We start from the raw sequence: 202,500 nt of genomic DNA, 5'->3' as shown, positions 1-202,500 counted from the left end.
GAGTTTGTGCCATTCACATAGATATCCGGGTGTTTTCCTCATCAGATTTTTTCTTAACGACGCACGGCACGCCACCCAGAAAAGAGCTCACCGGAAGTGCAGCTTAATATTGAATGCTGAAATTGAATTGAAGTCGAGTTTGTTGAGGAAAGATGCGTTAATGCTTAATGACAGCATCTTGCTATTTTGGGGATGTCTTGAAAGTAGAACAATTAAGCCTCATCACGATGACTAGTATGGACCTGTTTAATTCCTTTGTACTTCTTTCGACAACAGCTAATTAACATCGTAACTTATACTGGATACAAAAACTAAAGTTCTGTCACAGAAACCTGATTACTTTGGGGCTTTTTTGAAAAACAGTGTTGCGTGAATGGTATGTTTTGCTCTTACAGTGTGGTGTACCGAGTTTGCCTCGAAAATGTTATATAATCTTTTGGTGACCAGAGAGAGAGAGAGAGAGAGAGAGAGAGAGAGAGAGAGAGAGAGAGAGAGAGTGTGTGTGTGTTAACATCTAACCTATATACAAATAAAGTAACGTCAAATCATATTTATATTGACATGTAATTAGATAGTGGCACCCTTAACTACTAGAATCAGGTACAAAGTGTCATTCCACCTATATACCATATTGTGACATTGGCACACTTGGATAATGTCCATCGTTTTGCGGTGACCTATTCGTTTCTATTGTGGAAATGACAAAGTGAGTTATAGAATGGCGTGAGTTACTTAGCACTCCGATGGTTCGGCGTCCGATACACACCATAGACACGTGGACGGGTACTCACTTTATATGATTAAGTGGGATAGGTCAGGCAAGGCTGCGCATGTCTCTTCTGTTGAATTCTGGGATCGCGTGACAAGGTCATGTGCGTGCACCTTCTTATCTTAAGTGTAAAACTGATTCACTCTCCTTTCTTTTATCATTTAGTTCTCTGGGTGATGTTTACATAAATATTAAAACTTTTACGCTCACCTAATATATGATTTGTAAGAAAATGTAGTCAAATAAATCATTAGATTCAATTCAGTAATAGTTATTTCAGTAAACAATATGGGTGATATCTCTTTTTTCATTTTGCATAGAATTTATTTTATATTTGATTTTAAGAATTTCACTTCGCTATTCCCAGTTAAAATGCTAAACTAATGATATTTGTTTCTGTGATTTGTAATTTCTAAATTCTCTAAAAAAAAACCCTACTATTTTTTAATTCAAAACTCATTTAAGTATTAAAGCGTATAAGAAATAATTTCCTTTATAGTAAATAAAATTTTAGCTTGAAAAAAAAATTCAACAGAAAAGCTCTTTCAATGCATGTAACAAAATTAATCTATCGCTTTCATTTTTTTTCTCGGTTTACTAAAGAAAACTTCAAATAAAAATGCCCGCGTTTATACGTCCCTGATATTAATTCTTCTTTCAGCACATGCTAAATAACAAAGAAATTTTAAAAACATGGAGAGAAGTGATATTCTAACGATCCACCTTAGTTTTACACAATAATTATTTGATGAATACATTGATTGCAAACAGAGGCGGGCTATCAATCCTTATTCGACTACAGAACCCGACAGTTCTCGTCATAGATCACACTCCCCATTCTTGGGACACAGGTAGCCCTCCTTTCCCATTATTTGCACGGTATCTAGATCTGCGATAGAAGAGTTTGCTTTGATGTTCACCTGACATTTCTCAACAATCGCGACATCCATTGGCACGTGCCAAATCGCGCCTGCGTTGCGCAGTCGCGTGCGCAAGCCATTTATCCTGTTGGGATAGGTTTCTCGCGCGACTGGCCGTTAATGAGTATTCATGAGGTGCATTCATCCGTGTTAGGCAGTATGCGTCATTGGCGTTTGATTACACACAATTTTGTTATTTGTCCATTATCTCGTTTTTGGCATTTTCACCGCTGCAGGGGGATTGACGGGGATGCTCGAAAAGTAAATTGTTTTCTAGGTACACTGGTCGCGCACATCGAAATTGAAATTGATTTTATATGGCACTACCTGATCGCTTAACAATCAATCCAACTTTTCCTTTCTTTCAGATCGCTAGTGAAGGATGGAATAAAAAATATTGTACATGTGCCTTATTAAATTTGTGGTATTGTTCACACGTTAGGAAAATTACCAATATCAAACGGTACGTTTGCAAGTCTCATACGGATAGTTTGCAAGATTTCATAAGGAGTTCTAGCCAATTTCGAGCACTCCATTTGAATATGAAATGCTTTATCATTAATTTAATGTTGAACCAAAAATTCTTTTATTTCAAACTTGAAAATAAAACAAGTCTCAAAAACGTGATACATGTAATTGAAATTCACAGAAAATTTGCTCGCAGAGGCAAATTGGCTGCGGTTGTAAAGATCGAGACAGAACTGCAAGGGACAGGCTGGTATCCACTGGCAACCGATGACGTCATCACGGAGTGACTTGTGGACAGTCCGTCTTCAGCAAAGCACGAGTTGCATGTTGGGTCGGGGTTCATGTGACAGAACCTGCAATGTCACGGACAAGAAACTTTTACTTTAAATATTGAACAGTAAAAGGAATGAACTTTTTTAAAAGTTTTAAATGAACTTCAAAATATCTCCGATAGGTATTTCTGTAAAATGCGGGACCCAATGAAATGATGCTGTATTATTGGTTCATTCTTTATTCAAAGAATGTATTTTTCATATTAAATCACCGGACACTGTTATAGTATACTGTGATTAAGTAAAAATCACGGTATTTCTATGGAAACCTTTTCAAATTCAGAACTCTCGTCAGATTGGGCTTTAAAAACGCTGATAAAATATCGGAATTAATTTTCTTCCATTAATGGCCTGTTTTTCTCGGGTTTTTTGTTTTGTTTTTGTCTTTGTTTCTAATAGTTATCATTCTACCATTTTTATAAAGAAAAGTATTCTATATAAATACTTTAAAAGTATAATGACAGAGTAAACAGTTTGATTTTTTGCCTTAAACTGTCCGAGTTTACAACCGCAAACAAACAAAAAATCGTATACAGTAAATTTATGTCTGTGATACTACACATGCGCAGATCTAGAAGGGCGTTGGGTTAAAATCCCCACTCCGTTCCCTAAAAAGTTGAAAAAAATTTAAATTCACTTTGTATTGTAAAGTAACCGAAAAAGGCCAATAATTTATCTCGGACCCCCTGCCCCCCATGAAAATTTTCCGGTTCCGCGCATGCCAGCGATTATACAAGAGGGGAGACTGTTTTCCATCACAAACAACTTTGTTTGATTACCTACCACATAGACTGATACAGAGGAAGATTGTCATCATCAATACACGGCACATATCTCCACCTGTAGCAAAGCTTGCACTGAAACCAGGCGAACGAGTTATAAGTGCTGAAGGCGGCCATTTTTCCTCGCTTCCTTCGGGAACCACGTGGTTGTCGTTTTTCCGAGATGGTCGGTCCATACTTAATGATCGTTGGCAAGAACTGTTGTAAAGGAAATCATATCATAGAAATAATTATTATAAAGTCCTCATCATTTACTTAGAATAGTTTATAGAATATGTATTATTAATAATCAATTTAAATTTGTTTCCCCCAATTCCTTCAATATGAAATAAACAAAATGGTATATCTAAATGCTTTCATCTCTAAGAATGATAGAGTACTGAGTTAGCCATAAAGAGACTGAGATATTATAAAATGGGTGCTACAGCATTCAGGGGAGTCAGATACAATTTGAGATCATTTGAAAATCATACCGGTATTTCTTTTATTACATTACGTTTAACATAGTTTACTTGTGCAATTCGAATTTTTTACCAAAATTTTAATGTTAGAAGTCAAGTTATAACATAAATACAGAGGTAAGAAATCATTGTTATGTAAACAAAGCTCGAGTCTTACATTTGTTTACAAATAATTTTAAGTAAGAATTTGCCATTTCTTTGACAAAATGATTCGTGGAAGACAGAATTAACTGAATGTGTTGATAAATAATACTATCAACAGAAAAAGTATGAAACTTATAAAACACATGTGTAAACAAAAACAAGACTCGAGCTTTGTTTACAAAACAAAGTATTTCAAACTCTGTATCTAGCATATAACTCAGATTTTCAACTTTTGACGAGGCATTAAAAATACCAGTATCAACATAGAAAAACGGAAAATAAGATTCGAAATTTTGAGCTGAAATCGTGCCAAAGTCCCTTTAAGAGCAATAGGAGAAATGCTAAAGCATTAAGAGAAATGACAATTAAGCTACATGTATATGCAATTAGAGAAATGACATATCGTTAAGATAAACAACATTGAATTAAGAAAAACGACATTGCATTAACAGAAACGCCATTAATGTAGCATAAAGAGAAATGGGCATAACGTAAAGAGAAATAACAGCTCTACCTTCTTTTTGAGTTTGTCGCGGGGTCTCAGGCGACTTGGCATCGGTTCTATGTGCTCCGTTTCCATTTGCTTCAAGGGAGCATACCGCCATTCGGGGTGTTTTGTTCTGAGTTCGGAGATATCTTTACGAAATTCCATCCTAAGATAATACATGTACATATCAAGATTTAACTTTGTGTTACATACGATAAAATACCAGGGTGCCAAAATAATGTTGTGTCGATTCTATCAAATTTTCATCAAATGAAGGCAAATATAAATTGAGATGGTCGTTTACCTAAACGACACTTGCATTTCAACACTAGAAACTGAAGAAGAATCTGTAAAAAATAATGTTTTAAGACTAAGACCTAACCATGACGACTTACTCATAGGGAATTTTTTCCTCGTGGCTCATCCGTCGCCACTTGGCGCCCAGCATCTTGGACACCTCTCGATTGTCCAGCTTAGGGTGCTGTTGGGCCAAACGTTTTCGATATTCCACAGAAAATCGTATAAAACCGTTCTTGGGCCTTCTCAAACCTGAGAAACCAATATGATATATGAGTATTACGTTCACCTATTAACGTTTCCTTCCATATTAAAACCGTTTAAAAGATATTTATTTTAGTATAGAGCAACATGTACAATAAAATTATTCATTTATATAAAAAAGTTCTGTGATAAAGTGATCACCATAAAGATGATAGCTATTAATGATGTGTGTGTTTCCATGGTGTATAGAATTTTAGAATTATAGATAAAAATGTGTTAAAACGCTATTTCCAGTTCATCTCTGATTAAAATATACATATCTCTAAACTAAAGTCAACCAAGCTTAAATATCACACCTTGTAACCACTTACCATGACACGAAACTATACACAATACAACGAACTGGAATAGATTTTTGTAAATTTTGTTCGAGCTACAGCATAAATGAAACAAATGCCGAAATGTGATAAGTGTGTATAGTATACAGGAACATTTTTACTTCTCTTATTTTCACCCAATTACGGTTGTAAAAAACTGTGTTTAACAGTTTTCAATTAGCCCGTCTGAAACTCGCAAGCTATCGACGAGGGCGAATACACCATTTCCCTGTATGTGTTCACCATCTGCAAAATCTGCATAAACTTTACCTAACCTTATTCGCTATTTTCAAGAGATTTAAGGCCGAGGATTGAGGTAAATGAGCACGGCATACACTAGCGTTGTTTGTCGATTTTTGCGATCTCAGCAACATACCTTTAGTCTGGCCTTTTTCTGTGTATTTTTTACCAGTAGTGTTGTATCTTTTTTCAGTAGTGGGTTCGGACTCGGTCTGGTTAGGGGATACAAACACATCATCGTCGTCATCTCTCATTGAAAAATCCCACTCTTCAAAATGTTTCATTGAGGAGACGAAAGCTTGACCATGAGTCCACGGCAGTGCACTCTTTCTAATGGCATCGTCTAAAATAAAAAGTTGAGTTCAAGCTGTTCAAATGTTCTCCAAATATTTATTTTTTCAGTGATTGCACATTGTAAACAAAAAAAAAAAAAAAACAAATTCATAAAAGTAAACCTGCTTCATCATCCAGAAGGGAGGAGAGGACTGGGTATTTTTCAAGAGAGTTTAATTCATAGATGTTGCAGATTTCTGCAGGCAGGCAATCTCTAAGACCAGGGTCAATGATTCTGGTAAACTGGTCATTCTGACCTCGGTGACAGTAATCTACCCAGGGAAATCTGTCTCGGCCCATGGACGTTGTATTTGCTACGCATTCGTTGTTTTCAGAGCAGGGGACTATATCTGAAAAGGTATGGTCGTTTAAAACTCTGTAAGAGTTCCTTCTAGGTTTCTGAGAAGTGTTCGAAAAGGTATCTCTATTGTCTGGCGTCGCAGGATTCTTTTGGAAAAACAGTTCTGGTTGGGTTAGCTGCTGGTGGTTTGGAGCTTTGTTTTGCCATACAGAGTTTGCATAGACACACGAGGCTTGTGAAATTGTAGCGGATCGGTGGTCCTCAAAGACCGAGGTTGACATTGATGGTACAAGAGGACATCGGTGGTCCTCAAAAATCGAACTCGACACTGGCGGCACCTGAGGACAACCGCTCTCTACGCTCGACTGGTTGCTCCATTCATCGCACTGACTGAGAATGTTAATGGTGCTGTTGGTTTGAACATGACGCAGGTGCTCCGAGCAGGATTTTGGGACGAACACTCCCGTCTGTGTTTTTGTAGTTTCACTTTCTTGTCCATTGTCATTTGCCAGTATTTGTCTTAGATGATTTATATATTTTGAGGCGCCTTTAACGATTACGTACTGCAATATAAACAGAAAACATAGACATGAAAATGTCTATTGAAAAGAAACAGTACTTTAGAAAATTGTGTTAAGTATAATTATAATTTTGTCTGGGCAATCTGCTACATAGAAATAAAAAGACCTGCTTAAGGTACCTAAACACATTCAGACTTTTACTTTTTAAGACACTACATCACAAGATGATGATTAAATTGTTTTGTTAAATTGTTCGTATCAATCTATTTGGTTACATATCGTCATAGCTCAGTGGTTAAAGAATCAGGTTTGTGAAGCGCAGATCAAGATCGAGTTCAAATCCTCTTTCTAGAGGAACTTTGCAAAGGATCTTATCGTAGAAAAAACCCATCGCATTTTAGTTTTTAATCCACTCATTTATCGAGACTTCATCCTCTAAAGAGCCTGGGGGTAGCCTGGTTTTACATGTATACTCGTAGAGAAGAAGAATGTCTTTCAAAGCATGTCTTTCAAAAAGACTTCAGTACCTCGTCAACGGGGATGCCCAAAAATCTGTGGGGAACCATACAGGACAGTTGTTGTAAGAGGCTGTGGTATTCGCCTTCATAGCTGCACTACAAAATAGGAGATAAAACCAAATTATCATAACGCAAAAAGACATTGGAGGAGAACTGGTATGTTGACAATCCCTTAAAATGCTGCACTTCTAACGTGTTAATTAATGTATTTATCGTTTTCTGTCGTGAACTCAAAAATATATCACGTATTTCAAGGAATTTTAAATAGTTTGAGAAAATATGACATTATATTAATGTATTTTTTGTTCATTGTTTAAATGAAAACTTAAAAAGGAGTTTGATTGTTTTATGGTAAGCAAATAAAACTGACCGTTGACAGGGTAGAGTTGCAGGAAATTGACTCGTTGAGGAAGCTGTCAGTACTCAGACACGCCCACTCTCCAGTCATGTGGGAGAGGATATCTTCAGATTTACAACTGTCGCTCCCATAGCTCTCAAAAGCAGTGCCATGACCTAAATAAACATCATGTCTAAACCTAATTTATGCTGTTTGGAAGTGTAGGTGTAAATGAACAAAATATACATGTGTTTTTGATTGTTCACAGTTTAGATTTATGATAGAACCAATTTAACAAGTCTTGTTGATTTCAAAGAGCAATGGCTGAGTGGGCTACAATGAAATAGACAGGCCTACATCGCATTGCTGTTTGACACAACTATCCAAAGTCCAAGCTCTTGTTAAAATGGTTCTAAATAGCAGGAAACAAAAATGGTAAAAACAAGGTATACTACATGTAACAGTACATCAATTTTTTTAAAAAAAATGAGTAGAAATAACTATAAGTATATATTTTTTAAAGCACTTGATCAGTCTTTTAGTATGTCTATTTACTGTCTGTCCAACACCTAATTACTGCCCAGGTAGATTCTGTTTGTATGATACATGTACATGTAGTTTATTGTACAATTATACTCCAAGGTATTAGTAATGTCAAGTCAACGAGTCATTCTCAGCAAACTTTGAAAATGTTTGTAAACATTGTGTACAGTGTATGTCCCAAGTCCCATTCCCAGTCACTTTATACGTATAGACTTTAATACATATAGATCAGTGAAGAACTGTTACAGTTGAAATCGATGCCCCGATAAAAGAAAAGATTTCCTGTTCGATATGTTTGCTTTTTATACTCGTAAAAATTGACAAAGTCAAAGTAAAAAGAAAGATCTTATGAGAATTTATGATGAAAAAATCTGACAAATTTCTCGAATAATTTAGCACATTTTTTTAACGTTAGCATCTAGGTACTTTCATGTTGTTTGCAATGCATTAATCCCCGTGGGCTTTTTTTTGTTCAACCAGAAACAACAGAGGAACAGCTCAAACAAAGTTGGTTCGCTGAGTTTTTTCATTAGACTAAATGCATGTAGTATAGACACAAAAGTATTTTGTTTATTTTTAAAATCAAAACTTTAAAGTGGGGGAAATGGAGAAATTTGTACAGACTAAAACAGGTATTTAGAAGACATTGAGCCTCTCCATTCCCTAAAAACATCTCTGAATAAAAAACAATAAATAAAAATTAATTGTAGAAAAAATTTTCATTACCCGCGTTAGCGGGTTAACTTATGCTATTTTTTTTCGCAAAGCCGTCACCTCCATATCCCGCATGGATCACCAAAGAAAAAATTTAAATGTTTTTATTGAAAATAACAACAACGTCAAACTAAATGTTTTAAGACTTGAAAATCAAAAAAGAGTTGTTAACATAAACTTTTCTTAGAATAAAAGTATACTATACCAGAATTGGAATCTATGCACTATAGATATAATAATGAACATGAAACATGATTAAGGGTTAAAATAAATAATGTTGTTTGTAATGATTTAAAAAGATCATTTTATAAAATGCGAATTTAAAGAAAACATACCAGGTCTTGAATGCTGCAAGATCTGTCCGTAAAGCTCATGGCAAAAAATATGTTTTGACCTTCAGTGGCATGGATGCATTCAGACTTCAGTCCAAAAAAACTAATATTAAATGCAAATAATGATATATATTAACTAATTGTATGTAAAGATGCTTATTTCAGACATATGCAGGCACAGTTATTTTTCCAATCTGTTTGTAGGAGGTTATATTAATATTGAGGCAGGGAGCTTCTTGTGTTTTTGACCTCCGCAAATTCGACTTTGTGTAAAAAAAAAAAAAAAGGTGTGGTTAAGGCATATAAACAGAGATACAGAAAATGCAACTTACCTCTTAAATTCCTAGATAAGAACTGATGACAATCGGTACTTTCTAATTTTCCCACGTAAAAACTTAGATATGCATGCCACACGTGTATGTTGCCCTTGTTGACATCGTGGGAAATTGACACATGCGCTGTACCTCAACAAAATAGAAGGGGAACTAATGAAGTAGGCTACATGTAAATTATGCAAATCGATTCACTCCCCTTAATTCATATACTGGTATTTAAGGCACATTGTAATGGGGGAGGGGGGTTCCGCCCGATCCGACCACCAATAGCAATATACATGTATCTATTTCTCATGTTTTTTAATAGAAAAATTAAGTCAATTGTCTTTTTCTTTATGAATTTCATGCAAAAAAGAAAAGAACATGAGTAAATGAGTAAAAAAAATTTAACCTTAACCTAATATCCCCTTCGAGAAGAAATTCAAGGTTTTCCACAGTTAGTGTTTCCTTTTCCCCGGGTTCGTTTTTTTGTTTTTGTTTGTTTGTTTGTTTGTTTGTTTGTTTTTTTTGGGGGGGGGGGGGTGTTTTGTGCTTTTTAAAAAATATACTATTTGGGTGTGTATTCCTCCTACCATTATTGATTTGCTGCTTTAAAGAGTATGTGTACAGTAAGTGCTATACTCTGTACTCTGTCCCAAGTTTCTGCTTCCACCACTTTTTGCTTAATATTTCGATAATCATAAATACAGTCATGTACCTTTGTGCCAAAACTATGTACATCCACTACAATAGAAAAGGACAGATTTTTTGTTTTAAAATGCCCCCTTTACCGCTTTAGGTTTTGATACACAACCAAAATTAGAAAGTCTACGGGGATTTTGCATTGCAAACGACATGAAAAGTACCCGGATTACAAGGTTGAAAATTTGCGCAAGGTGCCCCGAGTATATCGGAATGGAGAAAAGATATAAACATTTCCCGTTACACATCTCCGTAAGAAAGATTTTGCTCATGTTAATTTCTCCGGGTAAAAATGAATCAAGAGTCAATAAAGAAATATTCGATTTCCCTCTCGTTTCAATTTCAATTTGTACTTCTTTGCAAAGTATGTGTACTGTGTATTCTCGTTAAAATTCGGCACCAATTAATGGAAACGGTAACCTATTAGAGGTCATAGTCGATGTTTAGTGAAAAGCAAGCAATGTATTTTGAATATGTTTTAATCTGACATTCCCTTCGTAAGGCATCGAGTTCTCACCCTTACAAAAAGTAAATCCCGTTTTTTAATTTTTGCGACCCCCGCGCAGCTAAAGTTACAAAAAAACCCCAAAACTTTACGAAAATACGCTTTTTCCAAATGCGAGTTAATAATTTTTTTATATTATGGGTGGGGAAGGGGGGGGGTGGTATTTTGATAATATTTCAACAACTGTAAAACGAGAAAATGTGGGCCACTTCAAATTTAAGCTCATGTGGCCCAACTGCCTCTGAGCACTAAAATTTGTAGTGCACCAACGATATTCCATATGCATACATTTCAACACAATCACCTCAGTCCCGGTGGCCGCAACGATTTTAAATCATTGTTAGGTTTTGGGCTCGTTGATTCTACAGAATTTTACTGTGGAATGTAACTCAAGCATCAATCAATAAAGTCTCTGAAAAATACGTCTAATGATGATAATAAATTGTCTTTTTAGAATATAATTTAATAATAATATAATCAACTGAAAATGAAGAAAGGATGAACATTTCAACATGTTCAAAAGTACGCATATATGTTTGTACCTCGAACAAACTCAATGGTTTCTGAACCGCGCCTCTCGGAAACAAAATGATGTCAGAATTCATTGACTTTCGGGATTGCTCTTATTCTAACAAACACGTGTATATGCACTTAACGTGTAGCTTTAAGTCAACTTTTTCAGGCTTTCTGTAACAATACGAACTTTTAAAACCTCTCAAAATTTAACAGAAATAAAATGAATCTTTGAATTCAGTTGGAACTTCCGCCAATAGGAAAAATGGTTAAACAAACCCACGGATAATGCTGATTTTATGGTGGCATAGATCTGCCACCACTTGTCAGATGATTATGTCGACTTGCCAGACATAGAGATGCCTTTTTCTCGTTTTACAACAAGACTGTCTGCATGGTCCTTCATCTTTTTCAAGAATGGTAAAACAGTCGTTTTAAATTGTTTCAATTTTCCTTTCAATTTCTGGTTGATAATGACGTGAACAAGTATCGGATAAAATTGGATAAATATATCAATATCAAGAGCAAGCACTCATTTTGGAAAACAAATCATACTGCAGATTTTCTTTGTCAATGCAAATTTGTTTTTACTTCAAGTAAATGTATTGGTAAAACAAAAGATGGCAAAGATAGTGAACATAATTAAAATATAAAAATGTGATAGCAACATCAGGTTTTTGATTGATCAATGTTTTTTTTTTTTAGAAAATGACCCTTACTCGGGACATCCAAAAACTTACTGAGAAAATGGAAAAGATGACCTGTAGTACTATATAGTCCGTTTTGGGATTTTGTTGGGGGTGGGGTTAGGTGGGGGTTACAATACTATATGACATTTTGCCATTGATTATGAACTATTTTAACCTCTAGTCAAAACAGGCACTTTAAATTTTAAGCAAAGGGATACTTAAAAATTGTTTCTGGCCTAACATTTTTGATACATCTATAGAGAACCCACATTTTTAAAAATACGGGGTGAAAACTAGATATGAATTGTATTAAAGAATCACAATCACTTCAGCATATGAATTTTATTCACAATATATACCAAATGTATGACTTTCCAGTTAAAATTTCAAAAATGATGGCAGGTCACAGCACCTGGCATGAAATGCTTTTATTTTCATAATTCTACATGTATCCAAAAACAACAATTACAACCAATGACAAAAGCATATGGATGGAACTTTAATGTATGTATGAAAATAAAACTGTGCTCAAATCCTGTTGAGCTGTATGTAAAGTAAAAGTCACTGAAAATGGTCCAACTTCTATCTTCTTTTCTAGGTATTCATCATTGTTTGTGATTTTTGATTTTTTTCTATCACTTTTATCACTATACTCGTATGTGTCACCTTTTGCTATTCAATCCAAGTCGTATATTTTTCTCAATTTCAAATTGTCTTTGGTCTGCTCTGCTCAGAAAATTCAACCTCTCAATGTATCTGAAAAATACAACAACATGTGCTGATGTAATTATTATAACAAACTTAATTCAATGAAACTTGGTATGTTAGCTCTTTCAAAACTTAGAATTAAAACTATGGTAATGTGTATAGTCTCAACAATTATTATTTCAATGATTACAAAAAACTAACAAACCAAATTTCTAAACTTATCAAAGCAATCACACACACAAAATTTCATGTCAACTTCTAATGTTGACACACACAAACAGTGTAACACAACTTGGAATCTTAATACATGTAATCTTCATCTAGTATTAAACAAATTCTTAAACTAGCTATTCTCCTACTTTTACAGGCACTCATAGTTTTGCCCACTTTTCCTATGATTTATATACATGTATCAGTATATCAATAAGTTAACCTTTCTTAACCCAATATTGTACACAGAATTAGGTTAATCTTGCCCTTTTCTTACTAATCCTTTATACATAATCATTAATAACAATCTTAGACCTCGCTTCCATTGGCTACTATTTACACAAAATGATGATCTTTCCCTTTATACTGCTTCAGTGTTAAACACGTCTTCATCTTACCTTTTAATTTATATACAGTTGAACTTAGATATCTCGAACACTGATATCTCGAATACAATGGATATGTTGGTGTGAATTGTAAGTCCAAACCACTTATTTTTTTTAAGTATTTTACCCTAGATATCTCGAATACTTGGATTTCTTGAAGTTTTTAACAGTCCCATCTTGTTCCACATAACAAAGTCTGACAGCAGTTTCAAGCATGATGATAATCTTACCCTTTCCATGTCATCTCCAAATTTCCAATGTTAAATACATGATATTCTTACCCTTCCTTTCCTCTGTTGTGGATTTGCAGTTCCTCAGAGATTCCTTTCTCCTGCTTAAATGTCTCCCAGTCTAGTTTGGATTTATCCTAATCAACAAAAAATCACAAGTAGATACATTTACTACCAGTAATTCAAGATATTGAAAACATTAAATATCTTTTTAAAAGTGGCATATGTAAATCATCTGTCTTGTCCAAGACAGAGAGTATTTGGTCAAGATTAATGAGTGAATTGTGTATTTGGTTCTTATATTGATAGTGTTGAACATATTTAAAACTGAAAATAAACCAGCTTAGCAGAGCTTTTTTTTATACAATACAATGTAAAATCACAAAACATACCAGAGTACTGATTTTGTCTTTTTTCCCAATTTTACTCAATATACTTCCAAGTCCTCCCCCTGATTTTCTTCCACTGCAATTAAAATATCACATCCATTAATTTTACATAGTGAAAAAAAACGGGCCACTTCCTGTGCATCTAAAGAAAGACAACTCTTCTTGGCAAGAAAAACTACCATAGATGGTAAATTTGAGGTGTTGTACAATCAGATTTGCTGCCTCAGAGTACCTGATGCAGAAGTATAGCTTTATGGGAAATTGTTAATGTGGCACCAGTTCATATATGCAAAAACTTGAATTTGCAACACACACAACACGATATCTGTGAGCCAACGCTGACTTTTAAAAATAGTGATACCTCTGCCCTGATGTGAATATACCAAATAAGCAAAGTCAACATTTAACAGGAAGTTGAAATCAAATTTGTTAAAAAGTGAACTAAACTATATGGCATGCCTAAACAAAGATCAAACATCTGTGAATAATAGTTGCTGAGAAATCTTTGATGAAAATTTAGGCTAAATGTAAACAAAGTCATCATTTAACAGGAAGTTGACATACGAATGGTACAAAAATGAATTCCAATATATGGCATGCCTTTACAATGAGTGTGTTAAAATTTCAAGCAACTGCAATTAATAGTTACTAGGAAATCTTTGACGATAATTTGTTTGATAATTTTGGCTAAAAATAAACAACTTAATAAACTTGTGCTATGGCAGTAATTGTGTGCTTGGAGTGTGCTTTGATAAACTTTGAAAAAACACTTACAACATTGCTGGACCGGGTGTATCAGGATTTTTTACTGGGTCTTTCTTCTCCTCTGCCAATTTTTTCATTTCTTTTTTCCCTTCTTCTGAGTTCAAATCAACATCTTTTGTAATTCTACAGAAATCAAATACTAGTATTAACACTTAGGACTAAACCAAATACTTTCATGTACCTATCCCTTTATACATCATTTTTTTCCGACTATATCTCTCTATGGTTTAAATACAGGTAACTCATTAGGGCATGAACAAGTTTAAAGGATAAAACTTTTATCTTATACCATATATGGACTATAAAAAGTCTTGATATTCAACAGGAACAGATATTTAACAAAATGTAATTTCTGAGTCTGTATACTGCAAGCAATTACTGCAAGTAATATTTACCGATACCATTTTTATATGCAGATATCTTGTTGAGGGCAATTCTAAAACAATTTGTGTGAGCAAGTAGTCATTTCATCTTTTCTCTTTAAATTAGTACATACAGTTAAAATATATTCCTGCCAAAAAAATCATACAAAATCAGGGGTTGCTTGAAAATCTCAGGAACATTTATTGCATGTATCATGATATTGTTTACACATGTATCAATTGCTGTTGCTTACATAGAAAGATCTCTATGATATTCTAAAACAGATTTTATGCAGTAGATGAAGAGGAATGACCATAACTAGGCTCAAACCCAGATCCCTTCAGTTTAAAAACCAACACTGACCTGACTGTGGCCTAAAAAAAAAAGTTGTGTGTTTAGGGTAACAAGACCTAACCTACAAAAATGCCCGGATCCTACCATTTTTAGGTGTCTGTTTTTATCCAATTGTGAATTTTGTATCAATTCTATTAAAAAACCTGTTTTAAATATGACACAAACAAACATTCTTAGGATTCATGCAGAAAAAAATATGATAAAATAAAAAAAAAATCCCTACCAACATAACCTAATTTTTTCATCAGTGTTACCCTAAACACACAATTTTTTATTATAGGCCTGAGCTAAAGGGTTAAATCACTACCTAGTGCTAGTAGGAGCTTGGCAGTAGTGAGTACTGAGCCTGTGATATACAGTGTAACTAATACACACTATTACACTCTTCCCCCTTTTTTTTTTTAGATTTCTATCCTCATCTCACACAAGATTCTCTTAGCCACTCCATGTGGGTAATTTTGTTGGGCGCCAATACACATGTAACAGAAGAGGAGGAATAACCTCAACTAGACTCAAACCCAGAATCCTTCAGTTCAAATTCTACCAACTGAGCTAAATTAGTAAGTGCTAGTAGGAGCATGGCAGTACTGAGCCTACTACATGTATATATCTAATACACACTGTCACACTTACTTCACTGTCTCTCCTGCAAAGTCAAATTCTTTGGTTATTGTCACTTTTTTGGAAGTGGGCACATCTGGACTTTTTATTGGCTGAAAAACAATATGAAATATATTGTAAACATTATATTAAATGTATTATTAATAAACATCTTATGCCATACTATTTTCTATTTTATGCCATATTACTTACTTAAACAACACATATACTACATGTACATGTATATTCCAGTATGTAACAAAGTAAATGTAACTTCATTATAGATAAAAACAGTCTCATTTAGTCTGTCTGGTTACTTTATCCTTGGTATTGGTAAGCATATGATAAGTTATACTTGTTTACACAAAACTCATGTTGACCATTTTGAATGCTCAGTTTTTCAAGGTCTTATGAGTATTATTAATGCTACTTTCTACCTTTTTTTTTAAAAATAAAACTTTTATTTTTTATCAATATGCCATGTGTTGATATTCTGGCTCATTGTCAGAAACCCACAGCTATTCTTGCTTACTCAGAGAGAGAGAGAGAGAGAGAGAAAGAGAGAGAGATGTATGTGTACCGGTACCTTGGATAAACTGGCAAGAGAACTCCCACTTGGAGTGGTAACAGAACTTCCACTTGGAGTGGCTGGTTTTGATTTGGGTCTGCTTCCTACATCTGACAAAAAACTTGACCATAAGTCATCTGCCTTCTTTTTCTCCTGTACTTCTTTTTTAGCCTCCTGTTCCTGTTTGATTTCTTCAGTCAACACTTTATTGTATTCATCTGCAGATTCTTTTAGGTCTTCAGATTCACCATCAAGCTTAATACCACCTTTTCGCTTTCTATAAACAAATGGTATTTTTATTAGTACATATTATTCTTCTATAATCCGTGAAAACTAGGTACCGGTAATAAAATCTGGCACATATATAGATACTGTATACAGGGAAATATTCGCCCATGTTTTATTTTCGCCCCTTTCCCTCTTGCTGTCAGCGGGCAAATTTAAGACTGGGCGAATTCCAATGTCAAAGTTCTCTCTTTAGTACAGAAGTGTGTCTGAGCAAATTTAAGACGGGGCGAAACTGTTTGCAAGTGTAGAAGGGCAAAAATAACTTGAGGCAAAAATAACCCTGTTTAGAGTAGATAAAAGTTACACTTCTGAAAACATTGTTAAATTATGATTTTAATGTTCAATTCAATGCTAGTAAATCAATTAATGAGCCTTACATCAATGTGGTGCAACAACAAAAGCATACACAAATTTTCTGTTTCCATTTATAGCAATTATGGATTAATTTTTTTTTTAATTTTGACACACATTTGTGAAGCTAAGGAACCATAATTTTGCACAGTTACAGTATATTTGACTGCAAATTCTGACACTTCGGGACAATAATGTTCTTTTGAAGTATAAATGAATGTTGTCTAAAAATTGGAATATGACCCATAAAAACTGTTTATTATTTTTCCAAAAAACCCCCTTACCTTATAGAGCATTTAATACTCTAATTATTAAATGGCTTGGAGTAATAGAGTTTTAAGATAGCTGTACCTTGCAGCAAATTCTTTTTGGGTTTTTCGTTTCCTTTTTCCTGCCTTTGTATTCTCTGTGTCTGCCTCCTTATGAAGTGCATCAAGATCTTCCTCGTCCCCTGAATTTTCCTCCTCACTCACCACTTCTCCCTCTATATAATGTATTATACAGTAAATAGCAAATCAAATTACCCAAAGACCTACACAGATACATTGGTGTCTCTGTAACCACATCCAGTACAATCTCTTGCTATTCAAAATACTGGTAGTTTAATTTAGTTACTTTGTCACTGAATACACTTTTTAAAATGTGTAATTTATTTTAGCATGTACGTGATTATAAAGTCGAAATTAAAGAAGTGATAGTTTTCATCCCTGAACTGTTCTGGAAATAATGTATGTACAGTGAATTAAAGATCACTTATCAAATTTCCTTCAGAGACATTGAAGTTAAAGTTTTAAAGTTTGGGGGGAATTGATTCATTGACCACACATTTACTTCTTGAATGAAATATAAAAAGAGGCAACTCTGGATCATGAGATAATTGATTGGTAACAATCAAGCACAATGTGAAGAAATTATACTTAATATTTATGTCTCAATGTACACAAGGTGGAGTACAGTCACCCAAACAACATGAACAAAGTGTAATGTATACGTAGAGCAGGTGGAATGCCCACAAGTTGGCTTGAACACAATCCCTTCAGTTTAAAAACCAGTTCTACCTACTGATTGCTAGTGCCTGTAGGAGCTTGCCAGTACTGTGCCTTTTAATTTATAAACATTATCACAAATGGAATGTGTTCAAAAGCAGCAATGTTTATATTATGTTTGGTAAACAGTCAATAATGCAAATATCACTTTGTCATGAATCTCAAATTTTTAAAATTCTATATCTAATTCTAAGAAAACATTTTTTTTTAGTTGAAAACTATAATGGCAAACAACCAATTCCCATCAAAAATTTTTTTCTCGTGGACCATTTCTTGTTAGTGCATTGTAACATTATTTTTCGTATATAATTTTATAAGCTACTAAAATGACGTAACACTGTACTGGCGAAAAATGGTCCTTGACGAGAATTGGTTGTATACAAGTAAAGCTCCAGGTCTGAAAAAATTTGGTTGGACGACCTGCAGGTCTGTCGCTCCCAATGTGAAAAAAATTTGGACGGAAACCCTGGGAGCTTGTACATATCACCAGCTTCACCGAGCTATTCTGTCCAATCAAGTGACTGTACTGGACCTGGTGGCTTTATTTGCACCAACACAACATAAGTGTCATACTCTTTCATAAACACACACACACTCACTGCACCACAGGGGCTCGTCACGAAGTTTTTTCAACCTTTTATATATACCACCTCTATACTATAAAATACACAAGATACCTAGAGTGCAGGGTTTAACGTCCGAGAAGAATTAATACGAGGCGACCGAAATCGGGAGGTAGCGATTTTTCCGAGTTTTGATTCCTCCCTTGTGTATTTTATAGTATAGAGGTGGTATATATAAAAGGTTGAAAAAACTTCGTGACGAGCCCCTGTGACTGCACTCTCTCTTTGTTATGCCATGTAAAAATAAAACCAATATAAGATACAAAATGTCATGTAAAATATTTTACACAGAATATGACCATGAAATTTTCACCTGAAGGTACATAATCCTCATCGTCGCTAGAACTGTAATCTTCTTCATCAGACATTGTTTCGATTTTAGGATTAATGAAAATTCACAAGCCACAAACCGGAACTAGCAGTTTTCCACGATTTTGCTAATTGACGCAACACTCATCATTTTAAAAAAAATGTTTTACTAATGATTCTGATCAAACGTACCTTTGTTCTTTCCCTGATAAATGCTAGTTAAAATAATTTTACTATTTTGATAGTCAAGCATTTCATTATATGTTTAACTGATACAGCTAAACATGCAACCATAATGTATGTTCTTATGTAACTTTACTGATTTTAGTGATATCTGCTCGGTCAAACCATTCTTGTCGCTGGTAAGATTTCATTTTTTTTAACATATCATTCACTTTTTTTTAAACTTTGCAGTCTAAATAAGATTAACATGGAAGCTATTCAATAAATAACACTTTATTTTTTATACAAAATATTACGTCGGTGCGAGAAGAGTCGAAAGCCGCCATATTTGGATCATTATTCTATTATTGCTCTACTGTGTGCAAGTAAACAACGCAATTTTTTTAATAGTTAGTCAATGAAATAAATCTGTATTTGTTGTATAATTGAGTAGATGAAACTCTTAAAATATTTCACTGCTATTTTGATTTATTGACAGTCATGGATCACGGGGATAGCCCAGCGTCATCCCTTCAATCAACCGGCGACACAGGCCAGCTCTTGCAGGAATTGTTGAACCTCCAAAAATCAAACGGTACGTTATTAATAAAAAAATAAGAATGCTTATGTTGATCTGTTTTTACACTTTTCTAGCATGTCCCCAGCGTCATGTCTTTTTAATTTAACGTAATCTCATAATTACTTGGGGTAAAATAATCAGATATTCCGAATTTACTCTGTGTAGGGTTTAATCTTAAACTGATCGTTAGATAAATTCACACTATAATGTCAATGTGTTTCATCAGGTTTAATTCTTCAATGTTATTAATATGTTTTTTCTAGAAAGCTGAACTCCTACTTTCATTATTATTAATAATCATAATTATTTAACGTTTATATTGCTAATCACATTGCCACAAAAAAAGTTTGAAAAAAACCTTGTAATTTGGTTTTATTACAGTTCTTTCTACTGGAAGTTTGAATATTCCACAAGGAACTACTTTGCATCACATTACAGAGAGGTAAAATTTTCATTTCATGTTTTTTAATTTATTTAAGTAAACTTCCTGTCTTATTTATAACCTTTCTATTTGGATATAATAACAGTTTTAATGGCATTTTAAAAATAAGTGATGGAATCTAAATAGGACAAGTATAAATGAAGAGATTTTTTCAGCACTGAGGTCCCTGGGTCAGGTGATGGAACAAATCCAACATTGGCAGAACTGATGATGACTATGTATGATAACCCAGTGCCCAGACAGTTGATGTAAGAGTCAAAGCAAGACCAATTAAGTATCAAGCAAAAATAATAATTCAAGAATAGTACAACTTTTCTCATGATTAAAACCAACTCTTTTTAAGTTTTAAAGTACATCTTACTCTGTGAATATAACACACGTTTGTTACAGAAATCATTTGTAGAGAGTTGCATTAATGAACATAATTCATGTTGTTTTTTTTTTCTTTTATGTAGCACCCTCCAGGGAAGTGATACAGCCAACAGTTTTAGTGTTTATGGAAGAGAGGTAGAAATAATCACAAGTAAACCGAATGAAGCAGCAAGTTCTCAAGCCAAAACTGGAAGTAATAAGGTGAAGATCATGCTGAAAGAGGATATGCCTTTAACTATTAAATTTAGAGTATAACTTAGTTATAAATATTTGGGACTTAATCTTAGCATTTTCAATGCATTAATTTACAGGCTAACCCAATTTCAGCATTTAATAGTAATTCAATTTCACAGAATGCTAGATCGAGTAGAATTTTATTATTTTGTGACTTTAATTATCCCATCAAAAGATGCTCAATAGAGTCCATTAAGAAAACTAATTATGTAACAAAACCTGTCTATATATACTTTTAAAGAGGTTTTTTGCTGGAAAAAGCAAGTCATCAGATTATAAAATAATTGGAACACTCCCCAAATTTCAGTTAACAAACTATAGTTCCCAAATATGGAACTTTTATTTATATTTTTAGGTGAAAACTACCCCAGTAGTGAAATTTGAGTGGGAACCAGTGTATTATATTGGAAATTTGGTAACTCTGCACAGACTGAATGTCTATGCTGCATATTCACTGAGAGGTAATCTCCCATTTACCGCATACAAGTCTAATGCTTTCAATTATTGTCAGATAAGGCATGTAATGTTGTCTAAAGTAAAATTTAGAAATCAAAATAAAAGTTGAACAAAATGTTTTTGTATGTAAACTGAAGAATCTGTTAATAGGTAAATCTGGAGGTGTGGTTCGAATCATCAATAGGAAGACAGCGGAGCGGGCGTTATTGAAGGACCTGACGGGGAAAGTGGTAGACATAGCATTCGCTTACACAGATGATGTAATTCTGGCAGCTGTGGATGAAGTAGGAAATCTACTGGTTCACAGTGTCAGAGAGGGAGATGACAAAAAGATCCAGTATCCTTGTATAGAAAATTGTGTACACGTTATCCCACAGTACTCAATATGCTGTGATCTTTCATTGTTGAAAAAAAAGTTCATACTAGCTTGCAACACACTGAATTTCTAATAGAAATTTAACAAATGGGATGGAAAGAGATTTATAAAAACAATTTCTCTAGGTCTTTGAAATTTTGAGGAGCCTATCAGCAATGTAACTTTTTCATTGTACATATACAAGGCTATTCATGCATGTTGTGATTCAAAGTGTCCAAAAGCTTTTATGGTACTTGGAAATCAATAGGTACAATTTATATACATGTATTTCTTAAAAAAAGAAATGGAACTTCATGGTCAATGATTTCACCAGATTTCTGTTATTTGTAGTTACTAATTTTTTATGATACCTGTTCATAAGTTTTCAGGTGCCAAAGAAATAAAAAGGAATACTTAAGACATATCATCGTTTTTTATTTAGATAATAATAGGTTAATAAAAACTATGAGACTTCAAAATTTCTAATTGTCATAAATGTTGAATATGATGTCCTTAAGTAAATTAAGAGTGCAACTGCTCCTGAAGATTACCCGCCCCAGGGGAACCATTCCTACGGAGTACCACCGTGTCATCTGGTGTCCCTTCATCCCAGATGACTGTGATGATAGCTCCGTGACAGAGTCCTCCACACAGGATGCCTCCAGGGTCCTGGTCCTCACTCACGGAGAAAAGGTACTATTTAATATCTATCTGGACATCTTATGTATGAAAAGCAGAAGTCTTGTTTGAACGTGTTGTGAATAAAAAAGGAAGTATTCTATGCTAAACCTTGCACATATTGCACAATAAGATTAACATTTGCATTTTTATTTCATAAATACATGAAGTACTGGTTTTTATTTGTTTTTACATATTATTGTTACCTAATTTTACAGTCATCTGGTTGCCCCTTGAAAGTCCTTAATTGGTCAATAAAAGAAATAGAATCATTAGTATTTTAAGGAAAATATAATGCAACATTTGTTGAAGGGAGGCTTTAGATGTACATTTATATGCTAGTTTATAGACTGTAAAATTTGTGAACTGTTTGTAGTCAGAGATCTGGAATGTGGACATGGTGACGAGGGAGCATGGCAGTGGACCCCTGTCTGTGGATGAAGTGGAGTTTGGGCTGATCAGAATTGACAGCCACACCAAGGCAAGTCTACAACAAATAGCTCATGTAAATCACATATTGATAAAAACACGCACCGACATTCTTTGATGACTTGTTAAGCATTGGTATGATTCATGAGGGTTGACGTAGGCATTATAAGAAAGGGTTTGCTTTGTAGGCTGTGATGGATGCTGCTTTCTCCCCCGATGGCACAGCTTTGGCCACGGCCAGTCTGGACGGAGAAGTCAAGTTCTTCCAGGTCAACATGAGCGAGAGCACCTCCCCAAGGTAGATAAAGCATTGGGCAGCTGAGTACTGGTATTGAACAATGCATATACACATACATAAGCATTGTAAGCATAGAAAAGAAAATTGGTTATTTTGTCTTTTTTGCATAATCAGGGACAGCAGTCGGAGAGACATGTACATGTACAAATACATTTCTTTTTGGTAGTATTAAATTTTTTTAATTAAAGGGAGTTACGAGTATGTGATAGAAATGTTGTATGAGTAAGAACTGTAGAAACTATGTAGACATTCCTTTATGTTTTTCCTCATTAGATGCCTACACCAGTGGAAGCCCCATGATGGGAAACCGTTGTCCTCCTTGTTCTTCCTGGATGATCATAGGAATTCTAGTGCAGAGTAAGTATGGAAGTATCCAACAAAATTTTGCCAATGACAAACTAAACCAGTAAAATTTATGGAAATTAAAAGAATGAAAACTGCATAAAGAACAAAAAAATTCACCAAAATCATGTAACATCAACAATTAACAAAAAAGCACTGCAGACAGAATCACAGTGCTTAATGATGTTTGCAAATGCAGTGAATATCTGCTCTCTACCTGTAGTACTCAGTTCTGGAGGTTTGCTGTGACCGGTGCCTGTAACAATCAGGAAATCAAAATCTGGAGCTGTGAGTCTTGGGTGTGTCTCCAAACTTTAAGGTAGGCTCAGATTGAGAGATGGTTTCATCAAACTGCTCAGATATTGTGGAATTGTGTAAATTCATTGGGTACAATTTTTGAAGATGTTAAAAAAATTGAAGTTCAGTGAAAAGGCATCCAATGTGGGTTTATCTTGAATGATTACTTGCAGGTTCATGTGTCCCCCAGATCTCCCCACAAACTTCAGTGCAGAACCCTGCATGAAAGCTGGACTGGATTTGAGTGCTAAGTACTTAGTGCTTTCTGACATTAAAAGACAGGTAATATTTAAAAGACTTCTATGTAATATAACAGTATTTACTCTAGCCACTCATCAGTTTGATAGTAGCATTTTTGGCACTGTAGTTATATTAAATAAGATCCTTTCTTTAGTTTTGTTCTTCTCGTGTTAACATTTTAAGTGCTTTTTCCTACAGGTGCTGTATGTTTTACAAATTCACCAAGATTCAGCAGCAAACACGGCCCATGTAAGCTCTGTGTCTGAGTTCCTGCTGGCTCAGACTTGCCTGAGCTTTGCCATTCTAGACGCCAGCAAGAAAAAGTTCAAAAAGGTCACGGAAGAGTCTCATTTGGACGATATTACAACTGGTATGACTTATTTACACATTTTATCACGAATTCACATGTACATACAGTGTAGTTCTAATCTATCAATATACAGGTTGTCAAACTTATTTTGTTTTCTTGCATTTCAATTTCATTTCTATCTCTCAGAGGGGTTACTGTAAACCAACTTTTAATTGCAACATTTTTATTTCGCGATTTACTTCCAATAAACTGATTCGTGACAACTAATGTTCATGGCCAAGTCTTATCCAGACTAATGTTGTTATAACAGCCAAAAGACAAGGACTTATTCATGGCAAGAAATGTTCATGATGGTCTCTTGCAAACCTTGTGAAAATTTTTCGCACATGAATGAAAGTTGTACAGTAATGTGTATTTTAATCTATAGGCATGTACTGTGAATTAAAAAATTTTAACTCTTAATGCTTGTTTTTCATTCAACATGCTCAAATTAAAGGACACGTTATTCATTCTGTGCAGTATTTTACTCACTAAGTATTGATTGTTTTGCTATAGGTGAGTTGGACCGGGAGGAAGGAGGAGAGGACTCGGAACACAAACAGGAAGTGCCCACGGCCTCGGGGATACAGATCAAGCTCTACACTGTCCACCCCAAGTACGAAGCTAACTTATTATTACACGTCCATCTTCTTAGCAGGGACCACTCTAAAAAAAAAAGAAGAAACTTATTGCAAAGTTGATGTTTTAATACCTGACAGATAGAATATCTTTTGACAATCATGTTGACTTCTTTATTTCTGAACTACAATTTACAAAATGAATAATTTCATGAAACAACATACATATGTTTAAAAGTAGAGATTTTTGATAGATTTAATGTATACTGATACCTATGTGTATCAAAGTCGAAGGATATATTGGCATGTTTACAAGTACAATGTACCTGTCCCTTTTCTTAGAGCCCTGCAGGAGTTGCTGATACGATTCCGTCCAGAGTCCACTGCTCCCCCCGCGGCCACCCCATCAGTGAGCACCATATCACACGATGACACAGGTAAGACAGGTATTCACGGTCTGACCACTGTCCACTCCATTCAGATGATACAATCCTATTGTCATTTCATTGTCATCTTTGTCCTCATTTTATTCTTGTAAATCTATATGGTTTACTTCATAATGAATAATTTTCATAAAGTTTTTATTTTGTTCATCCTTGTTTTTTGTCTTTATATTAACTTTTCTTTACCTTTGTGAATTTCCAATGTTTTCCAAACCATTCTTGCTTTTCATTTCCTATAAAGGACGAAAGAAGAAGGGTAAAGCGTGCTCTTGTTGATTTATGTTAATGTAGTGCTGCACACGAAATATTATAGCAAAATACATGTATATTTGTTCTAAAAATTATACATCAATACAGATGGCTAAGCTATAAAGAAATTAAGTTTTAATACTTGAAATTTAGTAACTTATTTCATCATGAGATTTGTACCATGTCATGTTTTGTGTGGGTGACAGGGTTTTAGGAAGTCCAAAGATGTGTGATGAATGTTGCCCTTCCACTGTTATTTGTCCCAGTCATTGTGTAGCTCAACACCTGTATCAGCATCTGTGGCATACATGTACACTGTATATATATTTGGTTTCTTCCTTTCACAGTGTCAATTTCCCAAAATAAATGTGGATCTCTGTAATTCTGTTATCCCCCATTGATTTTCCAATCCCTTTGTCATGTACAAAATATGTGCACTGTGGCCAAAACTTTCTCATAAAGTGGGACATATTTACTTACTGGTACATGTATCACCATTTGTTTCAGGGAGACTTTAACTTGATTTTTCTGAATATGTGTATGGTTTGAAAAAGTTTTACTCCAATGCAAAGCGCTAAATGAATTTGATGCATTAATGTAGCATTTAAGAACCTATTTTCTTTATTTGTCCAAATTGATATCTTTTCATATTTATACATTCTTTATTTCTCTTTATCCACTTCAGATTCCCCATAACGTATTGTAATAACTTTTAAAAAGCTTTATGTCAATCATATCCTCCCACCTGATTCAGATCCTGTACAATATAATTCAATAAATCATCATGTTTCTTTAAATGTACTGTACCTGCATGTATCATGTATAACGAAGAGTGAAAGATTTGCTATGTATATAGTGTAAACTCTGTAACTTTGATAGGGTGAAGTGTTTGCTATGTGTTTAGTGTACTTTCCTTTGTATTACTCCACAGGACTCCAGGATGCCTTGTCTGACATGAGCTTTAGTCTGGACAGCAGTCGGATAGACAACAACACGTCTCTACAGCAGGAACAGCCTGTCCTACTCACCCCTGAAGCTTTCTCTACCACCAGTCCAAGGTAGTCTACTTGATTATCCTAATTTGTAAATGATGTGATTTGGTACTGGATTATCGATATATGTTTTGTTTATATTGTATACTTTAGGCTTTAACCATGGTTTCAAACAGTGCTCTCTCTTGGTTATCTTGAAACGGCATTGATTTGTTGAATCATGTTATGTCAACTTTGAAATGAAGTTTACTACAAGTTCTTCAATTATGATGTTTCAAATAGTGCTCTCTTTTGGTATCCAGATGAAGGCTTATATACAGTTCTTAGTAAATTTGATTCTACCTATTGTAATTGCAGTACACAACTTTCTGTATTTTCAGAAAAGATCTGTCCTCCACTGATCCTGTAAGAGCCAGTGGATCAAGCACCAGTAGCCTCACCCAAGTCACAGGACTGAATGAAGAAATGTTCTCCCCCCACAGCTCTGGGGATCAGTCAGTCTTGTCTGAGGGAAGTACGATTACCCAGACCCCAACAGAGAAGGAGGACCCCTTATCTGGAAGATACTCACACGATCTGACTCCAACCAAACTCCCCCCGACTGGAGAAAGTCTGACTAGTATAGCCGAAATCACCACAGAGGATAAGCCCTCTGCTTTACAGAAAGTGTGTGTGGACGATTTGTTTGATAGCACTCGACAGAGCTTGGGACAGACCCTGAACAGTACCGACTCATCAACCAGGCAATCCATAGAAAACACTAGCAGCACCACAGGGTTCGAGGTAGGTCAGTTGGGAGCACAAAAATTGTCCACAATGAAGGAGTCATATGATGAAAATGACGAGGAAGTGGCTGAAGTTTTAGGGGAGTCCTACAAAGAAGAGGTTGAGGAGGAGGAGGAAGTAGAAGAAAGCTTGGAGGTAGGTGGTGTGCAATGCTAGCTAGCCTGTACGTGTGGATGAAAAAACAATTTTTTACATAGAAAGTCGAATGTATTGATGGAATGAAAAGTTGTAGAGTAAACTGAATTAATGGAGAAGTTATGAAGTTTTTTGTTACATTACCAAACAGGATGGCCCACAAAGCACACAGCCCTTTGAGGAACACAGTGGTGACATGGAATCGGATCCGATGCCCACCTCCTGGCCTAAGCCACCTGATGTCAGAACTGAGACTCAGGAGATGGAGGACATACAGAATGAGTAAGATACAGAATATCTAGATACTGTAAAAATGGATATTTATGCCGGTGGTAAATATGTGTTTTCTATGGTCAAACAATACCTGTGGGTATGAAATGCGCCAATATTTACCATACATGCGGGAGTTATTTATGCAGATTTTAGCTTACTGCATACCTAGTGTAAATTTCCCCCACGCGTAAATAACTACTTTTACAGCAACTTGTCAGACCCTTAACATGCTGTATATGTAGACATCAGGTTTTCTGTAAGATTTCCACAAATAAATGGACACAAAAATGAATCAACTTCTGAATGTAGAATTAACATAATTCGTTTTTATGTTTGTGTAGAGAAGTTTACACCGAAGATGACGATGTTCAAGTGGAAGAAGAGGAAGAAGAATCCAAGGCAGAGAACTATGACAAAGATGAAGAGGCAGGCAATGATATGGATAACTTACAGGAAGGAAGTAGTGAAGAGATTGAGGAACAAATAGAGGAAGCAAGTGAAGAATTACAGAGGTAAAGCCTGCACATTATGTAGCTGAATGGTGTATGGTGTTTATGATTGATTGTGATGAGATGTTGTAAATTTGTCTGAAATTTTTTATCTTGTAGTCCCAAAGAAGCACCAGTTGCTATTCCAGTTGCCAAAGCTAGGTACAGCAGTCATGTACATATGTTTTTTAACATCTTTCTTAAGGTTCAACAGATTCATTGATTTCTAGCACTGGGTCACTGTTTCCTCCTTTGATATTGGGCTTAGAAAGAGAAAATTCATAAATTTTAATCTTGTATTGAATGACATGTATTTTGATTTTTATCAAATCAGGGAAATCATCAAAGAGATTCACACCAGAGAAGTTATAAGAGAAAATGTGGACAAAGATGCCATTAATGCTGTAAGTAATGCAAAATGTACTGTATAATCTTTATTTTACTTGAGTACATAATTCCACAATTATGCGGTTTTGCATCAAATTGCGAAAATATAAAATTGCGAACGTTAAATTTTTACCATATTTTATTTTCGTTTACATCAGTCTGTAAAATAATAGGAAGATTTTAAAATCTGCAAGATTTGCTTCACTTTATTGTATCAGATTATTAATTCCTTGCATTTAACGAGGCCGGGTCTAATTTGTTCTGCCCTAGATTTTTGAATGAAATTTTTTACAAGAATTTCTACTGATATAATTATTATTTTAAGATAAAAAAATAAGACATTTACCACACCGTTTGTTTAAGGGGTCATCTCAAAGTTTGTTAATTTTTAACATAGGACCCTATGGGATTTTGCTTGAAATGTACCAAATTTGCACATTTTTTGAACTTCTGCCCTAGGGATTTCTTTTTCTGTTCTACATATTAAAGTTATTGCTAAAAGGCATCAAATTGTCAAATAAAAAAAACCTTTTACCTCCTGGTTTGTTCCAGGGGTCTTATCAAAGTTATTTTTTGTACGCCCAATTTCCCAGTTTGTCAGATAATGGCTATTTTATATTTATAAAGACGGAAATGGTGATCTTTATTGTATTATTAAAACATTAAGACATATTTAAGTAATAAATAAATATATAACATCACATATTAAGGGTAATTAATATAAAATACATGGTTAATGTCTTGAAATAAATGAATTAAGCGATATTTAGGCGGGTTAAGAAAACGTGACAGAGGGTTAGGCTTGCTGAACCCTCTTCACGTTTTCGACCCGAGCCCAAATATAGCTTATACTTCGAGACATTTATGTTTATTCCACAATATAATATCAATTTTACACATCAAACGAGCTATTTTCAACAAATTTCGCTGAATATCTGCAGTTGAAACTATTCCGCCATGGCGTCAACAAAGCAAAAAGATGACGTCACAATACAAATGAAACGCTGCGCGAAAGCGTGCGTACTCGTTCTGTACTCGGCCTCGTTAATTAGGAATCTGTAGTGTCCATCATATTATATTCCAATAATTTGCATCGATTTTATGCATGTATAATTAAACACAGTTACAGAGAACATGCTTATTACGAATAGTCAGTCTCACTTCCCTAATCTTAGAAATGTTTTATGAAATTATTGATTACAAATCAAAATTGCTTGTTCTTGGAACTTAGTAAATCATTTTTACAAAGAATTAAGATCACTTGTTCCCAGTACTAGTGCTTTGCTATAACAGTGTCTAACTTTATGTTGTATAATGCTATCTGATAGAGTATCTTTTGCACATTTCTGTTTGTGTGTTTATCCAGCTGAATGAGAACATCCAGAGTATATTGGCGGTGCTGGAGGCCCAGAACTCTAAGATCGAGTCCCTACAGTACCAGCTAGTCGAGCAACAGGAGTTTCACCGACAGCAGATAGAGAGCGACGTGGTACCTCAACAGCCTCAGAACATAGAGGAACACCTGGGCAAACTGGAGGGCATTGTCACCTCACGGGTCGAGAGAATGTTCACACAGCACACACAGAAAGAGAGTATCCTTGTCATGGATTTATATACCACAGAGTTTACTTAATATTGGGAGTAATGTTTAGCTGAGGCTTGTTCAACATTGTTGGGACTGGTGTTCACAGTTTGTGTGATATAGATAGGGAATTTCGGTTCACTAATGACCCACTCTGCTGAACAAGCCTCTGTACTCAAAGAAAAATAGGAGAGAACTTGGGAGAATCTTTTCATTGTGATATTTTCTTAGTGAGATTTTAGATCAAAGAGTTAGGGAACTAATACAGCAGTCGGAGCAGAGAGATAAACAGAGGCAGGACAGACTGCAGCAGATCTTGATACAGACCATGAACAATGCTGTGGCCAGTAACATGGAGAAACAAGTGCGCCAGGAGATGGCCAATACCATCCTACCTAGTATGTACTGTATAACTGAATGAGCTGCTTATCAACACAAAGTGTTTAGTATGCTCGAGTACACTCACAAGTCTGTATCTACGTTTATTGGCTCTCTTTTGTTCTGGAGTATATGTTCAAAGCTGATATTAGGAACTCCTGGATGTCAAAATAAACCTGTGTGTACGTGGTCTTGATCATATTTCAGGTGTTACAAGGATATTGGAGCCTGTGAAGGAACAGATGCACCAGGAAATCGCCCAGAAATTGACAGCTACTGACTCCATTATCAGGGACAGCATAGGGAAGATGGTCAGGTCCAAGGTAGGGAGCTTATCTATGAAACATCAAATATAAGTCAGAGAAGGAAATGGTCTTCTTCATACTTAAAAAATGTGTTGTAATTGTTGTGAAAAAGTTTTTTTTTAATTTCATAATACGTGTACATCCATCTAAATGTTACTGCATGCATTTTAAGAACAAGCCATTCCAAATATGTTGTATTAAATTTTCAGCAAACAATAGAAGCTCTGGGAGTTGCTGCTGGAAATGTGTTACAGACCCCAATACAGCTGGCCTATCGGGAAGCCTTCCAGAACATTGTTGTGCCCAGTTTTGATAGAGCCATGCAGAACATCTTCCAACAAGTCAATGAGACTTTTGTGAAAGGAACAAAAGAAAGTATGTCCAAATAGTAGACCCATTTTTTCCACTCAGTATTTTTGTTGTTGTATTTTTGTGGAGGTTTTTTTACATTTAGAGTACCACTTCAATTTTATCTGAAAAACATTATGCTTGTACAATAGATTGCATCTAATGTACATAATATATGTTAGATTATTTACTAGATAAAATCAATGGTACATGAACATTTACAATTACATGTAGTGTTGTATGATTATCTTTTCTAAAACAAAAGTTGATGTTTTTGCGAAATGTGTTTCAAATTTTGATAAAATGAATCAAGAGTCATACCTGTGCAGTAATGCTCTGTGTATATTGTAATTGTTTTCTTATAATTTTGATTAATAATAAAGATTCATGTACATGTACAGTATTGTGATTTTTCTGTTTTCTCAGCCACCAGACATCTAGACACTCATTTGAATGAGATCCGTGAGAAGCATGTGGAGGCGCGTGACCCAATCATTGCCCAGCTGCGTAAACTGACGGACAGCTTCCAGTCCTCGGCAGACTCCATACAGCAGCAGGTCCTGTCCACACTACAGAGCAGAATCAACGCAGAAATCCAGTCCGCTCTCTCCAAGTAATTACTTTCAGTTCAGATATTCACAGAATAATGCATTTTTAAAGGTTGAAAAATGATGCATGTATTTGAGTTTCAAAAAGGATAGATACAATTGTTGCTGTAATTGAAGTTGTAAGAACAGGTCTTCTAAGATGGAATGATAATTTGTTTTCAATTACTAGATTGAAAGTCAAGTGTGATTGTTATGTCCTTTGATCTAAAGCTATTTGATACTTTATATTTTTTGATAACTATTTACCGTACATGATCAATAAATCTTTCAGTGAAAGGTTAATTTCACTAACAGTCAGTACATGTAATAGATTTGCACCAGTGGTAAACTCCAGAGTTATAGAGAGTGTGCTTCCATTGTAGTCTTGAGGAGACAATAGTGCGGTATGTCAGACAGGCGGTAAAGGAGGAGGTCAGTATAGCAGTCAGGGAGCAGGGTGCCAGCATCAGTGACAGCGTCCTACTGGCCATGAGATCAGGGGCAGTAACTCCTGTCCAAGTCACCCCTGACCCCCATCAGGTCCAAACTCAAATCCTGAATCTCCTCAGACAGGGCCAGCTTAATACAGCATTCCAGCAGGTATTCAGAGACTTAAACTTGTACTTAATTTTGGGTTTACATTGTATACATGTGCATTGCCATGTTGAAATTGCAAAAAAAGTTTAATATTCTGGGGTTTTTATGTGTAATGTAGATGTTGGTAAATCAGACATTTTTCAATGAATATTTCAGGCACTGTCAGCATCTAATCTGGACTTGGTTGTGTTTGTGTGTGAGACAGTCAATCCTTCCCAGGTGTTCAATCAAAGTCCTTGCCCCCTACAACAGCCAGTTCTTCTGTCTCTCATCCAACAGCTGTCAGCTGACATTGGAAATAACACAGAACTCAAACATAAGTATGTACATGTGTTAAGTACAGTCATTTGTTTCTTATATTATTGGCTTATTATTATAATATTGTTTATAAATTCAATTGGATTTATCCTTCCTGTAGATGGTCGAGGAGATCATGAATTGGTTTATAAGCAATCCATAATATTTTTCATGATCTCAATGTTTCATACCTCATTAAGATTAAAAACATGTACTCATTTAATGAGGAATAAGTATGGTGAATAAATGTTTTGTACATATTCAAGATTAAATTTAAAGAGGATTTTAAGTGCAGATAGAAATAGCATGCTGATGTCAATTTTTTGTGTATACAATTTAGAGCAGATAAATCTGTTTGAATGGACAGTTTGTGTATTTGTGTATCTTTGTTATTTGTTTGTGGCAGGTATTTGGAGGAAGCTGTGATGAATTTGGACACCTCAAACCCTGTAACCCAGGGTCACATGAGGGGAGTTTTAATTGGACTTATCCAGAAACTGAAGACCTACATAACCGCCCACCCCAACGACAAGACAACGCGGTCCTTACGCATGTTACAAATGGCTTCTGAATCATTGCTCAAATGAAAAGGGAGCCGTCATCATTTCTAGTTATTCATAGCATTCATTTTGTTAAAATGTTGTACTTCAAAAAACGAGTGCTCCAGTTCTTATTTGTTCAAGGATATTTCAAATAGAAATTCTGTAGTTTATCTTCTTACAATTCAAACCCCCCCCCCAGTTTTAGAGAAAACATGATTAGACTATTAGTCTAGGGCTTTCAGTTTTTCCTGCTGTCTACAAGAATGCAAAATTAGTATAAATGTAAAACAATTATTAGATTTAAAGTCTTTTAATGAATTTGTAAAGAAGTAGTGTAATTATTTCGTGTAAGAATATAGCTAGTAAATATACAAGTTATTTACTCTAAGTTGATATAGAACAGATATTCTGTATTTTTGTACAACAGAAAAAAATTCCTTTAATTCCATTCTTTTTACATGGTCATCATCTGATGATACAGATTGAATTATTCATGGGGGAAAGAAAAACTTAAGGAACAAAACAAAAGTATTTACGTGTTAAAAAATATTCCTAATGGAGCTTTTTATATAATTAACTTTTCTATGAAAAGCAAATATACCATTTATACCATATCATTTTATGGAATGGGCATGTCCTTTTTAATTCCACCATATGAAGTTTTGCCTCCTACCAAATAGTGTTGTGCTTTTATATCATTATATTTTTTTTGGCAACACTTTATAAGGAAGAACATTTGTGTACAATGTATAAGAATAAGGTGTAATTGAAAATTGAATGTTAGTGTCTGTAGAGAGAAATCATTAGGAAGAGTAGAGTGAATGATTCAAGTTGTTCTGTAAACATCAAATAATGTTTACACGTTTCTGTCTTTAACTGTGATAAATTACAATTAATCTAAAAAAAATTGCCTTTGTGGTTTTTATTTTTAAAATGTTTTTATTATATTATTGATTTTAGTTAATCTGAAAGATATCCTTGGATGAAGAGCTTTCGAGTTTTCAACGAATCTCATTGTTCCTTACCGTTTTATCTTTCAAGACATTTTATCCAAGAGTAGTTGGCAAATTATATAAATATTTGTTTAGCATATACAATATACAAATAACATTTTTAAGTTAAGTTACAACAACAACAACAAAAGGATTTTCAATTTAATTTGCAACATCAACATCTTTACTTAGATCTCTCCGATGATAAAGGAATTTAATAACAGAGAGATACTGCATAGTTAGAATCGCCACAAACACCAGTGTATAAATATCATAACCGTTTTGATCGTCATAATACAAAATTCAATCTGGACACCTTTCAGTTGATCTTCAAAAATCATCATCGCACCATTGCATTGCTAAGTACATAGATTACATGCACCTATGTGTTAATTATACTCATCAAGATATTTTTTAGCATAATCGCACGTTTCACTGTACTTTATCGAAATTGTCCAGCCTTGTATTGAATCGGATCCCCATGCAATTCAAGCAACACTAATTATCCAACCATCAACCGTCTTCTCCCTTACTACTTTAGTTACACCCCATTCAAGCTGATATTATTTCGGTAACTGCTAATTCGATATGTTAATGCTTTTGATGAAGTATTAACACATGCTTATTTTCAGAGCACTGTGATATTTTTGATTAAATACAAGTTTCTAAAAGTATAGGCTTCGTTATATCATTAGAATCCTCATTATCGTCACAAGAATTCTGAATGTCTGCTTTGGTTTCCTCCACAGTATTCACTATAGGAGTCAAATAATTGTCGGATTCCTTACTATTATCACTCTCACTGCTAGTATGCTCTTTTTTGCTGTGGAGGGATACGGAGGGACTACTTTTCCCCTCCTCCGCCTCGTCATAGTGAACGCTGGCATATATCCTGACTGACCTTTCACTGATCGTCAGATAAGAATGCGCGTCGTTGTTTTCTTCATCAGCCTCTTGGACTTCTTCCCTTGGTTTTGTACCTATTATCATTTCAATGAGAAAAGTTAATAAAAAGTGTTCACTAAATGACAGTTTTTTATTTGCGATCTCTTTTTAAAAAAAATATTAATATTTATTATCTAAATACTAAATATTTACCTATTTGATATGTTTTAGCTTTCGAGTTTCGCCTACAAAAAAGCATTTTCTTGGTGAAATAATGTAAAATCGCATTCTGTTGCGTGACATTATAAAACTTAACAACATATGCATAATAGTTTATATGATTTTTGTGTTATGTTTTTGTGCAGATCGAGATACATTGCTTTAAAAAACTTTGGAAAAAAACATTTAAAAAATGATAAACGTATTTCAAAGTAAATTGTAGGTACTGTACTATAAAATACAAGACTGTATTTATGGCAAGATTTTCCAAACCACAGACAAAACGTTGATTTGTAGCAAACAAACTCCAATTACCTCACTAGGAAACAGACACAGGACTTGCATGAGATGACCACGACCACCAGTAACGATACCAGTACAATCACTATGACCTGTAGGGTCATCGACTGGTCCGTATCAGATTTCGGATCGGGTGGAGCCTTATCACTCGTTTTATATTGTGTGCTATCTACGGACAAAATACACAAATGTTATAACATGTGAAAAACAATATGAAATGTTAAGTTTTAGACTAAGAATCCACATTTTACTTCATAAAACTTGAATCTCATTATTCATCATTCATCCTCCATGATTTGATAAATAAAAAAAAACCCCCAAAACATGAATCAATATTTGAGGTTGCTTTCACGCAAGTTATAGCTTTTTTGCCAAATGGTTTTGAGAGGATTTTCGAGATTTTTATTTATTTCTTCCTTCGTAAACATTGGATAAACTATTGAAGAACTGTCACATGCCATTATATATGAATATATATTACATGAATTCATTGAAGTAGAGTTATAAATTCTTGCTGTTGATTGGCTTAGAGTGGTCGGTGATAGGGTTGTTGTAACATTTGTACACCCTACTGCGGGGTCACACACCTCGTCCCCGGTACAGTAACACTGGTGGTAGCAGTTCAGCCCGTAGGTACCCGTGGAGCACACCTGGGAGCAGTTACACCCGTATCTACCCATCTCACACGCTGCAAGAAACAGCTGAATGTACTGCTTGACAATTTCATACTTCCATATATAAAGTAATATTATCGGGTTGCCGTGTTAAATTGCAGGTTATTTGGATTGGAAGTGAAAAGATGTTCCAATTAAAATTTGTTTTTTAATCTTTTAGCAACGAAATCTTATTGATAATAAATGGATGGAAGTACATTATTACAGTATTTGTGTGGAAATTGAGACCACACATAAAAATACGCGATACAAAGTTACTGTAAAGCATAAGATGTGTTTTTTCGGGTTCTATGCATGGATAATATTAACTTATACCAAATTAAAATTTATAATTTATATCTAACATCATCTTTCAGCTGTTTGCTTGTTCCTTTCTTTTGGATTTTGATTACATTTACCGTAAATATATGTAAATCGTGTTACTTCAAAGTATTACGATAGACAACGGAAATGTTGATGAAACTACATGTACTCAAGGTGTTCCTTTACTGGAACATGGTCTTGATTGCAACTCTTTCTTTCTTGAGGTAAATAAAGATAATGATAAAGAATCAAACTTGCTGAAGCGGACTATGGGAAAGTGTACAATCGTTTCTTGGTCTTCATCCAGTAACGGTTGTATTTCAATCAAAGGTAAACACTTACGTTCACATTTTGAAGGCCCAATTTTAAAGTTAGCTTCACACGAATATGGCCTACAATTGAGATTGATTTCTATAAAAATGATATAAAATACCAATGGGTAAGATGATGTCTGTAAAAATGGATAATGTGAAAAAATGTAGTCTCTATATGACAGACTTAAATATGCAAGGTTGCACCTTAATACAGGTCCTAGCAATCACTGTAAATATAGACAAGAAACAAAAGTTTACTCTTACATGTACAAAACTACTTGAATTCAAATGTGAATTATTAATGATGAATACTGTGACTTTCATGGTTTACGACATAGTGCACATTAATGAATCAAAGAAATACAAACATTTTTGACATAGTTTCAATGTGCAAATTCCTAGAGGTGAAAATGATCAAGAATAAACTTGTTTAAGAGCCAGATTTCCGTCCTTGGTAACATTAGCAACAACATGACAATATCATAACGAGAGAGAGAGAGAGAGAGAGAGAGAGAGAGAGAGAGAGAGAGAGAGAGAGAGAGAGAGATGCACAACATAGACGCTATCGTGTCGACATTACAAAATATATTGCTTACATATCAAGTTTCAACTTCTCATATATATTCATAAGACAGATTAAAGTGCTAAATGACAGCTTACCACTGATTGGTGGTGCACTCCCCATCAGCAGACTGGACCATTTTGAAGAGCAGTGCAAATACCACGCAACTCGGCATCCCTATCTTTCACGGCCAAACTATCCTGGTTTGCATTTGAAGACAAGATTCAGTTGAATCGCAAATTTTTATGAATTAGAGTATAAGTTGCAAAATGGTAAGAATCAATTGAAAATGTACTTTGTCCGTCATGTACTTCCTGGAAGTATTTAATTGATGTTTTATTTCAAAATATGTGAAAAGATGTATTTCCTTTGTTCAACCTCTGGATTCGCACGGAAGTACTTCATTACGGGTTATATCTATAATCTGTTTTTATGTTACGCAGTAACAATCTGTTTGTTAAATTGCATCTAGTACTGACAATTATCAGGAATTTACTAGCACGTTCTTGAATACACAAAATCTATCAGAATTAAGCAATCTTTCACAACAGAGGTTTGGTATATTGGAGAAGTGCAGTACAATAGTCTGGCAGCAATAGAAACATTATTTGTATGTTTCAAGACAATTTCTAAACATCATTTTGTAGTAAAATCAAACCCTCTATGGGTTTTAATATAGGCAACTAAAAATATAAGAAATTGAAAAGTGCTTTATAAAATAATTTATGCTTTTACTGGAATTTTTGAAACTCTTTGATACTTTTACTGAAATTTTCGAAAGACTTGGATGCTTTTACTGAAATTTTCGAAAGTCTTTGATGCTTTTACTGAACGTTTCGAAACTCTTTGACGCTTTTACTGAAATTTTAGTAACTATTTGATGGACATATACCTGACATTTACGCTAGATTCGTAGTGGTGTTGGGGCATTTGATAGCGTCGACCGATTTGGACGCGGTCGCCCCGGGTTCGAGTCTGGTATGTCGCTATCGCGGTAACATTGTAACCTTTGGCAAGTTACTTTACTTTATACTAGTGCACTCTCTCCAAAATAGGAACCTGGCACATGAAACAGCTGGTTATGTGAATGTAAAGCATTAGCGACCTAATTTGACAGCTCTGCTCGTATGCTCCCCAGGGGAGTTGAGGATGCTATGGATTGTACAGGAATATGTAGAAGTCGTGCGACGCAATTTTTTATTTATTTTTTTGCGTGCAAGACTATAAACCAATACCTTTACATTTAGATTAACGTAAGTATATTACCGGGTATTATAAAAAAAAATTATCCATACAATATGTCCCAATTGATGATCAATTCATTGAGCTACAAGTACATTTTTATGTGTTGACAATAAATACTCTGGTTCTCATAAAACAAACGACCTTGCTTGCAAAAACCCAACAAAAACAAGAGTTTTCAATCACCACAATATTTCCAGAACCTGCTGAAATAATTTTTTAATTGTACACGAATTAGAATATTAATAAAAATGAAGTTGTTCACTTCCGTTTGAATTTCAGATATCAATTTGATAATGCAAATCTTCCTGTTTTCCCGACAATTTTTTTAACCTAATAAACTTTAAGCCATGTATATGTATTTCATCTTTAATCTGTCAATGTTATATAATATTTTGGCAGAATAAAACCGTCCTATTTCCCCAAAAAACCAATGGACACGTAGATACTAACTAAAGTTTCGTACTATGATACGATCCTTTTTCCCCATCGAGTTTGGATTGCATAATATCCGGATTAGACGAGCGACAAGGTGCCTTATCGCCTTCCTCCTCTTTGAACAGATTCAATAGGCACTCTGGCTCTATATCGAAGTCAAACTCTCTTTTTTCATTTCCACAACCACTGAACTTAGAACGAGGTGGTAGCATGACTGAATTACAGTCCTCGTCATAGTCATTTATTGTCGATGGGAAATTCCTGAGGGAGAGAATATTGTAGCTGACTGTGTTGGACTGGTCCGACTGGTCGTACATGTTGTTATCAAGTATCGGTGGGAGAGTGCTGCTTGGAGCGACAAAGGAGTCAGTGTAATCGTACACAGAGTATATGTTTGAATCCCCAGCTGTAGACTCGTTGGATTGCCAAAGATTTTGAAGTTTTCCTTCAAAATAATAAATATGGATATAACATCTTACTTTATAATATAACAAACAAACAAATAAACGTTATATTTCGATTCTCTTTGCATGCGCCATTTTGTAGCTGTATAACTAGTATTTTGTTACTGTCATCGTCTATATATAAATACTTACGATATTCACGCTTGTAAAACCGTTTGCTGGCGCTAGAATTTAAAAAAAAAACCATATTTAAATTAAACCAATTCAGATATAGGTAACAAAAACAACAAATATATTCTAAAACAATAATAATTCGTTTAGCTATAAGAAACAGCATGAATAACAATGATTGTAACTTTGTAAAAACGCTATATATAGAGTGTACCTGATGAGAATACAGGCACATATCGTGCTGAAGACGATGACGGTCATAATGGACACAATCAGAGACGTGGTGAGGCTCTCTAGGGGAGTAACCCCGGACCCCGTGTGTGTATTTTGTTGGTTGGCAGTATTTGAAGAAGAAGAAAGGGTATTTCCAGACGAATGTGTCGACTCTGTTGCTGAAGAAAAGATGAAGTCATTGTAATCCTATGTAAACTAATACAATAATGATATCAATCGAAAAATTATTAGTACGTTAATCTGTCGAATCTAAAAGCTTCTCTATTTGTTATTTGCTTTTGATAGTTGGAATTTTTCATCTTCGCTTGATTGTAAACGGTTCATTATTTGAATATATTATACACTAGCTGTGTATACTCAAGCCTTTTCTTGATACAACTTACATACATGTAGCATATGGTCATACATGTAGTTATGTTATAGAGAATAGACCATACAAGCAACCTCCAAACGCTTGAAGACAGACTGAATTGATGGTACATTGTATATTATCCACGTAATTATTATAGATTAAATATCTTTATCAATACTTTTAACATTTTCAAACATAAAGATTCATATACCCAGAAACCACTATATATCCTATTAGTTTCAGTCTCACGGACTGACCGCTCTAAAACCTTGCCTTTAAAATTTGTTTTCAATTGTATGCGAATGACACAGCACTATTAACTGAAACCTCAAAAAGAATAGCAAATTTGGATCAATTAAGTCATAGTTTTAACAAAGAATGGTCACGTTCTGCCAATTAAGGTAGAAAAATGTAACATTTAGTTTACAGCCTAGAACAGCTTAGACCAAGAGAAAGTAAACTTTACTTCCTTTTTTTTTTTTGTTATGGTAGTAAACAAAATTAAATTCTGTTCATTAGCAAATCGTTCTCTGAATAATCATCCCGGGAGAAATTAAAAGCAGAATAATTTGAAAACTAACTTAATAAGTTAATTATGTAAAATTTAATTGAATATGATTTTTTAAATTCAAAAAATTTCTTTAGGGGGGATTTTTAGACCATAACCAATGTTTTAGAAACTGTTGACCCATTCGTCACATTAATTATATTTATTAATGATAATGCATACGATCTCAAATAGCTAAATTATGAATTTCTCCAATGACGTTGGTTAAAAAACCTGTTAGAAATCATTTATATTACATGTAACTTCACCTTTAACAAAAGGCTTTTTTTAAATCTGAATTCTAGCAATGGTAGATCTCGAGTGAATGTATCATACTTTGATTGTTTTAAAACTTTTAAAGTGAAAATAAGCCGTTTCAAATTGAAATTTTCATATTTAAGGCGTTAGAGGCATGTTTTAAACTAGAAGTTACAAAATTCAACTCTTTGACAAAGTAAATAAAAAACCAGCTAATTTTTGAACTATAAAAAATTTACACTTGTTCAATTTATGACCTGCATAACTGCAAGTTATATTTTTATGAGTTGTGCACCCCATAAAAAAACAAACAAAATCAAAAACAAATAAAAAAAACCCCACAAAACAAAATAAAAATAAACAAACGAACACTTTTACATAATTATGATTTGAACTGAAATTGCCACGGGGAAAAGCCATTCATATATCACTCAAAAGTACCCTAAGACGTTGATGCTCCCTCTGGTATTCTCAGCATGTTTCACGCGTTTTATTTTATTTTTTTCTTCGACGACGTAATGATTATACTGGTATTTACTATATTTACCTGTTGTTGTATTTATATTCCTACTGTTGTTGGTACAACCTACTACTGGATCACAGAATAGTTCATTAGAACAATCACAAACATGGTAACATCCCTGACCGTATGTACCATAGGGACACGGTTCTGAACAGTTACAGCCGTAACTACCAGACTCACAGGCTGTAATTAACAATACCCAGTTACATGTAAACAACTAAACATTGTGTTGTGTATATTATCAAAGTTCCCAACATATACAGTATTTTTCTCATTATACAATTTATTTAAATCAAAGTTCTATACTGTTTATAAATGGTTAATTGTTATTAATGCTAAATAACGATCTTCATGCTAAGAGTATGCTCACGTTCACATCTTTGAGGTCCTATTCTGAAGTTGGCTTGACATGAGTGCGGCCTAGGCAACAACAATGTAGGAATTAATTATTTAGTTAATGCAAATGCTATCTTTCAGTCTGTTTTAAAGAAACAATGATGAATTAAGTCAGTGTATACATAACATAAATATATATTTATTAGGTATATACCAGATTATTGTACTGATCATGTGTAAATTATTTTGATTAAAATGTTCCTTTGTTGCATAATAATTCATTAACAGTCCATTTAAAATATTGTTTTAGTTGTAAAAACTATTTTTGGGGGGGGGGGGGGCTGGTTAGACTCCAAAATCAAAACCAAGATTTCTGACCAAGGATATATGACTATAAGTATATGACTCCCCACCTAAAAACTTTAAACAAACAACCCCTATAAAAGTTTTATCTTAATATTTTAATTACTTGTGTAAGCGGGCTCAGGAGGGGGTGTTAATATAGTAACCATCATTTGTTTGTATGAAACTTCAAAATGAGTGGGAAGAAGAAATTGATACTTTATTTTAGGTTCATTAGAAATAAACATATAAAGCATGAATTTATAGTAATTATTGATTTCATCGGCACATCGGTGTTTGATGCATTATAACCATATACAATTAGATTTACTTACCAATCGTTTACATGACATCCTCCATTGATATTACTTACATATAGTGAAAGAACAGCTAGTATTCTAAATCGAACAATCATATTCTAGTAACAATAAAAGTTAACCAAGGTGAACTCATATCTTGAGATAAGTATGAAATCTTTTAAGTCCCAATAGTAATATTCACTTCATATCGACTGCTTAATAACAGCTGATCATGATTAAAATTTCTGCGAATTGCCGGTGACCGGCGTAATTTATTCCGGAATTTCCTTCTTCATATGTGACGGTGTTAAAAATAGCATAAAATAAATGCAGTTGATTATAAATCATGCATCTACATACATGTATTGTATTTTTTAGAATCGTAATATAAACGGGACATGGTGCACGTAACAACCATCTATACCATCCATAATCTTTATGCTATTTCATTTGAGACTTGTGTATGAGAGTTGCTAAACTGCAATACAGGACGAGGATAACATTTTAATAATGAAAAATTTAAAAAGAGAGGAAACACACACAGTAATTGGTTTTTAGCAAAATAAAAAAACACCACAAATTGATTGAAGAATGTTTAATTTGCTTTTGTAAGGCATTTTCGTGTTCACTTAGACTGCATTGTTTCCACAGAATTAGATTGTTGAATTATAGTATAGAAAAATATCCATTAAATCTTTACTCTCACATGGATTTATACTAAATGATCTAATGTAATATGTGGTGTTGCATCAAACCATTTGACTGCTAATGTTAGAAATATCAACGCAAAACAGCTTGAGACAATCCATAAACATGACACGGAAATTTTGATAAATTGAAAAAAAAACCATTGAAGTGGCTAACAATGCTCAATAACCAATAGCATTTAATTTTAAAATTAAAATACTAACTTTAGTTAACTTTTCAATTCAGAATATTGTTTTGTGTGTGTGTGTGTGTGTGTGTGTGTGTGTGTGTCTGTGAGAGAGAGAGAGAGAGAGAGAGAGAGAGAGATTGTCGACATTTATTTTATTAATGTATCATAATTATTTTGAAAACATCAAAATCTAAAGTTTTGTTTCACTGATGAACTCAGATTGCACATTATCCAGATTTGATAAGTGACAAGGTGATACATCCTTTTCCTCCTCTTTGAAGAGATTCAAAAGGCACTCTGGCTCTAACTCAAAGTCCACCTCCTTGTTTGCATAGTTAATAGGCGAACATTTATAATCTGGCTTTGAACGCGGTGGTATGATATCAGAATAACAATCTGATTCATAGATATTTACTTTCGATGACTGATTCCTCAGGACGAGAATATCGTAACTCGCTCTGCTGGACTGGTCATAGATGTTAGTTTCAGTATTCAGAGGATCAGCGAATTCGTAGTCAAAATATATGTTCGTGTCTTCAGCTCTAGATGCGCTGGATTGCAACTGATTTAACATTTTACCTAAATGTAAGATAAAAGTACGTTTAAACAAAAGTCAGTAGGAAAAAATAGGTACTAATAAGATATTTTTAAGACAGAATACTTGTAAGTTTGTTAAATCTCTTTTGATAAGTTTGTTAAATTCATTTGATGATGTAAAAATGAATTCTTATGCATGAAACAGCACCGGTTAAAAATAATTACGAAGATTCTACTTACAACTTGCAATTTCACTTCTGTGTGGGTTTTTTACAAGATGTAATAAAATAATTATTACGTTTTACTTACTATATTTACGCTTGTAGTAGCATTTGCTTACTCTGAAACAAACACAAAATCATGATGGATTTGTAGTTAGATTGCATGAAAGATATCTTAGCAAAAGTTGTATTTTCATCTAAAAAAAGGATGAATATTTTGAAGAATAACAACTTGTCATTGTACGAAGAAAAACATTTCAAGATTTGCATTCACAACCTACCTGATTAAAATACAAACAAACATTGTACAAAAGACAATGACAATAACAGATGAAACAACCAGGGACATTGTTAAGTTCTTTAGAGGATTTCCACCCAATATTTGTTGTTGTGAAGTCGCATATACATCTTCCTTATATTGAGAAACAGAAGAAAAATCAACTGAGGGTCTGTCTGTTGAAATAAAGTCATACAACAGTATCTTATTAGCTATTTAATGTTAAAATGTTTAGTCTTTCTTTCTGACTGTTAAATTTAAAGTCTGTTCGTATGTACTAATTTTGATAGCTTAGTATATCTATTGTATATCCAGAATTTGGAAACAATGTTGTTTGACCAATGAAATATGTGAAATTTACTTTATATTTAATGATGAATTATATGATATTATGTAGCGACCGTTATGTATTAAAACAAATAGTAATTAAAATTGAATGAACTGTAGGTGAAAAAAAATAATCGAATCTTTTTGACAATAAAGTTGCAATTTTCTGGAGTGACAATGATGTTTATTTACCTGTAGGCTCTGTTAAAACACTACTCTTCTTTGTACAACCCGTCACGTGATTACAGAATTCGTCATCAGAGCACTTACAAACGTGGTAACACCCCTGTCCATATGTATTATCTGGACAATATTTTGAACAATTACAACCGTAACGACCTGACTCGCATGCTGAAATAAAAATAGATGTTTAGATATCCATGCATAGGTTGTGGAAATCAATTCAAACATTTTTTTAAAAATTATTTATTTGCACGTATGATAATATTTAATAAGGTTTATGTAAGCATTGCTTACGTTCACAGCTCTGAGCCCCTATTATAAAGTCGGGTTGGCACGAATGTGGCCAAAGTAACAATAGAAATGGTACACCAATGTATTATGGATTATTAATATTATTAGTTTACGAAAACGTGAATATAATTTGAAATATTTTCTGTTTTTTCTCTGTGTATCTTTCTTTCTCCCTCTGGGTATGTCTGTATGAGTATATATAGGTATGTAAATGGTTTCATTTTAATTAATTTCTTCCTTACAGTAAGATGAAAGTATTATTCCTGGTAAGCTCTGCTCTTCATTTTAGCAGTTTATTACAAAAAGTACATATTAATTCGTACAAATTGTAAATAAAATGCCTAAAACATACAGCTGAATCCGTTAAATCAAAAATATTTAAAACGTAAGTCAAACCACAGAAATGAATTTTTATTTAAACAGTATATATTAGAATAGGAACAGAAATCTCCAAGATTTATAAGTTAAGTTTTCATGGAAAAGACGTACGTTTTCTATTCCTTTGACATAATTATTGATGGAATGTTAGATGCGAAATAAAACCAAGGAAGATCTTTCATTTCTATTTGATAGATTACCATAAATGATTTATTTTAAGAGAATAGTTTTTAGTAGATCTAACGTTTAATTTATAAAATTGATATAAATAATGACCACCTAGCCTCCTTAACTGTTCCATGCGTTATCATTGTGTATTTATAAGAGTACTGACCAGTCGTTCACATGGCATCCCCCATCATTGCTAAGCACAGGTACTAGAAATACAGTCAAAACACAACCGTAGATCATCATATCTTACAAACAGTAAGATCCTGTGTAACTAATAGGCAATTCTTTGGATTTTTTATGGTCCAATGTTCCTATTAACCTGAAATATTTTTAATTAAATGTAAAAATGTTTAATTGATCGGTGAAACTCGATCCGCGTACAAAATTGACTTCGACCGGAACTTCCCTTTTCCATCATAATTTAAACAAAAGTCAAATGAAAATAGCAATATTTTCAATTAACTACATTATTACTTGTAAAACACTCGGAGATATGATCGATAGTTGGTTCTATTGTTAATTTAACGATAAAAGGGAACAATTAATTCAGACATTCAAAACATATTAAAGTGCTCATCTTAAAAAACTAAGATTATGGCTTATGTACGCAGTTACTCTAATTAGTCCAAGATACATTAAATTAAAAGAATATTGGTTTTTTTTTAAGTAGAATTAGGATTTTTAACCGGTTTTTCCAAAGAAAAATCGAGTCATTGAAGTGCTGAAAATGGAGGGTGGGCGGCTGACAAAAGGGTACCCCTATTGTACGGATTACTCCTACAGTTTTCAAGATGCTTATTACTTTGATTTTGATTTCTGATAATTTAGGAAAAAATACCAGCTGTTGAACGTAGTCATTTTCTCGCAGAATATTGCATACATGGTTCCCCCTATTGTACGGATAACTCCACCTACAGTTTTCAAGATATGAAGTTGTTCTTGATTTCCCATATGATTCGATCAGATAGGCATTTTCTTTTAGCTAAGGTACTTACAAAAAGTATGTACAATTACTTACTTTTTACGGTAAGTTAATTAATTTGTTCAAAGAAAGATGTAAATATAAACAATAAAATGCTTTCTTTGATGATTCATGTGGGTTATAAAGGTAGCGATCAATACAAAAACATTATGTAATCCGCTATATAACGCGGGGTATATATGTTTCTTCTGCAATGTCACCAACTTTATATCCTGCATGAATCACCGAAGAACGCATTTAATTGTTTAAATAATACAATTCCTTGACATTGTTGGCGTTCAAAGTTAGGAAACACCCAACAACTTCAATATATTTTAACAAGTATTTGAAATTTGGATTACCAAGATCATCACAACTCATTTAAGCATTGAATCATCATTTAATCATCATTTATTTTCAAGATATAGACTCATAACATATTGAGTTTAATAAAAATCTTTATTTAAACTTTGAGTGCCCTGTCTGCTTTATGGTGCTTAAATTGAAGTAGCTTCGAATTCCACACACTTTGCATGCAAAAATATTTGGAATGTAATTACATTACATGTGTGTGAAAAACGATATAAGTAGATATTTTAATATTCTCTAGTTAAAAAGTCTGCCATTTTTTCAATCACATAATATTGGTAGTCAAGGCATTGCATCAATGACCAAAACGTTTTGACAAACATAGATTGAGAATACTCATAATTACATTATGACTAGATTACACTGAATTATTAGGCTTAAGAAAAAAATTATAAAGTTTTATGCTAACTCATTAAAATTTTTATTTTTTTGCTTGCCTTATAAATAAAACAAATATATGAACCATTTAAATTTAACCAAAAATGTATGAGTAAGTGTTTAGGTTTTTGTAGGGAAGTTCATTTCCTCATAATCACTGGATGGTTGACAGCCTGATTTCACCTTCTGATCAGTCTTCACACAAGGATTCATATAACCCTCTGACACATTTTTGTCGTCACATTTGTTGGCGTCACATTCGTTGCTAGTTTTCCTTTTATGCTGCACATTGGTGTAGTAGGACTCTTATCCCTCTCTTCCACGTCGTCATAGTTTACATCTGCATAAGATCTTGCAGACCTGTCACTTATTGTTAGATACGAACAAACATCTTTGTTTTCTTCATCAGTCCCAGATGTACGTACATTTTCTTTAGATTTTGCATCTAGAATTTAAAACACATATCACATTTTTAAAAAGGAAAATTTAACACAAAATAAACTTATTAAATTATATGTTTAAACTATTTTATTATATCATTTGATTATTTTGTAGCAATCTAATTAAAAATTTGTTTACCTGTTTTAAGGGAAACTTCGTCTGAGATCCGTCTACAGTTTGTTTAATCATCAGTATTGTATTAGCTGAAGATATCGACGAATACGTACAGTGGTTGTGGTATTACATAAACGTGCATCAGTCTTTCTGTTTATAGTTTTATTTTGTTATAAACATATGCATAAGTTACTCGTGATAATTTAGTTATTACCTATATAAGACACAAAAGCAAAACATGTTGAATATAACACCTTGCACCAGTAGTATGGCTATGGTAATTCCGACAACTTTCAGCAATTGGTATGCATCACCCTTTGCATATGATAAAGTTAAATTATTATTCCTAACGTTCAGCTGGTATTGCGTAGTGTTATGCAACTCTGTAATAAAACAATAAATCATAATGATTTCATCAAGACAACATTTACCATACAAAAATGATTAGTCTTGAGTCTAATTATAAGATGAGAATTAATTAAGATACTGATTATTTTGTAAATGATTGAATTTTTTTTTCTAGAACTGTGTGATGTAAATGATTATAAATGTTATATTTGGAAATACATGTACATAAAAAATGATATATTTATAAAAATATTATTTTTGCTTTACATATTGCGGTTCAAATGTATTTGAGTTTGTATTAAAATCATGATGTAACACTAAACGTAAATTTATATCTTCCTTTTTTGTCGATCCAAAACATATTTTTTAAATAAAATAAAAAGATATCTTCTTTTGGTAATGATATGATATTTTTAGTACAACATACGCATTTGCTTGATTTGTATTTTGAAAAAAAGTCGGCGCTATTATATCAATCCATTGTCATATATAAACATTTTTAAATATAAGCAAATGCAATTAATTATAAGTCTGTGCTTCACTGAAAATCTATTCAACCGAGTTTTAAAATTCATTTGGAAAATATATTTTGTTATCTATAGTTTTGCAGGCATTGACACAGTTTACAAACATTGAAGATCAATTTAAGTCCAACATTTTATATCGGTCGCCTTTAGAAAAAGTTCAGAGGAAGTGAAATCTTTAGAACACATTATTACCTTTTGTTTGCTTTATTGTACTACCATTGAATGTGCAACCTTTTACAGGGTCGCAAAATTTATCTGCAGAACAGTTACACACATGGTAACATGCCTGACCATAGGTATTGCCTAAGCACCGTACAGAACAGTTACAGCCATAACTACCTGTTGCGCAAGCTGAAATGATTTTATATGTATCTAAATAAATGCATCTAAACTGCATTCGATAGTTAAATAATTAAAAAATTAAACCTTACGCCCTGAGATCCTATCATAAAGTTGGCTTGACAGGAATTTGGCCTGTTTGGGATGATGAAGAGTGAAACAGAGTTTTAAGCTTATTATAACTTTAATCTTTCAAACTCATCTTAGATGATTAGAGCAAAATTAAATTTTATACGCAAAGTTAGAATATGAACAGGTGCCTATTCTACGAAAGCGTATCGGGCCCTACACTTGTTATGTTATAACGTATACATTGTCATTCTTTTTATCGTCTTATCAACATCGAAACTATTATGTCGTTTTAATTATGCAAATATTTTGCATTGCATCAAGTTTTAAATCAGTATTTTGTAATTGATCAGCTTTTTGATATCTGCTATATCGATTAAACAAAATACGTAGTTAAAAATAATATTTTAAGGGTGAGTTTTAGTTATATCGAGAAAGAAATGTAGACATAGAACAATGAAATGTATACATTATAGGTATATAGACATACATTTGATTTAATTTCTTGAAAACATATTCCAAAAAATATTGTTATAGAACGAAGAAAAGACAACGCCCATGCTATCAGTTCATGCATAATATTATTTAAAAGCAAATTCAATTATTGTATATCTGTATATTATACATGTTTATTTGACAGTAACTCAAACATCTCCTATCATAAACAACTGCTTAAATATAGATCATACAACATGTTTCTAACTACGATAACAAATACTAATTGCAATTTTTATAAAGTTATTACTGCTCTTTGTTTTTTATTCATGTGCCGTCTACAGCTATATTTAGAATTTAGTCACTTTCAGAACTCCCACGTCCGCGAAGTTCATTACATAAAATTATCGCAATATATTCCCTAAAAAGCATATTGATATCGACATGGATATAAAGCATTTATTTTATTGTTCTTTGTCCCATTTTTTATCTCAATATAATAAGTTCACATTCAAAAATCAACATTTCATGCTTAATATTTTTTAAAATCGAAAACCCAGATAGCAATAAAACTGGTAAAATTCAATATGGTGATTTAAATTATATAGAAATAACAAGATACAATTCAATTAATTTGCATAAATAATAGGTCACAATAATTCATATGTTGACAATACAATAAAAAGAAGGACAATTTATAAGTGTAGGCCCCGATGCGTTTCAGTATTATTCTGGAGGGAAAAAACCCAACGCATATCTGCACTAAACGTCAATTTTCCTCGATAGTTAGTGTTGAAATGAAAAACATCAAAAGATAACTATAATAGTGACGTATTAATTATGAGTTTGTCTTATACACCTAAGTTACGTATCTACATGAAAAAAACCTACCAATCATTTACATGACATCCTTCATGGATACTCTACGTGAATATAACAACACTAACTAATACACTTTTACAGTTAATCATTTCTGTTGTTTGCCCTAAATTTTATATTGACATTTTCTTCAATTCTCACTTTGGGCTTGGTCAGTTCCATCATATCATTCTGAACAGACCATTTATCATATGTCATTTGAAATAAACAGGAATTTCCGCTTTCCAGATTGTTGCATTTAAATTAAACAAAATTACATTTCTCCTGGAGATTTCACATGCTACAGAGTTTTAGAAAAGTGGTGTTAAACAAAGCACCATGGTATATAATATTGCTAAAAATTTAATTGTGGATGATTTGTCCATGTAAGAGCAGTTTTCCATCAAAACCGATTCATTTATATCTTCCATAATTATCTTTTAATTTTTTTTTCGGTATCATATATGTGTAGTGATGAGAGCGGACTACTTTTTCCCTCCTCCGCCTCGTCAATGGACAGCTGTTACAATCTTACCGATCTGTTACTGTTTGTAAAATAGGAATGAACATCGATATTTTTATTTCATTGGTTCCAAGTTCAAGTACTCCTCTTGTTGATTTCGAATTTGGGTTGACTTCAATAGATTAACATGTTAAGTATATACATGAATACGTTGTGATGATTTCATCAAACATAATACTTAAACTATATGTTTGCTGTCATTTATCTTGCTATAATACTTAATAACTTTAATTATCAACAAATATTTTTTTTACATAGTCTATACTTTGGCAAGGAGATATTGATCCTGATCTTCGTCTGCATAAGACTTCATCTTGAAATATACAATCATACACTGGTATTGCAGTCATAAATGATGGTGTTGGAGTGTTTGACAATAAAGATAAGAATTGATGTACTTAATATATTTTGGAACAAGCCAGAAATTGTGATTAACCTGTGCAGATACATCTTTAATTTATAAATATAATTGATAAGTATAAAGTACTGTAAATTTTGTGGTTCTGTGAAAAGTAAAAAATCAATATTTACGTCGGATACAATATTTGTAAAACCACCACTCAATATTTGTATTTTTATTATATCTGTAGTCCTAGTATTGTTGGAACAACCAGAGTTCGTCGCCATAACAATCATACCATGGTAGCACCCCTGACCATATAATACGATGGGGCACAGTTCTGAACAATTATATGATTTTTGTACAATAATCGATTTACAAACTAAATCACGTTCGTATCTGTAGGGACCTAATCTTAAATTGGTTTGACATGAATACGGCCTTTCAGAAGTTTTTGAACATTATGATAAAAAAAGATGATATGTATTATAAATATTTAGTCTCTTCAAAATGAATTGTATCTTGTTCACATGTATTGTTATAATCAAAATTTAAAAAATTCATTCCCCAAACCCGATATGCAAAGATGTGTGTATATATCACTTTAATACTTATAAATGCCCACATTGATCACTCATTTACAATTGCTTAAAGTTGGAGTTAAAACAAACTTTACTGTATGCTTACACAGTTACACATATTTTTGCATGCAGTGGTAGACCCAAGCCGCACTACATACTTTTGCATGCATAAAATATGCTGCGTACACTCACCAGTCATTAACAAGGCACCCTCCATCGTTATGTCGCACAGCTATCACAAGAATGACGATATTATATGACTTCATCATAACGATAGAACAATATAAAACGTAGATATATGTGGATGAAATTGTAATCGAAGAATCCACCCATTTTCAAGAAATCGTCACCACAAAGAATACCCTGTGCAAATGACTAGCTAATTCATTCAAAGGACTGGATTGCATTCTACAGAAACAATTGTTTTCATAAAATCATTTTTGGAAGCATTTGTTTATCGATATGTCACATAAATATAATTATAAGCCAAAGATAAGCATGTTCTTTGATCTATCACTTGGTTTTGTCCATAAGAAAGTTTATAAGTGTCAGCTATTTTAAACTGAGGAAGAGAACGATTCGGGTCAAACAAAATTTAAAGTATGTATTGCTACTTTTTACTAACATGTCCAATAGATTTCTATTAACATTCAGAATAAGATTTTTCAAAATTTAAATCATAAATTGAGATACATTTTGACCTTTCAAACTATGTCCATTCTGTTGATTCAACTTGCTCTGGAAACTAAATTCAGCTGATTTTGATAGTAACTATAGCAGTAGGCGTATAGTATTATTCAAATGGTCGAGCACATTGCGTACAGCAAAAAAATGATCACAGCTCATGATATGTTTGGAATTTTCCAACTTTTATTCACAATAGCATAAACACATAAACATTCATTCATTCATTCTTTATTTCCTCCTTAAGGAGATAATGAAAATACATACAAGTTATAAATTTTCAGAAAACATCAGATAATAAGGAAAAGGGTGAAAAAAAAGATGACTAACATAAACATATATACATAAAATATACATGGTTGTATACTGCACTATTGTTCACAAAAATTTCGTCAGGACTGGAAGTTATGAGCTCACATTGCACTTGAACGGAGGGCTCTGAAGTATCGGGCGGCACATGAACGCACTAAACGAAAATTGGTCAGGTAAAAGGACCCATGGAGTGACTTGTCCAGCGGAGTAGATGCATGGCGACCAATAAAAGTCATATATAGGTCATCTTCAGAGAGACCACTTATTTCTGCAATTAGTGGAATATCAAAAGAATTGATAATTACGCTCCACCACCTATTACGAAGATCGGAAGTAACTGGACACGTACATGAGCAGTGGCAGAAGACATCCCTGAATGCGCGATTGCACAACACACAGATATATAGATTTTCATGATAATTACAATGCATATTTGAACACAATTTGGGAATAAATTTTACACAAGTTGATTTCGTCGGGAGTTGATGGTAATTTCCATATAGATGAAGGTATAAACCTGGAAAAAATTTCTCGGAAGAAGGAAAAGTCTGAATCATAGGACATGCGTCTCTCTCGATCTCTGTTATGAGACGATTTCACAGTTCGTCTGACAATTTTTTTCCAGGAGTCTTTGGTTGGGAAAGTACCATGAAACAGCCAATTTTGTAAGTAGTCTGCAAGGTCATAAAGATGAAGGATTGTTATGATGTCCGGGATAAATTCGACAAACATAGCATAAAGGACATCAACCGAGTGAGAAAGATTTTTTTCGGCAGGGCATCGTAATCCAAGCGGCAGAGTCTTCCGAAGAAAAGCAGTTTTCTTGTGTCAATTTCTGCTGATATAGGTTGAACGTTGAAAAGTGACTCGGATATATCAGATGTAAACCGATTAAAGAACTACACATTAAAAAGGTGAGACACTGTTGCAGGTTTTAAGTACTTGGATCCAATGTCAGATAATGCAAAATAAGATTTTTTGCCCTTTTTACACGCATCAGATATCGCGACCGATAGTTTGGACTTAGAGTTTATGGTAATACCTAAGTGGTTGTACGACTCTTTCTGTGGTACTTCAGTTTGTCCAAGATGCCATAAGAATTCACATTTTCCGATTGTTGCACTTAGCAGAGAATGTTAATACGCAGGATTTTGACGCGTTGAATTTAAAACGCCACTTGCACGAATATGAGTATGCAACATCCAATAATCTCTGAAGCTGCACTGGCGAAGTGGAGATGAACGAAAGGTCATCAGCTAGCGCAGGACAGCTGCTTCTTACTCCAAGAACACCAGAGTTTGGACTGTTGAGTTCCAAGTCATTTATCAGATCATTGATAAATACTAAATACAAAAAAGTAGATAATACACCACCTTGCCGCACGCCTTGGTGTACAGAAAACCATCTCGATCGTGTCTGATTGACAACCACTGAACTGACCGTGTTGGAATGGCAGTTTTGTATCAATGACCAGGTTTTGCCAGTGATTCCAAGATTGAAAAGTTTTAATAGAAGTCCACTTCTCCAGACAGTATCGAAAGCGTTACTTGTATCAAGAAAGCTGACATAGACATTAATATTTTGTTCAAGGTAATGGAAGACTGTTTCCTGTAGATCAAAGGAAGCTGTTAAGCAGCCGAGATTTTTTTGGAAGCCTTGTTGCTGTGGATTTGGGAATTTCGAGTGTTGTAGGATCTGACTATTTATGCGTGATAGAATTATCTTTGACATACATTTGTATATATCTACCTATACAAATCATCGACTAGGGCGTAAAATTTGTAATCAAAAGTAGTGAAACTTTCAATATTATAATGATTTTTAATTTCATATATGCATTACACTCTATTTAAGGCACATAAAATTTAAAATTAAGATTAAAGTTGCCTTTTCTGGTAGAAAAATAAATTAGTTCTAGCTAACGTCTTTAACAAAAAGATCATAACCTAGGTATTCATATGAATAGAGGGAAGAAAAACTTTTATCTTAATGTATTATTTTAGCAATTCCTTTGGCTTATCTTTAATCAAAGTCGAACACTGTCAATTTTGACCAGTGTACCGAATTTGAAACTCAGGCTGGCTGGAGATTCGAAATTTTCTGAACACTTAGTGACTTCTTAAAAATCTTCATAATCACTAGATCGTTGACTATCCAATTTGGTTTCGTCGGCTGTTGTCACAACAGGAGTCAAATACCCCTGTGATAGTTTACTTGTATCACTTTTAATGCTTGCATCCTCTTCTTTCTTGCTGTGAAAGGATAAGGAAGGACTTGTTTTACTTTCGATGCTTAAGTCCTCTTTTTCACTGTGTAGTGATAACAAAGGACTACTTTTTTTGTCCTCTGCCTCGTCGTAATAGACAGCTGCATAAATTCTGACTGATCTATCACTGATAGTGAGATACGAATGAACATCGATGTCCTCTTCATTGGTTCCTAGTTCAAGTACCCCCTCTGTTGATTTTACATCTGTGGTGTCATTCATATATTAACAAATATGTTTTTATATGTATAGTAAAAACATTTTGTTTAATTTGAACTAAACAATTTTTTTTGCATTGTTTTCATATTCATTTATTAATATACTCAATAGAGTTAATTTGTTTTAAAAAAATATTTTAAAATATATACCTTTTTCAAGAGAAAACGAGTCTGATTTTCGTCTGCAGAAACAAAAAAAAAATGGTGAATTTTTCGTTTTGCATAGTCAGCATCGATCAACGTAAAATTATTTTCAGCAGTTATTTTGGCTTTTGAGAACACAACTTTGTTTAATTTTCATAAATAACATTACTTGTACAACGGCTACTCATGTATATTTTGTTTTTAAGTTACCTGCATAAGAAACAGAGGCAAAGTACATTGGAAATAACACCTATTGACAGTAGCGTGCCAGTGGTTATTCCGACAATAGTCAAAATTGTCAGTTGGTCTTTATCACTCTTCAACGAAGGAGTGCTTTTTACATCTCTTGTATTACTTCCAATATATGGCGTAGATTCAACTTTACCTACAGTAGAATACAAGACTGTTTCACAATTAATTGTATTCTATCAAAAGTAACATTCAAATTTACTTTGTAAATTTATCAGAATATTAATATTTTAATTTAACCACATGTATATAGCAAGTGATAAGATACAATTTTAAATTTTCACTACTCTTTCAATTTTAAGCGACATATATTTTTAGTTTTCTGTTTTCAATACAAATTTAGAATATGATCGATTCAAAAAGATTTTTTTTATAAAAACTCTAGGGAACAATAATGTGTTTTGGAGTTTATGGCATAATCTTTTTAGGTTTTTGAAATTTTTACATGTACCTAAACTATAAAGCCATATTAAATGTTAAAACATGAAGATAATGAAGCCATGTACCCCAGACTGGTTGTAATTATAAAAAAAAATTACTTTTACTTTAAAATGGCTTTGATTAAAAACAAACGTAAAACCAGCGTGAACAGATATTTTCATATTTACTCAATATTTTTAATGTTCACAACTAAAATAGTAATTGACAAATTACACTGCCCGCCAAACCAGTAATCATTGCACAAAAAGGAATTGTCCGTACATTATGTGACGCTATAGTTTGGTTTACAAGCTTAGTTATTTCAAGTCTGAATAGAAAACTTCCGTGCAAACTTCAATCCTGTTTCATATCTGGTGCAAAATCATTAAGTGTTCGATTTAAATTTTTGCTTTTAATCTGACTTATACATGGAATCACATTATACTCTTGTCTTTTAAACGAGGTTTAACAATACATGAAATTTAAAATATATTAAAATGTATGTTACATGTTATAGGTTAAATAATTTATTAAAGATATATTTGTTCCTTAATTTTTAATCTGACTTGACTTCGAGGTACACCATACTTCACCCATAAGCAATTTTATTGCACAGTACCTAATATGCTAAATGTTTTATTACCGGTTGTTATATCTGTAGTCCTACTGTTGTTGGTACAACCTACTAAAGGATCACAGAATTGTTCATCAGAACAATCACAAACATGGTAACATCCCTGACTGTATGTACCATAGGGACACGGTTCTGAACAGTGACAGCCGTAACTACCAGACTCACAGGCTGTAATGACACGTAAATATGTACAAAATGATATTGATAGTACGTACATTTGTTGTGGCTTATTTTTAAATAACCAATCTTTTAAAAAAGCATACGTTCACATCTTTGAGGTCCTATTCTAAAGTTGGCTTGACACGAGTGCGGCCTGTTTAGAAAATAATATAAGCTATGATAACATGTCATTGTCGTAGTTAAAACTGTGTCATATTTACATGTTGAATTAAAAACAAGGTTCCCTCTTTTATACAACCTTGTTCATAAAAAATATATCATATCAAATAAAATTTGATAATCATAACAATGATGTGATATAAAATTTATTTTTAAATTTTAACCTAAATAAATTGAGAAGCAACATCGATCTTTTTCGAATATTGAATGTAACATGATAAGATCATATTTAAGATTATTTTAAATTTAATAGAACTTGCATGGCATGAATATGTTTAGTGCGCGTTGATTGTGTATTTTCATGGTTAGGTCAATATAAAAGCTGCTTTCATACACCATGCAAAATACGTTCGAATTCTGGAATAGACATAATACATATAAATACAGATAACTAAAAAGTAAAATACGTCTAAACAAACACCTACCAGTCATTAACATGGCATCCTCCATCACTATAGTGTACAACTACCATAAGAAGTGCAATAACAATACAATATGCCATCGCTGTTGGAATGGTATAATGACTTGTATTCTAACTATCAACAGTCCTTATTTCATATTTGCATCTCATATGTCACTTCCTATTGTTTGGCCAAGCTATATATTTAGGATTTCAACAGGAAAATTATCTCTATAGATACTGCAATTAATTTTTTTAATTCACTGATAAAATATATTTCACGATTTAGAGAATATTCAAGCGGTTATGCATTTAAAAACCATGCATATTTGTAAGGTTGCGCAGTAAGCATACAGTACTGTAGGTTCCAACATATGTATTGTTTGGGTGCTTTAATAAGACATACTTGACACGATATACATGTCTATCAATGCGCTAAGATTGTATGAAAGTTCTCGTAAGTGGGGCAGCGACTCGAACCGATTGCACCAGACCCAAAGCAAACTTTATAAAAAAAAAGTTGATTACTTGAGGTTTTACGTATAACGATATTGTAATATGAATAGTGAACTTAGTTAAGACTTCTTTAATTCAAAATTTGAAATTCAGATATCAATTTGATAATGCAAATCTTCTTGTTTTCCCGACAATTTTTTTTAACCTTATAAACTTTAAGCCATGTACATGTATTTCACTTTTAATCTGTCAATGTTAAATAATATTTCAGCAGAATAAAACCATCAAATTTCCCCCAAGAAACAAAAAAACCAAAGGACACGTACAGACAATAGCCATTATTAACTAAAAACTCGTGCTATGATACGATCATTTTTCCCTATCGAGTTCAGATTGAATAATATCCGGATTAGACGAGGTACAAGGTACCTTATCGCCTTCCTCCTCTTTGAACAGATTCAATAGGCACTCTGGCTCTATATCGAAGTCAAACTCTCTTCTTTCATTTTCACAACCACTGAACTTAGAACGAGGTGGTAGCATGACTGAATTACAGTCTTCGTCATAGTCATTTATTGTCGATGGGAAATTTCTGAGGGAGAGAATATTGTAGCTGACTGTGTTTGACTGGTCCGACTGGTCGTACATGTTGTTATCAAGTATCGGTGGGAGAGTACTGCTCGGAGCGACAAAAGAACCAGTGTAATCGTACACAGAGTATATGTTTGAAACTGCAGCTGTCGACTCGTTGGATTGCCAAAGATTTTGTAGTTTTCCTTCAAAATAATAAATATGGATATAACGCCTTACTTTATAATATAACAGACAAACAACAAGTGTAAATGCACACCAATTAAATTGAATATCAATACAGTATATTAATGACAATAATACAGTAATAACTGCAAACCAACAGTAACTTTCGAGAGAATTGCGGGAGCAACATTAATTGTTGCATATCCAAGCATAATCTTGGTCGCGGAACAAGTCGCACTGAATAGGTAATTAACATTGGTAAAAGGTATAAATAAAGTCATTGCGAATAAAATTTGGTTTACAGCAGTTTTAATTTTTCATATTTTAATTTCTTTTGAAAAGATGTGTGCAGTTTTTAGAAAATTTAATGTCATACTAAATATGTAAAAATTTTACAAAAATTCGTTTCATTGCAGACATTTTTTTAAAGATTATATTTCGATTCTCTTTGCATGCGCCATTTTGTAGCTGTATAACTAGTATTTTGTTACTGTCATCGTCTATATAAATACTTACGATATTCACGCTTGTAAAACCGTTTGCTTTCTCTAGAATTAATAAAAACATATTTAAATTAAACCAATTCAGTTTTAGGTAATAAAAACAACAAATATATTCTAACAATAATAATTCGTTTAGCTCTAAGAAACATTATGAATAACAATAATTGTGACTTTGTAAAAACGCTATAAATACGGTGTACCTAATAAGAATACAGGCACATTTTGTGCTGAAGACGACGACGGTCATTATGGACACAATCAGAGACGTGGTGAGGCTCTGTAGGGGAGTAACTACGGACTCCGTGTGTGTGTTGTGTTGATTGCATGTCAGTATTTGAAGAAGAAGAAGGGGTAACTACAGACAAATGTGTTGCATCTGTTGCTGAAGAAATGATGAAGTCATTGTAAACTTATGTAAACTAATACAATATTGATATCAATCAAAAAGTTATTACGTTAATTAGTCGAATATAAAAGCTTCTCTATTTGGTATTTGCTTTTGATAGTTGGAAATTTTCATCTACGCTTGATTGTTAATGCTCCAATTTTTGAATATTAATATTATACACGAGTTGTATATACTCAAACCTTTACTTAATACAACTCACATATAGCATATGATCATAGTTTTACCATAGAGAATAGACTACACAAATAAGGCCTATAAGAAAATTTGTGTTTAGGGTAACGCTGATGAAAAAATTAGGTTAGGTAGGTAGGTATTTTTTGTTTATTTTATCATATTTTTTTCTGCATGAATCATATGAATGTTTGGTTGTATCATATTTAAAAACGGGTTTTTAATAGAAATAATATAAAAATTACAATCGGATAAAAACAGACATCTAAAACTGATAGGATCGGGGCATTTCTGTAGGTTAGGTCGGGTTACCCTAAACACACAACTTTTTTAGGCCTAACCTCCAAACGCTTGAAAACAGACTGAATTGATGGTGTTATCCGCTTAATTATAGTTTAATTATCTTATCAATACTTTCAACATTTTCAAACGTAACGCTTCATATTCACATAAACCACAATCTTATTAGTGCTAGACTTATGCACAAGCGGTTTACCGCTTTCAAACCTTGCTTATAAAACTTGCTTTCAAATGCCAACCCGAATGATATATCAAGGGGAATACACATGATTAACACTGTTATTGTATGCGAATGATACAGCACTATTAGCTGAAACCTCAAGAAGGATAAAAACATTTGATCAATTAAGTCATAGTTTTACCAAAGAATGGCACCGTTCTGCCTGTTTAGATAGAAAAATGTCATATTTAGCAATGTTTGTAAACTGACACTAAAGAAATCCAATGTAGGCATTCTTATCATTTGTAGGATTGAACTCTGTTCAGTAACCCTTCTTAAGAATTGGTGACAGTTTTGATCAACAAATGCTTAATATTTAAGCATTTTTATTTCTTCTAATAATGTTTCGCATTATGATAACATAAAATAGATAAGTTTATTTACAATACCCGTGTCAGTCAAAACACATTAGTTAAAGAATAAATACTTTAAGAAGACTCATGTTTGATTCAAATTTGGAAAGAGGTAGATATAGGTAGATTTCAAAGCAACAGATAAAGTGCACCTTTTGTGATATGTGGTAGAATCGGATTTTAATTAGAAACTATGAAACTTTGAAAAAAAAAATTACATCAGTCGTTATATCTAGTTAAAAAATCATGCAACTATGCAACCTTGATAAATAAAAAGTGAAAGCAAGAAGATAGAAAGCTTTTTAATGACATGATGCCTTGTCGTCAAATGATGGACAACACAAAAAGGTCGATATGCAAGGCTAACAATTTTGGAACAGAAGAATATATTATTCTTTAATATTTGACATCTAGCAGGCAAACTGAAAAACTTATAGCATGACAGAGTCTACACTTGCCTCGTAAAATTCAACGTGGGTTAAAATCTTTTGTCTGGTAAATTAAATTCACTGCAATCTACTGTATATGAGATTATTTGTCACAATTTATAAACTCTAGCAATCGCTTTAGACCAAGATAAAGTAAATGTTACTTCTATTTTTCTATGTTTTTGTTATGATAGTAAGCAATATTATATTCTGTTCATTAGCTTTTCATTTTCTTTGAATAATCATCCCGGGAGATCGAACTTAATAATTGAATTATGTAAGATTTTATTCAAAATATTTTTTTAACTAAAAAAGAAAAGTTCTTTATGTGGGATTTTTAGCTAAAGATGAAAAATGTTGAGCCATTCGTCACATTACTCTGTGTTATATCCTTAAGGTAAAGCATAAAATCTTAAATAGCTCAATTATGAATTTGATGAACAGTATAAGAATTCATACAAGTGAGTATAAATATGTAGATTAACTTCACATTCAACAAGAAGCATTATTTATCTGAATTGCAGCAATGATAGATCATGAGTGATTTTATTAAACTTGCACATGATAACTTGGTTGTTTGAAAGCTTTTAAAGTTAAAATAAGCGGTTTACGTTCTAATTGAAATTTTCATATTTAACGTTTTATAGGCATGTTAAGAACTGGAAGTTACAATATTCAACTCCTTAACAAAGTCGAAAACAATAACTATTTTTATTTATTTTTTATTGCCTGGATGACGCAATAAATATATTTACCTGTCGTTATATCTGTAGTTGTATTGTTGTTTGTACAACCCACTACAGGATCACAGAATTGTTCATCAGAACAATCACAAACATGGTAACATCCCTGACCGTATGTACCATAGGGACACGGTTCTGAACAGTTAATGGCACCTTAGCACTGGCAAGATTATCCGGCACAGTGTAATTTGTACCGTAATTTTTAAAGCTTAATCTGACTTGACTTCGAGGTACACCATACTTCACCCATAAACAATTTTATTGCACATTACCTAATATGCTAAATGTTTTATTACCTGGTGTTATATCTACAGTCCTACTGTTGTTGGTACAACCTACTACAGGATCACAGAATTGTTCATCAGAACAATCACAGACATGGTAACATCCCTGACCGTATGTACCATAGGGACACGGTTCTGAACAGTTACAGCCATAACTACCAGACTCACACACTGAAATGTCTAATAAATATATATTTATAGATGGATACCTAAATGATTGTATACCAAAAAAAAAAATCGATCTGTAAAGTTAACTATCTTACGTTCACATCTTTGGGGTCCTATCCTAAAGTTGGGTTGACATGAGTGTGGCCTAGCAAACAATAATATAAGATTTAATTAATGCGGATGCTATCTTTCAGTGTGTTTTAAAGAAACAATGATAAATCAATTCAGTCCATATATTTTATGACTTCACATTTACTGAGTGTGTAATAGTTCATTTAATGATATTGTATGAACTATTTTGATTCCAAATATGTTTTCGTTGTTGCATAATAATTTAATAACAGTCCATTTAAACTATAGTTTTACGTTGGGTTAAAACTCCAAAACCACAAACAATATATTTGACAAGGACTTTTAACGTTGAACGAACAATTCCTATAAAAGTTTTATACAATCTTTTAAATTACTTATTTAAGCAGATTAATGGCGTTCACATAGCAAATAAAAATGATTTGTTTCAATAAAACTCCAAAACGAGTAGGAAGTACAAAGCGATAGTTTTAAGATTCATTAGAAATGATAAATGAAGCACGAATTTATATGATGTGTTATAGTATTCATTGCTTTCATCGGCACATCAGTCTAAGATGCAGTAATTACGAGTACAATATGATGTACTTACCAATCGTTTACGTGACATCCTCCATTGATATTACATACATGTAGTGAAAGAACAGCCAGTATGCTAACGCGAACACTCATATTCTAGTCACAATAAAAGTTAATCAAGGTGAACCCATATCTTGAGGTAAACTTGAAATCTTTAAATTCCTAACAGTAATATTCACTTCATATGGACTGATTATTAACAGATGATTTTCCGAATCGCTGGCGTAATTTATTCCGGAATTTCCTTCTTCGTATGTGACATTGTTAAAAATAGCAGACAATAATTGCAATGGATTATAAATCATGCACATACATATTGTATTTTTTAGAATTGCAAAATAAACGGGATATAGCAGAATCCATCTATACCATCCATAATCTTACAGGATTGGTGCTGTTGCTTTTTAAAACGTTTGTATGAGACCTGCTAAACTGTAGTACAGGATGAGTATGAACTTTAAATTATGATAAATTTATAAAGAAAGAAAACACACATGCACCATCTTTGTTTTTATCCCATGAGACAAATTTGACTTTACTAGGAAAACATTTCTTTTCGCTATACAGAATGACAAACGTTCGTAATATGTGATAAATAAAATGTCCTTTAACATGGTAATAGTCTTATTATGTTAAAATGAAAATGTGGTTTCTTCAATTCTTGGTGAACACCGATTTCTGTGGATTTTGATGTCACTGAAGTGCAATGTCCATTAACGTAATGTTTTGCTGTTATTTTCACTAAATCCACCAATATTGATGCCCTCAAATGTAGATAAAACTATCTAATTTGAATAATTTTGTAAATGTTTTTTAGCATCCTGGTCTCCTAGTGAGAATTGGGCCAGTAAATGGTTTTTCGCAAATTGAAAAAAACCTCTACAAATTAAATTGATTCAGGAATGATTGCTTTTTAAACCTTTTTTTAAGTCAATGTAGACTACACTGTTTCCACTGATATAGAGTGTTTATATCATGGGAAAAATATTCATTAGATTTTTACTTCTCACATGGATTCATACTAAAAGATCTTATATTATATTAGCTGTTGCATTCAATCATTTGACTGTTAATGTTTTAAAAAATCAACGCAAAACAGCTTGACACCATCCATAAATATGACACGGATATTCTAATAAATTGTAAAAGCAGTGAAGTGGCTAACACTGCTCAATAACCAATAACATTTACTTTTAAAATTAAATTACAAACTTTATTAACCTTTCAATACAAATTTCATACATAATTTAAATGCAGAGAGAGAGAGAGAGAGAGAGAGAGAGAGAGAGAGAGAGAGAGAGAGAGAGAGAGAGAGAGAGAGAGAGAGAGAGATTGTTGACATTGATTCTAATAATGTATCATATTAAAATGAAAACATCAAAATCTAAAGTTTTGTTTCGCTAATGAACTTAGATTGCACATTATCCAGATTCGATAAGTGACAAGGTGACACGTCCTTCTCTTCCTCTTTGAAGAGATTCAACAGACACTCTGGCTCTAATTCAAAGTCCAAATCCTTTTTTGCATGATTGATATGCAAAGATTCGTAAACTGGCTTTGAACACGGTGGTATAATATCAGAATTGCAACCTGAGTCATAGACATTTACTGTCGATGACTGATTCCTTAGGACGAGAATATCGTAACTCACTCTGTTAGACTGTTCATATATGTTCCTTTCAGTATGGAGAGGATTGTTACTTGAAGTTCCTCTATAATCAGTGTAATCGTAGTCAGAATATATGTTCGTGTCTTCAGCTCTAATTTCGTTGGATTGCAACTGATTTAATAATTTACCTAAAATAAAAGATAAAAGTACGTTAAAACAAATAGCAGTAAGAAAAAATTGATACTAGTAAGATATCTCTAAGACAGAATACTTCTAAGTTTGTTAAATTTCTTTGATAAGTTTGTTAAATTCATTTGATGGTATAAAAATCAAATCTTATCCATGAAACAGCACCGATTGACAATTTTACTTCTATGTTTTTTACTAGATGTAATGAAATTTCGTTTAACTTACTATATTTACGCTTGTAGTAGCACTTGCTTACTCTGAAACAAACACAAAATCATGATGGATGTGTATTTAGATTGCATGAAAGAAATCTAAGCAAAAGTTGTATTATCAGTATCAGCTCATTTCCTAAGTCAAGGATGAATATTTTGAAGAATAAAAACTTTTTATTCTACGAAGAAAGACATATAAATATTTGCATTCACAACCTACCTGATTAAAATACAAACAAACATTGTACAAAAGACAATGACAATAACAGATGAAACAACCAGGGACATTGTTAGGTTCATTAAAAGATTTCCACCTAACAGTTGATTTGATGATGTTTCGTATACACCTTCTTTATATGGAGAAACAGAAGAAGATTCAACTGAGAGTCCATCTGTTAAAATAAAGAAGAAACAGAACAATTCCTTACTTGCTTTTTTATGTAAAAATGTTAGTCCTTCTTTCCGACTATAGTCTGTTCATATGTACTTAATTTTGATAGCTTAGTATATTTATTGCATATCCAGAATTTGGAAGCTACGTTGTTTAACGAATAAGATATGTGAAATTTACTTTATATTTAAGATAGAATTATGTTATATTAATTAGCGGTCTTAATGTATGAAGACGAATAATAATTACAAAGCATAAACTGAATAAATAATCGATTGTTTTTCACAATAAAGTTGCAATTTTCTACAGTAACAATGCTTTTACTTTGTTCATTTACCTGTAGGCTCTGTTGAAACACTACTGTTCCTGTTCTTTGTACAATTTGTCACGTGATCACAGAATTCCTCATCAGAGCAGTTACAACTATAGTAACATCCCTGTCCATATGTATTATCTGGACAAGATTTAGAACAATTACAACCGTAACGACCTGACTCGCATGCTAAAATGAAAATAAATGTTTAGATATAAATGAACAGGTTGTAGAAGTTACTTCAAAAGCTTCAGCGTCAAATATTTATTTACCAATTTTTTTAAAACTATTCATTTGATAGCACGGATAAGATTATGTAAGCATTGCTTACGTTCACATCTCTGAGGTCCTATTATAAAGTTGGCTTGGCACGAATGTGGCCTAAGTAACAATAGAAATGGTACACCAATGTATTATATGGATTATTATTAGCTTGCAAAAACGTGAATAACGCGGGGTATTATGTTTCTTCTGCAATGTCACCACCTTTATATCCTGCATAAATCACCAAAGAACGCATTTTATTGTTTAAATAATACAATCCCACGACATTGTTGGCGTTCAAAGTTAAGAAACACCTAACAACTTCAATATATTTAAACAATTATTTGAAATTTGGATTAACAAGATCATCACAACTCATTTAAGCATTGAATCATCATTTAATCATCATTTATTTTCAAAATATAGACTCATATTTGCAGCGAAGTGTGCAAACATATTGAGTTGAATATTCAACGTTTGTGACCTCATGATAAAAATCGTCATTTTAATCTTTGAGTGCCCTGTCTGCGTTATGGTGCTTAAATTGAAGTAGCTTCGAATTCCTCACACTTTGCATGCAAAAATATTTGGAATGTAATTACCTTACATGTTGAGAAATAACGATATCAATAAATATTTTAATATTCTCTGGTTAAAAAGTCTGCCATGATATTTTTTCAATCACGTAATAATGGTAGTCTATGCATTACATCTATGACCAAAAAGTTTTGACAAACAAAGATTGAGAATATTCACGATTACATTGTGACTAAATTACACTGAATTATTAGGCTTAAGAAAAAAAGTATATAGCTTTATGCTAACTCATTAAAATTTTTTTTTTGCTTGCCTTATAAATAAAACAAATATATGAACCATTTAAATTTAATCAAAATTGTATGATTAAGTGTTTAGATTTTTGTAGGGTTGGTTGACAGCCTGATTTCACCTTCAGATCAGTCTTCACACAAGGATTCAAATCAGCCTCTGACACATTGATGGCGTCACATTCGTTGTTAGTTTTTCCTTTTATGCTGTACATTGGTGTAGTAGGACTCTTATCCCTCTCTTCCACGTCGTCATAGTTTACATCTGCATAAGATCTTGCAGACCTGTCACTTATTGTTAGATACGAACAAACATCTTTGTTTTCTTCATCAGTCCCAGATGCACGTACATTTTCTGTAGATTTTGCATCTAGAATTTAAAACACATATCACATTTAAAAAAAATATATAACACAAAATAAACCTATTAAATTATATGTTTAAAACATTTTATTATTTCATTTGATTATAAGCAAGCTAATTTAAATTCATTTTTTTTTACCTGTTTCAAGGGAAACTTCGTCTGATTTCCGTCTACAGAAAAAATCAGTTTATTTAATCATTATTATTGTACTATGCTGGAGATATCAATGAATACGTGCAGTGGTTGTGATATTACATCTTCGTGCATCAGTCTTTCAGTTTATAGTTTTATTTTGTTGTAAACATATGTATAAGTTACTCGTGATAATTTAGTTATTACCTGTATAAGACACAAAAGCAAAACATGTTGAATATAACACCTAGCACCAGTAGTGTGGCTATGGTAATTCCAACAACTCTCAGCAATTGATATGCATCACCCTTTGCATATGGAATAGTTAAATTATTCCTCCTAACGTTCAGCGGGTATTGCGTAGTGTAAGGCAACTCTGTAATAAAACATTACATCATAATGATTTCATTAAGACAACATCGCCCATACAATAATGATTAGTTTTGAGTCTAATTATAAGATGAGAATTAATTATGATACTGATTATTTTGTAAATGATTGAATTTTTTTCTAGAGCTGTCAGATATAAATGATTATAAATGTAATATTTGGAAATACATGTACATAAAAAATATGATATATTTATAAAAATATTTCTTTGCTTTACATAGTGCGGTTCAAATGTATCTGAGCTTGCATAAAAATCATGATGTAACACTAAACTTACATGTACATCTTCCTGTTTTGTAGATCCAAAACATGTTTTATTTTTAAAATAAAATAAAATGATATCTTCTTTTGGTAATAATATGATATTTTTAATACAACATACGCAATTGCTTGATTTGTATTTTGAAGGAAAAATCGGCTTGTATTATACCAGTCCATTGTCATATATAAACATTTTTAAATACTAGCAAATGCAGTTAATTATATAAGTTTGTGCTTTACTGAAAATCTATTCAACCGAGTTTTAAAATTTATTCGGAAAATATATCTTGCTATCTATAGTTTTGCTGGCATTGATACAGTTTACAAACATTGCAGATCAATTTAAGTCCAACCTTTTATATCAGTCGCCTTTAGAAAAAGTTTAGACAGGGGAAGTGAAATTTTTAGAACACAGTATTACCTTTTGTTTGGTTAATTGTACTACCGTTGATTGTGCAACCTTCTACGGGATCGCAATATTCATCTGCAGAACAGTTACAAACATGGTAACATCCCTGACCATAGGTATTATCTAAGCACCGTACAGAACAGTTAGAGCCATAACTACCAGGTGCGCAAGCTGAAATTATTTTATTGGTATCTAAATAAATGCCTCTGCATTCGATTGGGTTAAATTTTTAAATAGTCAAATAGTTAAATAATTAAAACTTACGTTCGCAGCCCTGAGATCCTATCATAAAGTTGGCTTGACAGGAATTTGGCCTGTTTGAGATCACGAAGAGTGAAACAGAGCAGACATGTATTGCATGTTTGTTTTAAGCTTCCTATAACTTTTAATCTTTCAAACTTATCGTAGATGATTAGAGCAAAATTAATTTTATACGCAATGTTAGAATATGAACAGGTGCCTATTCTGGAGAGAGAAAAAAACCCCTAACGCACGTCATTTTTCCTCGATAGTTTGTGTTTAAATGAAACACATCAAAAGATGATTATAATAGTGACTTATTTATTATGAGTTTGTCTTATACACCTAAGTTACGCATCTACATGAAAAACACCTACCAATCATTTACATGACATCCTTCAAGGATACTCCACGTGCATATAACGATAATCACTAATACACTTTTTCAATTAATCATTTCTGCTGTTTGCTATAAATATTAAATGACTTTTTTACAAGTCTACTTTAGGCCTGTTTAACAATTTCAGTTCCATCAGAGCATTTTGAACAGATCATTTAGCATATGTCATTTGAAATAAACAGGAATTTCCGCTTTCAAGAATGTTACATTTTTTTTCTGGAGATTTCACATGTTACAGAGTTACAAAGTGTTAAACAAAGCACCATGGTATATACATGTAATATTGTTGAAAATTTAATTGTGGATGATTTGTCCGTGTAAGAGCAGTTTTCCATCAAAACCGAATCATTTGTATCTTCCATATTTATCCTATATTTTTTCTCTGTATCATACTCCATTGCATGCACAAATGTATGTTTTGGGTCTTTCTTAACTTTTTTCATAAAAAAGATACCCAACATATCCTTTAAAATCCTTTTAAAATATACAAGTAGGCAGACATCGTTTGTTTAAACAATCTTGTATGTATATTATTGAGCCAAGCCCTTTTGTATACTAAACAACTTAAATCGAATTGACAAACTAACGAAGTCGATACAAATCATCGATACGATTAATTTTGAATAGCCATACTGTTTGATGTATATACATGAACAATTTCTGCTGCTATTTAAACGCAAGTGTTTGTTTTTTTTATTTTCATATTTTTATATATTTATGTTTTAACTTTAAAAAGACCAAAACATTGCAATTCAGACAAGGTCGTCTTGAAGTGGTGACATTTCAATGATTTTACAATGCTTTTTTAATAAGATCGATGTACATTCATAATTAATTCTTTGACATAACATTACAACGCACAAGTACATGTCAAGTAGAATATCATGGATGGTAGCGTTGCCATTTGTCGACGAAAAGTCCAATCAAATTTTCTTTTTCAAAGATGTGCAATTTCACTAAGCTATTTTATATAAACATATAGATTTTTATATAAACGTGATGAAAAAGTTTAATTTTTTCTGCATGTAACATTTCAAAGATTCCATTGGGTAATTTTTTCATAAAAATTGAATCCTTTCAATTATCAAAAGTGTACTGAATTTGAACATAAAACTGGTTATTAAAATTTTTCTGTACACTTTGTGATTACTTGAATTTTTCATCATCACTCCACTGGTGTCACAGCAGGTGACTGACAGCAGTGTGATACCGATATCTTACTGGTATCACTTTCATTACTTCTATTTTCTTCTTTTTTCTGTGGAGGAATAAGGGAGGACTTGTTTTCCTTACGACCTTGTGATCCTCTTCTTATTCATTGTGTAGTGAAACTAGTAAAGAGGGACTACTTTTTTCCTCCTCCGACTCGTCATAATGGACGCTGCATACAATTTAACCGATCTTTCACTGATATTAAGATAGGAATGAACTTCGATGTTTTCGTCATTGGTTCCAAGTTCAAGTACTCTTCCAGTTGATTTCAAATTTGGATTGACTTCAATAGTTTAACATGTTAATCATATAAACATATTCGTTGAGATTATTTTATTGGACATTGAAATAAAACGATATGTTTGCTATTATTTATCTTGTTATAAAACTTACATATGTAATAATTTCACTAATGAACGAAAAAGTTCTACATAGTCTATTGCTTGGCCAAGAGATATTCATCCTGATCTGCGTCTGCATAAAAAGGCGTCTTTAAATACTCAATCATACAATGGTATTGCAGTCATAAATGAATATGCTGGAGTGTTTGACAATCAAGATAAATACTTAAATGTTATGTTGGAAAAAGAAATTGCGATTAAGCTGCTGAAAGTACATCTTTAATTTATAAAGATAATTGGTAAGTATAAAGTACTGTAAATTTTGTTGTTTTGTGAAAAGTAAAAAATCAATATTTACGTTGGATACAATATTTGTACAACCACAACTCATAATATTTTTTTTAATCACTTGTACATGCATTGAAATAGGAAACAAACTACATTGGAAAGAACACCAATTGACAGAAGGCGTGTTTGTCTCATCTATTGTATTTGCTATTGTACTTTTAAAAAATTATACTGATTAATTTTTATAGATGGATAATTTTTTTCTAAAATACTTACCTTTTATTATATCTGTAGTCCTAGTATTGTTGGAACAACCAGAGTTCGTCGCTATAACAATCACAACCATGGTACGTGTGTAGCACCCCTGACTGTATGTACCAATGGGGCACGGTTCTGAACAATTACAGCTGTAACACTCTGACTCACAGGGTCTAATGTGAGATAGATAGATAGATAGATAGATAGATAGATAGATAGATAGATAGATAGATAGATAGATGAGAGAGAGAGATATTTTATTACCTACATGATTTTTATATATTCGATTCACAAACTAACTCACGTTCATATCTGTGGGGACCTATTCTTAAATTGGTTTGACATGAGTGCGGCCTAGAAGAAGTTTTTGAACATTATGATAAAAAAAGTGATCTGTATTATAAATATTTAGTCTCTTCTAAAAAAAATTGTATCTTGTTCGCATGTATTGTTATAATCAAAATTAAAAAATAATTCCTCAACCCCGATATGCAAAGAAGTGCGTATATATTATTTTTAATACTTATAAATGCCCGCATTGATCACTCATTTACAATTGCTTAAAGTTTGAGTTAAAATCAATTTTACTGTATGCTTACACAGTAACCCGTATTTTTGGCATGCAGTGGTAGACCCAAGCCGCACTACATACTTCTGCATGCATTAAATATACTGCGTAAACTTACCAGGCATTAACAAGGCACCCTCCATCGTTATGTTGCAGAGCTATCATAAGAATAAAGATATTATATGACGTCATTATAACGATAGAACGATATAAAATATAGATATATGTGGATGAAATTGTAATCGAAGAATCCACTCATTTTCAAAAAATCGTCACCAAAAAGAATACCCTTTGCAAATAACGAGCTTATTCATTCAAAGAACTGGATTGGATTCTACAGAAACAATTATAATCATAAACTCTTATTTCGAAGATTTTTTTTTCCGACATAAGTCACAAAAATATAATTATAAGCCAAAGATAAGCATGTTCTTTGATCTATCACTGTCCATAAGAAAGTTCATACGTGTCAGCCATTTTAAACTGAGGAAGAGATCGATTCGAGTCAAACAAGATTTAATATATGTATTGCTTAAATGTTACTAAAAAAGTGTTTTACTAAAATGTCCAACAGATTGTCACTAACATTTAGAATAAAAAAAATTTCAATACTTAAATCAAAGTATGGTCATTTTGATGATTCAGCTTGTTCGCTCTGAAAACTTAATTCTGCGGATTTTAATAGTTACTGTAGCAGTAGGCTTATAGTATTATTTAAATGGTCGAGCACATTGCATACAGCAAAAAATGATCAGAGCACATGATATTTTTGTAATTGTCCAACTTTTATTCACAATAGCATAAATACAAACTCAATGTATCATTTTGACATATATATGTATATATCTACCTATACAAATCACCGATTACGGCGGCGTAAAATTTGTATTTTGCACATAATAATCAAAAGGAGTAAAACTTTCAATATAATAATGATTTTTAATTACATATATGCATTACACTCAATTTAAGGCACATAAAATTTAAAATTAAGATTAAAGTTGTCTTTTCTGGTAGAAAAATGAATAGGGATTCTATATAACGTCTTTAACAAAAAGAGCATAACCTAGGTATTCATATGAATAGAGGGAGAAAAACTCTTAATATCTTAATATTCTAATTTAGCGATTCCTTTGGCTTATCCTTTATCAAAGTTGAACACTGTCAATTTTGACCAGTGTACCTAATTTGAAACTCAGGCTGGCTGGATATTCGAAATTTTCTGAACACTTTGTGACTTCTTGAAAATCTTCATAATCACTAGATCGTTGACTATCCGATTTGGTTTCCTCGGCTGTTGTCATAACAGGAGTCAAATATTCCTGTGATATCTTACTGGTATCACTTTTAATGCTTGCATCCTCTTCTTTTTTGCTGTGAAAGGATAAGGAAGGAATTGTTTTACTTTCGATGCTTAAGTCCTCTTTTTCACTGTGTAGTGATAAGGAAGGACTACTTTTTTTGTCCTCTGCCTCGTCGTAATGGACAGCTGCATACATTCTGACTGATCTATCACTGATAGTGAGATACGAATGAACATCGATGTCCTCTTCATTAGTTCCTAGTTCAAGTACCCCATCAGTTGATTTTGCATCTGTGGTGTCATTCATATATTAACAAATTTTTTTTTTATATTTATACTAAAACAAATTGGTTTAATTGCAAAAAAACTGCATCCTTACATGCTTATATGTCATAGCTAGTTAAGAGTGTTTCGGCGGTATTGATAGTACATGTCATTTCAGAATTGTAATAAGGCCCGCCTCGTCAGGAATTCACCTTATGCATAAATCAATTAATCTCTTTGAACTTCAGTTGGTTTTAATTTGGATCGTATGATTAGATCACCAATATTTTTGTGTTTACTGTATGCAACCATAGGAGGTTTTATGAATAATTTTTTGCATTCTTCGTCATGTTTTATGTTATCCCAGTATTTCATAAGTCGTTTCCATAACCCTTTAATACATTGGTTAAATTTGGACACCAAAACGTTTGGTACAGCCTTTTTAGTGTTTTTCTTCTTTTCTTTATTGTGGAGATCCATTCTATTTGCAGAAAGAGTTTCTTGCATAATAAGTTCAATTTCTGATTGTTTGAAACCTCTTTTTTCGCGATGGGTTTAGAAAACTTTGAAAATATTAAGTAATACAGCTTGATCACTAGTATTTCTCATGCTGTACCATGAGCACTTTGTCTGTACAGGTATTGGACGCTGTTAGTAGGTTTAATATATGAGCGAATGTCTAATCGCTGGCTATCTGAGAACCTTGTTCCTTTGTATATGGTCGTGTCTAAGAAATTGACACTGCTGTGAGATAATTCATAAGAAAATCTCAGATGTTATCTATGTCAAAAAATTCTATAATTTCAAGTGGGCTTCCATTAAATAGAATAAAGCCGTCATCTCTATATCTGTTGTGATAATAAGTTTGTCGGCATGTTGAAATTTTAGATATTACATCATTAGTGATGTCTTTCATACGTATATCTGTAATTTCTGGTGACGGGCGTGCCCCCATCGCCGTGCATAAATTTGTTTGTAATGTTTTCCGTTAAACTCGAAAAAATTATTTTCAAGCATGCATCTCAGAAAAAAAGATTAGATCAGAACTGCAAGGTCGAGGTAATTCTAGACTAGAATTGTCTGATAAATATGCTTTCTCGACAGAATGAAGTAATTCATCAAATTCCATGTTGGTGTACATGCTGGTCACGTCATAAGTAACCAAGTTGACATTTTCAGGTACAATCAGAGATACGATTTTTAGTATAAATCAGACGTGTCATTGATGTAAGAATTCTGTTTCTGAACAATGGGCACAAGGAAATGATCACAGTTAGTGACCTAAATTTTCCGTTGGGGTGCCTTATTGAGAGATAATTGGCCGACCAGGTGGAATTTTTCAGAGACTGCATTGGCCTTTTAAAAGTGCAAACGCTTGTTTGTTTATTTTTTGTATTTTAAGGGAGCAAATACAGACTCCAACATTTCAAACATCTTCGCTAGCCAAGGGTTTTCGGTCCACTTTGCTCCCCATAAACCTTGGCGGATTTCATTACGAAAACTCGGTGATGTGGTGGCGCTATCTAGCGAGCAACTTGAGTTGCGCCACCTGCACATTTACATTTTAATCGAATTAAACAACGGATTATACACACACTACGGCATTAATACAACTTAAAAAGATGTTGACTACCGAATGTCGGATAATAAATAACGATGATATTAAATATGAATTAAGTTATAACCTAGGGAAAGCACGGAATGTTTTATTCATAGTGTTTTGTAAAGGACCGGGAGTGAGAAAGTCGCCGATTTATATATGAAAGTTTTCATGCCACAAAACCAGGTATCGCTGTCGTGAATATTGGGGACCAAAGAAATTAAATAAAACAAACCTCATTGAACTTTTAAAAGCAATAACCATAAGCAGGAACGTATATACTAACGGGATAGGCAACTTTGACATCGCCATGTTTACTTCCCATGCTGATCACGCGAGCCTTGACAAGTTTGTAGAACTATGTTCAATCCCAGTAAAATATATAGGTTTTTAAAGCGATCTGGATAGACCATCGTTTGAGAAGCACTGTACACGAGAACTTGTGTCTCAACATATTACAAGCACCGAATGTTTTACCAAAGATCACACATGTGTTTTCTTTAAAATTTTATATTTACAAGCACTGCGATTGGATCAGCTACTCGGAGCTGCAGCCAATCATAAAGCGGAGCTTATCACCGAGTTTTCGTAATGAAATCCGCCAAGGGTTTACGGGGAGCAAAGTGGACCGAAAACCCTTGGCTAGCGAAGATGCATTTCAAATTGACATACATTTTTATTTGTGTTTAAAAACCGATAGGTTTCCTTGTCTAAAGTTTTGTTTTTATACATCTCAAATCTTTAGATTGAATGCTCTGATGTAGAGCTTCTAAATCAGGTTTTTCAATCTGGACATAATAGGCAGAATCAGTTGTCTCATACCTTCTGAGATATATTGATCTCTGTCCATTACAACAATAGTGTTGCTTTTGTCTGCCTTCTTAATTACAATCCCAAGATTATTTGTTAAAGAGATGTTTCCCTCTCATGTTTAGTGAGATTGTCTTCAAAACGTTCGATTGGCATTGATACGTGAAATGAGATGTGCATTCTGAAATGACATGTGCTATTAATACCGCCAAAACACTCTTAACTAGCTATGACATATAAGCAATTGACCAAATGCGTCATTAAGAGTGTCGGGTTCTAATAAGTTTAAGACATGTCTGGATGTTAGGATGCCGTCGTTTTTTTGCAAAAAGAATAAATGCGCACCAATTAAATAACAATAAAATACAATCATAAATATAATACAGTAACCACTATAAACCAACTATTATTTGCTAGCGAGAAACTTTCGCGAGAATTTCGGGAGCCAAAGATTTAACATTGATTGTTTTATATATATATCAGAGCATAGTCTTGGTTGCAAAACGAGGCACCCAGAATAAGTAATTGACACTTTTAAATCGTTAAAATAAAATCGTTCCAAATAAAAGTTGGTTTACAGCAGTTTTACTCTATTTTTTTCTTTTTTAAAAAGATGTACGCAGTTATTAGAGATATAATTTTTAATCTTTATAAAAAAGTGAACAAAAGTATTCAATTTAGTGCAGACATTTTTTGCACATTAAATTTCTACTCTTTGAGAATGCAACATTCTGCAGCTATATTACTGGTGTGGTTTGAATATCATCACTTATACTTACGATATTTACGCTTGTAAACCCGTTTGCTTACTCTAGAATGTTAGGAAAATACACATTTAAATCAATTTAATAAAAAAAAAATTCACATTTGGTTAACAAAAATAACGAATATATTCTAAAACCATGATAAATCGTTTATAAAGAACAGCATGATATTTACAACAGCTGTAACTTTGTACAAACGCTATAATGAATAAAGTTTACCTGATGAGAATACAGGAACATATCGTGCTGAAGACGACGACGGTCATAATGGACACGATAAAAGACGTGGTGAGGCTCTGTAGGGGAGTAACCCCGGACTTCGTGTGTACATTGTGTTGTCTAAAATCTAAAAGCTTCTCTATTTGTTATATTATGCTTGCTTGTTAAACGTTAAATGTTTAAATATTAATATTATACACAAGTTGTCTATACTCAAGCCATTACTAAATACAACTCTCATGTAGCATATCATCATAGTTGTACCATAGAGAATAGACTACACAAATAAGGCCTATAAGAAAATTTGTGTTTAGGGTAACGCTGATGAAAAAATTCGGTTAGGTAGGTTAGGGATTTTTTCGTTTATTTTATCATATTTTTTCTGCATGAATCCTAAGAATGATTGTTTGTATCATATTTAAAAACGATTTTTTTTATATAAATAATATAAAAATTACAAATAATATAAAAATTACAATCGGATAAAAACAGACATCTAAAAATGGTAGGATCGGGGCATTTCTGTAGGTTATGCCGGGTTACCCTAAACACACAACCTTTTTAGGCCTAACCTTCAAACGCTTGAAGACAGACTGAATTGATGGTGTTATCCGCTTAATTATAGATTAATTATCTTATCAATACTTTCAACATTTTTAAACGTAACGCTTCATATTCACATAAACCACAATCTTATTAGTGCTAGACTTATGCACAAGTAGTTTACCGCTTTCAAACCTTGCTTATAAAACTTGCTTTCAAATGACAACCCGAATGATATATCAAGGGGAATACACATGATAAGCATTGTTATTGTATGCGAATGATACTGTACTATTAGCTGAAACCTCAAGAAGGATAACAAATTTGAATCGATTAAGTCATAGTTTTACCAAAGAATGGCACCGTTCTGCCTGTTTAGAAAGAAAAATGTCATATTTAGCAATGTTTGTAAACTGACACTAAAGAAATCCAATGTAAGCATGCTTATCATTTGTAAGATTGAACTATGTTCAGTAACCCTTCTTAAGAACTTGTAACAGTTTTGATCAACAAATGCTTAATATTTAAGCATTTTTATTTCTTTTAATAATGTTTCGCATTATGATAACATAAAATAGATAAGTTTATTTACAATACCCGTGTCAGTCAAAACACGATAATTATAGAATAAATACTCTAAGAAGACTCATGTTTGATTCAAATTTGGAAAGAGGTAGATATAACTAGATTTCAAAGCAACAGATAAAGTGCACCTTTTGTGGTATGTGATAGAATCAGATTTTAATTAAATGCCGAAACTATGAAACTTTGAAAAATAATTACTTCAATATTTATATGAAGTTAAAACATGAAATTATGCAACCTTGGAAAAGATAAAATGTGCAAGCAAAAGATAGAAAGCTTTTTAATGACCCGATGCCTTGTCGTCAAATGATGGACAACACAAAAAGGTGGATATGGAAGGCTAACAATTTTGAAACATAAGAATATATTATTCTTTAATATTTGACATCTAGCAGGCAAACTGAAAAACTTATAGCATGATAGAGTCTACAATTGCCTCGTAAAATTCAACGTGGGTTAAAATCTTTTCTCTGGTAAATTAAATGAACTGCAATCTACTGTATTTGAGATTATTTGTCACAATTGATAAATTTTAGCAATCGCTTTAGACCAAGATGAAGAAAATTTTACTTCTTTTTCTATGTTTTTGTCATGATAATAAGCAATTTTATATTATGTTCATTAGCTTTTCATTTTCTTTGAATAATCATACCGGGAGATCGAACTTAATAAGTGAATTATGTAAGATTTTTTATTCAAAATATTTTTTTGGATTAAAAAAGAAAAGTTCTTTATGTGGGATTTTTAGCTAATGATGAAAAAAAAATGATGACCCATTTGTCACGTTACGCTGTGTTATATCCTTAAGGTAAGGCATAAAATCTCAAATACCTCAATTATGAATTTGATGAACAGTGTAAGAATTCATAAAAGTGAGTATAAATATTTAGATTAACTTCACATTTAACAATAGGCCTTCTTTATCTGAATTGCAGCAATGATAGATCTCGAGTGATTTATTAATACGTGCACATGATAACTTCGTTGTTTTAAAACTTTTAAAATTAAAATAAGCAGTTTACGTTCTAATTGAAATTTTCATATTTAACGCGTTATAGGCATGTTTAGAACTGGAAGTTTATTTGGAACGATATTCAACTACTTAACAAAGTCGAAAAACAACAATTATTTTTATTTATTTTTTATTGCCTGGATTTCGCAATAATTATATTTACTTTATTTACCTGTCATTATATCTGTAGTTGTATTTTTGTTTGTACAACCTACTACTGGATCACAGAATTGTTCATCAGAACAATCACAAACATGGTAACATCCCTGACCGTATCTACCATCGGGACACGGTTCTGAGCAGTTACAGCCGTAACTACCCGACTCACAGGCTGAAATGTCAAATAAATATATATTTATAGATCGATACCTACATGATTGTATACCCAAAAAAATCGATTTGTAAAGTTAACTATCTTACGTTCACATCTTTGGGGTCCTATTCTAAAGTTGGCTTGACATGAGTGTGGCCTAGAGAACAATAATGTAAGATTCAATTAATGCGGATGCTATCTTTCAGTGTGTTTTAAAGAAACAATAATAAATCAATTCAGTCCTTATATTATATGAATTCACATTTACTGGGTTTGTAATAGTTCATTTAATGATATTATATAAACTATTTTGATTCAAAATATGTTTTCCTTGTTGCATACTAATTCAATTACAGTCCATTTAAAATATTGTTTTACGTTGAGTTTAAACTCTAAAACCACAAGCAAGATTTTTGACAAGGACTTTTAACGTTGAACGAACATTCCTATAAAAGTTTTATACAATCTAAAAATGATTTGTTTCAATAAAACTCCAATATGAATAGAAAATACAAAGCGATACTTTTTTGGATTCATTAGAAATTATTATATAAAGCACAAATTTATATGTGTTATAGTATTAATTTTTTTCATCGGCACATGAGTCTTAGATGCAGTAAATACGAGTACAATTAGATATACTTACCAATTGTTTACATGACATCCTCCATTGATATCACATACATGTAGAGAAAGAACAGCCAGTATGCTAACGCGAACACTCATATTCTAGTCACAATAAAAGTTAATCAAGGTGAACTCATATCTTGAGGTAAACTTAAACTCTTTAAATTCCTAACAGTAATATTCACTTCATATCGACTGCTTAATAACAGCTAATCATGATTAAAATTTCTGCGAATTGCCGGCGTCATTTATTCCGGAATTTCCCTCTTCATATTTGACGGTGTTGAAAATAGCAGACAATAATTGCAATGAATAATAAATCATGCACATACATATTGTATTTTTTAGAATTACAAAATAAACGGGACCTAGCAGAATCCATCTATACCCTCCATAATCTTACAGGATTGGTGCTGTTTGATTTGAAAAAGTTTGTATGAGAGCTGTATGAGAGCTGCTTAACTGTAGTACAGGATGAGTATTAACTTTCAATTATGAGAGAAAACACACATGCATCCTCTTTGTTTTTATCCCATGAGACAAATTTGACTTTACTAGAAAAAAAATTCTTTTCGCTATACAGAATGACAAACGTACGTAATATGTATTAAATGAACTGTCCTTTAACACGAGAATGGAATTATACTGTTGAGATAAAAATGTGGTTTCTTCAATTATTGTTGAACACCAATTTTTGTGGATTTATATGTCAGTGCTCATGTTCACTGAAGTGCAATATCCATTTACGTAATGTTTTGCAGTTATTTTCACTAAATCCACCAACACTGATGCCCACAAAGGTAGATAAAACAATCGAATTTGAATAATTTTGTAAATGTTTATTATCATCCTGGTCTCCAGTTAAGTGGGCCAGTAAATGTTTTTTCGCAAAATAAAAAAAAACTCTACCAATTGATTGAGGAATGATTGCTTTTTAAACTATTTTTTTTTTATTAATTTAGACTGCATTGTTCCCACTGATGTAGAGTGATTATATCATGGGGAAAATATTCATTAGATTTTTACTTCTCACATGGATTTATACTAAATGATCTAATATTATATTAGCTGTTGCATTCAACCATTTAACTGTTAATGTTTTAAAAGCTCAATACAAAACAGCTTGACACCATCCATAAATATGACACGGATATTCTAATTAATTGTCAAAGCAGTGAAGTGGCTAACACTGCTCAATAACCAATAAAATTTACTTTTAAAATTAACTTACAAACTTTATTAGCCTTTCAATACAAAATTGATTTCATACATAAGTTAAATGCCTATTGAGAGAGAGAGAGAGAGAGAGAGAGAGAGAGAGAGAGAGAGAGAGAGAGAGAGAGAGAGAGAGAGATTGTTGACATTGATTTTAATAATGTATCATATTAAAATGAAAACATCAAAATCTAAAGTTTTGTTTCACTAATGAACTCAGATTGCACATTATCCAGATTTGATAAGTGACAAGGTGACGCGTCCTTCTCTTCCTCTTTGAAGAGATTCAACAGACACTCTGGCTCTAACTCAAAATCCAAATCCTTTTTTGCTGGATTGATAGGCAAAGATTCGTAAACTGGCTTTGAACACGGTGGTATAATATCAGAATTGCAATCTGTGTCATATATATTTACTATCGATGACTGATTCCTTAGGACGAGAATATCGTAACTCGCTCTGTTAGACTGTTCATATATGTTCCTTTCAGTATGGAGAGGATTGCTACTCGGAGTTCCTCTATAATCAGTGTAATCGTAGTCAGAATATATGTTCGTGTCTTCAGCTCTAATTTCGTTGGATTGCAACTGATTTAATAATTTACCTAAAATAAAAGATAAAAGTACGTTAAAACAAGTAGCAGTAAGAAAAAATTGATACTAGTAAGATATCTCTAAGACAGAATACTTCTAAGTTTGTTAAATTTCTTTGATAAGTTTGTTAAATTCATTTGATGGTATAAAAATCAAATCTTATCCATGAAACAGCACCGATTGACAATTTTACTTCTATGTTTTTTTACTAGATGTAATGAAATTACGTTTAACTTACTATATTTACGCTTGTAGTAGCATTTGCTTACTCTGAAACAAACACAAAATCATGATGGATGTGTATTTAGATTGCATGAAAGAAATCTAAGCAAAAGTTGTATTATCAGTATCAGCTCATTTCCTAAGTCAAGGATGAATATTTTGAAGAATAAAAACTTTTTATTCTACAAAGAAAGACATATAAAGATTTGCATTCACAACCTACCTGATTAAAATACAAACAAACATTGTACAAAAGACAATGACAATAACAGATGAAACAACCAGGGACATTGTTAGGTTCATTAAAAGATTTCCACCTAACAGTTGATTTGATGATGTTTCGTATACACCTTCTTTATATGGAGAAACAGAAGAAGATTCAACTGAGAGTCCATCTGTTAAAATAAAGAAGAAACAGAACAATTCCTTACTTGCTTTTTTATGTATTAATGTTTAGTCCTTCTTTCCGACTATAGTCTGTTCATATGTACTTAATTTTGATAGCTTAGTATATTTATTGCATATCCAGAATTTGGAAGCTACGTTGTTTAACGAATAAGATATGTGAAATTTACTTTATATTTAATATAGAATTATGTTATATTAATTAGCGGTCTTAATGTATGAAGACGAATAATAATTACAAAGCATAAACTGTAGGTGAATAAATAATCGATTGTTTTTCACAATAAAGTTGCAATTTTCTACAGTAACAATGCTTTTACTTTGTTCATTTACCTGTAGGCTCTGTTGAAACATTACTGTTCCTGTTCTTTGTACAACCCGTCACGTGATCACAGAATTCCTCATCAGAGCAGTTACAACTATAGTAATATCCCTTTCCATATGTATTATCTGGACAAGATTTAGAACAATTACAACCGTAACGACCTGACTCGCATGCTAAAATGAAAATAAATGTTTAGATATAAATGAACAGGTTGTAGAAGTTACTTCAAAAGCTTCAGCGTCAAATATTTATTTACCAATTTTTTAAAACTATTCATTTGATAGCACGGAAAAGATTATGTAAACATTGCTTACGTTCACATCTCTGAGGTCCTATTATAAAGTTGGCTTGGCACGAATGTGGCCTAAGTAACAATAGAAATGGTACACCAATGTATTATATGGATTATTATTAGCTTGCAAAAACGTGAATATAATTTGAAATGTTTGTTTTCTCTCTGTGTATCTCTCTTTCTCCCTCTGGGTGTGTCTATGAGTATATAAACGGATGTAAATGGTTTCGTTGTAATCAATTTCTTCCTTAAAGTAAGATGGAAGTGTTTTTCCAGGAAAGCTCTTCATTTCAGCAGTTTATTACAAAAAGAACATATTAATTCGTTCAAATTGTAAATAAAATGCCTAAAACATACAACAGAATGAGTTAAATCCAAAATATTTAAAACGTAAATCAAACCACAGAAATACATTTTTATTTTTAAACAGTATATATTAGAATAGGAACAGAAATCTCCAAGATTCATAAGATTAAGTTTTGATGGAAAAGACGTACGTTTTCTATTCCTTTGACATAATTATTGATGGAATGTTAGAAAAGAAATAAAACCAAGGAAGATCTTTCATTTTTATTTGATAGATTACCATAAATGATTGATTTTAGGACAATGATAGTTATTCAAATAAAATGATATAATAACATATTGAGTTTATTTTGGTGTTTGAATAAGCTTAACACTTCAATTACCCATATGTTTTTGCATGAACTTGAGTAATTGTTTATCTGATACAAATATTGCTTATATGAAATAAAGAGCTCGATCGTCATGATTATTTTACGCTAGAAGACAAACTGTAATTATTGATTTTTTATACTAAATAATAGTTTAAAGCTAATGAAATCACATATTTAAATTTTAAGTATATCTAATGTTTAATTTATAAAATTGATATAAATAATGACCACCCAGCGTCCTTAACTGTTACATGCGTTATCATTGTGTACTTATAAGAGTACTGACCAGTCGTTCACATGGCATCCCCCATCATTGCTAAGCACAGGTACTAGAAATACAGTCAAAACACAACCGTAGATCATCATATCTTACAAACGGTAAGATCCTCTGTAACTTATAGGTAAATCTTGTGATTTTCTAAGGTCCAACGTTCATTCAACATGAGAAAACTTGTTAATAAAAGTTAAATGTTTAATTGATCGGTGAAACTCGATCCGCGAACAAAATTGACTTCGACCGGAACTTCCTTTTTCCATCATGATTTAAAAACAAAAGTCACGTGATAATAACAGTATTTTCAATTTACTACATTTGGTACTTATAAAACACTCAGAGATATGATCGGTGTTTGGTTCTATTCCTAATTTAACAATAAAAAGGAAAAGATTAATTCAGACATTCAAAACATATTAAAGTGCTCATCATAAAAATGTAGGATTAGGGCATATGTAGGCAGTTACTCTAATTAGTCTAAAATGAATTTAATTAAAACAATATTGTTAATTTTGAAGTAAAAGTTAGATTTTTAACCGGGTTTTCCAAAGGAAAATGCAGTCATTGAAGAGCTAAAAATGGTGGACGGGCGGTTGACAAAAGGGTCCCCCTATTATACGGATAACTCCTACAGTTTCAAGATGCATATTACTTGGATTTTGATTTTATGAAAAAATACCAGCTGTTGAACTTTGTCATTTTCTTGCAGAATATTGCATACATGGTTCCTCCTATTGTACGGATACCTCCTCCTACAGTTTTCAAGATATGAATTGTTCTTTTGCAAATCAATTGTACATATATCAGATAGGTGCATATTACTTGGATTTTGATTTTTGGCATTTGATGAAAAAATTATCAGCTAGTGTATATTAATTTAGGGTTGATAAATGATTATAGATACTGTTCACACAAAAGACAACCCGGTTTGCTGACACATTGACAGCTTTTGTCTTGTTTTTAAATAAACAACAGAAATAGCCTTGTTATTCCATTACCTGAACAGGATAAACATAAATGTAAAAACAAACAGGAATATAATTATATACCCTAATAATAATTAAATAATGCGAAAACGATAAACAAGAGAACAAACTGTATTTACATACATTTACATCTATCGATATGATTCCTTCTATTTCTTACGGAAACTTATTGTAATTCATAGCTCTGTAGAAACTGACAGTTCTGAAATCTAAAGGCCCCGTTTATTGATTGGTCGAAACCTACAGCAACTAAAAAAAATCCCGAACTGCACAAAATAATCCTGATAATGTCAGACTCGAGTTCCCATGGGATACGATTAGCTAGGCTTTTTCTTTTAGCTAAGGTAGTTACAAAAAGTATGTACAATTACTTACTTTTTACAATCAGTTTTTTAATTTGTTAAAAGAAAGATGTAAATATAAACAATAAAATGCTTTCTTTGATGATTCATGTGGATTATAAAGGTAGCGATCAATACAAAAACATTATATAATCCGCTATATAACGCGGGGTATTATGTTTCTTCTGCAATGTCACCACCTTTATATCCTGCAGGAATCACCAAAGAACGCATTTTATTGTTTAAATAATACAATCCCATGACATTGTTGGCGTTCAAAGTTAAGAAACACCCAACAACTTCAATATATTTTAACAATTATTTGAAATTTGGATTAACAAGATCATCACAACTCATTTAAGCATTGAATCATCATTTAATCATCATCTATTTTCAAAATATAGACTCATATTTGCAGCGAAGTGTGCAAACATATTGAGTTGAATATTCAACGTTTGTGACCTCATGATAAAAATCGTCATTTTAATCTTTGAGTGCCCTGTCTGCGTTATGGTGCTTAAATTGAAGTAGCTTCGAATTCCTCACACTTTGCATGCAAAAATATTTGGAATGTAATTACCTTACATGTGTGTGAAATAACGATATCAATAGATATTTTAATATTCTCTGGTTAAAAAGTCTGCCATGATATTTTTTCAATCACGTAATAATGGTAGTCTATGCATTACATCTATGACCAAAAAGTTTTGACAAACAAAGATTGAGAATATTCATGATTACATTGTGACTAAATTACACTGAATTATTAGGCTTAAGAAAAAAAGTATATAGCTTTATGCTAACTCATTAAAAATTTTTTTTTGCTTGCCTTATAAATAAAACAAATATATGAACCATTTAAATTTAATCAAAATTGTATGATTAAGTGTTTAGATTTTTGTAGCGTTGGTTGACAGCCTGATTTCACCTTCAGATCAGTCTTCACACAAGGATTCAAATCAGCCTCTGACACATTGATGGCGTCACATTCGTTGTTAGTTTTTCCTTTTATGCTGCACATTGGTGTAGTAGGACTCTCATCCCTCTCTTCGATGTTGTCATAGTTTACGTCTGCATAAGATCTTGCAAACCTGTCACTTATTGTTAGATACGAACAAACATCTTTGTTTTCTTCATCAGTCCCAGATGCACGTACATTTTCTGTAGATTTTGCATCTAGAATTTAAAACACATATCACATTTAAAAAAATATATATAACACAAAATAAACCTATTAAATTATATGTTTAAAACATTTTATTATTTCATTTGATTATTAGCAATCTAATTTAAATTCATTTTTTTTTACCTGTTTCAAGGGAAACTTCGTCTGATTTCCGTCTACAGAAAAAATCAGTTTATTTAATCATTATTATTGTACTATGCTGGAGATATCAATGAAAACGTACAGTGGTTGTGATATTACATCTTCGTGCATCAGTCTTTCTGTTTATAGTTTTATTTTGTTGTAAACATATGTATAAGTTACTCGTGATAATTTAGTTATTACCTGTATTAGACACAAAAGGAAAACATGTTGAATATAACACCTAGCACCAGTAGTGTGGCTATGGTAATTCCAACAACTCTCAGCAATTCATATGCATCACCCTTTGCATATGGAATAGTTAAATTATTCCTCCTAACGTTCAGCGGGTATTGCGTAGTGTAAGGCAACTCTGTAATAAAACATTACATCATAATGATTTCATTAAGACAACATCGCCCATACAATAATGATTAGTTTTGAGTCTAATTATAAGATGACAATTAATTATGATACTAATTATTTTGTAAATGATTGAATTTTTTTCTAGAGCTGTCAGATATAAATGATTATAAATGTAATATTTGGAAATACATGTACATAAAAAATATGATATATTTATAAAAATATTTTTTTGCTTTACATAGTGCGGTTCAAATGTATCTGAGCTTGCATAAAAATCATGATGTAACACTAAACTTACATGTACATCTTCCTGTTTTGTAGATCCAAAACATGTTTTATTTTTAAAATAAAATAAAATGATATCTTCTTTTGGTAATAATATGATATTTTTAATACAACATACGCATTTGCTTGATTTGTATTTGGAAGGAAAAATCGGCTGGTATTATACCAGTCCATTGTCATATATAAACATTTTTAAATACTAGCAAATGCATTTAATTATACAAGTTTGTGCTTTACTGAAAATCTATTCAACCGAGTTTTAAAATTTATTCGGTAAAAATATCTTGTTATCTATAGTTTTGCTGGCATTGATACCGTTTACAAACATTGCAGATCAATTTAAATCCAATATTTTATATCAGTCGCCTTTAGAAAAAGTTTAAACAGAGGAAGTGAAATCTTTAGAACACAGTATTACCTTTTGTTTGGTTAATTGTACTTTTGTTGAATGTGCAACCTTCTACGGGATCGCAATATCCATCTGCAGAACAGTTACAAACATGGTAACATGCCTGACCATAGGTATTATCTAAGCACCGCACAGAACAGTTACAGCCATAACTACCAGTTGTGCATGCTGAAATTATTTTCTTGGTATCTAAATAAATGTCTCTAAACTGCATTCGATTGGGTTAAATTTTTAAATAGTCAAATAATTTAAACTTACGTTCACAGCCCTGAGATCCTATAATAAAGTTAGCTTGACAGGAATTTGGCCTGTTTGAGATCACAACGAGTGAAACAGAGCAGACATATATTGTATATTAGTTTTAAGCTTACTATAACTTTTAATCTTTCAAACTTATCTTAGATGATTAGAGCAAAATTAATTTTATATGCAATGTTAGAATATGAACAGGTGCCTATTCTGGAGAGAAAAAAACATCAACGCAGGTCAATGAAACACATCAAAAGATGATTATAATAGTGACTTATTTATTATGAGTTTGTCTTATACACTAAGTTACGTATCTACATGAAAAACACCTACCAATCATTTACATGACATCCTTCATGGATATTCCACGTGCATATAACAACACTCACTAATACACTTTTACAATTTAACATTTCTGCTGTTTGCTGTAAATTTTAAATTGACCTTTTATATAAGTCTACTTTAGGCTTGTTTAACAATTTCAGTTCCATCAGAATATTCTGAACAGATCATTTAGCATATGTCATTTGAAATAAACAGGAATTTCCGCTTTCAAGAATGTTACATTTAAATTAAACAAAATTATATTTCTCCTGGAGATTTCACATGTTACAGAGTTTTAGAAAAGTGGTGTTAAACAAGGCACCATGGTATATAATATTGTTGAAAATTTAATTGTGGATGATTTGTCGGTGTAAGAGCAGTTTTCCATCAACACCGAATCATGTGTATCTTCTATATTTATCTTCTATATATTTTTTCTCTGTATCATATTTGACTCCATTGCATGCACAAATGTATGTTTTGGGTCTTTCTTAACTTTTTCTTTTCATAAAAAAGATACCCAATATATCCTTTAAAATCCTTTTAAAGTATACAAGTAGGCAGACATCGTTTGTTTAAAAAATCTTACATGTATATTATGGATAATTGAGCCAAGCTCTTAAGTATATTGAACAACTTAAATTGAGTTGACAAACTAACGAAGTCGAGACAAATCATCGATACGATTAATTTTGAATAACCGTACTGTTTGATTTACATACATGAACAATTTCTGCTGCTATTTAAACGCGAGTGTTTGTTGTTTTTATTTTCATATTTTAATTTATTTATGTTTTAACTTTAAAAAGACCAAAACATTGCAACTCAGACAAGGTCGTCTTAAAGTTGTGACATTTCAATGATTTTACAATGGATTATTTTTTAATCAGATCGATGTATATTTATAATTAATTCTTTGACATCACATTACAACGCACAAATACAAGTAAAATAGCATGGACGGTAGCATTGCCATTTGTCGACGAAGAGTCGATTAAATGTTCGTTTTAAAGATTTGCGATTTCACTAAACTATTTTATACAATGTGATTGATTACATCAGTTATGGGAGTTATGGATTATTTAGTTGTAAAATATTATGGCATAAAGAATCAAATATTCATAATTTTATGATTAATTTTATAAACTTATTAATTATTGTTATATAATCATCTATTGTCATTTTCCTGATTATTTCAAACCAAATTTGGTTAAATAATAAAGTCACAAAAGTGGCAGAGTGCAACATACCTATTTGTTATGTGATGTTTTACTGTACAAAGATGAAGGGCTCAGGTGGTTCAATTTCGAGCAGATAGAGGTTAATTATATCATGAATATGCGTGGAATAATGCTATATGCAGTAATGGTCTATTTCGAACATTATCAATTATGAATAATATAGCATTGAATGATTTATTTTTGACGTCGTCGTGTCAATAACTGCCGTCAGGTGAGCTGACAAATTGAATAACGCGCGTTGAATAACGACGAGCATGAAAATATAAGCCTTGAAAAATAACTCTTAAAATTTTGTTTTTAATAAGAATGTCAACCTTTTTGTTGAATAACTGTAAAACATGATGTTTTGACAATATTTATAAAATATATTTTTCCACCGATAACATAGAAATCACTGTTTGAGAACTACTTATGTAAATTACCTGTAAATTCATACGCAGTTAATAGGTGTTGCATTTAAAGGCATTTAAACATCACGGAATTTATGGAAAAACATATTAGAATGTAAATATAGACTTTTATATAAAAATGATGAAAAAGTTTGTTCTGCATGTAACATTTCAAAGATTCCATTGGCTAGTGTTTTCATAAAAATTGAATCCTTTCAATTATCAAAAGTGTACTGAATTTGAACCTAAAACTGGTTATTAAAATTTTTCTGTACACTTTGTGATTACTTGAATATTTCATCATCACTCGACTGGTGTCACAGCAGGTGACTGACAGCAGTGTAATACCGATATCTTACTAGTATGACTTTTAATACTTCTATTTTCTTCTTTTTTCTGTGGAGGAATAAGGAAGGGCTTGTTTTCCTTTCGATCTTGTGGTCCTCTTCTTATTCATTGTGTAGTGATACGGACGGACTACTTTTTCCCTTCTCCGCCTCGTCATAATGGACGCTGCATACAATATGACCGATCTTTCACTAATAGTAAAATAGGCATGAACTTCGATGTTTTTGTCATTGGTTCCATGTTAAAGTACTCTTCCAGTTGATTTCAAATTTGGGTTGACTTAAATGTATACGTTGATATTATTTTATTGAACTTTAAATTAAAACGATTTGTTTGCTATCATTTATCTTGTTATAATACTTACATATGCAATAACTTCACTAATGAACGAAAAAGTTTTACATAGTCTACAGCTTGTCCAAGCGATATTGATGAAGCGATGTTGATCCTGATCTGCGTCTGCATAAAAGAAATCTTTAAATACTCAATCATACAATGGTATTGCAGTCATAAATGAATATGCTGGAGTGTTTGACAATAAAGATAAGAATTTTAATACTTAAATGTTATGTTGGAACAAGAAATTGCGATTAGGCTGCTGAAAGTACATCTTCAATTTATAAAGATAAATGGTAAGTATAAAGTACTGTAAATTTTGTTGTTTTGTGAAAAGTAAAAAATCAATATTTACGTTGGATACAATATTTGTACAACCACAACTCATAATATTTGTTTTAATCACTTCTACATGCATTGAAATAGGAAACAAACTACATTGGAAAGAACACCAATTGACAGAAGGCGTGTTTGTCTCATCTATTGTATTTGCTATTGTACTTTAAAAAAATTTATACTGATTAATTTTTTCAAATGAATAATTTTTTTCTAAAATACTTATTTTTTATTATATATCTGTAGTCCTAGTATTGTTGGAACAACCAGAGTTCGTCGCCATAACAATCACGTACAACCATGGTAGCACCCCTGACCGTATTAACCAATGTGGCACGGTTCTGAACAATTACAGCCGTAACACTCTGACTCACAGTCTCTAATGTGAGATAGATAAATAGATAGATAGATATTATGATAAAAAAAGTGGTCTGTATTATAAATATTAAGTCTCATCAAAATTAATTGTATCTTGTTCGCGTGTATCGTTATCAAAATTAAAAAATCATTCCTCAACCCCAATATGCAAAGATATGCGTATATATCATTTTAATACTTATAAATGCCCGCATTGATCACTCATTTACAATTGCTTAAAGTTGGAGTTAAAATCAACTTTACTGTATGCTTACACAAAAGATTACAATTACAAGCCAAAGAAACTCTTTGATCTATCACTTGGTTTTGTCCATAGCAAAGTTTATACGTGTCAGCTATTTTAAACTGAGGAAGAGAACGATTCGGGTCAAACAAAATTTAATGTATGTATTGCTACTTTTTACTAAAATGTCCAACAGAGTTTTATTAACATTCAGAATAAGATTTTTTTCAATGTTTAAATCAATTGAGATACATTTTATCCTTTTAAACTATGTCAATTCTGTTGACTCAACTTGCTTTGAAAACTAAATTCTGCTGATTTTAATAGTTACTGTAGCAGTAGGCGTATAGTATTATTCAAATGGTCGAGCACATTGCGTACAGCAAAAAATGATCACAGCTCATGATATTTTTGGAATTTTCGAAACTTTTATTCACAATAGCATAAACACAGACTCAATGTATCATTTTGACATATATATGTATATATCTACCTTTACAAATCACCGATTAGGGAATACAATTTGTATTTTGCACATAATAATCAAAAGTAGTGAAACTTTCAATATTCTAACGATTTTTTAATTTCATATATGCATTACACTCTATTTAAAGCACATAAAATTTAAAATTAAGATTAAAGTTGCCTTTTCTGGTAGAAAAATAAATAGGGATTCTAGTTACCGTCTTTAACAAAAGATCATAACCTAGGTATTCATATGAATAGAGGGAGAAAAAGTTTTATCTTAATGTGTTATTTTAGCGATTCCTTTGGCTTATCCGTAATCAAAGTGGAACACTGTCAATTTTGACCAGTGTACCCAATTTGAAACTCAGGCAGGCTGGAGATTTGAAATTTTCTGAACACTTTGTGACTTCTTGAAAATGTTCATAATCACTAGATCGTTGACTATCCGATTTGGTTTCCTCGACTGTTGTCACAACAGGAGTCAAATATCCCTGTGATATCTTACTGGTATCACTTTTAATGCTTGCATCCTCTTCTTTCTTGCTGTGAAAGGATAAGGAAGGACTTGTTTTACTTTCGATGCTTAAGTCCTCTTTTTCACTGTGTAGTGATAACGAAGGACTACTTTTTTTGTCCTCTGCCTCGTCGTAATGGACAGCTGCATACATTCTGACTGATCTATCACTGATAGTGAGATACGAATGAACATCGATGTCCTCTTCATTTGTTCCTAGTTCAAGTACCCCCTCAGTTGATTTTACATCTGTGGTGTCATTCATATATTAACAAATATGTTTTTATATGTATAGTAAAAACATTTTGTTTAATTTGAATTAAACAATTTTTTTGCATTGTTTTCATATTCATTTATTAATATACTCAATAGAGTTAATTTGTTTTTAAAAATATTAAAAATATATACCTTTTTTAACAGAAAACGAGTCTGATTTTCGTCTGCAGAAACAAAAACCAAAATAGTGCATTTTTCGTTTTGTATAGTCAGCATCGATCAACGTAAAATTATTTTCAGCAGTTATTTTGGCTTTTGAGAACACAACTTTGTTTAATTTTCATAAATAACATTACTTGTACAACGGCTACTCATGTATATTTTGTTTTTAAGTTACCTGCATAAGAAACAGAAGCAAAGTACATTGGAAATAACACCTATTGACAGTAGCGTGCCAGTGGTTATTCCGACAATAGTCAAAATTGCCAGTTGGTCTTTATCACTCTTCAACGAAGGAGTGCTTTTCACATCTCTTGTATTACTTCCAATATATGGCGTAGATTCAACTTTACCTACAGTAGAATACAAGACTGTTTCACAATTAATTGTATTCTATCAAAAGTGACATTCAAATTTATTTTGTAAATTTATCAAAATATTAATATTTTCATCGAACCACATGTATGTAGCAAGTGATAAGATACAATTTTAAATTTTCACTACTCTTTCAATTTTAAGCGACATGTATTATTAGTTTTGTGTTTTCAATACAAATTTAGAATATGATCGATTCAAAAAGATTTTTTACAAAAACTCCAGGGACCAATAAAGTGTTTTGGAGTTTATGGCATAATCTTTATAGCTTTTTAAAATTTTTACATGTACCTAAAATATAAAGCCATATTAACTGTTAAAACATGAAAATAATGAAGTCATGTACCCCAGAATGGTTGTAATTATAAAAAAAAAAGTACTTTTACTTTAAAATGGGTTTGATTGAAAACAAACGTAAAAACCAGCGTAAACAGATATTTTCATATTTACTCAATATTTTTAATGTTCACAACTAAAATAGTAATTGACAAATTACACTGCCCGCCAAACCAGTAATCATTGCACAAAAAGGAATTGTCCGTACATCATGTGACGCTATAGTATGGTTTACAAGCTTAGTTATTTCAAGTCTGAATAGAAAATTTCTGTGCAAACTTCAATCCTGTTTCAAATCTGGTGCAAAATCATTAAGTGTTCGATTTAAAGTTTTGCTTTTAATCTGACTTATACATGGAATCACATTATACTCTTGTCTTTTAAACGAGGTTTAACAATACATGAAATTTAAAATATATTAAAATGTAGGTTACATTGTATAGGTTAAATAATTTCTTAAAGATATATTTGTTCCTTAATTTTTAATCTGACTTGATTTCGAGGTACACCATACTTCACCCATGAGCAATTTTATTGCACAGTACCTAATGTGCTAAATGTTTTATTACCGGTTGTTATATCTGTAGTCCTACTGTTGTTGGTACAACCTACTAAAGGATCACAGAATTGTTCATCAGAACAATCACAAACATGGTAACATCCCTGACCCTATGTACCATAGGGACACGGTTCTGAACAGTTACAGCCGTAACTACCAGACTCACATGCTGAAATGACACGTGAATATGTACAGAATGATATTGATAGTAGGTACATTTGTTGTGGCTTATTTTTAAATAACCAATCTTTTAAAAAAGCATACGTTCACATCTTTGAGGTCCTATTCTAAAGTTGGCTTGACACGAGTGCGGCCTGTTAAGAAAATAATATAAGCTATGATAACATGTCATTGTCGTAGTTAAAATTGTGTCATATTTACATGTTGAATTAAAAACAAGGTTCCCTCTTTTATACAACCTTGTTCATAAAAAATATATCATATCAAATAACATTTGATAATCATAACAGTGATGTTATATAAAATTTACTTTTAAATTTTAACCTAAATAAATTGAGAAGCAACATCGATCTTTTTCGAATATTGAATGTAACATGATCAGATCATATCTCAGATTATTTTAAATGTAATAGAACTTGCATGGCATGAATATGTTTAGTGCGCGTTGATTTTCTATTTTCATGGTTAGGTCTATATAAAAGCTGCTTACATACACCATGCAAAATACGTTCGAATTCTGGAATAGACATAATACATATAAATACAGATAACTAAAAAGTAAAATACGTCTAAACAAACACCTACCAGTCATTAACATGGCATCCTCCATCACTATAGTGTACAACTACCATAAGAAGTGCAGTAACAATACAATATGCCATCGCTGTTGGAATGGTATAATGACTTGTATTCGAACTATCAACAGTCCTTATTTCATATTTGCATCTCATATGTCACTTCCTATTGTTTGGCCAAGCTATATTTTTAGGATTTCAACAGGAAAATTATCTCTATAGATATTGCAATTAATATTTTTTAATTCACTGATAAAATATATTTCACGATTTAGAGAATATTCAAGCGGTTATGCATTTAAAAACCATGCATATTTGTAAGGTTGCGCAGTAAGCATACAGTACTGTAGGTTCCAACATGTGTATTGTTTGGGTCATTTAATAAGACATACTTGACACGATATACATATCTATCTAAGTGGGGCAGCGACTCGAACCGATTGCACCAAACCCAAAGCAAACTATATAAAAAAAAGTTGATAACTTTAGGTTTTACGTATAACGATATTGTAATATGAATTGTGAAGTTAGTTTAGACTTCTTTAATTTAAAATTTGAAATTCAGATATCAATTTGATAATGCAAATCTTCCTGTTTTCCCGACAATTTTTTTTAACCTTATAAACTTTAAGCCATGTAGATGTACATGTATTTCACTTTTAATCTGTCAATGTTATATAATATTTCAGCAGAATAAAACCGTCCAATCCCCCCCCCCCCCAAAAAAAAACAAAAAAACAAAGGACACGTACATACAATAACCCTTATTAACTAAAAACTCGTGCTATGATACGATCCTTTTTCCCTATCGAGTTCGGATTGCATAATATCCGGATTAGACGAGCGACAAGGTGCCTTATCGCCTTCCTCCTCTTTGAACAGATTCAATAGGCACTCTGGCTCTATATCGAAGTCAAACTCTCTTCCTTCACTTTCACAACCACTGAACTTAGAACGAGGTGGTAGCTTGACTGAATTACAATCCTCGTCATAGTCATTTATTGTCGACGGGAAATTCCTGAGGGAGAGAATATTGTAGCTGACTGTGTTTGACTGGTCCGACTGGTCGTACATGTTGTTATCAAGTATCGGTGGGACAGTACTGCTCGGAGCGACAACGGATGCAGTGTAATCGTACACAGAGGATATGTTTGAATCCCCAGCTGTCGACTCGTTGGATTGCCAAAGATTTTGTAATTTTCCTTCAAAATGATAAATATGGATGTAACATTTTAGTTTATAAAAACACAAGCATACAAATAGAATAAATGCACACCAATTAAATTGAATTATATAGCAATTAAGTATAATTATATAATGATACAGTAACCACTATAAACCGGGAACCAACGAATTAACATTGTTTTATATCAAAGCACAGTCTTGGTCGCGAAACAAGTCACCACGAATAGGTAATTAGCTCTATTAGATCATAAAAATAAAATTGTTGCGAATAAATATTGGTTTACAGCAGTTTTTTATTCTAAGTGTTACTCTTTTATATAAAGATGTACGCATTTATTAGAAATATAATATATAATCTTTATGAAATAATTAACAAAATCATTTAATTTAGTGCAGACATTTTTTACACACTAAATTTCTACTCTTTGAGAATGCAACCTTCTGCAGCTATATTACTGGTATGGTTTGAATATCATCGCTTATACTTACGATATTCACGCTTGTAAAACTGTTTGCTTACTCTAGAATGTTAGAAAAATACAAATTTCAATTAATTCAATAGAAGAATTCAGATTTGGTTAATAAAAATAACGAATATATTCTAAACCATGATAAATCGTTTATAAAGAACAGCATGATATTTACAACAGCTGTAACTGTATACAAACGCTATATAACTATAACGTATAAAATATACCTGATGAGAATACAGGCACATATCGTGCTGAAGACGATGACGGTCATAATGGACACAATAAGAGACGTGGTGAGGCTCTGTAGGTGAGTAACCCCGGACTCCGTGTGTGGATTGTGTTGTTTGGCAGTATTTGAGGAAGAAGAAAGAGTAACTCTAGACGATTGTGTTAAAACTGTTGCTGAAGAAATGATGAAGTCATTGTAAACGAATGTAAACTAATAGAATATTGATATCAATATCAATCAAAAAGTTATTACGTTAATAAGTCGAATCTAAAAGCTTCTCTATTTGTTATATTACGATTGATTGTAAATGCTCCAATGTTTGAATATTGATATTATACACAAGCTGTGTATACTCAAGCTCTTACTTAAAACAACTTACATGTATCATATAATCATGGTTATGCCATAGAGAATAGACTACAAGCAACCCCGAAATGCTAGAAGACACACCGAATTGATGGTAATATCCGCTTAATTATTGATTAAATATCTAAGTTATCAATACTTTCAGCATTTTCAGACGTTCCGCTTCATATGCACACAAACCACAATCCTATTAGTGCTAAACTAGTGCTATAATCGCTCTTAAACCTTTCCTATAAAACTTGCTTTCAAATGACAACCCGAATTATATATCAAGGGAAATTCACCTGATTAACATTGTTGTTGTATACGAATGATACAGCACTATTAGCTGAAACCTCAAGAAGGATAAAAAAAAATTGATCAATTAAGTCATAGTTTTACCAAAGAATGGCCCCGTTCTGCCTATTTAGATAGAAAAATGTCATATTTAGCAATGTTTGTAAACTGACACTAAAGAAATCCAGTGTAGGCATGCTTATCTTTTGTAGGATTGAACTCTGTTCAGTAACCCTTCTTCAGAACTTGTAACAGTTTTGATCAACAAATGCTTAATATTTAAGCATTTGTATTTCTTCTAATAATGTTTCGCATTATGATAACATAAAAAAGATAAATTTATTTACAATACCCGTGTCAGTCAAAACACGTTAATTATAGAATAAATACTCTAAGAAGACTCATGTTTGATTCAAATTTGGCAAGAGGTAGATATAACTAGATTTCAAAGCAACAGATAAAGTGCACCTTTTGTAGTATGTGGTAGAATCAGATTTTAATTGCCGAAACTATTAGACTTTGAAAAAAAATACTTCAATAGTTATATCTAGTTAAAACATCATGAAATTATGCAACCTTGGAATACATAAAAACTACAAGCAAGAAGATAGAAAGCTTTTTAATGAACTGATGCCTTGTTGTCAAATGATGGACAACACAAAAAAGGTGGATATGCAAGGCTAACAATTCTGGAACATAAAAATATATTATTATTTAATATTTGGCATCTAGCAGGCAAACTTAAAAACTTATAGCATGATAGAGTCTACACTTGCCTCGTAAAATTCAACGTGGGTTAAAATCTTTTGTCTGGTAAATTAAATTCACTGCAATCTACTGTATATGAGATAATTTGTCACAATTGATAAATTCTAGCAATCGCTTTAGACCAAGATAAAGTAAATGTTACTTCTTTTTATGTTTTTAAGATAAAACTTAATAAGTTAATTATGTAAGATTTTATTTAAAATATTTTTTTCATTTAAAAAAGAAAAGTTTTTTGTGTGGGATTTTTAGCTAAAGATGAAAAAAAAATGTTGACCCATTCGTCACCTTACTCTGTGTTATATCCTTAAGGTAAGGCATAAACTCTCAAATAGCTCAGTTATGAATTTGATGAACAGTGTAAGAATTCATACAAGTGAGTAGAAAAATTTAGATAAACTTCACATTTAACAAGAAGCCTTCTTTATCTGAATTGCATCAATGATAGATCTCGAGTGATTTTATTATACTTGAACATGATAACTTGGTTGTTTTAAAACTTTAAAAGTAAGCAGTTTACGTTCTAATAGTAATTTTCATATTTAACGCGTTCTAGGCATGTTTAGAACTGGAAGTTACAATATTCAACTCCTTAACAAAGTCGAAAAACAACAACTATTTTTATTTATTTTTTATTGCCTGGATGACGCAATAATTATGTTTACTTTATTTACCTGTCGTTATATCTGTAGTTGTATTGTTTGTACAACCTACTACAGGATCACAGAATTGTTCATCAGAACAATCACAAACATGGTAACATCCCTGACCGTATGTACCATAGGGACACGGTTCTGAACAGTTACAGCCATAACTACCCGACTCACATGCTGAAATGTCAAATAAATATATATTTATAGATCGATACCTAAATGATTGTATACCAAAAAAATCGATTTGTAAAGTTAACTATCTTACGTTCACATCTTTGGGGTCCTATTCTAAAGTTGGCATGACATGAGTGGGGCCTAGCGAACAATAATGTAAGATTTAATTAATGCGGATGCTATCTTTCAGTGTGTTTTAAAGAAACAATGATAAATCAATTCAGTCCATATATTTTATGACTTCACATTTACTGGGTGTGTAATAGTTCATTTTATGATATTGTATGAACTATTTTGATTCCAAATATGTTTTCGTTGTTGCATACTAAATCAATAACAGTCCATTTAAAATATTGTTTTACGTTGGGGAAAAACTCCAAAACCACAAGCAAGATTTTTGATAAGGACTTTTAACGTTGAACGAACGATTCGTATGAAAGTTTTATACAATCTTTTGAATTACTTATTTAAGCAGATTAAGGGGATTGATATTGCAAATAAAAATGATTTGTTTCAATAAAATTCCAGAACTAGTAGGAAGTACCAAGCGATACTTTTTAGATTCATTAGAAATAATAATATGAAGCACGAATTTATATGATGTGTTATAGTATTCATTGCTTTCATCGGCACATCAGTCTAAGATGCAGTAAATACGAGTACAATATGATGTACTTACCAATCGTTTACGTGACATCCTCCATTGATTTTATATACATATAGTGAAAGAACAGCCAGTATGCTAACGCGAACACTCATATTCTAGTCACAATAAAAGTCAATCAAGGTGAACCCATATCTTGAGGTAAACTTGAAATCTTTAAATTCCTAACAGTAAAATTCACTTCATATCGACTGATTAATAACAGCTGATTTTTGCGAATTGCCGCCGTAATTTATTCCGGAATTTCCTTCTTCATATGTGACAGTGTTAAAAATAGCAGACAATAATTGCAATGGATAATAAATCATGCACATACATATTGTATTTTTTAGAATTGCAAAATAAACGGGACATAGCAGAAACCATCTATACCATCCGTAATCTTACAGGATTGGTGCTGTTGCTTTTAAAAACGTTTGTATGAGAGCTGCTAAACTGTAGTACAGGATGAGTATGAACTTTAAATTATGATAAATTTATAAAGAAAGAAAACACACATTCACCATCTTTGTTTTTATCCCATGAGACAAATTTGACGTTACTAGAAAAAAATTCTTTTCGCTATACAGAATGACAAACGTTCGTAATATGTGATATATAAAATATCCTTTAACATGGTAATAGTCTTATTAGCCTATGTTAAAATGAAAATGTGGTTTCCTCAATTCTTGGTGAACACCAATTTCTGTGGATTTTGATGTCACTGAAGTGCAATGTCTATTAACGTAATGTTTTGCTGTTATTTTCACTAAATCCACCAACATTGATGCCCACAAATGTAGATAAAACCATCGAATTTGAATAATTTTGTAAATGTTTTTTTTTAGCATCCTGGTCTCCTAGTGAGAATTGGGCCAGTAAATGGTTTTTCGCAAATTGAAAAAAAACCTCTACAAATTAAATTGATTGAGGAATGATTGCTTTTTAATCCTTTTTTTTAAGTCAATGTAGACTACATTGTTCCCACTGATATAGAATGTTTATATCCTGGGAAAAATATTCATTAGATTTTTACTTCTCACATGGATTCATACTAAAAGATCTTATATTATATTAGCTGTTGCATTCAATCATTTGACTGTTAATGTTTTAAAAAATCAACGCAAAACAGCTTGACACCATCCATAAATGTGACACGGATATTCTAATAAATTGTAAAAGCAGTGAAGTGCTAACACTGCTTAATAACCAATAACATTTACTTTTAAAATTAAATTACAAACTTTATTAAGGACGTTGTTTACTCAGGGTTTGAGTTCTCAAATCCGGATTGTGAAAAAGTTCAATTTCATGAGTAAAACTTTTTTAAATACAAAAAGTATTGATGAAATGAGTTATTATTGACATAACAATAGATAGTTTTACTAAATTATGGAATTAGGCTCTGACTAAGTTTGACCTTTAGCGAAACAGAGGAAATTCGGACTAAATTTTTCAGATTTTGTTTTCCACTGAAATACTTTTGGTAGTACTATAATATTTAAAGTTAAGATTTTATTTGTTAGTCTACCTAATTTTGCATATTTTCTGTTGGTTTTATTTTGCTTTTCGTTTAGATAAGCGCATGGCACACACTACAAAAATATTGAAAAATGCTTAAAAATGATTAAAGACACCCTATCTCAAAATTTTGATCATTGACCTCATATAAATTTCATGCCAGCAGAGAAAGGTCAATATACTTAGTTTAATACTATAAATGTTTTAGCATTATCATCATTCAGTTTTTTGTTATATTGAATCAAAAATGGGTAGTAATTTGAAAACTGAAAGAGGAATATCTATTAAAAATCGTGAATGAAAACTTAATGCTTTGTATCTATTTAATGTCACTACCATTCATAAACTGTATTTCATTTGTTAAAGAGTTAAGCAATTTGTATTATTTTCACAATTAAGAAAATCTCAATCATAGTGTAACATTTTTATGGATTTTTCTTAAATTTTCCAAAAATATTCAATGGCCATTAACTCAAAAAGTAGGTCATTGACCTACTTTTTTGAAAGTGATGAATGACACTATCATGTAAGGTCTATAACACACAATAGTTGGTTTTTTCATTATCATCAGTGGAATTTCTTTTCATTCTGAGTAAACGTCATCCTTAACCTTTCAATACAAATATCATAAATAATTTAAATGCAGAGAGAGAGAGAGAGAGAGAGAGAGAGAGAGAGAGAGAGAGAGAGAGAGAGAGAGAGAGAGAGAGAGAGATATTGTTGACTTTGATTTTAATAATGTATCATATTAAAATGAAAACATCAAAATCTAAAGTTTTGTTTCACTAATGAACTTAGATTGCACATTATCCAGATTTGATAAGTGACAAGGTGACACGTCCTTCTCTTCCTCTTTGAAGAGATTCAACAGACACTCTGGCTCTAATTCAAAGTCCAAATCCTTTTTTGCATGATTGATAGGCAAAGATTCGTAAACTGGCTTTGAACCCGGTGGTATAATATCAGAATTGCAATCTGAGTCATAGATATTTACTGTCGATGACTGATTCCTTAGGACGAGAATATCGTAACTCACTCTGTTAGACTGGTCATATATGTTCTTTTCAGTATGGAGAGGATTGCTACTTGGAGTTCCTCTATAATCAGTGTAATCGTAGTCAGAATATATGTTCGTGTCTTCAGCTCTAATTTCGTTGGATTGCAACTGATTTAATAATTTACCTAAAATATAAAATAAAAGAACGTTAAAACAAATAGCAGTAAGAAAAAAATTGATACTAGTAAGATATCTCTAAGACAGAATACTTCTAGTTTGTTAAATTTCTTTGATAAGTTTGTTAAATTCATTTGGTGGTATAAAAATCAAATCTTATGCATGAAACAGCACCGATTGACAATTTTCCTTCTATGTTTTTTACTAGACGTAATGAAATTACGTTTTACTTACTATATTTACGCTTGTAGTAGCATTTGCTTACTCTGAAACAAACACAAAATCATGACTGATGTGTATTTAGATTGCATGAAAGAAATCTAACCAAAAGTAGTATTACCAGTATGAGCTTATTTCCTAAAAAAAATGGATGACTATTTTGAAGAATAAAAACTTGTTATTGTACGAAGAAAGACATATAAAGATTTGCATTCACAACCTACCTTGTTAAAATACAAAAAACATTGTACAAAAGACAATGACAATAACAGATGAAACAAACAGGGACATTGTTAGGTTCATTAAAGGATTTCCACTTAACAGTTGTTTTGATGATGTCACGTATATATCTTCCTTATATGGAGAAACAGAAGAAGATTCAACTGGGAGTCTATCTGTTGAAATGAAGAAGAAACAGAGCAATTCCTTATTTGCTTTTTTATGTAAAAATGTTTAGTCCTTCTTTCTGACTATAGTCTATTCATATGTATTAATTTTGATAGCTTAGTATATCTATTGCATATCCAGAATCTGGAAGCTATGTTGTTTGACCAATAAGATATGTGAAGTTTACTTTATATTTAATACAGAATTATGTTATATTAAGTAGCGGTCTTAATGTATGAAGACGAATAATAATTACAAAGCATAAATTGTAGGTGAATAAATAATCGACTGTTTTTCACAATAAAGTTGCCATTTTCTACAGTAACAATGCTTTTACTTTGTTCATTTACCTGTAGGCTCTGTTGAAACACTACTGTTCCTGTTCTTTGTACAACCCGTCACGTGATCACAGAATTCCTCATCAGAGCAGTTACAACTATAGTAACATCCCTGTCCATATGTATTATCTGGACAAGATTTAGAACAATTACAACCGTAACGACCTGACTCGCATGCTAAAATGAAAATAAATGTTTAGATATAAATGAACAGGTTGTAGAAGTTACTTCAAAAGCTTCAGCGTCAAATATTTATTTACCAATTTTTTAAAACTATTCATTTGATAGCACGGATAAGATTATGTAAGCATTGCTTACGTTCACATCTCTGAGGTCCTATTATAAAGTTGGCTTGGCACGAATGTGGCCTAAGTAACAATAGAAATGGTACACCAATGTATAATATGGATTATTATTAGCTTGCAAAAACGTGAATATAATTTGAAATGTTTGTTTTCTCTCTGTGTATCTCTCTTTCTCCCTCTGGGTGTGTCTATGAGTATATAAACGGATGTAAATGGTTTCGTTTTAATTAATTTCTTCCTTATAGTAAGATGGAAGTGTTTTTCCAGGAAAGCTCTTCATTTCAGCAGTTTATTACAAAAAAGAACATATTAATTCGTTCAAATTGTAAATAAAATGCCTAAAACATACATTAGAATGAGTTAAATCCAAAATATTTAAAACGTAAATCAAACCACAGAAATACATTTTTATTTTTAAACAGTATATATTAGAATAGGAACAGAAATCTCCAAGATTCATAAGATTAAGTTTTCATGGAAAAGATACGTTTGCTATTCCTTTGACATAATTATTGATGGAATGTTAGATACGAAATAAAGCCAAGGAAGATCTTTCATTTTTATTTGATAGATTACCATAAATGATTGATTTTGAAACAAAGATAGTTATTCAAATAAAATGATATAATAACATATTGAGTTTATCTTGGTGTTTGAATAAGCTTAACACTTCAATTACCAATATGTTTTTGCATGAACTTGAGTAATTGTTTATCTTATACGAATATTGCTTATATGAAATAAAGAGAGCTCGATCGTCATGATTATTTTACGCTAGTAAAATGCCAAAATTGTAGAAGACAAACTGTAATTATTGATTTTTTTATATTAAATAATAGTTTAAAGCTAATGAAATCACATATTTAAATTTTAAGTAGATCTAATGTTTAATTCATAAAATTGATATAAATAATGACCACCCAGCGTCCTTAACTGTTCCATGCGTTATCATTGTGTACTTAGAAGAGTACTGACCAGTCGTTCACATGGCATCCCCCATCATTGCTAAGCACGAGTACTAGAAATACAGTCAAAACACAACCGTAGATCATCATATCTTACAAACGGTAAGATCCTGTGTAACTTATGGGCAAATCTTGTGATTTTCTAAGGTCCAATGTTCATTCAACATGAGAAAACTTGTTAATAAAAGTTAAATGTTTAATTGATCGGTGAAACTCGATCCGCGAACAAAATTGACTTTGACCGGAACTTCCTTTTTCCATCATGATTTAAAAACAAAAGTCACGTGATAATAACAGTATTTTCAATTTACAACATTAGGTACTAATAAAAACACTCAGAGATATGATTGATGTGTGGTTCTATTATTAATTTAACAATAAAAAGGAAAAGATTTATTCAGACATTCAAAACATCTTAAAGTGCTCATCATAAAAATGTAAGATTAGTGCATATGTAGGCAGTTACTCTAATTAGTCTAAGATGAATTTAATTAAAACCATATTGTTAATTTTGAAGTAAAAGTTAGATTTTTAACCGGGTTTTCCAAAGGAAAATGCAGTTATTGAAGAGCTAAAAATGGTGGGCGGGCGGTTGACAAAAGGACACTTCTATTGTACGGATAACTCCTACAGTTTCAAGATGCATAATACTTGGATTTTGATTTTATGAAAAAATACCAGCTGTTGAACTTTGTCATTTTCTTGCAGAATATTGCGTACATGGTTCCTCCTATTGTACGGATACCTCCTCCTACAGTTTTCAAGATATGAATTGTTCTTTTGCAAATCAATTGTACATATATCAATATGTGCATATTACTTGGAATTTGATTTTTGGCATTTGATGAAAAAATTACCAGCTGTTGAACTTACAAGTTATTTTCTCGTAGAACTTTGCAAATAGGGTACCCACTTCTCTGGATAGGTAGTGTATATTAATTCAGGGTTGATAAATGATTATAGATACTGTTCAAACAAAAGACAACCCGGTTTGCCGACACATTGACAGCTTTTGTCTTGTTTTTAAATAAACAACAGAAATAGCCTTGTTATTCCTTTACCTGAACAGGATAAACATAAATGTAAAAACAAACAGGAATATAATGATTTACCTTAATAATAATTAAATAATGCAAAAACGATAAACAAGAGAACAAACTGTATTTACATACATTTACATCTATCGATATGATTCCCTCTATTTCTTACGTAAACTTATTGTAATTCATAGCTCTGTAGAAACTGACAGTTCTGAAATCAAAGGCCCCGTTTATTGATTGGTCGAAACCTACAGCAACTAAGAAAAATCCCGAACTGCACAAAATAATCCTGATATTGTCAGACTCGAGTTCCCATGGCATACGATTAGCTAGGCTTTTTCTTTTAGCTAAGGTACTTACAAAAAGTATGTACAATTACTTACTTTTTACAATCAGTTAATTAATTTGTTAAAAGAAAGATGTAAATATAAACAATAAAATGCTTTCTTTGATGATTCATGTGGATTATAAAGGTAGCGATCAATACAACAACATTATATAATCCGCTATATAACGCGGGGTATATATGTTTCTTCTGCAATGTCACCACCTTTATATCCTGCATGAATCACCAAAGAACGCATTTTATTGTTTAAATAATACAATCCCACGACATTGTTGGCGTTCAAAGTTAAGAAACACCCAACAACTTCAATATTTGTTAACAAGTATTTGAAATTTGGATTAACAAGATCATCAGAAGTCATTTAAGCATTGAATCATCATTTAATAATCATTTATTTTCAAGATATAGACTCATATTTGCAGCGAAGTGTTCAAACATATTGAGTTTAATAACAATCTTTATTTAATCTTTGAGTGCCCTGTCTGCGTTATGGTGCTTAAATTGCAGTAGCCTCGAATTCCATACACTTTGCATGCAAAAATATTTGGAATGTTATTACCATACATGTGTGTGAAATAACGATATAAGTAAATATTTTAATATTCTCTGGTTAAAAAGTCTGCCATTTTTTCAATCACATAATATTGGTAGTCTAGGCATTGCATCAATGACCAAAAAGTTTTGACAAACAAAGATTGAGAATACTCATAATTACATTGTGACTAAATTACACTGAATTATTAGGCTTAAGAAAAAAATTATACAGTTTTATGCTAACTCATTAAAAATTGAAATTTTTTGCTTGCCTTATAAATAAAACAAATATATGAACCATTCAAATTTAACCAAAAATGTATGAATAAGTGTTTAGGTTTTAGTAGGGAAGTTCATTTCCTCATAATCACTGGATGGTTGACAGCCTGATTTCACCTTCTGATCAGTCTTTACACAAGGATTCAAATCACCCTCTGACACATTGATGGCGTCACATTCTTTGCTAGTTTTTCCTTTCATACTGCACATTGGTGTAGTAGGACTCTTATCCCTCTCTTCCACGTCGTCGTAGTTTACATCTGCATAAGATCTTGCAGACCTGTCACTTATTGTTAGATACGAACAAACATCTTTGTTTTCTTCATCAGTACCAGATGCACGTACATTTTCTGTAGATTTTGCATCTAGAATTTAAAACACATATCACATTTTTTAAAAAGGAAAATACAACACAAAATAAATTTATTAAATTATATGTTTAAAATATTTTATTATATCATTTGATTATTAGCAATCTAATTAAAATTTTTTTTTTTACCTGTTTCAAGGGAAACTTCGTCTGATTTCCGTCTACAGAAAAAATCAGTTTGTTTAATCATCAATATTGTACAATGCCGGAGATATCGATGAATACGTACAGTGGTTGTGATTTTATATAAACGTGCATCAGTCTTTTTGCTTATACATTTATTTTGTTGTAAACATATGCAAAAGTTACTCGTGATAATTTAGTTATTACCTGTATAACACACAAAAGCAAAACATGTTGAATATAACACCTAGCACCAGTAGTGTGGCTATGGTAATTCCGACAACTTTCAGCAATTGGTATGCATCACCCTTTGCATATGGAATAGTTAAATTATTCCTCCTAACGTTCAGCGGGTATTGCGTAGTGTTATGCAACTCTGTAATAAAACATTACAACATAATGATTTCATAAAGACAACATCGTCCATACAAAAATGATTAGTCTTGAGTCTAATTACATAAAATGAGAATTAAGATACTGATTATTTTGTAAATATCTGATTTTTTTCTAGAACTGTCAGATATAAATGATTATAAATGTTATATTTGGAAATACATGTACATAAAAATGATATATTTATAAAAATATTATTTTTGCTTTACATATTGCGGTTCAAATGTATTTGAGTTTGTATAAAAATCATGATGTAACACTAAACTTACATTTATATCTTCCTGTTTTGTAGATCAAAAACATGTGTTTTGAATAAAATAAAATGATTTCTTCTTTTGGTAATTATATGATATTTTTAATTCAACATACGCATTTGGTTGATTGGTATTTTAAAGGGACTTGGACACGATTTGAGATCAAAATTTTTTTTAATTTTTTTATATATAATATGGTTTACTTGTGCATTTTAAATGATTGACCAAAATATTAAATGTTAAAGTCAAGTTACAAGTGAGATACAGAGGTAAGAATTGATAGTTATGTAAACAAAGCTCGAGTCTTATAGTTGTTTACAAAAAATGTAATGTAGAATTTTACCATTTCTTAGACAAAATGACGTGTAAAAAACAATTTAAACTAACTCAATATCTTCATAAATACTATTATCAATAAAAGAAAGTTACATTTGATTAAAACTTACACCAATACAACACATATGTAAAAATGACAATATTCGAGCTTTGTTTACAAAAAAAAGAATTATGAACTCTGTATCTTGCTTTTAACTTGATATTTGAGTTTCAAATTTTGACATAGTATTATAAACTTCTATATTTATTAGCATAAACATTGAAAATGGAAAAACAAAATTTGAAAATTTTAAGTGAAATCGTGTCCAAGTCCCTTTAAAGGAAAAATCGGCTGGTATTATACCAGTTTATTGTCATATATAAACATTTTTAAATACTAGCAAATGCATGCGCAGTTAATAATATAAGTTTGAGCTTTACTGAAAATCATTTCAACCAAGTTTTCAAATTTATTCGGAAAATATATCTTGTTATCTATAGTTTTGCTGGCATTGATACAGTTTACAAACATTGGATTGCATATCAATTTAAGTTCAACCTTTTATAACAGTCGCCTATAGAAAAAGTTTAGACAGAGGAAGTGAAATCTTTAGAACACAATATTACCTTTTGTTTGGTTTATTGTACTACCGTTGATTGTGCAACCTTCTACGGGATCGCAATATTCATCTGCAGAACAGTTACAAACATGGTAACATCCCTGACCATATGTATTATCTAAACACCGTACAGAACAGTTACAGCCATAACTACCAGTTGCGCAAGCTGAAATGATTTTATAGGTATCTAAATAAATGCCTCTAAACTGCATTCGATTGTGTTAAATTTTTAAATAGTCAAATAGTTAAATAATTAAAACTTACGTTCGCAGCCCTGAGATCCTATCATAAAGTTGGCTTGACAGGAATTTGGCCTGTTTGAGATCACGAAGAGTGAAACAGAGCAGACATATATTGCATGTTAGTTTTAAGCTTCTTATAACTTTTAATCTTTCAAACTTATCGTAGATGATTAGAGCAAATTTAATTTTATACGCAATGTTAGAATATGAACAGGTGCCTATTCTGGAGAGAGAAAAAACCCAACGTACGTCAATGAAACACTTCAAAAGATTATTATAATAGTGACTTATTTATTATGAGTTTGTCTTACCCCTAAGTTACGTATCTACGTGAACAACACCTACCAATCATTTACATGACATCCTTCATGGATACTCCACGTGCATATAATGACACTCACTAATACACTTTCACAATTAATCATTTCTGCTGTTTGCCATATATATTAAATAGACTTTTTCTACAAGTCTACTTTAGGCGTGTTTAACAATTTCAGTTCCATCAGAGCATTCTGAACAGATCATTTAGCATATGTAATTTGAAATAAACAGGAATTTCCGCTTTCAAGAATGTTGCATTTAAATTAAACAAAATTACATTTCTCCTAGAGATTTCACATGTTACAGAGTTTTAGAAAAGTGGTGTTAAACAAGGCACCATGGTTTATAATATTGTTGAAAATTTAATTGCGAATGATTTGTCCGTGTAAGAGCAGTTTTCCATTAAAACCGAATCATTTGTATCTTCCATATTTATCTTATATTTTTATCTCTGTATCATATTTGACTCCATTGCATGCACAAATGTATGTTTTGGTCTTTCTTATTTTTTTTTTATTAAAAAGATACCCAACATATCCTTTAAAATCCTTTTAAAGTATACAAGTAGGCAGACATCGTTTGTTTAAACAATCTTACACGTATATTACGGATTATTGAGCCAAGCCTTTTAGTATACTAAACAACTTAAATTGAGTTGACAAACTAACGAAGTCGAGACAAATCATCGATACGATTAATTTTGAATAGCCATACTGTTCGATTTACATGCATGAAAAATGTCTACTGATATTTAAACCCAAGTGTTCGTATTTTCATATATTTATGTTTTAACTTTAAAAAGATCAAACCATTGCAATTCAGACAATGTCGTCTTAAAGTTGTGACATTTCAATGATTTTACAATGGGTTTTTTTAATCAGATCAACAATTTCAATTATCAACAGTGTACTGAATTTAAACCTAAAACTGGTTATTAAAATTTTTCTGTACAGTTTGTGATTACTTGAATATTTCATCATCACTCGACTGGTGTCACAGCAGGTGACTGACAGCAGTGTGATACCGATATCTTTTGGTATCACTTTTAATACTTCTATTTTCTTCTTTTTTCTGTGGAGGAATAAGGAAGGGCTTGTTTTCTTTTCAACCTTGTGGTCCTCTTCTTATTCATTGGGTAGTGATAAGGACGGACTACTTTTTCCCTCCTCCGCCTCGTCATAATGGACGCTGCATACAATATGACCGATCTTTCACTGATAGTAAAATAGGAATGAACTTCGATGTTTTCGTCATTGGTCCCATGTTCAAGTACTGTTCTAGTTGATTTCAAATTTGGGTTGACTTCAATAGTTTAACATGTTAATTATATAAATGCATATGTTGAGATCATTTTATTGAACATTAAATTAAAACGATATGTTTGCTATCATTTATCTTGTTATAATACCTACATTTGTAATATCTTCACTAATGAACGAAAAAGTTCTTCATAGCCATTAGCTTGGCAAAGAGATATTGATCCTGATCTGCGTCTGCATAAAAAACCATCTTTTAATACTCAATCATATAATGGTATTGCAGTCATAAATGAATGTGCTGGAGTGTTTGACAATCAAGATAAGAATTTTTCTACTTAAATGTTATGTTGTAACAAGAAATTGCGATCAAGCTGCTGAATGTACAACTTTAATTTATAAAGATTTTTGTTAAGTATAAAGTACTGTAAATTTTGTGGTTTTGTGAAAAAGTAAAAAATCAATATTTACGTTGGATACAATATTTGTACAACCACAACTCATAATATTTGTTTTAATCACTTGTACATGCATTGAAATAGGAAACAAATTACATTGGAAAGAACACGTATTGACAGAATGTGTGTTTGTCTCATCTATTGTATTTGCTATTGTACTTTTAAAAAATTATATAGATTAATTTTTTCAAATGAATAATTTTTTTCTAAAATACTTATTTTTTATTATATATCTGTAGTCCTAGTATTGTTGGAACAGAGTTCATCGCCATAACAATCACAACCATGGTACATGTGTAGCACCCCTGACTGTATGTAACAATCGGGCACGGTTCTGAACAATTACAGCCGTAACACTGACTCACAGGCTCTAATGTGAGATAGATAGATAGATAGATAGATAGATAGATAGATAGATAGATAGATAGATAGATAGATAGATAGATAGATAGATAGATAGATAGATAGATAGATAGATAGATAGATGAGAGAGATATATATATTTTATTACCTACATGATCTTTATATAAAGTTAGATTTACAAACTAACTCACGTTCACAGCTGTGGTGACCTATTCTAAAATTGGTTTGACATGAGTGCGGCCTATAAGAAGTTTTTGAACATTATAATAAAAAAAAGTGATCTGTATTATAAATATTTAGTCTCATCAAATTAAATTGTATCTTGTTCGCATATTTGTTATAATCAAAATTAAAAAATCATTCCTCAACCCCGATATACAAAGATGTGCGTATATATTATTTTGATACTTATAAATGCCCGCATTGATCACTCATTTGCTTAAAGTTGGAGTTAACATCAACTTTACTGTATGCTTACACAGTAACACATATTTTTGCATGCAGTGGTAGACCCAAGCCGCACTACATAATTTTTCATGCATAAAATATACTGCGTACACTCACCAGTCATTAACAAGGCACCCTCCATCGTTATGTCGCACAGCTATCATAAAAATGACGATATTATATGACGTCATTATAACGATAGAAGAATGTGGATGAATTTGTTATCGAAGAATCCACCCATTTTCAAGAAATCGTTACCACAAAGAATACCCTGTGAAAATGACGAGCTACATGTAATTCATTCAAAGGACTGGATTGCATTCTACAGAAACAATTGTTTTCATAAAATCATTTTTCGAAGCATTTTTGTTTTCGACATTTCACAAGAATACAATTACAAGCCAAAAATAAGTATGATCTATCACTTGGTTTTGTCCATAAAGTTTATACGTGTCAGCTATTTTAAACTGAGGAAGAGAAAGATTCGGGTCAAACAAAATTTGATGTATGTATTGCTACTCTTTACTAAAATGTCCTACAGATTTTTATTAACTTTCAGAATAAGATTTTTTCAATATTCAAATCAATTGAGATACATTTTATCCTTTCAAACTATGTCCATTCTGTTGATTCAACTTGCTCTGAAAACTAAATCCTGCTGATTTTGATAGTTAGTGTAGCAGTAGGCGTATAGTATTATTCAAATGGTCGAGCACATTGCGTACAGCAAAAAATGATCACAGATCATGATATTTTGGAATTTTTCAACTTTTATTCACAATAGCATAAACACAGACTCAGTGTATCATTTTGACATATATGTGTATATATCTACCTATACAAATCACCGATTAGGGCGTACAATTTGTTTTTTACACATAGTAATCAAAAGTAGTGAAACTTTCAATATTATAATGATTTTTAATTTCATATCTGCATTACACCCTATTTAAGACACATAACATTTCAAATTAAGATTAAAGCCTTTTCTGGTAGAAAAATAAATTCTAGTTAACGTCTTTAACAAAAGGATCATAACCTAGGTATTCATATGAATAGACGGAAGAAAAACTTTTATCTTAAAGTATTATTTTAGCAATTCCGTTGGCTTATCCTTAATCAAAGTTAAACACTGTCAATTTTGACCAGTGTACCCAATTTGAAACTCAGGCTGGCTGGAGATTCGAAACTTTCTGAACACTTTGTGTTTGTGACTTCTTGAAAATCTTCATAATCACTAGATCGTTGACTATCCGATTTGGTTTCCTCGGCTGTTGTCACAACAGGAGTCAAATATCCCTGTGATATCTTACTGGTATCACTTTTAATGCTTGCATCCTCTTCTTTCTTGCTGTGGAAGGATAAGGAAGGACTTGTTTTACTTTCGATGCTTAAGTCCTCTTTTTCACTGTGTAGTGATAACGAAGGACTACTTTTTTTGTCCTCTGCCTCGTCGTAATGGACAGCTGCATATATTCTGACTGATCTATCACTGATGGTGAGATATGAATGAATATCAATGTCCTCTTCATTGGTTCCTAGTTCAAGTACCCCCTCAGTTGATTTTGCATCTGTGGTGTCATTCATATATTTACAAATATGTTTTTTTATGTGTATAGTTAAAACATTTTGTTTAATTTGAACATTTTTTCATATCTATTTATTAATATACTCAATAGAAAAAAAAATTAACTAAAATATATACCTTTTTCAAGAGAAAACGAGTCCAATTTTCGTCTGCAGAAACAAAAAACAAAACTGTGCATTTTTAGTTTAGCATATAGTCAGCATCGATCAACGTACAATTATTTTCAGCAGTAATTTTGGCTTTTGAGAACACAACTTTGTTTAATTATCACTTAAATAAGATTACGTGTACAACGGCTACTCATGTATATTTTGTTTTTAAGTTACCTGCATAAGAAACAGAAGCAAAGTACATTTGAAATAACACCTATCGACAGTAGCGTGCCAGTGGTTATCCCGACAATAGTCAAAATTGTCAGTTGGTCGCTATTACTCTTCAACGAAGGGGTGCTTCTCACATCTCCTGTATTACTTCCTATATATGGAGTAGATTCAACTTTACCTGCAGTAAAATTCAAGACTGTTTCACAATTAATTGTATATCATCAAAGTAGCATTCAAAGTTATTTTGTAAATTTATCAAAATATTAATATTTTCTTTAACCACATGTATATAGTGATAAGATACAATTTAAAATTTTCACTACTCTGTCAATTTTAAGCGACAAGATTATCAGTTTTCTGTTTTCAAAACAAATTTAGAATATGATCGATTCAAAAAGATGTTTAATAAAAACTCTAGGGACAATTAATGTGTTTGGGAATTTATGGCATAATCTTTATAGCTTTTTTAAATTTTTGCATGTAACTAAAATATAAAGTCATATTAAATGTTAAAACATGAAGATAATGAAGCCATGTACCCCAGAATGGTTGTAATTATAAAAAAATACTTTTACTTTAGAATGGCATTGATTAAAAAAAACAAACGTAAAAAACAGCGGGAACAAATATTTTCATATTTACTAAATATTTTTAATGTTCACTACTAAAATAGTAATTTTTTCTAATTACATTATCATCACTAATCATCACTAATCACTCATCACTTATCATCATCATTAATTACAATTATTAAATTTTCATATTTACTAAATATTTTTAATGTTCACTACTAAAATAGTAATTTTTTCTAATTACACTGCCCGCCAAACCAGTAATCATTGCACCATAAGGAATTGTCCGTACATTAATTGACGCTATAGTATGGTTGACAAGCTTAGTTATGGCAAGTCTGGATAGTAAACTTCTGTGCAAACTTCAACCCTGTTTCAAATCTGATGCAAAAGCATTGTGTGATTGATTTAAAGTTTTGCTTTTTAATCTTACTTTTACATGGAATCAAATTATACTGTTGTCTTCCTAACGAGGTTTAACAATAATTCAAAATATATTAAAATGTAGGTTATATGTAATATATTAAAGATATATTTGTTTCTTAATTTTAAGCTTAATCTGACTTGACTTTGAGGTACACCATACTTCACCCATAAGCAATTTTATTGCACAGTACCTAATATGCTAAATGTTTTATTACCTGTTGTTATATCTACAGTCCTACTGTTGTTGGTACAACCTACTACAGGATCACAGAATTGTCCATCAGAACAATCACAAACATGGTAACATCCCTGACCGTATGTACCATAGGGACACGGTTCTGAACAGTTACAGCCGTAACTACCCGACTCACAGGCTGTAATGACACGTGAATATGTACAAAATGATATTGATAGTACGTATATTTGTTGTGGCTTATTTTTAAATAACCAATCTTTTAAAAAAGCATACGTTCACATCTTTGGGGTCCTATTCTAAAGTTGGCTTGACATGAGTGCGGCCTGTGAAGAAAATAATATAAGCTATGATAACATGTCATTGTCGTAGTTAACACAGTGTCATATTTACATGCTGAATTAGAAAACAAGGTTCCCTCTTTTATACAACCTTGTTCATAAAAAATATATCAAATAAAATTTGATAATCATAACAATGATGTGATATAAACTTTATGTTTAAATTTTTAACCTAAATAACTTGAGAAGCAACATCGCTCAAATATTGATTGAACATGATTAGATCATATTTCAGATTATTTAAAATTTAATGGAACATGCATGGCATAAATATGTTTAATGCGCGTTGATTTTCTATTTTCATGGTTAGATCAATATAAAAGCTGCTTACATACACCATGCAAAATACGTTCGAATTCTGGAATAGACATAATACATATTAATACAGATAAAAAGTAAAATACGTCTAAACAAACACCTACCAGTCATTAACATGGCATCCTCCATCACTATAGTGTACAACTACCATAAGAAGTGCAATAACAATACAATATGCCATCGCTGTTGGAATGGTATAATGACTTGTATTCGAACTATCAACAGTCCTTATTTCATATTTGCATCTCATTTGTCACTTCCTATTGTTTGGCCAAGCTATAGATTTAGGATTTCAACAGGAAAATTCTCTCTATATATATTGCAATTAATTTGTTTAATTCACTGATAAAATATAGTTCACGATTTAGAGAATATTCAAGCGGTTATGCATTTAAATAACGTGCATATTTGTAAGGTTGCGCAGTAAGCATACAGTAGTGGTACTGTAGGTTCCAACAAGTGTATTGTTTGGGTGTTTTAAGAAAACATAAGTGACATGATATACATGTCTATCAATGCACTAAGATTGTAGCAAAGTTCTTGTAAGTGGGGCAGCAACTCGAACCGATTGCACCAAACCCAAAGCAAACTATATAAAAAAAGGTGGTTCCTTGAGGTTTTACGTATAACGATATTGTAATATGAATAGTGTAGTTAGTTTAGACTTCTTTAATTTAAACAATAATATTTTTTTTTTGCCTTTTTTTTTGGGGGGGGGGGGTTGGGGTGGGGGTGGGGTGTTATTGCTTTGGTTTGGTTTTTTATTTTTATTTTTTTTTGGGGGGGGGGGGGTTGCGGGCATGACGGTACATGCACATATATGTAGCCAGCATAGAGCCTATGAATAATCAGAGAAAACATTTTACGGATAATATTTGCATTTTTATCTAAATGATTGTATCAAGTGTCCGTATATAGTGAGTAAAAGTTTGTAAATATTATTATTGTCGATCATGACGTTACACAAAAGGAACAGGTAGTGTACCATATATTTGAAAGCTACTGTGGTAACTGTTACTACTTGAAATGATGGAGTCAGTCCTTACATGTCCAAATTGTCCGTGCTGTTGGTGTAGTTTCAGTTTCGGTGATCAATAAATAATCCATGCAAAGTCAATACAAAACATATAAAAATATATATAAAAGAATGGTATCATTGCAGTTTATTTTAGCTATTTGTTATTAAATTTGACTGTCAGTGAGCTTTAACACTTGATTTTTAACCAATTTTTTTAAGTTAAAGGATACCCCAACATCGCGTAAAATTTTAGTTTAGAGCTGAATGTATTGCATTCGAATTTCTTGAGAAATGGAGGACAAAAAAAGGAGTGGATGTAAGCATTTCGAAATTGAAGTTTTTCAGGCTAGATTTGTCTCTCCTTAATTTGTTTTAGTCACAAAGGTGTAATTCTAAGAAAATCATTCACATGCATGAGTAAGGGGATGTGTGTGTGTGTGTGGGGGGGGGGGGGGTGTCATGTTTTATTAGATCTCATTTCTTCAGGATAATACAATTTGATACTATACGACATAAAGTATTTCCGACGATCATATCCACTTTGAAATTACATTAATTTTTATTAGTTCATGTATACAAATACAACAATGTTGAATTTATTTCCGCCTTTTAAAATTCCACTTCAACTTTAATTCATTTCAGTGTTCATGCAGGAAACGATGTGATTATCAACATTTATTCTAATTTTCAGCAAACATTTTACAGGAAGAGAGATATTCATATGTTTAACAAAATATATATACAAGTAAATAGAAATGACCCGACTCCTCGGAGTAGGGGATCCAAGGTTGCTTAACCTCCTATAGAAAACTGTAAAAATTGATTCAATCTTTAATAAATCTCTTTTAATCTCCTTTGTACCGGTTTTCCACAATTAAATATTGTGCAAATTTAGGCAAATTTCTATCGATAAAAAAAATACATTAAAGTGCGAAAATGATATTCTTCATTGTATTTCACCCTCCGTACCAATATCTTCCACTTTTGGACAATCTATATATAAGTTCATCGCTATGATGAGCGTGAGGACATCTTTGAAACTTGTGGCTTTTTTGGCCCTTAGTTGAGCATCTCTTACCATTCGTTACATTGTGATGAATTATTTCACTTAATTTAGAAAAATGCAGGAAAAGACCAAACATTCGAATATTTTTGGAGCCAATATTACGATGCAAATATCGTTTCGATCCTCTTGTTTATTTTTTTCATAACATCATGATGATGAAAAGGAATTTTTTAATCAGGTCGTTAATATTAACAATTTATATCATTTGTGTTTATGTATTTGTGTTTAATCAATAATTCGATAAAAATCGCTATCTTGTAGAAAATAACCTGGTTATACACATAGAAAATATCTATTTAAAAAATCGGTCTAAATATATAATAAAAATAATCAGGAAACAAAATAAAAACTATGAAATTGATGAAATATTACATCAGTTCGATTTTGTGTCTGTTCTGACTTTCCCTTTAATTAAAAAAAAATATTCTGATCAATCACCTTCATTGCCCTTGTGATCTGTTAAAATCCGGAAAATTAGCAGTGACATATACAAAGATCAAAAATACTTTTTGCAGAGTCGTGTGCAGATCTAGAGTGGGGGTCTAGTAAAATTATTGAAATACTTAGTTTGCCTGGGACCACCACCAACAGTCCAAGACTATATAAAAGTATTTTTCCGTCATATGTATATATTTAAGGTGGCTCACTACACCTTGAAATATTTTCTCAAATCAGCAGAAAATTACTTGATTATGATAAATATTATAATGGATAAAAAGATATTTAGGTCAAATAGGCAAAGAAATGTGCAATATTCGATGAAGAATTACATTTTCGAAAATTTTATTCAGTAAACATGAGCAAAAGCTCCAGGCGGATTCGAACTCATGATCTTAGTATCTTATCTATCTTCATATAGGCACTTTACACGCCTTATTCATCCATCTTCTTTAGAGTAACTTTAGGTCTAAAGTTAAATTCTACATTTGGGAACAGTGAACCGGACTTGAAACTCGGATTAATTACGTAGAATTTTCTGTACATTTATCGATTTCTTGAAATTCTTCATAATCACTAGATCGTTGACTATCCGATTTGGTTTCTTCGACTGTTGTCACAACAGGTGTCAGATATCCCTGTGATATCTTACTGGTATCACTTTTAGTGCTTGCATCCTCTTCTTTCTTGCTGTGAAGGGATAAGGAAGGACTTGAGAATGTTTTACTTTCGGTGCGTGGGTCCTCTTTTTCATTGTGTAGTGATAAGGATGGACTACTTTTTCCCTCCTCCGCCTCGTCGTAATGGACACCTGTATATAATCTGACAGACCTGTCACTGATGGTTAGATATGAATGAACATCGATGTTTTCGTCACTGGTTCCAAGTTCAAGTACCCCTTCAGCTGATTTCAAATCTTGGTTTACTTCAATAAATTAACATTTTGGTATATAAATGTGTACGTAGAAATCATTTTATTAAATGTCATACTGAAACGATATTTTGCTATCATTTGTCCTGTTATGATACTTAATAACTTCACTGGTTTACGAAAATGTTTTACAAAATCTGTACCTTTTTCAAGAGTTATTGATCCTGATTTTCGTCTGCATAAAATTCAATCGTACATTTGCATTACAGTCATAAATGATTTTGTATCGCTTGGTTAAGATGTCATTTATTTTATTCAACTTGAAATTTTTGGAACATCATGATTGTGATTAAGCTTCCGATTACACATTTTTACTTGGAAAAAAAATTGTCATTCAAAAACATGTAAATTTTGCAAGTTTATGAAGAGTAAAACTTGATATTTTCATTACCTACAATACTTGTACAACCACAAATCATTGATTTTGTTTTAGTTATGTGTACCTTCAAAGAAAAAGGAAGCAAACTACATTGGAAACAACACCAATTGATAGTAGAGCTCCAGTGGTTATTCCGACAACTGTCAAAATTGACAGTTGGTCTGTTTCAGACATTAACGATGGAGTGCTTGTCAAATCTTTCGTATTGCCTTCCACATGTGGTGTTGATTCAACTTTATGTTTAACACCTAGAAGAATACAATACTTCTGTTACATGTATGTCCGATTTGTAGTTGGATTTATGATTTCTTTATGATTTTAGTAAAGAAGTAATGAACTATTAAGATAAAATATAACTAAATAATGTTTATTTTTGAAAAATATTTGTTTAATTTGTTAACTTAACATGATATTCGTTTATTGCATTTCATTCCTTATAAACCTTACAAATTTTTAAGTTATTCCTTTTTTTTTTAATTATCTACCTGTCGTTATATCTGTAGTTGTATTGTTGTTTGTGCAACCCACTACAGTATCACAAAATTGTTCATCAGAACAATCACAAACATGGTAACATCCCTGACCGTATGTACCATTGTGACACGGTTCTGAACAGTTACAGCCGTAACTACCCGACTCACAGGCTGTAATGTCAAATAAATAAAATTATATATTTATAGATCGATACCTACATATATACATGACTTTATGCCAAAAAAATAGATTTGTAAACTATCTTACGTTTACATCTTTGGGGTCCTATTCTAAAGTTGGCTTGACATGAGTGCGGCCTGTTAGAAAAATTTTAAACGTTATGATAAAAAAAGTGATCTGTATTGTAAATATATAGTCTTATCAAAATTGTATGTTGTTTGCATGTATTATGTTTGAATCAATATTTTTTTGTAAAAAATCCTCCACCCCGGATGTGCAAAGTTTGTGCATATATATCATTTAAATAGTATAGCATTGGTAGGTAATTTATACATATGCATTAAAATGCTTGGAATTTATAAATAACATCAATTTGATTGCATTCTTACACAGTCCAACATATTTTTGCATGCAGTGGTAGACGTAAGTCGCATTGCATACTTGGCGGGTATAAAATAATTAAACTGCGTCCAAAAAACACTCACCAGTTATTAACATGGCACCCTCCATCGTTATCTCCTACAGCCATCATAAGAATGACGATGACACTATAATAGGACAGCATTGTTTTACGTACAGTGCAATAAAATGTATTCCATCAACAGAGCAACGGTCCTCATTTCATATTTGCATCGCAGTTGTCACTTCCTATCAGCTAGTTGTCTACAATTTAATTTCACACACGAGGTGAAAATATAGATGTTTGATGTCAACAGGAAAATTTCATATAAATTTATGTAATATTTTAAAATTTGTTGAATTCAGTTATAAAAACTATTCTCCGATTTAGAGGATTATAATTAAAGCTATAACATTAGATATTTGAATCCTGCGCGGCAGGCATGAGTCTCACAATTGTATTCTTCGGTTGCTTTTACGTGGGACAAACATGGTTTATACACCAGAGTATACCGAACACAGAGCGAAATCAGGAGAAACAGTTCTAAATTTCTGTTCTGTTATTATCACTCTAAATAATACAATTAAATTGTTAGCTTAATTTGTTTCATTTTTTAATTAATTAAGCGGTAAACTAAGGATTTGTAATTTTTTGTTTTCTTTGTCAGGTTAGAGTGGTCGCTCCTTGATTTTGTTTAATTCTCAAAAATCTACTGTTTAATAAATCATTTGTACATGTGATTTATTCTGAGTCTTTTGTGTACGGGTGTAAGGGGATGCGGTTTCATGATTTCTAATTTTTTTTATTTATACTGTTACAAATCAATCCTATATCCTGTACATAATAAATACATTGAAATACATGTATATGTGTATATCATATATCATCATACAAAAACATCTCGAGTAGCTTTGAGAGATAAATATATTTCCGCGGTTTGAAATTACGTTTGAACTTGCAGTTTGTGTTAATTTGATAAAATGGCAAGATTAATAACTTTTATTCTAATTTATTTTGACGTTTTTTAAAGGAAGACAACTGATTCATATGCATATAAAGAATGCCTATGGAACACAATATACATGTACAAGTGTGTAAATACCAGGCACGTAGCATCGTTTTTGAAAGTGGGGGGGGGGGGGGCAGACTCATCCAAAAAATCTTGACAAGCAAAAAAAAAGAAAAAAGGGAATTAGGAATTTTACCAAAATCTCCAAAATCATAATCTTTGGGTGGGGGGGGGGGGGGGGGGGTACTATCTAACTTCAATTTCAATCCTATTTTCCTTATTTTCATATCAATTTTTTACATGTTCCCAAAAAAGTGGGGGGGGGGCAACTTCATGATAATTCAATTTTTTATATGTAAATTTTAAAAAAATTAGTTGCTGCGAGAAAAAGTGGGGGGCCAGCCCCCCCCCCCCCTCCCTCCACGCTACGTGCCTAAATACAACCCGATTCCAGCAACGCTGTTTAAAATTTTAATTTTCTTGCAATTTAACGGTTCAAATATTGTTATCTATATTTTGTGAATTGTGTTCAGTTTAATAAATTGTATCAAATCAATTTTCAAAAGGTGTAAATACAAATAATATCTTGTCTGATTTGTCTTATGAGTTCCGATATACACTGTAGGAGTAATAGACCACCATTGTGTACGAGAAATCAGTAGTGGCAATTGTTAATTGTTGCTTTCTTAAATTTCTCAGAGATTGCTCCTTTTCTTTACTCCTTGATCTGTACAAAGTCTCTATTGCATAATGACATGTTATCAAAAAAAGAAAAGAAAAGATCTCTTCAATATTCATTTGAAATGCTATCCGGAAGCTGGTTATCTGTACTATAGTAGGTTTGTCAAGTAGTGTGCGCTTTAAATATCCTACTTGATTTTGCGAAGAAAGAGTGGTAAGAACATATTAATTGTCAACATTTTTTGATGATACCGCACTACAACAACTAATTACAACCAACAACATATTTTTAATGCGTAATAGTTTGCTTCTATTCAATCCCTTTCGTTGATACAAAAATAACTTGAACGGATAACGTTATGGTTCATTTTTACGTGCATGCATGTAAAATAATTGATCGATGTTGTAACAGAGGCAATGACACTACATGTGGGATTCTGCAACTTGACTTTCAGGCACGTAGCATCAGGGGAACCAGGGGGCCTGGACCCCCACTTTTTCTTTCAGTGGACATTTTTCATAAATTGAAAATATAAAAAATTAACTACAGTGGAGCCCCCCCCCCCCCCCCCCCCCCCCTAATCTCAGCGAGATTCGTCGAGACTGAAAAATTTTTGACGGACGTCTCTTCGGAAGAGACGTCCGTCAAAAATTTTTCAGTCTCGACGAATCTCGCTGAGATTACCCTAATGTATGTTAAATTCTCATCAAGATCTAGAGTTGCCATTTTTACATGTAAACAAACTGCACCTTACTTTACAGGACTGGTGATGGCGTTTAAAATACTATCAAAAGCAAGTATTAAGAGAGATATCAGTAGAAAACTGCATGAAGAATTTAATGGTACATGTGCTAATTTTTTAAACAGAATTTGTGAATAAAGAAGGTTGGTCCAAAACTAGCGCACATTTTTATGCGCAATGAATGCACAATTTTTTCAATGAATGGCACTGTAGTTCCCAAGTCATTCATCCAAATTTTTTTTAGACGGAAACTACAGACCTTCAGCTGGACTGATTAGTCAACCTTTAACAGAAGTGCAGTTGCTTGTGGTTTTGACGCAAATTAGGTGTTCTAATATTTTTGTTGATGGAGGTTTGCAATTGTTATTGTAAATGAACAAGTAGATCAGGGTTTGGTTTTTATGTATATTTATTGTTTTGATAAAAACAGGAAACAATCAACAACAATGTTCAATTCATTTACTGAATAAGATGATAAACAACGCAATTCATATTTTCTTAAGAAAGTAAAGAAAGATAAACAAGTGTATATTATACCGAGCGCAGCGAGAGGCGGGCAAAGCCCGCCTCGCGAAGCGAGGATTAATGGTAACACGTATATATAAGAAAATCAGTGAAAAATGAAAGTTGAATCAGGGGTACTAAGGCCAAAAAAAAATTCTTCCAACCCTGGGCGCCGCCATCTTGGCAGCCATTTTGTTTTTAAAAAGTTAATTCGATCATTGATTGATCACTACTTATCGATGTTTGTTGCCCCTAAACTCGATTAAATAAGTTCCAGTGTTTCAATAGAGGGTAATTCGAATTAAACGAAATTAAAAAGGAAACCAGATAATTTTCAATAGTGCTTCAATCAAGAAACACGACATGTTCTATGTATGTCTTATCAAATTATCAGATGGAAAATAAAAACGTTACTTGAAGGTCAAGGAACTGATCTTTTAGATACCGAATAAAGTATTTAATTTTATTACAGCGGCATTCATATGAATTAAATTGATAAACAATGAAAAAAGAAATAAAAAATAGTTCGGAATAACGTTACTCTCTTCGGCTATTTCCGAAGACAAAACTTGAACGTTTACGTCTGAAATATGACGTCACAATGAAGACTGAGCACGCGACGTTTAGTAAAACTTTGGCTAATGATTTGAGTAGGCAACCAGGCGGATCCTACTGTGTGCGTTTCAAATAAATTTTATTCTACAAAAATCAAACTGCACTGTGTTAAATCTGCGCTCGGTCCAACGGTCACACCGTTTACATATTACAATGATAAAGTTCTATTGGTAATTTAAACAATAACTGTATCATGTACTTTGTAACTAAATGAACTATGTATAATGAAGCAACAAATTGAATTTTTTTGTAATTTGTACTAACTTTCAATTCTCTTAATCACACCATGTTCATAATGCCCTCATCATCAATATTACCATTTTTCATAAAGTATTCATGTCACATCTCTCTACATTCCTATTTATCCGAAGAATATTCATGAACACTTAGAGCAATGCAAGTTGGCTGGTATGCGATTCATAGATTTGCAAGTACTACAAAGTCCACCTGGTGTCCTGTGAATGTGAGTGTCAATCTATGAATAATTAAAAACTGTACTGTGGCCATGATTGTTTTAAACATGGTAAATACAATTGCCATGTTTGCCTATATGCTGTGATGAAGGAAGAGTCTGAGTGTCTCAGAGAATCCAACAAAAAACGTAAATAGTTTGATTTTTTTAATGTGTATGCTATTGAAGCTCAATTTGTCACAGTCTGCTATAGTTTGAGTGACAAATTCATGTAATAATATTAACAAATAAGTAAACAAAAAGAAAAGACCATCAGTGATATTAATCAAGAAGTTAACATTTAGCTGCAGATACTGTAAACATATTGTATTTGACGTGTACTATATTTGGCGGAATATGAATTTTCAACAAGTTAGCGTGGATTTGATTAAGCGCATTTCTGATTGTTCCAATTTATCTACTTACATATTTTACATTTTACGATGTTCTTGATTTAGCGCATTTCTGAATGTTCCTATATATCTACTTACATATTTTACATTTTGCGATGTTCTTGATTTAGCGGACACCGTTTTCTGCCAAAAAAAACGCTAAATAGAATACACAGCCAAATGTAATATGTTTACAGTACCTCTGCATACAATCAGCAGACCAAATACAAGTACATTTTATATTGATGTATAATTTCTATATGCATGTAATAAATGTTGCAATTATATAGAGATTATTAAACCATTAATACAATTATGATAGCAACTGCAATATTTGATAGGGAATGTCCATGACTATCAGTGTTTTATTTTTCTATGAACTTTATCAGTATTTTAGTATTTCGGTGTGGTTTAAGTTGTTTAGGACATGTGGTCGTAAGCCAATTTGAATACCAACTAGAATGATTCAGAATTTGGTTTTATAAATTTTGTATCAGGGTTGAACTAATCAAAAGTTAATGCATAGTATATTAAAGACTCTGTAAAAAGAATTTGTGCTTCATTGTATCCTCAATTTAAAAAAAAACATAATTCTATAAATATATACTAAGCATCTTTAAATGATAATTGGAATATGGTATATTTGTAAATATGACTGAATAACTGATACACAGTTCGGTTGTATTCTAATACATTCAATCTTCTGATTGCTGCTACTTTTAATGAGAGTACCGGTAAATGTAATCCAGAATTCCAGATTAGGACACTTAATTAATAGAACATCAAGAAATTAAAGTGAAAATTTGTTGCACCTCTACAGCCCTGCTATGCTTTTAAAAAAAAATTATGCGGTCCTTCTTCCTTCATAAAGTTTGATAGAAAATTGTGGTCAAATTCTGTTAGCTTATGGGATGAATATAAATCTGTCAACTGCAGCTCAACCACTTGCATGCAGAAGTCTATCAACAGCTTTTTTACCTTGGCTATCCTTATTTTTAAATAACCCATTAAACAACTTGCTCATAAAGGAAGATATCATTGTTGCCATTGTGTGTATAGATTTGTAAATGTATTTGTTTTTATACAAATCATTGTCAGTGGGTAAGATTGAAAGTAAACCCTATACACTTAAAATCATAATTTGTAGCACACCTCTTCCTTGAGCATTGTAAGGAGTCATTGTTATTGACAAATTATTTCTAGATATCCATGAAATCAGAAATTACCGATTATATTCTACCCAAATTCTATGAACAATTTACCATTGGAACAAGAGAAACAAGTGAGTTAACTTGCCTCAATAAATTGAAGTTTTTAATAAAACGACCTACATATAATATCAAAGTACACATATTAGTACATGTATATGATGTTGACAGGTGATTTTAGCTTTGATGTGATGTGTGAAAATGTATTGAATCTCATTTCAAAAATATTTCCTGTTTAGGAGACACTCCGATGGGCAGTTCTCATGTTCCTTTAGATCTCCTTTTCCCATTTTCTATTAAATGTAATTAAAAAGACCCTTACAAGGAAATGAGATATTTATGTGAATTAAATGTTATGATTTACAAAATAAAAAGGAGGTACATGTAATTATTAATGCATGTACACACCTTACATTATGGAAGTCCCTTGAGATTTGCAGGCATAGATGTGTTCATTTAATAGGAAAATTCTCATTGATTGCATGCAACAAGTAAACAATGTACTATAGCCATGGGATAACTGATGAAAGTATAACAGTTTAGTCATTTGGAAACCTCAGCAAATTACATTTTAAAAAAAATGTGATGTTCCCCTTAGGATGTAATTTTGCCTAATATATTGATTAAATGACTGCCATTGTATTTTGAAAGATAAATCCTTTATTTATGATGGACTACACACTGTACATCTAATAAGAACAATATAGGGAAAATAGTTGATATATTAGTATTAGTTTTGTCTGATTTATAAAGGCTATCATTTTGATTTATTATTATAGACATTTCCTTTCATTCCTTTACAGATATCGATTTTGGGGTGAAATGAATAGAGGACAGAATGCACATTGGACTTCTGGCTGTGAGCAGTATTCTGGTTTGTGTTCTCTCAATTTACATCTTCACAAAATTCACCTCGGAGAATACAGAACACACAGAAAAACGGAACATAAGTCATGATAATAACGAGACTTTTAATACCATACACTGGTGCTTTGGACAGCAATCAAAGATGTGTCGCTTTCAATCACTCTGCTATCAGCCTGTTGAGGATCAATTTGTTTATATGACTGAATTGGCAAGTTTAATGGAAGTGAAATCAACATTTCATTCTCTGTCATTTTCATCTGTCAGTGAACTAGATGTGTTCTCGTTTGTGCCCGTGTTTATGCATCGAAATATTTCCTTGCCCAATGTTCGCTGGTTGGATGGTGATGTAATTCTATTCAAAAGATTTAAACCTGATAATATTATGCACATTCTGCATGATGATGTAATACCTCTTTATCACACTATCAAATTTCTGGGAAATAGAAACTTCAAATTACTATTCATGGATAATTACTCACAAGGCCCTTATGATCAACTTTACAGATTATTTTTTGATGTTAAATATAAACCTACAGCAACAAAGCAAGACTTTTTATGTTTTAAGAATGCTTTCATGGGTGTTTCATCTGTGTCCAAGTGGTATCAGTATGGTTACCATGGAAATTTGCAAGGACCTGTCTTCAATGAAGAATTAAGTTCTTTTCATTTGCAGAGTGTAGCAGCGTCTATACTTAAGAAATTAAAGTCATTTACAGATACTGTTCATCAATACAACCAAGATTATCTCGTACTATTTTCTAGAACAGAAACTCGTAAAATTCTTAATGAAGAAGAATTAATTTCCACCTTAGAGCTCAGTACTAAGATGAAGATATTAGTGATTCATGATGGTGACATCAGTGAAATAGTGTATACAGTGAGGGCTTCTAGGGGAATCATTGGGATGCATGGAGCATCATTAATTCTGGGATTATTTCTCAAGCCAGGATCAATTCTGATAGAATTATTCCCCTATGCTGTGAATCCAGAGAATTACACACCTTATCAAACATTAGCAGGCATACCGGGGATGTCAATTATTTATCGCAGTTGGAGAAATACTGACAAAGCCAGATCTGTGTCCCACCCAGAATATCCCCCAGAAGAAGGAGGGATCAGACATTTAGCAGAGAAAATCCAGGCTGAGATTATGGGCCAAGAGGAAGTTCCTCTACATAGTTGTTGCAATGATCCCTCTTGGTTGTTCCATATAAATCAGGACACAATAGTTGATGTAGAGAGAGTTGCAAATATCACACAAGAAGCATTATTCGTGAGCCAGCAGCAGATGCATGTTGGACATCAAACCTTTTCTATGGAACCATCAGTAGTAAGAAATCTACACTGTTCTTGTGTAGATGATAAATTAAGTCTGAACTGGGAACACCCATGGAATCTTGATTACATGGAAAATGATGGAGTACAATATAGGCTTGGTATTCAAAACAGGAAGACTAAAGAATATAATGTATTTATTGTAAGTGTAAATTCATATAAAATTGAAAAGGATATAGATTGTAATTATTCATTTGATGTTTGGGTTAATGCAGAGGTCAATGGTATTCATGGTGCATTAAAATACATCGAATGTTGATTGAATAAAAAATATCTGCTGTTGCTATTCTTGAGTTGTGGTAGTTTTAAAGATACTCCGTTTTTCTTAATTTTTCAGTACATATTATAATGAATACAGCATGCAAAATGTTAGCCAAATGATAAACACTGCATTGTTTATCAGTGTTAAGATCTGCTTCTTGTTCTGAGTTATATATTAACTCACACATAAGAACATAAAAGAGATTTGCATTCTCCAACATAATAATTATGATTGACAGTTACAGTTTTCTACTCTACAGCAACTGATGTCTGTAGGCTTGGAGAGAGAGAGAGAGAGAGAGAGAGAGAGAGAGAGAGAGAGAGAGAGAGAGTGAGTATTAATTTTATTTATTTGTATAACAAATTAAGATTTTATTTTTAAATATTGTTTGCTAGATGATTTGAAAACATTGGTACTTTGCATATAGTATATAGAGGTCAAATATTTTCTGGGTTTTGTTTTCTGTAACATTTTGTTGTTAAGTCAACACATGTGTTATTTATATAGCAAGGAACTGGCTTGCTTAGCTGTGTTGATGAAAAAAACTGATAAATGTTTTGGTATCTAAAGATGTCTGTCAAATAAAGAGAAGGCAATTTAAAAGCTTCATGTTATGTCTTGCTGTTGGATGCTTATCTACCAAATGTCCCAGATCACACAAGCTTTATGTGTTTGGATAGATTCAAACTTTACTAAATTTAAGTACATGTATTAATATTGCTCCAAAGACAAAGTAACACTTGGTGAATCCCACTGAATTATCTGATTCAAGATTTCATTACCTTTTTGTCCACCTGAGTCAAAGGTGTACATGACCATTGGTTACTCCATTATGATCACTGTTGCCTTGATTTTCATCACAATTTCAATTTCTTCCATAATTTTACCAACAAAAAAAAATAAAATAAATCGAATAACTCTAATTTGAAAAGGTTTTTTTTTAAAATATCTTTTCTTAAATATTTCAGATTCTATAGTATTGTCACTTACTGTTTAAATGACTTTTGGAAAAAGGGACATTTCTTAATGTAGCTGGGTCATAATAGGAATGCTCTGGATCAATACATTAACATAATTGTTCATATTTAGGGGGCGTGGTTATGGTTTTGACAATACTCAATGTAAAAAATATATTTTACTAGGAAAATATTTTATAAATAATTAAAAGAAACGACGGAGATATATTTTTAGTCATTAAGTTCATACAATTATGATAATATAATTATACATTTGAAAATTGTCAGAAATTTGACAGCGGATTACAATTCTGCAGTTTACTTCATTTGTATATGCTCGAACGCAATTGACTTACGTTACATATTTAAACAATAAAATGCTTTTTTGATGATTCATGCGGGATATGAAGGTGGCGACCTTACAGAAAAAATACATACTGTGGGATCATCATTGTTCATGGGGGACCAATGTTCGTGGGTAACCCTTGCCAACGAATTAACATCCCAACAAACGTATATGCAAACACATGTTTAATATTTATTTCCGAAATAGAACTTGCTACCAACGAAATTACGTCCCCACGAACCGGGAAAATTTTGGCTATCCACGAACATTGAACCCCACGAATAAAAATGATTCCACAGTAACCCGCGTTAAAAGGTTATGTAATTTTTTTGGCTATTTTCATAACTCGCATGAATCGTCAAAGAAAGCATTTTATTGTTTATATTTACATCTTTCTTTTAACAAATTAATAAATTGATCGCGAAAATGTTATTGACTATTTGGGTTTTAGAGCAGGAAAATTCCCCAGGATAAGAGTACTTGTCGCTGACATACATGCATGTCACACATCTGAGTATTTTGTTGACGTCTTGAGACCAGTGATGCGAGATGAATTTCCCCTCAAGAAGCTTAGATTACTTTATTGTTGTCAAAAAGTCAGTTTGAAGTAATATTAAAACGTCTATAGTTTAAGTAGCTTTTAAACCTAGGAAACTGTTAGGCTTCCGAGGCAGACCACAAGACTGAAATTCTCTGTTTGGTGATAGAAGGTTGAACAATGAGGTGTCCATTTTCCAAACACCCCCAACTTCCTCTAACTTCTTGGGGAAAAAAATGACGGTTTGACTGACGTGAAGGAAGGTCGCTGTGATGTAAATTATTATTTACTTTAGTTATTCCCGAGATCAAAGACATGTTACTTACATTATTCTCCAATATACTACGAACACCATCAGTAAATTATCAGATCAGAAATACATATTAAGCCTCGTACAGATCATTCAAGTTTAAACTTAAAAACCTAAAAAAGACTTAAAATCATGTCATTTTCTCGTCTTAGTTTCAGTCAAAATGATGCATACCAGGATTGTCTCAAATGTTTATTTCAAAGAGCTCAATGTTGCTGTTCCAAGGATCTCCCTAGCACATTTGCACTGCATGTTCTTGATTGAAATAAATAAAAAGTAGCATGCATAATAATCGTTTTGAATAACCCCGAAATTTAAAGACATATGATTAAAACATATTTCATAAATAAGAGAGGTGTATTTAAAATCGAACCAAACAAAATCTGTCGTCTGCAGATCAGTGTGATCGGTAGCCTGTGTACATGTAGCGTTACCAACAAAACCTTTGGGGTTACACGGAACAGCAGTCTAAATAACATAGTTCGTCTATCTATAGGAGAAACGGTCTATGGAAAATATGAGCTGTTAGTAGGATTAAAATAAAGTTCGAGTTTTCTTTAATGTTGAAGGAAAACCTCACTCTCAAAATGTTGCTCGAAATATAAAAGCCTCAGCTTTTAAAGGACAACAACGTACAATGCCTGGCAAATCCTTCGCACCCAGAATGTTGAAACGGCATACGTGCATATAAAAAATTACATTTGAAAGTGTGCATTAGTACATGTATAACGAAGACAGAATTCTCTGACAAATTTACAGATATACATGTACATTTATAATTTGTACTTATCTCGTTTGTTTTATTAGTTTATTTTCTAAACATTAACAGTATGATATTATATCTGTGCTAGCGCAATTTTTATGCAACATTGTGTGTTCACAACATGAACATTACATAATTTTGATTGTTAAGAAATTTTTTTTCTAAATAATCTAACGAAAAAAAATTAAAATGATTAAGTTAAAACCACTGCATGTAAAATTAAAATGGCGGCTATGATTCGGACACCCTCCCATCCCATATGGATAGTCTTTAAGCCTTCGTCTATCTCACTGAGCTACGTTGATATGTATTAGGAATGGTGAATAACTTTGATAGTTTGACAATTATTAAGGATTTAATAAAAGTAAAATGATTTGGGTGAAAATCACGAATTTTTAACCCATTATGGGTCCAGACTCAATTTTGATAAATCATTTATAGAAATAAATAAATAATTATCCTTTAAATAAGAGTACTTTTAGGATGGAGTCAAGACCTATTATACCTAAATTTGCAATTAAGAACAGTAATTTATCACGATTTTAGGCATAAAATGGTGTGAATATTAATTTGGAAACCCATTTCTGTCGTATTTACAGAGTGAACACACGTGTTTGACTCGCACCGTGAAATTTATACTTTAAACAATACATACAAGCTAAAAATTAATATTTTAAATAAAATTGAAATCGTTCATCTTTATTGCCCCAAGTGGGGGATATACAACACCTTTTATATCACAACATTTCCATAGGTCTCAGAGGCTTTTCCTGCAAACTGTTCTATTTCTGTTTACTCGAATTTTTCCATTGGGCAGACCGCTAGATCTTTAGCTACGTTTCATATTCATTTGAAAATGCGTAATGATTGTCAGAGAATAAAGAATTTTAACGAAATATTTTAATTCAAAGAGGTTTTCAGTAGATATTTGATCTCTTCAATTACTTACAAGTATATTAAATAATGCACCCCCAACAATATTTTATTTCGCGAGGGGATGCTCTGCTTGGCGGTGCCCTTGTTTCTTAATTAAATCTGGTCGCCATGACCTGGGACTGAATTCTTAAAGTTACATGTAATTAACACACAACTACGGTTTTGTCTTGTTCATTAGAAGTTTGCAAAAGTCCATGGCAACAAATATTTAATGACCAATATTATATTTTCCTAGTCTAGACCGATTATCGACAAGGAAATGCGGTCAGATTGCGCAAACAACTTGGGGATATGTTTGGAACATTTCAATTTAAATGCAACAAGTTTTAAGTTACATGATACATCATCATTTTTGGCATCAAAATAAAGTTCTGAAAAATACAGATCCTATTACTTTACATTTAACTGTCAAATTAGGAGCGGCTTACATGCAGCTCCCAATATTTTATAAAAGATTGGTTGTCGCAACGAATACGATTGATTTTTTATTGCTTTGTGAGGAACGATTTGCAATATGCACATTTATTGGCACATTTATTGAGGAATTAGCGTAAATGACCATCATGGCGATTACTAAATTCGCTCTCCGAGATCTATCTAATGGATATTTTATCGGGGTTATCCATCATTTTTTTACACAACACATGCATAAAAGAAATGAAAATCTAAAACTATATCTAAAATATAGAGTATTTATTGTAACAAAATATGCTTTTATACGGATATTATTCTTTGAAGTAACAAATAACAAATAAAAGCAATTAGAAGTACTTTCTCAACCAAAGCACATAAATTGTAAAGGTTGTGAACAGTCTGGACATATTTATTTAATGTCAAGCAAAATTGAGCAATTTATCTCTTGTATATATCCCATTCTCGTGAACACAGATGCTAGTTGTAATTTTATCATAATAAAGGACAACCACCATCTGTACGCGCTGTTATAACTGTCCTTTAAACAGCTAAGACAAATTCAATGCTCCAGTAATCCAAACTTAAACTTTCGTGTAAATATACTTATGCAATAAAACTGACTTCAGTATAATTAACCAAATTTGTTGTACTTATAGATGAAAGCTTCAACTTATTTAGTTTTCTGTATTTGACGGAAGCTTAGCAAAATAAACTTTTGTAATTACATATAGTAGAGATATATATATAGAAAGATGAAACTAAACCAAAAAAAACTGCATTGTGGATGTTTGAATATATAGAATCATTTTAACAAGACCTTGGACTTTTGGATAGACGTAGCTATCTATTTCTTGCGTCAAAACAAGTTTAAAACGACGCGGTTTCAAACGAAATATGCACCGATTGCGTAGTCTTAGCTCAAAAGCCAGACAAATTTTGTTGATTTCAAAGAGCCATGGCTAAGTGGCATGCAATGAAATAGACAAGCCTACGCCACATTACTGTTTGACACAACTACCCATAGTCCAAGCTCTTGTTAAAATGGTTCTAAAACTTAATTTGAAGTCATTTGAGTTTATTTCAGCCTCTGCACAGTTGGTTTTCTGTTTCTGATTTTCGTGTTTATTAACTTTTCTAACATAAGAACATGATATAGACATTACAGATTAAACAATTTTGGTGAATTTCTCTGATAATTTTCAGTGCTTAAGATAGCTTGAATCCTAAACTCGACAAGATAAAAAAATATCTGCAATATTTGTAAAAAGTACTTTTAAAAGAGGTGAACCTTAAACGGTCGATCCTCGTTTAAATGTTTTAAAAGGATTGCCCTAAAGTTACTGCGATCAAAGTTACGGACTATTTAATTTGAATTCGTAAATGCACTTTATTTATTATAGCGAATGATGCATAAATTGATAATTCATCTACTGAACGCTTTTTCTTACTTAGGCCTTTTAGATTGGTAAGTATGGTTTGTTGTTTTATAAACAAATAAATTTAAACACAAATATCATAAAGGGGTTCAGAGGAAAATGTGGATTATATTTATGAGGAGTACACAATCTTTCAATATAATTGCTTGTCAACATGTTGCAGTTCCAAGGTGGGCATAATTATTGCACAGCGTTAACTTATTTACGAACATTCTTATGTATGTAACACTAACAGATAACTAAGCATACGTACGTAAAAACATGACAGCTAAAACTGCTTTAGGCACAGTGAGGCTAGTACAGTAGTATACATGAAATAAGTTGTATCCATACGACGTGACCTACTTAAGCAGACTTTTTAAAAACTTGTTTACTAGATAAGAATGTTTTTGCACATAACATTATGTGTGGTCTGACACTCAAGAAAAATCCTCCGACACTGTTTTGACACAGTTAACAAACTTATACAGACATTGAAAACATTCAAGAAGAACTTGACAAACCTCGTTTCAAGGCTTCTCGTCTACAAATCATGGCTTTTAATTCTCTTCTGAAGGATCTGTCATAGTAAGCATAAATCACCGGATTTGCCGTATAACCAATAGCATGTAAGCACCTCATGAATAAAAACAACTGAAGTTCCAGGTTCGAAACCCTAAACCATCTACCGGGACTACCAGAGTCAAAGAGTATAAAAATCCAAGTCGGAATAAAGGATAAAATTGTCACTATAGTGATAACGATGAACATTATGCTGGACTTGTGAGCTTTAGCACTAGCACTAAGAGAATGGGCAAGAGAGCGCTTCCGGTGAGACAGAGTAATTGTGTCCGTCTTGTTTGATTTCCTAGAATCCATAGTACCCGATTTGCAAACTTCTATCGATGTATTGCTGCTAACCGCACTAGATGGATTCCCTGATATCATCAACTTTAACTGAGGATGCTGGGTTTCTTTAATGTTGTCGGGGTCTTCATTTGTCTCTGCCGTCTCCGACCCTTTAGCACCATTTTCAGCAATGTTACTAAAAAGCAGCTTCAGTCTTGCACTTTGGTCCTTCATTTCTTTGAAATGTCTCGTTTGTCTGTATATCACCCCTCCCACACAGCTGTAGAGAATGCCCATAGCTATAATCAGGACACTGGACATCACAATCAAGAAAATTGTGTTGCCTTTGATTATTTCTTTTGCACCAAACATCGACATATCCGGACCGCAAACATTTGCAAATAGATTGTCTTCAACTTCAATTGTGCGAACTTTGAAGTATATGGCCTTTGGTAACGAGAGAACTATAGAGGCCACCGTGACAGCAATCAGTGCCCATTCCTTTACCTTCTTGCTCATCTGCTTTCGTAGTGGATGACATATTTTTCGGTATCTGTGTATGCAGATAACGACCAGGACTAGCAAGGATAAGATGAAAAAAACATTTGTGAAATACAGTAATATTTTACAACTAACGTCGTCCGGGTACCTCAAAGGATTGGCGTTTTTGGCGAACACAAGATTGGATGAGAAAATGCTGTGTAAAAAGTCGATGAGAGCCAACACAACAATAAAGTAGTGGTCCTCACGTTTCGTCCGAACTTTACTTTTGTAAACATAGATCACCAATATGTTTCCAACAATTCCAAGCAGTAAAAAAACTGCATTAATGACAGTATTTGGAAGATACCTCTGTCTAAAGAAGACATTGCACTCTTCTATTATTCCTTCCCTAAAGTCAGATGTCGTGTTTATCGAATGCATGTGTACACATTTAAACTCGGCTTCCTCCATGGTTAGGTGATTTATAATGTTTTCGTCAATCCCACAAATACAAATGTTAAAACACTGTCCTCTTGATTTAGAATGAATTCTTTCTTTTTTTCACAACAGTAGGATGGAAATGGGGCGAGGGGATTTCCGGCAAGCGAGCAGACGATTCGTCCTTCTTAAAATATGTCAGCGTGTAAAATATAGCGCGCAAATATATTGATCTTGTTTACCGCTTAAATATGGGACTGTCTTGTTTACAGTACCTTTTATAATGAAAACCTTGTTAATATTTGAATTTTATCTTTTTCGTAATAATGATGCAGTTTTAAATATGAAGTTTATCTGGTAGCATTTGTTTTATCGATTAAAAGACATGGCAACATCATGCAACCTGTTCACGGTGTAAGTTTTCAAACGTATACGTCCTGGCCTTGTCCATAACTTGCGGCAGACTGCGTGTTAAATGCAATGCGTATTCATTCAATTTTTAATCATTCTATTTAAAAACCAGTTCTTCGAAAGAAATAATTCTAGTCATAATTTCTTTTATCAATGATATCACTTCATGATTATTTAACTCGTGGATCAGACTGTGCTTTATTATATCTGAATATGTTAATCGGGTTTTTTTTTCAAGACGTTGAAATTGGAGGTTATTCATGCACACTAACTGTTATCAGCTCTAGCTATTTCTGACAACAGTGTAATGCAAGTAATGCAACCTACGTTAGTTTTCACAAAGCAATGAAACACGCACATAGGTAAATGAACTTGTGATATTTTAGCATGCATTTTTTTGGTCATTTACTTTTTAAGCCATTAATGATGGTTGATTAATTGCTGTCGTTGTTTATTGTTTACTCCCAACTGAGCTGAATGCTCAGATGAGTTTTCTAATAAAAATATGATGTCTGACGCAAGAGCCATCACAATTTTTAATTTGAGCCAATTTTTGTTTAACTATATGTCCATTGGTTTTAGAGAAAAAGACGAAACTTAGACAAATTAGACAGTAAAACGATAGTAAAATCACAATTTTTTACATTAGCTTTCTGATATGAGAGGTCACAAAATAAGAAGAAAATTACCATATAATTAACATGAGAACAATATGATTATCTAACATATTCTTTTTTGCATGAACTTTGTCACACTCACAAAGAAGCTTACTTTGCTCTGTCCCAATACATTTTAGAGCACAACTTTTCGATATTCATAATAAATACCACCAATTCTTTTCATAGGGCCTCAACAATGTTTATTTATTAGTATGACAATTTTCAAGATTTTTCAGTAACCCCCCCCCCCCCCCCCCCCCCATTGCTTCAATGCACAGCTGAAATGCATACTTATTATATATATTAAGATTTTTTCATTATTTTCTCAGTAAGAAGTTTGCGTTCAATGTGAATTGCTTCGGTTAACAAGAAACAAAGTATTTGGATTGTCCTCCCTTTCATCAATTTCAAATGTACACTTCTGTAACAAGTATAATGTGTGTTTTTAATAAAAATCGTCAAAGAATTAGGAACCGAAGGTAAGAGTATTGATAACTTTTAAAACTTTGTGATACTATTAGTTCTGTGGGTCAAATAAAATCATAAAACCAACAGGGACAGGGCAGTGGATGCAAGTACATTCAAATGCATCACATAAAGTGAATAATGTTTACAAATAAAAGTACAGAACAATAACTTAAGCTTTGTACTGAAACAGGAAATTAGTGTTTTCTGTTCCTAAGACAGGACACAGTAGTTAGAGTAAGGTATTTGATGAGCAATGACGTATGGGAAAAGATACAAGGAAGACTGTACGAGGTTTTGTACTACGTGTATTGGCAAGACACTAATTAAAGCATAGTTACACTTCAAAACAAATGTATCTTTATAGACTGGTAATTATAGTTCGTCGAAATTCAGTCAATTTTCTACAAGATAATTTTTAGAAGGTTTAGAACGCTGAATGGTCAACAAATTAACCATCAGATCTTCTTAAACATTTTAGAAAATGATTGATTAAGTCATAAACTATTATTTAGTAAAGAAAACATCCAAAACTTTTACCTTTTAAACTTGAGTATTTTTCTATACTTTTATATCGAACTCTTCTTCTATAGGAGATAAAAACAATCTAAAAATGGCAACAACCATCGAACCCTCTTAAGACAAGAGAAGAGATGTGACAAAGGGACAGTATTGGAAGGATATTCTGAATTTATATACAATGTCTGGTGAAGGATTTTCACACATACATAATTAACCTTTATGTGGTTTTCGATTGGATTACATCCTTCAGTATCCCAGTTAAGATCATAAAATCTCGGTAACATGAAAATCAGTCATGTGTCAGTGTTATTAAATTGGCCACTTCGTGACAGAGCAATATACACCTCACAGCTTAAACTTAAAACGAGGTTAAAAATATAATACAACAAAGTATTAGGAGTAGTTGATGTTCATATTGACTGATCTGAAATCTGCATGATTGTGATTTATAATACCAGTAATACGCTTAAAAGCAGATCTTATTCTAAAGTGTCTATATAAAGCGTAATTTGCAGTGATGATGTATGTTGAATTTAACATGACTCATCCTGGTTTAGATGCTGTATGTGACACATTTACATGTATTTCGGATGAACAGTTATATTTTATGAAGGGGGTCAATGACCTTGTGATTATGAACATTTTAAAGTAAATAAATAAAAAAAAATTACTAATAACTAAAAACTCAAAAAATTAAAAGATTATACTTTTTTTTAATGTTTTGTTTGGCAGTTCTGATGTAAATATGACTTTAAAATTTCCTATCCATCAAACAATGTTAAGTGTTTAACTAGAAGCCATATATATTGTCATTCTACTCGGTGAATAATCATTTCAATCTTATTAAGGATTACGTTTACTCAGAATGAAAAAGAAATTCCACTGAAAGTAATGAAAAACTCTATCTATAATTTGTTAGAGACTTTTTATTGTAGTGGGGTTTTTTTTTTTCGTTCTAAAAAGTAGGTCAATGACCTACTTTTTGAGGGTTTTTTGGAAATTTTAGGAACAATTCTTAAAAATGTTATATTATGAGATTTTCTTAATTGTGAAAATACTAGTATACAAATTGCTTAACTCCTTTAGTAATAAAATACAGTTTATGAATGGCAGTGGCACTAAATAGATACGAAGCATTCAGCTTTCTATGACAATTTTTATCGTCCGAATTTCCTCTATCCATTTTTGATTCAATTTAACAAAAAAATCGAATGCTGATATAATGCTAAAACATTTATAGCATTAAACTAATTATATTGACCATATTCTGCTGACATAAAATTTATACGAGGTACTGATCAAAATTTTGAGATATTGTGTCTTTTATCGTTTTTAAAGGTATATGTGGCGTATTTGGAGTAAAAATTTTGAAATGAGTTTGAGTAAAAATATACATCATGCTTCTTATAATCAGACATTTCATAAACTTAAGGCCTGTAAAACATGTTCTTTCTTTAGTTATTTGTCTCTCATCTTTGCTACACATCTGATGAATATTAATGTCATCCACCATTTGTAACGCTACTGCGCATGAGTGCGGGAAAACCTAGCCTTGAAAACACGACGGAAGAACAATTTGTTTACAAATTAGAATCACGTTTTTCATATCTTAAATTAGATAATTCTTATATCAGATGATAGCCGAAGCATTATTATTCCGTTATTCATTAAAACTGTTTATTATGTGTAATAAAGATAAAACACGATTTTAGCATCAACGACACGGTAAAATGAGTGAATACCCCCTCTCTCTGAGGAATGCATGTACTGGGAGTGTTTATTTATTCTTTATTCAAAAATACTTCTAAACGAAAATCCTTTTGGTTTATAACTTATAAAGTAAAGTCATGGAACACATGGAGCACGTAAAACCGAGTTTATGTTTCAACAATATCACATTTGCATGGATTAACTCAGAAACGATATTACAAATGCATGTAAATTTTCATTGAGAATATGTCATATATTCTATTCTATTCATCAAAGGAAATACGGGAGATAACTCTAAACCGTTTTAACCCGATTGATATAAACTGCGTAATTTATTGTGAAGATCTATCTTTATATAACATATTTAAATAAATAAATCAATCACATATTTCTAAGCATGAAAAAATACGCCACATATACCTTTAAGCATTTTTCAATATTTTTGTAGAATGTGCCCAATGATTATCGATATGAAACAGTGGGATAAAACGCACAAAAAATATGCAAAATTATGTTGAAAAACACAATGCATTTGCATCACCCGATGTTGAAATTTAATGCAAAACGGAATCGATTTTCCATCTATTTGCTGATGTTTCTCTTGTTGGAAAAGCTCGATAAATTGGCATTGAATATATACCATAATTGATTAAACATGACATGATAACTAGTATGCAAATCAATATTTAATGAGTTACATGTTTATATTTATTTAAATGAATATAGAACAATTTTGTTCTGCAAATAATTAAATAGTGATGATTTATTTTTATAAACCAACAGCAAAGGTGTATTAACAATAGCAAAATAAAAAAAAAATAGTGAACAACCTCCCACGCTGTTACCTGAAATGCACTAGATATATTAAATAATTTGATATATTAGGTATAACTTTCAAAAGTCATCACATTGAAATTGCAAATACTGCAAATATGCCAATCTATATTAGAACTTTATTCGTAACAACAACATACATGTATTTCTAAGCATAAAAAACCCAAACTTCATGGAAAAATGATGGAATCATAATCTTCTGGTTGTATGCACATCTACATACTGTGTCCGACATACCGACAACGTTTTTTTTTTTAAATTCTGTGCAGCAGTTTCCGAGTTGTTATACTAACAAACTGCTCATTACTATACTTGGAATAGTTAATATATTGCCAAAATTCAAAAGGGTCAAAATTCAAAGAATTACAGAGTGGGAATTACTGACAGAATGCACATCAATACGTGTCTGTAAACCCTCAATGTGCCCCCTCCCCTCTGGGATCATAATGTGAAACAAGAGGCCAATGGGGCCACATCGCTCACCTGAGCAACAATGGGCGTTCAAAATATATTGTGCCGTATGGTCCCTCGGTAGAATAACAAAAAATAAATATTGTAAAGTATTAGAATTTTAACCTTATTTTTGCATACACGTAATCTTTGACATTGTACCTTCATGAATACTATTTTTTACCAGAATAAGAAAATCCTACGCAAGATATAAAACTAAACATTTGGTAGGAGTACACTGTAAAGTTGTTAACTTCCAATTCCCTATATTTTCGTTCTGCCCCCCCCCCCCCACACACACACTTTGTAAAGCAATCAAAATATATGAAAGCATATAGGTACATTTTTTCATCAACTACTTACTAGTTATTGTATTTTTTTTTTAAAAATATAATAGTTATTGTTTTTTATTTTAAAAATCCTACATGTATAGATGTGAAGAAGAAAATTGTACCTCAATATGCTCAATTCCTCAAATTAAAAAAATTAAAAAAATTTATTTGTCTTCTCCATTATAATTAAATGACTTTTATTTACTTCGCGTACAAACCAGGATATTTTTCCGCTGTGATATTTTCTTAGGAATAGCGATAATTACTTTATCCCTGCAACAGAAATGTGCAAGAACTATGGAAACTGTTTTAAAGATGTCGTTTTTATTAACCCGTGTCTGAAAAACTATCAAAATTGATGTAGATTTCACATTATTTATTGCATAAAGAGGGGGCCCCAGAGAGTAGGTATATACAGAATATCATTTTTTATTTTGTTTGTACAAGTATTTAACATACTCTAATTCATATAGAATTTCTAATGTTCAACCAAAATTTCAGCGTCAATCGTAGAATTATAAGCAAGATACAGAGCTCACAGTTCGCCTAGGTTTGAGTCATATTTTGTTCACATGAGTTTTACAATAGGAGTAATAATGACGAAAAAAGGTTAAGTTTACAATACAATAAGTTGTTAAAGTTGGTTTCTGGAAGAACAGACTTTGAAAATTTTCTTAATAAATATTGACAATTTTTTTACTTTTTTAATCCTTAGTTTTTAAGATCTGTGTACAAACATAGAGCACGCAAAATCGGCACCAATATATTTTGCATGTTTCAAAAATTTCCCTTCATTCGCAAACTGTTGCACAACAAGCAAATTCATCAAAGTCAGATCGACCCTTTTTCGTATAATGTCATGGGTGCTTTAAACAAAGAACCTCGTTTTAGAAGTATGGAATACGAGTCTTGGTAAAATGGGTATGCAAACCCGTGCCGTGGCAAAATAAAAGACGGGGCAGATCGGCAATCATCAATTCCAAATACGCATTATTTTGCAGCAATATTTACAGCTAATACAAATATACTGGTCCATCAAATATCCTGAATTTTTAATTAGATTGGCAGATAAATACCTGCCAATCTTTTGTTTTGCCCAGGCCAAGTCTTGTCTACCCATTTTACCGGATGCCGAACCCGATTGAAACACGCCTTTCCTTTATTATTATTTTCGTAATAACTCGGATTTGAAACTGAATTATACCTTAATTTTTGTAATTTATATTTACCTTCCCATAAGAATAATTTATGCTAAACTACGTTGAATTGGACTCGGTAGTTCTTAAGAAGAAGATTTTTTAAAATGCAACCCCCTTTTTCTACAGTTCCAAGGTTTTCTCCGCTTTGCATACAGATCGGACTTTTATTTCTGCAATTTATATTCGCCCTCCCATAAGGATGCTTTGTGCCAAATTTGGTTGAAATTGGATTAGCGGTTTTAGAGAAGAAGTTCAAAATGTAAAAAGTTTACAGACGGACAGACGGACGGACGGACAGACGGACAGACGGACGACGGACAAAAGGTGATCAGAAAAGCTCACTTGAGCTTTCAGCTCAGGTGAGCTAAAAACGTGAATCCATACTACCTGGGGATTCTTCTAAACACTTTTCGGATTTTTTTTTGCCACTTGGTTTTTCCATATATTCCTATGTAGAAATTGGCCCCTTTGAACATATTTGAAAGTCCTTTCCCAAAGAATGCATTGAAGTTCTGGAGAGGATGTGAAAAGTTTTGATAAAAAATCCTCACATTAGCCTTTGGCTCAAGTGAGCTAATAAGGATGGATGCAAAGCTACTGAGCTAGATTTCATGGATTAAATATAAAGTGAAAGTTGTCTAAATCGGCTGAATTGAAAAAGCGTGTAATATTCTTCACTGTGCAGCGAGATGGACAACAAATTAACCATCAGATCCACCTAAAATTTTATTTATTTAGCTACGGATACAGGGTTATATCCCCCCTGTTTTATTGTTGCCCTCGTTGTCAACGGATGAATTAGAGGCAGTGGCAAATTGCAATGGCTCAAATTATCTCTCTTTCAACACAACTTTGTTTGAGCAAATTCATGAAGGGGCAAAACAAAACTGTTTGCAAGAGGAGCAAAAATAACCCTGTATACAGTATAGATGATTATTTTGTAGAGAGAAAATCCATACATTTTATCTTTTAAATTTGTTTATTTTCATATATTTTTTTGTGGAACTCTTCTTCTAAAATACAGTCTAAAAAAGGCTACAACCATCAAGCCTACTAAAGTGGTTATTATGATTTAGACCGGTGGAATATGCAACTGGGCATTTATTAAAGAGACACAATGTGACCATGCAATGTCGCGATCTTGGACGAAATAGTTCATATGTCGACAAAAATAGTGTGTGTACTACTTTTGCAAATGCCATGGTTAAATAGCTATTGTGGTACTTAAATGGTTTATCTGCCGCTTGGAACATAATGAATTAAGGAGCGTTGCAAAAGCTGAAGAACGCTTTCATAAGTATTCCGAGTCTTAACCGTTAAGAATATTAACAGCAGTGTTATCATGACAATGTATACATCTTTATTATCTCCGATACTGCAAGTAAACACAGAAAGTATTTGTTAATATTTATTTGGCGTTAAAGGAAACGGCTGATATATACATTGATTAAATTGTTTTCAAGGCAAATCATTAATATGGACTGCATTCAAACAGATCCCTCAAAAGGTACAACTGTATCAATAAACAATCAAATAAGTAAGCTAAACTGGGAGATGCTGGGCTCAAAGTCAAATTTCAACACATCCAATTATCATACACATCAAATATCAAATCAATGTGACATTGACCATGATAGGTGCAGATGTCAAGGACGAAGTTTTAAATGTCATGGAAAAGCCGCTCAATAGCTATATGAACCCAGCCGATACACTGGGTTATATTACAAATAAATTTTTGAACTTGAAAATATAGTTCAACATTTTCTCAATTAAAAGCACCATGAAAGCAAATTAAACATTTGACACAATTGAAAGTCATACACTATCATACAGTAATGTTAATTCCCTCTCTCTACAAATATACTGTTTTAAGGCATAGTTATTGACTTTTTATACGGGCCAACCTAATTTATGATCCAACTTTTCTAAAAGTGTCTAACTTACTAAATTCTTTTTAATTATCTTTGCAAGATTCATTTAAACCATGTGTTATTGTAAAAAACGTTTCAACGTGTTATTCTTGGTTTTTTTAACTATTTTGTTTTGGTGTTATTGGCACAGTCTGATTCCTAGACAGCTAAATGCTTTGTTTACCAGTCCCTTCCGCCACAGACACAGACTCGACTGTTTTTAAGTACATTGCGTTTGTAAATCCATGTGCACTGTTGGTCACGTATCCTCCTTTCTGTAACTGATGTTTAATCACAAGTAAAACCACAATTATGATGATCAATAATGTCACTGTCCCAATCAGTATACCCACTATTTGTCCAGCTGTCAGAATATTTGGCTCATCAGGTTCTGAAAAATATCACAATTATTCCATCATTTTCATCAATACATTAACAAACCAAGCAATAAAGCCAAGGTTTACAATCGGAAATGGGTAAAATGTTCATGAATACCAAAAACAGAACAAACAATAAAAAGAAAATATATATTTATCATTCTAGTTTTGTTTCATACCGCAATATTTCATTAAGTATATGGTAATAGTCCGTGTATCATTATAGCTAGTAAACAATATAGTTTGCATGAACTTTTTCATTATGTTTTATGATTGTTTATGATTGTTGTTTTATGTACTAGTATTCCTCTCAAACACATGTTATGTTTTTAAAGGATTTTAATTTTATCAAGTGCAATAAGTTTTCATTTATATGTGTAAAAATCTGATGGAGGTTTTTCTTCATAAGCTTTTCAATATTAAAAATATACCATAATACAATATCCAATTACATGTAATATTTTACCCCTCCTATAAGATTATCACGGTATCTTAGATAAAATAAAAGTACTGGAAATTCTGGATAGCGATCAATCACCAAGTTTACTGTCAAGCTTTTAGGAATACATGTATTTGCATTATTTTTCATTTTTGGGTAAGTTTAAAGTATAGTTTAAAAATCAACAGTTTAATATAGGACAGACCAATATCTTCTTCTTTTTCTTGAAAAAATCAACGTGTCATATATTCAATTTTGAAAAATTAATAACAAATTACAAATCTATACTTTTTATATATTCCCATTATTAGGATGTGCATACATTATTTTTATAAAACAAGTGAATCAAGTTTGAATTCACGCCGAGCAAAGCATGGGACTATATTTTAAAATCATCAAATCATCTTTAAAACCAGATACTAGTAACATAGCAGACCGGGGATCCGTTTCTTCTATTACTAATACTTTTTAGGGATATTCAATGAAATGAAACCCATTTTTTCAAGTTGAACTCACAGCGTACAAAATATAGGTCTACATTTCAAATCAACTCATCTTTCAAATCGGTTTTACATTTAAGATAAAGGTAATCGAATCTTTCCGCTATTAAGACTATTTTGCGACTTTTAAGAAAAGTCAGGAGTTCGTGTAAAATATACACCATTCGTAGTTGTTTACCTTCTTTTAAACGTGCAAACGCTATAAATGAAAATATTTGAAGGGCAATGGTAGTGTCCACAGCTTGAGATCACGCATCTAGTTTCGAAATAGTTTTTGGATTTTTAACATGAAATATAGTATGTATCATAGTGCATGCATATTTTCATCACAAAATCACCAATATTTTCATTTTACAACTTCTTTCTTTATGGACAGCGTCATTTCAATATATGATGAATTACAACACTTCTGTTTTTTCTTAAATCATTTTTCTCTCTAAATTTTGATCAATTTAATTGTTTTCATTACAAATGTCGTTTTTTGCCCAACTCTGGATGAAAACTCAATAAATGCTTGCTTCATCAAAAAGACACTTTTATAAGTTTAATATAGATACTTCGTCATTCTTGTTAAAAATATAAACACACAACTAGCCCAGCTTTCGGTACTCGCAATACTTTGATTCCTCGTAGGTGGCGCTTTTACTAAGCATCTGGTTGCACAATAGTGTTGGTTATGTGACATCAAGCATGATATACGCTAACCGCTTGTATTTATACCTAGTTTGATCTTGGGGGCTACACGTGCAGGTTCTTTGGGTTTCAAAGATTGTTCTTTAGTCGTACTTCTTGACACACCAATGATTATGGATGAAGACACTGTTTGCTTCGATGATACAATTTCGAAATCAGAACTTGTAGTGCTGACTACTACCGACGGGTTTTCACCTGCAGTTGGAGCAGTAGTAATAGGTGTGTCAAAAGCTGCAAAAATATGATATTTACTTCAAAAAGCAGCTTACAAAATATGTTTACTATAAATTGACACGTTGGAAGCTTTGATAGACAAAGTGTCATTAGTTTTTAGTTGTCTCCTTTGAAATAAATAGAATGCCACATTATAAAATAAACTAGATTGAATAATGAAAGTCATATAAAAATGGAAAATATTTATTGCATTACTTACAAATATTTGAAATAATGACCCAATACATGTATAACGATGTTCGTATTTAAAACCCTGAAGTATTTACTTACTTTCATGTCCAGAACAGCCATATGGTTTCTTATAGTTATCACAATTGATATCGTTGAATTTTCCTGTATTCTTCATTTCCACACACTCTTCGGATTCGTGACCCCAACTTCCCGAAGGTTCCCTATCATTCCAGTTTTTAAAAGAATTATCAGGTTCGTCAATCCATTTAAATTTATTATCTACAATACATGAAACATATTTAAGAATATCATACCCATCTTGTCCTGACCTAAGTTCTGAAAATACTATCACACTAATGTTTATGTTAAATATATATGTACTTGACCAACCTAAGTTTTCTTCTGGGTAATAATCAAAGTATTCGTAGCTCTCATCTTCGCTTCTATTTCTTCTCATTCCTATCCACAGAGGGAAATCGTATCTTCCAACTTTTGATTCAACACTTTGTCTTACATGTTCTACTTCTTTTATATTTCTGAAGGAAAGCAAATTCATCCCACGGTTAATACAATTTGCTTTAGCTTGAGACCATGTTACTCTTGCGTTCGGGTCTACATAGAAACAAAATCCCTGAAACCTAGAACTGTCCGGAGGACATTTTCCTGGGATAGGTGTCGTGGGAGGGTTTCCTGTTTATGAATTAATGGTTAAAATTAATATTTATCCTTGCATAGCGCAAGATAATAAGTGTAAAGAAAAGAAAATACTTAAGAAGTACACACCAGTATTATATTCACATATTGCTGGATACTTCAAATCACATTGAGTATCCTTCCATTCTACATTCAACAATACTGTGCAGTATTCTCCCTCATTCAGACTTGGTTCATTTAAGGCCCATTTTACGTACGTATATGGCCAATTATCCAACCAAATATGAGACTCATTCTGCAAAAAGGTATACACTTATATTGAAATGCGTCACAATTAAAATACATGCTCATTCAAACGGCATGTCAGTGTAATATATTATAATTAGGGCTTTTCGACTTTCGGTCGAAACGACCTATTGTTTTCGTTCTGTTTTATTATCATTATTCTTCTCGACAAAGTTTCGTCAGCGATTTTTTGAAAAAAGAAAATAAAAATAAAAATCGTTAGCGACAACTTTTTTCTATCACTTGCTGTTTTTGAAATATTAGACTTCAAACTATGAAAAAAGGGGGATGAAAAAACTAAAAATTGAAATAACCACCAAATTTTTAAAATGAGGAATGGAAAATGTTAAAACTGTCATAATTATCATATATTTAAAGTTTTGTTTGAAACCATTGAGAACTCCCGGGTTTATAAGTTGATAAAAAATCGTCTATGGGTGTTTTAATGTTAAAGTCAATTCACGCGTGCCACTTTTTCTCAAACAGTTTTCAAGTAAGTTTTTTCATATCTAATATTTACATTGAGGGACCTAATTTGCAGACCGGAAAATGTTTGGGGATAAAAATTTTGAAAGATAAGGGATCTAGAGGGGTCAAAGCTAAAAACAACCCTTTAGCTGTATCTTTTTTATTTTTCATATGATTTTTAAAATCTTTTCGGTTTTAAGTATTGAGTAAAGAGTACAATTTACAAATGATGGTCCATAGGGCCATTTTTTGACTTCTTATAGGAGTTTTAAGGGCGTGAATATTGCAACTTTTTAAAAGTTGAAAAAGTGGTTTAGAAAGAGTTATCTCGCTTTGGTCAATAAGCTTAGAACATTAATACTCTAGGCATACAACGTTTTCTATTTGAGAAAGGAATACTTACTTTTTTATGATTTTTTGGAAATATTCTTTTAGAAATTAAAAGTATATTTACATTTAAAGTTCTGAAGTTATCTTTTTTTGACATTGCATTATTTATAAGGTTATATTTCTAATAGGCAACTGATTCACTGGTATTTGAGGTTCAAAATCAGTTTATACCAATGAACACAAACACAGTCAAGGATCATATGTACAGTAGGAGTAATAATGACGAAAAAAGGTTAAGTTTACAATACAATAAGTTGTTAAAGTTGGTTTCTGGAAGAACAGACTTTGACAATTTTCTTAATAAATATTGACCGATTTTTTACTTTTTTAATCTTTAGTTTTTAAGATCTGTGTACAAACATAGAATTGTGAGCAAATCTCTGTATCTTGCTTATAATTCGAAGCTTAACACTCAAATATGGTTAGTAAATAGAAATTGTAAACAATTAAACACAAGAAACATGCACTATAACAAATAAAGAACACAATTTATTTTTTCGAAATGAATCATATATATACATGTATATACCTACATATTTCCGTCAGCGATATCAAACTCTATTTAAACTGAATAAACTCGAGAAAATGCCGAGCATCTCAACAAAACCTATTGCATTAATCTACCATTACGCAAAAGATAATGCCGAATTACCGATAGAATGAATTGTATTTCAGTACTTTTTTGTTACATCAGATTTTGCTTAATTTGCGCAGGTAAACAGGTTTGATTTACCGAAGTCTCTGTTTGATTTGATACGTAAAAATCACGAAATACAGACGATAGTTTGATTTACCGAAGTCTCTGTTTGATTTGATACGTAAAAATCACGAAATACAGACGATAGTTCCCAGGTTACAAAGCATAAATAATGAAAACGAAACGAAAATCAGAACAAGCTAACACCAACGTCATGTGTGAAAACTGTCAACGCATTGAAATATTTAGCCTCAATTTACTTCACAAAATCGGCACCAATATATTCTGCATGTTTCAAAAATTTCCCTTCATACGCTAACTGTTGCATAGCAAGCAAATTCATCATAGTCAGATCGACCCTTTTTCGTATAATGTCATGGCTGCTTTAAACAAAGAACCTCGTTTTAGAAGTATGGAATACGAGTCTTGGTAAAATGGGTATGCAAACCCGGGTCGTGGCAAAATAAAAGCCGGGACAGATCGGCAATTGTCAATTCCAAATACGCATTATTTTGCAGCAATATTTACAGCGAATACAAATATACTTGTCCATCAAATATCCTGAAATTTTAATGAGATTGGCAGATTAATACCTGCCAATCTTTTGTTTTGCTCAGGCCAAGTCTTGCCTACCCATTTTACCGTATGCCGAACCCGAAGCTATTAAACTGATTGAAACATGGCTTTCCTTTAATATTATTTTTGTAATAACTCAGATTTGAAACAGAATTAGCACTTAATTTTTGCAATTTATATATTCCTTCCCATAAGGATAATTTATGCTAAACTACGTTGAATTGGACTCGGTAGTTCTTGAGAAGAAGATTTTTAAAAGTGCACCCCCCTTTTTCTACAGTTTCAAGGTTTTCTCCGCTTTGAAAACAGATCGGACTTTTATTTCTGCAATTTATATTCGCCCTCCCATAAGGATGCTTTGTGCCAAATTTGGTTGAAATTGGATAAGCGGTTTTAGAGTTTTAGAGTTCAAAATGTAAAAGTTTACCGACGGACGGACAGACGGACGACGGACAAAATGTGATCAGAATAGCTCACTTGAGCTTTCAGCTCAGGTGAGCTAAAAAAGGGAAAGGGGATGTCGAAAAGCCCTTACTTTTTGTTGAAGACAAAAAAAGTTCTAGTTCAATATGTTATTGTAATATTAAAATTCTTATTTATTTAAAAATTAAATATCCAAGTTTTCAAACGGTCAATCAATAACACAGACGGACTAAACACGATACACATATACCTCTCGCTTCAATCCTATCCAGACTGCACCAGGTACATCTTTTGCTAATACCTCTATGGACATTTGTTCATACTTAGAGTTAATAGAAGCCAAGTTAGCCCCGTCTACTTTGCAGGCTGATTGGGCATCTTTAAAGTCCTTGGCAGTTTTAACCACACGGAAGCAACTGTCTGCAGTGGCCGTGTAACCACTTGGACACTTCGACACAGCTGGAGCTTGCGTTGGATATCTTAAAGCTGCAATATATATATATATATATATATATATATATATATATATATATATATATATATATATATGATAAAACTTTGATTTATCGACGTAAAAAAATTGAAATAAGTTGAAAATCATGCAATGTTAGTTTATGATTCAACTCTCTCCTTAATCACCTTTATTTGTTTGACAGATATATCCTCTTGAAACTGAGCATGAGACATCATTCCATTTGCCTGTAACATCGGCTGGTATTAACATTTCAACACAATGTTCCTACAAATATAAACATAGAACCAGTTTTCTTGTATCTTTTATATCTCACTCACAATGTTGATTAGGATAAACACATAGCTTTAAACTTAATCTAGGACTTCGAAAATTTCTAAATGGTAAGCATAGAACTTTTATTTAAGCTCATTGCAAAACCCTTGCTTACAAGCATTCATTTTGATTAATCTGAGCAAAAGTAAGATGGTCAAAAATTGGATTTTTAAGGGATCTGCTTTGACCTTCACTCTTGACCTAGATACGTTGTTCAAGATCACACACCTTTCATACAAAAGCTCTGTTTATGTAAGGTATGAAGCCAGAAAGGTCAAGTGGGAGAGAATATACGCTTTTTGATTTTTTTAACACTGGTCATTTTTTATACACTTGATCCTTCACCTAATAATAATAAACTTCAAAAATACAATTTTTTTTTACCAAAGAAACTCTGTGCTTATAGTATGAGCCAGACTGAACCAAGGGGAAGAGAATATATGATCCGGACAAGGCTTTTCCACATTATTCTAACATGACGTTAACCTTGTGTAAGATTACCGTGCACCCTTGATCCAAAGGCACCCTGTAGCTCAATTTCGAGACACATACTGCCAAGGGGAGAAAAATATGCTCCGGACAAATGACCTCGGATGGACGACGAACAAAGTTATCAATATAGGGCGCTAGTAAAGCCAGCCCCAGGATCATGAAACAAACATATACCGGTACTTAAGTCAAAACTTGTACATTGTTTTAATGTCTCTTGATTGAAAACACTGACAAAATTGATATGCGATCAAAAGTATTTAAAAAAGTTTTTTGATTACAAAGTTCAATTGTCATTTTCTGATAAACAAATATTTCACAACTTATTAAAATTTTGACTTAAGGTGGAATAACACACCTGGAAAAAATCATTCAAATAAACAGTAAATTATTTGATTATGAAAGATGTTATGATAAATAAACTGTACATATGTCTAATAAGCGAAAAATTTGCAGTTTGGGGATAAAAAATGAATATCTAAAAATTTAATTCAGTAACAACAAAAGCCCCTTGGGGTTCGAACTCGGGATGAACATATTACAAACTCAGCAATTTATCCACTCGGCTATGGAGTATGTTAATTTATTAATTGCTGTCAATAAAATACTTTTAATAAAACGAAATGTCATTTCAATCAGAGGTCAGCAATTTCATGTATTCTCTTTTGAGAAATGGACAGGCATAGCCTACATCCACTTCTCTTCGCAAGCCCTCATAATTTGATTCTGGAAAACGTGTAAATGTCGGAACCAAATACGGTTTACGCTTCAACCCATTTTGCCTGAATTTTCGTAACAGACCTACTATTTCTACATTTTAAACATTAATGCATCCATATATCACCAAAAATTCAACACTAACCCGCTGACTAATCATTTTCGCAACTTCTACATCCCGGCTTTAAATTTTGTGTATCGCATTGTTTATCTAGGTCAGCGCAGATTAAATGTTTGTGTTTCGGATAAAATTGGAAACATATTAAAAGAATAAAGTTGAAAACGTTACTGAATCAACTTACTCTTACTAAGTACAAACAAATCCTGAGCCACAAAATTACAACGTGGTATGTCTTCCCTTTTTAATCATCTCTTATAGTGACAAATTTTCCTCTACACCCTTTTTTAAACATAAATTAATATAGTATATAAGAAAGATTAAAATAACAGGGTTTTATTGTTTTATGTGACACAATTATTTACTTTATTTAATTTACGTATTTTGTTAATTTGTCTTATACCTCTTTGAATTATAAGAAAAAAAACCTTAAATACCTAAATCTTAAGTCTACAATCAGATCGTTTTTTTCCGACTCTAAATTTTCTACTTTTTTAACCACCTATAGCGAGCGACCTCATAATTTAAACCCGGGATGTAGATTTGAGAAAATGATTTTTTGCTCAAATAAAAAGTCAAACAACTTAATTTTTCCCACAAAAATGTTTAAGCGTGACATAAACCGAATTATGATGTCACCAGTTGCATCATATTTCTACGGTTGAATTGACTTTTATGAAAGATTAATCGGATAAGAGGGCAGACATCTTACGTTTCAACACTGTATTTTCAAAAACAGACTCCAGATATAGTTGTACAATTTATAAAATAAGAATGTTCTGAGGAAAAACAACACAACAAGCAACATATTCTTTAAAAAGTTATATGATTTTAGAAAAAAGGGATCCGGACAGTGGTTGTTGTGAGGAATATTACTCATCCAATGAACGTTATCTTTGATATAAAAGAACATCATTTTGACGCACTCTCGTTTTTGTTGTGTTATTTAAAAAACAATGCTCAATTTGTCAAAAGCTTATGAGTATTAGTGAAATTTGTTGAGTGAAAATCTACATCATATGCCTTGATTTTTTGTAAGATAAATGGTATATCAAATGCTCTGGGACAAAATATTCTGGGGAAATCTACATAGTCTTAGCTTAGTGTTGACAAGATTGGTCAATGGGGTTTGAACATCAGTTCATTCTTCAAAATTTACCTCACTTTTCCATGACAATGGCCTTTTCTCCGCTATGTAAGCAATAATGAAATGTGATACAGCACATCAATGAATAAGTTGTAGCAATTCTTAAATAAAAAAAATAATTCTAAATCGTTACGCTTTAACGTGTACTATGCTCATTCTACCAAGAAATATGAGTTTACAGAAATGGAGTATTAGGATCACATGTAACCTCCTACTGATTGGGGTATTAGGATCACGTGTAACGTCCTACTGATTGGGGTATTATGATCATGTGTAACTTCCTACTGATTTGGGCATAAGGATCACGTGTAACGTCCTACTGATTGGGGTATTAGGATCAAGTGTAAATTCTTACTGATTGAGGCAAAAGGATCATTTGTAACTCCCTACTGCTATATGTATTAGGATCAATCGTACATTTTTACTGATTAGGATATATAACTTTTATTGTTAAATCTTACACTATATGAACTTGGTTCTCCGGTATTCCAGTTAGTGAAATCTTCGGGAGAATTGTCTAGCCACTTGAATGTGGAATCAAAACTGTCATCATGAAATCCAATCCAAACGTTTACAAATGACTTTCTGTCAAGTTGTAGAGCAATAAAAGCTACAATATGAAAGATATACAATCAACTCAACATTTTATATCATTTTATTGATCAAAATTATAAATTTTCTTATGATTTTGATTACATAAAAGTCCATATACATGTTTAAGGTTTGTGTGAAAAATGTACTTTTTTTTTAAAGTTTTTCTTCATTTTTTATCATTTTTGTTTCAAATCGTTTCAATAAAAGTCATTTCAAGTAATTTAAATTTAAACTTTACATATTTTATATGCAATTCATTATTTATAAGTAATGTAAAATATTTGAAAGTTTAGAACGTGCAATTGTGGATAAAGGAATCAAAACATCATTGAGCTAATGTGTTGTACATTTGTATGGTTAGTAAAAATCAAAAACACATTACCGTTTTCTAATTCTGAATGTATTGAAACCAGAGAGTATTCTTTTCCTTGGTCGCTACACGCTTTTGAAGCTGCGTGAAAATTTAAGGTGGTATCCTGTACTATCTTGTAGCACTTATTATCTATGAATATAAAACGTGAAAGAAAATTAGAAAAACATAAATTATTTATAAGAAATAATATGGAACTGAGCTTAAAAATATCAACTATTCTGACAGAAAGATTTTATCCATACAAATTTTGATACGAAAAAAATAACTCCTATTAATCATAAGGTTCGAATTTTTGGAAACTTAAGAAGCGTTTTTTTTTAATCATATTTTTTTCAATAAAATTTGAAAACTTAAAAAGTGTTTTTCTTTACGCTGAACGACCAAAGATTAGTCAAGGGACAAAAACAATATATCCCACATTTTGGAGTATTAACCCATCATAATTTATTTTTATAAATTTATAAATTAATAAAGAGGTCTTTTTGTTATGACAACAAGAAGCCCATGGGCCACATCGCTCACCTGAACAGCAGTTCTTTGTGACATTCTATTTCGTAGCATATGCTTTTTTCTATTTTTAAACATTGAACCCCTTTATTGGGCCCCAGTATTGGTCCGAGGTTAATAGTTGGCTTTAACAACATAAATAGTAACATAGGAATGAAAATGTGTAGCACTGTGGCGGGACCGCACGTACAAAGCCTGAAAAAATGAACGTAGAAGAGTTCCACATCAAGAGGAATAACTCTCAGACTGTACAGAACAACATCAAGAAAGATAACTTTTGGTTCCACTACATTACAGTTTACACAATTTGAGGATCCTTGCATAGTAATCTCACAAATTGTAGCATTATAGTTCTCGAGAAAAACTTTAAAAAACATTTTCAATATATCTTTCTAGGTTAAACTTTGAACCCCTCTTGGGGCCCCAGTATTAGTCCAGTGCTAAAGCTTTATTTATTTGGAATCTACATTATTTAAGTATGCTTGCATAGTAATCTCACAAGCTGAAGCATTATAGTTCCCTAGAAAAAAGATTTTTAATATTTTCCCTCTATATTTCTATGCTAAACTTTGAACACCTCTTGGGGCCAGGCTTGAGGTAATGCTGAATGTAATGGTAATGCATTGCAATGCATTACATGTTTTCAAAGTAATGCTACTAATGTGTAATGCCACAAAATTAGCATTACAAGTAATGGTAATGTAATTCATTACTTTCCAAAATTTAGCGTAATGCTGGCATTACATGGCATTACTTTGCATTACTATGCTTATTTATGCATGTTCACTTTAAAAAATGTGATGAATAAATGAATAGCTGAAATTGAATTTGATTAACTTTATTATAAAGAAGAAAGAAATAATTCTTGAAATAAAAATGTTTTAGTTGTATATAAAAAGTTTTATAAAATTTCATTTTTAAATTGTTCATATTACTAGATATAACAACACAGTTTCATAACATTTTTATGAGTGTTGTTTTTCAGAGTTTTAAATCATCTAAACAATTTACTCTAATTAGTTTGCACTTCAATAAAGATGTGTCAACAACACACTATGCCCCAAGGATAACCTAAGTATCAAAACAATCTATCGTTATAAGAAGTGCTAGACACCCCAATCCCCTTCCCTATGCCATGCCCCAATAGAATAGGGGACAGACATGCACATTTAAGGGCAAAATGAATGCACTGTCCATCCATGATGTTTTGAAACTTTGATCATAAAGTGCAACAGTAATCTTTTGTCTTAAAGTGTCCTCAGCATAAAGAAATCCAATTAAAATATATTAAGAAATATAACTGGGAAAAACCCTCTGTCTATAAATTATTACAATTAAGTGTCCAAAATTATAAAGATTTGCGTTATCTGGGGAAATATCTCTATTTAGCTTTTTATTAACCGCAACATTATTCCATAAATTGTTTTCTATTATGCACAAATTCTGTGTCTCTATATCATATCTGACATTGTATCATGCCAAATGTATATAAATATTATTTTTACTTACGTAATATGTTGTTCATAATGCAACAAGATTATTATACATTTGTATATTGAGCAAATAAAGAATGACTCTAGTATATATAGTCATTGAATTTGAACCTGATACTGAACATGAACTTGTAGATATGTTAAAGAGTGTTTTATATTTGAAACATTTGCAAAAACTCTTTATTAGCTTTACTTTATTAAAACAAAGTAATGGTAATGGTAATGCATTACTTTACTCATGTAATGGTAATGTAATGCATTACTTCAAGAAAATCAAGTAATGGTAATTAAATGCCCACATTCATGAAGTAATGGTAATGTAATGCATTACTTTACAATATAATTCGCCCCAAGCCTGCTTGGGGCCCAGTATTAGATCGAGGGTCACGGCTTTTTAAATTTCAAATTGACACTAGTTGAGAATGCTTACGTAGTTATCTGACAAATTGAAGCATTGTAGTTCTTGAGAAGAAGATTTTAAAATATTTTCCATTTATACTTCTACATTTAACTTTTAATCCAGCTTGGGTCCCCAGTATTAGTCCAGGGGTCACTTTTTTAAAACTATCAAACCTACATTATCCAAGGTGTTATGCATGCTAGTAATCTCACAAATTTAAGCATTGTAATTCTTGAGAAGAAGATTTTTTAACATGTTAACATTTCTATAATAAACTTGACCTCCTCTTTGGGCCCCAGCATCGGTCCGGGGGTCATGATTTTACCAATTAAAAATCTACATAAGCCAGGGATGCATGCATAGTAATTCCACAAACTATAACATTGTAGTTCTTGTTCAGAAATTTTTAAACGTTTTCTTTATATTTTTTAAAATGTTTAAATTTTGAACCCCTCTTGGTGCCCCATTATTTGTCCGGGAGTCACGAATTTTACAAATTAGAATCTTCATTATTTAAGGATGTACATGTATGCATAGTAATATCCCAAACTGTTGCAGTATAGTTCTTGAGAAAAAGATTTGAAAACATTTTCCTATATATGTTAAAATTTAAACCCCTCCTGGGGCCCCACTTTTTGTCCGGGGGTCACGATTTATATAATTTAGAATCTTCACTATATATACAACCTTTTGTGTAAATATTGGCATTTTTGGTGCAGTAGTTCTTGAGAAGAAATTTTTTAAACATTTTTCCTATGTAGTTCTATGTTAAATTTTGAACCCCGCCTGGGGCTCCAGTTTTGGTCCGAGGGTCACGATTTCTACAATTTAGCGTCTTCACTATACATATCAAAGGCTGGAACGCCCACAAAGGCCTCGAGCTGACATTTTCTTTCAGATAGGTATCATTAATTTAAATTTCTGTACCAATAGTCGTATATCAATTAATATCAGAATAAAAATATTTTGTGTAACTAAATTCGTACATATTATAGTATTATTTGCCAAGCAGACAACATACAAATACACATAAAACATGGGTTCATCAACAAGAGTTCACAATAGCCCTCACCGTGCACCGGGACACATCCGTCCTCGACCAGGGAGCCAGCGGAGATCCGTGCAGGTGTCACTACAGTATTAAATTTTACTATATATTCTTACCAAAGTTGCACAACTTTACATACAGATTAAAAATTCAAAACGAACTTCTGGAAAAAATCCTCTTGACATATTATTAAACAACGCTTCATTTACAATTTTCTAGCAAAATACACACGTGAATCCAGCAAGGCGTGAGACTTTGTTTACCTCATTTACACATGTGTTTGAAATTCAAGCCCGGGCCTTTAACCCCCCCCCCCCTCCGGAAACAACACGCATCAAAAATTCAAATGACCTCGCAGTATTACAAAACTGGGATTGTTAGACCTCTTACACATTGTTTTCATCTTATAAAAAATCAGCTCCTGTTGCGTGCGGAAACGCCCCGAATTCAAAGGAAAATTCGGGAATTATTTTGCCTCAGCCATGTCAGTGCAGGTATCACAACACTATTTTTTCGAAGGTTCAAGTCAAAACATGGCTGAGTGAAAATAATTCCCGAATTCCCCTTCGTTTTTAGGAGTTTTTCGCCAGCGACAGGGACTGTACTTTTTTATGAGATAAAAAACAACGTGTAAAATGCCTGATTTTCCCACCTTTGTAAAAATACGAGGTCACTTGAATTTTTGATGCCAGTTGTTTAGGCAGGGGGGTGAAAGGGATCGGACATGATTTTCAAGCACACGTGGAACTTTGATGTAAACAAACTCTCGTGCCTTTGTGGATTGCTGTGTGTTTTTTGCTACTAAATTGGTTAGGAACAATTGTTTTAAAAGTTGTAAAGAGGAATTTTCCCAGAAGTTTGTTTTAAACTTGCTACCCGTATCTAAAGTTGCGTAATTTTGCTAAGAATATATAGTAAAAATTAATAGTGTTGTGCAACCTGAAATACTGTTATGACACCTGCATGCGCTGTCTGAGTTAGGTCGTACGTACAATAAGTCCATAAATACCACAATATGCAGCTATATTTTTATATGCAATTTTAACATCACCATGTGACTGCATACTCAGTACATTGCCTTATAAAATACGAAGTGATGCATTTGTAATACAATGAATCATAACTCATCATGGTTACAAAAATCGAAGAAATTTCAAAGTTCATAATATGAATAAATTATCTTCTTTTTGCTTTAAACACTCTTGAACAAATTTTACGGGTTCATCATTTGTATACGAGGGTAACACATAAACAGTGTTTCCCTAATTATAATAAAACATACTTGTTTTTAAATTGAATTCCCGTGTAAAACAAGATTATCTATCGTATGGTTGTTTACAAATAAATCCACACCATAGGCGTTGATCTTGCTCAACCAAACTAGCTGCAATCTTGAACAAAATCACAAGATAAATTTATCGCTTATAATTATCTTGGAGACCGTGTCCGATAAATAATAAATTTATGTATATATTAATTTCTATTTTTATCGGGCACGGTATCCAAATAAGATGTAAGCGATTAACTAAAATAATATTTAGTGAATTTTTACACCTTATTGTATTCATCCGTCATTTCTTATTTAAACAACCTTATATACTTAGGCAATGAGTTGTCAATAATCAGGGAGACACAGTTGGGTTTTTTGGTGCAAAATTTAGTTGAATAAATGGAACAAAAGTCATGTAAACATTTTTCCTATGTATTTGTATGTTAAACTTTGAACCCCGCTTGGGGCCCCAATTTTGGTCCGAGGGTCACGCTTTTAACAATTTAGAATCTTAACTATATATACAAGCTTTAGTGTAAAAATTGGCATTTCTGGTGCAGTGGTTCTTGAGAAAAAGATTTTTAAAGACACGCACCCTATACTCACTGTTTCGCAATTATCTCCCTTTTGAAAAAGGATGTACCCTTTATTTTAACAATTTATAATTCCCTTCACATAAGGATGCTTTGTACCAAATTTGGTTAAATTTGGCCCAGTGATTTTTGAGAAGAAGTCGAAAATGTGAAAAGTTTACAGACGGACGGACAGACAGACGGACGGACGACGGACAACAGGTGATCAGAAAAGCTCACTTGAACCTTCGGTTCAGGTGAGCTAATAAAACGAAATGATCGATGCGAAAGTTTGATTATTAAAAGAAATGAATTAATTTTTTGCTTAAATTAAGTCCCGCAATGTCTTTCATACCAGATTCTCAACAGTTTTTGCACTCGTCTTTTTATGCTAATTATCTTCTCGTTTCATCTTTTTATGTAGGTTAAATAATTTTGATATAATTATAATCTGTTTGAGTAAGTAATGCTGCCTATCATATACATATCATTTTGCTGTTTTCTATTTTTTAAACGGAATAATATCCAAATCTACTATTGCAAAAAAAAACCTATCGTTTAATAATAGAGATAATTAGATTATAAAACTGTTTAGGAACTGGCCAGACCAGAACTGTATTCCTACTAGAAATTTTCTGACACAAGGTATATAAATGTTGCTTCAGAAAAAACAGAACATATCCATCCCAATCAAGTTGATACACAATGGGTTGCCAAAAAATTTCAGCTTACAATAAAATTTATCTTACTGCAAATGTACGTATTTGACCTTATTCTTAATGGTGAAAAGACTGTAAATATAATTGTAAAATAATTATTAATTTTAATATTTTCTCTAGCTGAGATGCCGACACTTACTGACTTTAGATTCGACATATCCAGGGGGACATCCCCAAGGCTGCATAGGTGTGACAGGGGTTGTCCTTACTTCTGTTGAGCCATTTTGTTTCATGCATACTATACTGTTAAGCTTTGCATTACAATTACTGGCATACCAATGCTCTGCAAATGCATTTAATAGAATTGTAAATCATTTGAAATGTAAATCTTTCATGCTATTATTAGAAATCACTGAAAGGAGTACTTTATATTTATACTTGTGGTTGGCCACTCATAAGCGCATCGCTTTGTTGAGGAATCGAGGGTTTCACTTTGTGCCCAAGCTACAAACGACACCACGCTTGTTCCATCAGCCCATCTATAGACATATCAACATTATATATATGTATTCCGTCATTTTTTCAAAATGATAATAGATATTCAATTCACATATCAAATGAAAGAATATATTACATGTACTAAACTAAGTAAATATAAAATGAAATAATGTAGATGTATTTTGTTTGAAAACAGATTTTTTCAGATTTTATGATATAACATATTTCAAATGGAAAATGTTTTATGTACATTGTATTTTTTCGTTCTATATTTCATACTTATAAAAGGTCATCGTTTACAATTCTTAGATCACAGATTATTACCTTAAACTTGTACGAAAAACATTGTGAGACAAAAGTAGATCAAAAGAAACTTACGGTATTTTTTTTTTGGGGGGGGGGGGTGTTTGTATCTGAGTGTGTTAGTAAATTGAAGGATTTTAAACAGTGAATTTAATGTTGTAAATGTTTTAAGTAAGAAAAATTACAAATTCACACCTTTCAACGCCGTTCATCTCATTTATATGCAAAAAAAAAATCAAGGAAAGAAAAATTGTTTACTAAGTATTTTGTTTCCAGCATGTATTGTAAAAGTTAAACTCATTTTTATTTTATTTCGTATGCAAATATTTACAGTGTTATACAAACCTCCAACCTTGCTGATCAATATTATTTAACCCAATCCAAAACGATGAGGACATTGATTTTTTCTGAAGCTATTAAAAAAAGACCAATAGACACCAAATTAAAATTGCTACCAATTTTAACTGGGTAGCACGTCCACATAGCATGGTTTAAGCAAAAAAATCTACACGCAATGTAAAGATACAAAATAATTCAGAAACAATGTAACATTTGTTAACTCTTACACAAAAAAAGTAAAGGCATTTTTATTAATCATTTTCTTTTTTTTTTTGTTTAGCAGTGCACATACAATTATGAATACATTATGTTCACAATTAAAGTTATAATACATGTTGTTTTTTTCCTTTGAAATTCTAAATATGATTATGTAGTTTACTTACATTATAAAAAAGTAAATCATGTTGATAAACTGATGTTAAGGTGACCAAGCTGGCACTCATATTGTTACAGTAATTCAAAGACTCGAACCAGGTTTGATATCTAAAATCCAAGTACACTTTTTTAATCTTTCTTCAAATCGTTTTAATTTGTCAATTTTATTTATACGAGAAGAAACAGCTCATAATGCCGGCACTATATATATATATATATATATATATATATATATATATATATATATATATATATATATATATATATATATATATACGCTTGATGCGATATTGATTTATTTTTAAACAATATATAACGAAAGGTTACTCACACATTTAGGGACTCAAAATAATAGCATTTGCCATGAATATATGTAAATCGACTATCAGCACATGGCTCTGTAAAGAGATTCAAAAGAAGACTTTGTACTCTTGGGCAATTAAAGCTGCTTGGTCCGATTTTATATCAAATTTTGTGCACGTTTTTAAACAATTGTTATGCTAAGCTTATGTATAATGATAGACATTGCAGTAGTTTTTCCAGTCAAATAAATAAATTTCAATGAAAAACATTATGTACAAAATTTGTTAACTAAACAAACGACATAAAAGGGTATTGCGTTTATTTGCCTCATGTTAAAATTCACCCCTGACGTCAAGACGGGTATAGTTGTATTAAGTCTTTGACATCGCTATAAATAAAGTTTATGATGTTCAGGCAAATTACAAATAAACCTGTGTGCGTTTTTTTGCTTATATTTCTGAGGTTTGCTTTGTTTACAATTGATGCATAGCATGCGGGTTGTATAACTCCAATCATTTGGGGGACGAAACCAAAAGGTTCCCTTTTCTAAATATTCCATGATGCATTTCGGTTTGTTTTTTCGTTTGCCCAAAAAGAAATTATTTTTATTTACTTTGAATATTTGTAACTTTGAAAGGAGACCGATTCTGCTGGTGTAAATAGGAGAAAGTTCATAACTTTCTAAGTCAAATGGTTTGTATGGAAAATCATTTGATACTGAAATAACAAAAAATCGGACCAATTGTAACCATATTAAGTCATTACCTGATAATTTTACTGAAAATGCAAGTAAAAATCGTTTTGCATTCAAGCAGCATTGTCTTATGCATCTGGTGAAAAATTAATAAGCAATCAATAAAATGCTTCAAGTTTACTGTATGACTTAGATAAAAAAAAATTGAAGTGAGTTCCATATCAAGATTATCAAGTAGACCTGTTTCGAAGGCAATTTCTATATTGATAAGGTGTCGGAGCCCTGCTCACGAACAAATTGTAAAATGCCTTGAGGATTGAAGCTCTCAATGTATGTACCGTATTTCGAGCAATGGACAGTGCAAAACTCTTCGTATCTGCATTTACTTCTATTTTACATATGTTTACCCATGAGTTGCAAAACAAAGACAATATAAAAGTAAAATAAAATGATTTAAGGAGGCCTACGTTAGTTTTCATTGTGTATGTTATGTGCATTCTACTTAAAAAAAAACACTGTTATTATACCTTTTATGAAGTTGTTTCGATGCCGTGTATGAAAATGAATACAATAAATTAAAATACAGATAAAATATTTAGATTTTATTGAAACATTTTAATTTTTTAAACGATTTCTCCGTCGTTCCGGTTGGTGAGCGTTGCCATTGTTCTTTTATTACATTGTAATAATATAAAGCTTTGTAGGAGCACGTAATAAGAAATAACATAAAAGAAAAAGTAAGAAGTGTACGGCTTTGAAATTTTAGACACAGATTATTCTCTTGATTATTATACCAATCTACATTTGTAATACTCAAAATTTATAGTAACTTTTGGTGCATTTTGATATCATGAGATGGCTACCATTACAAACCAGGTGGTCGAATTTAGTATTATTTCATATAAAGTAGAATATGATTTTACTAATCACATATCACAATTTAAAGAAAATCTATGTTGTAGTATTTTTGTTTAATCTGCTTCGAAGTACGAAAAATGACAATTTCCTATATATTCCTATGCTAAATTTACTTGGGTTTTTTTAGATGGTCCCTAAAAAGCTTAAGAACCAGATATTAGATATTTTTAAGCTTAGCAAATATATAAATGTCCTAGAGTTTGGTGCAAATTACATGTGGTTTAAAATTTATGTCTTGAGTTTTGCTATTGTTGGTTTTACGCAAAAAAAAACCCAAATATGCCTCCTTAATTAATCAAAACAGAAGCTTTAACGAAATCCTTAGATTCATACGTTAAAATATCGCAAATTGACGGTTCCTTTAACGTTTTCTTTAATGAAATGTTGCAGTTATTTAGGTTCAATCATTACTTATTTAGTTCGCTTAATAGTAAACCCATATAACATTGCAGCACTGAGAATCAGATTGACAATATATGGGGTGTGATTAATACAATAGCTTTTTTCTACTAGAAGCGTATTGTGCTCTCTCTATTTTTCCATATCGTATTAAACCAGCTGACCTATAACATCCTTGAATCTCTTACATGTAGTAATATATTAATGTATTTGAGATAGCTTACGTGGCTCCGGCAAAGTAAAATTTTCTACTTCCAGGACAGGTTTTCCTTAAAAGAAAAATAACCTATCAGATTCAACAAGTATGATTTATATACAAACGTAATGATGACGAAAAGTAATCTCTCAAACAAAATTAATTTAAAAAATTCAAAAAGAAAATTTACCTATCTATTATGATTTTTCATTTCTGATTAACATATTATTGTCATTTATTTCATTGCATATAAAAAAAAAAATAAAGCGTTAGGCAATATAGTTACAAACGGCTGGTAGATTACCTTTTGGAATTTTACATATATATGGATATAAAGTATAACAATTATCATCATTCCATTTCATCCCCCATATGTTTTGATGTGTGACGCAATCTTCGTTGTCGTAAAAATCATTCGGTTCGTCATCTCCCCAGTTAACGTAGTCTCTTGGACTACCGTCACTCCACGTAAAACCTGTAACACAATAAAGAACTTCAAAAAAGTCTTCTCAAACTCAAAATACTAAAACGAAGTACCTTTTTCCAAAGTGTTAATTTTACCAATGATTCTTACCCCTCTTCGAAATAAAGAATATATGAAATGAAGATAATAAAACTTACTCTTCGTTGTTTTTGTGTACAGCAGAAGAATATAAAGTTGTGAATATGTAAACAGAGAGCTAAAATTGTAAAAAGTTTTCATTTGAATTTCTTTCCTCGAAAATCTTTTAACATGTCCCTTAATTTTCTCATTCAAACGATCCCGCCAGTGCAAAAAAAAAAAACAAACTGTAAGGGCCATGGAAATGATCAGTTATAAATTGAACTGTATGATTATTAATTTTTCAAGAAATGATCAGAAGGGTCGGTGTTGTGTTTTTATCGTCGAATTTGCAAAGTTTGTTTGAACAAGCTCAATATCATAATAATCAACAGTTTACTTAAAGATAAATATATAATAACAGATCTACTTTTTAAATGCGATTTCGTTATTAATACAACACTGTACATGTCATCGAGAATATTTTCTATTACAAACAAAAATCAAAGTACTGAAGTACTGACGGGAGTTGATTTTATCGATTATTATTTATCTTAAAATCAACGATATGTTATTTTGCTTAGCAAGTAGTTAATAATCTATATTTGAATTACGCACATTTTTATAATATGGATTCTCGGACTTTTCCGACAAGAATTTCGAGAAAACCTCTTATGAATCATGTTGTGTAATATTTAAAAATAGAATTGATTTCATCAAACTATGTATCGGTATTCGAAATATTTCAAAAAGTGTATGGATCCAACCAATAATGAACTCTAGTCTCGTTCAACCAGATGCTCGGCTGTCTCCGTTAATCTCCGACAAGTAAGAGATACAAGGTCACGTGATAGCTTGATGATGCGACCTCTTAATATAGACTGACTCTCTGCTTGTCGGAGATGTACGGAGACAGCCGATGGTTGAACGAGACTAAATTGAACTCTGGCGTAGGAATACATACGACTGCAAAAAACTTCTAAATTGTTCGTACTTTTTTAAAACTTGACTATTTCTTAGGTATTTATAAATAAGTTTCCTTTTAAAAAAATGATTAAGCGTACATTACATCGAATTTATTGATTATTTTCAAGAACTAACTCTTGTCAGCTGTGATGATTTGCGCTTAGGTCTAAACACTGTTTCAGTTTCGGTTTGCCAGAGTAACTGCATAGGAGAGTTGATTAAAATCAACTCCCCAAAACGGAAGGCAGTCCATTGTCAACGTAAAGAAATTAAAAAAAAACTTAATTAATATTAAAACTGAATCAAACCATTTTGGTCAACGATGATATTGGCGAGTGTTTTAACCGAAAATAATGACTTGTGATCAACGTAAACAACCTTAAACAAGACATTTCTAAAACCCAGTTTAAAAAAACTTATATACATACTCTTTACGGTAATGTTCAACATTTCTATCCTAGATATTTTGATGAAAATTCTTACCTGAATTTTCAATAATAATGAATAATTTTTAGATTAAAAATTAATTCATTTACATTCTATCCCCTGTGCCATCTTCCGATCCCCGGAGATCATAAATTTGAACAAACTTCAATTCACACTCAATTCACACTACCTGAGGATGCTTTAAAACAAATTTCATCTCCAATTGGTATTTGAGAAGGACGTTCTGGGCTATGTCATTCCAACATAGCATTAATGTCATACCTTGTTCAAGATCCCGATCGTTAAGTCCTATCCAAGCCTTTTCCTTGTATCTATAAAAGTAAGTATAGTTACGTTAGGAATTTTTGTTCTACACAAAATAAGTGAACTTCTTTCATTTCAAATACTAGTGCCGATTTTTGTTAAATAGCCCTTACTCGACAAATCGACGGAATACGAATTCGTTCTCTTCGTCTGTGTGGATGCTCACTAGTTCAGCTCCCATCCTCCGACAGGAATCTCTGCCTTCCATCCAGCTTTCTGGGGGAAATATCTGTACAGTATGTAACATTTAACTAAGTAACGATCAATCTCGTCCCTAAAGTATTATTAAATATTTTTATTTGTCGTCAGAGACACTATTCCGAATGAAAGCTTTACAAACAAGCACTATCGTTAATAATCAAACATGTACTTAGTGCTAGGTTAAAATAATACTATATTATAAAGTTAAGCTTCTAAAATATCCTTGTTCTGCGGTTCAAATGGAAGGACGAGGAGTCAGTTCTTTTTTAAAATCAAATGTACGCATTCTATATTAAAGTGAAGAGTGGATTCAGTGGAATTAAACAACTTCGCACATACCTTATAACAGTTTCCATCCAGTTCTAACCACCCTGTTTCGCATGATTTTGGCAATGTTGTTGTAGGGGGTGCTGTGGATGGTGTGGTGAACCCTACCCTGTGAAACTCACAGATGAATGAACTCAACGTAGTACAGTTAAAAGTTGACCAAAGCCCGACCGGGTGATTTGCTGACATTGATACACAGAATCCGTCTTCTTCTCTAGCTCCTAGAGCAATCAAAGTGGGAAATGATATAAATATATAGAATACCGGTACGAATTGTTTAATTTCACTTTAATTTCATCGGTATATACCGGTACAGTTTACACACGTAATGATATTGTCATGTTGTAAATTTTGATTTACGTACCGGGTGGCATTAAATACAAAATTAACAGCATGACAGCTTGTTGTCATGTTAACAATTTTGTATTTACTGCCACCCGGTAAATTTAAAATTTACAACATGACAATATCATTAAAAGTACGTAATTAGATCCGACCATATTGCAAAATGATTTCAATACTTTACATTGTTTATTATTGATTTCTATTTCATGTATATTTATGTTTGATGATGCACCTGTGTGTTCGTCTGCCCAGTACGTAAACCGGACTTCCTGTCCGCTCGTCCACTGTTCTGTTATTCCAGTATCATAACTCTGGGTCAACCCAATCCAAAAGTTGCCCTTCCTTCCTACTAACTGACTTGAAACAAATGCTTGAACGTATCTGTAATTAGAACCTTTTAGTTTGAAGATTTTTGAAAGTCTTATGCAGATTTTAAAATGAAAGACGCCGAGATAGTAATGTATGTTTCTTCAAATATAAGAGAGACGCGACAGTCAAAGTGTTGTATAGATGGCAAGGGAAGACTGTAGAATTATTTTTAACATATGTAGAAAGGGGTCTTAATAAGAAAAAGGGTATCGATTTATTAGAAAGCCTAAATATTGAGGTGATATTTCCCTGTAACAAACAACAAATTGATTTTATACTGTGTTTGAATCACATGTGAAAATCGTGAATAGTTCTTATAAAACACAAACACTGATGGCTTTGTGCTTCGTTTCCTTATTCATATAAATGTTACCTGTCATTTACGGTCGCTAGATGCCCGCTTTTATTAACACAAGTCTCTTCTGCGTCAGACCACGATGTTTTTGTTTCAAAGAATCCATAGCAGAAGGCGTTGTATCCAATGCTTCCCTGTATTGTTAAAGACGAGGTCATAAGAAAAAAGAGGTTATTCAAAAAGAGGTTAAGGGTGTTCTCAAAGATCATTAAAGCATTAACTCACATTGGAACAACCAACAGAAAGAGGCGACTCGGTTGCTTTTGATACGAGCTTCTTGGAAGTCTTGCAAACGAAACCGGGCATTTTTTCATTGCAGTTGAAATCAATCCACCGACCATCCTGTCAAAATTACAAGCATGTTAATGTCCACAATGTATATCTATTAACGAACTCATGCATTGCAGGTTGATATTTTGATTACCGTTAGTTTCATCATGACGCAGTCTTGACCTATTTGCCCAAAATCATCGGGTTGTCTGTCTGCCCAGGTTGTATAAGTCACTGTCATTCCATCAGACCACTTAAATGCCATTTCGTCTTTTTTATCGTGAAAGCCAATCCAAAATCCTCCATATATTGCTACAAATGATTATTTCATGAATCATTATTTCATTTTCCTTCAGTTATAGTTAGTTTTTTTTCATTATTCAATAAGATACGTAATATATTGAACTTAAATCAAAATATCAACCAACCAGAGTCGCATATTCCGCATGATAGAGCGCAGTTTTGAAGCATCCATTTATGGTTTTTCAGGCATTCTCCCATTTTTGCCCAGTGCTGGCATTCTGTAGAGCCATAAGCATCAATGCAGTCAGGCAGACACCGTTGACAGGATTGCTGGCAGTTGTTGGCCATCCATAGAGGGTTCTTGTCACACTCACCAGCAGACGCCCAAATGTCGCACTGCTTGTCCGAGACGTGCAGATTGTAGCAATGCGCTGCCAGGTTAAATTGTTCTTTCAGTATTAAGATTTTTGTGATCGGTGCCATTACTGACATTTTAAAAACGTTACAATGTCCTAAGAATTTGAAAGCTTATATATCATGAGTCTCATAATAAAATATTTTTTTTTTCAAACGAAATATCAATCTTCTTAACGTCTCTATATAATGAAACCAGATTCTAATTCTATGACTCATATTTAGAGATTGTCTAGATTATAACATATTTTTCAAGACTGTTCAGCTGCCAAAATTCTCACATTTTAGACGACAAGGAAGACCTGTCAAAATCTATTATCGGAGACCTACTTTTTGGCAGCAAGCTGTGCACAAACGCCTGCTCTCCCTCATCAAGAATGGAGGCAAGGTCGCCCCCCGCCGCTTTACAATAAGACTGGGCCTCTGACCACGACGTTTTGTTTCTGGCCACGAAGAAACAGGACAACCGGTACCCCGACCATTCTTCTCCCGGACACCCGTACACTTGGCCAGCTAGTTCAGCCAGAACAATTCAATGAACATATTCATAATGACTTTACATCTACATGTGTACGTGAGGTTAAATTATTTATACTTTACAAGAAAGAATGCATTATTATTCTTTTTATCATTTCGACCTTTACAAAAAAAAGTCCTGCAACGTATGCAAGTATGTTGATAAAAACCAATTGAAATCAAAATCTATTATGTTATTATTTCTTCTTGAAACAGAAGTTTTGAAATTTGAACGACTTTGATACCACACTATCATTCGGTCGGAATAAGGTGATTTGTCTGTACATGCAGTGATAAGCTCGACAAAAGTAATAAATTCTCATCTAAATTACATAAAAATGATATTCATTGGTATACCTGGGGGAAATGGCGGTGACGTGGCTGGTAAATAGCTGCTTTCGTTCATCACTGAAGGAGACAAAAAGGTCATTTTACCAATTCCAATCAAACGCTCCTACTATTTCCACCCCTCAAAAAGGATATTTTGGGAATGAGTGTTCCATGATAATTTATATGATGAACAAATTTATAATCGCATTAAGCAGTAAAATACAACTGCTAATATTATATGATATAAATACTGCAGTTATTTTTCGACAGTTAATCATATGAATTTAATAAGTTTGAATTTATTATTTCCGGGTTGAGTATAATGATTGCTAATAAGAAACTTTTACCTCTTTTCTTGCAAATGGAGCCGTGGAGAGTCGAACAGTAATCATCATACCACCAAGCACTTGGTGCAGACATCGCTATACAGTTCTCTTCGCCGCTTTTTCCCGAGAGTCCCCCTAGGTAAAAAAGAACAATACAATATACCTTATAAACTCTTTTTTGACTTATTATCAAGTGATGAACTTAATCGTTCATGTATGAAATCTTGTCAAAAATATAAACAGCTGGACGTTCCATCCGTCATTTGTTCAGTTATTTATGCGTTTGGTTTAATGTTGGAATCTGTCCTTGCCTTTTCTAAAATTAAAGAAGCTGAATGGGGATCCGTCTGACCACACCCATCCTCCCTCATCACTCTCATCATGTCCCCCAGTCCAGAGCATACCGATCGTAGACAGTGATTTCGCCTTCAATCTTCCTACAAAATGGTTAAAATGACGATCCACACGGATACGAATACACGTATACACGGAATACACGGAGAAAATTTAAAAAAAGAAAGAAAGAAAAGTTGCGTGACTGAAAAGACTTTCAATACATACAGATAAAACATGTACAGTAAATGAACACGAAGTTCAGATAGCCTTTGAATTCTTAGAATAAACTTTAAGATTCTCAAATATTTGCGGTAGAGCGCCAAATGAATGTGAACGCTTTCGCACTACTAGTATCTGTTCACAAACAGAAATTCGTAGCGATTTAGAAAACCAATCTATTGAAAAATAATATTGCTCATGCTCAGAGAGTGCAACCGAATCTACAATAAAAAGCAGGACAGAATAAAGGACTATTGATATGATCATGCAAAATCACTCTAAATACACTACCTGATATGAAATAGTGCTCTTGGAGACTGTTAATACTGAGAAGATCGCCTCCCATTGTTTGACAAAAACTTCTAGCAGCCGACCAGGTGGAAGGGTGGGGATTAAACAGGTAACAGATCTGAGATCGGTGTTCTCGCTCCCAGTTATTGCCACACAGAGGGTCATACACAGCTACGGAGGGATAAAATTTAATTTAATTTTTGAAAAAAACTAATCATGGAGCAAAAAGATTTAGGAAAGAAATCTTATGATCTGTATTTCATTAAACGCGTACACGCACCAATAAGAGATTTTTTAAATACTTTATCTTATATATGAAAATAAAGTAACAAATTTAAAAAATGTTTGTATTTGTTTGAATCTTGGATTGATATATATTTCAGTGCAGAACCAAAGAAGAGAACCGACCCTCGGTGGTGGTAGCAATTGTTGTGGGTGTCTGTGTTATTGGTACAGTGGTTCCGGCAGGTGTTATTATAGTTACCAAGCCAATAGTAGTTGTCATTGGCGTTGTTGGTCTTGGAGTAGTCGAAGCTAGCAGATATATTCTCAAATTTAATTCACAGATGTTGGATTATCACAAAATTAAACAAGTATTTACCTGTAAATATATTCTCAAATTTTTTAAATAAAACTTTGAATGCACACATCTTTTCAGATTTCATTTCACCGTTGCAGGGATTGAAGTATGTAAAAACATGTTTTAAAAGATCTTTTCAAACTGAAATCATAGACAATCAAATTAAGAACTTTATTAAGAAAATATATTCTTTAACCGCTGCAAAATTTGAGAGACTATTTTAAAAATTCTCTTTTTCAGAGCAAAGAATGAAAAATGTAAATACAATGTATACATGTTTATTTGCAAAAATGTTCTCCGATTGGTTTAAGAGGCGTTACAATGAATAAAACACGTGCAAGAATTCCAGTATTTTTGTTATTAAAAAATACAATAATTTTTTTTTTCATAAAAAAAATGATAAACCATTAAACAACATTCATACATGTATGAGTATGCATTTGCTAATACACTCAACATCTTATGAGAAAAGAATAAAAGAACTCATTGGATAGGGAAAATATTTATCTGGTCTTGCAAAGTCTTACTTGTAAACTGACGAGGTGGTACATTTCCATTCTTCACATCGTGGGAACAGATAAATGGTTGAGGAACGTTGCAAAGCACGTCAAAAAACCATTTTCCTGATCTGCCTAAACGTAGAATTAAGACGTTTCTTCAAAACAATTGACTTATCAATTCATGTTCTCTCTCTAATAACCGTACGTGATTATGAATGATATCTGTGATGCACAAACCTGGGTCGATGTACCCACAAGCACTGCCGCTGCCTGCACGCCCGACCTGGAGATATGTCACTGCCCTCGTCCCATTTGACATCTCCCAAAAGTAATCTTCCATGGTTTGGCTTAAGCTAGCATCTGACAAACATATCACCACCATGGTATTTTTTCCCCATTTTTAAAAGACATATTTTTTAAATGGATTTTCAAGATTACAGATGTCGCTTACTTTGCAATTGCGTTTGCGTATTCCTTCCTTTTAGTCCAATCCAGAATTGACGAATAATTTGTCGTTCTTGTAGCTTTTTAGTCACAAAATTCTGCTCCTCAGCCCTATTTGGGTTTTTTTTGTATTTTAATTAAACTATTAATATTTTTTCAATCTATCTCATAATTATTATGTAATTAAGTTTTGAAAAGTACAATACTCAGTATAAATGATATCATTACAAAAACTACATGTGAGAATTAATCCACAAAAAAATTCATTTTATTCTACAATTCATATGATGCTAATTTTATTATTTCTTCACTTGCTATTGTTTGTATACATATTTGAACTCTCGCATTGTATTCCTTATAAACACAAATTGCATTCAAAACGCCATAAACACAATTACTTCCATAAACATCTTAATATATAGGGGAAAAACACAATCATATGTAGAATGTACAATGTAGTATTCAACTTTTTCAGTTGTCATGGCATAGTGAACTGCAATTGCTAGGCGGGCATTTCCTATAATACGTCCTATAATATCTATGGCATACTTAATATAACCTTGTCCCATTATACACCACAGCTATTTTTCATTACTTTCATCGATATTTTTCTAAAGTAATATTTTTTTCAGGGAACTACAATCGTCGTTTGGCATGTAGATCTGTCAAATGATCTCTCTTAAAGGGGCATTGTCACGATTTTGGTCAAATATTTTTTTTCCGTTTTTAATGTTTAGGATACTTCACTAAGTCATTTGTAATGGTCAACCAACATTTGAGTGTCAGTCGTCGTGTTTTCAATGAGATGCAGAGTTTGCAATTTTTTGTCATGTAAACAAATTTTTGAATGTAGAAGTGAAAATTCCAGTTTTAGATCTAAAATGAATGTAATAAACGCAAGAAATTTATGCTTAAAACGAATTATAACAGATGGAAATCAACTTGAATAAGAACTTTTACCGGTAAATTGAACCAATGTAAACAAAAAGTGGCAAAAGCCTTGTTTACTTGACAAAGAATTGTGAGCTCTGTATCTTGCTTATAACTCTACAACTGACAATCAAATTTTGGTTGGTTATAAGAAATGCATTTCTAAAGCACTATAAACACTATAAGCAGAAAAATGAAATTTGACCAAAATCGTGACCATGCCCCTTTAATGAGGTAACAGAAAAATTGTATTCTAAAAACATGATTACTGAAAAAAAAGTTGTTGCTTATATACTAATCACTACATGTTGTTTAAAACGATATTTTACCATTTTACTATTAAGTATTCATATACAGACATTGTCGTTATTAAATACATACGATTCTATTTCCAATAGATTGCTATCGAACTTTTCACAGAAAAGCTTAGCTGTGCTCCACGGTTGCCTGGTGTTTCCCTTAAAGAGGTAACATTTTTCCTCGTGTTGCTCGAACCCATTAGAACATACACCTGTAAAGAATGCAGTTTTACCTTCTTTGATATTGAGATTAAGCATACTTAATTTCTCTTTATATAATTTTCTCTGTTTATTTATTTACATATTTATCTTTTTATTTACTTATTCACTTTTATTTATTTATTTATTTATTTATTTTTATTTATTTGCTTATTTATTTAAAATTAAAACACGAACCCGCCGGTTTATAGCAAATAAAAGCGTTCGTCGAGGTGCACTCTGCGGTATACCAGTTATTGGTTAAACCTTTTGCAGACACATTCATGGCGACGCAACTTCTTACAGGGCTATATGAATATGAAATTATAAAGATGTAGCATAGGCATAAAATATATAACACTTATAATCAGCGCTTTCATCATGCTTTTATTATAATTTGTACACATGTAATATACTTGAAAACGTATTGTTAGGACATTTGACTCATCTATTTATTTCATTTTTAAAATCAGTTTTGGGGCGTCTTTGAATGATTTTTCTTTTTATGTTTATTAAATGGGCATACTTACTTGTTCAATTCACTGCTACTAACAGTTGACTGCCAGAAGAACGCACTGGCTGGTTCTTCCCAATTAGGCCTGTTCATTATTAACCATTGAGAGGTAGTCTGAAAATGAAAATACCCGAAATTCGATGCCTTCTTATGTTGCCTGCTTAAAAGTATGCTGCTTTTAGTAAACATACATGGTAATTTTAACAATTTTAACCATTTTAACAAGAGCTTGGACTTTGGGTTGTTCGTCAATCGGCAAGGTGACGTACGCATTTCATCGTTGGCAATTCAGCCATGGCTCTTTGAAATCAACAAGATTTGTCTGGCTTATGAGTGAAAACTACGCAGTCGGTGTATATTTCGCTTGAAACCAGCGTCATTTTTAACTTGTTTTGACGCAAGAAATAGATATGGCATCCTACTGAAAGTCCAAGGCCTTGTTAAAATGGTTCTACCTGATATAAAGCTACATGCCTCAGCCAAGATCTATGAGCATTATAGTCATTAGCATGAAACTTAAGTAAACACTATATAATCGTTAGTGCCAAGATGACATTTTTGTATCGGTTTCACCTGCAGGTTTCCAGCATGACTTTCTATTCGAATTGTGATAGAATTTTGTGAATTTGAATGTGTGAAAAAAAAACCATATTACAGTATGCATATATACAGTCTGAATATTGGAACAAAAACATTGCAAAATTGGATTTATCAAAATCAAGTTTTTGATATAGTATTCATTTTTGAATTTTGAATCGTATATTAAAAGCAAATGATTTTGAATGATAATAAATAATGCTAGCTTCTGCTATGAATAAAAAAACATTTTCTAGGAAAATACATACTTTTATGGGTGGATAAAATAAACATGTAAAATCTTCTGTGATGTGTTTTCAACGAAGTTTGTCATTTTAAAAGACTTATGTCTGTACTTATATTGACATTTGATTGTAACACAATACCAAAACGCCTGCAACCACTATATTAAGCATTATTGTCAATTGAATATCAGAAAGCATTTCAAGCGCATTTGCATCTTAAAGATATGACTATACATGTGTACTGTAATAAGAAGTTCTTCAATACCAAAACGACTGCAACCACTCTATCAAGGTTTGTCAATTCAATAGTACAATGCAACTCAAGGGCATTTACATCTTTAAGATGGAGGTCCTTGAAATGTCAGTTTTACAAATTCCCAGTCGCATATACTTGTAATTTGCAGTGAACAACTAAGAATCGCATTCTTATCAAAATTCTCAAGTCTCTGAAAGTACCAGCATGACTAAATTGATCACGTGAGCATAAAACATCACCTTTGGCAAATCATGTAATAGGCTAATTGGAAAAGGAAAAAATTGTTCATGAAACTACAGTATCGGTTGGACATGGTCAGGGCAATATTGTTCTTTTATGAATTTTGCAATTATATGAGTCAGTAATACACTAGTCATCCCGAGAACCTTTCTTTAATCTGTAAAAAGACACAGCTGAGGTGACGAAGAATGAATTTGTAAGCAAGATATGAAATTTGTAAGCAAAATTCATTACTATTTTACAGAATTGTCTTGATATAATTTTATAGGTTGGACTTCTTTTACTATTGCGTTGCTCCAAAACCAGAAAACAAACATTTTTTTAAGCTTGGGCATCTGTTAGCGAAATCAATTCATGATGGCCGCGTGTTTCAACGATGATCATTATTTTAATGAGTTGTAATTTGTAATGTTTGAATATGATGCTTACGTTCATAAATTTGATTCCCATCCAAACATCAGCTTGGAAATGGTACGCTATTTCTGACACAGCATGCTGGTCCTCCTCCGTTTCAACAGTCACTAGCCTTGCATTTTCTTTAACACAAGCTGATCTTTAACCAAAACATAATATTATATGGTGCTTAGTTTCTTTTCTTTTTCTATCAAAGACATTATCATTCATTGCACGTATCTGGGTGCAAAACAAGTCTTTCAATGTGTAGCTTTATAGGAGTTTGAGTCCATTGTGTTTTTGATCGTAATATTTTTCTTACAACCACCACTGCAAGAAATAACTGACTTTTACGTTGCGCTTCTTTTGATTCAACTCATTTCAACTACACTGTGTCATATTCCTCTTTTGAAAAAAATCATAAACAATAAATATTCGCGCTAAAAGTTTTATTTACATGTAGCTGGATATTACATGTAGTAGTAAAAGCCAAAAAAAATGATTCCAGGTCCTTCATAATTTTCAAATGCATTACACTGTACTTACAATGCCTGCTCTCTATTGAGTTGGTTGTTGTAAAACTTGTAGCATTTTCTGTTGTGATAGCTGTACCCGTCTTGAACAGAGCATCGTGCAGGTTTATCTGAAATATTAGTTTTGGACAGATAATTGTGATATCATGAGAGTTCGTGGTGGCTCAATTTTCGTGGTATTCGTGGACAGCCCTCCCCCACGAATTTAAATCCTCGGCGAAAACCGACGCATACACGAAAATAAGCAACAACAAATAACAACGATCCACGAAAATTGGCCTCAATCACGAATTAAATGAATCTATAGTACTTATCATGAAAACAAACATCTGCAGAATGATTGGTTAACACGGTTGCATTCATTATCAGAATCAATGACTGAGATAATTTTGACATGGTTGAAACATTCAATATAGGAGGCCAATGTAAGAAATGACATAAAGCTTTTAGATCAGTTCCAATTCACAAATCAAATCATGCAGGATGAAAATTGTAGTTTTATATCTCTTCTTTTAGAAGAAATACAATCTCATATACTTGAAACAAGTGGCACAGTCCTCTTTATACTAAACGAATGAAGAATTTTATCAGAATATAAAAATTTAAATTAAAATTGTACTCTGACCCAAAATCCCAAAACCTTATTGTTGATAGACTGGGTGTTAATCGCTATATCAGAGCTGATTAGCAACCTTTTGTAACGAAAGGAAAGTTACAAGAACAATGAAAAATAAACATGTACTGTTTCCCGTAAATAATTCTCTCTCTCTCTCTCTCTCTCTCTCTCTCTCTCTCTCTCTCTCTCTCTCTCTCTCTTTTACCATTAGCTCTTTCGCAGATAAAATTCAGTTTGCTGTCACAGTTTTTATCGTTGAAGGTACGCTCCCAGATCTCGGCACAGTGCTCGTTCTGCTGATAATTATTAGGTTCGTCTGTTCCCCAGCGTCTACAATTCGCATTGTAAAAAATCTTAGGAAGAAGAAAATTATATAATAATTGCTATAATTATACAAAGAAATTAACTATAACAAATATTTTAAAAGATAATTGTACATTTTGTACAATTCAAAATGCACCAATCATACGTCTGTGTGATCTATCTTCCTGGATTAAAAAGGAAAAAAATGATCTTGGCGAGAACTTCCAATAAATCGATAACAAATAAACACAAAGCATTCAAATAAATACAAAGGGTTTAGACACATTTATTCGTCCTAAATAAACTTGTTTTGCATTAGTTCTGTGTTGGTCCTCTACTAATTGTCCTACTCACAGAGACGATTTGTTGGCCAAGGACCCGTCTGTCCACACCCAATTTTCAATGTCGTCTTCTTTCCGTTTCAGCCCCACCCACCATTCTTGAACGCCAGGTAGTTCATTGTCTTTCTTTTTAAGTATATTCATTATCAGGTCCTTTAAACCAAGAAAGTATAATAAGAATATGAAATTTTGTCAAGCGTATTCTTGTCCCCCTTTTTTATCCCGTTCAGATAAATTCTAATATAAATTTAAACCCTTTGTTAAATTGAATATTTTTAATTGCAATGTAAAAGAATGTAAATCTTTTTTATTGTCATTTTCGTGTTTAGAATTTCGATTTGTGTCGAAATGTGCATCTTCCCAAGTCAACGGTTTCTGATCTGCACCGTTTGTGAGGAGGGATGCAGATCAGAAACCATTCCTTGCATTGGGATGATGCGAAATGTGCCGATGATATCTTACTTGTGATGGTATATCGTGAGATAAATACCTATATTTGTTAATGTTTTGTGACTTGTGTTCATTTGTGTTCCTTTCGAATTTTGAACAAATTAAGGGAATGGTTAATTAGTTTGTATTAAGTTTGAATTAATTTTGTATTATTAAATACCTGAGGTGTTTATTTTCCTTTAATTTTTTATTCACCAAAACTCTATTTTTCAGTGTCTTCACACAAAATCACATGAGACGCTATTCGTAGGGAGATTTAAATTAGTTTTTCTTTATATTATAAGAAACAAAATAAAGAATTCATACTTGCTCATCGCTGGCATCAATTTTGAGAAGATCAGCATCCATACTCAAACAGCGAACCCGAGCTTCATTCCAAGTTCTTGTGGTGGCAAATCCAAAATAGTAACAGCTATTGCCATTAGGGGGAGAAACAAAGGGAAGAGGGCACTCGCCATTTACATGTATCCCTGTATCGATAAAAATTCAATATTTTATATTTTTTAGATACTAGGATGTTTTATTGTGGAGGTTTTTTTGTAATTTGATTGCTATTGATGTCTTTTTTAAATCAAAGTTTAAGTTTTTGTCTCACAAATCCTGATTAAGAATGATGACATTACTGCTTATATCATATTAAAAACATTAATGCGTCCCGGTTGGGGGGGGGGGGGGGTGGGGGGGTTATTAGCACCATATACTATATGACTCGCTCGCCCATTACGAGCAATATTTCTTCATGAATAAGATGCCCTGATTGCACAACATAGGTATTAAACAGGTCGACTGTTAAACCAAAAGAGTCATCGTGCAGCAAAGTGGAACAACTCCGCAAGGTACTTTCCACTTTGTGACAAATCAAATGAGATTTTTCTTAAAGCTTTAAAATGTATGGACATATTCGGACGACAGCTATGTTATTCTCAAAATAAACAATGAAATCTCATCCTATTCAAATCAAAAAAAATTGTTGATGTTTTGTAAATTATTTGTAAGATTTTCGTTTGTGCAATCAGCTCCACCTCCAAAGTCCTGTCATGTTGTAAATTTTGAATTTACCGGGTGGCAGTAAATACAAAATTTACAACATGACAACTTGTCATGTTGTAAATTTTGTATTTACTGCCACTCGGTAAATTCAAAATTTACAACATGACAGTCCGTATGAACCATCGAAAAAAGCATTACCGATGTTGTTCCAATTAAACTATTTCATTACAAACATTCCTTAATCTCTCTTAAGTTTTGCGAAAAAATTACATTAAACTTTACACTTTTAAATGTTTTGCGCATTTAAACAGTTATCTCATGTATATGCATCCACAAAATGCTCTATTTTTAAATATAGATAAAAAATGATTTGAAACGTAATTTTAATGTATAAGGGTGTAGTGTGATCGATCACCAAAATTTTATCTTTTTTGAGGCATCCTGTGTATTTCAAAAAATTGATATTATTGCTTTTTTGCAGTAAACAAACTATTAGAACCATTTTAACAAAGCATTGGACTTTCAGTAGGGCGTAGCTATCTATCTCTTGCGTCAAAACAAGTTAAAAATGACGCGGTTTCAAGCGAAATATGCACCGATTGCGTAATCTTATCTCAAAAGCCAGACAAATCTTGTTGATTTCAAAGAGTAATGACTGAGTGGCCAGCAATGAAATAGACAGGCCTACGTCACAGTGCTGTTTGACACAATTACCCAAAGTCCAAGCTCTTGTTAAAATGGTTCTAGTATTTGAAGTAATTAATATACAAGGAATGCAAGAAATGTAAAATGCCATATAAATTAGTCTTTCGCAATACAAGACATTCAGCAATTAATTGATACGAACGAAATGCCCGTTTTCATTGCAAAATACCGCTACAATAGCAAGAAGTGACGTAATTCTTTTAAAAAAAACCTCTACTTTATTATGCAAACAAGATATGTGAGATGACATTAATCGTAGTTTTTGTTCCACTTATACCCTCTTATAGTTACCTTTAACTTTGCAACTCATGACACTTTGTCAAGTAGCTAAAATAGAGATTTAAGGATGTGCTGTAATAATGCCAACAAAACGGTCAACAACTTATGAAAAACAATGAAGAACTATTCAAGTTCCTCATGTGTGGGTAAATATCTAAAACGTTTATCCTGTAGCTGATGTTTGAGTCATTAGAGGTTGATGCGTGACATAAAATATTAAACAAAAAGTCACCTAGCTACATTTATAAAAGTGTCATTGATTTAGTTACACAAAGAAAAAAAAAAGGATTTGAGTACTTTTGCAGAAAAAAGACATAGTATCTTGAAAAAAATCATGATTACATGTATGTCATAACATGTTGAAACATCTTTAACACGCAATTGCAAGCTAATTATTGTAGTAAAATGATTCAAACTTTCAGTACAAGCTTTTTATTGAACCGTGCTTAAAAAAAAAGAAATGACCTAGATGAGAAAAATTAGCTGTAATGTCTCTTTAAATTTCATATGTATTTGTTAAAGGGTCATGGTCACGATTTTGGTCAAAAATTATTTTTTCGATTTTAATATTTACAATGCTTCAGTAAGGCATTTTTTATAAGCAACTAAAATTTGAGTGGCATTCGTTGAGTTATAAGCGAGTTACAGAGCTTACAATTCTTTGCTATGTAAACAAAGAGTTTGTTTACATTTTGAATGTTGAAGCAAACTTTCCAGTTTAAGACCTAAAATGAATGTGTTAAACATTAGAAACTGTTGCTGATGTGCTAAAATGAATAAGAAGATAGACAAAGATTTTTTACTGATATATTGAATCTACGTGAACAAAAACAGGACACGAACCTTGTTTACATGACAAAGAACTAAGAGCCCTGTATATTGCTTATAACTCAACGACTGACTATCAAATTTCATTTGATCATTAGAAATACATTCCTAAAGCATTGTAAATAATAAAAACAGAGAAATAGAATTTGACTAAAATCGTGACCATTTCCCTTTAACAATGGGACTTTTTTCTTACTAAAACAATAAATACGGCGTTCATTCAGTTATGAACAATTATAAATGAACGTAAATAATGGGAACAGAAGAGATTAAAACATCTTCAGTATGTTACATGGTATCCCTTTAGTACATTTTGTCATACTGAGAACATGGAATACGGTATCTTATATAGTATCTGTAAAATTGATATACGCTCTGTTTGTGACATGAAAAATTACTCTGGCTTTCTTGATATATCTTATAACAAAAAAGTTCTCAACATCGAATGATATATAGCGGATTAAGAGATTAGCTAACACGTCTAAATTCATGAGTGTTACGTCAGTTGCGTCGAAAACTTAAATATAAACGAGTTCACTTGTGGGGAAGGGGTGTGTGATAATTTTTCGTCACAGTATGAATCACATTTTTGTTTTAATCAGTGCATGATGAATGGTTCGATGTTTATTTTATATAGCAAGTTGTAATCTCATTAAAAAGGTATTGTCTGGACAGTACAGTTTACGCTGTGTTCACTGTCCTGATGCCAGGTTTAACAAAATGGTGTTGCTCTATCCAGTTGAAAGTTACATTTTTACTCTTTTCATAAAAAGGCAAAGCAAGCACGACGGGAATATATTTTTATTTTCTACGATTCAATAAATCAGCAATGTTTTATTATTCTTGGTGTATTGATTTTATACACTGTAGATCCACTTATAGTACCGGTATAACGTCATCGTACAAGTTACATACTTTGGTTACCAGTCTTTTCTAGATTTTAAGGTCAAATGGTTCACGGTCATATACTCCCACTAACGTGTCAAATATTTGCTGATCTAATCTCAAGACCCCTTGATTTGAATATCATTAAACTGGATAAGTCTGTTCAATACATACAACTGTTACATATCTAAACCTTTAGAATAACAAAAACGGTCCGTATCATCGGTTTTTCAAAGACTGTTTTGCCATTTCTACATTTTCCAGAGTGGTTTGGAACATATCCTTGTCATCTTTATAATTACGTTTTACATACATTTAGAATAGTGTATGCTTTATACACTCATAAATAATTATCATATACATGTGAGCTTGATTAGGTTTCTCTGATCACCAAGACATTAATGTCTGAGATACTTTATTGAAGCAATCCAACTTGCAATTACACTAGACTGCACTTTTAAATGCAGTGCCATTTTGAAGGGCAATATTATCAATTGGAAATAAAATTGAATGATAAAACAAAATCATCTCTTTGGTTTTGCAATGCTCAGGAGAAGAAAATTAAACCCATAAATCGCATAATACATAAACCAATAGCATTATTGTAATGAAGCTATAATGCAAATTTATATATCATTACGATAGTAAATTTCAGAGCATTCAGCAATCATTTTATAAAAATGTCCGTATTTATTACTTAGAAAGTAAAAACTGAAGGGAGAAGCCATTATACATTTATTTTCAAAACAAAACTTAAAAAAAAAAAACCAACGTGGTTATGCTGCCTCTAATTGTAAAATCGCAATAGTTAAAAATCTTACCTGAATGTCCCATAATCACCACAATTAGGCATAAATACGATATGGTCATTAATCCCATGTCAAATACCATACATGTAGAAACTATATCAAATATGATCATCCATTTGTTGGTGGCCTGTACTTATTTTTTTTTTCTCCTCACTCAATTAAAATGACGCAATAAGGTTGAAGTGATATAAAAATGTAGGCGGTCTAACGAAATCTTTCTTGAATTTTTTTCTCAGAATACAGATAATTTGAATAAGATTTACAATGCTAGCCAGGGTGATTAATGTCATGTGATAGATTGACAATGTGCATGAAAAATTAGGCTGTACAAAAGGCTCCATCATTATTTCGTAATTGGACTTTTTACTTACGAGGAGGAAGTTCCCTCTTCTGTGAAGCGGTAGAAATGAAAAGAAATCGACTTGGTTCATAATTGGTACTTCAAGATGCAAATTATATTGTTACTTTATATACACGTACAAGTGAATGAATATACATCCTTGAGAATCATTGAACTTGGGGAAAGCTAGTGTCATATTCATTTGTCGCTTGCATCTACATGTACCAATAACGTAATTAAGGTCTTCCGTTTCCAACGGAAGACCTTATTGTTTTCGTACTGTTTCTTATTATTAAGGTCTTTCGTTTCCAACGGAAGACCTTATTGTATTCGTACTGTTTATCATTATTTTTTCCCCAAATTTTGTGCACGCGATTTCTCGAAAACTTCTCGACAAGTTTTTCACAGATGATGGGACATTATCTGAAATTTATATGTTTTTGAGCTTTTTGTCGTCGTCACTTCCGGTCCGGATTTACGGTCGATTTTGTAATTTTTAACGACCAATTTTGTGCAGAGCTGATCTCAGAAACTATTAGAGATATGACTTTGAAATTTTAGGATAGGTAGACCATGGTTTAAAGTTGTGCACTATGTAGTTGTTTTGCACCAGTGGCGCTATTCTTTGGAGCTCGCTTAGGCACGAAAATGAGGTACGGTACAAGTTTTGAATCAAAGGACTATATATGATAAGGGCCTAAAATGGCCCCCTAAAATGAACATCATCATTTTACTGTAATTCTTAGATTTTTAGAACAGATATATATGTGATGTGATTACATGATATTCATTTTGATTCCAGTGCCCACAATTTAGAAATATGACATCGTAAAGACAACCTTTTCCCGCCATTTTTGCATTTTTAGCATAAAACAGCTTGTTTTCAAGCAGTTTTTCTTTCAGAAAACATAGAGCGCATGCTTGAACAAACAAAATATTTTAATCAGAGATGTATCTAGCCAAGATTAATAAGTGACAAAAAAATTAACCTTGTTCAAGCATGTACTCTATGTTTCCCTTTCGTAAAAAGATAAGAAAAATGTCAATTTTTGACTGATTTTGATTGAATTCTAAAAATAGCGTCACTTCTGACGTCATATACTAACAGTGAGTGCAAATAAATCAAATTAATATATGAAAAAAATGTCTTATATCAGTTTTTCTAAGAAATAAGTTAACTTTTTGTTGTACCCGAAACACTTAAAAAATGGCGAATTATGGGGGCCAAATTTAACTCATATCATACATGTATATAGTTCTTTTCATATGGTTTGATCAGTATCTTTTTATCAGTTGATATTTTGTTAAGACATATAGAACAAAACTAGTAGAAAAATCAAAAGTTCTATCCAATAAAATCAAGAAAAGGGGACTGGCCCTTTTAATTAGGAAGATAAATATTTTGTTATGCATTATAGAATCAAAGTTGTTGATCGCTACAATATCTGTTTGAAGAAGTCATCGCCAGGCCCATGTTTGACGTAATTAGGGAGTTTTATTCATTATCTTTAAATTTGGGGGGGGGGGTTAATTTTGAAATTGTATCGATAGTTCATGGTATCATTTCAATTTTCGGCCGATTTCGACCATTTTATCACAGATGATTGCCAGAGATAATAATTCTATAAATTTTTTTAAATTTTGAAATCGTCACTTCTGGTTCCGATTTTCGGTCGATTTTGTAAGTTTTTACGACCAATTTTGTGCAGAAATAAACTCAGAGACTATTAGAGATATGAATATGAAATTTCCAGGATAGGTAGACCATAGTTCAAAGGTGTGCAGATTGTAGTTTTTGGTGCCAGTGGCGCCATTTCTTTGAGCTCGCCAAAGCTTGAAAATTGGGTACGAATTTCGAATCAAAATTTTCATACATTTTGATATCTATCTTTTTATAAGTTGATATTTTGTAAAGACATATATAATAAAAGTGGTAGAGAATCAAAAGTTCTTTCCAACAAAATCAAGAAATAGGGACTGGCCCCTTAAATTAGGGGCCAAGACACTCGTAAGCTCTTTTACAAATAACTTTAAAACGATAAAGATTATGTAATGCATTAAAGAAGCAAAGTTGTTGATAGTTACAATATTTATGAGATGAAATCATTGCCACACCCATTTATTACGTAATTAGGGATTTTTAGGGGCCACAGTACTTAAACTTGGACGCAATATATCTAAAGAAGGAGACATATTTTGTTAAGCATTGTAGAAGAGAAAATGTTTGCATTGATGATTCTAATCGATTCCATTAATCAAAACACCAATGTCTGTGCCCATTAAAGATCTAGAGGGCTGGCCCCTATAATATTCAATCATTTGTATCTTAAAATTGATCAACAATTTTACATAGGTGTAAGAACAAAAAATGTTAGTATTTGTGAGACCTTTAAATGAACTCAAGAAAAAGGGGATAGTCCCTTAAAATTAGGGGCCAAGACTCTCGTAAACTCTAGTACAGATAACTTAAAAACGATAAAGATTTTGTGATGCATTATAGAAGCAAAGTTGTTGATCGTAACAATATATCCCAGAAAAAACCATTGCCACCTCCATTTATTACGTAATTAGGGATTTTTAGGAGCCAAAGTACTAAAACTTTGACACAATATATCTAGAAAAGGAGACATATTTTTTAAACATTGTAGAAGACAAAAAAAAAGCACTGATGATTCTAATCGATTCCATTAATCACACCATTAAACACCAATGTATAAATTTGTATCTAAAAAAAATGAACAACAATTCTAGATAAGTGTAAGAACAAAAAATGTTATTATTCGTGAGACCTTTCGAATGAACTGAAGAAAAAGGGGATGACCCCTTAAATTAAAGGCCAAGACACTCGTAAAGTTTATCACACATACCTTAAAAACGATCAAGATTTTTTTAATGCATAATAGAAACAAAGTTGTTGATCGTAACAATATCAGTTTGTAAAACTCATTTCCAAACCCTGTGATGACGTAATTAGGGATTTTAGGGGACTAAAATCTTTAATGTTCTGTATGTGAAAAAGCAAAACTCTTTGTTAAGCATTTTAAAGGATATTGACAATCGTATACATTATCTAAAAGGGAGTAGTTTGGGAGGGGGGGGGGGTTGAAATTTCTTTGATATTTTAATCGTATCGTTTAAAAATTGAACGGAAGACCTACTCGTTGCTCGTAACTCGTAACTGGTATAGATAGATAGATAGATAGATAGATAGATAGATAGATAGATAGATAGATAGATAGATAGATAGATAGATAGATAGATAGATAGATATAATTTTATAGAGAGAGAGAGAGAGATGAAAGACAGACAGACAGGGAGTTTTGTACGCAGCTATTAATGTTGATTACTGAATAGCCTTAAGGTAAAAAATTAGACAACAACACACACTCATTAATTTTTTAACAAACAGGATATAGCCCATTGCAAAATTCTAAAATGTTTGTTAGGTGTTAAAATCACAAATAGCAACAAAATTACGTGTTATGCAGATAAACCGGATAAGAACTAATTACACCCATATTTCATATCTAATTTTGATGAATTTGTTGATTAAGCTGACCATGTGTTCACAATTTTACCGAGAGTTGTTCCCTGGTGACAGAATAACTACGTAACATCATCCAGTCTCCGTGTGACAGTGGGAACGGAAATGGATTGCAACAAATATCATGAAATCAGCAAAAAAATTCAAAAAAAAACAACCCCCCCCCGCAACCCCCCCAAAAAAAACAGAATTATGGGACTGTAGTTAATAATATACATGTTGAAGGCATAGCTTAACAAAACGGTGGTTAAATCTAAATTAATATTACTTTATTTTGAAAATGATACAGACATCATATATATATTCTTTTTTATTAAAATTGAAAAATATTTAATTTTTAAACCGGCGTTAAGTTAAATACAAAACGATAACTATCGCACACCATTGATTCATTTTATTATTTTTTAAAAGTGGGAAGGGGGAGGGTATATAAACACAGCCCAGGAGCCGCGCGGATTAATTGTTGATCTGAGAGACTAGGGAAAACTGTAACGAGAAAACATGGAACTTCTAGTCAAATGTGTCGTTTTTTGTAGTCTTTCATAGCAGGTAGGACATCTGCAGAATTTTCAAAACCTTTTAATTAATTGCATTTATAATTTATTGCCGTCGCATAGGTTCATGTGTTCTTATCTTTTGGACAATAGGCTCTTCATATAAAGGTCTTGAAGAAAAAGAAACACTCACTAGATACGATCGTAAAATATTCAATCATGGTTATCTCAAGAATAAACAACAATTCTAGATAGGCCTAAGGACAATAAATGTCGGTATTCTTGAGAACATTCGAATGAATTCAAGAAAAAGGGGCTGTCCCCTTCAATTTGGGGCCAAGATACTCGTAAAGTTTTTTTTTACAAATACCTCAAAAACGATCAAGATTTTATAATATATTATAGAAAGAAAGTTGTTGATCGTAACAATATCAGTTAGTAAAACTCATTGCCACACCCATTGATGCCGTAACTAGGGATCTTAGAGGATTTAAATCTTAAATCTTTATTGTGCTGTATGTGAAAAAACCAAAACTCTTTGTAAAGCATTTTAAAGGAAAATGACAATCGTATACATTATCTGAAAGGGAGTGGTTGAGGGAGAATTCTGAAATCCATTGATATTTAATCGTATCGTTTAAAAATTGAACGGAAGACCTACTCGTTACTCGTAAGGAGATCGTATCTAGTTATTATAATTATTTTTTTCCAAATTTTGTGCACGCGATTTCTCGCAAACTATTCAACCGATTTCAACCATTTTTCCACAGAGGATGGAACATGACTTGAATTTTATATGTTTTTGATTTTTTTGACGTCGTCACTTCCGGTACCGATTTACGGCCAATTTTGTAATTTTCCGACCAATTTTGTGCAGAGATGATCTCAAAAACTATCAAAGATATGACTCTGACACTTTCAGGATATGTAGAATATAGCTTGAAGTTATTACTATAAAGTTTTATGCCAGTGGCTCTATTCCATGGAGCTCACTGAGGCACGAAATTTGGGTACTACTTTTCATTCAAAATTTTCATACGTTTTGATCTGTATCTTTTTATCTGTTGATATTTTGTTAAGACATATATAACAAAAGTAGTAGATAATCAAAAGTTCTATCCAACAAAATCAAGAAAAAGGGGCTGGTCCCTTTTTTTAGGGGTCAAGACAGTTGTAAACTCTATCACAAATAACTTTAAAACGATACAGAATAGAGATTAAAAGAAGAAGACATATTTTGTTCAACATCATAGAAGAGAAAATGTTTGCATTTTAATATTTAAATCGATTCCACTTATCAAAACACCAATGTCTGTCTCCATTAAGGATCTAAAGGGCTAGCCCCTAAAATATTCAATCATTTGCATCTCAAAAATGAACAACAATTTTAGATCGGTGTAAAACAAAAAATGTATTTATTCTTAAGACCCTTTCAAAGAAATCAAGAAAAAGGGGCTGGTCTCTTAAATTAGGGGCCAAGACACTCGTAAACTCTATTACAAATAACTTAAAAACGATACAGATATTGTAATGCATTATAGAAGCAAAGTTGTTGATCGAAACAATATCTATCAGAACAAATCAATGCCATGACCATTTATTACGTAATTAGGGATTTTTTAGGGGCCAAAGTACTTAAACTTTGACACAATATATCTAGAAAAGGAGACATATTTTCTTAAACATTGTAGAAGAGAAAATGCTTACACTGATGATTCTAGTCGATTCCATTAATCACAGCACTAATGTCTGTCCTCATTAAGGATCTAGAGGGCTGGTCCCTTAAATATTCAATCATTTGTATCTCAAAAATGAAAAATTTTAGATGGTTGTAAGAACAAAAAATGTTAGTATTCGTGGGACCTTTTGAATAAACTCAAGAAAAAGGGGCTGGCCACTTTAATTTGGGGCCAAGACACAAGTTAAGTCTCGTACACGTACCTTTAAAAAGATAAAGATTTTGTAATGCATTATAAAAGCAAAGTTGTTGATCGTAACAATATCAGTTTGTAAAACTCATTGCCACATCCATTGATGACGTAATTAAAGATTTTAGGGGACTAAAATCTTAAACCTTTAATGTGCTAGTATATGAAAAAACAAAACACTTTGTTAAGCGTTTGTAAGGATATTGACAATCGTATGCATTATCTCAAAGGGAGGGGTTGAGTGGAAATTCTGAAATTTCATTGATATTTTAATGGTATCGTTTAAAAATTGAACGGAAGACCTACTCGTTACTCGTAACGAGATCGTATCTAGTTTTTCTTTCTCTTTTCTGAAGGAAAAGTTTACTACTCAAATAGATCCATCAGCAGCGTGTCTGATATTTCTCCATTATTTTACAGTAATTAAATCATTGCTGGTAAGAATTAAATTTCAACGTCTTCAAAATTAATACCGTTAAAAATATTAATTATTTTGGATTTAGAATCCATTGAAGGAACGGGCGATTTGCTAAATTAATTAATGATGTCAGCAATTGCATAAAAGATCAAAATTATTGAACAAATGCGCAGAAATATCGCCGTCGCTCTACGGTGTGTACGATAAATATATAAAAAATCGTAGTGTGGCGAATTTTTATTACAGTGTAGATTGTATGACATAAAAGTAGGCGTCGGACCCGGGGGGGGGGGGGGGGGGGGCTAGGGGTTTTAGCCCCCCACTTTTTAGCAAAGTCAGACATAACTATAACCATACCCCTTTTTTGCGTGTCAAGATTTCTGACAATTAAGTCTAGCCCTCCCGGCCCACTTTCAATTTTCTTCCGACGCCACGGGTTTGCCACTTTGCTTTAAATAAAGTTATATATTATAACAAAAAAAAACAACCCTTTCAACAAATGAACGAAATTAATCCGTCCAAAATCATTGAATCATTTTTATGTTAAAAAAAATAGTAAGTATTATATCCTAGCACATTAAAGGTAGAGGAAGGACACTAAAATTTAAGATCAACAAGATTTGATGGTACCTAAATAAATATTGCTAATTTTGTTCAAAAATTTACTCCGTAAAAGAGTTTTTTGCTGTTTCTCATTTTTTCATGATCAGCCTTGTGATTAGATGCATTTAAAGATTAAGACACATAAAAAAAAAAATAAGAATACTAGTAAATGCTATAGGTTAATTCTAAGGAAATATTTTATCAACCAAAATACAGTAACTAAAATGCAAGGCATGAATCAAGTTGTAAAACATAATAGTGTATTGTGTCTGGCTGGAGTGCAAGTAAAGGAATACTATATAACCATTATGCATAAGAACAAGTCATCTGCAAAGGAAAAGCAGCTTATGGGGATGTTATAAATACGTCAATTGAAATTTGGGGGGGGGGGGGGGGGGCTAGACTAATCCTCAGAAATCTTGACAAGCAAAAAAAAAAACTTTATTCCCAAAAATCATGAAAATCCTAATCCCGGGGGGGGGGGGGGGGGGGGCTAGTAGCTACCTATGACTCCAACTTCTCATTATTTCCATCTTTTCAAGGTAAATTTAGGAACAATTATCTCTGCTGCGAGAAAAAGTGGGGGGCTGAACCTTCTATGATGCTATGTGCCTAATAGTTACGTCTAACTTTGCAAAAAGGGGGAGGCTAAGCCCTCTTAGCCCCCCCCCCCCCCCCCGGTTCCGACGCCTATGCAATAAGGAGGCTGGGTGGTCAACAAATTACCAATAAGATCCTCCACAAACTTTCGAAGGTGTTTTCGAAGCCATAAACTATTATTCAGTAAATAGATATTCTTAAATTATATGTTATATCTAAAATTTGAACATTTTCCAAAATCTTTTTACAAAGCATGGGATCTTTTGCCACTTAAAATTCGTCGGATGCGATTGTAGCTAGGGGGCTAGAAAAAAAGCATCGTTAAAATGTAGGTACTTCGAAAGAAAAATAACGTTTCATCCTAGGTAACCGCAATTTTAACAAGCTCCCATGATTGTAGACGACTTTTTTGAAGAAAAAAAAAATAAGAAGCATGGCAATAAAGGCTCTACTGGTCTATAGCTGTTGCACTCTGGAATATATCTGTGTATTGATAAATTGCTATAGTAAGCTCCATTTCATTCAGGGAAAATACTAAATTAACTTAGCCAATGGTATAGGTATACTCAACTGACGTGAAAGTTAAATAATCATGATAATATGTTGGACCTTACAAGCTTTCGGATCGTTGATCGGTTTGGGTCAATTACTACAAAATACTTTCCGGAATCCCTCTGCTTTTTACATTTCTTACACGTCTTATATAGAGGAAGAAGCAGGTGTCACTGGTGTGTTTACATTTTTATTTTACAGTCTGTCTTATTTTATATAGGATTTGGTAAAAATCACAGTAACAATTAATTCAACAAACATTTTATGCATGCTTAGTGAATGCATTCCTTTAATTCATATGAGTTCAATTTAAATACTGATTGAAAAGCCGCAGTGTAACCCGAATTATCTTGAGGAAATATGAAAGTAAACTACATTGATTGACATTCATTTTCTATCGATAAATTTGTACAAAATAATCATGGGCCATACATACGAGAGAAACATATAATGTTGAGGTATTTTTAGTGATAAGCCCAGCATCTGGCTCTATTCGCTGGAGTTAAAAAATAGCATAAAGATATTCTATCAGACTGTTTATTGGAAGCATATTGTTATAAGTAAGTCTGCCATAACTCAATTTTACAAATCATTGGACTGTTAATGAAATCAGAGCAATTTATACTGTAGCAGTTGACCTTGTGACTGTATCATGTATATTGACTGAGGATATTATAGATCTGCCCAAATAGCTCAATTGCACTGTTGTAGAGCTTTAGACTTGAAATGCAGGGGCCTTAGGTTTTATTCACATTTCAACCGCTTACTTCTCCTCTCATATTGCAACACTTAATGTGACTGACTTTATTTTGAAAAAAAAAATGTTTTTAATCTTTGGTATGTTCATCAGAACAGAGCTTTTAAAAAAAGTGACTGCATGAAGAGGCTCAAGAGCTGTATGCATATACATATATTTTAACATTAATTGGTACAATTTGTTCAGTGATCAAAGACATGTTGAGTCTAAACTGTAAACTGATTTAATATATGCATAATTTGGTGATTTTATGTACTGCAGTGACTTAAAAATTTCATCTAATTGAATACATGTAGATTATATTTTATTTCTTTCTTTACAGAGTTAACTCAATAACCATGGAGTTTTGTCTATGAATGATAGAGATTAGAAAACAAAATGAAGCCTTCTTTCACCCTAATCATCTCGGCTATATTCCTAGCATACATTGCTCACTCTATGTATGTTATCTATGGAATTTTCTTCCCAGAGCAGTGTAAAAGTGGGGGAAGGTGTATATATCCTTATTTATCTAGGAAACCTACTCCCAAATTAGAGGTAGGTTGCTTGTAGTAAGTCCTTTTTAGTGAAAACCAAGCTGTAAAAAAATGGCTACACTATGTACTTCTTAACCTAATTCAACTATATAAATGCCTTTCTTATAATGCCTATGCATTTTGTCTTAAACATTTGATTTAATACATGGATATTATTGAAAATGGATAATAATAATTTGAAACTGTAGAGATGGGAATAGCAATTCAAATGAAGCCAATAATATTTTGTTTACTTTTCATTGTAAACATCCAAAAAGTGTAACAAATTTTGTTTAAGCACTTCTGGTATAAATTGTTATTTGTATGAATGTTCACAAAAACCATGGAGCCATAGTATAAATAAAATGTTCCTGAGTACTTTTATAATTTATCTATAATGTTTTATCATTACTCTTGCGGTTTCCCCTAGATTCTTGTCTATACCTCAGCCATGAAAGCTAGTTTGAAAGAGAGAGATCTTACTCTTGTTTGGAAAAATTCCTCACTAGATGTGTCCAGTACTGTTGAAAAGTAAGTGATCTTTTTTTCTTCACTTATAGATGTTTGGTCATGGTTATACATGTATGTAGCATCATCTAAGTTCATACATGTATATGTATTAAAATACAGTTCCATTGTTAATATCAATATATTTTTAACAATATATCAATACATGTGATAATATATACATGTATCAGTCTTTCCATATTTATAAGGCCAGTGATTCCATATTTTTTTGTTATGATAAAAATGATAAATCTCTTAGATTTTAAAAAATAACAGGGAATTACATGTAAATGTATGGGTTTTTTTCAACTTAAAATCAGTTTTTGTTGTTATACCAAAGTTCCAGATTAATATAGTTACGAGTATTCATTATTTGAAATTCATTTGTTGAATTATTACTTACAAAGTTTATCTGACATTTATTATCAATTCTGTTATGCTTTCTTTAGCACTGTGAATGTAAGCCTTCCAAAGAAAGTCAGAAATAATGGTACCATGTATGTCCATGTGTTTTTGGTGCCGCCTGGCCAGGATCCATTTGCGAGTCAGTACACAGTCCACAGGTTCTCACCCATCACCACCTACACTCTTCCCAAGTCTGAAGTGTTCAGTCTGATGGGAGACACACAGAAGGTGGGGGTTATCTGTAAAGATTGACTTGATCTTTTTAAGGAGGCTCGATGGTGAAGAAATAAACCACCAGATCTGCCTAAATATTAAAGATATGAATTGTTTAGCTATAAACTATTATTTAATAAAGAAAATATCTATATATTTTTCCTGTAAGATTTGGGTAATTTCCTACTTTTTTATATAGAACTCTTTGTCTGAAGGAGATCAATACAGTATAAAAATGTTCCTCGATATCAAGACCTCTTAAAGATTACTATCCCTCCCAATACAGCTACTGTACATGCTTTAGCAATAGTGAAAAAAAAGGGAAATCATGATGGAAATTAGCACAATAAATTTCCAACCACTCTTGTGGCAAAAATTGACTGAATTTGCCTTCCATAAGAGAATGATTTTTAATATATATATCTCACAAGATCTTATAATGATTATCATGATTTGTTTAAGTTTTGAAGTAAGAAGTGGGTTTTTCTATTTTCCTGTGTTTCATTTACAAGCACTGGTACATTTTCAGAATGAAACTAGTTTGCCCACAGTGCCAGTCTCCCACTGGAGACAAAAGATCACCATCAATGTGATGAATGAACACCTGGCGCTGGACAGAACGGCCATCCCACACGACATCTACCGATACTTCAAGTCAGAATCCTTTATGTCCTTGCATTCTTATTAATTATGCATAAGATTAAAACACTTAATTATAAATACACAGATTAATTTGTATTTAAAGGGTTTTTGCTGTTGATTTTATGATTAGGAAAATCATTTATTCGAATCAGGATAAATTATTTCTGTTTTGGGATTACATGCAATGACTACTTCTTTGATCTGTGTAAAGTTAAAATTTATACTAAGAAATAGTTTTGTCTTTAAATCATTAAAGAAGTGATGAAGATGAAGCAATCAATTATATTGATCTTTAAGGGCTTCACCAGATGGGGATTACTTGCCTGTACTGTTCATTGATGAGCTAAGCTTCAGAGTCAGGGATTTACTGGTAATTAGTCAACATTTGAAATTAATATCAACAATCAATATATTTATCTATACATGTATGTACAGTGCATTTTATTTAACAATAACTAATTTTGCAATGATTAGTGTACTAGCAGTGTGAATTTTTAATGTTTAGCCAATTAACAAAAGCTGTGACCAGATGCCCCTGAGTATAACATACAGCCCCATTTCCGTCGGAAAACTGCGTTTCTGGACCCACATGTTACAATCCATTGAAACTCTACATAAATTTGGTATGGAACTCTTTACAATTTTTTAAAAACAATTGAAAAACTTGATACTATATTGATTATTTAGTTTAACAATGAAATGTTCTTTGTTGTGTCATATTGAACTTTAAAACAGTTAAAATATTGCAGCAAAAATTGTATTGACGCGTTCTGTGAAATTAAAGAAAAAAATGTTTCCTACATGGATTGCAAGTATATTAACCAATTTTTGTTCTTATTAATATCTGTTTTTCTGAGCAATGTAAGGTAGTTGATTAAAGTCATAAAATATTAAAATGTTATTTTTTTTATTAAATACGGGTATGTTATTGGTACATGTAAGACCCAGTACTCCTTCCTCTTTTGACGCTTTTCTTTTTTGGTCAATTGACTTTCATGTCATGCAATTGACATGTTGATTTTTACCATTTTAAACTAGATCATTTTATGGTTCAAGATACATTGGCCATTGATAATTTTTGTAGTGCAAATAGTAATAGGAAAAACATAGAAAAAAAAACATGTGTAGGAAAATCTACATATATAGGAAAATTTATCTTGTGGGTGTAAAATCTGTGTTATTTACATATATTAACTTGAATTCCAGCATACATGTATAACCACAATGATGTGTGAATATACTGTGTACATTTTTTATTGAATCTTTCTTGTGGTAAAACAGGTGTTGAAAATGAGCTCCCAGGTACAGTACAGTGATCCAAGGGAAGGATAACATCCTTGTCTTAAGAGCATGCATTTCAATTTTTGAAGGTTGAGGATTAATTTCTAGGAATGGGTTAAGCTAACAGTAACCGTAGGGTCCATTAACACTGTTTCAATTTAGATTTGTTACAATTGTTTTCTGTACCTGATAAACTTGAATTATTAAGAATGGTGAAGAAATCAAACAATAGAAAGGGTTTTATTGTGATGGATAATACATGTAGGTGTACATCCTACTTAATCAAAATATTGTTAGAGTAGCCTCACTCATGCTCCCTTCATTATATAAATAGTGCCTGTTTGGCAGGGTAATAGTCGAAATTGACACTCAGAGGAAACCATTAACCACCAATGCGAAGCGGAGGTTGACAATGGTTTTCGAGGGGTGTCAATTTCAACTGTTATCCTGCCAAACAGGCACTATTTATTTTATTATACTGAATGTCTTAATTTTAGAGAATTTTTTACTACTTTTATATAGAAATGACATGAATTCTACGGCGAACCGTATGCGCATGATTTACGCGCATGTAGCAATTCGTTGTGTTACCCATTGCTAAGTGTGTTGCTAACGCTGAGGGTAATAGAATGTATTATCAACTGCATCTAAACCAATCAGATTTCAGTATTTAACATGAAAGTATAATAAAAATAAATGTTTGTTTAAAAAATGATAGCTGGTCATTTTTGTACAAAGGTGAACATATGGTAAGTTACATGTTAAAGAATCAAAATGTTGAGAGCCACTAGATTAATTATCCAACATTAAAGTTAATAAACAAAGGGATAAATATCGGAAAAATTTTATTTTCTGAGTCTCTGCAAGGGGATTGAAAAACCTACCTGGAGGATGATAATCATACTGCCATTTATCCTGTGAAGAAATTAGTTATATGAAAAAATATTTGCAGTCAAAAAGAATGTACAGTTTAGAAAAATTTAAAACTAAATTTGAGTCATGACATTTTAGGTTTCACTGAGAAGGATACGGATGAACTAAAGGGAATATTTGCAGACACCAATTTTTATTTCCTTATGATGACCTTCGCTGTTGCTGCCTTCCATGTAAGTCATTATTTCTGTGTCCGAGAAATGTCAACTGAATTTTTTTTTTCATAGAGCTGCAATTTCATAGCTAACACTCTAATCTCTTATTTATAATTTTTGTTTTTTGCATTTTCAAACAGCTGCTGTTTGACTTTCTTGCTTTTAAAAATGACATAAGTTATTGGAGAAACAGAAAAAATATGGTGGGCCTATCTTCAAGAGCAGGTAAAATTTTTTAACTTAAAACATTTTTTAGTATGCATTGTCTGTTCTGACATGGCCATTCAATGAAATATAGTTTTGCTAATGATTGAAACTTTATCTACTGTTTTAAATATGTTTGATAATATTTCCCATATTTCTCTACAACATTTTGAAATGCTATATCAAGTAAACACTGCAGTAAGTACATGCAAAAGACAATAACATCAAGAGCTAAATTGGACTTTCCTTCAATATTCATATGCATACACATTTTAAAGAAGAGTTATGAAAAAAATAAAACTGTTAAAATCAACATGTAGAGATAGTTATACTTTTTGCACTAAGTGTGAAATAGCATGGATGTTGTTTTGTATTGCTAGTGGCTAGTGGCTTAACACCATACATCAGCTGATCTTCAGTGTTTATTTATATATACCTGTAGTACTGTGGAGGTGTGTGTCCACTATCATCATATTCTTTTACCTGTGGGACCAGGAGACCAGTCTGTTAGTGCTGATACCAGCAGGGATAGGGGCCATCATAGAGGTTAGTCGGTTAGCACTCACTCAGAGGAACATGGGAGGGGGGGGGGGGGGGGGCTTGTCTCAAAGGTAGAGGGAAGGGGTAGATTGGTGGCTTCTCAAGTAAAGCTAGAGGTAAAGAGGTAAATGTGTATGATAGTGTTAATATGCTGTCTAATATACATTTTCCTGAGAGTGAACACTTTTCTTGACAAAGTGGCCACTTTGAATGAATGCTTAGAGGAGTTTTGATAATCAAAGCAACTGAGGTTTGTATTTAAAATTTTAATGCATGTAAATTAATTATTGAAAATATGTGAAGTTCTTGAATCTTGAAAGTAAATTAGATATGGGTTACTAGGGAAAAAGGTAGTTCAGAAAAGAATTTTAACGATTTCTTCCATTACTAAATAAGATGATTTTTTGTAGGTCTGGAAAGTGAAGAAGGCTTTCAAGATGTCTTTGGAATGGAGTGGATTGACACCCAAGCTCTCGGTAATAACACAAATAACATGTTAAATTTCTAGCTGAAATGAGATTCATGATATAATCTCTCTGGTGAACAGTCTATATTAACTATGATCATTCAGTGAATGAGAATTTCGAAAGCTAAGAGAATCTCTATGTGATAAATTATGTAAAGTTCTAATGTAAACACTGTATGTTTAAATTTTTTGGTTACAGTTTGGACAGACGTCAAAGAAAGAGCAAGAAACAGAAGCGTTTGATTCACAAGTAAGAGTGTTTCCTGTTTGAATATACTTGTTTGATACCCAGTAACTCTGCATGAAATAAGCCACGACACACTTGTATATAGAACTGTTGTGTTGTGGTATATGATTCCTCCCTGCCTTTACAGGCCATGAAGTACCTGTCCTATGCCCTACTGCCATTATGTATTGGATTGGCTGTCTACAACCTATTATACACCCCACACAAAAGGTATGCTGCTTTAGTGTTTGTTATCAAACCGGCTTTTATAATCATTGGTAGACTTGTGTTATATCCAGTTATGAAATACACTGTACATGTATTATTAAAAGTTTCTATTACTTCCAACATGTCAGTAGAGATAGTGGGGAAAATTGGTGAAAGGCTATGTGCTGTCTTATGAAAAGCAATTTAGGACTTTCACTATTTAAATGATTATGAAGTCATACAATACAGTAGTAAATTGGTGTTCAAAATTTCAAACGAACGGTCATTAATATTATTATTTTGAAAAATGAAGTATCATAACTGCAATACTGTGTGCAAAGAAAATAAGTAATGTGTGTTTTTACTTTCCATGCATACAGCCTATTTTAAAACTCTAAGATAAACATGATTACTATTAAAATATGAAAATAGCATTGTCAGTTTTAAAGTATGTATTTTGGATCATTTTTTCAGCTGGTACTCATGGTGTATAGAAAGTCTAGTCAATGGTATGTTATCTCTTGGTGTTATGAATGTATGTATATAATTAATGCATTTTAGATATACATTAGGGTAAATTAAATTAAAGGCATAAATTTTTCTCTTTAATGTTGAGACATTAATGTGTTTGAAACACTATTTGATTGCTATCTCTATTTGAGCATGTAAATCCTTCAACCAAAAAAAAAAAACATAGCCACGAAAAAACAGTGTGAATTCATGTGAAATCTTTTTATAGGTGTCTATGCCTTTGGGTTCCTCTTTATGTTGCCCCAGCTGTTTGTTAATTATAAGGTAAGAGACTGCCCCTTGATTTAAACTTATTTAATCATTTTCAGGCATTGAAAATGAGATGAAATTGTTACAACAATTTGATACAAGATTATTATTTTTAGTTCACCTCAGCTGAAAGCTCAAGTGAGCTATTCTGATCACATTTTGTCTGACGTCCGTCTGTCTGTCTGTAAACTTTTCACATTTTCTTAGCCTTCGTCCTTAGCCTAAGGGGATTCAAAGTTGTGAAAATTAAGGACCATGCCCATTTGCAAAGGGAGGAATTTATGAAAATTTTCGAGAAATTTTCAAAAATCTTCTTCTCACGAACCATAATAGCAGGAAAGCTAAAACTTTTGTGGAAGCGTCCTCAGGTAGTGTAGATTCAAAGTTGTGAAAATCATGATCCCCAGGGGTAGGGTGGGGCCGCAATGGGGAGTCAAAGTTTAACATAGGAATATATAGAGTAAATCTTTAAAAACCTTCTTCTGAGAAACTAATCAGCCAGGAAAGCTGAATCTTGTGTGGAAGCATCTTCAGGTAGTATAGATTCAAAATTATGAAAATCATGACCACCGGGGGTTGGGTGGGGCCACAATGGGGAGGGGGGGGGGGGCGAAGTTTTACAAAGAAATATATAGAGTAAATTTTTTAAAATCTTCATCTCGGAAACTAATCAGCCAGGAAACTGAAACTTGTGTGGAAGCATTCTTAGGTAGTGTAGATTCAAAGTTGTGAAAATCATGATCCCTGGGGGTTGGATGGGGTCAAATGGGGGGGGGGGGTGTTAAAGTTTTACATAGGAACATAAAGAGTAAATCTTTAAATATCTTCTCAAAAACTAATAAGCCAGGAAAGCTGAAACTTGTGTGGAAGCATTCTCAGGTAGTGTAGATTCAAAGTTGTGATTGTAATTGTTAAGACTTTGGCCCCAGGACAATTCTTCGGCCTAACAAGAAGGTTCAGAGTTTGATGTAGGTTTATAACCCATCTATAAACAATTGTTAAGGATCTTTTTGAGAACTGCAATACTCAACATGTGATATGACTATAAAATCATCCAGTTAGAAAAGGGACTAATGATTATAAACATAAGAATATCCAGGGGGAAAAATGGATTTTATTTATACAGGATCTACATATATTATTGTACATTGTCCAGATAGTTTGGATTATGATTCCATTAAGCTGATTTTATCATACTTATTGTTCCTCAGTTGAGCGATGTGGCCCATGGGCCTCTTGTTTTGCAAACCTGACTATTTGATTTGGAATCTTGGACAAATATGTTGCCTCAAAGTCTTCCGTCAGGAGGAGATTTGAAGGGATTTTTTTTACATGCATGTTTGTCATTTTTTCATACATGAAGGTGTTGTTATTGATACAAAAGACAGTGATATCCAGTCCAGTATTGTCTATTTGATTAATAAAAAAATATTCACATAAAAGACTTTACCCTGCAAAAATCTTGAATCAATCCATACCAGTTAAAATTGTTTGAAGAATGTAAAATTTGAAAAGACACTCCTTCAAGATAAGGATTTTTTATCATAAAATTCAAATGAGTTAATACAAGGTCAACCTTTTACGATGCCTATTGTGAACAGTAAAATTCAGTGCATTTCTGCATATTTAGTACTTTGATTTTTCTATTGTAGCTCAAGTCAGTAGCCCACCTGCCTTGGAGGGCCTTTACATACAAGGTACACTACAGAGCTTATTATCTAATCAAAATTAGATGTACATGTACATTTATGTACGTATAAATATTTTATGCAAATAATTTTGATTTTTAAAAAAACTTTTGTAGGCCTTCAATACTTTCATTGATGACATTTTTGCATTCATCATCACCATGCCAACGGCTCACAGACTTGCCTGTTTCAGAGATGATGTTGTTTTCTTCTTCTATCTGTATCAGAGATGGTAAGAACTTTAAAACACTTTTAACCTAGAACATAGGGTTAAAAAAACGTATATATTCCAGGCTTACAAGATGTTTTCCATTTTCCAGGTTGTATCCGGTGGATAAATCTCGGGTGAATGAGTTTGGAATGAGCTTTGAGGATGAGAAGAGCGAGGGCAAGCCTCTACACAAGAAGAAAAAGGATTAAATCCATCATTAGATTCTACAAATATAGTCATTATTTATTTTGATTTTATCAGAATATTTATAAGTCTTTTTATGTATGATTAGTTTTATTGGAGTTTTCCTGATGAATGAATTGTATTAGCTGATGGATGAGTCTGTACCATGATCAGTTGTTGTCAAGGATAAAGTGTTAGAATGGGTTATAGTCAACCAGTGCTGTGTTTTTATAATCAAACTGATATGAGAGGTCTAAAACAGTAGAATCTACATGTTTATGTAGTTAAATGGGTTAGTTAACTATTTTTTCGAGTGTAATGTGTAGGGAACAACCTGAATGAAAGTAATGTTCAATAATCTTTGTTTTTAACTCCTTGCTTGTTTGCTGGGGAAGGAGGGGGAGGGGTCAAAACGTACATGTACATGGATACCCAAAAGTTAAAATGATGGTGTTAAAAATTGTGTAGGAAAAGTTGTTTATCAAATAATTACAAATATATTTAAACAGACTAGTGATAAAATTTCGGTAAAACTATAGGCAAATGATGTGACATAGATTTATAGTACAGCTTTTCCACTGTTACTGGTAGTCATTTAAAGTAATTGTGTGCCATATCAATTGGATTTTTACCCCTTTGGCATCAAACAGTCAAACTTCAGTATTTCTTAC

The 202,500-nt window shown here is 32.3% G+C and overlaps 13 protein-coding genes, 4 long non-coding RNA genes and 1 other non-coding gene across 28 annotated transcripts in view; 3 read left to right on the top strand and 15 right to left on the bottom strand.

Moving 5' to 3' along the window:
* Positions 1 to 2,251: 2,251 nt before the first annotated feature.
* On the bottom strand, positions 2,252 to 9,557 carry LOC105322460 (uncharacterized). Of its 2 annotated transcripts, none has more exons than XM_034479928.2 (11): positions 9,413 to 9,557; positions 9,084 to 9,183; positions 8,954 to 8,972; positions 7,525 to 7,667; positions 7,164 to 7,250; positions 5,937 to 6,678; positions 5,618 to 5,824; positions 4,759 to 4,912; positions 4,391 to 4,529; positions 3,273 to 3,469; positions 2,252 to 2,510 (listed from the first exon to the last, which is right to left on the bottom strand). In XM_034479928.2, exons 2-11 carry the CDS (start codon positions 9,120 to 9,122, stop codon positions 2,333 to 2,335), a joined length of 1,905 nt encoding a protein of 634 aa, XP_034335819.2. In that variant the 5' UTR covers positions 9,123 to 9,183; positions 9,413 to 9,557; the 3' UTR covers positions 2,252 to 2,332. The 2 variants fall into 2 exon arrangements, with proteins under 2 accessions (XP_034335819.2, XP_019920485.3); XM_020064926.3 differs by having other exon boundaries at positions 9,084 to 9,167; positions 9,413 to 9,548.
* A 2,573-nt stretch (positions 9,558 to 12,130) lies between these two features.
* On the bottom strand, positions 12,131 to 19,146 carry LOC105322462 (craniofacial development protein 1). Of its 2 annotated transcripts, none has more exons than XM_034479926.2 (8): positions 18,998 to 19,146; positions 17,367 to 17,499; positions 16,395 to 16,653; positions 15,842 to 15,921; positions 14,501 to 14,614; positions 13,730 to 13,802; positions 13,389 to 13,474; positions 12,131 to 12,559 (listed from the first exon to the last, which is right to left on the bottom strand). In XM_034479926.2, exons 1-8 carry the CDS (start codon positions 19,050 to 19,052, stop codon positions 12,466 to 12,468), a joined length of 894 nt encoding a protein of 297 aa, XP_034335817.2. In that variant the 5' UTR covers positions 19,053 to 19,146; the 3' UTR covers positions 12,131 to 12,465. The 2 variants fall into 2 exon arrangements, with proteins under 2 accessions (XP_034335817.2, XP_034335818.2); XM_034479927.2 differs by having other exon boundaries at positions 14,504 to 14,614.
* Positions 19,147 to 19,214: 68 nt separating this feature from the next.
* Positions 19,215 to 35,209, top strand: LOC105322464 (enhancer of mRNA-decapping protein 4). 3 transcript variants are annotated; one of them, XM_011421197.4, is made up of 30 exons: positions 19,215 to 19,355; positions 19,655 to 19,750; positions 20,117 to 20,177; positions 20,333 to 20,425; positions 20,633 to 20,750; positions 21,139 to 21,244; positions 21,390 to 21,576; positions 22,122 to 22,287; positions 22,649 to 22,753; positions 22,890 to 22,999; positions 23,273 to 23,356; positions 23,565 to 23,660; positions 23,812 to 23,920; positions 24,077 to 24,248; positions 24,744 to 24,843; positions 25,148 to 25,242; positions 26,429 to 26,555; positions 26,870 to 27,410; positions 27,562 to 27,692; positions 28,025 to 28,195; positions 28,292 to 28,333; positions 28,506 to 28,575; positions 29,925 to 30,150; positions 30,383 to 30,538; positions 30,726 to 30,841; positions 31,033 to 31,198; positions 31,598 to 31,784; positions 32,142 to 32,358; positions 32,512 to 32,675; positions 33,059 to 35,209. In XM_011421197.4, exons 2-30 carry the CDS (start codon positions 19,657 to 19,659, stop codon positions 33,237 to 33,239), a joined length of 4,191 nt encoding a protein of 1,396 aa, XP_011419499.3. In that variant the 5' UTR covers positions 19,215 to 19,355; positions 19,655 to 19,656; the 3' UTR covers positions 33,240 to 35,209. The 3 variants fall into 3 exon arrangements, with proteins under 3 accessions (XP_011419499.3, XP_011419502.3, XP_011419500.3); XM_011421198.4 differs by lacking the exon at positions 19,215 to 19,355 and adding an exon at positions 19,405 to 19,541; XM_011421200.4 differs by lacking the exon at positions 28,292 to 28,333.
* Positions 33,288 to 37,994, bottom strand: LOC105322466 (uncharacterized). Of its 2 annotated transcripts, XM_011421204.4 has the most exons (6): positions 37,542 to 37,991; positions 36,910 to 36,959; positions 36,072 to 36,278; positions 35,606 to 35,759; positions 35,285 to 35,316; positions 33,288 to 35,166 (listed from the first exon to the last, which is right to left on the bottom strand). In XM_011421204.4, the coding sequence occupies exons 1-6, from the start codon at positions 37,616 to 37,618 to the stop codon at positions 34,838 to 34,840; spliced, it is 849 nt and encodes a 282-aa protein (XP_011419506.3). In that variant the 5' UTR covers positions 37,619 to 37,991; the 3' UTR covers positions 33,288 to 34,837. The 2 variants fall into 2 exon arrangements, with proteins under 2 accessions (XP_011419506.3, XP_011419507.3); XM_011421205.4 differs by lacking the exon at positions 36,910 to 36,959 and having other exon boundaries at positions 37,542 to 37,994.
* A 719-nt stretch (positions 37,995 to 38,713) lies between these two features.
* Positions 38,714 to 80,221, bottom strand: LOC105322468 (protein draper). 2 transcript variants are annotated; one of them, XM_066079433.1, is made up of 7 exons: positions 79,988 to 80,221; positions 79,449 to 79,498; positions 62,446 to 62,594; positions 62,152 to 62,176; positions 39,913 to 40,090; positions 39,720 to 39,751; positions 38,714 to 39,568 (listed from the first exon to the last, which is right to left on the bottom strand). In XM_066079433.1, the coding sequence occupies exons 1-7, from the start codon at positions 80,065 to 80,067 to the stop codon at positions 39,138 to 39,140; spliced, it is 945 nt and encodes a 314-aa protein (XP_065935505.1). In that variant the 5' UTR covers positions 80,068 to 80,221; the 3' UTR covers positions 38,714 to 39,137. The 2 variants fall into 2 exon arrangements, with proteins under 2 accessions (XP_065935505.1, XP_065935504.1); XM_066079432.1 differs by lacking the exons at positions 79,449 to 79,498; positions 79,988 to 80,221 and adding exons at positions 62,687 to 62,736; positions 63,274 to 63,479 and having other exon boundaries at positions 38,715 to 39,568.
* Positions 41,661 to 43,046, bottom strand: LOC117681505 (uncharacterized). Its single transcript, XR_010711567.1, has 3 exons — positions 42,626 to 43,046; positions 41,983 to 42,032; positions 41,661 to 41,795 (listed from the first exon to the last, which is right to left on the bottom strand). It is a non-coding gene; the product is annotated as an uncharacterized lncRNA (long non-coding RNA).
* On the bottom strand, positions 43,539 to 45,351 carry LOC117681504 (uncharacterized). The gene is made up of 5 exons (XM_034446353.2): positions 45,306 to 45,351; positions 45,021 to 45,179; positions 44,506 to 44,677; positions 44,313 to 44,344; positions 43,539 to 44,045 (listed from the first exon to the last, which is right to left on the bottom strand). Exons 3-5 carry the CDS (start codon positions 44,571 to 44,573, stop codon positions 43,657 to 43,659), a joined length of 489 nt encoding a protein of 162 aa, XP_034302244.2. The 5' UTR covers positions 44,574 to 44,677; positions 45,021 to 45,179; positions 45,306 to 45,351; the 3' UTR covers positions 43,539 to 43,656.
* On the bottom strand, positions 64,534 to 66,385 carry LOC136273831 (uncharacterized). The gene is made up of 5 exons (XM_066079435.1): positions 66,306 to 66,385; positions 65,999 to 66,163; positions 65,491 to 65,662; positions 65,284 to 65,315; positions 64,534 to 65,057 (listed from the first exon to the last, which is right to left on the bottom strand). The coding sequence occupies exons 3-5, from the start codon at positions 65,568 to 65,570 to the stop codon at positions 64,645 to 64,647; spliced, it is 525 nt and encodes a 174-aa protein (XP_065935507.1). The 5' UTR covers positions 65,571 to 65,662; positions 65,999 to 66,163; positions 66,306 to 66,385; the 3' UTR covers positions 64,534 to 64,644.
* Positions 67,079 to 67,933, bottom strand: LOC136273374 (uncharacterized). Its single transcript, XR_010711566.1, has 3 exons — positions 67,769 to 67,933; positions 67,568 to 67,599; positions 67,079 to 67,435 (listed from the first exon to the last, which is right to left on the bottom strand). It is a non-coding gene; the product is annotated as an uncharacterized lncRNA (long non-coding RNA).
* LOC136269647 (uncharacterized) lies at positions 72,804 to 77,011 on the bottom strand. The gene is made up of 3 exons (XM_066079436.1): positions 76,889 to 77,011; positions 76,685 to 76,716; positions 72,804 to 73,522 (listed from the first exon to the last, which is right to left on the bottom strand). Exons 1-3 carry the CDS (start codon positions 76,933 to 76,935, stop codon positions 73,077 to 73,079), a joined length of 525 nt encoding a protein of 174 aa, XP_065935508.1. The 5' UTR covers positions 76,936 to 77,011; the 3' UTR covers positions 72,804 to 73,076.
* An 882-nt stretch (positions 80,222 to 81,103) lies between the features above and the next one.
* LOC109617924 (protein draper-like) lies at positions 81,104 to 84,209 on the bottom strand. Its single transcript, XM_066079434.1, has 6 exons — positions 83,984 to 84,209; positions 83,043 to 83,092; positions 82,737 to 82,901; positions 82,222 to 82,393; positions 82,015 to 82,046; positions 81,104 to 81,787 (listed from the first exon to the last, which is right to left on the bottom strand). The coding sequence occupies exons 1-6, from the start codon at positions 84,061 to 84,063 to the stop codon at positions 81,375 to 81,377; spliced, it is 912 nt and encodes a 303-aa protein (XP_065935506.1). The 5' UTR covers positions 84,064 to 84,209; the 3' UTR covers positions 81,104 to 81,374.
* Positions 84,210 to 92,079: 7,870 nt separating this feature from the next.
* LOC117692361 (uncharacterized) lies at positions 92,080 to 116,111 on the bottom strand. The gene is made up of 10 exons (XM_066079431.1): positions 115,830 to 116,111; positions 115,343 to 115,392; positions 98,899 to 99,054; positions 96,813 to 96,990; positions 96,605 to 96,636; positions 94,941 to 96,132; positions 94,440 to 94,489; positions 94,186 to 94,344; positions 93,084 to 93,258; positions 92,080 to 92,719 (listed from the first exon to the last, which is right to left on the bottom strand). Exons 1-6 carry the CDS (start codon positions 115,973 to 115,975, stop codon positions 95,702 to 95,704), a joined length of 993 nt encoding a protein of 330 aa, XP_065935503.1. The 5' UTR covers positions 115,976 to 116,111; the 3' UTR covers positions 92,080 to 92,719; positions 93,084 to 93,258; positions 94,186 to 94,344; positions 94,440 to 94,489; positions 94,941 to 95,701.
* Positions 102,836 to 104,802, bottom strand: LOC117692362 (uncharacterized). The gene is made up of 4 exons (XR_010712089.1): positions 104,614 to 104,802; positions 103,652 to 103,701; positions 103,346 to 103,510; positions 102,836 to 103,003 (listed from the first exon to the last, which is right to left on the bottom strand). It is a non-coding gene; the product is annotated as an uncharacterized lncRNA (long non-coding RNA).
* Positions 107,487 to 109,732, bottom strand: LOC136273373 (uncharacterized). Its single transcript, XR_010711565.1, has 4 exons — positions 109,465 to 109,732; positions 109,142 to 109,191; positions 108,885 to 109,043; positions 107,487 to 107,671 (listed from the first exon to the last, which is right to left on the bottom strand). It is a non-coding gene; the product is annotated as an uncharacterized lncRNA (long non-coding RNA).
* A 2,139-nt stretch (positions 116,112 to 118,250) lies between the features above and the next one.
* Positions 118,251 to 120,860, bottom strand: LOC117692359 (uncharacterized). The gene is made up of 6 exons (XR_010712088.1): positions 120,697 to 120,860; positions 120,299 to 120,348; positions 120,043 to 120,201; positions 119,622 to 119,805; positions 119,322 to 119,353; positions 118,251 to 119,172 (listed from the first exon to the last, which is right to left on the bottom strand). It is a non-coding gene; the product is annotated as an uncharacterized protein (transcript).
* A 1,591-nt stretch (positions 120,861 to 122,451) lies between these two features.
* On the top strand, positions 122,452 to 129,265 carry LOC105322469 (protein O-linked-mannose beta-1,4-N-acetylglucosaminyltransferase 2). 4 transcript variants are annotated; one of them, XM_034479907.2, is made up of 2 exons: positions 122,452 to 122,515; positions 127,018 to 129,265. In XM_034479907.2, the coding sequence occupies exon 2, from the start codon at positions 127,053 to 127,055 to the stop codon at positions 128,673 to 128,675; it is 1,623 nt and encodes a 540-aa protein (XP_034335798.2). In that variant the 5' UTR covers positions 122,452 to 122,515; positions 127,018 to 127,052; the 3' UTR covers positions 128,676 to 129,265. The 4 variants fall into 4 exon arrangements, with proteins under 4 accessions (XP_034335798.2, XP_034335799.2, XP_011419511.3 ...); XM_034479908.2 differs by lacking the exon at positions 122,452 to 122,515 and adding an exon at positions 124,493 to 124,626; XM_011421209.4 differs by lacking the exon at positions 122,452 to 122,515 and adding an exon at positions 124,643 to 124,764.
* Positions 129,266 to 144,102: 14,837 nt separating this feature from the next.
* LOC105322476 (macrophage mannose receptor 1) lies at positions 144,103 to 183,672 on the bottom strand. The gene is made up of 42 exons (XM_034481694.2): positions 183,450 to 183,672; positions 179,248 to 179,411; positions 178,505 to 178,644; positions 178,053 to 178,177; positions 177,245 to 177,341; positions 176,735 to 176,858; positions 175,005 to 175,102; positions 174,673 to 174,782; positions 174,359 to 174,488; positions 173,055 to 173,158; positions 172,841 to 172,963; positions 172,631 to 172,735; positions 171,932 to 172,057; positions 171,524 to 171,694; positions 170,989 to 171,114; positions 170,699 to 170,812; positions 170,379 to 170,429; positions 169,836 to 170,018; positions 169,277 to 169,522; positions 169,003 to 169,160; positions 168,804 to 168,920; positions 168,597 to 168,712; positions 168,087 to 168,235; positions 167,522 to 167,730; positions 167,095 to 167,210; positions 166,940 to 166,989; positions 165,029 to 165,199; positions 164,753 to 164,797; positions 162,546 to 162,612; positions 162,223 to 162,322; positions 161,846 to 161,913; positions 161,138 to 161,238; positions 160,899 to 161,042; positions 154,760 to 154,879; positions 154,245 to 154,393; positions 151,165 to 151,264; positions 150,776 to 151,011; positions 147,816 to 147,981; positions 147,423 to 147,722; positions 147,132 to 147,311; positions 146,655 to 146,858; positions 144,103 to 145,009 (listed from the first exon to the last, which is right to left on the bottom strand). Exons 1-42 carry the CDS (start codon positions 183,547 to 183,549, stop codon positions 144,786 to 144,788), a joined length of 5,727 nt encoding a protein of 1,908 aa, XP_034337585.2. The 5' UTR covers positions 183,550 to 183,672; the 3' UTR covers positions 144,103 to 144,785.
* An 8,358-nt stretch (positions 183,673 to 192,030) lies between these two features.
* LOC105348581 (lipid scramblase CLPTM1L) overlaps positions 192,031 to 202,500 on the top strand; it is an 11,517-nt gene continuing 1,047 nt past the window's right edge. Inside the window, exons 1-19 of one of the 2 annotated variants that reach the window (XM_020062465.3) lie at positions 192,031 to 192,083; positions 192,996 to 193,210; positions 193,619 to 193,719; positions 194,145 to 194,328; positions 194,843 to 194,967; positions 195,253 to 195,325; positions 195,461 to 195,578; positions 196,237 to 196,257; positions 197,248 to 197,342; positions 197,465 to 197,549; positions 197,971 to 198,074; positions 198,479 to 198,544; positions 198,734 to 198,784; positions 198,909 to 198,991; positions 199,442 to 199,476; positions 199,707 to 199,762; positions 201,400 to 201,444; positions 201,552 to 201,667; positions 201,756 to 202,500. The exon at positions 201,756 to 202,500 is cut by the window's right edge and continues 1,047 nt beyond it. In XM_020062465.3, the coding sequence (XP_019918024.3) occupies positions 193,052 to 193,210; positions 193,619 to 193,719; positions 194,145 to 194,328; positions 194,843 to 194,967; positions 195,253 to 195,325; positions 195,461 to 195,578; positions 196,237 to 196,257; positions 197,248 to 197,342; positions 197,465 to 197,549; positions 197,971 to 198,074; positions 198,479 to 198,544; positions 198,734 to 198,784; positions 198,909 to 198,991; positions 199,442 to 199,476; positions 199,707 to 199,762; positions 201,400 to 201,444; positions 201,552 to 201,667; positions 201,756 to 201,855 (1,617 nt within the window). In that variant the 5' untranslated portion in view covers positions 192,031 to 192,083; positions 192,996 to 193,051 and the 3' untranslated portion in view covers positions 201,856 to 202,500. The remainder of the gene's footprint in view (positions 192,084 to 192,995; positions 193,211 to 193,618; positions 193,720 to 194,144; positions 194,329 to 194,842; positions 194,968 to 195,252; positions 195,326 to 195,460; positions 195,579 to 196,236; positions 196,258 to 197,247; positions 197,343 to 197,464; positions 197,550 to 197,970; positions 198,075 to 198,478; positions 198,545 to 198,733; positions 198,785 to 198,908; positions 198,992 to 199,441; positions 199,477 to 199,706; positions 199,763 to 201,399; positions 201,445 to 201,551; positions 201,668 to 201,755) is intronic. The other variant, XM_011458085.4, reaches the window with a different exon arrangement.

This window comes from Magallana gigas, chromosome 3, assembly GCF_963853765.1.
Source record: "Magallana gigas chromosome 3, xbMagGiga1.1, whole genome shotgun sequence".
In the NCBI taxonomy this organism is placed as follows: Eukaryota; Metazoa; Mollusca; class Bivalvia; order Ostreida; family Ostreidae; genus Magallana; species Magallana gigas.
The sequence above is the reverse complement of the archived record's forward strand: the minus strand, read 5'-3'. Positions and strand labels throughout refer to the sequence as shown.

Bases quoted from the DNA above. Each gene is read 5' to 3' on its own strand.
- LOC105322460 (XM_034479928.2), bottom strand. From the start codon at position 9,122: ATGAGCTTTACGGACAGATCTTGCAGCATTCAAGACCTG. The intron at 7,251-7,524 runs GTCAGTTTTATT...CCTATTTTGTAG, and splicing joins GCAACTCTACCCTGTCAACG to TGCAGCTATGAAGGCGAATA. The intron at 2,511-3,272 runs GTAGGTAATCAA...GTGACATTGCAG, and splicing joins CCTCTGTATCAGTCTATGTG to GTTCTGTCACATGAACCCCG.
- LOC105322462 (XM_034479926.2), bottom strand. From the start codon at position 19,052: ATGTCTGATGAAGAAGATTACAGTTCTAGCGACGATGAGGATTATGTA. The intron at 17,500-18,997 runs GTGAAAATTTCA...TACATTATATAG, and splicing joins TGAGGATTATGTACCTTCAG to AGGGAGAAGTGGTGAGTGAG. The intron at 13,803-14,500 runs GTAAGTGTTTTT...TTTTAATTGCAG, and splicing joins ACACCCGGTCCAGCAATGTT to TGGAAGAAAATCAGGGGGAG.
- LOC105322464 (XM_011421197.4), top strand. From the start codon at position 19,657: ATGGATCACGGGGATAGCCCAGCGTCATCCCTTCAATCAACCGGCGAC. The intron at 23,921-24,076 runs GTAATATTTAAA...TTTTTCCTACAG, and splicing joins TTTCTGACATTAAAAGACAG to GTGCTGTATGTTTTACAAAT. The intron at 30,539-30,725 runs GTATGTACTGTA...ATCATATTTCAG, and splicing joins GGCCAATACCATCCTACCTA to GTGTTACAAGGATATTGGAG.
- LOC105322466 (XM_011421204.4), bottom strand. From the start codon at position 37,618: ATGCCGAGTTGCGTGGTATTTGCACTGCTCTTCAAAATGGTCCAGTCT. The intron at 36,960-37,541 runs GTAAGCTGTCAT...TCTCAATTGTAG, and splicing joins GAGTGCACCACCAATCAGTG to GCCATATTCGTGTGAAGCTA. The intron at 35,167-35,284 runs GTAAATATTTAG...AAATGATAATAG, and splicing joins AGCTAAAACATATCAAATAG to GTACAAAACCAAGGGAAGAA.
- LOC117681504 (XM_034446353.2), bottom strand. From the start codon at position 44,573: ATGTCCCTGGTTGTTTCATCTGTTATTGTCATTGTCTTTTGTACAATG. The intron at 44,345-44,505 runs GTAGGTTGTGAA...TGTTTGTTTCAG, and splicing joins TTTGTTTGTATTTTAATCAG to AGTAAGCAAATGCTACTACA. The intron at 44,046-44,312 runs GTAAGTAAAACG...TCTTACATTTAG, and splicing joins CTACTACAAGCGTAAATATA to GTAAAATGTTAAATCAGTTG.
- LOC136273831 (XM_066079435.1), bottom strand. From the start codon at position 65,570: ATGAACCTAACAATGTCCCTGGTTGTTTCATCTGTTATTGTCATTGTC. The intron at 65,316-65,490 runs GTAGGTTGTGAA...TGTTTGTTTCAG, and splicing joins TTTGTTTGTATTTTAATCAG to AGTAAGCAAGTGCTACTACA. The intron at 65,058-65,283 runs GTAAGTTAAACG...CTTTTATTTTAG, and splicing joins CTACTACAAGCGTAAATATA to GTAAATTATTAAATCAGTTG.
- LOC136269647 (XM_066079436.1), bottom strand. From the start codon at position 76,935: ATGACCGTCGTCGTCTTCAGCACGATATGTTCCTGTATTCTCATCAG. The intron at 76,717-76,888 runs GTAAACTTTATT...CTAACATTCTAG, and splicing joins TGTTCCTGTATTCTCATCAG to AGTAAGCAAACGGGTTTACA. The intron at 73,523-76,684 runs GTAAGTATAAGT...ATGACACCACAG, and splicing joins GGTTTACAAGCGTAAATATC to ATGCAAAATCAACTGATGGG.
- LOC105322468 (XM_066079433.1), bottom strand. From the start codon at position 80,067: ATGAGTGTTCGCGTTAGCATACTGGCTGTTCTTTCTCTACATGTATGT. The intron at 62,177-62,445 runs ATAACACCAGGT...TGTACAAACAAC, and splicing joins ACAACAGTAGGACTGTAGAT to AATACAACTACAGATATAAC. The intron at 39,752-39,912 runs GTACACTCTATA...TTTAAATTCTAG, and splicing joins TGTGCCTGTATTCTCATCAG to CGCCAGCAAACGGTTTTACA.
- LOC109617924 (XM_066079434.1), bottom strand. From the start codon at position 84,063: ATGATGATCTACGGTTGTGTTTTGACTGTATTTCTAGTACCTGTGCTT. The intron at 83,093-83,983 runs GTCAGTACTCTT...ATTGTTACTTAG, and splicing joins GGATGCCATGTGAACGACTG to GCCACATTCGTGCCAAGCCA. The intron at 82,902-83,042 runs GTAAGCAATGTT...TTTTCATTTTAG, and splicing joins AGGACCTCAGAGATGTGAAC to CATGCGAGTCAGGTCGTTAC.
- LOC117692361 (XM_066079431.1), bottom strand. From the start codon at position 115,975: ATGAGATGCAAATATGAAATAAGGACTGTTGATAGTTCGAATACAAGT. The intron at 99,055-115,342 runs GTATGCTTTTTT...TTGACATTTCAG, and splicing joins AGGACCCCAAAGATGTGAAC to CATGTGAGTCGGGTAGTTAT. The intron at 96,637-96,812 runs GTATATTTTATA...CTAACATTCTAG, and splicing joins TGTGCCTGTATTCTCATCAG to AGTAAGCAAACAGTTTTACA.
- LOC105322469 (XM_034479907.2), top strand. From the start codon at position 127,053: ATGCACATTGGACTTCTGGCTGTGAGCAGTATTCTGGTTTGTGTTCTC.
- LOC105322476 (XM_034481694.2), bottom strand. From the start codon at position 183,549: ATGATCATATTTGATATAGTTTCTACATGTATGGTATTTGACATGGGA. The intron at 175,103-176,734 runs GTAAGCATCATA...TTTCATTTTCAG, and splicing joins TGGGAATCAAATTTATGAAC to ACTACCTCTCAATGGTTAAT. The intron at 168,713-168,803 runs GTGAGTTAATGC...TTAACAATACAG, and splicing joins TTTCTGTTGGTTGTTCCAAT to GGAAGCATTGGATACAACGC.